The sequence below is a fragment of the Populus alba genome, chromosome 9 (genome assembly GCF_005239225.2).
Source record: "Populus alba chromosome 9, ASM523922v2, whole genome shotgun sequence".
In the NCBI taxonomy this organism is placed as follows: Eukaryota; Viridiplantae; Streptophyta; class Magnoliopsida; order Malpighiales; family Salicaceae; genus Populus; species Populus alba.
Window position 1 is genome coordinate 7,435,260 of NC_133292.1, and position 276,984 is coordinate 7,712,243.

At 35.5% G+C, this 276,984-nt stretch overlaps 34 protein-coding genes, 3 long non-coding RNA genes, 2 other non-coding genes and 1 pseudogene across 64 annotated transcripts; 23 read left to right on the forward strand and 17 right to left on the reverse strand.

Annotated features, from left to right (window-relative positions):
• Nucleotides 1-19,801: 19,801 nt before the first annotated feature.
• Nucleotides 19,802-25,406, reverse strand: LOC118048598 (methylmalonate-semialdehyde dehydrogenase [acylating], mitochondrial). The gene is made up of 19 exons (XM_035058356.2): nucleotides 25,246-25,406; nucleotides 25,034-25,137; nucleotides 24,788-24,859; nucleotides 24,539-24,700; nucleotides 24,352-24,430; nucleotides 24,096-24,250; nucleotides 23,766-23,829; nucleotides 23,080-23,159; nucleotides 22,709-22,774; nucleotides 22,404-22,454; nucleotides 22,150-22,301; nucleotides 21,613-21,703; nucleotides 21,452-21,532; nucleotides 20,954-21,031; nucleotides 20,784-20,819; nucleotides 20,649-20,692; nucleotides 20,475-20,553; nucleotides 20,145-20,235; nucleotides 19,802-19,992 (listed from the first exon to the last, which is right to left on the reverse strand). Exons 1-19 carry the CDS (start codon nucleotides 25,274-25,276, stop codon nucleotides 19,880-19,882), a joined length of 1,629 nt encoding a protein of 542 aa, XP_034914247.1. The 5' UTR covers nucleotides 25,277-25,406; the 3' UTR covers nucleotides 19,802-19,879.
• A 2,039-nt stretch (nucleotides 25,407-27,445) lies between these two features.
• LOC118048599 (methylmalonate-semialdehyde dehydrogenase [acylating], mitochondrial) lies at nucleotides 27,446-35,408 on the reverse strand. 3 transcript variants are annotated; one of them, XM_035058357.2, is made up of 20 exons: nucleotides 35,134-35,405; nucleotides 34,151-34,732; nucleotides 33,340-33,434; nucleotides 33,119-33,190; nucleotides 32,851-33,012; nucleotides 32,700-32,778; nucleotides 32,465-32,619; nucleotides 32,102-32,165; nucleotides 31,479-31,558; nucleotides 31,027-31,092; nucleotides 30,471-30,521; nucleotides 30,211-30,362; nucleotides 29,539-29,629; nucleotides 29,232-29,312; nucleotides 28,836-28,913; nucleotides 28,708-28,743; nucleotides 28,580-28,623; nucleotides 28,409-28,487; nucleotides 28,046-28,136; nucleotides 27,446-27,928 (listed from the first exon to the last, which is right to left on the reverse strand). In XM_035058357.2, exons 2-20 carry the CDS (start codon nucleotides 34,710-34,712, stop codon nucleotides 27,825-27,827), a joined length of 2,142 nt encoding a protein of 713 aa, XP_034914248.1. In that variant the 5' UTR covers nucleotides 34,713-34,732; nucleotides 35,134-35,405; the 3' UTR covers nucleotides 27,446-27,824. The 3 variants fall into 3 exon arrangements, 2 of the variants coding, with proteins under 2 accessions (XP_034914248.1, XP_073267526.1); XM_073411425.1 differs by having other exon boundaries at nucleotides 33,340-33,430; nucleotides 34,147-34,732; XR_012170759.1 differs by lacking the exon at nucleotides 27,446-27,928 and having other exon boundaries at nucleotides 28,076-28,136; nucleotides 28,836-28,906; nucleotides 33,340-33,430; nucleotides 34,147-34,732; nucleotides 35,134-35,408.
• Nucleotides 35,409-37,832: 2,424 nt separating this feature from the next.
• Nucleotides 37,833-39,398, reverse strand: LOC118048627 (protein FLOURY 1-like). Its single transcript, XM_035058399.2, has one exon. The coding sequence runs from the start codon at nucleotides 38,971-38,973 to the stop codon at nucleotides 38,137-38,139; it is 837 nt and encodes a 278-aa protein (XP_034914290.1). The 5' UTR covers nucleotides 38,974-39,398; the 3' UTR covers nucleotides 37,833-38,136.
• An 895-nt stretch (nucleotides 39,399-40,293) lies between these two features.
• Nucleotides 40,294-41,397, forward strand: LOC118048626 (putative F-box protein At3g25750). Its single transcript, XM_035058398.2, has one exon. The coding sequence runs from the start codon at nucleotides 40,294-40,296 to the stop codon at nucleotides 41,395-41,397; it is 1,104 nt and encodes a 367-aa protein (XP_034914289.1).
• Nucleotides 41,398-47,898: 6,501 nt separating this feature from the next.
• LOC118048592 (MADS-box transcription factor 23) lies at nucleotides 47,899-59,752 on the forward strand. 2 transcript variants are annotated; one of them, XM_035058349.2, is made up of 9 exons: nucleotides 47,899-48,057; nucleotides 48,497-48,733; nucleotides 55,659-55,737; nucleotides 56,661-56,722; nucleotides 57,024-57,123; nucleotides 57,211-57,252; nucleotides 57,340-57,420; nucleotides 57,706-57,860; nucleotides 57,961-59,752. In XM_035058349.2, the coding sequence occupies exons 2-9, from the start codon at nucleotides 48,552-48,554 to the stop codon at nucleotides 57,974-57,976; spliced, it is 717 nt and encodes a 238-aa protein (XP_034914240.1). In that variant the 5' UTR covers nucleotides 47,899-48,057; nucleotides 48,497-48,551; the 3' UTR covers nucleotides 57,977-59,752. The 2 variants fall into 2 exon arrangements, with proteins under 2 accessions (XP_034914240.1, XP_034914241.1); XM_035058350.2 differs by having other exon boundaries at nucleotides 47,928-48,057; nucleotides 48,485-48,733.
• On the reverse strand, nucleotides 55,089-64,986 carry LOC118048593 (uncharacterized). 6 transcript variants are annotated; one of them, XR_012170773.1, is made up of 7 exons: nucleotides 60,170-63,077; nucleotides 59,743-59,820; nucleotides 59,106-59,141; nucleotides 58,902-58,995; nucleotides 57,466-57,560; nucleotides 57,241-57,369; nucleotides 55,089-56,316 (listed from the first exon to the last, which is right to left on the reverse strand). XR_012170773.1 is itself a non-coding variant. In XM_073411492.1 (7 exons), the coding sequence occupies exons 3-7, from the start codon at nucleotides 60,184-60,186 to the stop codon at nucleotides 56,269-56,271; spliced, it is 273 nt and encodes a 90-aa protein (XP_073267593.1). In that variant the 5' UTR covers nucleotides 60,187-64,383; nucleotides 64,612-64,693; nucleotides 64,784-64,986; the 3' UTR covers nucleotides 55,089-56,268. The 6 variants fall into 6 exon arrangements, 2 of the variants coding, with proteins under 2 accessions (XP_073267593.1, XP_073267592.1); XM_073411492.1 differs by lacking the exons at nucleotides 57,241-57,369; nucleotides 57,466-57,560 and adding exons at nucleotides 64,612-64,693; nucleotides 64,784-64,986 and having other exon boundaries at nucleotides 60,170-64,383; XR_012170772.1 differs by lacking the exon at nucleotides 55,089-56,316 and adding an exon at nucleotides 56,706-57,075 and having other exon boundaries at nucleotides 60,170-63,076.
• A 9,480-nt stretch (nucleotides 64,987-74,466) lies between these two features.
• LOC118048596 (oligopeptide transporter 4) lies at nucleotides 74,467-80,293 on the reverse strand. The gene is made up of 6 exons (XM_035058353.2): nucleotides 79,625-80,293; nucleotides 79,126-79,223; nucleotides 76,289-76,855; nucleotides 75,921-76,173; nucleotides 75,549-75,731; nucleotides 74,467-75,293 (listed from the first exon to the last, which is right to left on the reverse strand). Exons 1-6 carry the CDS (start codon nucleotides 80,156-80,158, stop codon nucleotides 74,679-74,681), a joined length of 2,250 nt encoding a protein of 749 aa, XP_034914244.1. The 5' UTR covers nucleotides 80,159-80,293; the 3' UTR covers nucleotides 74,467-74,678.
• Nucleotides 80,294-87,149: 6,856 nt separating this feature from the next.
• On the forward strand, nucleotides 87,150-91,743 carry LOC118048600 (uncharacterized). Of its 4 annotated transcripts, none has more exons than XM_035058363.2 (5): nucleotides 87,153-87,665; nucleotides 88,147-88,905; nucleotides 90,139-90,218; nucleotides 90,642-90,906; nucleotides 91,013-91,743. In XM_035058363.2, exons 2-5 carry the CDS (start codon nucleotides 88,185-88,187, stop codon nucleotides 91,270-91,272), a joined length of 1,326 nt encoding a protein of 441 aa, XP_034914254.1. In that variant the 5' UTR covers nucleotides 87,153-87,665; nucleotides 88,147-88,184; the 3' UTR covers nucleotides 91,273-91,743. The 4 variants fall into 4 exon arrangements, with proteins under 4 accessions (XP_034914253.1, XP_034914254.1, XP_034914252.1 ...); XM_035058361.2 differs by having other exon boundaries at nucleotides 88,151-88,905; XM_035058360.2 differs by having other exon boundaries at nucleotides 87,154-87,665; nucleotides 87,772-88,905.
• Nucleotides 91,744-93,525: 1,782 nt separating this feature from the next.
• LOC118048595 (heat shock 70 kDa protein, mitochondrial) lies at nucleotides 93,526-96,833 on the forward strand. Its single transcript, XM_035058352.2, has 6 exons — nucleotides 93,526-93,745; nucleotides 94,252-94,328; nucleotides 94,424-94,502; nucleotides 94,598-95,164; nucleotides 95,249-95,869; nucleotides 96,043-96,833. The coding sequence occupies exons 1-6, from the start codon at nucleotides 93,671-93,673 to the stop codon at nucleotides 96,670-96,672; spliced, it is 2,049 nt and encodes a 682-aa protein (XP_034914243.1). The 5' UTR covers nucleotides 93,526-93,670; the 3' UTR covers nucleotides 96,673-96,833.
• Nucleotides 96,834-99,527: 2,694 nt separating this feature from the next.
• LOC118048602 (uncharacterized) lies at nucleotides 99,528-100,139 on the forward strand. Its single transcript, XM_035058364.2, has one exon. It carries the CDS (start codon nucleotides 99,645-99,647, stop codon nucleotides 99,918-99,920), a length of 276 nt encoding a protein of 91 aa, XP_034914255.1. The 5' UTR covers nucleotides 99,528-99,644; the 3' UTR covers nucleotides 99,921-100,139.
• A 1,892-nt stretch (nucleotides 100,140-102,031) lies between these two features.
• On the forward strand, nucleotides 102,032-109,181 carry LOC118048603 (uncharacterized). Its single transcript, XM_035058365.2, has 9 exons — nucleotides 102,032-102,192; nucleotides 102,475-103,126; nucleotides 103,861-103,986; nucleotides 104,069-104,266; nucleotides 104,471-104,698; nucleotides 104,796-105,920; nucleotides 106,350-106,634; nucleotides 107,087-107,543; nucleotides 107,936-109,181. The coding sequence occupies exons 2-9, from the start codon at nucleotides 102,503-102,505 to the stop codon at nucleotides 108,793-108,795; spliced, it is 3,903 nt and encodes a 1,300-aa protein (XP_034914256.1). The 5' UTR covers nucleotides 102,032-102,192; nucleotides 102,475-102,502; the 3' UTR covers nucleotides 108,796-109,181.
• Nucleotides 109,182-112,074: 2,893 nt separating this feature from the next.
• Nucleotides 112,075-114,531, reverse strand: LOC118048604 (transcription factor GTE7). Its single transcript, XM_073411368.1, has 4 exons — nucleotides 112,962-114,531; nucleotides 112,652-112,856; nucleotides 112,426-112,568; nucleotides 112,075-112,319 (listed from the first exon to the last, which is right to left on the reverse strand). Exons 1-3 carry the CDS (start codon nucleotides 114,342-114,344, stop codon nucleotides 112,516-112,518), a joined length of 1,641 nt encoding a protein of 546 aa, XP_073267469.1. The 5' UTR covers nucleotides 114,345-114,531; the 3' UTR covers nucleotides 112,075-112,319; nucleotides 112,426-112,515.
• A 4,616-nt stretch (nucleotides 114,532-119,147) lies between these two features.
• Nucleotides 119,148-120,081, reverse strand: LOC118048606 (uncharacterized). The gene is made up of 3 exons (XR_004687502.2): nucleotides 119,896-120,081; nucleotides 119,460-119,553; nucleotides 119,148-119,347 (listed from the first exon to the last, which is right to left on the reverse strand). It is a non-coding gene; the product is annotated as an uncharacterized lncRNA (long non-coding RNA).
• Nucleotides 120,082-125,347: 5,266 nt separating this feature from the next.
• On the reverse strand, nucleotides 125,348-127,189 carry LOC118048605 (uncharacterized). The gene has a single exon (XM_035058369.2). It carries the CDS (start codon nucleotides 126,959-126,961, stop codon nucleotides 125,513-125,515), a length of 1,449 nt encoding a protein of 482 aa, XP_034914260.1. The 5' UTR covers nucleotides 126,962-127,189; the 3' UTR covers nucleotides 125,348-125,512.
• A 639-nt stretch (nucleotides 127,190-127,828) lies between these two features.
• On the forward strand, nucleotides 127,829-128,965 carry LOC140955918 (uncharacterized). The gene is made up of 2 exons (XR_012170678.1): nucleotides 127,829-128,681; nucleotides 128,789-128,965. It is a non-coding gene; the product is annotated as an uncharacterized lncRNA (long non-coding RNA).
• Nucleotides 128,966-131,967: 3,002 nt separating this feature from the next.
• Nucleotides 131,968-136,036, reverse strand: LOC118048609 (phosphoglycerate mutase-like protein 1). Of its 9 annotated transcripts, none has more exons than XM_035058375.2 (10): nucleotides 135,913-136,036; nucleotides 135,073-135,147; nucleotides 134,800-134,907; nucleotides 134,592-134,671; nucleotides 134,115-134,277; nucleotides 133,750-133,824; nucleotides 133,507-133,595; nucleotides 132,975-133,094; nucleotides 132,332-132,376; nucleotides 131,968-132,251 (listed from the first exon to the last, which is right to left on the reverse strand). In XM_035058375.2, the coding sequence occupies exons 2-10, from the start codon at nucleotides 135,130-135,132 to the stop codon at nucleotides 132,146-132,148; spliced, it is 846 nt and encodes a 281-aa protein (XP_034914266.1). In that variant the 5' UTR covers nucleotides 135,133-135,147; nucleotides 135,913-136,036; the 3' UTR covers nucleotides 131,968-132,145. The 9 variants fall into 9 exon arrangements, with proteins under 9 accessions (XP_034914266.1, XP_073267643.1, XP_073267639.1 ...); XM_073411542.1 differs by having other exon boundaries at nucleotides 135,073-135,135; nucleotides 135,913-136,000; XM_073411538.1 differs by lacking the exon at nucleotides 135,913-136,036 and adding an exon at nucleotides 135,748-135,906 and having other exon boundaries at nucleotides 134,800-134,984; nucleotides 135,073-135,135.
• Nucleotides 136,037-137,304: 1,268 nt separating this feature from the next.
• On the forward strand, nucleotides 137,305-138,614 carry LOC118048610 (uncharacterized). Its single transcript, XM_035058377.2, has one exon. The coding sequence runs from the start codon at nucleotides 138,048-138,050 to the stop codon at nucleotides 138,528-138,530; it is 483 nt and encodes a 160-aa protein (XP_034914268.1). The 5' UTR covers nucleotides 137,305-138,047; the 3' UTR covers nucleotides 138,531-138,614.
• A 714-nt stretch (nucleotides 138,615-139,328) lies between these two features.
• LOC118048608 (protein RMD5 homolog) lies at nucleotides 139,329-142,258 on the reverse strand. Of its 2 annotated transcripts, XM_035058372.2 has the most exons (3): nucleotides 142,112-142,190; nucleotides 140,785-140,843; nucleotides 139,329-140,706 (listed from the first exon to the last, which is right to left on the reverse strand). In XM_035058372.2, exon 3 carries the CDS (start codon nucleotides 140,702-140,704, stop codon nucleotides 139,550-139,552), a length of 1,155 nt encoding a protein of 384 aa, XP_034914263.1. In that variant the 5' UTR covers nucleotides 140,705-140,706; nucleotides 140,785-140,843; nucleotides 142,112-142,190; the 3' UTR covers nucleotides 139,329-139,549. The 2 variants fall into 2 exon arrangements, with proteins under 2 accessions (XP_034914263.1, XP_034914262.1); XM_035058371.2 differs by lacking the exon at nucleotides 140,785-140,843 and having other exon boundaries at nucleotides 142,112-142,258.
• Nucleotides 142,259-142,500: 242 nt separating this feature from the next.
• LOC118048607 (glutamyl-tRNA reductase 2) lies at nucleotides 142,501-146,109 on the reverse strand. Its single transcript, XM_035058370.2, has 3 exons — nucleotides 145,455-146,109; nucleotides 144,400-144,641; nucleotides 142,501-143,957 (listed from the first exon to the last, which is right to left on the reverse strand). The coding sequence occupies exons 1-3, from the start codon at nucleotides 145,711-145,713 to the stop codon at nucleotides 142,839-142,841; spliced, it is 1,620 nt and encodes a 539-aa protein (XP_034914261.1). The 5' UTR covers nucleotides 145,714-146,109; the 3' UTR covers nucleotides 142,501-142,838.
• A 4,160-nt stretch (nucleotides 146,110-150,269) lies between these two features.
• LOC118048612 (peptide methionine sulfoxide reductase B5) lies at nucleotides 150,270-152,713 on the forward strand. Its single transcript, XM_035058379.2, has 3 exons — nucleotides 150,270-150,690; nucleotides 152,130-152,286; nucleotides 152,383-152,713. The coding sequence occupies exons 1-3, from the start codon at nucleotides 150,353-150,355 to the stop codon at nucleotides 152,539-152,541; spliced, it is 654 nt and encodes a 217-aa protein (XP_034914270.1). The 5' UTR covers nucleotides 150,270-150,352; the 3' UTR covers nucleotides 152,542-152,713.
• Nucleotides 152,714-153,713: 1,000 nt separating this feature from the next.
• Nucleotides 153,714-163,473, forward strand: LOC118048611 (K(+) efflux antiporter 3, chloroplastic). 2 transcript variants are annotated; one of them, XM_035058378.2, is made up of 19 exons: nucleotides 153,714-154,031; nucleotides 154,524-154,913; nucleotides 155,186-155,287; nucleotides 155,801-155,881; nucleotides 156,843-156,944; nucleotides 157,164-157,241; nucleotides 158,214-158,282; nucleotides 158,454-158,504; nucleotides 159,015-159,128; nucleotides 159,218-159,319; nucleotides 159,409-159,543; nucleotides 159,744-159,925; nucleotides 160,014-160,149; nucleotides 160,416-160,484; nucleotides 160,600-160,701; nucleotides 161,224-161,385; nucleotides 162,094-162,183; nucleotides 162,283-162,444; nucleotides 162,894-163,473. In XM_035058378.2, the coding sequence occupies exons 1-19, from the start codon at nucleotides 153,996-153,998 to the stop codon at nucleotides 163,188-163,190; spliced, it is 2,460 nt and encodes an 819-aa protein (XP_034914269.1). In that variant the 5' UTR covers nucleotides 153,714-153,995; the 3' UTR covers nucleotides 163,191-163,473. The 2 variants fall into 2 exon arrangements, with proteins under 2 accessions (XP_034914269.1, XP_073267440.1); XM_073411339.1 differs by lacking the exon at nucleotides 156,843-156,944.
• An 86-nt stretch (nucleotides 163,474-163,559) lies between these two features.
• LOC118048629 (putative disease resistance protein RGA3) lies at nucleotides 163,560-165,817 on the forward strand. The gene is made up of 4 exons (XM_035058401.1): nucleotides 163,560-163,634; nucleotides 163,762-163,831; nucleotides 164,321-164,535; nucleotides 164,648-165,817. Exons 1-4 carry the CDS (start codon nucleotides 163,560-163,562, stop codon nucleotides 165,815-165,817), a joined length of 1,530 nt encoding a protein of 509 aa, XP_034914292.1.
• Nucleotides 165,818-172,780: 6,963 nt separating this feature from the next.
• Nucleotides 172,781-172,853, forward strand: TRNAE-CUC (transfer RNA glutamic acid (anticodon CUC)). The gene has a single exon. It is a non-coding gene; the product is annotated as a tRNA-Glu (tRNA).
• Nucleotides 172,854-174,694: 1,841 nt separating this feature from the next.
• Nucleotides 174,695-186,098, forward strand: LOC118048613 (probable sphingolipid transporter spinster homolog 2). Its single transcript, XM_035058380.2, is given in 17 exon segments — nucleotides 174,695-175,362; nucleotides 176,008-176,139; nucleotides 176,752-176,853; nucleotides 177,781-177,885; nucleotides 178,039-178,114; nucleotides 180,064-180,138; nucleotides 180,333-180,435; nucleotides 180,509-180,574; nucleotides 181,139-181,181; nucleotides 181,352-181,449; nucleotides 181,739-181,815; nucleotides 182,012-182,125; nucleotides 184,740-184,820; nucleotides 184,822-184,860; nucleotides 184,955-185,083; nucleotides 185,634-185,712; nucleotides 185,783-186,098. Coding segments are annotated over 17 exon segments (1,593 nt in total). The 5' UTR covers nucleotides 174,695-175,225; the 3' UTR covers nucleotides 185,920-186,098.
• A 2,219-nt stretch (nucleotides 186,099-188,317) lies between these two features.
• LOC118048614 (soluble inorganic pyrophosphatase 6, chloroplastic) lies at nucleotides 188,318-191,663 on the reverse strand. The gene is made up of 6 exons (XM_035058381.2): nucleotides 191,223-191,663; nucleotides 190,515-190,675; nucleotides 190,224-190,324; nucleotides 189,928-190,109; nucleotides 189,183-189,281; nucleotides 188,318-188,620 (listed from the first exon to the last, which is right to left on the reverse strand). The coding sequence occupies exons 1-6, from the start codon at nucleotides 191,478-191,480 to the stop codon at nucleotides 188,528-188,530; spliced, it is 894 nt and encodes a 297-aa protein (XP_034914272.1). The 5' UTR covers nucleotides 191,481-191,663; the 3' UTR covers nucleotides 188,318-188,527.
• Nucleotides 191,664-193,533: 1,870 nt separating this feature from the next.
• On the reverse strand, nucleotides 193,534-196,463 carry LOC118048615 (L-galactose dehydrogenase). The gene is made up of 5 exons (XM_035058383.2): nucleotides 196,072-196,463; nucleotides 195,728-195,956; nucleotides 195,267-195,566; nucleotides 194,423-194,551; nucleotides 193,534-194,009 (listed from the first exon to the last, which is right to left on the reverse strand). Exons 1-5 carry the CDS (start codon nucleotides 196,251-196,253, stop codon nucleotides 193,878-193,880), a joined length of 972 nt encoding a protein of 323 aa, XP_034914274.1. The 5' UTR covers nucleotides 196,254-196,463; the 3' UTR covers nucleotides 193,534-193,877.
• Nucleotides 196,464-203,231: 6,768 nt separating this feature from the next.
• On the forward strand, nucleotides 203,232-205,287 carry LOC118048616 (transcription factor bHLH18). Of its 2 annotated transcripts, none has more exons than XM_035058385.2 (4): nucleotides 203,232-203,364; nucleotides 203,577-204,089; nucleotides 204,200-204,574; nucleotides 204,689-205,287. In XM_035058385.2, exons 2-4 carry the CDS (start codon nucleotides 203,580-203,582, stop codon nucleotides 204,761-204,763), a joined length of 960 nt encoding a protein of 319 aa, XP_034914276.1. In that variant the 5' UTR covers nucleotides 203,232-203,364; nucleotides 203,577-203,579; the 3' UTR covers nucleotides 204,764-205,287. The 2 variants fall into 2 exon arrangements, with proteins under 2 accessions (XP_034914276.1, XP_034914275.1); XM_035058384.2 differs by having other exon boundaries at nucleotides 203,282-203,459.
• Nucleotides 205,288-213,720: 8,433 nt separating this feature from the next.
• Nucleotides 213,721-215,660, forward strand: LOC118048617 (protein TUNICAMYCIN INDUCED 1). Of its 2 annotated transcripts, XM_073411231.1 has the most exons (4): nucleotides 213,721-213,951; nucleotides 214,045-214,392; nucleotides 214,642-214,718; nucleotides 214,800-215,660. In XM_073411231.1, the coding sequence occupies exons 1-4, from the start codon at nucleotides 213,826-213,828 to the stop codon at nucleotides 215,461-215,463; spliced, it is 1,215 nt and encodes a 404-aa protein (XP_073267332.1). In that variant the 5' UTR covers nucleotides 213,721-213,825; the 3' UTR covers nucleotides 215,464-215,660. The 2 variants fall into 2 exon arrangements, with proteins under 2 accessions (XP_073267332.1, XP_034914277.1); XM_035058386.2 differs by having other exon boundaries at nucleotides 214,642-215,660.
• A 472-nt stretch (nucleotides 215,661-216,132) lies between these two features.
• Nucleotides 216,133-219,408, reverse strand: LOC118048618 (malate dehydrogenase, glyoxysomal). The gene is made up of 9 exons (XM_035058388.2): nucleotides 219,063-219,408; nucleotides 218,724-218,939; nucleotides 218,112-218,426; nucleotides 217,830-217,919; nucleotides 217,638-217,721; nucleotides 216,878-216,913; nucleotides 216,666-216,755; nucleotides 216,485-216,579; nucleotides 216,133-216,392 (listed from the first exon to the last, which is right to left on the reverse strand). Exons 1-9 carry the CDS (start codon nucleotides 219,126-219,128, stop codon nucleotides 216,320-216,322), a joined length of 1,065 nt encoding a protein of 354 aa, XP_034914279.1. The 5' UTR covers nucleotides 219,129-219,408; the 3' UTR covers nucleotides 216,133-216,319.
• Nucleotides 219,409-223,441: 4,033 nt separating this feature from the next.
• Nucleotides 223,442-227,175, forward strand: LOC118048619 (receptor-like protein kinase 7). The gene is made up of 2 exons (XM_035058389.2): nucleotides 223,442-226,503; nucleotides 226,603-227,175. The coding sequence occupies exons 1-2, from the start codon at nucleotides 223,941-223,943 to the stop codon at nucleotides 227,007-227,009; spliced, it is 2,970 nt and encodes a 989-aa protein (XP_034914280.1). The 5' UTR covers nucleotides 223,442-223,940; the 3' UTR covers nucleotides 227,010-227,175.
• Nucleotides 227,176-230,363: 3,188 nt separating this feature from the next.
• Nucleotides 230,364-231,004, forward strand: LOC140955930 (uncharacterized). Its single transcript, XR_012170693.1, has 3 exons — nucleotides 230,364-230,568; nucleotides 230,664-230,728; nucleotides 230,870-231,004. It is a non-coding gene; the product is annotated as an uncharacterized lncRNA (long non-coding RNA).
• Nucleotides 231,005-236,362: 5,358 nt separating this feature from the next.
• Nucleotides 236,363-240,977, forward strand: LOC118048631 (uncharacterized). The gene is made up of 10 exons (XR_012170764.1): nucleotides 236,363-236,674; nucleotides 238,133-238,197; nucleotides 238,276-238,337; nucleotides 238,439-238,914; nucleotides 239,081-239,374; nucleotides 239,477-239,605; nucleotides 239,694-239,816; nucleotides 239,896-240,018; nucleotides 240,120-240,132; nucleotides 240,620-240,977. It is a non-coding gene; the product is annotated as an uncharacterized protein (transcript).
• A 1,817-nt stretch (nucleotides 240,978-242,794) lies between these two features.
• Nucleotides 242,795-246,458, forward strand: LOC118048620 (uncharacterized). Of its 2 annotated transcripts, none has more exons than XM_035058391.2 (2): nucleotides 242,795-242,928; nucleotides 244,347-246,458. In XM_035058391.2, the coding sequence occupies exon 2, from the start codon at nucleotides 244,513-244,515 to the stop codon at nucleotides 245,401-245,403; it is 891 nt and encodes a 296-aa protein (XP_034914282.1). In that variant the 5' UTR covers nucleotides 242,795-242,928; nucleotides 244,347-244,512; the 3' UTR covers nucleotides 245,404-246,458. The 2 variants fall into 2 exon arrangements, with proteins under 2 accessions (XP_034914282.1, XP_034914281.1); XM_035058390.2 differs by having other exon boundaries at nucleotides 242,823-242,977.
• Nucleotides 245,497-246,171, forward strand: LOC140955962 (uncharacterized). The gene is made up of 2 exons (XM_073411450.1): nucleotides 245,497-245,667; nucleotides 245,764-246,171. Exons 1-2 carry the CDS (start codon nucleotides 245,497-245,499, stop codon nucleotides 246,169-246,171), a joined length of 579 nt encoding a protein of 192 aa, XP_073267551.1.
• Nucleotides 246,459-247,350: 892 nt separating the features above from the next.
• On the reverse strand, nucleotides 247,351-251,625 carry LOC118048621 (LL-diaminopimelate aminotransferase, chloroplastic-like). Its single transcript, XM_035058392.2, is given in 11 exon segments — nucleotides 247,351-247,851; nucleotides 247,854-248,000; nucleotides 248,119-248,325; nucleotides 248,900-249,220; nucleotides 249,795-249,845; nucleotides 250,011-250,115; nucleotides 250,511-250,573; nucleotides 250,861-250,977; nucleotides 251,126-251,193; nucleotides 251,283-251,359; nucleotides 251,451-251,625. Coding segments are annotated over 11 exon segments (1,386 nt in total). The 5' UTR covers nucleotides 251,534-251,625; the 3' UTR covers nucleotides 247,351-247,704.
• A 3,094-nt stretch (nucleotides 251,626-254,719) lies between these two features.
• LOC118048624 (uncharacterized) lies at nucleotides 254,720-257,428 on the forward strand. The gene is made up of 4 exons (XM_035058394.2): nucleotides 254,720-254,908; nucleotides 255,689-255,863; nucleotides 256,564-256,837; nucleotides 256,982-257,428. Exons 2-4 carry the CDS (start codon nucleotides 255,695-255,697, stop codon nucleotides 257,298-257,300), a joined length of 762 nt encoding a protein of 253 aa, XP_034914285.1. The 5' UTR covers nucleotides 254,720-254,908; nucleotides 255,689-255,694; the 3' UTR covers nucleotides 257,301-257,428.
• A 709-nt stretch (nucleotides 257,429-258,137) lies between these two features.
• Nucleotides 258,138-262,803, reverse strand: LOC118048622 (DUF21 domain-containing protein At2g14520). 2 transcript variants are annotated; one of them, XM_035058393.2, is made up of 11 exons: nucleotides 262,153-262,796; nucleotides 261,625-261,701; nucleotides 261,461-261,544; nucleotides 260,965-261,078; nucleotides 260,792-260,878; nucleotides 260,356-260,495; nucleotides 260,179-260,266; nucleotides 259,112-259,185; nucleotides 258,869-258,993; nucleotides 258,462-258,727; nucleotides 258,138-258,371 (listed from the first exon to the last, which is right to left on the reverse strand). In XM_035058393.2, the coding sequence occupies exons 1-11, from the start codon at nucleotides 262,328-262,330 to the stop codon at nucleotides 258,333-258,335; spliced, it is 1,272 nt and encodes a 423-aa protein (XP_034914284.1). In that variant the 5' UTR covers nucleotides 262,331-262,796; the 3' UTR covers nucleotides 258,138-258,332. The 2 variants fall into 2 exon arrangements, with proteins under 2 accessions (XP_034914284.1, XP_073267450.1); XM_073411349.1 differs by lacking the exon at nucleotides 258,138-258,371 and having other exon boundaries at nucleotides 258,568-258,727; nucleotides 258,853-258,993; nucleotides 262,153-262,803.
• Nucleotides 262,804-265,616: 2,813 nt separating this feature from the next.
• Nucleotides 265,617-268,783, forward strand: LOC118048625 (probable pectin methylesterase CGR2). Its single transcript, XM_035058395.2, has 7 exons — nucleotides 265,617-265,777; nucleotides 265,894-266,052; nucleotides 266,171-266,210; nucleotides 266,539-266,580; nucleotides 267,147-267,521; nucleotides 268,015-268,070; nucleotides 268,429-268,783. Exons 2-7 carry the CDS (start codon nucleotides 265,930-265,932, stop codon nucleotides 268,579-268,581), a joined length of 789 nt encoding a protein of 262 aa, XP_034914286.1. The 5' UTR covers nucleotides 265,617-265,777; nucleotides 265,894-265,929; the 3' UTR covers nucleotides 268,582-268,783.
• Nucleotides 268,784-270,791: 2,008 nt separating this feature from the next.
• On the forward strand, nucleotides 270,792-273,384 carry LOC118048632 (protein trichome birefringence-like 13; annotated as a pseudogene).
• A 142-nt stretch (nucleotides 273,385-273,526) lies between these two features.
• LOC118048628 (branched-chain-amino-acid aminotransferase 6) lies at nucleotides 273,527-275,869 on the reverse strand. The gene is made up of 9 exons (XM_073411312.1): nucleotides 275,823-275,869; nucleotides 275,484-275,670; nucleotides 275,152-275,328; nucleotides 274,902-275,033; nucleotides 274,696-274,785; nucleotides 274,492-274,608; nucleotides 274,241-274,337; nucleotides 273,904-274,015; nucleotides 273,527-273,790 (listed from the first exon to the last, which is right to left on the reverse strand). The coding sequence occupies exons 1-9, from the start codon at nucleotides 275,855-275,857 to the stop codon at nucleotides 273,676-273,678; spliced, it is 1,062 nt and encodes a 353-aa protein (XP_073267413.1). The 5' UTR covers nucleotides 275,858-275,869; the 3' UTR covers nucleotides 273,527-273,675.
• Between the last annotated feature and the right edge of the window lie 1,115 nt (nucleotides 275,870-276,984).

Below are 276,984 nucleotides of genomic sequence, written 5' to 3' on the forward strand. Positions count from 1 at the left end.
GCGGCATTCCGACTTCGATGCCCGGTTGCCGAAATTCAGTTGCCTTTGAATTTCGGTGATCCCTCTTGAGCATGTATGCTTCCACTACTTGTTCTACATCAGACTTCCCCGCAAACGGCGAAACGCTTTGACTCGGTGAGTTCGCGCATTCCGACTTCGATGCCCCGGTTGCCGAAATTCAGTTGCTTTGAATTTCGGGTGATCCCTCTTGAGCATGTATGCTTCCGCTAGCTTGTTCTACATCATACTTCCCAAACGGCGAAACGCTTTGACTCGGTGAGTTTCGCGGCATTCCGCTTCGATGCCCCGTTGCCGAAATTCAGTTGCCTTTGAATTGTGATCCCTCTTGAGCATGTATGCTTCCGCTACTTGTTTCTACATCATACAACTTCCGCAAACGGAGAAACGCTTTGACTCGGTGAGTTTCGCGGCATTCCGACTTCGATGCCCCGGTTGCCGAAATTCAGTTGCCTTTGAATTTCGGGTGATCCCTCTTGAGCATGTATGCTTCAGCTACTTGTTCTACATCAGACATTCTCGCAAACGGCGAAACGCTTTGACTCGCTGAGTTTCGCCATTCCGACTTCGATGCCCCGGTTGCCGAAATTCAGTTGCCTTTGAATTTTGGGTGATCCCTCTTGAGCATGTATGCTTCCGCTACTTGTTCTACATCAGACAACTTCCGCAAACAGCGAAACGCTTTGACTCGGTGAGTTTCGCGGCATTCCGACTTCGATGCCCCGGTTGCCGAAATTCAGTTGCCTTTGAATTTCGGGTGATCCCTCTTGAGCATGTATGCTTCCGCTACTTGTTCTACATCAGACTTCTTCCGCAAACGGCGAAACGCTTTGACTCGTGAGTTTCGCGGCATTCCGACTTCGATGCCCCGGTTGCCGAAATTCAGTTGCCTTTGAATTTCGGGTGATCCCTCTTGAGCATGTATGCTTCCGCTACTTGTTCTACATCAGACTTCTTCCGCAAACGGCGAAACGCTTTGACTCGGTGAGTTCGCGGCATTCCGACTTCGATGCCCCGGTTGCCGAAATTCAAATTGCCTTTGAATTTGGGTGATCCCTCTTGAGCATGTATGCTTCCGCTACTTGTTCTAATCAGACAACTTCGCAAACGGCGAAACGCTTTGACTCGGTGAGTTTCGCGGCATTCCGACTTCGATGCCCCGGTTGCCGAAATTCAGTTGCCTTTGAATTTCGGGTGATCCCTCTTGAGCATGTATGCTTCCGCTACTTGTTCTACATCAGACTTCTTCCGCAAACGGCGAAACGCTTTGACTCGGTGAGTTTCGCGGCATTCCGACTTCGATGCCCCGGTTGCCGAAATTCAGTTGCCTTTGAATTTGGGTGATCCCTCTTGAGCATGTATGCTTCCGCTACTTGTTCTACATCAGACAACTTCCGCAAACGGCGAAACGCTTTGACTCGGTGAGTTTCGCGGCATTCCGACTTCGATGCCCCGGTTGCCGAAATTCAGTTGCCTTTGAATTTCGGGTTGATCCCTCTTGAGCATGTATGCTTCAGCTACTTGTTCTACATCAGACAACTTCCGCAAACGGCGAAACGCTTTGACTCGTGAGTTTCGCGGCATTCCGACTTCGATGCCCCGGTTGCCGAAATTCAGTTGCCTTTGAATTTCGGGTGATCCCTCTTGAGCATGTATGCTTCCGCTACTTGTTCTACATCAGACTTCTTCCGCAAACGGCGAAACGCTTTGACTCGGTGAGTTTCGCGGCATTCCGACTTCGATGCCCCGGTTGCCGAAATTCAGTTGCCTTTGAATTTCGGGTGATCCCTCTTGAGCATGTATGCTTTCCGCTACTTGTTCTACATCAGACAACTTCCCGCAAACGGCGAAACGCTTTGACTCGGTGAGTTTCGCGGCATTCCGACTTCGATGCCCCGGTTGCCGAAATTCAGTTGCCTTTGAATTTCGGGTGATCCCTCTTGAGCATGTATGCTTCCGCTACTTGTTCTACATCAGACAACTTTCTTCGCAAAACGGCGAAACGCTTTGACTCGGTGAGTTTTCGCGGCATTCCGACTTCGATGCCCCGGTTGCCGAAATTCAGTTGCCTTTTGAATTTCGGGTGATCCCTCTTGAGCATGTATGCTTCCGCTACTTGTTCTACATCAGACTTCTTCCGCAAACGGCGAAACGCTTTGACTCGGTGAGTTTCGCGGCATTCCGACTTCGATGCCCCGGTTGCCGAAATTCAGTTGCCTTTGAATTTCGGGTGATCCCTCTTGAGCATGTATGCTTCGCTACTTGTTCTACATCAGACTTCGCAAACGGCGAAACGCTTTGACTCGTGAGTTTCGCGGCATTCCGACTTCGATGCCCCGGTTGCCGAAATTCAGTTGCCTTTGAATTTCGGGTGATCCCTCTTGAGCATGTATGCTTCCGCTACTTGTTCTACATCAGACTTCCGCAAACGGCGAAACGCTTTGACTCGGTGAGTTTCGCGGCATTCCGACTTCGATGCCCCGGTTGCTGAAATTCAAATTGCCTTTGAATTTCGGGTGATCCCTCTTGAGCATGTATGCTTCGCTACTTGTTCTACATCAGACAACTTCCGCAAACGGCGAAACGCTTTGACTCGGTGAGTTTCGCGGCATTCCGACTTCGATGCCCCGGTTGCCGAAATTCAGTTGCCTTTGAATTTCGGGTGATCCCTCTTGAGCATGTATGCTTCCGCTACTTGTTCTACATCAGACAACTTCCGCAAACGGCGAAACGCTTTGACTCGGTGAGTTTCGCGGCATTCCGACTTCGATGCCCCGGTTGCCGAAATTCAGTTGCCTTTGAATTTCGGGTGATCCCTCTTGAGCATGTATGCTTCCGCTACTTGTTCTACATCAGACAACTTCCGCAAACGGCGAAACGCTTTGACTCGGTGAGTTTCGCGGCATTCCGACTTCGATGCCCCGCTTGCCGAAATTCAGTTGCCTTTGAATTTCGGTTGATCCCTCTTGAGCATGTATGCTTCCGCTACTTGTTCTACATCAGACAACTTCCGCAAACGGCGAAACGCTTTGACTCGGTGAGTTTTCGCGGCATTCCGACTTCGATGCCCCGGTTGCCGAAATTCAGTTGCCTTTGAATTTCGGGTGATCCCTCTTGAGCATGTATTGCTTCCGCTACTTGTTCTACATCAGACTTCTTCCGCAAACGGCGAAACGCTTTGACTCGGTGAGTTTCGCGGCATTCCGACTTCGATGCCCCGGTTGCCGAAATTCAGTTGCCTTTGAATTTCGGGTGATCCCTCTTGAGCATGTATGCTTCCGCTACTTGTTCTACATCAGACAACTTCCGCAAACGGCGAAACGCTTTGACTCGGTGAGTTTCGCGGCATTCCGACTTCGATGCCCCGGTTGCCGAAATTCAGTTGCCTTTTGAATTTCGGGTGATCCCTCTTGAGCATGTATGCTTCCGCTACTTGTTCTACATCAGACTTCTTCCGCAAACGGCGAAACGCTTTGACTCGGTGAGTTTCGCGGCATTCCGACTTCGATGCCCCGGTTGCCGAAATTCAGTTGCCTTTGAATTTTGGGTGATCCCTCTTGAGCATGTATGCTTCCGCTACTTGTTCTACATCAGACAACTTCCGCAAACGGCGAAACGCTTTGACTCGGTGAGTTTCGCGGCATTCCGACTTCGATGCCCCGGTTGCCGAAATTCAGTTGCCTTTGAATTTCGGGTGATCCCTCTTGAGCATGTATGCTTCCGCTACTTGTTCTACATCAGACAACTTCCGCAAACGGCGAAACGCTTTGACTCGGTGAGTTTCGCGGCATTCCGACTTCGATGCCCCGGTTGCCGAAATTCAGTTGCCTTTGAATTTCGGGTGATCCCTCTTGAGCATGTATGCTTCCGCTACTTGTTCTACATCAGACAACTTCCGCAAACGGCGAAACGCTTTGACTCGGTGAGTTTCGCGGCATTCCGACTTCGATGCCCCGGTTGCCGAAATTCAGTTGCCTTTGAATTTCGGGTGATCCCTCTTGAGCATGTATGCTTCCGCTACTTGTTCTACATCAGACAACTTCTTCGCAAACGGCGAAACGCTTTGACTCGGTGAGTTTCGCGGCATTCCGACTTCGATGCCCCGGTTGCCGAAATTCAGTTGCCTTTGAATTTCGGGTGATCCCTCTTGAGCATGTATGCTTCCGCTACTTGTTCTACATCAGACAACTTCCGCAAACGGCGAAACGCTTTGACTCGGTGAGTTTCGCGGCATTCCGACTTCGATGCCCCGGTTGCCGAAATTCAGTTGCCTTTTAATTTCGGGTGATCCCTCTTGAGCATGTATGCTTCCGCTACTTGTTCTACATCAGACAACTTCTTCGCAAACGGCGAAACGCTTTGACTCGGTGAGTTTCGCGGCATTCCGACTTCGATGCCCCGGTTGCCGAAATTCAGTTGCCTTTGAATTTCGGGTGATCCCTCTTGAGCATGTATGCTTTCCGCTACTTGTTCTACATCAGACAACTTCCGCAAACGGCGAAACGCTTTGACTCGGTGAGTTTCGCGGCATTCCGACTTCGATGCCCCGGTTGCCGAAATTCAGTTGCCTTTGAATTTCGGGTGATCCCTCTTGAGCATGTATGCTTCCGCTACTTGTTCTACATCAGACAACTTCCGCAAACGGCGAAACGCTTTGACTCGGTGAGTTTCGCGGCATTCCGACTTCGATGCCCCGGTTGCCGAAATTCAGTTGCCTTTTGAATTTCGGGTGATCCCTCTTGAGCATGTATGCTTCCGCTACTTGTTCTACATCAGACTTCCGCAAACGGCGAAACGCTTTGACTCGGTGAGTTTCGCGGCATTCCGACTTCGATGCCCCGGTTGCCGAAATTCAGTTGCCTTTGAATTTCGGGTGATCCCTCTTGAGCATGTATGCTTCCGCTACTTGTTCTACATCAGACTTCTTCCGCAAACGGCGAAACGCTTTGACTCGGTGAGTTTCGCGGCATTCCGACTTCGATGCCCCGGTTGCCGAAATTCAGTTGCCTTTTGAATTTCGGGTGATCCCTCTTCGAGCATGTATGCTTCAGCTACTTGTTCTACATCAGACAACTTCCGCAAACGGCGAAACGCTTTGACTCGGTGAGTTTCGCGGCATTCCGACTTCGATGCCCCGGTTGCCGAAATTCAGTTGCCTTTGAATTTCGGGTGATCCCTCTTGAGCATGTATGCTTTAGCTACTTGTTCTACATCAGACAACTTCCGCAAACGGCGAAACGCTTTGACTCGGTGAGTTTCGCGGCATTCCGACTTCGATGCCCCGGTTGCCGAAATTCAGTTGCCTTTGAATTTCGGGTGATCCCTCTTGAGCATGTATGCTTCCGCTACTTGTTCTACATCAGACAAACGCTTTGACTCGGTGAGTTTCGCGGCATTCCGACTTCGATGCCCCGGTTGCCGAAATTCAGTTGCCTTTGAATTTTGGGTGATCCCTCTTGAGCATGTATGCTTCCGCTACTTGTTCTACATCAGACAACTTCCGCAAACGGCGAAACGCTTTGACTCGGTGAGTTTCGCGGCATTCCGACTTCGATGCCCCGGTTGCCGAAATTCAGTTGCCTTTGAATTTCGGGTGATCCCTCTTGAGCATGTATGCTTCCGCTACTTGTTCTACATCAGACTTCTTCCGCAAACGGCGAAACGCTTTGACTCGGTGAGTTTCGCGGCATTCCGACTTCGATGCCCCGGTTTGCCGAAATTCAGTTGCCTTTGAATTTCGGGTGATCCCTCTTGAGCATGTATGCTTCGCTACTTGTTCTACATCAGACAACTTCCGCAAACGGCGAAAACGCTTTGACTCGGTGAGTTTCGCGGCATTCCGACTTCGATGCCCCGGTTGCCGAAATTCAGTTGCCTTTGAATTTCGGGTGATCCCTCTTGAGCATGTATGCTTCCGCTACTTGTTCTACATCAGACTTCTTCCGCAAACGGCGAAACGCTTTGACTCGGTGAGTTTCGCGGCATTCCGACTTCGATGCCCCGGTTGCCGAAATTCAGTTGCCTTTGAATTTCGGGTGATCCCTCTTGAGCATGTATGCTTCAGCTACTTGTTCTACATCAGACAACTTCCGGAAACGCTTTGACTCGGTGAGCATTTCGCGGCATTCCGACTTCGATGCCCCGGTTGCCGAAATTCAGTTGCCTTTGAATTTCGGGTGATCCCTCTTGAGCATGTATGCTTCAGCTACTTGTTCTACATCAGACAACTTCCGCAAACGGCGAAACGCTTTGACTCGGTGAGTTTCGCGGCATTCCGACTTCGATGCCCCGGTTGCCGAAAATTCAGTTGCCTTTGAATTTCGGGTGATCCCTCTTGAGCATGTATGCTTCCGCTACTTGTTCTACATCAGACTTCTTCCGCAAACGGCGAAACGCTTTGACTCGGTGAGTTTTCGCGGCATTCCGACTTCGATGCCCCGGTTGCCGAAATTCAGTTGCCTTTGAATTTCGGGTGATCCCTCTTGAGCATGTATGCTTCCGCTACTTGTTCTACATCAGACAACTTCCGCAAACGGCGAAACGCTTTGACTCGGTGAGTTTCGCGGCATTCCGACTTCGATGCCCCGGTTGCCGAAATTCAGTTGCCTTTGAATTTCGGGTGATCCCTCTTGAGCATGTATGCTTCCGCTACTTGTTCTACATCAGACTTCTTCCGCAAACGGCGAAACGCTTTGACTCGGTGAGTTTCGCGGCATTCCGACTTCGATGCCCCGGTTGCCGAAATTCAGTTGCCTTTGAATTTCGGGTGATCCCTCTTGAGCATGTATGCTTCCGCTACTTGTTCTACATCAGACAACTTCCGCAAACGGCGAAACGCTTTGACTCGGTGAGTTTCGCGGCATTCCGACTTCGATGCCCCGGTTGCCGAAATTCAGTTGCCTTTTGAATTTCGGGTGATCCCTCTTGAGCATGTATGCTTCCGCTACTTGTTCTACATCAGACAACTTCCGCAAACGGCGAAAACGCTTTGACTCGGTGAGTTTCGCGGCATTCCGACTTCGATGCCCCGGTTGCCGAAATTCAGTTGCCTTTGAATTTCGGGTGATCCCTCTTGAGCATGTATGCTTCGCTACTTGTTCTACATCAGACAACTTCCGCAAACGGCGAAACGCTTTGACTCGGTGAGTTTCGCGGCATTCCGACTTCGATGCCCCGGTTGCCGAAATTCAGTTGCCTTTGAATTTCGGGTGATCCCTCTTGAGCATGTATGCTTCAGCTACTTGTTCTACATCAGACTTCTTCCGCAAACGGCGAAACGCTTTGACTCGGTGAGTTTCGCGGCATTCCGACTTCGATGCCCCGGTTGCCGAAATTCAGTTTGCCTTTTAATTTCGGGTGATCCCTCTTGAGCATGTATGCTTCAGCTACTTTGTTCTTACATCAGACAACTTCCGCAAACGGCGAAACGCTTTGACTCGGTGAGTTTTGCGGCATTCCGACTTCGATGCCCCGGTTGATGAAATTCAAATGCCTTTAAATTTCGGGTGATCCCTCTTGAGCATGTATGCTTTAGCTACTTGTTCTACATCAGACAACTTCCGCAAACAGCGAAACGCTTTGACTCGGTGAGTTTCGCGGCATGCCGACTTCGATGCGCCAGTTGCCGAAATTCAGTTGCCTTTGAATTTCGGGTGATCCCTCTTGAGCATGTATGCTTGAGCTACGTGTTCTACATCAGACAACTTCCGCAAACGGCGAAACGCTTTGACTCGGTGAGTTTCGCGGCATTCCGACATCGATGCCCCGGTTGCCGAAATTCAGTTGCCTTTGAATTTCGGGTGATCCCTCTCGAGCATGTATGCTTGAGCTACTTGTTCTACATCAGACAACTTCCGCAAACGGCGAAACGCTTTGACACGATGAGTTTCGCGGCATTCCGACTTCGATGCCCCGGTTGCCGAAATTCAGTTGCCACTGAATTTCGGGTGATCCCTCTTGAGCATGTATGCTTCCGCTACTTGTTCTACATCAGACTTCTTCCGCAAACGGCGAAACGCTTTCACTCGGTGAGTTTCGCGGCATTCCGACTTTGCTGCCGCGGTTGCCGAAATTCTGTTGCCTTTTAAATTCGGGTGATCCCTCTTGAGCAAGTATGCTTCCGCTACTTGTTCTACATCAGACTTCTTCCGCAAACGGCGAAACGCTTTGACTCGGTGAGTTTCGCGGCATTCCGACTTTGATGCCCCGGTTGCCGAAATTAAGTTGCCTTTTAATTTCGGGTGATCCCTCTTGAGCATGTACACTTCAGCTACTTGTTCTACATCAGAAAACTTCCGCAAACGGCGAAACACTTTGACTCGGCGAGTTTCGCGGCATGCCGACTTCGATGCCCCGGTTGCCGAAATTCAGTTGACGTTTAATTTTGGGTGATCCCTCTTGAGCATGTATGCTTTAGCTACTTGTTCTACATCAGACAACTTCCGAAACGGCGAAACGCATTGACTCGGTGAGTTTCGCGGCATGCCGACTTCGATGCCCCGGTTGCCGAAATTCATTAGCCGTTTAATTTCGGGTAATCCCTCTTGACCAAGTATGCTACCACTACTTGTTCTACATCAGACTTCTTCCGCAAACGGCGAAACGCTTTGACTCGGTGAGTTTCGCGGCATTCCGACTTCGATGCCCCGGTTGCTGAAATTCAAATGCCTTTGAATTTTGGGTGATCCCTCATGAGCATGTTTGCTTTAGCTACTTGTTCTGCATCAGACAACTTCCGCAAACGGCGAAACGCTTTGACACGGTGAGTTTCGCGGCATTCCGACTTCGATGCCCCGGTTGCTGAAATTCAAATGCCTTTGAATTTTGGGTGATCCCTCATGAGCATGTTTGCTTTAGCTACTTGTTCTGCATCAGACAACTTCCGCAAACGGCGAAACGCTTTGACACGGTGAGTTTCGCGGCATTCCGACTTCGATGCCCCGGTTGCCGAAATTCAGTTGCCATTGAATTTCGGGTGATCCCTCTTGAGCATGTATGCTTCCGCTACTTGTTCTACATCAGACTTCTTCCGCAAACGGCGAAACGCTTTGACTCGGTGAGTTTCGCGGCATTCCGACTTGGATGCCCCGGTTTCCGAAATTCAGTTGCCTTTTAATTTCGGGTGATCCCTCTTGAGAATGTATGCTTCAGCTACTTCTTCTACATCAGAAAACTTCCGCAAAAGGAGAAACGCTTTGACACGGTGAGTTTCGCGGCATTCCGACTTCGATGCCCCGGTTGCCGAAATTCACTTGCCATTGAATTTCGGGTGATCCCTCTTGAGCAAGTATGCTTCCCCTACTTGTTCTACATCAGACTTCTTCCGCAAACGGCGAAACGCTTTGACTCGGTGAGTTTCGCGGCATCCCGACTTCGATGCCCCGGTTGCCGAAATTCAGTTGCCTTTTAATTTCGGGTAATCCCTCTTGAGCATGTATGCTTCAGCTACTTGTTCTACATCAGACAACTTCCGCAAACGGTGAAACGCTTTGACTCTGTGAGTTTCGCGGCATTCCGACTTCGATGCCCCGGTTGCCAAAATTCAATTGCCTTTGAATTTCGGGTGATCCCTCTTGAGCATGTATGCTTCTGCTACTTGTTCTACATCAGACAACTTCCTCAAACAGCGAAACGCTTTGACTCGGTGAGTTTCGCGGCATTCCGACTTCGATGCCCCGGTTGCCCAAATTCAGTTGCCTTTTAATTTCGGGTGATCCCTCTTGAGCATGTATGCTTCAGCTACTTGTTCTACATCAGACAACTTCCGCAAAAGGCAAAACGCTCTGACTCGGTGAGTTTCGCGGCATTCCGACTTCGATGCCCCCGTTGCCCAAATTCAGTTGCCTTTGAATTTCGGGTGATCCCTCTTGAGCATGTATGCTTCCGCTACTTGCTCTACATCAGACTTCTTCCGCAAACGGCGAAACGCTTTGACTCTGCGAGTTTCGCGGCATTCACCCTTCGATGCCCCGATTGCCGAAATTCAGTTGCAGTTTAATTTCGGGTGATCCCTCTTGACCAAGTATGCTTCCGCTACTTGTTCTACATCAGACTTCTTCCGCAAACGGCGAAACGCTTTGACTCGATGAGTTTCGCGGCATTCCGACTTCGATGCCCCGGTTGCCGAAATTCAGTTGCCATTGAATTTCGGGTGATCCCTCTTGAGCATGTATGCTTCCGCTACTTGTTCTACATCAGACTTCTTCCGCAGACGGCGAAACGCTTTGACTCAGTGAGTTTCGCGGCATTCCGACTTTGATGCGCCGGTTGCCGAAATTCAGCTGCCTTTTAATTTCGGGTGATCCCTCTTGAGCATGTATGCTTCAGCTACTTGTTCTACATTAGACAACTTCCGCAAACGGCGAAATGCTTTGACTCGGTGAGTTTCGCGGCATGCCGACTTCGATGCCCCGGTTGCCGAAATTCAGTTGCTGTTTAATTTTGGGTGATCCCTCTTGAGCATGTATGCTTTAGCTACTTGTTCTACATCAGACAACTTCAGCAAACGGCGAAACGCTTTGACATGGTGATTTTCGCGGCATTCCGACTTCGATGCCCCGGTTGCCGAAATTCAGTTGCCATTGAATTTCGGGTGATCCCTGTTGAGCATGTATGCTTCCGCTACTTGTTCTACATCAGACTTCTTCCGCAAACGGCGAAACGCTTTGACTCGATGAGTTTCGCGGCATTCCAACTTCGATGCCCCGGTTGCCGAAATTCAGTTGCCTTTTAATTTCGGGTGATCCCTCTTGAGCATGTATGCTTGAGCTACTTGTTCTACATCAGACAACTTCCGCAAACGGCAAAACGCTTTGACTCGGTGAGTTTCGCGGCATCCTGACTTCGAAGCCCCAGTTGCCAAAATCCAGTTGCCTTTGAATTTCGAGTGATCCCTCTTGAGCATGTTTGCTTCCGCTACTTGGTCTACATCAGACAACTTGCCCAAACGGCGAATCGCTTTAACTAGTTGAGTTTCGCGTCATTCCGCCTTCGATGCCCCGTTTGCCGAAATTCAGTTGCCTTTTAATTTCGGGCGATCCCTCTTGAGCATGTATTCTTCCGCTACTTGTTCTACATCACACTTCTTCCGCAAACGGCGAAACGCTTTGACTCGATGAGTTTCGCGGCATTCCGATTTCGATGCCCCGGTTGCCGAAATTCCAATGCCTTTGAATTTTGGGTGATCCTTCTTGAGCATGTATGCTTCAGCTACTTGTTCTACATCAGACAACCTCTGCAAACGGCGAAACGCTTTGACTCGGTGAGTTTCGCGGCATTCCGACTTCGATGCCCCGGTTGCCGAAATTCAAATGCCTTTGAATTTTGGGTGATCCTTCTTGAGAATGTATGCTTCAGCTACTTGTTCTACATCAGACAACTTCCGCAAACGGCGAAACGCTTTGACTCGGTGAGTTTCGCGGCATGCCGACTTCGATGCCCCGGTTGCCGAAATCCAGTTGCCTTTGAATTTCGGGTGATCGCTCTTGAGCATGTATTCTTCTGCTACTTGTTCGACATCGGACTTCTTTCTCAAACGGCGAAACGCTTTGACTCGGTGAGTTTCGCGGCTTTCCGACTTCGATGTCCCGGTTGCCGAAATTCTATTGCCTTTGAATTTCGGGTGATCCCTCTTGAGCATGTATGCTTCAGCTACTTGGTCTACATCAGACAACTTCCACAAACGGCGAAACGCTTTGACTCGTTGAGTTTCGCGGCATGCCGTCTTCGATGCCCCGGTTGCCGAAATTCAGTTGCCTTTGAATTTCGGGTGATCCCTCTTGAGCATATATTCTTCCGCTACTTGTTCTACATCAGACTTCTTCCGCAAACGGCGAAACGCTTTGACTCGGTGAGTTTCGCGGCATTCCAACTTCGATGCCCCGGTTACCGAAATTCAGTTGCCTTTGAATTTCGGGTGATCCGTCTTGTGCTTCCGCTACTTGGTCTACATCAGACAACATCCCCAAACGGCGAAACGCTTTAACTAGGTGAGTTTCGCGTCATTCCGCCTTCGATGCCCCGATTGCCGAAATTCAGTTGCCTTTTAATTTCGGGGGATCCCTTTTGAGCATGTATGCTTCCGCTACTTGTTCTACATCAGACTTCTTCCGCAAACGGCGAAACGCTTTGACTCGGTGAGTTTCGCGGCATTCCGACTTCGATGCCCCGGTTGCCTTTGAATTTTGGGTGATCCGTCTTGAGCATGTATGCTTCTGCTACTTGTTCCATTTCAGACTTCTTCCGCAAACGGCGAAACGCTTTGACTCGGTGTGTTTTGGGGCATTTCGACTTCGATGCCCCGGTTGCCTTTGAATTTCGGGTGATCCGTCTTGAGCATGTATGCTTCTGCTACTTGTTCCACATCAGACTTCTTCCGCAAACGGCGAAATGCTTTGACTCGGTGAGTTTCGCGGCATTCCGACTTCGATGCCCCGGTTGCCGAAATCCAGTTGCCTTTGAATTTTGGGTGATCCCTCTTGAGCATGTATGCTTCTGCTACTTGTTCTACATCAGACTTCTTTCGCAAACGGCGAAACACTTTGACTCGGTAAGTTTCGCGTAATTCCGAGTTCGATGCCCCGGTCGCTGAAATCCAGTTGCCTTTGAAATCAACAAAGTACTCAAGGTCAATGGGCATCGTTTGAAGCCTTTCTATGAAGGTTGGACGGCAGAACTCACCGCTTCTGTAGAGTTAGCTGAACCAATCTATGAAGAATGAGCATGCCACATGTCAAGCCAATGACATAAAACAAAAGCGCTTGCTGGGAGGCAACCCAGCATAAAAAGAAAAAAAAATCAGATTTGCTTTCTTTTTCCTTATCTTTTATTTTTTTTGCATTTTAATTTATTTATTTTTCATTCTCTTATGTTCCTTTTCTTTTATTTCAACATTGAGGACAATGTTTTGTTTTAAGTGTGGGGGTATTGAGAGAATTTTGGTTTTCTTATTTTAGTTTTCTTTGTTGTTCTTAAATAAAAAAAATTATGTTTGATCTTTTTAACTCCCATTGGTTTTTGAGAATATGAGTATTATTTATGAGAATTAATTGAGATAGACGAAGATATAAATCAAATGAAGGAGTATGCTTGCAAATTTTAAGGTTTAATTGGTTTAGGGATTGACTTTGAGAATATGCCATGTTGACTTTATAGTGTTATACCAATGTAAGCTTTTGAGCCTTCAACATTATATTCTTTGATTGTGCATTCTTTCAATGATATGCATCTCTAGAACTTGCTTCATATCTTGTTGAGATTACATTCGCATTACACATATACATGGAGATGATAAAGGCAATAGGAATTTTAACCACTTGAGCCAAAAAGCCAACCTAAAGCATAGTATCCTTAGTAAGCCCCTTTTGAGCTTGTTTATCTTTTCTTTGCTTTATCCATGTATAAGCCTTAACTTTATATATGTTTTCCTTTCCCCTGGCCAAGGATTAGTAGAGCATATACTTGTGATATCTTATGGAATTATGGTTGGAAATTATGTGAAAAGAAAGAAGAAGTGATGCTTGATGAAAATATGGGCAAGTTGCCAAAGGTGAAAAACAAAAAAATATATATACAAAAAAGAAAGAAAGAAATAAGTGTTCCTTTATGTTCTTAAGATTTTATGTTGAAAGAGCTTGAAATCAAAAAAAAAAAGTTAAAGCATTGATGATTAAAAGATGGAAAATTTATGTGCTTTGATGGAATATCTTGTTTGAAATATCATTTTTTAGAATGCTCTACTTTCTTTGGTTTGAACCTTCTCTTTTACTCTCTTTTACCTCACCTAACCTTAGCCCCATTACAACCGGAAATAAGACCTTTTGATTCATGCATTGCTTGTAATATGTTAGTAATGGAGATGAGATTGAAGACCAAGCTTATGGTAGAACATATTCATTGATTGAATTTGAGAGATTTAAACACATAAGCCCTAAACACGTGAGTGTTGGAGTGTATATCAATGAGAGGACCTATCACTTTGGCATGGCATAGATTTCATTTAAATCCCGACAATTAATTGAGTTTTGAAGTTTGCATGTAAATAAATTCATGAAAATTTATACTATTTATCCTTCTTGATTTTATTCTTGTTTATAATGCATATATTCTTGGATATTGATAGGATATTAGGAGATTGGTCATAATGATTTAATTTAATTTAACTTTGATTTGATTTTACCTATCCTTTCTCGAGGACGAGCAAGAGCTAAGTGTGGGGGTATTTGATGCAACCATATTATTCGATAGTTTCACCCACATTTAACTAGTGTGTTGCCTATGTTTTATATATAAAATGCCTTGATATTCTTTGTTTTATGTTTTGAAGGCACTTTTGGATGAAAGATGCAAAAAGGAGTAAATTGAAGGTAATTGGCAGATTTGACGTTCAATCGATGTTTTGTACATAATTCCTTGCAAAAGTAGGTTCCCGTGTATCGGGTTTCCTAGACATCTCGTCGGTGTGACGTCCCTGCAGCAGTACAAAACATTTAAGAGAATGCAAATACTTAATAATAATAATAATGGTAACTAATGGTCTTGCAATTAAATAAAGCATTAACATTTATAATTTGATGTAACAGCTAGTAGTACATATAGATACACAAGTTTTCGGATGCCATTCGCTGAAACTAGTCATTCATTTGTCCCGGCCATCCATCTGGATTCCATAGCGAAAGTTGCGTCGCTGCAGATCCAAAATCGGCAGCAGAAACTACATTGTTGCCGATCAAGGAATGGGCAGCGAAAATTGTGTCGCTGCCGATTTCTGTATCGGCAGAGAAACTGGGTCGCTGCCGATCCAGAATCAGCAGCGGAAACTGCGTCGCTGTCGATTTCTATATCAGCAGCGAAGACTGGGTCGCTGCCGATTTCTATATCGGCAGCGCATACTGTGTCACTGCCGATCCAGCATCGGCAATAGAACTGCGTCGCTGCCGATTTCTGCATCGGCAGCGAAATCATTCCTTTATCCCGGCCATCCATTCGGACGCCATTAGCCAAAGCTAATCATTCTTTGTCTCGACCATCAGTTTGGATGCCATTAGCCGAAGCAAATCAGTCCTTCATCCCGGCCATCCATTCGGACGCCATTAGCTAAATCTAATCATTCTTTGTCCCGGCCATCCGTTCGGATGCTATTAGCCAAAGCTAATCACTCTTTGTCCCAGCCATCCGTTTGGATGCCATTAGCCGAAGTTAATCACTCATTTGTCCCGGCCATCCGTTCGGATGCCATTAGCCGAAGCTAATCACTCATTTGTCCCGCCCATCCATTTGGATGCAATTAGCCGAAGCTAATCAACCTTTAATCAACATTTAAGCGTTCGTCAATTTAATATCGGTTCTAACAATATGGTAGTACTCAAGTTAAAATATTTCAAGATTCAACTTATGAAAAAGAAAGGTGCAAGTCACCTACCTGCTCCACCTGTGGGTTGTTCCTGTCTTGATGATGGTCCAATCCCGACCGCACCACCTAAGACATCAATGGTCACAAATCATCACAGTTGTATTTATTTTATTTTTGAATCATATTCATCATCACACTTTTTTCAAGAGTTCATATGTTCACATTCAAGTGTTCCATATTTTACACCATCATATCATGAAATTGTTACTAGCATTTAAGTCATTCCTGCCTAGGAGGCTTATTGTAGAAATCGGCAGCGAGAACTGGTTCGTTGCGGGCTGCCCAACTCGGCACTGAGAACTGGTTCGCTGCAGGCTGCTAGTTCGGCAGCGACAACTGTTTCGCTGCAGGCAGCCAGTTCGGCATTGACAACTGCATCGCTATTGGTGCCACAGTTTCGCTGCACAACGCACAACTCAGCAGCGAATATCAATTCGCTGCAGGAAATTCAGTTTCGGCAGCGAAACAGAATTTTGCTGCACAACACACAACTCGGCAGCGAATATCAATTTGCTGCAGGAGGTTCAGTTGCGGCAGTGAGACAGAATTTTGCTACACAATACACAAATCGGCAGCGAATTTCGATTCACTGCAAGACGTTCGGTTTCGACAGCGAAACAGAATTTCGCTACGCAACACACAAATCGGCAGCGAATATCAATTCGCTGCAGGAGGTTCAGTTGCGGAAGCGAAACAGAATTTCGCTGCACAAGACACGAATCGGCAGCGAATATCGATTCGCTGCAGGAGGTTTGCTTTCGGCAGCGAAACAGAATTTCGCTGCGCAACACACAAATCAGCAGAAAATATCAATTCGCTGCAGGAGGTTCGGTTTTGGCAGCGAAACAGAATTTCGCTGCAGGAGGTTCAGTTGCGGCAGCGAAACAGAATTTCGCTGCACAACACACAAATCGGCAGCAAATATCAATTCGTTGCAGGAGGTTCGGTTTCGGCAGCGAAACAGAATTTCACTGCAGGAGGTTCAGTTGCGGCAGCGAAACAGAATTCCACTGCACAACACACAAATCGGCAGCGAATATTAATTCGATGTAGGAGGTTCGGTTTCAGCAGCGAAACAGAATTTCGCTGCCCAACACACAAATCAGAACCATCAATTTCAGCACATAGTTCTTCAACAAAATTCTAGCAGAATACACATATGGAAAACCATCAATTACAGCATATAATCTTTCAACAAATTCCAGCAGAACACATTAATTTCAGCACAACAACATCACAGCAGAACACATTAATTTCAGCACATTAATTTCAGCAACAACATACAGTAGAACACATTAATTTTAGCAACAACATCACAACAGAACACATTAATTACCCCAGCAGAACACACACACACATGCATGCTGGCCTACCCCATAGTTAAAGCCAGCCCTCTACCATGATTTGTTAGATGTTCTGAAATTGACTTTATTTCACTTCTGTTTGCTAGTTCTCTTAGTTAATTTCAGTTTCCTTCATAGCTGGCTTAGGTCTTAGATCAATTTTTCTTAGGGTTTTTCTTCTTCATTTTCGTTTATGATCTTAAGGGGAAGAGGAAGGGAGTTTCATGACCCATACCTTCTGAATTTAACTAAGTTTGAGGAATGTTTGACACTATTCTTTTCTCTTCAACTGCTGGTTCTCCTCCTTCTTCTTCCTCTCACGTTTTTCCAGCTCTCTTTTTCCTCTCCTCTATGCAGCTGCCCACTCCTCTCTCAAGGTCTCATCTCTCCCTCACAAGTTCACAAGGCAATCTCTACTGGTTTGATTCACGTTTCTGTTGTGAAAGGGGAAGGGAAGAACGGCATGCAGCTGCTGGTTTGGGAAGAAGATGGATCATTCTCTCACCCCTCTTTGTATTTATACTACCCATCAAATGAAATGGGTTGTTTGGGAGTTGGTTTAGGTGTGTTCTTATCCTTGTTTGGTTTATCTAAAACCAGTTTTACCCCTCCCTCACAGCTCTGCGTCACTGTTCCCTCTCCCAAGTTTCCTCTTCTACTTGAGCATTTCGCCATAAGATTCTGACGATGGGGATCTTTTTGCTCCGTAACTCCTTCACTTCTTGATCTAGTATCCTTATGGGCCTCAATTCTAGTGTTAAGTCTTCCTTGACTTCTACTGGGACCTAGGGTAGAACTCGGGCGGGGTCTACGTCAGCCTTCCTTAGCAAGGAGACATGGAACACATCATGGACCCTGGCTAACATTGACATAAATACTTTCTTGACATAAATGACACTTCTCTAGTTTCCCATATAATTTAGTATCTATCTTATGAGAGATATTTTCCTGATGTAGCATTCTTTAACTTCAATACCAAAAGCATTGATATGTTGCGATTAAGGAAGGGTTTACTCCATGCATGATTCCCTATCTTATTAGGAAAATACTAAGCTTATCTTATCTTAATAAGCTTAAATTGTGCTTTTGAATTTTATTTTTATTTTCATGTATTTCTTTTTGTTTAATATGCTAATATTAAAAATTTTAAAAATATCATTTTATACTATTTTTAAATAAAAAATATTTTACAAAATAACTACCACTGAAAATATAAAACTTTTTTTTGTAGGGGGGCATGGGGCCTACGGGCTTGCTGCGCGGTATAAATGTGATTTAGATTTTAGACCCTGTGTGGTTAGACTTTAGTCCCTGTGCTTTCAAAATCTACTCTTTAACCCCGATGTATTGTACACGTAGCCATCTTTCAATCAAACAAGAACCTCATTTTCATGGTTATTCCAAGTCACTGTATAGTGCTTTCATGTTGGAAACTTTTAAATATTTTTATTAATTATGTCTTAGTAATTTATCTTACTACTCAATAAATTAATTAATTATTATGTAATATACTAATTATTAATATTATTATACACATTGTCTTAACCTACCTGGTCTGCGGCCCGTGACTTAGGCTAGGTTGAGCTTCAACAAAAATAAAGAGAGGATTGACACAATATGATCCAGTCAAAAACTCGAGTTGATCCATCAACTGATCAGGCCAGGTAAAAACTAATAAAAAATCATTAATTTGTTTTTTTCTTTAATATTTTTTCAAAATAATGTTATTTTTTATATTTTATAAAATAAATAAAAAATAAATTGGCCTGAATTGACTAGAGTTAACTCACCTAACTCAATGCTTATCTCGAATTGAGTTTAAAAACTTTGATTATACAATTACAACAAAATATATATTATAATTTTAAAAATAAATATTATTCACTTCAAAATAAATAATAAGTTAATATAAACCATAAAGAACCATCTGATCTTTTTTATAATTTAGCTAATTGTTTCCATAATTATGATAGTTTTAAACAGTTAATTATTATTTCAACGGAAAAGATTTTTTGTTATCTCGGAGAAGAATAAATATTATTTAAATTATTTTTAATTGACTATGAATTAATAAATATTTAATCTTATTGCATTGTAAATGTTATTTTATTATTCATAAACTTAAAAACACAATAGTTATAACGCCATAAGGTGTAGTAACAAGAGCCCTTTAGAAGTGGTGAAAGTTGTTTTTAAAGTATTTTTTTGTATAAAAATATATAATAATAATATTTTTTATTTTTTAAAAAATATAGAAGGTGTGTTTCAGAAGTTCGGGAACGAGGGTGGCTTTCACATCGCCCACCCCTTTTTTACTTTACAGGATTTTGTCTCACAAATTGAAGTCAAAGTCACTGGTAATGTAGTTACAGGATATTGGAATTCAGCGCGGGTTTTTTTGGGGGAATTCAGTAAAAATAAATTATCAAAACACACTAGATTTAAGAAAATAATACTTTTAGAATTTCTCACAGGACCAGTTTTTTATTTCATTAGGAGTGTTTGGTATTAAAATGCATGATATTTTCTAAAATAATATTTTGCTTATAAAAGTAAACAAATAAGTATTTTCATATATTTTTTATCAATATATTAAAATTATAAAAAAATATATAAAAATATTAAATATTAAATATTAAAAAAAAACATCTAAAAATAAAAGCTGAAGCAAACACGTAATAAAACCTCGACTTTAAATAATTTACTCCATAGAAAGACCATACTGGCCTTTCCTTTTTCACCTTCCTTTCGTGTTGGTGTCTATATATCTTGCTTCCGTACCAACAAGAATCTTGCTTCGCGTGAGTAGCTTTTAGACATTTAACTAAAAAACCGTCAACAACAATAGCGAGTATGCATTCCCCTTCCCGTCTCTAGAACGGAAAGGTGGGAAGGCTAGAAGCGAGTGAAAGGTTCCTCGCTTTTCTGTCACCTAATATTTGTGCCCATAATTTGTTACGGACACGATGAGGATTTTGGTTACCCGCCAGAGAAGAGAGGGATACATGTGCTTAAAAACGACAAGGAAGGGGGAGCAGAAGACCTCGAATTACTTTATTTATGGTTTAAAAATGCATTACAGATGATAATTGGTAGAGACATGGCATCGTTATAGTTTCTGTGAAGTCGGCATTGCTAGAGAAACTCCACCACCACCTGGTAGATCCTTCCATTGCTGAGTTATTGTTTTGATCTGGGTGTAGAAATTAACCCCAGCCTTGCCTGCAATTATTTATAAAAAGAAACAAAAATTAACCATCTCAAGGATGTTTACATGGCCGCCAGCTTTATACAACCAGTATGTTGGTGAAGAAAATAAGAATGGTAACAGTTTCCAAACCAAAGAGCAAGGCTTTAGAGGACGTATGCATTACCATAGAAATTGAGATCACCGGCAAAAGATGCCTTGGATCCAGTAAATGAGAAAAATGGCAAGGGAACTGGTATAGGAACATTGATGCCAACCTGGATAATAGCGAATTATGTTAAGCCAAGGTGCCTATTTCAACAAAATATGAAAGTTAAATTATCCTGCAAGTAATTTTCAAAGTTCCTCTTATGTGATTTGAGCTATCAAATCTTGCCATAAAAAGAGTGATTAGTAAAGTGGGGAGCTAAAATTGTTGCCCTTAACAGATAAATTATGCAGTTGTATCCCCTTAAATATTCTTTGATGATTGTGCAGTGTTTCTTCGTTTCTTTACCTGCCCAGCCTCTATCTCAGTTTGGAATTTCCTTGCAGCAGCACTAGATGTAGTGAATATGGCAGCTCCATTGCCATATCTGTGACAAAAATATTACAAGCATGTAAACCAGATAGATTCATGGAAGGAAAAACGATTACATAAGCAAATGAGAAGTCATAACAAAAAAAATACTTATTTCTGTTCACGAAGTGGATGGCTTCTTCAAAGCTGTCAGCCTAAAGTTAAGAGAAAGAAGTCAATTCATTGCCATGCTAATCGATCAGAGGCCTAATTATCACAGAAACACAAAAGGAGTATTTAACCCACCTCCATGCAAAGAAGAACTGGGCCAAAAATTTCCTCCTGCAAAGGAAATGTATGGAGAGTAGATCAGTCAATTTTTCACCAAAATTTGAAGTCTACATCTTCATACATTCAGGAATTTGATAAATTATAGATTTCTTGGAGTATGATCTACAAAATCACTTTAAAAAAACCTTGTAGCAATCCATATCAGCTGTGACACCGGATAAGATGGTGGGACCAATAAAATTGCCATCCTCATATCCTGGAACCTGTTTATCACCAGAAACAAATTGGTAAGCAGAACAGTCTCTTTTCGGTTAAAACTTTATTGAGAATAAAGGATATAAAAGGAGCAAAAGCACCCTTGCAAGAAAGAGGAATAAAAAAAGCACAAAGCTAATTTAAAACTGATGAATGTTTGAGATTAACAAATGCTGGCCTCAAACTCAGTACCTTATCCATCTTGCTTTCCAAGAGAGCCAATGCTACAAGACTACTGGTCCTAATGTATATCCAGTTCCTTACTACGAAGAGAAATGTTATTTGCTCTTCCAGCAATTACTAAATTAATCCATCATTTCCACTATTCCATGCTTCTGGTCTGACATGCATATTTAGGTGGCTTTACTCAACATTATATAAAAAAGAAGTATTGGGTCCCGTCAACAAAACAAAGATGCAATAAATACCACTATATTTCTTCCATCAAGCAGAAGTCTGGCACCACTTTTGACACCACTTTCAATTAATTTGCATACTCGTTCCTTGGCCTGCAAAAACAGAGAAAATTTCCAAGTAAAAGTTTGATCATGGTGGTGCAGAACAGGTTAAGAATAATTCTTAAAGATACCTGTTTGCTGATCACTGGACCAAGGTCTGCATCAGGTTCTGTTCCTGCATTTACTTTTAGAGACTTTGCACATTCCACCAGTTTATTCTCCCTAGAAAAGTTTGAAAAGGTTCTATGTTATACAATTACGTCTCGGCCAATCACCAAGTTACTCTTATTTTCTAATTTTATAAAACAACATAGTAAAAGTTTGCAAGGGGATGTGATCTATGTACATTTGTAAGGGGATGTGATCTATGTACAACTGTGCAAACAGTGATAAAGGCTAAATCTTGTGTGCGGCCTCAGAACCCACCTACACAGACAAATGCCTCCTCCCTAAGTAACATGATGACATGCATGTGCCAACTCTCAACAAAGGAGCTGTGTCCTATTCTGGCTACTAAAACCGATCCAGATTCCTTGACATGGCTCAAAAATCATTCTCTCAACAGCATTTTCCTTTGCAGCTAGCTAACTGACAGCAGATTATTTGAAAAATCCAGCTAGAAGATATTAAGTCAATGAGTTGTGGATTTTAATTGGAAACAAACTTACCATGACTGTGAGTCTCCAACAAAAACTACGGTGCTCAGTGCCATACATCTCTGTCCCGCTGCGCCAAAACCAGCAGCTACCAAGGCATTCAAAGTGGCATCAGTGTTGGCATCAGGTAAGACGATTGCATGGTTTTTAGCTCCCATGTTGGACTGCACAAAAGAATACAGATAGCCAGTTAATTCCAACCTGAAGAAATCATATTAATCCCAAGAGACTGAATAGTTATTACTAAAGAAATGATGTGAACCCACTTGTACACGTTTTCCTTTAGCTGATGCCCTTGAATATATGTGCATTCCAGCCTGTGAATATGATAACAAAACATCAAGTACTAATGTGACTATCAGGTAGATAATAACAAATCAATTTTGCAGAAAAATGCAATTATCTCCAGAATGGTGCCCACCCAAAAATAGCAAGAGAATAATTTAAAGATTATCCACCTAAAAACTGATCTTGTTCAGGATCTTCATTTTTCTCAGAATGCTTGAGGAGTGAAATGTAAGACCATCAAACATTAATTGGGAAAACCTGGATATCGTGCCGAGTAACTTACAGTATTAGAACCCACAAATGATATAGCTCTAATGTCTTCGTCATCACAGATAGCGTTAACAATATCCTGCCACAAATAGAAACACATTATAAAAACAATGATGTAAAAGACACATCAATAAACAAAAACCACAAGTCCGTATCATAGGTATAAATAACTACAGCAAATATAATTGTTTTTCCACTATGTCAAAGCCCTTTAATTATGTAGATTTACTAAAAACTCTGCAAATGAAACTCCAAATCTTAATAATTTAGAATCAATTAAACAAAATCCTATTTGTCTAGATTATTTTCTTAGGAAGCTATAGCTAATAAATCACAATAGAGATTAATTAGCTAAAAAGAGCTTATTGTTGAGCAAAATCATACATTGGTGCCATGAACAATATTTAAGACACCATTAGGTAAACCAGCCTCCATGGCCAATTCCGCAAGTATTGTAGAAGCACCTGTTTCACCACCGAAGAACAAAGTTACTGCTATGGATAAAAGTACAATGATTGATTCTTCTGTGCAGATATGCCTGGATTTGGAACTATGATTAGTGAACATCTAGGCAGAGACTGCCTTTGTCCCAGACCAATGCTGTTTGCCCGAATTTTCCAGGACTTTCAAAACTACATTTCTTCACATTACTAAAAAATGCAAGAGAAAGCATCCTATGGATATGCCAGGTGCAATTTTCAAATCTTTGAACAATTTCCATTAACTATTCAAAGTGGAAAGCTATTTTTAATAAGAGGAAAATGAAAGACAAACACCATTTATGACAGGAGCAGAAAATCTGACACAAGATTCAAGCTTCCAAACACTTTCCTTATTGGATAAAAGAGGTCACCCGATGGTAAGTCCCACAATTCTTGGCCAAAGGTGCTTCCAATACCCATAGGAAGCTATTACATTATCAGTGTAACCAACTTCTAAAAGCTTTTATACCACATATACATGACCAGAGAAGATAGGAAGCATCTCTCTTGCCTGAATACAACACAACTTGGTACCATGAAGAGGTGCTCCAAACCTTTTACACAAAGCATGGACAAGTAAATTCTCACCAGGATCTTTCTCCGATGGCTTCAAGACAAAGGTATTGCCACATGTAACTGCAACAGGGAACATCTGCAGCAAAAAAGGTGGCATACACGTTTTTAAATTACTTTTTTTCTTTGAGAACTCAAGATTTGTTCACAACAAGAGAATCCTTTAAATGTTTGTACAGTTGTGAAACATGATCAACTTCAAGATGAAGCTAGAAGTTGGCCTGGTTAACTGCATGTTTTCATCTTAACAGCAAAATTTAAGTTCCACCTCTGTGATAATGAAATATGCAGGCATCGTAAATTCATGGAAAAAACAAATTGTGAAGAAGAATACTGAAGGCTTACCCATAAAGGAATCATTGCCGGAAAGTTGAATGGGCAAATCCCAGCACATACACCAAGTGGCTCTCTGATGCTAAAGGTATCAATTCCATTTGCCACATTTGGGACATACTCTCCCATCTGCAAAGTTGCCATTCCACAAGCATGTTCCACCACCTCTGTATGAGAAAACAATCAAAATTGAGAAACAATAGAAGCAATCAACTGCAATCTTTTCACCGAAAGAGATTTTAGGAAAGAGAATAAAAGATAGACTAACCTAGCCCACGGAAAACATCTCCATGAGCATCCTTCAAGGTCTTCCCCTGTTCAGTAGTAATATTCATCGCAAGCTTATCCTACGACAAGATCAAAGTGATTCTAATCATCAAACAAAAGCCAATAAAAAAATAATACGAATAAAACGCAACAACAACATACGACAAAACAAAATCTAGTATGCTTACAATGTCTCTACGAATAAGCTCTTGAAGCTTGAGCATGACACGCTGACGGGTAGTAATTGGCGTGTTACGCCACGCCGGAAAAGCATGCTTTGCCGCAGAGACTGCAGCTTTGAACTCTTCATTCGTCGTCAAAGGAATTTGTGATACAACTTCTTGTGTTGCCTATCCCCAAATGTCAATCCATTAAACCCAAAACCACAACAACTTCCAATAAACGAGAGAAAGAACATTATAAGTTCATATACTCACGGGATTTATCACATCAATGGTTGAAGATGATTGCGAATCAACGAACTTTCCTCCAATAAGATTCGGGACTCTCTGATACAACAAAAAAAATCAGAAAAATGAGATGAAGAAAGCAATAATAATCTTGTATAAATTAGATAAGTGAAGTAGAGTTTCTCAAGCTTTTGAAGAACTTTCTAAGAGACCAAACAGACCATAAAGCATCGTATATACACAGTATGTATGTATGTATACAGAGTGTATTACCGGAGGGCTACGGAGGCTTGAAGAAGGCTCAACAACACCAGTGGAAAAATAATAAGAGCTTCTTAAAGCAAAGATCGAAGGCTTCAAGGCCTTTAGATTTCTCGCTGAAAAAAAAAACCAAAAGGATCAAAATAAATCAAGATTACCTTGTAACACGGCTTAAATAACTGATTGATGATTAGTTATGAAATCATCTTGCGCAAGTTTCTTACCTCGTTGAATCGAGATTTTAAGAGGCAACATAGTTTTTTTTTTTTTTTTGGGGGTTGTCTACTTTGATTCAACGATTTTGATGTTTTTAGGATAAATGTTTTTTTTAAAAAAAGATATATCAGTTTTTTGCTTGGTAGTAAAGAGTGATTAGTGTTGTGACCAGCAGACGAGTTGAGATTTAAAGACATTGATTTGTTGGGATGTGAGCCGATGGATTGGAATTACGTGCTATCTGACGGTGGAGATTCAAAAGTTATTTTATAACGTGTCATATTAGATAAAGTTTTCCTAATTTGCCTTGTTTTTTTTTAAAAGGAAAATGTTAACATACAATTAAATTTGAGCAAAGATTCTAAGAATGAAAATCTGATTTTATCAAATGCAGAATTGTAAATATAGGAAGAAAAAGGTCTTATTTAATTGCTATTCTTTAACACCTTGGATATATCCATTACTTATAACCATCTAGGTGGTGGCCCAGTGATAAAAGCTTGGGACCAAAAGATTTGCTTTCTCTGTAGTCTCAAGTTTCAAGTCTTGGATTGCTCATATGATGGTCACTGTAGGCTTACATGGTCATTAACTTCAGGGCCCGTGGGATTAGTCGAGGTGCGCGCAAACTGGCCCGGACACCCACGTTAAACTAAAAAAAAAAAATAAATTAGTTATGAGTGTAGTTTAATTAATTAAATTTTAAATTTATTATTTAAAAATCATTAATTTGAGTTTTATAAACTTTTTAATTACTAGAAACTTATATAAGAAGATAAGAAAATAAAAGAGATTTTTTTATAAATGATATATATATATATATAGTGATTAATAATGTCTTCTAATTATTTTTTTAAGTATTTTTTGTTCGAAAATGTATTTAAATAATATATTTTTTTATTTTTTAAAAATTATTTTTAATATTAAAAATAAATTTTTTAAAAAATACTTTTACAACATAAAAGTAAACCGACCAAACGGATATACATTGTCCTATTCCGCAGGGAAAGTTAGCAACTAGCAGGAAGAGAAGAGAAAGAAAAGAACAAACTGTACTCCCTACAATCAACGATGTTGGCCCCGCTTTCTATTTTTATTTGTCTCATTAGGAACTTCAACTATGGCCGTTCAAAAAGTATGTTTAGAAAAACTATATAAATGAGAGTTTTTATTATAATTTATAAAATCTATAATATATATATATAATTAATCAAAAAAAATTTAAATCATAGTTAAGGCAGATTGTAATTTCAAACACACCACTTCCAAATAAACATTTAAATAATATATTTTACTACATTATTTTTAATTAAATTCATTTATAAATAACAGGTAATTAAAAATTATTCTTAAAAAAATAATAATATTGATTATTAAATAATAACATTATTAAATATGTGTTAAAATAAATTAAAAAAATTACTGTGTTTTTGAGATAGAGGATGGAGTGAATCTTGTTTTTGTTTTTTGTTTGGTAAAAAAAACAATAGAATATCGTTTCATTAAGAAGTTGATTTGACAGCAAAAGTCTCCTCGCACCAATGATCTGGCGCTTTATTAAATGCTTGGCAGAGAATGTTTGAAAATATAATTATATCCGTATTTTTTTAAAATTAATTTTTTTTTTATTTTTTTTATATTTTAAATTATTTTAATATACTGATATCAAAAATATTTTTAAAAAAATAAAAAAATTATTATTTTAATATATTTTAACATAAAAAATAATTACAACCACACTTCCAAACATATATTTATAATTATAAAAATAATCATAAATTTTAATTTTTGTTTGAGTATTTTTATATCACTGAAAATTTTAATTTTAGAATTCATAAAATTAGGATGAACAACGTTAATCTAAATGGCTATATTAATAAACAAAACAAACTGCTGCGTAAACTGCTGGCTAATTTATCCATATTGAAGAGCTGGTAGGGAGAATTAGTGCCCCTTGTGGTAAAATTCCGTTCAAAATTATATTTTTTTTTTTTAAGAAAAAAGGAGGAGAGCTGACCTACTTAAAATCTGAGGAAAGGTGATCCTACTCTAACCATAGAACCCCAAGAAAGAAAAGCTTCATCTCCCCTTATGGCATCCAACAATGGAGTATGCTAGTGACAGAAACCGTACTCATGCCCATTGGCCGTCCCCACCAGACTCCGTAAAAAACTAGATACATGATACTCGAAGGGGAAGACACAGATCGAAGGAAGGAAGCATTAATTGCTTTTAAAAACGTCACCGTTCTAAAAGGCCACACAAACGAATCACTGCAGAAGAGAGAGAACCATGGCCATCACTTTATAGCATTTGATTGAAAATAACCTCATCACCACCTGTAGCTCCACACTGGGTCGTCATTATCCAGGAACCATAGCATTTTTGCTGTCGCTTGGAAGAAACAACCAGGCAAACAAAGAGAATGAAACCACTCTGTGCCAGGACACAAGGACGAGATTGATTATAAACAGAAGGTACAATCTCGCCCTAGTCCAGGAGGGTAAATAATAATAATAATAATAATTTAGCAATTTCTGTCTCTTCTCCCTGCTATTTCTGGAGCAGTCTCTATGTAGGATGGTATCTAGGAGCTTGGCAACAGGTGAGATGACGAATCGTCACTCACTAAATCTCTCCATTGTTGAGTCACTGTTTTAACTTGGGTGTAAAACTGAATTCCAGCTTTTCCTGCGGCAGTTTATGAAACTCTACTTTAAAACTTCAGAAACTAAGATCCCCTAAACGTGAAAGCTTTTCAAATAGGAGGCAATTCACATAGAAATCATCCAAACCACACATATTTACCGTCAAAGTTGACATCTCCAGCAAAAGATGGTTTTGCGCTAATAAACGAGGAGAATGGCAGCGGAACCGAGATAGGAACATTTATCCCAACCTACAAAAATTCCAGTTCATGTCAAACATAAAAAATTTAATGAATAAAGGGAATTGTTACAAACTAATGTTTCACATGGGCAACAATACTTCAGACACTAAAGCTTTGCAGATTGGAGTAATCTTGAAATTTCAAAAAAAAAATAAAAAAAGGACAGCAACATGCGAGGCCTCTGATAGTGAAACACAAGTCATTCAGATGAAGGTTTCACTGTCTCTTCATCTTTTACCATTAAAAGCAGACTCATGACAGGCTGCACAGGACTATCTTACCTGCCCAACCTCAACCTCAGTCTGAAATTTCCTTGCGGCTACGCCTGATGTTGTAAATATAGAAGCTCCATTGCTATATCTAAAAGAAAGAATCAGGCATAGACCATGAGACAAGTATTCAAAACATTCCAATTCTATGCATGTCTGGGAGAAAGTAATAGTTGAGATTACTTATTTCCATTAACAATGTTTATGGCTTCTTCGATGCTATCAGCCTGAGAGACAAGAAAAACACGTGTTAGTGTCCTGGACTAAATAGCTGGTAAGACAAATAGGAGGATGGATGGGTAGCAGCAAACCTGCATACAAAGAAGAACTGGGCCAAAAATGTCCTCCTGCACAAGCAACAAGCCTCATTTAGTTTATGATGCAGTCAAGCTTGCTGGAAACCATCCAAGGTCACTTCTGTAAATATCACATAAATTACCTTGTAACATTCCATGTTGACTGTGACATCCGATAAGATGGTAGGACCAATGAAGTTCCCATTTTCATATCCTGCAACCTAGCATTAATAAATGAACTGAATTATAAAAAAATGATCGGCTTGATCATTTAAAAACTCCAGAGCAGAAACACAACTATTGGCAAGCTTCTCAGTATTGCTTAAAGCACATCACAGCTTTCATTTAGAATTCAAAACATTTATGCAGGATCCATTATAAATAATTTAACTATTTAAACTGTGAAAATCATGTGCAGATGTAAATTAAACAAAATTATCTTATCTTATTGTTGATAAAAAGAACACATACTATAAATTTGAGCAAAAGCTTATCAAGAAAACTGTTGAGATCATAGAAGACAACATAAAACTAGATACCACAATATTTCTTCCATCAAGAACTAGCTTTGCACCACTTTCAACACCTGTTTGAATCAATGTGATTATCCGTTCCTTTTCCTGTTGAGTAAAAAACAACATTGATGAATTACAAAAGTCACTAGTTGGGAATATACATGAAGAAAGTGAATTTCTCATATACACAGCAGAAGCTGCAAACTCTCTCAAATGTCGCATAGATGATGGGGCATTTCTCATTATCAAAATTATTATATATCAATAACTTAAAATTACTCTCTCTACAATGGAAAACTTGATAGGTCAGGAATCTGACTCTACTATGCACCTGCTTACTAATAACTGGACCAAGCTCTGCATCCGGTTCTGTTCCAGAGGTTACTTTAAGTGCCCTGGCATGCTCTACTAACTTCTCTTCCCTGGCAAAAAGGTCTAGCAAACTCAGTGAAGGAAATGCCAGTATTCCCTACTGAATCATAATTGGGAAAAAATAAAGGAATAAATTTACAAAAGAACGTAACATTGTAACATATATCTGTTATCTATGGTTTCATTCACTGCCTTCGTTTGAGATAATTCACCCCATACCTTTCAAACATTTTGCTTTGGCAAAAGTTCTTTTTTAAGAAATTTAACCTCAAAATTCAAACAAGGTTTTTTAAACTTAAAGGATATTGCTATTGTTTTCACGATAGGGGTGCACCTGGACCAGCACTTAAGCAGCCAATAAATCACTTCCTAGACATTCCATTGAAGGAAGGGGGTAAACAAAGACGTGATCGACTACCAACCACTAAGGGGGTGTCTAGGACCACTGACTTCCATAAAGAATCGCTGCTACAAATTATATAAGTTGGTAGGTCTAAACAAAAAATTCTCCACAAATGCTTACAACTTTTACCTCCAACAACTTTGATTCAGTTTTACCAGATTAAAATCCAAGGTGTTTTTTTTAGATAAAAAAATCCAAAGAAATTAAAACAAGTACAACAAAAAATACCATGGGCCTAGGCCTCCAACAAAGACAGCCATGTTCAGGGCCATGCACTTTTGTCCTGCACCACCAAAGCCAGCAGCAACTAGAGCATTTATGGTAGCACCCACACTTGCATCGGGCATGACAACTGCATGATTTTTGGTTCCAATATTGGACTGAAGTAAAAAGGTCAGCCAGGAGTAAATGTCCAATAACAATTCATGCCATCCATATAGCCTCATAAAATGAACTGCACACTTACTAAAAGCATTATTTGGAATTACCTGTGTACGTTTTCCTTTAGCTGATGCTCTTGCATATACATAAGCACCAACCTATGAGAACATAATGACAAGATTAAAATACTCTTCAACAATACATTCAAACAAGGCAAATAATCTAGCTCCCACCCAAGGAGCAAACTGTCAAATAATAAATCCACAACCTTGAACTTGACTTAATAATACTAAAGGTTACGCTGAATCCAACTACACACAAACACACGTATTCCTTTCTTTCTGTTTTCTCATCCCTAATGTTTTTATCTCTTTCCACTAAAAACTTATCCTTCCATCTAATAGCAAAACCAAATATCCTTGTAACTTTCACACGGTTGCGGCATTACAGTTACTCCTATAGCAATTCGACTGCACTATTTTAGCTCAGAACCAAAATTAGCTTAAGCGGTAAGTCATTAATTTTTACCAAAGTAAACCAACAAAAATCAGTGAATCCATCCACACAACTTGAGGGAAAATAGCAAATTCTGTGATAATATACACCTAAAAGATGCAGATTCAGCAACTTACTGCAAAAACTTGACAGGTTGAAATTACTTACCACATTTGGACCGACAAATGAAATAGCTTTAATATCATCGTCATCGCAAATACCATTAATAATTTCCTGTCCATATCAAATTTAGAAAATGAGAATTAAAAAAATAAGAAAAGTCACTGCAAGCAAAATAACAGCACATAAGGCAGTGACGCAAACACATAGCAAGCTCAGTTCAGTTAAAAGTTCATATGAAACCAAGGACGCATTGCAAACAAGTCATGTGTGGTGGACATAAAAGAAAAGGTCTTGTTTGTCACGCCTTCAATTGAAAAAGACTGAGTTGTTAAAAGCAAATGTCTTGTATTTGTTTCAGCATATGTAATTCGATCCTCTTATGCTATTCATATGGTCCACAAAGGCATGTGATGATGCAAGCAATAACCTGCATGCAATTCTTAAACTGGAAGTAAAAGTGCAAAACCAAAATTGTAATATTTAAAGCAAAACCTTACATTAGTGCCATGGACAATATTTAAGACACCATTAGGCAAACCAGCCTCCATAGCTAACTCTGCAAGCATCACAGAAGCCCCTGAAATAACACCAACCAACATATTTCTTGTAACCTGCAAATGTCTAGTAAAAAATCTTTCAAGTCGTATTAAAAGCAGATACAGAAACTCTAATTGACCTACAATCTTGGGAGCTGCAAATAGCATAACACTTTGGAAGGCAGAACTATCTTATATCTTGGGGGTGTCATGGGCTCATGGTGCCCCAAAACTTTAAAAAAAAATTTATGCAGGTCCTAAAGTTATTTACACTTTTCAAATTTACCATTATTTCATAGGAAATAAACATTTTGCACTGCCAGATATTACTACCATTCTATAAACATCATTAGTTTATTTTATTTATTAAACGTACCCCTATACCATGACATTTAGGCACCCTCGTTTTTTAAATCCTGGCAGATTTGCAATCCAACAGTTTACATCTGTAATGTGCTTCATGCACCAATAATGATAGTGAAAAAGCTTTACATGAAATTAAAATGCGTGTTTCAGCTACCATGATCTAATACACCATATCAGGAAAATGGAGACATAACCACCAGGAATCATTTGGCAATCACCTGGGTCCTTCTCCGATGGCTTTAGAATAAAGGTATTACCACATGTGACAGCAATTGGAAAAATCTGCAAACAAAAAATTTAAAAACAAAGAGCAAAACCATCAGTGGTCATATCTAAACCATGTAATTTCCCTAGTCAATGTTTCTGGAGAGCTTTGAAGCAGGAATGGTTTCTTTTAAATAAGCAGATAATAATAAAATGTGAAAAAATAAGTTTATTTTCATAACCATGATCTCATTTTTTATTTCTCAAGCACATAAGTTGCAGATACAATGGTGATCTGACATATCAGATACTTGAAATGAACCTAAAGTCCATATCAGAAGGGCAGGTAATAACAAATGATAGTTCAACTAGCTTACCCATAGTGGGATCATAGCTGGAAACTCGAAAGGGCATATCCCAGCACAGACACCAAGTGGTTCTCTAATGCTATAGGTATCAATTCCACTCGATATGTTGGAAACAAACTCCCCAATCTGCAGAGATGCCAATCCACAAGCATGTTCCACCACCTCTACGAGGGAACATCCAAGACTTTGTAGAGCAAAGTGTCAACAAATGAGATTTCTCACAGATAACAGATAAGACACTAACCTAATCCTCGTAATACATCACCATGTGCATCCTTCAAAGTCTTTCCATGTTCAGTAGTAATGCTCATGGCTAGTTTGTCCTGCAAAAAAGTAGTAATTCACATCAATTGGACAGATATGCAGGCTAGAAGTTTATAAATCCAAAAATTTACAATATCTCTCCGAATAAGCTCTTGGAACTTGAACATGATGCGTTGACGGGTGGTAATAGGTGTGTCTCTCCACTGTGGAAAAGCTCGCTTTGCTGCAAAAACTGCAGCTCTGAACTCCTCATTTGTAGTTAGAGGAACTTGAGAAACAACTTGCTGTGTTGCCTGTCATGTTTGGATAACATAATCATAACAAATGACTTGATAATTATTGACTAAATAACTTCAGATACATAAATCCAAAATGATCTTTTAATGGAAATAAACTCACAGGATTTATGACATCGATGGATGCAAATGACTGTGAATTAACAAGTCTACCGCCAATAAAATTAGGAACCCTCTGGCACACATTACTTGGTAGGTTAAAATCCAGCATGAATATAGTGAAAAGTCCCACCAAATAGGGGAAGAACAAAAAAGAATAACTCAAAAGGTAGAAATTTCTTTTTGCCTCTCATCTAAGTTACTTCCACTTATGTCTGGGCTTACCATGGGGTAGCGCTGCCTCCAAGAAGGCTCAGCAATTGAGAGATGTTTGTCCCTTCCAGCAGATTTATCAGGTCTCAATGACTTGAAATTTCTCACTGCACCAAAAAAAAATTCAATCACCCACTGTAAGGAAATGGGCGCTTAAATAAAGGCCAGCTGCCAGTAGATAACTGTATACAATGTTCTTCAACAAGATCAAAAGATGCTGTGATGTTGTATAGATTAAGGTGTGAGATATACATCATGAAAATGTGCTCCCAGGTACCACCAAAGAAGGGGGCTCTGAGCAAAGAACTAATGCACAGATTGGGTTCATCCCTGTAGTAATAGGATTAATTAAGTTTAAGACATGAAAGCGTAAGAACTCAGCAGCTCCCCCCACTTTCAGGTCTCAATTTAAGAGTTTTCATGGTGTGGGAACCATAATTAATCATTAATAGTTACTTAATTCATTGTGGCAGCAGCCTTGGTACAAGTCAATGGTGGAGCAAATAGAGTCTGACAAGGTTCAAAAAAAAATTATCAAACCTAAAACAGCCGAGTGACGACAATATGTTCAAGCAGCCAAAGTCACAGTGCATGAAGTTCATAAAGGTCAAACTTAATCATCTGAACATTGACATTCTTCATCAAATACCTGGAAAATGTAGAGAGCCCAACTTCATTGGATCATGAAATGAAGGTTTCACAATGACAGATTGCACACATTTAATATGTTCAAAGCAGAATGAAAGGGGTTATAGTAAGGGAAAAAGGAAAGGGAAAAAAGAAAAAGAGTGCTTGATAATAAAATATTTGCAAAGTAACCTGCCTGTCATATTTCCTTGTCGAAGTTTGGCTTTAACATTGTAAACATGCTTTGGAGTGGACAAAAGCTCTGGATTGCTTTGTCTCAGTCGCTTCAGAATCTGGCGAGGTTTTAATCCAGCTTCTGTCATCTCCTTAATCAACACAATCTCACTCTCAGAAAAGCGACGAGCAGAAGGATGTTCTGTAATGTCCTTCAGTGGCTCATGGTTGTGTGTTCCGTTTTTAATAGTAAGCACCCACAACCCATCATCCTTCTTACCCACAGCTTCAAAGGGACAGTTAGTAAGTCGTGAACCAGATCTTTTTCTGCGCTTCCGTTCAGCCGAGGTCTCTTCATCAGCTTTCTTCCTGTTACGGTAAACACCTCCCCTGTCACAGCCAAGTACCACTACTCTATCTCTCTTGGACTGCTTGATGGTTACAACATATCCTTGAGATACAGCGAAGTCCCCAACATGTTGAATAAGTTCTTCACGATCTACAAAAGTTCCAGGAGGAGGTGGTTGCATCTGCATTTGAGCTTCATCCAATCCACTTCCACTACTGCTCTGAATATCCGTCATTAATATACAAACGAAACGACCTGCAACGAAGCATAATATTTATCGCATAAACATATCTTCAAATTTGGATGAATTGTCTTCCACAATTGCCAAGATAATTCTCTGCCTTCTCGTACAACAAAACTAGAAAATAAAATGACGACTTGAATTCACTTTCTTTTTATACAAAGGGATCCATTGCATGATCTCTAGAATCACAATTTTAGTTAGTTCCAGTTCCTGTATTTTCACAGTAACCAAACAGGTAGCAAGTAGGGAAAAAAGTTATGTACAAATAGTGCCAAGTAAAACAATCACAAATTTGAAAACTTAATTAGCATTTCAAGAATCAATTGTTTATCAAAGTGTCAGCACAACTCAACATATATTCTCCTTTAATTTTTTTCTTGTTTTCTCGGTAGTAAAAGTGACGGAAACTTACAGGAGAAATTGATCGAACGGTAATCGAAGGAGAAGGACGTCCGGCGAATCTAGGGAATTTGAATTTTTTATAGTGCATAGATCAGTGTCGCAGAAGAATTACGAACCGTTTGTAGAGGAAACGAGTTAGGAACTGTAATTAGCTAGTTTTGGGCAAAACCAAAGTCTAGTGTTTGGCTTGATAAAATTGAGGTGGGGTACTTGAGGAGCGTGCAGCGGATTTATCGGGCATTCTTTTTGTTTCAAACAAACAGCACTTTGGAAGGAATATTGGATGAGGCGATTTGTAAAATTACTTGTAGTGCATTTTGGTGTGTATTTGCCTTGTAAGATTGTTTTTTTTTTTTTTTTTTGAAAATTTCTAAATATATATTTTTTATGATTTTAATATTAAAAATTTTAAAATAAATTATTTTAATATATTTTTTTATTAATAAGTTGTTTAGATGTTTGGTAATTGTTGTTTTTTAAAATATTTTAAAAAAATATATTAAAATAATTTTGAAATTTTTTAAAATTTATTTTTAATATTAATATATGAAAATAATTTAAAAATAAAAAAATAAATTGAAAATAAAAAAATAAATTTTAATAAAAAACATGTTGAAACTGAATGTATAAACATCGCTAATACATCGCATTTCAAATCACAGTTTTGGTTTACTTGTTGCTGATAATAACATCAACCACAAAAAATCTTGAAATTTAAGGGTTTGTCATTATAATTGATCTAGTACCTAAAAATACCCTGTAAGAAAGAAAGAATACCCTTATAAGAAAGAAAAAGAGGGAAAAAAACAGAAGAAGGAAAAGACACTATAGAAAAATCAGCAACGCCAACAATGTTAACCTCGCCGCCACCGCCAGAATCACCTCCCTCTCTCAAACCATAAGCCCCCTTACTCCCTCACCCACCAAAAAAATCTTCATTTGTCCTCTCTCACCCACTAAAGCAACCTTCCCTCTCCTATAAGCACAACCACCTCTCTAGTCACAACAACTATTGTTCTTCCACGACTACACATCAACCCCCTTCACCACCATCGCCATCGATCAACATTACCCAGCCTCGCCAGCATCATCGTCCCACACACATTTTAACTGAAGACAGTCGCCAGCCAACCCATCTCCTCACATCATCACCAGCGCCAATTATTCATTTTCTTGTTGCGTTAGTGATGACCCATGAATGATAGAGTGCGGTTGTGAATCAAAAGGAAGAAGAGAGGTGTTTTCCATCTTGTAATAAGTTATTGCAATTAATTACGAATGGTTACTTACTTAGTTACACTTTCTTGCTACACTGAAATTTTGTCCAATCATGTTGTATTTTTACTAATTACCATAAAATATTTATAGTTACAAATGATGAACTTAAATTTTTTTTACTTTATAAAAGGAAAACACTGTTACTTTCTAAAAGAGGTTATTGTGAGCGATTATAAACTAAGTTTTTTTGACTAACTTATACATTAACTTGCACTAAATTCTAAGGATAAGATGAATAAAATTAGTGTTTAATCATCACAATAGTCGGCTTTCAGTTGTATGAACAGTTAAAATGCATGGATTGTGTGAATCTTGTAATGTGCATGATACAAATACTGTACCATCACAATTTACCAGCAACCATTCTTCCACAAAAAAATGATTTTTTTTTATATAATTTTAATTTGTTAATATTAAAAATAAATTAAAAAATAAAAAAATATTATTTTAATATATTTTTATAGAAAAAACACTTTAAAAACAATGCCACCATAATTACAGACACAAAGGTAGTTCAAAAATTCAAAGATGTACATCATCGTTCTGCATTAGAAGAACGTTGGCCCCTACAGTTTGTTTCTTCCCTTAGTTGCTGTCACTGTGTCACATATAGTGGAAAGAAAATGAAATATCACAAGCACTGGGAACCGAAAGAGAGCTAATTTTGTCAGGAATCACAGGCATCGTATCACTGTAAACGATGCAAAGCTTCAGTATCTGCAAAACCAGGATACATGCTAAGATGCAAATGAAAAATCTTGCAGTAATGGAGTTTAGCTGTCCAGCTTCTTAAAGACGAAAGAAAATCAAGAACCAAAAAAAACGGTTTTCACTTCCCTGCCCCAGGTGCCATTGGCGTGGCAATTTTTTACCTCTCTTGCACATCATTCTAGTCGTATCCACATTCCACACACATTCTGCAAAGCAGCCATTGCTTCACAGGTGAGATTATTATGCGTAATTGAGTTTTCCGAGCATTATAAGTTAAACATATACGAGTACTTGTCAGGAATTGTGGTCTAGGGTCAATGCCGGTGGGCAAAGACAGTAGATTATTAAGGAAGAATCAGAGTTGGAGCTATAACTGGGGATGCAACATTAACTTTCATGGCCATTCAAAAAGCTAGCAGCCCGAGATTGATTGCAGTACCAATGATATCAAAAAACGAGCAGCCTAAGATTTATTGTGGTTCCAATGATACACAAGTTACGAAAAAGGATCTCTTATACGTAGGACGAAAGCACGAAGCACATGATCCATGAACAGGGCATGTTATTCTACTACAGAAGATTTCTGGACACTTTTAGTACTGTGGTTTAATAGTATGTTGAAAAAAATTGAAATCATTTTTTCACATTTTTAAATTATTTTAATTTATTAATATCAAAAATACAATTTAAAAATATATATTATTTTAATACATCAACATGTACCAAGAAATAAATCGTTGCAGATTAAATTAGAATTAGGAAACAACAGTAGCTGAAAAGACAGTGAAATGCATTTACCCCAGGTTGTCTAACACTATCAAGTGCTTCCATGAAATGCATTTACAGAATTACACGAATACATTGAATCCAAAGACATTAAGAAAATACAGATTTAACAGAAGTGTATTGTAAATGCTTTCCAGTACATGTATCATTTCTACAAAGGGCTTGTTTCACCCTGATCAACTCGATACAAGTCAGTGAAAACCTGCACTAACCAATTATTCAAGGTGCCATCAAGAACTCAGAGAACTGAAGAGTCCATGTTGTCGAGAGATAGATTCGGTACATCTTCAATACCATCTTCCATGGCGGAACGAAGGTAGCTCATCCTTGCACCAGACGCTTCAAATTGATCCACTTCATCACTCTTCACATACTGCCTCAGCTTTTCTCTGTACAGTCTCAAATTCTCCTCCATTTCACTCCTTTCATGCTCGAGATTGATCATGTCCCATTGCAATGATTCAATCACTTCTTGAAGAAATTCTTGTTTCTGTTCTGCCAATTGGCGATACTGTTTGGCTTCGATCTCCGTTGAACTCTTTTCATTCTGAAGCCTAAAAATCATTGCCATAGCCTCATCAGCCGCTGATGCAGAAGCCATTCTCTCCTTTTCAAGTTCTGCATGAGCCATATCTGCTCTCAGCCTCTCAATCTTGACCAATCTCCTCAGTGCCGTCACATCATATTCCTCATCTTCAACACTATATTCTCTTTCACAATCATCATCGTCAAGAACACCATCGTTCACAACTTCTTTTCTCGTCATTGAACTGTCCTCATTTTTTGCTTTTGAATTCTCCAAGCAAGACGGAATCTTTGTATCACACAGTTTATCAAAATCCAATTTTGAACAAAACCCATTTTTAGGATCACTCGATTCCCCCCTAAAACCACATAGAAACTGAACCAGAGACTTACCATGCCAGGTAAATTGCAAAAACCTCAACCCTAGACAAAACATAAAAAACAGCCACAAAAAATTGAAAACCGTCGAGAAATACCTAAACACAAAAAACCCACCTTTGAATCCACCGTTTTGAGTCAGAACCTTCAAGTATGATACGCAATCCATCATAAACAGCCCCAAAAAAGCCAGCAAGATTCCCTTGTACAATTCAAGAACAGAGCAAGTGACAATCAACTAACAAACACAGCCCAGAATCCGCATGTGGGTCCAATACTAGTAAAATCCTCTCGTTCTATATCCTTCAATTAAATGTCGAAACCTCTCAAAACTTATGACCATGACCATTTAACCAACGAATGCCCATCAAATATGGAAATCCTTTTTGTATGATAAACAAGAAAGAGAGGAAGGATAAGCCAAATTGTAATTAAGGCGTTAATGTTTTGAGGAGTAAAATTTCTAGGCAAGTAGAAGTTTTGTTGTTAGTGACCTTCATCAATATTAGAGAGAGCCTTGATACAGAGACAGCTAAGAGAGAGATTGGTGTGCTGGGGTAAGTGAGGGAGTGTCCGTGTGTGTGACTACGAGCGAAAGGAGGGGTATATATAAGGAACCGAACTATAAGCGAGAAAATCGAGGCATTTCCTTTTTTGAAGAAAACAATTATTGAAGTTATTAAAATTTCCACATGCTTGATTTTTTTTTCTTTGTTTTGCTTCGAGAAAAAAATTACCATTTCTAACATATCCAATAATCTAATAATAGAAACTTATTAGATCATTCTACTCATCCTGGATTGAATGAATATTTATATCCAAGTTTTATTAATATGTTTGTAATAAAAAAATTATATTATATTAAAATTAATTTAATATAACATGATTGATTTAACAGATCAAAAAATAATTTAAATAATTAATAAAAATATAGTTTAATTGATAAAATTAATAGCTGGTATTTCCATTCAATTTTTAATAGCTGGTATTTCATTTCCATTAAATAATCAGACCAGAATGCTATGTAGATTCTTTACTAAATTTATAACTCGTTACTCTACTATTCACGAGTTCACCTGAAATGTCCTAACAAGTAATTAATCACAGTGCTGTACAAACTTGAAATCATGTTAGATATTGGCTGTATTGAAATGCATTCTGTTGGAATTGATGTTAATGGCCTCAATTTCTACTGTCCTGTTTTTGTTTCGAATCATTGCATACTCTCATTGAAGTAGAGGCTCTTCTTCAGGACACCCTTATTGCTCAGGAATTTGGAGTTTTTGTTTGTAGTGTCTTCTTTTCTTTTTTATGGCCTTTTGTTTTTTTATTAGAGATTGGGGGGGAAGGGTTTTGGGTGGGTAAACTTGTTGACCAAGAGTCATATAGAGCTTGGAGGCCACGTAAAATACATGTTTATCAAGACTTTTTTCAGAGCATGAATCTCAAATCATTCTCTTTCTCCCTCTGTCAAACACATTTGTCCGCAGCAATGGGACTCAAGGAAAACAAGGAGAGCAAGATCAAACAAGTTCCATTGTCCAACAAAGAAGCCAATAGCCAGAATTTATGGCCAGATCTTCCACAGCAACTTCTCCACTTAATAGCACGTGAGTCGACTTCATTCCGCAACATTTGTTACAAGGGCGTGACGAAGTCATGGAGAGCAGAATCTTACAGGTGCAGTTCACGAAATCCTACTCCACCATGGCTTCAGGTTTTTTTTCATGACAACAAAGGTGCTGATAAGCAACCTCACATCTTCAACATTGCATTTAAGCAGTTGGGATTTTGGTACTGGAAAAGGTGCTGGGATTTTGATCGATATCCTAAGTTACATTTTCTGGGATCTTCCCATGGTATATTAGTGGCTAAAGGTCATGATGTGTGGGATCCAGTTGGCGGTTCACGGTGGCGTCTCCCACCATGGGATTCCAGGGATCCATTTATATGTGCGTTTTTGTCTGCATCACCATGGCAATATACTCTGAAGATGGAATGTTTTGTTCTAGTTTTGACAGGAATCAGCCATCCAGCTTTTGTTTTCTACCAAATCTGTGGGGGCTGGAAAAAGCATGCATGGATAAAAGCAGACTGCACTATTGTAGATCCCAATTGTTCGAACCCGTCCGAACGACGTCATTTTATGCGATTTACGAATGCCATTGGGTTCAAGGGAAAGTTCTACGCTTTGAGTTTACAAGGAACTCTTGCAGTTATAGAAAATATTGATTCTCATTTGAGGATTACAGCTTTGGGTAAGAAAAGAGCCATCCCTTCTGACTCATCATTGCATTTTCGAGAATTAATGGTCGAATCCGGTGAAGAAGTCCTGCTAGTTTTTCTCATCTCTAAAGCATCTTCCACCATTGTGGATTCGGTAGAAGTTTACCAGCTTGATGTTGACGACCTCACGTGGATTAAAATGGAGAGCCTCGGAGATCGAACATTGTTTTTGGGCTCCAACTGCTGTATGTCTGTGTCCGCAAGCAAAGTCGGATGCAAGAGAGATTGTGTCTATTATACTCATCGCTCTGGTGATTATGGTTGGTGGGTTTATGACTTGGACAAGGCGACCATCTCTCCGGCCAGTTAGGATGATTCCAGTTGTACCCAAAAATTAATCTCCTGTTCGTGTTCAGCCATTATAGCACCAAAAGAACGAATTTTTATTTCGCAAATGCTAAAACTGATGTAATGCAGTTGACTTCAGGTGCATTTTACTTTTCAAAGCTGCTATTTGGATGAATGCAATAGAAGGAACTGTGGGCCCTAGGCTGCCATGACTTGGAAGAATCCATGTGATGGTTTTTTCCTTTTCGCTGCTTTGACAACCCTTTGAAATAGCATGCGTTTTAAGGTTATGTAATAAATAAAACTTTTACATGTTATTCGGAAGTAATTTTTTATTGTAATTGAATTCAATAATAATATTTAATTTTAATTTAATTAATAAATACGTTGATTTTTTTTTATATTATCCTTATCACTTTTATCTTATTTCTTCAAAAATCTCTCAAAAGAAGATATATATAAATAGATATTTTTCAAAAGCTAATGTTAACATTAATTTTTTTTTAATTGTAAATCAAAGAGGTTAACCTCTAATTTTTTTTTTTTTGGAATTAAATTTTATCATAACATTTAAAATAATTATAAACATAATATTTTTATTAAAATTTATAAATTGAATTAAATTTAAAGGATTGCAAGTATCTTGTTAGAGACTTCTCAAAAGGACTCTTGGGAGTTTTAAGAGTTATCTTAGCACCTTCTCCAGCTGGAAACAAAGGAATAAATTGAGCCGGAGGCCCAACAATGATTATTTGAGCAAAGATATGTGATTGCAGACTGTTATGGGCTTAAGTCCCTATAAATGGACAAAAATGTTAACGAGGAAGCCCAACTAGTTATCCTTGTTTTGCAAGACGGCTGTTGCGCAAAGTCATTTAAGTCGGTAATTTTTTAAAATATTTTTTTTATTTAAAAATATATTTTATTTTTATTTTTTAAAATTTATCATTGACATCAACATATTAAAATAAAAAAAAATATTAAAAAAAAATGAACTTTCAGCTTGTTTGCGGGTAAGATACAAGAGAAAATTAGAGTATTGAAGGAAAGAAGAATTTGGTCTTGTAATTTTTTCAGGGTTACTCGTTTTACCTGGTTCGAATCCTGGTCTTCCTAACCACCATTCTTATTCTAAAGTCTCCATCTTCAGCCTGTTTTCCACCAAGCAAAGAAGATCGGTCTGCGTGTAAAAATAAATAATGAAATTTATTATAAATCAAATATTTAATTTTTATTCATGAAAATCTTCTCGTCTAAATGTTGCCACAATCATTTAAATAAAAAAAACTATAATCTAAATAGAAAAATAAAATAAAATCCAAAATTAAGTATCCTAATAAATCTATTCTCCGCTTGAGTATTAAAACTAACGAATCCTAACAAATTTAACAAATAAATAAATTTGTATCTCATGTCAGAAAAAGGATCTCACTTCCATTATTGAACAAGGCCAGAAATCGGTTCTGAGATTGGACAAAGACCTTTGTTAGAAGCTAACAATTAGCAAATTAGTGCCACTTCCTGGAGGGGAAACCTTAATTGTGACAAGCTATAATTATTTATTAATTCAAGCTCAAATGCGGTAGTATTAAATCCTTCTATATTTAAAATTGTTCAAATAATGTGAGTGCTTGTTATTTTAGTGGTCAGGGAAATGTGAACGCCTTCTATTTTAATGACCTTGCAAGAATACGATCCCCACCTCAGCACGTCTCAGAAGTGTGTGTGTGTGTGTGTGTGTGTGTGTGTATAAATCCATGATTAATCAAAACATAAAAAATAAAAAAGCCTGTCCAACCATTGAAGTAGAAATTGGCTTTTTCGCCTTCATTTCCCTCTAAATAAACAAAGATCCAGTAGTGTGTGAGTCTTTAATTATATTTAGTTTTGGACGTCAGGAATCAAACTAAATAAAATAATAGTAATAATAATAACTTCTACCCCACACTCTCTTGAATTAGACATAGTGTCGCGCTTTTTGCAGCATTTGATTTATTTATTTTTATATATTTTAAATTGTTTTGATGTACTAATATTAAATATAAATTATAAAAATATATTATTTAAATATATTTTTAAGTAAAAAATACGTAAAAAAATAATTATTATCATAATATCAATCACCATCTTTAATTTTCAGTGGTATGACTTTCTAATGTATGTTAAGCTAGCATCAATAATATCATATTATGTACTAATAAGTAATAAGTGAAGTGTTCTTGGTTTAAGAGCTCTTCAATGATTCTATTTTGTGTATCCCTTAATATTTTAAATTCGTATTTATCATAGTTTTAATAGCAAACTGGTTCATCAATAATTTTAAATTCATGTTCTTGGTTTAAGAGCTCTTCGATGATTCTATTTTGTACATCCCTTAATATTTTAAATTCGTATTTATCATAGCTTTGATAGCAAACTAGTTCCATCAATAATTTAAAATTTGTGTTCTTGGTTTAAGAGCTCTTCAATGATTCTATTTTGTGCGTCCCTAGATATTTTAAATTTATTTTTATCATAGTTTTAATAGCAAACTAGTTCATCAATAATAATTTGATTATTATAAAAAAAAATTAAAAAGGCTAGTATTAGTAATAATTAAGAGGTATTTGAGAGACTAATAATAGTTATTTTTAAAAGTATTTTTTGCTCGAAAATATTTTTTTTTATTTTTAAAAATTATTATTATACAATTAAAAAATATATATAGATAAATTAATTTCAAATAAAAAATCAAAATTAAAACAAACATGTTTTTCTCAACAATAATACTGTTAATACTAATTTTGTCATGAACTCAGCGCCTATCGAGCAAGAAACTCTGATCAGCTTACAGATTTACATATGTGGTAATTAAGAGAAACGTTATTCGTTCTACCTCGATGAACAATTTGAGAAATCAGCCAAATGCAAATCAACCTCAAGTTGGCAAGAACTCAAGTTTTTTTTGGGTTCTCCAAGGTGAAGAGGCTTTCTAGTTCAAGTTTCTGGTTTGGGGACTTTGCAAAGAAGGATGTTGTGGCTCGCACGCGCGCTTGTAGCTGGTCAATGCACTGATCAATGATTGTGTTGATGATGGACACTTGGCTAATCTCTTTCCTGCAAGGCATGGAGCTTTGTTGGCTACTTTAATTAAGTACTATTAATTCAATGACCTAATTGGCGATTAAGGAAACATCGTATCTCTATTGGACAGCGGAATCTCCATCACGTGGTCTCATCCAATCAAAGGTTGAGCTCTCAAAACTTGCCCCAAGTCGCGTATTTAATAATCTTTTGGTGTACTAGCTGGTGCGGTCATTACAGTTGGTACCGAGGGATAATTTTCTTTTAAGATTCGAGATTTGAATTGGTTTAGGAGTCTAATTAAGCTTATCTCCCCTTTTTCTGTTTCTTCTTCTTCTTCTTCTTCTTCTTCTTCTTCTTCTTATATTAAGTGCGTTCATTCATGTTTGCGCACAAACAAACACACCTTGTCCCAGGATAAATCATCGCTACAAGTTACAAAACCAGTTTTAATTCAGTCCAATCTTAAAATTAGCTAGAAAAATAATAATTTAATCTATAATTTTAATGTAAATATGCAATAGGGTAGCCAGATAACAATATTATAACAAGAGAGAGAGATCTTGTATATTAAGATACACGCAACTAATGTTCTTTTGACATGACAATATCATATATTAACGAGCTGGGTTATGTCAAATATTGTTAAAAAATCACTTTAATTTAATAGTTTAAACTGTTAAGTAAGGTCTTAAGATATGATTTATAGTATTCTCTAACATCCTTTTTCAAGTGAAAAATCTTTGGGCTTAAACTTGTATAGGTCCACATTACTTTATATTTAATTTTTATCAAATAAATAAGGATAATAAGATTCAAACTTGTGACTGTTTGGTCAATAAAGCTATGATACTATGTTAAAGAACTAACTTGATTGAATAGCTTAAATTGTTATACAAAGTTTTAAAATATAATTTATATTATTTTCTCTCAAATATTAACACATATGTAGAACAAGTCATGAAACCTGGGAAAAAGAGGAATACATTGTTTATAACAAGATAGGCACACCTAACCTCCCCATCCACATAAAGTCCAGAGGGCCTTCTTTTAAAAAATGGATGAAAAATGATGTCAATATTCCGATCTACAAGCCGATAGAGTGGGAGAGAAGCGTGACTCATGCAAGCAATTTATGGTATTCAATGATATATAAAACATTATAAAATACCTGGACAAAGTCACACAGATAAATATATACCATAAAGAATTGAGCCTAACTAATGAGATTCAAAATGTTTTCGAAGAAAAATCGTATGTAATTAGCTATTCAAAATAATCTGATTAGTTATAATATATTTAGTTACTCTTTCCTCCAAATTAAGCACTGGGAAAATTGTATAACTTAATCTTAAGAACAGCAGAATTTCTCAAATTCTATCGGCCTCGTTTCCCAAAAGCCGCTAACAACTTTATGTTTGGCGTGTGTCTCCTTGAAAGCACAAAGTTCATTGATGACAAATAATATTGTCCACGTCAATTAATTCGTTCAAATCTTAGAATAAATTAAGCATGATGGAAATCTTTATATGTATGTCATGTTTCTAATTTATCTTTTTATCAAGATTCTTAAACCACTGAGATTTGCTATATATGTGATCTGCACACAAAACACCTTCATTTGTCTAGGAAATCCTGAGGGATGTCAATGGTTGAATTAAAGATGTAATAACAAGTTGAGATATTAACCTATTCATCATGTAAGAACATAATGATCTCGAGCATAAATAGAATTAATTAATCAGAAGATATGTGTGGAGAACATATTCTTCTGCGTTAGTCCTCTTCTGATCACCAGAAAGCAATTCTTTTCCCTTTTTGATGAAAAAGAAAACTAGTGGGTATCTTTTTTAAGTACTTAATGCAGTGACCAAAAGAGCAGAACTATTAGCTACACTATCTCTGTCTGTGTGTTTTCTTGCTGTTCCTTTTGGCTTCGGAGTTGTACCAGCGGTTGCTTGTTCATGACAGGTGCAACTGCCATCCAACAGCCTGGAAACAAAAAGGAGCAGAGATTACTTTTCTGCTTCCGAATTTCTGCATCCTTGTTATCTTTTTGCCTGTTTTGGTAACCATACCAAAGCTAATTCTTTGTCATCTCACAACTTGGCGTTTTTAACTCGCTTTTTGATAATGACGTCAATACATTCTTTTCCCATCGAAGCATGCATACTATAGCTAGCCTCTTTACATTACTTTTCCTGTATAGCCACTGCTACAGCAAATGTGATGGAGCATTGGTCGCCAAACATGCCGTAAATCATTCTCCACAAGCTTCTTCGATCCCTGGTCCTAATTGGTGTCTTTCGGTTCCGATCTATATGTGATAACTTTTTCTTTTTTTTTTTCTGTCTTGAAAGGTCACCACCCGCACGTCGCTTCCAATTAATTGGAAGCCAGAAATGCTCAAGCAACATATATTTGTCAAATATTTCTAAATGGGTGGTGGACTATTAGTAGATAGACTTCAAATGAGAGAGAGGGCGGGGGGAGATTAAGCATATCGCGTTGTGCAATATTCTAATGGATACTCGAAAGAAAGAAAAACACTTCAGTACTGTAGCCGTTGTGTTTGTAGGGACTGAAAGAATGAGACCCTGTGAGAAAATCCAGTCAATTTAACCCTATATTTGTCAATTTCAGGCCATTCCACCCATTTGGTAACAGAGCGAGGACGTCTATTGAGACTTTGTAGTGACGGAATGTAATTTTCAATGCTCAGGCGGTAAGAGAATCATGATGGCCGCCTCCCAGATATTTAAGAAACTAAATTAACTTCCATCCTCGTATTTATGATTTCTCAGGTAAAGACCTTCTAAAATGTTTACTTGTTACACCTGCAGCCTTATCTCTTACTTTATATTTATTTTCATATTTGCCGTTGCATGTTTCTCATGCTGGCCCCCTTCAAGCGCGGAAATCTGAACATGAAAATAAAAGGAGCTTGAAGTATATAATATAAACTAAATGATTATTTTTTGTAGGTTTGATAAAGATAGGGGAAATGGCTGAAAGCAAGAGCGATTATAGATTGTTTTACTAATTTGTTTGAATAAGAAGATCGAGTCAAATTACCAAGATTATTTTCCTCAAGGGCTACTTTAGTGATTGGGGACAAATACAGGGTCTAAAACGAGGAAGAATACTTGAGCAGCTGCTTTCCTAAAATAAGAAAAAAAATATATACAAAAATAAGGAAACAAGTGCAAAAAAAGGCAAGGCCCGGTTTTGGTAACAGCACGTGTCGATAATCTATTAGATAGACAGCTAAGCAGGAGTCGGGGACCCAGGTACGAGGAAATCATATTCTCCACTTGATGGAGTAGCGCTATCAATCATACTCGCTCTCAACTGCCGACATTTGTCCTTAGCAATCTCGTGTCTGCTTCTTAACCCCTTATTTGATTCTCTTGACCCTGAAGAATGGTCAATTAAGACACCTTGGTTGGATTAACCACTTAATTAAAAGAAAGAATTTGTTTTAATCTCTCATCAAAGGCCAAAACACCCACTTTCAACTTTCCACATAAAGCAAAAGATTGGCGTCCTCAACATTTCTCCAAAAGAGGAGCAGCAGCTACTCTTCCTCCATCCATTCTCCATCACACCTCCAGCACAAGTAAGCTCCTTTTCTCCTTTCTCCTTTCTCCTTTATTTATTTTTTCTTGCTTTTTTCCCCCTGATAAATAGTAAACTCCCTATTTATAGACTTTTCTTTAATTATCTATCTACATGAAATTACTTTCCGTTTATTCTCGCTTAATAATAGACCAATTACTCTCCTATATCTAGACTAATTAATACCACGTCTTCATTTTTCTATTTTTGAAAAAAAAAAAAAACTTACTGTTTCATTCCCTATAGTTTGTGACCCCTTCACTTTAGTTGTGTATTTTTTTTTTTTTTGTGGAGTATTTTTTGGAAGGATCCCAACTTTTTATTGCAATATACCATCAATTTGATTTTTTGGAGATTCTTTATCAGCACTAATCAATATATTAATTCAAGAAGGATTTTTCCTGTAATGTTTTTGACAATTGACTTAGTTGTGAATTCAGATCTTGGATCTACCTAGCAATAAAAGAAGAGTGAGAAAACCCCAAGATCAGCAAGATGGGGAGAGGAAAGATTGTGATACGCAGGATCGACAATTCGACGAGTAGGCAAGTAACTTTCTCCAAAAGAAGAAATGGGTTGCTTAAGAAGGCTAAGGAGCTATCAATCCTTTGTGATGCAGAAATTGGAGTTATCATCTTCTCCAGCACAGGCAAACTCTATGACTATGCAAACACTAGGTCAGACCTCTCTCTCGATCTCTCCTCTTCTATTTCTATATATTTTGGTTTATACAGTATGAGTTAATTAACAGTAATTAGTTCACTTGTATTGATTTGCTTGCTCTTAATTTATCCTCCATCTTTATCTTCCTTTTCTCCTCCTCTTTCACAAAATAAGCAGTTCCCATGCTCAGGTAATTAGAATTTAATTTTTACATAAAATACAGCTTCTAAAATATGGTTCATAGAGATAATTAAGGTTATTGCATAAAATAAAGTTACAGCTTTGTTTCGCGAGAGCTTTCCAACCCGAAGACCACCTTTTTCATACGCATGCATGTTATTGCCGGCCGACACCTTTCTCATCAGGGATTCAAGGTGATCAGCCTGGTTATTGTTGATTCACATTCATTTTGTTTAGGCACATAGGCAGCTTATTGCAGATGGTAATGGCTGTAGTTTAGGTCTGAAACGTAAGGAGCTGCAGCATATAAACACTGTTTCGGAGTGTCGGTAGAAGTTGTTTTTTAAAATATTTTTTATTTAAAAATAAATTAAAATAATATTTTATTTTAAAAAATCTACTATTAATATCAACACATTAAAATATCTAAAAAACATATAGAAAATTAATTTAAAATTTTAAAAAATTCAAAATATATCTAAAGTTTAATTAGGTTGCAATTCAACATGCAACCAGGAAGGGGAAACATATATTTACTAGGTCTTAATGTTATTCACCAACTACTGGCTAGATAGTACTGTATAGTAGGGGTGAATAAAAAAACTGAATAACTAATTAAACCGAGAAACCCAAAAAAAAAAAAAAAAAAAACTGAATTAACCAATTAGAAAATCACAAAAAAATTCCCGTTCATTTTGGTTTTAGTTTCTAAAGTCTGAAATCGATTAAATTAAATCAAATCGAACCGGTTCAATCAAGCCAGCACTTAAAAAAAAAATATATATAAATACTTTCTAACCCTAAACCTAAATGCATTCTCAACCCATCAGCTAGCAGGGTGGGTATCTGAAGGGGCTTATTCATCTGTTTATGGAGGTTGGGTGGGTGACTTGGGGATGGGTTGTAGTTTGGGAGTGGGAGGAGGTTGTGTGGCTAACCTTGAGGTAGGGAAACGACTAGTGGTGGCCATGGATGGTCAGAAGGAGAAGCTGATAGAAAAAACAGGGGTGAGAGCAGAACAAAACTAGAAAGATATTCTGGGGACATGACTTAGATCAATGAGAGCTTTCAAATAGTGATATGTTTGAAAGATCTCAGCGATTAGTTTGTGGTGGGGGTTAAGACACACAATATATCTAAAATTAAAGATGATCCAATGATGGACAGAGAAGATGTTCCTCTGGCAATACAACCTCTATCTAGTCGTAAATTCTAGAGCTTCTAAATACATTTCTGTTTGAACCGTTTTGGAAGGGAAAAAACCGAACTGAACCGAAATTAATCGGTTTGAACTAGTTTTTGGTTCGGTTTGGTTCAGTTTAAAAACTAAAAAAAAATCAATTTATTTGTTTATTTTGATCTAAAACTGAATTGAACTGAAAATGCTCAGCCCTATTATATAGCCATAGTACAGATAAATAGTGTTTTAACCGTTACTTTTTTAGATATATATTATGTGTATATATTGGCTTCAATACTGACACGAACATCTGTTTTGTTAAGATAAATCAACAATTAAGATAAAAATCTCCTCGATCCCTTATACACAAAAACAAATTCCATGGGAATCATTATACATTCTTCACTTTTCATCTAAGATTTTAGACATTAGTTCTTTCACATAGTATAAGAAACTCTTCGACTCCAAGCTTCGGGTTTTTGGATCTGCCCATATTCTTTCTTCAAATTAATTAAATTAATATTTCAATATCGATCAGGCATGTTGGACCATGCATGTCTCAAGCCTCGGTGGATTTCACTTTCACTCGAGGAGGAGATACAAGTGAATATATATGATGTAAAAACATTAATATTAGAGTCGATTTTCGCTCTCCAACTAATTACATTTCAATCAATAATTAATAATTTCTCTTTAAATGACTTTAAGAGTATTGCACTTCTTATATCGACTCAATGTACTAAAAAAATAAATTATCTAAATATTACTGAGGAAGGAATGCGCACATTTTTAACCATCGAATCAACCTATTAAGATATTAAACTCCTGATTGAAAGATCTTTTCATATTCTAACTCTAATGATTCTTTTTAGCTTCTAGAAATTAAAATTTTCCCTTCTTATCTTGTAAAGCATTCAATGCATTCTCAATTAATCATATAGTATAATTTTACAAGACCATACAGAAATACCTAGCATAAACAGTAGCTCTGTTGTGGGGAAATATTTAAATTGATATTTAGATGTGACTCCTTAGAGCCCCTCCCTCTTTTTAAAAACATTCATAATAACTTAAATAAATCTTAATTGTTCAAATTTACCCTTGTCCTATCTAAACATTTACCCTCTTATTTTTTGAAAGTTTGTTCATCGGTTCATGTAGTATAGACTACTCTAGTATATTTGCCGTGCTACACTTATGGGATGGATTAAAAAAATGAATATAAGAAAAAGTGTTTAGGTACTAGGAAGTTAATGGATATTCTTATTAAACTTTGCCTATCAAGCAACTTTAAACACTCATCTATTTATTTAAATTTAAATCGTATATGTGAATTAATTAACTTGACAAGTCTAAAAATAACCCAAATAATTAATAAAAAGTGTGGTTTAACTTAAAAAAATTGTGGTGACAATTTTTTTTAATATTGAGATAATAATATATTGAATTGACTGGATTTTGCAGTTTAACCCGCGACCTAGATTATGGATTTAATAACTTACTGTAACTATTTTTTTAAATTATTATAAATTATTTTTTGCTTAATTATATGATAATAAAAATGAATGCTTGCAAAATCGAGCATAGACTAAACATAAGGATATTTGTTTAAAACTGTGATAATCTCATCAAAATAAGTTGAAATAAATTATAAAAACCAATACAAAGTTAACTAAATATTGAAGAACAAAACAAAAAAAATCTAAATTTAATGTTGAAGAATAAAATTAAAAATTAAAAAAAAAAAATCTTCTCCACTGTTTATATGAATAGTGAAGGGTGGTTCATGCCTAGTTTTTTAAGTATGTAGTGGCACTCTTGCAAAAGAAAGTGGGATATGTAGTTGTTTCAATTCAATTATAGTGTTCTACATCTTTGCCTTCAAGGCTTATAAATCCTAATCCATCTCTTGTTAATCCCACTTTCATTTGCATTGCTTGGATATCAAGACCTAGGCAATGCTCTTTTCCTGCGAGGATAGCAACGGTATGCAACACAAAAGACCAACGTACACAGTACATGTGTGTGTGTGTGTGTGTGTGTAATCTAATAGTGAGAAAGCTTTTACGGACGACGTGGGCTTAATTAACATGCGTAGCATTAGGTTTTTGTTTTTCCAGAACTGCTAAATGAAAACTTGCATCACGGTAAAGAACCTTGATGATGGTGAGGATTCCGGGCCTTTTTGCCTAACCAATATTATCGAGATATAAAGTAAATATTTTTTTAACTGAGAGGTATAAAGTAAATTGTCCGGGCCGCAAATACATATAGAATGAAGTTTTTACTCGGGTCTATAGGGTGCATGGTTCAAGAGAAAAACTGTTGATACACCTGTGCTGGGACTTGGGAACCAATGATATTCATGCACCTTCAATATATACACATTAACCGAATCAAACCCTTAAACAAGTTTACCAATTGCATAGGATTAATTAAAATAAATATAGAGAATTTTATGTAATAAAATTATCATCTTTGAATGTTAATCAAACGTACATTTGTTTTATTAACACCTTTTAAATTTTCAATTATGCTTTGTCGGCTTCATATATAGTTTACTCTTTATTGTTCATGATGCCTACGCTTCTTTATCATTTTCATTATGTTTATATTTCCTCTTTAGTTTCCTTTGCGAGCTAGGTTCAGTATAGAAATTGTTCATGAACTTGAATTATGAAATTTAAAGGATCCGCAACGATCAATCAGTCAAATTCAAAAGAGATGGTCATATTTGTCAAGTAATGCTAGAAATGAAATTTGAATAGCAACAGGTCTAAGAAAAACGTAACGTTAAGAAATTAGAAGGCATGATAAATAAACCTGTAGAACACAAAATTAAAGCATAATTGAAATTTGTTTCATCAATATTCTGTGCGGATGATGAAAATCTCCATATTTATATATTAAAAAAAGAGCTTAGGGACTAAAAGTAATTTAAATAATTAGAATTTAGAGCCCAATAATTTTTTCCTAAATAACAATCATATAATTAATGATAATGAATGAGCAAACATCTCATAGAACACAAGCATCCATGAGGTTGAGCATTCGAGAATCCGTTTGGTATTGTTGGAATTATGTTTTATCCCAACCGCAATTTATAACCATTTAGTTAAAAATTTAAACTTTAATTTAGAGATAGTTTCACTAAAAATTGAGGTCATATTACTGGTTTTGTTAAAGCAAAAAATTATTGTTTTTCATTTCCTGCGTTCCACACTGCTTGCACACTGCTTGCTCTCCATTGTCATATATGCATATGTGCAGAGTGAATTAATTCACTTTTCATTATTCATTAATTCAATCTTACCTATTCACTTTACAAAAGTGAATAATACAAAGTGAATTTAATTCACTTTACACAATTTAGCTAAATTTACTGTTCATGGCTAGATCGAGTCTAGCCTGAACTTAAATATATTGGACCGAGTCCAACCTAGTAAAAAAACTATATTTTTTTAAATTTTTAGTTGTGTTTTATTAAAAAAAAAATTAGTGTTTAACATTATTCAATGACACTACATAAATTAGAAGGAAATCGCATGATGACGTAGGATTTACAGAATTTGATCGTAATCACAATTTTGTTCCTGATGATATTTTGCCTAATTTTGTTGCACGCTCTAAAAACCATGAAAACTGTAGTCCTTGTTGGATGAATTTATATAAAGTATTATTTATTTTATGATGTAATAGCAGTAGTCACAGTTCGGTTGAATCCACTGTTCATGGCCAACCGGGTCTGGCCCGAACCTAAATATATTGGACCTGGTCCGACCCAGTAAAAAAAACTAATTTTTTTAATTTTTAATTGTATTTTATTCAAAAAACTAGTGTTTAACGTTATTCAATAACACTACATAAATTAGAAGGAGATCGCATGATGGTGTAACATTTACAGAATTTGATTGTGATCCCAATTTTGTTCATGATGATATTTTACCTGATATTGTTGCACGCTCTAAAAACATGAAAACTGTAATTCTTATCGGATGAATTTATATAAAGTATTATTTATTTCATGATATAATAGCAGTAATTAAATTTACAATATTTAAATTAAAAATCATAAATATTAATATATATATATATTTTTAATTATTTTATAACATTTATTTTCAACAACAATTTTAATTAAATATATATAAATATCAAACTAATTTCAACCAAAAATTCTTTTTTTTTTCCTACTCCTTTAGTATGTTGACTTCCCCCTCCTCTTCTTTTCTTGTCTTATCAAAAGCCGCCACTTGTGTTAGCATGATGGTTTTAATTTTTAGTTTTTGATTTCCAGGAGTGATGGTAATTACTAGTTGTTATTGTTAGTTCATAGCGGTGCATACTGGCCAAAGGTGGTGGTGACTATTGGAGTTGCTGGCGGTGGACGGGTGCTAATATGGTGGTGATGGTAACAAGGGGCGGAGCTGAAATTATATAATAGAAAATGCCAAAACTCAAAATATAATTTATTATTAAAAAACTTATTTATTAAAATAAAAATATATTATATTATCCTATATTTAAAACTAAAAATTTAAAAATTTAAAATATTTTGCAAGGGCCGGCCCTGCCCCGCCTCCCCCGGTTCCGCCCCAAATGGTAACAACTAGTAAGATAATTGTTGGTGGCACCGGTAGTTGGGCCATATGCCCCTTGAATATATGTAGTAGTGACAATAAACGAGCCTACGATATAATTGCAGTGGTCACCAAGTGATGGTGGTGATGGCAGCGCCCACTGACCTTGTGGCTGTGGTAGCAACCAGCCAAACACTTCACCAATGCACCTAACCTTGGATTACTAACGTCAATGTTGGCGGTGGTTAACCATGGTGACCGGTGAAAATTATAACATATAGGAAGATCGCAGTTTAGCTTGTTGCAACCAGCCAATCATGGCGATGGCTAGGTGGCCCATAGTCAATGATGATAGTAATGGGCCCAGATGACATGATAAGTCTGTATTCAGCGATGAAAAATTGAATAACGTTGATAAAATCAGGAATCGCTAGTAAAATCACTCTTTTATTTTAAAAAATTAAGCCAATCAGTTGCCAAATTTAGTTTCTTGAAACAAAAAAACGAAAACATTGGCAACTGTTCATTTTTGGGCTCGTTGAAAACAAAATCAAAGTATTTGAGTACCTTCTCTGCCTGTGACTGAGACCAAGGTCCTAGGGCCCTGGCCAGTAAAGGGCAACTAAAGGATCAAGGATTCTACACCATACTTCCGTTACAGCCTTGAGAAGTGACAGGTAAAGGCAGGGTGCGCCAGCACCTCTCATTTGCTAACTTAGATGTAAACTGTAAATTATTCGAACAGTGACCAGAAAATATGGAGACAGCATCCCATTTTAACATGCAGATTTGAAATGACATTGATGGGGGCATCAGTTAGTTACATAACATCAGATGCGCTGTAATTTTCTTTCAATTTGAGCATTCGTCCCGCTTCTAGCTTGTGGATTACACCTTACTGGTATCATTAGTTCATGAAATTCCTGGATGCCAAATTCGAAGAATTATCACCACAAAGAAGAAACCATGACTTTTTTTTAACTTCCTGCTCTCATTCAGTGTGAAGTCCATCATCGACCGCTACAACAAACAGAAGGAGGAGCAACAGCAGCTGGTAAATCCTGCTTCGGAAGTCAAGGTATGTACTCCACCAAACACCCCTTTCACCTGGCAGCTTTTACAGCATGCATAGTGGCATTTGCATTTGAGTAGTTGAATTACTTCACAAGGACTGCTGTCAATGGCTCTAAAGGTCAACCCATACAGGAACAAAATTTATAACTAGTTACACGGTTTTTCACCGTTCCATAGGGGAACTTTACTGGGATTTAAATCTGCCCCTGATTTTTTTTCTTAAGAAAAAAAAGAACGCCCAAAGTTGGCATCAACAAGCCACAGAGCAGTTGGTTCCACAAATAGAGCACTGTCAGCCAGATATTAGGGATTTGGATCCAAGGCACCCGTCATTCACAAACACTGGGTAGATTATAATAACTGTATGTCGAGGAGATGGCTCCAAGGCTAAACATCGGATGGCATCATTATGGTTCCAAGTCATATACAATAGAGAAGCATAGAAGATCATCAACTCTGAGCTATCATTATCATACCATGCATGAGGGTCATTATATATGATGAGATTTTGTAACGGGCCAAGCAACGTCCACTTTTAACTTTCTGCAACCAAATATGGCAGTAAATCACCATACAGGAACACCTGCAAATTTAAAGCATCTCATTACCTTGTGTGCAAAACTCTGTACACACAACCATGCCATTCAAAATGTTTTTTGATTTATAAATATATTATGATATATTTATTAATTTTTTAAAATTTATTTTTGACATGCACAAAATAAAAATTAAGTTTAAGCAAAATAAAAATAAAATAAAATATTCTTGAAATGGAGGTTTGGCAGCAAAATGACAAACACACCCAAGTGTTCCGTGTAGATTGTTGCGTGACATTCTAATTTCTAAGGCAGTCACTTCTTAATGCAGCTCTCATCAATTCTATTCTACATGAATTATTGTTTGTCAAATGTTGTGTGCTTCATTTAGTTTTGGCAAAGGGAGGCAGCAAGCTTGAGGAAGGAACTGCAATACTTGCAAGAATGCCATCGGTAAAGTTATTAATCACCCAATATTCTCAATAGATGATCTCAACAACACATCACCACTGGAATTGAAATGATGATGTGTAGGTTTTTCTGATCAAAACATTTACAGCCGTGTAACCTTACTGGCAAAAATATCTCTAAATGTTTCATATCATTGATCACAGTTGCCGCCACATCCGCCAGAAAAGAAAAGCTACCAGACTTTTTGAGTATTTATGAACAGGGTTTTTTTTCAAGCACCATATTCATGGACAAGTATAAGACTCTGGCACCACACCTAATACTTGCCTCTGTGACATTGCAGGCAATTGATGGGAGAAGAACTGTCTGGTTTGAGCGCCAAGGATCTACAGAATCTAGAAAACCAGCTGGAGATGAGTTTGAAAGGAGTTCGAATGAAAAAGGCAAAGCCTCCCTGATCTCCAGATCACTTTTTATATGCACATGCAGCATGCACATAATGCTGACGCAGCCTTTTTCTTTTTACACAGGAACAAATTTTAACTGATGAAATTAAGGACCTGAACAGAAAGGTTTTCCAAGACTATTGACTTCAATAATTCCCGAATTGATTGTAAGGGCATTCTCATGTTCACTGGCTTTCGTCGGCTTCATTGCAGGGTAATCTAATTTATCATGAAAACCTAGAGCTGCACAAGAAGGTTAAACTCGTCAGTCAAGAAAATTCAGAACTGCGTGAGGTACAAGTCTTGTCAGCACATGAATCACTAAGAAATATTTCTCACCTCCCCTTCAGCTCCAAACTTAATCTTTTACCACCAAATAAGGAACGTTGACAGAATATATACACCCGGTCCGTTCGTAGAATGCACTCCCAATCCTACACAACCACTAACTTCAACATCGAATAGAATTTAATGTCTTGTGCATAGGAACCATATCAAGAGCAGTAAGCCATAAGTAAAGTGAAACCTAAACTTCAGGATTTTAGAAACTGAACACTCATAACCGCACTCTTATCCCAGGTTTATGGAAAACAGAATGTGGATGGAGCAAACAGAGCTTCCCAGGCGCCTTGCACAGTAGGAAATGGATATGACTCCCATGCCCCAATCCACCTCCAATTGAGCCAGCCATATCCTCATAACATCGAGGCACCGGGAAAATCAATGAAACTGGGGTAAGTTCTTTTCACGAGATTTGGGAAACAGAACAACTAATAGTTATGAGAAATTGGCTTAACCATAATCCAATGACATTCTTTTCAAAATTTGCAACAGGCTGCAACTTCAATAGTGAAAGCAGTTTATATCTGAAGATGGTTATCAATCATCATCCATTAAATTGATCCTAAGTTGAAGTGTGCACGCTTTCTAGCGATGAGATCTCAAGCCTCAGCTAAGAAAAATATGTTCAGCAGCACGACCATCCTATTTGGTATGATATATTTTATACAATGTTTAGAGAATAATGTAAATGATTGCTGGACAAGCTATCTGTATCAAATATGCAAGAATGGAAAGCTCAATATGAGTTGGGTACTCTAGATGTCTAAAACATTTAAATGTGATCAACAAAATTGAACTACTAGAAGAAATGTGCTATGTATATATGCTTTGCTTAGCGAAGATTCACAAGACTACGAGGGAGACTTGTGCAACTGATGATAGTTATTTTATTGGATGATATAATCCATATATGCTTTCCTGTAAAAGCATACATTCTTCGATTCTTTAGCTATAAGTTCATGAAAGAACATGTAGGAAGTCAATAAAACAATAATATGCTGCTTGATCTTACAGCATACCAACTTCAAATGAGAGATAGTATAGTTACCAAAACAGAATGCTTGATTTATAATGACAAAAACATGATCCTGTAGTTAAACACAATAAAACCTAGTACATTTGTCATATAGATGCAACAAAATCTATTCATTGGGGGGAAAATCATAACTAGAACAGAATTTTTCATACTGTAAATGAAGAAAAGCTGCATTTTAGTATCATTAAATGATTAAAGAATAAAAATGCTGTCACAAACTTATGTTCTCTATCAGAAATTTCATCAACTATAAACCTTGAATAAAGACTAAATTAAACATCACAGCATAGATGATGCAGTAATATTGCAAATAAAAAAATACACGCAATATCTCGAGAATACAAGTTCATAAATCTAAAATCGTCAGAAGAATGATTTACAGAATAGATAACCGTACCTCATTTCCCTTTGCCAGGTCTAGCATAGAACTCGGCTGACGAGCTCTAAGCAGACAGGACTCCTCGGTAAATGCAGTGGCTAATATCCAATACCTGAAGTTCAAGACCAATCAGGATTCTTTAAAGTACAAGACAGAGCATATAAAAGAATTGTGCTTGTGTGTGTGTAAAGGAATTCAGTAAATATGGGGCAGAGCATCTACCTTTGGCATTGTTCAAAGATTTTCCAGCGCCATTGTTGTGCTGTTACCCAAAGCAACATTAGTTTTAACTGTTTTTTTTTTTCATATAAGATTTTAGTTTTTTCTAAAATAACAAATGGATAACTTTCATGTACAGCAGCTTCTGAGCAGTGTAACTTGCCATTTCCAAGTCTCAGGTAATTCTTAACACAGACTAAAACTTGCCTCTCAGAAATGGCTCATCAATATATAATGGGGAAGCCAACAATAAATTCTCCATTTCAAAAGTGAAATTCCAAATGTTGAAGTATACCATCAAACTTCACAATATGAGAAAACAAACAATTGGGAATTGATAGTGACAGAAGCAAGTGATTAAAACCAGAGCAACACAACTGTGAAGGACATTTAGATGTTCATTAGTGGAAAAATCAGAAGACTAGCAAGTACAACCACTGTCAGCAAGCGTGCATGCTGATGCATCTTCCAATATTCATGCTTTACCAAGCCTATGTTTTACTCACATGTGTCTACACTACATTAAACAAAGGAGATGGGAATGGATAGCGAGACAATTTTCATGGAACTTGTATTGTTTTGATTTCGATTTTCAGATTAAAACTAGACATTAATAAAAAAAAAAAAAAACTTCCACTTATCTGTGTTTCCAGCATCCACCGAGTTGCCTTTGCAGTAATCAATATATTTGTACCTCCACTCATAATAAAAAGATGTGCTGTAAAGATTAAAAAGATAATTTTTTTAAGATTCATGTGTGCGTGTGTGACCAAAATTTCTCAACTTGGTCTTACTTCGCAGACATAATAACACAACCATGAAAAATAAAAATGGAATTACTTCTACAGAATTTTAATACCTGCAACTTAGAGATCCCTCATGCGAGGCACTTGGCAACACATGATGAAGACAGATTTCTTTTACTTTGTTAACTAGGGTCTAAGTGATTTTGGGCCTCAATTAACTTCAATTTAGGCATTCATTCATAAGTTTGAGTGTGTCAACAAGCAGCAACAAAATCTAACCTTTTATGGGCTAAGTTAGTTTTAATCTGGAGGTAACATTACCCATTCACATTTTCCATAAAGTTACTTTGTACAAAATTCAAAACAGCATCTCCGCAACCCAAGCCAATAACTTTACCGTTGCATAAGCAATGGCCCTTGAGTAAGATGGCTCTCTGAAATCAGGACCACGAGACCAATGTGAGCAAATCTCAACAGTTAATGCGCCCCCTACCAGAACTAATACCATAATTTAGAGACTGACTGATTAGGAAGTAACGTGTCATAATCCCAATGGCAAAAAGGTTCTTAATTCCATCAGTTAAACTACATAATGGATTGAGTGAGTCATCAAACCATGTGTTCTCAAATTAATTTATAAAGAATTACTTTGTTTTAGACACATATGAGCGAGATTTATTACATTTAATTTACTTGCTATACTTTTCAGAGAACTGTGTAGTGTTACTGCCAGAAAGTAGTTATAAGTACCAAAATCAATCCATGTCTCCTAAATAAAAGCATATCTTGTTATTTCAAAACCAATAATGGGAAGCTAGTAGCAAGACCGGAACAAGTTTCATGCAATGTAAATGAACATGATCCACAGTGGTTCTGTACTACCAGTTAATAGAACCATATAAATTTTATCTTACAAAACACAAGCCCATTTATTTGAATTTCAAGATTTGATGATGATTATTTTCTTTCAATTTAAGAACATAACATGCAGGCATGATGACATAAAACATGACCTGCATGATTGTAACCTGCTTTCCAAGTTACAACCTACCTTGAAAACAAATTTCTTGAATTCTATCATATACAGCACGTAATCCTCAGACAATCATTGTTACACTATAACCTATCTGTTTAAGCAAAAATAGTTTTAAACAACATGATCTGAGTACACAATGGTCCCATTCAGCAAAAACAAAATGTACACTAAATTCAATCGAAAAGCCACTTAAGTTTCCTGATTAAAAAAAAAAAAAACATTAGGACGTAGCACATGCCATGATAGTGCTGGTTTGGGGAACTCTCTCCTCGAGAATGGGTCCTTTGCTCCAAGGTTGCCACTTGATGACTTTAAAAGCCTTAATAACCCTCAAAACAAAGAGAACATAGTGAAAGACTTGTCCTGAATAAAGCATTGACTAATAGCCTTGTTGGTGATGGAACAGGCTAAACCCACCTGGAGCATGGGGTCCAACCAATAGACATACCTATTAGGGTTAGGTGTTTTGGCGATGCATGTGAGATGCAAAGTCTTGAGTGGAATGCATACAGGGTTGGACCTAAACTCCTGGCTTTTAGGATCTACTTTTGGGATTCAAGTGGCTTTTCATGCCCAGTACAAGAGGGAGCGGACTACACTAGAGTTCTAAGAGAAGAAGAGAAGGAGAATAGGGAAGGTGCTCCGTATTGCAATTGTTCAAGTTAGGTAAAGGACTCAGCCACCCTACTGGTATTAAAATACCCGGTTTTCGTTGAAACATTGAAAAACTAGGCCGGACCCGGTCCAACCATTTTAGACTGAGCTGGCGCTACCCGGCCCAGTAAACAGTAGAGGATCTCTCCACTGTTTACACTACTCATAGTAGTATTGAAGCTCGTAACTCCTCTATAGGCACCATAATGCTCGACGGACACCATAGACTACGACCAATGCACCAGGCAAACAAGGAAACTAGGCAGAAGGGGTATAATGTATTCATCCTAGGTCATGGAAGAAGGGAGGCACCTCATCCAAAATATAAGACACTAGGGACTTTTATTTTAAGGGGCTTGGTAGCCATGATAGGGATCAGGGCAATAGCTTTAGGGCTAGGGAACTGCTAGGATTGTGTTTGTTTTTTAGACAAGTTTTGTGGTTGTGGTTTGAAAAAAGCAAATTTATAAAAAGTATTTTTAGTTGTAGTTAGTTGGATTTCGATACATGTTTGGTAAAAACTATGGTTAAAGTTTGTGTAGCAAAAAACATGCATAAAATATTTAGATAAAATATTTTGGCTTTTTTACAAACAGTAAAAAAGAGATCAGTAAAGAATATTTACGAAACTCAGTTAAAAAACATGTAAAAACTGCTACACAAAACTTGCGTTTTCTACTCAGTTTTTTAGTGGGTCCCGCAGCATAAAACTCAGTTCTCTTTAATATCAAACATGTTGCATTTAATTCACTACTAACATGAAAGCTAGCAGAAAACAAACACGGTTTTAATTAGCTTGCTTCCTTTGTGGGTTATGCTAAATATATTTGGCCTTAGGTCACCAATCCACTCCACTTCCTTCTCTCCTTTCCCTGTAGTCTATATTAGCTAGAGGACCTCCACGCATCAAGCCTTGCTACTTATCATAATGCACCCATGTTCCTCGAATGGATCTCTTAATTGTTGAGAGGGTTGCCCAAAAGCAATATATAAGGCATACCCAGTAAAACTTACAAGTAAACCAGATATAGAGATGGCGACTAGGGTTGCTATTTCCATTATTATATAATGAGAAAAAAATAAGAATTTTCATACTACAATGGATCTTTGATAAGATCACTTATTTACAACAGAATGGTATACAAAGTCAACATATCTTAGTTAATACAAAAAAGGCTACACAAAGCATCGAGGGGAATTCAAGATCTGATCCAAGACGAACTATTGTAAGGGATTTATTGAAACCATTGAATTCGAGATATGGTAAAGCGGCTCCAAGGTGGGAAACTACTCCTTTGATGGGTGTCACAAGGGCTCTATTTGCAGTATTCCTTTCTATTATTTATTTTTTTATAATGATGGAATTTCAATGAATAAGATTTACAAGAATCACTAAATTCTAGCTTTTCAATACAAAGTGAAGAAGCCAGCAAAAATAGAAAGTATAAAATAGAGTTACCAACTTCTAACTTTCAAGTGATATTGACTACCCATAAGGTTTAAAACCTGGGGGTTTTGATAAACATAAAAAAAAAAAAAAAAAAAAAAAAAGGCTTGTCCTTAAGCATTGAAAGAATAGCAATCATTAGATTGGTAAAGAAAAGAAAGAAAACTCTACCTTTACTACAAGAAGCAGGAGAAAAAAGACACAGTGTGCCTACGGCAACTCATATCTTAGAGATAAAATCAGGAGACCAAGAAATCATAGTCCATTCTGATGAGATGGAGTAATTGGTGATACAAATGAATAGTCCCAATAAAATTTTCTCTATTGATTGAGAAGTCACCCATTAAAATGAACCCTGAAATTTCCCTTTTGTACTTTATGGATGTTAAAGCATCCATTAAAAGGAGGGAGAAAGAAACGTTGAACTTGGACATGGCAGCACCCAGAACCATCTATACCTACAACTTTAAACACCATTTACATTCATTTACCAGCTAAACATTACCAAATCAGCAGACAATCATGACTCCATCCAATATGGGAACATAGCAACGCTGATGTATAACTCAATAAATCAGCTTTCCTAGTAAAATTCAGAAGGGTACCACTATTTACCATCTATTGACAGAAGTACCCATTAGCACAGGCTTTATTCTCCTCCACTCCTCTAGGTATACCAGACAACAAAACTCTTTTCTCCCTCCACTAGGATTGCATGGCAACACAAGCATAATCAAATAACCTTGAACAAAGTGTCAGCATCTTTTATGGATTTAAAGATCCAATATGTTTCATTTATGAACCTTCTATGCTTAGAAACCTTATCGAGTGATCATATCCTTTAATCATCAAATATAAAGCACAAATCAAAGTAAGAAGTGAAAGGGTCAAATCCCCTCATCTTCTACTTGTTTTCTGCCATCTTAATTTTCTTCAATTAAATTTCTCAACCATGTATTGAATCTCAAACTAAATCAAGCAAGCACTAGTTTCGATTGCAAACGGGTTGTTTCCACTACCACTTGTTAAGGTAATCAGTATTGCACAAAACAAGTTACTGAGCAAACCGAATTAATAGAAAAATGAAGAAAATGAAGACAACAATATGAGTGCGGGCACAAGATTTAATTGGTTTGGTAAAATCCTGCCAGCCCGTACATAGAGAAAAAATTTCTTCACTGTTAGGGATAAACACAACACAACAGTCATTGAGTAATTTTCGAGCTCAGTACAAAAACTCAATTACACCCACTCACATAACCTGAGAAAACCCCTCTCTCATCACTGTGTCCTAAGCCAACACCACAAATTAGGTCACGCCGCTAAACTCTTACATGTATAGAGCTCCCGGAACCACTATGTTGTAACAATTCTTTTGTACAAAGGAAAAAATAAACCCTAGACCATGTCAAGCAAAGAAAAAACAGTAATTAAAAAAAAAAAACTAGAAAACCTCAAACCATGTAGAATTGCGAGATATGCTAGGAAATCAATGCAAGAACCTCAATACACAGATCAATATAAAGTCAGGTGACAATAATCCATCACACAACAAAAAAAAACAAGAAGTTATAAAACCAAAAATAATTACTGAAACATGTGTGTGCATAAGGAATGCTTGTTTACCGATAGAAATCAAAGCCACTCCATGACCTTGAAACTAACTACTACACTCGGAAGTTTAAGCCCGTCGAGGTAAGAAAGCAACCTGCAAATAGAAAACAAACCGATCACAACCAAAAAACTGAAGAAAAACATGAAAATGCAGTTAATTCAAAGGTCATGGAAGTTCACGCACTTAATCAAGAAGATGAGAGAACATGAAGTTGGAGAATAACAGAGCGGGAGAGGGAGAGGGAGAGAGGGATCTAATTATTCTTAGGAGGAAGTATACAAAACGATCGCGTCTGTTTATGTTTATGTATGTAAAAGGCTGCATTTTGTGTACGTGGATGGAGAGAGAAGAAAATATCTCAACTAACTTCATCTCCCAAGATGCTGAAATAAGGAAGGGCTGTGATTTAGTACATTTAAACTCTATTTTCAATATAAAAAAAAAAAATCATTAATTATAGGTGTTATTCACGTGATCTTACTAACAGGTGAAGTTAGAAGGAAGTTTTCTTTTTTAATACAATATGAACAATAATTAGGACTATTTTTTGAAAATATTATGATATTATGTGAAGCATGTGGCAGGTCTCGTTAAAGAATTGAAAGAAAATCTTCCTCCCATTTCCTCGTTTAGCATGGATTATGGGAGGAACACGTAGATATTTGACAATTTTATTAATTGTATTTAACAAAATGATCGAATTAAAAAATAAAACTTCTTTATCAATATAATAAACATGAAAAGTATTCTGAACATATAGAAAGCATCCAATTTATTGACGCCACTTGTGAAAGGGTATTTCAGTCACAGTTTGTTTAGTTAGCTATTTCTGTTATTAGTAATTGGTTTTTCAATTTGTTTTCTGTTATTTTCCATTCCAGCTCACATGCGTATAGCATGTCAAGCTTTTTCCCTTGTTTTCTTTGCTCGGTACTTCTATATAAACCAGAGCAAGAGCCTAATGAAGATTGAACGATTCATTGTGAATTTCTTGCGTCTTAAACATCCAGCTTTCATCTATTGTGTGATTTTCTGTCTGTGCATTCAACAAATTGGTATCAGAGCCTTCATAAACACCATAAAACCCAAAACACCGAGTGAGGAGAGATGGCAATAGATTCAAACAATTACGCACAAGCTTGTATCCCAAAGTTTGATGGAGATTACGAGCATTGGTGCATGCTCATGGAAAATCTGCTACGATCAAAGGAATATTGGAGCGTCATTGAGACAGGATGGGTGGAAACAACACCGATAGAAGCTTTGACGGCAGTACAGAAGAAAGCCTTGGAGGAGATGAAATTGAAGGATTTGAAGACCAAGAATTACTTGTTCCAGTCAATTGACAAGTCAATCTTGAAAACAATTGCCCAGAAGGATACTGCGAAGCAAATTTGGGAGTCTATGAAAATCAAGTATCAAGGGAATGCTAGGGTTCAGCGTGCACAACTCCAAATCCTTAGAAGAAATTTCGAAGTATTAGAGATGAAGCCTGGGGAAGCAGTGACTGATTACTTCTCGAGAGTACTGTTGGTGGCGAATGATATGAGGAATCTTGGAGAAGACATGACAAATGGGAAGATTGTTGAAAAGATACTGCGTACTCTAACTGAAAACTTCAATTACATCGTCTACTCAATTGAAGAGTCAAACGACATCAACAAGCTTTCAGTAGATGAGCTGCAAAGCTCATTGCTCGTGCACGAACAGAAATTTAGAAGGCACAGAAGTGGTGATGATCAGGCATTAAGAATTTATGATGATAGATTTGGGAGTAGAAACCGAGGGAGGAGTAGTTTCAGGGGAAGAGGCCGTGGGAGAGGACCTCAAGTTTACAATAAAGCAACAGTGGAATGCTTCAAATGCCACAAACTTGGACACTTCCAATATGAATGTCCAAGTTTGAACAGAGAAGCCAATTATGCAGAATTGAATCAACTGGATGAGATGTTGTTGATGGCACATGCTGATTTGGGGAACAAAGACCCATGTTATACAGAATCGAACCAAGAACATGCCAATTTGCAGAGAAGAATTGATGAGGAGAACAAAGGTTCAAGGTACACAGAATTGAATCCAGAAGAGGAAAGGCTGTTAATGGTACATGCTGGGTTGCAGAAGAGAAACCGAAATGATGTTTGGTTTCTAGACTCAGGCTGCTCAAACCATATGTGTGGGGAACAAGGTATGTTTACCAACTTAGACACTAGTTTTCTGCATTCTGTCAAGTTGGGAAATAACAACCGAATGAAAGTAATTGGAAAAGCAAATGTGATATTGGTTATAAATGGAGTGAATCATGTTTTGAATGAAGTATATCATGTTCCTGAACTCTCTAATAATCTGTTGAGCATTGGGCAACTTCAAGAGAATGGTTTAGCGATTTTGTTTAAGGGTGGATTTTGCAGAATTTATCACCCTGAAAGGGGACTTATAATTGAGACCATGATGAGTGCCAACAAAATGTTTATTCTGTTGGCTGAGACGCAGAGAGCTTTAAATGTTCCTAGGTGTTTGCAAGTAGATTCCATGGACTTACCTCGTCTGTGGCACAAGAGATTTGGCCATCTAAGTGCCAAGGGATTGCAGCTGTTGCAACAAAAGGGAATGGTCCGTTGATTTCCCCATTTTAAAGTTGCAAGTATGACATGCACAGAATGTTTTGTAGGCAAACAACGTAGGAATATAATCCCTAAGAAAAGCATATGGAGAGCATCACAGCCACTAGAGTTAATTCATGCAGATATTTGTGGTCCTATCTCACCAAGGTCTAATGGGGGGAAGAGATATATGCTATGTTTTATTGATGATTATAGCAGAAAGTCATGGGTATATTTGTTAGTAGAGAAGAGTGAAGCATTTCAGAAATTCAAAGCTTTTCATAAGCTAGTTGAAAAGGAGAAAGAACTACCTTTGAAGTGTTTAAGAACAGACAATGGGGGAGAGTTTAATTCAAAGAAGTTCATTGATTTCTGTAAGCAAAATGGAATCAAAAGGCAGTTAACTGCTGCATACACGCCACAACAAAATGGCGTGGCTGAAAGGAAGAACCAAACCATGATGAACATGGTCCGTTGCTTGTTGGCAGACAAGAAGATGCCTAAGAGTTTTTGGCCTGAAGCTGTAATGTGGAGCTGTTATGTGTTGAACCGATGTCCATCTGCAGCAGTGAAAGAGGTGACACCTCAGGAGGCATGGACTGGGTTGAAACCTACTGTGGAACATTTTCGTGTGTTTGGATGTGTTGCACATGTCCACATTCCACACGAAAAGAGGGGCAAACTGGACAACCGTAGCTTCATTTGTATTATGCTTGGATACAGTGAAGAGACCAAGGGCTATAGGTTGTATGATCCTATAGAAAAGAGGGTGGTAGTGAGCAGGGATGTATCTTTTGAAGAAGAGAAGGAGTGGGATTGGGGTGAAAAATTCCAGGAACAGATTCTGTTGGACCTAGAATGGGGTGAGCATCAAGAAGGAGAAAATGAAGGGGTTGTTGAAACTGACAGTGGGGAAGAAAATGAAGAAGTCAGCAGCAGTGAAGGCCAACAAAGTGTGAGGGAAAATGAAGTTACAGCTGAAGTTGCAGCTGAAGTTGAGGTAGAAGGAAATGAAGATGTTACTGCTGTGATAGAAAGGGGTAATGATGAGACTGAAGGGAGAACATGTCATGCCCCAGCATGGATGACAGATTATGTGGATGGAGAAGGTTTGAGTGAAGATGAGGTGCATGTCATGCAGATGGCAGCAGAGGATCCAGTTTACTATGAAGAAGCTATGAAAGAAGAGAAGTGGGTACGGGCAATGGACAATGAGATTCAGTCCATTGAGAAAAATAACACTTGGTCACTAGTAGACTTACCAGCTGATGTCAAAAAGATTGGGGTAAAATGGGTTTATAAAACCAAGTACAATGAAGATGGGGAAATTGCAAAACACAAGGCGCGCTTGGTGGCAAAAGGGTACTCGCAAAAGGCTGGTATAGACTATACTGAAGTATTCGCACCAGTAGCTAGAATGGATACAGTGAGGATGATTATATCCATGGCTGCGCAGAAGGGATGGAAAATAGGCCAATTTGATGTGAAGTCTACTTTTCTTCATGGGGAGTTATGCAAAAATGTTTACGTTGAACAACCAAAGGGATACATAAAGAGAGGAAAGGAGCAGATGGTCTACAAGTTGCACAAAGCCTTGTATGGGTTAAAACAGGCTCCGCGAGCTTGGTTTCACCGGATTGAAGCATACTTTCTTAAGGAAGGATTCCAGAAATGCGAAAGTGAGCAAACATTGTTCACAAAACAAGGTAAAGGGGGTAAGATTGTGATTGTTAGTGTTTATGTTGATGATCTAATTTTCACTGGTGATGACTATGACATGTTGGCTGAATTCAAAAGTTCAATGTTGAAAGAATTTGACATGTCTGACTTGGGAAATATGCATTTCTTTCTTGGAATTGAGGTGGTGCAAAGGGAAGATGGTATTTTCATTTGTCAACGAAAATACGCATTGGAGATTCTAACAAAATTTGGGATGTTGGAAAGTAACGAAGTGAGCAGTCCAATTATTCCGGTAGTTAAAATCAGCAAAGATAAGGATGGAACTCCAGTAGATGAGACATATTTCAAACAGTTAGTGGGGAGTTTGATGTACCTCATAGCCACACGACCAGACATGATGTTTGTCACATGTTTGGTAAGCAGGTATATGGCAAAACCCACTAACTTACATCTTCAGACTATAAAGAGAGCACTTCGGTATTTGAAGGGGACAGTGAGCTATGGTATCTACTATAGAAAGGATGGGAATGGTGAATTACGGGTCTATACAGACAGCGATTATGCTGGAGATGTGGAGGATAGGAAGAGTACAAGTGGTTATGTCTTCCTGTTGAATTTTGGTGCAGTATCATGGTGTTCAAAGAAACAACCAATTGTCACTTTATCCACAACTGAAGCTGAATTTGTGGCCGCGGCAATGTGTACGTGTCAAGCCATATGGATAAAGAGGATATTAAAGGAGCTGAGGTATAATGATGAATATTGCACTCGCATATGGTGTGACAATAGTTCCACAATTAAGCTTTCAAAAAATCTCGTGATGCATGGACGTAGTAAACACATAGATGTGAGATATCACTTCTTGAGAAATCTCACTAAAGAAGGGCTGATCGACTTGGTGCATTGTGGAAGTAGGGATCAATTGGCTGATATAATGACTAAGCCCTTAAAGGCTGAAGATTTTCAGAGGCTTCGAAATTCACTTGGGGTTTGTGATCTTGCAGACTTAAGCTAATTGTTGCTGCAGCAATTAGGCTTAAGGGAGGGTTTGAAAGGGTATTTCAGTCACAGTTTGTTTAGTTAGCTATTTTTGTTATTAGTAATTGGTTTTTCAATTTGTTTTCTGTTATTTCCATTCCAGCTCACATGCGTTATAGCATGTCAAGCTTTTCCCCCTTGTTTTCTCTGCTCGGTACTTCTATATAAACCAGAGCAAGAGCCTAATGAAGATTGAACGATTCATTGTTAATTTCTTGCGTCTTAAACATCCAGCTTTCATCTATTGTGTGATTTTCTGTCTGTGCATTCAACAACTTGTTGGCAATTCCAATAACCGCGTGATCGAACGGTAAGCGGCAAAGCCAAGGTGCTGTGACACTTGTAACACTCAACATCTCTTCTTTTTCTAGGCATGTTGTCTAGTCCACCTGTCCAGGTGACCTCTGCGTGGCCAAAGGGAAACAGTATAAAAACAGGTTTTATACTGTCTCTGTGTTGCCGTATTTTGGACCAAATCAAGCGTTGCAGCAGGAGCAGACCAAGATTTTTGGATGGGAAGCAAGGAAAGATGCTGCATAAAATTTCTAATGTTAGGTTTAATTACGTGATTAATTTGATTAATTTATCATCAATACAATTCTGTAATGCGTTTGGGTTTCTTCTAAAAGATGAAATTTCCTTTCATTTTATTCGTTTTGAAGAAAAAAAATGCATTAAACACGTTCTCTCGACTCCTTATAGAGAAACTTGTTCAAAATTTAAAAAAAAAAAATTGTAAAACTAGTTCTTGTTCTTAAGAAGTAATTGCAACGAATTTTGAAACTGTTGGACTTTCCGGGTTTATATTTGGACGTTCATGGTTAGGCGTGTGAAAAGTTAAATTGTCAGGTAATTTTACATGTTAAAAAATATATTTTATTTTATTAAAGAAATAAAATCTCTTAATTATTATTATTTAATTCTCCAAGTAATGATATTTAAAGATTGAAAAAATTTTATTTTTTTTTAATAGTATGGTTTTCAAATTCAACAATGAGCCACGAAATTCTAAGTGGATCGGTCTAAGCCAGAGCCAAAGGATGCCATCACACCATCAATTTTTGACAATATTTTTTCACTTAGCACTAAGAGTTTTGACAAAATAAACATGCCCTTTGATTATAGGCCAGATTCATTAAAAAAAAAATTATTCTACAATAATTATTTGTTCATTTAATTTTTAAATTAATCCTAAATAATTTACACTGGCACTTCCCATTTTAAAAAATCCAGTTTCATCCTTGCCCCTGGACCCAGTAAACTAAAATAAATAAAAATAAATTTCATACAAGCAAGTTATTAATTTCCTTTCAAATCTGATATAAGCCATGCATCCCCCTCACGTGCATTATGCAGTGTAAATAAAATACTCCATGAGTCTTCATCCACGCTTGGTGCATAAAAAGAAAAGTTTCTTGATTAAACTGCATAAAAGACAGGTGAGTATGGTGAAAGTGAGAATTATATTTATTAGATGCATGAACAAATACACACGCACGAGACACCATTCCAACGGTATCCAATAGTTTTCATCGTGCACCCCCCTCATGTTTCATTATTTACAGACAAAATTTTCTTTCCAGATTCCTTTTTTTTTGTCATTATTTTTTTTAATTTTATTATTCCAAGTTATATCTACATTATTTTATGTTCTGGGATTTATTTTGATTCATGTACTTTAACATATTTGACGTGTCCCAGAATATTCTTCAAATTTTTAGGTTATAGTAAAAACAATTGAAGCTACAATGACTAGATTTATGTATATATAAACCATCGTTTTCATTTTTATTGTTAAAAGAGTGTGAAATTCTTTGGTTTGCTTCTAATGTTTTGTTTTTGTATTTATTGAGTCCCTGTTGTTTTAGGTTTTTATATTTTGATTCTTAACTTTATTTTTATTATTTTTTAGTTTTGTTTTTGAATGTACAAAAATGAGAGAGAGAGACTCATCAAAACATATGAAAGAAAGCGTATGGTGAACTAGATTTTAAATGCAAAAAAAACTAATTTTGATGTTAATAGATTTATCTTATAAAGAAAAGTTTAGTTAATGTGGTTTTTTGGTTTTTTGAATAATTTTTTCATGCGTTCAAGGCTGTAAATGAATTCATTGAGGTTCTCGATAAATTTTTAAAAATATTTTTTAAATAAAAGTAATTTAAAAATTGAGTTTTTTAGGCCTGGACAATGCGTTATTAATTTACTATATTAAAAAAAAATCAATAGATGATGTATCTCTCACTAAGTTTTAATTAAAAAAAAAAAAAAAAAAAAAAACAGGCTAGCTAGAATGGGCTTCCAAAACTAGATGTTGCCGTACTTTTTCATTTTATAGGCCAACCAAGCGAGTTTTTCTTTCCGACCCCAGCAACACTGACCTTATTTATTTATTTTTCAATTAGATTTTTCATTATTATCCTATCTCTCATATTTTTAATTGCTTGGTTTAAAAAATAATGTTTTGTATTTTTACGATCTCATAGTATCTTAAAGAAATTATTATAATTTTAAATTTTTTCATCTCAAGTCATTCAACTTTAAAATAAATAAACAACAACTGTGGTCATGAGAGAAATTTTCTTTTTTTTTTTTATTGAGAAGAGATAAAAATTAGTTTATTGACTGATGCAGTTTTTTTAATTCAACAAACAAAATATCATCGAACCAACTTAGTAATTCAATGAGACTAAAGTGTCTATTGGGTATTATTGTGCTTTTAAAGCATAATTGTTTTTCTTTTCTTTTGCTGTAAAACAGAGGTTTGATTAACATCTACTTTGCTTTAAAACCATAGTACGTAGGTGTCCCTTCAAGAGAAAATTGCTTTGCTTTCGGCCTTTTGTTACTGTGTTTCAAATGGAGGAGGGTAAATTTTAATTTTTTTTACTGAAAATAATTTTTTTTATTTTTTATATGTCAATATAAAAAATAATTTTAAAAAATAAAAAATATATATATTTTAATATATTTTTAAATAAAAATATATTTTAAAAACCAACCACTACCCTAATTCTCCAACAAAATCTTCAAAACAAAACAGCACACCAATGCCAACGAAAGGATCTATTTTATTTTTATTTAAAATGACAACCTTTTCCGTTATGTTTTTTATACTACTGTTTTACATAATTCTATTTAAAAAACTTTTATATACAATTGATTTTTGAGATGACGTGTCTATTTATACTACCAGTCTATTCATTTTTTTTAACTAAAGAATTACTTTCATAAAAATCTTAAACTATTCAATATAAAAAATATATTTATTTAAATATCTTTGTACATTCTTTGTTGATTCTTTATATATAAAAAGCACGGTAGTATAATCCAACCAACTACAACTTGGTTAGTTTAAATCTATAAGCATGATCCAGTAACTAATTACTAAAAGTAAAACGGTGCGTATTGCACAACGTTACTTAGCCTAACGGTCTGATTTTTTAATCAACCTTGAGATACTGCAGCTTCTTCTCTTCTTCAGGTTGCAGGATTGTTGAATCTGGAAGATAACGATCGTGTTGAAATGGATCTTTTAGGTACGTTGAAGATAGGAACTTCGACGGTGTAGTTTACCTGATATTAGAGCTTTTAATGTTGGAATTATATGCTTGAACAGGTTTGAGGTTTGATGATATATTATAATTAGCTATAAGGTCAGGTTTGAGGTTTGAGCTTTTGTGTGTTTCGCTCATGACATTTAAGTGAAATACACAAAATCCATATGTTGGCCGAGTTACCATGGGAAAAGATTTTTCCACTCGTTCACGTATTTTCCTGACCTTAATTATAGCTAATTATAATATTACTGTGCATCATCCTATGCTCTGCAATGATGGTCTCAGGCCCATAGGAGCTGCTGTGTACATGCAATGAAATGATCTTAAGATGTGCTTAAGGAGCACTGAGAGTGCTCCTGGTACCTCTGAATTAAGTTGCCAAGGTTGTGCATTTTGACTAGTGAATAATATCTTCTAGTTCCTGAATTGACTGTTTTGGGAGACCATTTCTGAACATTTATAATAAGGATGGATGAGTGTAGTCAGTGGCTTTCAGTTCATGCATCGTTTCTGAACATTTATGATTTATCATTAGTTCTTTCTGATCATTATCTCAATCGACCTTTGCTCAAGAACAAACAATATCGTGCCCACAACATGTGTAAGTATTTTTTCGCTTTCTTTTTGTCTGTCCTATTTCTTTCTCGATATAACACATACATGTTATTTCAACAACGATATACCATATGCATTTTGTGTGGCTGTAGATTTAGTCAAATCAAGCTAAATAGCTCTTGATTATAGGGTACGTAGCACAATGTCGATAAAATATGAAGTGCCAAATCATCATACCAGGTTCGAGGGAATGAGTATACTATGATAGCAAAATGTTTGCCAGTTATGATGCATCACCCATTAACAATTATTTTGTTGCCACTGCTGCCACAACTGCAGTGTGATGCTCCACAAATGCATCCTGGACAAAATCCGAATGGCTCCTCAATGTGAAATGAGATGGTTTTGTCCGAAGGTATTCAGACACAAGTCGTTTTCCTTGGAATAGGATTTTATTTAAATATTTATAGACATGCATTAAAATATTTCTAGTTCAAAACAATGTACACATGAAGCTGGCTTTATAGCTGAACTAACATATGAAACCTTGAGTTGCCACTATGGCTTGATGCATGTTGTTCAATACCTGCTAATTCTATCCTGTGTGACCTCTTAAATAGAAACTTGTATCAGAAGGCAACAAAGTTAGTTAACTGGACAGCCATCAACCATTATGCCCTTGGCTGTTGGACAAGTTGCCAATTCACAGTGTTCACCATTTGTACCCCACCAATTCAAATTCCTATCTTCTATTCCAACTGAGAAGTACAAAAGCACTGCCATGAAAGCCACCCCGGCATCCAATGCAGCTGAAAGAACATAATTGTACCTCTGCCACCACGTCTTTTTGTAACGGAAGATGAAGAAATTGAAAATTGTTCCAACTATGATCCAGGCGTTGTAGTTTACTGGTGTAGCTGGAGGCATATATGCGGTTGCTCCTAGAAGGACCGGAAGATTAATTAGGGGAATCCAAGATTGCTTGGGGAATGATTTGTGTAGCAGCCAAACTATAACCGGTCCTAGTGCACCTCCAAGGAAAAACCAGTTCATGGCCTGATAGTTTCCAAGTGTTCCAAAGATCCGCTTTGGTCCCACCAAACCCCATATGACAGAAGCATCAAAGAAGACTCGGTCACTTGGGCATGTCCAAGGACTGTTAGCGGGTAGCAGATCATCCTGGCATATGTTTGCAATGGAGTTCAGCAGCCACCAGGCTACTGCAAGGTTGATGGTTCCGGCAAGAACTGTTCCTATGAACTAGACATACCCAGATGGAAATGCAACAAGCGAATAAATATATCAGTAGCTCTAAATGGAAACAATAAATAACGTGTAAGACTAACAACAAATTGTTCATTATAATTGACTTTGTCAGTTTAAGGTCACGGTCTTGAGGAAATTCATGGATGGTGGATTCTTTTGCATACATCACATGAACAATCATAACAATTAAACAGGATATCTGGATTTGATTCATTTATTATCTAGACAGTAGTTCTGAGAAAATTTTACCTGAACCAAGAACATCGATCTTGGAGGGATCTTCATGTAATGTCCTAGCTTGAAATCATTGAGGAAAGAAACAGCCTGAGCCATGCTCATATATCCATAGGTTTTGAAGCATACATTGGCTATTGGTCTCCCCGGTAATATGACACCCATGACATACTCTGTTATTATGTTCAGCCCTGGTGTCTGTATATGAAGTGGTAGAGCATTAATAAAGAACAGATTTAGCTGAGATGATGAAGTGAAAGGGAATGACCATCAAAGCCCAGGTGGATAGAGCGGGAGGTTTCGAATTTTTATTTTTCCGGTTGATGCTGAATTTCACTACATATTCATCTCTTGCTCGGAATAAGATTTAAAAGAGAGCCAAGTTACCTGGTTTGTTGTGGCAGTTATGATGCTGATGGGAAGGGTGAAGACAAAGGCCATGGCACTCGCGAAGATGAGTCCCCACCATGGCATCTGAACTTGATCATTCAAGAAGATGCACAGTGCAAGAGCAACAATTAATGTCACACCAAGCAACAAGTAAAACCACCAGGAAGGTATGTCCTTGTATCTTTTCATCAATTTTGTATGGATATCCTCCTTGCCCTTGTAAGAAGCCCGATATTTCTGGAGAATCTCCCTGTAGATCATGTTTCATATGTCAGAACATGCGTCTGTTAAAAATCTGATTGCAGCAACATGGATGGGAAATTAAGGCGATTCTGATTCTCAATTCTGTTTGTTGAAAGATTTACCTTCCATAGAAGAAAGCCACGTGAGTAAGGGTGGCGGCAATGGTTGCAAAACCGAAGCCATAAGTGAGAGCAAAAAACATGCTTAAATGAATTCGTCCTTGCTGTTCATAGTTTGGTATATCCAGCTGAAACTTGTTATTAACAATAGCTGTTATATTGTACTTGTGACCCTCTGCTGTAAACAGGTGTGAGGAGAAAATGGGAAATTTACTTGCACCGTACAAGTCGAGGCCCCAGAAAGCTAAGGGCATTGCAACGTAAATTATGAATACATATCCCACAAGGACATTGGCAATGGCAAAGAATGGACTAATGAGGGGGCTGAACAAGAAGGAAGCCACGACAGACCAGTCAAGTGTAATGGCTCCAAGTCCAAGTCCCCTCATGCCCGAACCAAGTTGCTGTGCGGTTACTGACTTCGGAAATACCCAGCAGACCCATGAAATGCTCGAGAGTGTTGTAAATAGGTATCCTGGGAATAGATACCAGACAAAACTGCCAGCCAGTGCAATAACGAAGAACTTTGCCCGTGTCATGCGGTGACCATCATCTTTCTCATGCAAAGCCCTGCAAGATTTTTCCCAGGTAGTTTATATGTGCATTTAGTCACGTGTGTTATCTGAAGATATTAAATGTTTATAATTATGGGTGCATGCCAGATCAGGTGCTTGAGAATTTAGCTGCGATGACTGACCAGATTAAACACCTCTATAATTAAGGCATGTCCACAAAGTTGAAGAGCAAACCCATTTATGTAATGCTTTAACAGTTTTTTCTCAAAGTAGCACAATGAAATATTTGCGAATTTTTAATTTATGTTAATTTTTAAAATAATTATTAACTGCATTTTTTTCTTTTAAAGAAAATCTACTGTTCTTTTAAAAAAAAGAGAAAACTCATAGGTTGCGCAACAAGAAGACAAGCGGTTTAGCCCTGTATTCCAGACCAACCTTTTAGCATGCACTTAGGTTATGGTTGTTTTTTTCGGTTGGATATTTTTGAAAAATTCTACTGTGCTTGAAGGGGAAAAAAAACCAGGAGGTCGCGTGACAACAAGACAAACGGTTTAACCTTTTAGGTATGGTAGGTATCACAGTGGCGGTGGGAAAAAAAAGAAAGAAAAAGAACAGTAAGTCAAGGACTCGTCACATTCAAATCAATCTTGTGGTTGTTTTTTTTTGCAATCCAAGTATATTAAAAAAAAAAAAATTGTTTTTGTTTTAAATTATAGTTTTTTAATATTTTTAAATATGTTATATTAAAAATAATTTTTAATATATATATATATATTATTTCAATATGTTTAGATAATCACCACACCAGCTCTCACTTCAATTCATGGATGTGTGATGACGATGACAATATAGGTTGGATCGATGATGCCATTTCCAAAACAGACAAATAAATGATCATTATCGTTATCATTATACTGACTCCCTATCTTGAAACCTTTCCAAGTTCCAACCACCCTTTGTGCGTTTCCTGTTCATGATTTATTAATTGAGGAATTCCACTCTCATCCATTGCCACTGTACACCATTCCCCAACCACTAATAAGTGCTCCGCAACCTCCTCATTTAAACATCTTTCGTAGCGTAATAATAATTATTTTTTAAATAATTTTTTATATTATATTAAATTTTTTTATTTTTAAAAAATTATTTTTAATACCAGCATATCAAAACAATCCAAAAAATATAAATTAAATTAAATTTTAGCAAAAAAAACAAATTTAATTTAGTAGAAACGCGGTTTATACCGCATTCTCAAATGATTCCTATATCCTTAACGTACAATGTTCTTTTACCTTTTGATTTGGTGTTTTTCAGTGTAATAATAATTGTTTTTTACAGTGTTGTTTTTAATTATTTTTAATATTATAATATTAAAACAATTCAAAAATATAAAAATAATAATTTTTAAAAGAATTCAAATCTTAGCTGACCCTGATATGTTACCTTTATTAATTTATAAAACTTTTACGAATACTGAAAAAGACACCTGAACCTTTTGTGTTATCACGTCCTTATTCGCCAGTTAAAGTGTGAGAATTAATTGTGCCTTCGTGTATTTTTTGTTTATGAGCTGTCAGTAGCCAAAACTTAAGAACTTCCATCCATTTCTTCACGTGATGTTAGCTTGATTCCGTGGAAAGTCAACAGTTCTTTTTTCCTAATTATTAAGTTAAAAGCACGCTCACCATTTAATTAAGATAGTGCTTGATGCTATAATTGGAGTTAGTTTTTAAGCATTATCTTTTTGAAATATTTTTTTATTTTTTAATATCAACACATTAAAGTCATTTAAAATATATATATATATATTATAATTTTAAAAAAAAAATACAAATTTAAAAAAAAAAAAAAAAAAAAAAAACAGCGTACAGCAGCGTTGTTAGACAGATTCTAAGCCTGGACAAATTAGTAATTAATCACACAGAATCAGCCAAGCCAACTTAAAGATTCTAGTGGACTTGATGGAAGAAAAGGGGGGGAAGAGCACAATAATAAAAACAATCGAATCCCGGGAAAAGGGACATGTCACATGTTATACAGTGTAAACCAAAGAGCAGCCATTCAATAAAAAATTATTTATATTTACTTTAGGTATCAACAAAGTAATTAGTTATTGCAACTATTATGATAAATAAAAAAAACTTTTTTTGCTCGATGTGTGGACGGAAAAGTGGTGATGTGGAAGAAGAAATTGTTTAGTATTTTTCTTTTTAGCTTTGTTACATGTCAGGGCGGGGACTCTGCATCAAATTGTTCAGTAACTTTTCCTACTGCGAAAGAAAAAAAAGCAAGGGGTCTGTAAGGTGAGGGAGTGAGAGATACCTGAAAAGAGAGACCTGAACGAGAGTGCCAGGCCACCACATATGGGCTGGCTCCACCACATACTTCCTCAGTAGCCCTGCCCAGCCATATCCTAACACCTACCATTGCCAATCATGCACCCAGATCACTCAAATTATCACCACAGCAATGCTTAATTAGCAGAATTTTCACATCCAAATCGTGACACAGTTTTTTTTCTTGAAAATAAATGCAAGATTTTCCTAGAAGTTTTATGAAAATATAGTCATCGGAAAAAAAACAGCTAGATATACGGTATCTACAAACTCCAATAACCAAGCCAGAAGGGCCAAAATGCTAAGGGAAAAAAATATATAAAAAAAAGAACAAAAAAAGAGAGACAAGGATCCACCCAATATTGACAAAAGAACTTCATTGCTTACCCAGCTTGAAACCAAAACTAAGACCAAATTTTGCTTTAAAAAATATTACAAAAAGAATACCTTTTTTTTTTCTGGGATAAAAGAACACCAAGATTTACCTGAGTAGTGGTAATGAGAAGCCAGCCAGCCAAGAAAGAAATACTCCTTCCGTAAAATGCTTTGATGATAGTGACAATACCAACAGCATAAGCAGATCCACTACCAAATGCACTTCCGGCGTTAGCAAATATAGAAATGAGTACGTGTTCTTTGATGTTAAACGGGCCTGGGTTGAGAGAGAAAGTTCTGGACCCAAAACCAGGAATCTTGAACTTGGTTTTTGGTAGCACAGCAGCCATGGAGCGGCCTATAGGGAGTGAAGCTATTTGGACGGTTATCTGGCTTATAATAAGCGGCTCGGTTCTGTAAGAAAAGAATTGGTTGAGGAAAGCTAGAAGGCTGCATGAAATCAGGCCTAAGAACCACATCCGGAAGGTCCATACAGGTAGGGTTGGGTCGTCCGTGTTGGCCACGGTCAGTCGGACCTCCTCGATAGGGGATACGTCGTCGTCTTCGACAGCATCGGTGGTGGGTTTTTCAAGGTCAGTGAGTCTAGAGGAGGTATACGGTGTTTGGATCTCTAGGCTGCCCATGGCGAGTGGGGTGGTGGAAGGGAAAGGGTGGTAGGTTTTTAGTAGGAGGGACTAGGGAGGGGCTTGGCCCTTTTAATACATGGTATGTGCTTTGTAGGAGTGGGCGGTTTAATATTATGGCGTGGGACCCGAGCAAGTGTGAATGGAAGGAGTCTAGTGGATGAAAGAGGAGATTTTTCCTTGTTTACAAATTCCTAGTATGGATGGGTTATCTTGTCTGTTTAAAAACAAAAAAGGCTGCTCGTATTCGTGGACCATGTGGCTGGATATGGGTATGGAAACGTTTGCAAATTGTCAATGAACTGGAGTTGGGTCACAAACTGCGCCTGCGTACCACTGACCAGTGAGTGAATGTTGAAGATATGCGCTTAATATGGGGGCTGAGGGCTTGCAACTTGTGCTACTTGGGAAGAAAACGCGTTGCCTTATTGGAGTTTACTGGCGTAAACTTTGGTTTATCTCTGCCATAATCCTTATTTTGTTAGTTAACTAAGAAAGGTATGGAGGTTTTTAGTCTGATTTAGGAATGTAGTTGTGATTATTTTTTATTTGAAAATATATTAAAATAATTTTTTTATTTTTAAAAAAATTAATTTTGACATCAATGCATCAAAATAATTTAAAAATACTAAAAAAATATTAATTTAAAGTAAAAAAAATAAAAATTTTAATTTTTTAAAAACGTTTTTAAAATATAAATGTTCTTACTATAAACAAATTAATCATCCATCCTCCAAGAAAAGGTACCTAAAGATCAGCGAGTGAAAGATTGAGAATATCTCCCTCCGAATAATATAAAATTAATTGTGAATCTTGCTCCTTAAAATACAAGGTCTCCTTTGTGTTATACTATTCAATTAATATTGTAACTGTGACTCGTAAACACAGAGCTAAAAGAGTGGGAACTAATTAGGGACACCAACGCTCTCGCTCTCTCTCTCTCTCTCTCTCTCTCTTTTCAATAATACAATAGTGGCATCATTATTTATTTTATAGTTCTTTAATTGATTAAAGTGTGCGGCTAAAATAATTTTCGTTTAAAATTTAATTTTTTTGTTTAAAAATAATTTTTTTAATGTTTTTTTATTATTTTGATATATTGATATAAAAATAAATTTTAAAAAAATAAAAAAAATATTTATAAATAAAAATATTTTAACACGCTGGAATCATTGAATGGAATAATCCACTAAGGTAATGCAAGGGACAAGTGGACAAAATATACGTGGACCGGACAGATTATCAGCCATAGGACCAATAACCTCTTCGTTGACTGGAGTGCGAAGTCAGTATAAAACCGAATGAACATCAACTACAATAAAGTCTCAAACACATCTTAATTAGAATTTATCTTTGGCGGTTGATTTAATTAGTAAAGATAAGGTTATTATTGACAAAAATTATAATCTAATTAGGCAGACGAGAGATGTATTAATAAAAAATTTGGATATTCAGGTAATCTATATCTATGTAAAAGGAAATTCAGTGAAAAATTGCTAGCTAGTTATAGTTTAACTAGAAGTTATTTTGATAGATTTTTTTATTTCCCTTAATAACTGTGTGAATCTTTACTGTAATTTATATTATAATTTGATTGGATTAACTTTGTCGCATTTAATTTAATTAGATGTTTAACCCTGATTTCAACCAAAAAAAAAAAAAAAAAAACTTGATTTGTAAAGTTATATAGAATAATTCGAATTTTAATAATAATAAAAAAAATCAAGTGTCCTTGGTCTTTATTTGTTTGTTTATTTAAAAATGTTTTAAAATGAGTGCTCGCCTTTTTATTTGATCAGCCACTAACAAAAAAAAAATCTAATAAAATCAACCACCAGCAAAATAATAATAATCACCATCATCATTTCTCTATTGATTCTCTAATACAGCCAGCCACCGATGGTTGGAGCCAATGGCCAGCTCCCCTCCCTGTTGTGAAGAGGAATCCATCATGAATCCAGTCTTCAGAGCGAGTTCCTTCTGTGCGAGGGGTTTAGGATTCTTTGAAAGGGGACCGGAAGGAGATAATACATGAAGATGTCATTATTATCCTGTGAGAGCATCTCCAATAGGATAGTCAAATGAAAAGTTAAATTTAAAAATATGTATTTTTATTTTTTATTTTTTTATTTTACAACTTCAATACAAAGATAAAAAAAAAAAAGTCAAAATAACTATTCAATATGTGATAAGCTATTTTTACAGAAACCTGTAGAAATAGCTAAAATAAAGTTATCGTTGCCAACGGCTATAAATCAATAGTTTTTTTTTAAAAAAAAAATCTTGTATTGTGACCCACTTTTCTTTCAAATTTAGAAAAATAAGAATCAATTATTCTCTGGTTAATTAATAACATCTGTTGTGTTAATTAGTTGAAATTAAAAGGTATGTTTGTTTAAAATTATTTTTTCTCTTTAATATCTCTTGATTTTGTATTTATAATTTTTTTAATATAAATTTTGACTATCTTGGAGGCAGAATTGAGTTCTTCTTGCTTCATGGAACTAGTAGCCTCATGTCTTAACTTTCTAACGAGATCAATCTCACTTAAAATGGAGTTTTAGAACTTTAGATGTAGTTAAAAACCTTATGAGTGTTCAAACAGTAACATTTAGAAATTAAACAGTAACAGTTCAAAGTCATACAATAACAGTTGAAAATTGGACAGCAACCTTTTAAAATTAAACAGTAACGGTTCAAAATCAGACAATAACAGTTGGAAATTGAACAGTAACGGTTCAAAGTTAGACGGTAACAGTTCAAAGTTAGACAATAACAATTGAAAATTGAACAATAACAATTCAAAATTAGACAGTAATAGTTGGAAAATTAGACAGTAACAATTCATATAAATAAATTTTAAGTTTAATTTTAAATTATATCTTTAAACTTTAATATCATTTCATTAATTTTATATAAATTATTTTATAAATTTGGAAATTTTAGTTTTTTGCATTGGAGATGCTACTAGGTAGAACATATTTAGAAATCCTGGAACCTTTTAAACAATGTATTTGCAGTTTTGCACTCGACCATGACAAAATTTGCATGTGAACCCTTGAGAAGCCAGTTCATGTCTACATGTAACGGTAACAATGACATTGCGTGAAGGTAAGGGCAAAGTTGGCAATGCCAAATATTGTAGTTTTAGACTCGGCGTGGATTGTGATGGAAAAATTATGTTTTTGTTCCTTGCGACAAAAAAACATGCGGCTTGGCTTCCGAGGGTGATAGGGTTTTTTGTTTTTAACAGCAAATATATAAAATTACCCTTGCCAACCGGGATGTTTTTGCTATTTTCATTTTGAATGCACATTAAATTTACTGGATTGCCCCTTGAAGTGGAAAATAAACTTTCAACTCTGGTAGGCTTTTTTTTTTGTCACTTTACCTTATTTTTTATTATAGTTTAGTGGGGCAAGGGGTAGATTGGTCATTTACTTGGTAATAAATATTATAAAAAAATAATTGACGTGTTTGTTGCGTATACGGTTTGTTGTTGCGCTATTCTGATAGCCTGCGGCGTCGCTTAGTGACAAAACTGCAACTTCTAAGATTGCATTGGAATCGTCCTAGCAGCCCCTTCATCGTTGGTTAACACATGTTTTAAAAGTATCGACAATTTAGCACTAGTATTAGTTTTTTTTTACTCTCATCCTTGGTTTCCGTACCTAGCACTCTAAATTTTCAAAAGTTGTCCCTCGATTTGTTTTTTCTTCATATATGGTCTTTATTCTTTTGATTTCTATTTTTTTATCTTTAGCTCTTTTGTAAAAAATTGATTTTTATTCAATTTCATCAATCAATCTCAAATTTTCATGTGCTATATTTTCTTTTTCATTTTGGTCCTTGTTCCTTTTTTTTTTCTCAATCCAAGCATAAAAAAAATATAGGTGCTCTTTGATTGTTTTTCAATTTTAATCCTTATTCTTTTATTTTTTTTTCCCTTTCGATCATTTTATATAATTATTTTTTTTAAAAAAAATCCATCATTCTATATTTAATTGATTAAGAACTGAGCTCTGTAGCTTTTTCATACGAGGTGCTTTCGGTCTAATAAACTTAAGTCATGAGTTTCAGAAGCTAGCACTAGTAGACATTTTTTTTATTTTTTTTATTTTTAATTTTATTATTCTACATTGTTTTTTTTTAAATGCTTGATGTCCCATGACCCAGGCTATAAGTTTGGCGAGTTAATTTAAATTGCTTAACCTTTATTACTTGAAGCAGGTTTTTATTTTTTACCTTATTTTATTGTTTCATATTTAATTGTTAAGAGTCGAGTTGCACTAATTTTTTCCTTTTGAAAAAGGTTTTTTTTCCTAGATTATTATAATTAATTTTTTAATTGATCTATTTGTTCTCATTGCCTCTTCTTTACTTACAATCTAATTAAAATAAAAATAACTTATTTAATTCATTCAAACACATATCTTAATTGTTTTCTTTTTATAAAAAAAGACATGCATTAAAATACCAAAACATATTAAAAAAAATGACACCACAAGCTGAATAGCGGTCTCACTTGCGTGTTTATATATCTAAGTCAAAAGGATGTACATGAATCAGTTGATAATTGAAGATGCGAATCTTAGAAACAGAATCCATATCATCACCATCATCATCATCCAGCTGTTATTCGAAGCGACCCTCAATTTTCAGTCAGAATCAACTCGTCTGCAGCGGTCTATGCTTTCACATGGTGATTTCATTGATCGCGATCTAGAAGGCCACGTGGCACTACGTGCATGCTGAGATTTTCAAAGGTGTCGTGTGATGTTTCTGTACATTAAACTTTTTTACTTCTAATACTGGAAAATGCTAGGAAGTCTTTGAGTATGAGAACAAGCATCCAATGCTCGTGAGATGCTCAATTGTCTAAAATAAATTAATTATTTATCTCATCATAATATTAAAATAGTTATTTTTTAAAATGTATTTTTACTTGAAAAATATTTTTTATTTTAAAAAATTTAATATCAAAATGATTTAAAATATATATAAAAAATTAATTTAAAGAAAAAACTCTAAAAATATTTTTAACTACAAAAACAAACATGCTCGTACAATGAATTGATCGAACCAAATGCATGGCTGTTAAAATGTTGCAGTAATCCACCCGTGATAGGCGCCAAAGGGCTGAATTAACAATTCAGAACTCGTGGTTGATTGACTGCTCATGAGTTAGTTTTTTTGTTTATTATTAATAATTTCACCACTTAATTACAAGTCTTTATATTCCCATGCAACTGAAAATTTGGTGCAGGTTCATTAATTCGATGCCATTAATTCCGGCCACATTTTTCCAACTCGGCAACCCCTAGTTAACTCCACAGTCACCGGTGCTGAAACCGGTTCACACGACAAATGCTCGTGGAAATTAAGGAATAAGGACGCATATTGATGGAGGCATTTACTGGGATGGCAGAACAAACAATTTAATCTATCCAAATCATCTGTTTCTATTTTGGAAAAATTCAGAAAAAAATAAAATACATTGTCATGGTCGTCCTTACTGTTCTTGTCAACATCATTTTACTGACGAGAGAAGAGGTGATATACCAATACTTGTAGTTGTAAGGTTACAGATATATATGACGTTACCCCCCGACCCTATCAACCCACTGCTTCAAATCACCGCGATACAGAGTCAAGCTCTTTGTCCCCGCATGGAGAAAAGTCAACAGCCCTTATCGTTCAAATTAAGTGATGCCATTCTCACACGAGAGAAGTCAGAAATTCGTTCTGCATCTCGAAGAAAAAAAAGCTATTTAGAATAATTAAATTAGTAATTCAGCTTTTTTAATAGTTTAAATATGTTATTTTTTACATGTGCATTCCAATAGAAAACAATCATTTAGAAAAACTAATTATATTTTAATATACTTGATATTGACAAATTAAACCATTCATTAATTGTAATTAACTAATAAATTTATGGTCAAAACTCCTTTTCCGCATAAGAATATATTAAATAAATCTTTAGCACCTTTGACAAATATATAAAAATGATTCTCAGGTATAACAATTCCATTTATTTTAGCTCAACAACATAGCTTTTTCCCTTGAAGTTCTAAAAATGTCACATGTATATATTAATTAGTTTATACATCTCCCTTTCACTTCCACTAACTAATCGCGTAGGATATGGATAAGTGATTTGTATCTTTTTCACACCGATTGATTGCTTGTATGATCTTCAAAAAAGCCATATTCACAATAAGTTTTTTTTTTTTTTTTTTATGATAAGTGCAATGTGTATTCATTCATCTTTTTCCCTGCAAAAGGATAATTTGTGGCACCATTCATATGATTTTTAAATGAATAATTTGTTTCGGAGCCGATTTCGTGTAGCCTGGGGGATGCTAATCGTGGTATGCATGCATCAAGATTACGAGTCAGGGAGAGTGGTGATTGATCAAAAGGCATCCCTTTTACGTACAAAGTAAAGGCATGGAAATTTTATAAAACACTGGGCCCACTAAGCTTCGCGAGTAAGAATCCAAGCCCAATCAGACTCCATGACGAAGCTAACACTGTAATGGCACCCAACTCTGATGAAAGGCAGAAGAAAAAAAACCAACTTCAGCCCCATTCAACGACTCAGGTATATTTGCCAGGGCCTAAATAAAAGGCCCAACTCAACCCAGGAAGAAAGGAGGAGAGGAGAGAGAGGAGGGAGCCCAAAGAGAGAGGAAGAGGAGAGAAGAGGGAGGGAGGGCCCAAATAAGCCCAAAGAAGAGAAAGAGGAGGATTGAGTGAGCTTATCTTGAAAACGTTGGTTTGTTTTTGTTTTTACAATTAAAAGTATATTTGGCAGGGTATTATCGTTTTTTAAAAAGTTTTTTTATTTAAATATACATGAAAATAATATTCTTTTTATTTTTCAAAAATTATTTTAATGTCAATATTTAAAAATATATAAAAATTAATTTAAAATAGAAAATTCAAATTTTGTTTAATTCAAAACTACTTTCCAACCAGGAAAACAAAGTAGCCCATGAGATGAATTTGTAAACTGCAAAACCTCAACCTTGCCTTTTTTATAGGTCATCCACATACTCCGATTTACTGCTTCTACTCTTTCACCTCACACATTATCCTCTTCATTTATTGTACGAAAAACGAACCAGCCAATTCTGGTCACTATTGCCCATTTTAGTGAGCGGTCAATGTTAACAGCAAATTCCTACAATTTATTCAAAGATAAAAAACCTAGAAAGTGGATAAAACTGATTTGTTTTCCCCATCAACGTGAGAATATTTTATGTCGTTGTATTTTTAGGCTGTAACATAAATTGTTACTCAAAATGAAATTTTTTATATTCTTTGAACAATTCAATACCACCTGCCTGGTCGTTTATTGCTGAACCATAAACCAAAAGAGGATTACTGGGTTTTCATTTTCATCATCTTCTCTCTTTTTGCTGATCTTTGGTGGTTTTTAAGGATTCTTGATCTGGGTTTTTCTTATTGAGGCCTGCAAAGTTTCTTTATTATCAATGAGGTAAAGGATTCTTTTTCTGTTTTATTGAGGGTTATATACTGTAATTTTGATATTTTGGGATTGAGTATAAGCTGAAAGATGGGAAATTTCTATTTGTCATTTCAAGGATTGATGAGCGAACAATCTGCGAAGTTGGACACTTGTAGATGTGAATTATTGGGTTTGTTGCATAATCTGTGAAGATTTCTGTTAGGTTCTTTTCTTGCATGTCTAGTGCTGGTTTTGGTTTGTATTGAGGCAGTTTTAAGAGATTTTGGTTTGATTCAGTATCACCTTCTTCAGCTCTGATATTGGAGCAAATGAGGAGTTTTTATGTCTACTCTTGTGATTTGACCATTAAAGAAGGATTTTGTTGTTGACCTCAAATTGATTTGCTAGCGAGGTTGACTTAGCAAGTTTTTGGATTAGATTGACTTGATTCATATGCTTACTACATTTTGGATCTGATATTCATAGATATCTGAAAACATTATGCACATAGACAGGGAAGAGCCTGTCGCCAACGTGGAGGCAGAGGAGATGGACGGAGACCTCAAGGAGGATACTCCTCTCGGGGACATCCCTCTCTACCGCCACCATTTTTTGGGTATGGTGAGACAGAAAGCCTATATATTTGACGGTGATGGAAATTATTACAATAAAGATTGGGATTTTGCTGAACCTAAAGAAAACGAGTTTTGTTGGTACAATGTAGAACTTCCAAAAATTAACCAGAAGCTTCCGCTCTTCGCACAAAGCCTCATTGACATTCTTTGCCCTCCTTTGAAACTCCAAGATATTCTGTCACTGGTAAGCAATGGGCCCTTTTGTAGTTATGTTAACGGAGCACTCGTGTTCAGAGTTAATTCTCCTGGTCCTCCGACAAGCAATTATACATTTAGATTAGCTGCTAGAATTACTGAGAATTCGGTGATTACCGTGTCACTAGGACGGGTTCCAAGATTGGGTTTCTCTCCAACGAGTAAATCCCTTCTCTCTGAGATTCCTAGTGTGGAGACTAGTGGTGGGCCGCCCTCACATAATGGAGGGGATCAAAAGGAAGGAAGTGAGTTTGTGATTAGAGAGCATGTTCTTGAGTTCTTATTAACAATGAACCACTCAGAGGAGGCTGATAATCCCGTGCCGGAATCTGTCTCAAATCTTGTTGTTCACATCATTGACACGCATGTTGATCACCTTCAAGATGTTACCACCAAACTCGAGATAGAGCTTGACTCCGTGGAGCTTGAATTAGACAAAGGTAAAATTTCTATGTAATGACAACTTATGGTCCCTGTTACAAAATCAAGGCTGCCTTAAATGTTCGCATTGTTGTACGCTTACTGTTTAGATTTCTTTTGGGTGAAACACTGTTAGTTTTGTTGCCTTTTTTCTGGTCATGGCGATAATTACAAGTGTTGAGCTTATTCTTCTTTGATGCTAATATATTTGCTGCACGTTTCTAGCAACCCCGCAATGGTAACTTTTTTAATTGATCTGGAAGGATTATTGGTATATGCACTCTCCGCCACATGTTTATTTAGTAATTTCTCATCCTATTTTGGGCATATTAGTTCTGTTATAGTTTTGGAAAATTGCAACCTCTTATACTTGGTCCTCGTCGTTTGTCAACAAGCAGCAAAACAAATGACAATCGGAGATGTCAAAACTTTTGGAAAACCAAATGTTGAAATGAAATTTGATAGGATTAATCTTGTATTTGCAACCTTGATGGCTTTTCACTCTCAGTATTGAAATTAAACTTGGAATGCATGTTGTGATGTTTTTCCAGTGTCATGCGGAACTGATATTTTATATGATTGGCTAATAAGAACATTTTTGGGAAGAGTTAAGAGGTCATCAAAGCATTGCCAAAGTTCACTTGTGAATGGGGCAGGGAAGCTTGTTGCTAAATGTGCTAAATATTGTGTCAAAATAAGAAACGGTTTGCAGTTTGAAGAAAAAATATTGATTGTTTTCCACATTGATGGGTCTGAATAAGAAGCAAACTCCAATAAAGTTGGTTATCATGTCCTAAATGATCGTTCCAGGACAGTTATCCTTCTTCATGTGGCATGTTTGTGCCATTGCACATGCCTGATATTTTATGTACCATGAAGTCCTTGCAATTACATGATGGAATCTCATTGTTACCTTAAAATCTATTTTCACTCGCAATGGATTTAATTTTCAGAATTTCTGCTTGATACCTCAGATGTTATTCTTGTTAAACTAAACCCTATTTTCTGGGTAAGAAAATAGGTCTACACAAAAGTCTGGATTGCGTGAAAATTATGATAAATCAGCATATCCATGGACCATCAAGGTACCAGAAAACATGGTCAGCAACAGTTACAAGCTTATATCTTTATCAAAGAAAGTATTCCTTTTTCTGTTTGTCCTGAAACTCAAATTTGAGGTGCTTTCTGTTTGGTACATGATTTCTTTCAACTTCTGAGTGGAAACTGAGTGTTGTTTTTATGGTAAACCGCAGGAGGTTTTGCATTAAAGAAACAGATGCTTGATGATAGAAGATTTCCTAATATGCATCTTAATCTTCAACGTATATTGCAGGTAGTTTGTTCACCCTGTTTGATTTCTTGTAAACATGAGAACAATTTTAAGTTGATTGGTACAGAGCCACATAAGTAGGTATTTGAGTAACGCCCTTACAAAATCAGTCTGGATAAGGTGTAAAGACCACTCTACTAGAACAGCAGAAGGTGTGAAGATTGAAGTCCTTGATTGCTATGGTTGAATACTTTCAGGGTTTCATATTATGGAGTTTAAAGCACTTTATTTTGGACATTGACCATAAAGTTTTTCAAGTGCTTTAATTTTTCACCAATAACATCATCTCTGCATTTATTTTGTACAGCAATGCATCCTGGACATTGATATTTTTAGGAAGATTGCAGCTTGTTAAATGTGTGTTTTTCTCTAACAAATATAAAATTGAAACGCATGTATTAAACCTTGTATTTTAACTGAACTCAGGTGATTGCACATGGGGAGCAAGTATTTCCGCGAGTAAAAGAAAAATGTTCTTCAAAAAAATGGTTTTGCAGTGAAGACATTAACTCCCTAGAAGAGTTAATTGGAAGGCTAAGGAGGCTAAAAGAGAGTGTGGGGTTTATAGCCAATCGTGTCACGGCAATTCAGGCAGGTTTGGATAGCTGGCAGGCTGAGCAAATAAACAAGAAACTGTACTATCTCTCGTTCCTTTCAATTATATTCCTCCCATTGTCAATCATCACTGGAGGTAAATGTTTCTCTCAATTTTCTTTTTCAATCATAGTTAAAACTTCTTGGATAACTGTTGAGAATCAAAATTTAATAATGCTGATATTTTTGGAAGCTCGTAACAGTCTTTGGCATGAATGTGGGAGGAGTTCCATGGACAGAGCAAAAGAACCCAGAGGAGAAAGATGGTTTCCGCAATGTGATGTTTCTCTGCGTGGGAATGCTAGTTCTCCTTCTTCTATGCTTCCTTTTCCCAGCTCTTTACACCCATATAGCTGCCTGGCTACGAAGGATGGCTTTGAAAAGAAGCTGGTCTCTCAACAGGAAATCTTTTCTCAAGAGAACTGTTCCGGTTAAAGAAACAGGTGGTTATATTCGCCTTTGAGAGTGTAAGCCTGAGGAAGAGAGTGATGCTGCAATTGTGGTACATGCGCTTTTCCGTCTCGATTTGATTCCAGTTGCGGAATTTGTCTTCGCTCCTGAAGATACATGTCCTAGAGGAGACTTCTCTCAACAAGCCTTGATTCTGTTTCTTTTTCTTGATTCTTGAACGACATGCACTCTGCAGATAAACAATTGTCAATGTTATCACAGATCCTGTCTCAGAAATGGGAATTCTGGTAGAAAATACCTTCTTCCTTTTCAATCTAGATAAGAGGTAAGAGTTTTTTCAAAGGGCTGATTCTGTTTTTTTTTTTGCAATAACGTTGTTAATGACTGCATTCTTTTGCAATCTTTGTAACAAACTGTACAGATTATAACATTCATCGCACTGAATATGCATATAAATATTCAGAGCTTGTATCATTATGATTCCACTCAAATAATAATTGTGAATGCTGCTTGACATCTTTCATTCTCTCGCCATTTTTTTTTATCAGTGGCTATCCTTTCTCTTTTCTGCACTGCCTTTCAGATTGTAGAATTTACAGTGAGTAATATATTTGATTCAATCCCTGTTGATATATCCGGGAATCAAATTCAAATTTGAGATATTGTTAAGAGATTGAAATTTATGTGGTTAAATAAATGAATGATGCATCAATCTTATTTTAATATAATTTCCAGAAAAAAACAAAGAATCAATCTTCAGTAATTCCATGAATAGCCACTTCGTTGTAGGGATCATGTGATAATTGACATCACTCTGTCTACTTGTTTTTTTTTTTTCCTTTTTTCAGCTCTATATTTTTATAACTATTATTTTTTTTTCCATGAAACGATTCCTTTTATTTATTTTATTTTTATAGTTGAAAACAGTTAATGTCGTGGGAGAAAGGAGAGTCAAAAGAAAGCACCCATTCAAATTTCAAACATGGTATGGCCACACAAATGCTTGGTACAGGAAATGCCAACTTTGCACTGCTATGAGCCGCTCAAAAAATGGAAAAACTCCTAAATTATGCAGTAGCCATGGTTAAAGATGGATTCTTTATTCTAAATTAAAAAAGGATTGTACTGAAATTTGCCACGTATGTTTTCAATGTTCTACATTATGCCCCCTGTCTTTTAATTTTGTTTTTATAATACAATTTAAAACCATATCTCATGAAATTAGGCAAAAAAAATATGGAAATGAAAAAAAAAAAAAAGAGGAGTTGCGTTTTGCCGATTCTTCCTGTATCTGAAAGACCGAGTCGTAGACTATACGGGATGAACAATAGAAGAACTGACGGTGGGTTAGGGAGAGAAGAGCAAACGACACAGTTAAAGAAGAGGATTCAAATGCAGTATTAAAAACAGAGGGATGAAATTGAAAGGGGGAGCTGCTTAATTGTTCGTAAAAAAAGGATCAATTAAAAAAAGTCTAAGAACATAATGCAAAAAATAAAAAAAATTAAAGTGACAAAAAAATAAAAATAATTGACGAAATTGATGTTATGAACATAAATTAATCTAATAATTCGATGACTCGTATCCTTTAGCTCGAATCAGGAACTGGATACACACGTTCAGTAACCTTTTCTTTTCTTCCAAGAAAAGAACAAAAAAAAAAAAAAAAAAGCCAGCTAGGCAACTACCCCTCTAGAAGTGTGGACACCCCTCTTTCCCGCACGTGACAACGCGGCCCTAAGCTTCAATTGCCCCAAACGGCAACACCCCAAATCCCAAAATGACTTCCATCTCAAAAGTTATGACTCGACATGTCGTTCAGGGTAGGCTTATTCATCAAGAAACCGCTTAACGGTGTTATTTGGTCCCCTACTCTCATCTCTATTACATTACCATCCTTAAAGTATCTTTTTATAATTTGCTCCTCTTTCCTCGTTCTGTAACTATTTGATCCTTCATTCAATTTTTATAAATAGATATATTTTAATTATAAAAATAATTTTTCGAATGAGAAAAGGAAAGACACTAATGATTATTGAACTACAATTCACTAATATCATGAAAAAATAATATTTGACAATAAAAATATAGGAAAAATACTGAGATCATTTCATTCTGTAACCAAAGATTGTACAGTATAATACGATAACTAGAAAATATAAAAGAAGAGGATGATGCTGAGATATAAAAATCAAATAACAAGAGAGCCAAAGTAAAACGCTTAAGAGAGTAAAGGGACCAGACTCGGCTTACAGTGCATTTTGTGTATTTTGCATTTTGTATATCTAGAACCTTCTACGCTTGCCAGAAAAATCGTTTGCGAGTTGCGCCTCATTAAAAAGCCTTTGCTCCACAAAACCCTAAACCCTTCTTTATAAACCTCCAAAACATCGTACCCGGTTCCTTCTTCTCCGCTTCCAATCCAAATTAACCGTTAGATCTCTTCACTTATGGCCACAGCTGCTCTCCTCCGCTCTCTACGACGCCGTGACGTCGCATCCGCTCCTCTCGCGGCCTACAGATCCGTGCGTCTCTCATCATTTCTACTCCTTCAGTTTTACTAATTTGGTTGTTTGTTCATGGAGCTCAAACCGAGACTTGAACTTGATTGAGAGATGAATAAAAGATTTAGACTTTTTTGTGATTGAGTTTTTGATATGGTAGTTTAGAAACTCGGGCCCTTTAAGGGTTCATTTGTTATGTGTTTTTTCATTTGGTATATTACATAATCATGCATAGCTGTTTTTCTCCGGATATTAAATACTTTGTTTTTTTTATTTGTTTTGTTGTTTAATTCTGAATGATCAGCTGAGAGTTTTGATAAATGTAAATTTTAAGTGCTTAGGCTTTTAGGCAATGATTGAATCGTTTTTACTTAATTCTTGTGAGGATAAAAAAGTTGTAGATGACGATTGAAAAGTGTTGGTTTTTGTTTTACTCTAGTTGGGGGTGGTCTGACTATTAAAAGTTGTTTGCAAATTGAGGTTGAGATTGTGAAATGGCTGAGTTTTGGTGCTTATCTGTTGTGCAGTTGAGTAATAATGTGAAGCCATCGTGGGCTCCTTCTAATTTCAGCCAAAATTTGGCTGGTTTGTCCAGAGCTTTCAGGTAGCTTGTTAAGTTTTTGGTGGTTTTGATTTGTATTTCTGTCATTTGCTGTTCCTTTTGGTATGTTGAAGGTGAGCGTTTCCTCTTCTATGCAGTGCAAAACCTGCAGGCAGTGATGTTATAGGTATTGATTTGGGTACCACAAATTCATGTGTTGCGGTCATGGAAGGGAAGGTAAGCATGAATGGTGTTTGTTCAGATTGTTTATTCATTTGGTTATTAGGCTTCCTTTTCCTTTTGATTCTAATTGATTCCATGATTATATACAGAATCCCAAAGTTATTGAGAATGCTGAAGGATCTAGGACAACCCCTTCAGTTGTTGGCTTCACCCCAAAGGGAGAGTTACTCATGGGCACGCCAGCAAAACGCCAGGCTGTGACAAATCCGAGCAATACAGTGTTTGGAACTAAGCGTTTGATTGGTAGGAAGTTTGATGATCCTCAAACACAAAAGGAGATGAAAATGGTTCCGTATAAGATTGTCAGGGCCCCAAATGGAGATGCATGGGTTGAAGCCAATGGACAGCAATATTCCCCGAGTCAAATTGGGGCCTTTATTCTGACCAAGATGAAAGAAACTGCTGAAGCATATCTCGGAAAAACAATTTCAAAAGCTGTGATCACTGTGCCAGCTTATTTCAATGATGCTCAAAGACAAGCTACAAAGGATGCTGGAAGAATTGCTGGCCTTGATGTGCAGAGAATCATCAATGAACCTACTGCTGCAGCACTTTCCTATGGTATGAACAACAAGGAGGGTCTCATTGCAGTGTTTGACCTTGGAGGTGGGACATTTGATGTTTCTATCTTGGAGATCTCTAATGGTGTTTTTGAGGTATGTGACATGTTTTGCTATTTAGGCTAACTCTGATTTTCATTTAGTTTGGTAAATTGAACCAAGTGAACGGTCCTTGTTTAGGTCAAAGCTACAAATGGTGACACATTTTTGGGAGGAGAGGACTTTGACAACACCCTTTTAGAGTACTTAGTCAATGAGTTTAAGAGAACTGAGGGAATTGATCTTTCAAAAGATAGGCTAGCTCTGCAGAGGCTCCGTGAAGCAGCAGAAAAGGCCAAGATAGAACTCTCCTCGACCACTCAGACTGATATCAACTTACCATTTATCACAGCTGATTCATCGGGTGCTAAACATTTGAATATAACACTGACCAGATCCAAATTTGAAAGCTTGGTAAATCACTTGATTGAGAGGACAAGGATCCCATGCAAGAACTGTTTGAAGGATGCTGGCGTTTCTACCAAGGAAGTTGATGAGGTTCTTCTTGTTGGAGGAATGACTCGTGTTCCCAGGGTTCAAGAGATAGTATCAGAGATCTTTGGAAAGAGCCCCAGCAAGGGAGTAAACCCTGATGAGGCAGTGGCAATGGGAGCTGCAATTCAGGGTGGAATTTTACGGGGAGATGTCAAAGAATTGCTTCTTCTTGATGTCACTCCCTTATCACTTGGTATAGAGACACTTGGCGGTATCTTCACCAGGTTGATCAGCAGGAACACAACAATTCCTACAAAGAAGAGTCAGGTGAGTCTATAGTGCCAAATCTGTTTTCAATTTATCTCCAAAAATTTTAAGTGCGGGCAATAAGTTGCCATGCCTGTGCTAGTGCCCAGGCAGCCCTCTGATATCTATCTGCTGTTCTTTGTGTTTCTGGGCCCAGTTATATATTTCTCTGATCTTTCTTTATGTAATCCCAGGTCTTCTCTACAGCAGCTGACAACCAGACGCAGGTTGGTATCAAGGTGCTGCAAGGTGAGCGTGAAATGGCATCTGACAACAAGATGCTGGGAGAATTTGAACTTATGGGTATTCCACCAGCTCCCAGGGGCATGCCTCAAATTGAGGTGACCTTTGACATTGATGCTAATGGTATTGTCACTGTCTCTGCCAAGGACAAATCCACTGGTAAAGAACAGCAGATCACCATCCGTTCATCTGGAGGTCTTTCAGAAGATGAGATTGAGAAGATGGTCAAGGAGGCCGAACTGTTTGCGCAGAAGGATCAAGATAGAAAGGCCTTGATTGATATTAAAAATAGTGCTGACACCACTATCTACAGCATTGAAAAGAGCCTTGATGAGTACAGGGAAAAGATCCCTTCTGAAGTTGCAAAGGAGATTGAGGATGCTGTTGCAGATTTGAGGAAGGCAATGGGTGGAGACAATGTTGATGATGTCAAATCCAAACTAGACGCCGCAAACAAAGCAGTTTCAAAGATTGGAGAACACTTGAATAAGGGCAGCAGTGGTGGAGGTGATAGTGCTTCTGGAGGTTCACAGGGTGGCGACCAGGCTCCTGAAGCTGAATACGAGGAGGTGAAGAAGTGAGGGGTTAATTTTGGTAGCTGTCTTTTTCTTTTTGATGGTTTTGAACCATATTCGAAGAAAGATCCTTTTTAATTTTATTTGCACTTGGGATTTGTACGTTTCTTAGGGGTTTTGTATCTAAATGGCGGAGGTTAAATTGAACGTATTAGTCTTTTTGTTCATTTGAAAACTGCCAACGGGATGCCGAGGCTGAGACCCTTTTTATTATATTAATAACCAAATTTTTTTCTCAAGGAAATTGTCGGTTAATTTGAAAACTTCACTCTAGATGTCGTTGCTAATTAATCCGCTCGCTGTCGTTGTTTTCTAGCCCTGCAGACAAGTCACGGCAGGCTGTCGCTGTCGTTGTTTGCATAAGAAAAAAAATCATTGTAACCAGTTTTTAAATTATTTTGATGCAACATTATCAAAGATTAATTTTAATAAAAATATTATTTTAATATATTTTTAAATAAAAAACACATTTAAAAAATAATCAAAATCACATTCTCAAATATCATTTTCTCAAACACCCCATATCATTCAACCACTAGCATCCCCCGCAGCCACCAACTTGTTAAAAACAATTTCACAACCACTGTTGCAACACCATTGTACTTCCCTCGCTGGCATTGTTACCTTGGTATCAATGTTACCACCACCACCACCTCTCACCAACCTCCATTACTGTGTCCTCAACATAATTTGTTTCCTTGTCGTGCTATCACTATTTTACAATCAATAGTTTTTAATATTATTTTTGAAGTATCTAAATAATGAAAAATAACTAATTTTATGACAATATTTATCTTCAAAGCAAGTATTTATCACAAAATAAAAGCACCCTTAATTTATATTTGTACTCGCAAGTTTAAGATGCATCTTCGTATTCTTGCTTGCTATGTTATAGTGTTTGCCAGAAAACTTTTAAAGAAAGTGATGGTGTATAAATAAATAAATGGCAACACACTTGTTGCCTTTGTTGTTGTCTGGGCCATATACCCAAACCGCAACACACTCAGCACCCGAAACCTAGATAAATAAATAGCAATAAATAAATAGCGCCTTTACATATTTTTTTTTCTTTTTTTTTCAACATATTTACCAATACATGCATACCTAGATATTTTTCGAGTCACGAGAAGTAAGCAACCTACGTCACACACCGCTCACGCATGAATTTTTTATACTTTCACTCATAAATTCTTTGCAATACAAGCTTTTATACAGGATTGTAATCGCATTTTGTAGTCAATATTCAACAATGCAAACTCTCCTATTTTATGCAATTAGACATCTCATTTATATACCAATTAGTTATTTATAATCAATATATCATTAACAATTACAAAATTCTCTATAGATAAAAAGCTAGACATTACAACCAATAATGAGTATCGATATTTTTATTAATTATCATGCAAATCTATAAATACTTAGATCAATAGGTAAAAAATATAAATAAATTTTATAAGACTCAATGTTTCACTCTTCAACATTTCATGCTTGTATTTTTTTTTTCTCCTCATTTATTTACTAATATAAAAATCAAAGAGTACCTCATTTCACAATAAACCTGTTTTTCTATGAATAATCAAGCAGGCATGAAGCACATCTCAAACTCACATGTACTAGTCCAGAATTATAATCCATGAAAAATTACATGTGAAGTTTTTTCATCAGCTCATTAGAAATAATGTCTACATAGTCAAAAAGGTCGAAGTAGATAGTGTTCGTAAAATTAAAACCTGGTGAGCATGGTTATATTCCATACTCAACATAACAAAAATCTGTCTACATTCAAGGACTACATTTCCATTTTGTAGACACTTTGACTCGCGTTACAGAAACTGTGCAAGTGCACTTATATTTTTGTAACAATAAATTTTCCTCGAGGAATTTGGATTATTCTTTTCTTTTCTTTGTTTTTTTTTTGCGCCCTACTAGTTTTTAGTTTTTATATTTGGAAAAGGTAACAATTGGTTATGTTCGATAGGTTTTTTTTTAAAAAAAAATAAAGAAAACATATTTATTTATATTTTAACCAAACATATCATGATTATAGACATGAGTGGGTAAAATAGTTGAGTTAGCATTAAAAAAAACCCATAAAATTAAAAAAAATCTTTACGATATTAAATTTAATAACCCAGTTATAACATTTTTTTAAATATCCAATTCAATTCTGTTTTGTTTTTAAATATGAAAAAACAAACAAAAAAAAAAAACATAAACCATCAAAACCAATTTGTTTTTAAAATACAGATAATAAAAAAGGCCTAGATTCACCACTTAAAAAAAAAAAAAAGCCCAACTAAAAGACCCATTGACTAATTTGGTTTTTCTATTAAAAAAAACTGAATCCAAATCATTCATTTTAACCGGTTGTTCGGTTTGGTTTTAATAATTCTTCAAAAATATTTTATCCAAACCAAAGCAAACTTGCCCCATAATCCTTCAACTTTCCTCTAATTTTACAGTGCAAACTGATGAATTTCTACTAGTTATTTTCTACAACTTTAAAAAAATTGATATAAGAAGAAAGAAATCCTAGATGAAGAACATAATTATTATTTTTAATGAGATATGAATTTTATTTTTTTAATATTTATCTCCTTTAAAATAATCCCATAGATAAGAGTTGTAGTCTTGCCAACTCGAAGCGATTCAAACTCAGCATAAACCTTAACCCGACCCGAGTTTCTAAAGGGGTCAAAATCAAATAACCTAAAGAATATGGATAAAAAAAAAAAACGAAGAGGAGAATGGGCCCAGTAAACACTTCTATCCTATATTTCAGACAGGCTACTGGACTAGGTTTTCACTAGGCTAATATGGGCCCAAATGTTTAACGCCCTGGAACAAACCGTGGTCTCCTTTCTTCCTCTCTTTTGAGCACCACAAATAGAGTTCGCCGCGCAGAAAGGGAAAAAGAAAAGGAAAACCTAATCGTCTCTGTACCCTAGCAAATCCTTAGATTGACTAGATTTGATATGGCATCAGCTGCCATCTCAAGAGGCGAAATCCTCTATCTGTATCGTTCTCTTCTACGCACAGCCCGTCAGTTCTGCGATTACAACATCAGAGAGTACACTAAACGACGCACTATCGACGCCTTCCGTCAAAACCAAAACCTAACCGACTCGTTGGCCATCTCCGCTGCCTATTCCGACGGTAAGACCCAGCTTGATGTCGCCAAACGACAGGCCGTTGTTTACTCTCTCTACGCTCCCACAATCAAGAGCGTCATGGAGGCCAAATCAATTTGACCTTGCCAACGAATTCTGAGCAACCAATTTGATTTTTCTCTTTCTTTTTTATTTTAATTGAAATAATTATGCTGTTATAAAACTTGTGAATTTGAGTATTTTACTGTCGGTCATGGTTGTAGTGATACTAAAGGCTTATTTTGTTAACTGTGGTTATTAACTGAGTGATGTTTGTTTCGTTAATTAGAGATGTGCTAATGCTATGTGATGAGTTTTCTACTGGGTGTGCCATGAAAACACTAAAAGCCATTTCAATCAAAGTTAATTTTTTAGGTGATGGACTGGTTTTTCGTCATAAAAACAAGCTGCCAAACGGATATGAAACTGTGGTTGGTGTCTGGTGAATTATGGATATGTGCTCTAGAACTTTAAGCTTAAATGTATGAATGTTTAGCTTGCGTTTGTAACTTCAGCAGAGCACTAGTTTGAGACATGTTTTCATGCACAGCAGCTGTATCTTTGGTTCATAGAGAAAAAAAATGAGGGAACAAGGGGCTGTGCTATAGTCTTCCTCGAGATTTTTTTTCAATGTATGCCATGGGCCTGGAACTGCAAAATCTGAGGTGCCGTGGGGTGATGGCTCTTTTCCAATCTACATTCATGGGATTTAGTTGCATTCCGATCCCGAGTGCGATTTTATGCTGTAAATCAATGGGTAATAGCCTGTCGGATATTTTTATATTTATATTTTATTTATTGTTTATGAAGTAAAAAATTTAGATGTTCATCCGTCTCGGTATTTGTTGAATATAATTATTAATTAATAACAAATAAAATAGTTAATAAATATTTGAATATTATATGTATATTAAATGATATATTATTTATAGATCTGTGTTTTATGTATATATTATATTATATTAAAAAATATCTAAATATTCTATAAATATATATTCTATAAATTTATATTTTGAATTAGATTTTAGATCAGATTTATACGTTAATCATTATTCATCCATTCAAAAAATACGCAGCTATTCCGGTATGTAAAGCCACTGGAAGTCTTAAGTGGTTGGGCATAAAACTTGCTATCAAGTTGAGGGATAACAGAACGTGTGAGGGTGTTTGGGAGTGTAGTAGCGTTGCTTTTTAAATAGTTTTTCGTGCTGAAAAGCATGCTAATAATATTTTTTTATTTTTTTAAAATTATTTTTGATATCAACACATCAAAACGATCTAAAAAGTACAAACCGCACTCAATTTTAACAAAAAAAAAAAGGTTTGAAAATTTTTTAAAAAGCAGGTTGAACCTTAATGCCAAACAGCCTTTTCTGCTTTTCTTTCCTTTTTTTTTTTTTTTAATGAATAACCAAAAAAAATTATTAAAACGAACAAAAAAATAAAGATAATCAGATGTTAAAGCATTGCAGAGAAAAGGAGTGCCTTCAGTCTACGTTCTAAGTTCCAAGTATTAAGATTGTTTCTGCCGAAGCATTGCGGAATTGAAATGGAGTTATCCGAGGTTAGGTTTAGATAAAAGATCAGAGACATTTATACAATCTGAGGACTGTTGTGTGGCCATCATCAAGAATTCAAAACTTGCGTAGCTGACTGCCCATCTGGGGATAATTTATTTCTTTAAACTATGTATATAACCCAGTCAATTTTTCGCTCTGATAATCAAAAATATTTTTAAAACTAAATTCATTCCCATCTCTGATATGATACATCTAATAATAAGAGAAATCCATTCTATTAGCCATACTTTTTATTAAAGCCATATTGTTTTGAATTTTTTTTAAAAAAAATTTGATTTAAATAACTTGATAATTTGATCAAAATCCAATCAATCCAGTTAAAACTTAGAATCCTGATACAAGGCTATAAAAACTATCCTTTTTATGTACGAATTTCAATCAAAATTAAAAAATTCACAAAATGGAATAAAAATTTTTATCCACAAAAGATCTCCTTAGGCTTCCAAAATAATCCTACTAGTTAATCGAAGTTGCCTACGTGTTAGCAGACCAGTGGTGTTAGGAAAAGAAGAGGAAGAAAATGACACGGACCTAGAAAACTTGCCTAAAAAACCATTCCCATGTATTAGACGGGCCGCTAGCTCAGCCTTTATAAGTTCTCTAATCGGGCTATTCACTACTGTTCGAAAAGGAGCCCATTAAATAACGGTTTAGAAAAATAAACGGCGAGTCGGTGACCTCCTCCTCCTCTTTTAAACAATAAAGACAGTGTGGTTAATCAGCTAGGGTTTTTGATTTCCGCCTATACCCTACCCCACGTAGAAGAAGAGGAGGAGACTCTCCATATCCTATAGGTAACACTTGCATAACCTCTCTTGATGTACCTTGATTAGGGTTTCTTTCTATTCATTCCTTTTACCTCTCCAACTGAAGCTCACTTAACCTCAAAACTCTTCCCCCTCCCAGAAAGTGTGTCCGTTTGGTTACTTTTTTTTTTTTTTTTATATATAGTTTTGAATACAATTCAGTGGTTTTTACTGGTGCTTGAGCCTCAGTCTCACCACTTTTTCTTAATTTTTAAGTCGATTTTTTTCCCTGGATTTTACTTATTTTTTCTTTGGTGTATACAATTTTAGCAAAGACATCTGAGTTTTTTTGGCTTAAATGGGAAGCAAGAAAAGAAGCCCCAATTCAGTAGCGGAAGTTGAGGATTTAGATAATACAGACACAAATATCGAGAATGCAAGCTTAGAGGATACTAATAATGAGAATGCAAGTTCAAATTCAAGTAGAAAGAAAATGAAGAAAGATAAGAATAAAGAGACCAAAGCCCCGGATGGGGATGCTTCCAAAGCAGGCCTTTCTAACATTCCTAGCTCAATGAAACCCATGGAAAGACGGAAGAAAAGGAAAGCATTGGATAAAGAGCGGCTACATGCTGCTTCAGAGAGTAAGGAAGTGAAGACTAAAAAAATGGATGTTGATTCAAAGGTTACCGAAAGTAAAGAGCACATGGGAGCTTCCTCGACTGGGACGTTGCCGAAGTTTCATATTGGTGTCTTTAAGGACCTGGCATCGGTGGATGTATCTGTGAGAGAAGGTGCAGTGGAGAGATTGGTCACGGAGTTGCAAGAGGTTCAGAAGGCATATGAAGTTACGGAGAATAAGGAGGTGGTTGAAGGTGGATTGAAACTGGAAGCGGAGAAGGATGATGGGTTGAATGATTGTGCACCTTCCGTGAGATACGCTGTGCGTAGGCTTGTTCGTGGTGCTTCTTCATCAAGAGAGGTATGATTGGTTAAATTGCGCACCGAGCTCTTGTTCCTTCTTTGTGAAAGCGATGTTTCATGCACACACTCACACCTTTTGAACCAATTTTATGGTTCTCTGTATACGCTGTTAGGGGATGGAAACTTGATTTATGATATCCAACAATAAATTTTACACGATGTTTTTGAAGTTCAATTTCATCAAGGATAAATATTTCCTGGAGCTGAATCAACTTTTAGAATTGTCTTTTTGATGAAAATGGTACATTAGTTTAGTTTGAATATCACCTTCATGCTGTGATTAATTGCACAGTCATGTCTGAGGCCTGTTGGGTTTTGATTCTCATGAATGATTCCATAAAACATGCATTCTGGTGTATCTGTTGCATTGGCTTATTTTTCAATACCTGCTCATCTCCATGTTAATAGTTGCTTTATACTTTTGATCCTGCATTTCATGCAACCGCACCCATTATCTGATTCTTGTTTCTCAGGGCATTATATCTTGCTGGACATTATGTGAAAACTCTTTGTTTGGGCATTTAGATCTCACGTGAGCTGGATAAGACAGACTGTTAACCTTTAAAACATTACTGTAAACTGAACATGGTCAAATGGTCACCTTTTCAAGCATTGGATAATTTCTTCTGTAGATTGTAGTATCTATTGTGTGGCTATAAACTTGGGCTATCTATAATGTGAGGTTGTTGGCTAACTTGTGTGTATCACATAATCTGGTTTTGCTTTTTGGAGTGTGCAAGGCAAGGATTTGCACTGGGCTTGACGGTGTTAGTTGATACAATTCCTAGTGTCAAAGTGGATTCAGTGCTGAAACTAATAGTTGATTTGTTAGAAGTTTCTTCATCAATGAAGGGTCAGGTGGGTGAGGATTGGCCCTTTGTATTCTGTTGCTATCTTCTCTGCATACTATTCCTAAAGTTGCTTCTTTGTGGCACTGCAGGATATAAGAGATTGCCTTTTAGGTCGGTTATTTGCTTATGGTGCTCTTGCCCTATCAAGAAGACTGACTGAAGAGTGGATTTCTGATCATAACACCCTCATCATTAAAGAATTCACCGATGTGCTTATCTCCCTTGCAGCAAAAAAACGATATCTGCAAGAGCCTGCTGTTGCAATTATATTACAATTGGTTGAAAAGGTGCCTTATTCTGACAAATGAAGAAAATTGTTTTTCTTGGACAGCTGCATCCTTTTTATTTCCTTGGGGCTTTTCAGTTTTATTTTGTTTGGGGGGTGGGGTGTTCTTATCTGTTGCCCACTTGGGATGCGTGTCTTGCAATTCCCTCAGTGTCTCGTGATCTTTGATCCTTGATCCCTCCACTGCCTTGTCTTGTGATTGCAGTTGCCAACTGAGGCCGTGACGAATCACATTCTTGAAGCTCCAAGACTGCGCGAGTGGTTTGAAGGTGGTATTGACGCTGGAAATCCTGATGCATTGCTTTTAGCTTTGAGAATTCGGGAGAAAATTTCCATTGATAGTGAAATGTTTGGAAAATTTTTGCCACGTCCGTTCAGTCCTAGTGGACTTTTTGTGCCTGGTCATTTGTCCTATATTATTAACTGCTTGAAGGTGATTCTTTAATTATTTGTGCAGGAGAGTAATATTTCATGGTCGTAAAAGGTTTTATTATTTACTCATGATGTTATTGTTTGTAAAAAAATGGCAGGAATCAACTTTCTGTCAGCCTAGAGTTCATGGTGTATGGCCTGTTCTGGTAAATATTCTCTTACCTGATATTGTTATGCAAGCTGAAGATGTGGTGTCAGCTTCTAATTCTCTAAAAAAGCACAAAAAAAGTCGCAAGTCTAGCTCATCTGAAGAAGAAATTGCCAGGAGTGTTCGGTGTTTCTGTGAAGTTATTATCGAAGGCTCCCTTCTTCTTTCTTCGCATGATCGCAAGCACTTGGCATTTGATATTCTGCTTCTCCTTCTCCCAAGGCTCCCTGCATCTTTCATTCCATATGTTCTCTCTCACAAAATTGTGCAATGCATGGTGGATGTACTTTCGACAAAGGACTCTTGGCTGTACAAAGTTGTTCAGCATTTTCTCAAGGAGCTATCAGATTGGGTTGGAAATGATGATGTCAGAAGAGTTGCTGTTATAGTGGCTTTACAGAGACACAGCAATGCAAGATTTGATGGCATCACAAAAACAAAAACAGTTAAAGCTTTGGTGACAGAGTTTAAAACTGAATCTGGTTGCATGTTGTTTATTCAGAATTTAATGAACATGTTTGTGGATGAAGGAAATGCTTCAGAAGAACCGTCAGACCAGAGTCAGACTACTGATGACAATTCAGAGATGGGTTCAGTCGAGGATAAGGATTCAAATGGTGCAATGGAAAATTCTGATTTCTTGAAGACTTGGGTGGTGGAATCCCTCCCAATTATTTTGAAACATTTGAAGCTGGAGCCAGAAGCAAAGTTTCGGGTGCAGAAGGAAATTTTGAAGTTTCTAGCTGTTCAAGGTCTGTTCTCTGCATCTCTTGGCTCTGAAGTGACATCTTTTGAATTACAGGAGAAATTTAAGTGGCCAAAGGCGCCTACCTCGAGTGCTATTTGCAGAATGTGCATTGAGCAGATCCAATCACTGCTTGCAAATGCTCAAAAGATAGAGGGGTTGCGTTCTTTGTCTAGTGGCCTGGACCACAGTGATCTTGGGTCTTACTTCATGCGTTTTCTCAGTACACTACGAAACATTCCTTCGGTTTCTCTTTTTCGATCTTTGAGTGATGACGATGAAAAGGCTTTTGAAAAATTGCAAGAAATGGAATCTAGGCTTTCCAGGGAGGTAAGCTTTGTGTTCTTGCTTTCAGCAACTCTAATTATTCTTACATTTGAATATGGACATCAAATTGGTTCTGATTATAGAGTTGGGATGCATGCTGAATCCTCAAATAACAGATATGATGCATGTCGTGATTACACTTTAAAATTGAATGACTGGTGGGAACCTTTGGATATGAATCAGATCAGATTGTTTTTACCTGTAGTTTTTTCAGCACGGGCTTTGCCTTACGTGGGACTGTTCTTTATTGAGTTTGCCAATAACTGCTTTCCCTTGCATTATTACGAGTTCTTTGAGAACTAGTATTTTTGCCCGAGTTTCAAATGCTAGCAAATCATATTTATTTACTTGTGTTCTCAAACATCCCAGCTGTCACTTTATCAGCTTTTTAATCTTGTGCAATCCAACTTTTAAAATGTTTTAATTATGCAGGAAAAAAATTGTGTGATTGGTGCTGAAGCAAATAAATTGCATGCAATGAGGTTCTTGCTGATCCAGTTGCTGCTTCAAGCACTCCTTCGACCTGGAGAATTCTCAGAAGCTGCATCTGAACTTGTTATATGTTGTAAGAAAGCTTTTGCAGCTTCTGATCTTCTTGACTCAGGAGAAGAGGAGTTGGATAATGATGCAGATCCTAAGTTAATGGATGTCCTTGTGGATACATTCCTTTCATTGTTACCTCAGTCATCAGCTCCCTTGCGCTCTGCTATTGAGCAGGTGTGTGCAGTAATGGAAGGTTAATTTGCATTTGTATTTGCACATGTATGTTGCATATCTATATGCCCCCAACATTAATTTGGCTTTACAGTGCACATTCTATAATAAAGTTTTATATTACTTTCATGACAGGGTAAGCTCTTGAGTAATCATGTGTGGTTTCTTCATGTTAATACATTATTTCTTTGTGATTGTTTTTGAGAATTTCGGAAATTCAACTTGCTACTGGAATGATGCAGCTGGCTGAGTCCAGATTGAATAGCTGAACTGTTAGTCAAGTATGAGTTGCTTTCAACAATCATTGTTCATGGCATGCATAATCTTTGTTTCAAAACTTATGTAGGGAAGAAGTCAATTTGGCTAGAGTGAAGGGTTGCTAACAATGTCTCTTCTTGTACATGGATTCCCATCAACAACATGATTTTAACTCTGGTAATAATTTATGTTTTTAGGTTTTTAAGTACTTCTGTAATGATGTGACCAACGATGGACTTCTTCGGATGTTGCGTGTCATTAAGAAAGATTTGAAGCCACCTAGACATCGGGAAGAAGGTAAAGATGATGGAGATGATGATGATGAAGATTTTATTGGTATTGAAGAAGTAGAAGAAGGGGAAGGAGAAGGAGAAGAAGAAATGGATGAAGCTGAGACAGGGGAAACAGGCGAGGATGAAGAACTGACTGATGACTCTGAGGCAGTGGCTGAGGTTGAAGAAGCTGGCAAAGAGCTGTCTGATGATTCTGATGGAGGAATGGATGATGATGCAATGTTCCGGATGGATGCTTATCTTGCCCAGATTTTTAAAGATAGAAAGAATCAGGCTGGAGGTGAAACCACCCAATCCCAGCTTGTTCTGTTCAAACTTCGTGTCCTTTCATTGCTGGAGGTTTACCTACATGAAAATCCAGGTAAGCATTTGTTTCTTGTGTTAAATTATCTGGGATATGCGAGTTAGCCTTTTGTTTGTTCTAGCATAATTCATAAATTCCTAATAATTCTCTCATGGCTGGATTTAGCGGTGGCTTTGGATCAATGAGAAAGGAATCATTCATTTATATATGACATTGGTTGTGTTAATGACTTGTCAGAAATGCTAAATGGTATTTCATGCCCGGGGCTGGGGTTTGGCAAGCTTTGTTTTTGGCTGTGTCAGCAGAATCTCCAGTCTCAGTGCAAGAATTATTTATTTCTACATTATGTTGCAATTTTAGAAAGTCTGTTTTGCCTTACTTTCTCTGGATGACGTTTTATTAAAAACCTGCATCCTCATTTGTGCTTTCTCGTTGTCTTCATTCTACAGCTGAGCCTGAGGTTCTGATGGTGTACTTGAACTTGGCTCGGGCATTCGTTAACCCTCAGACTGCAGAAATCAGCGAGCAGCTTGGACAGCGAATATGGGGAATTTTGCAGAAGAAGATATTAAAAGCGAAGGACTTCCCAAGGGGTGATGCTGTGCAACTACCTACTCTCAAATCTTTGTTGGAAAAGAACTTAAAGTTGGCATCAAAGCCATTAAAGAAAAAGAAATCTGCTGGTAATTTATCCAAGAAAAAACAGTTGGCCATGTCGAAGCGACACAAAATGATTGTTTCCCTTGCTCAGGATTCAACCTTTTGGATTCTGAAAATTATTGGTGCCAGAAATTTTCCAGAGTGTGAACTACAGGGGGTTATTGATATTTTCAAGGGTGAACTGGCGCGATATTTTGAGAGTAAGACATCTCAAATAAAATCTGATTTTTTGACAGAAATATTTCGAAGAAGGCCATGGATCGGGCACCATCTCTTTGGTTTCCTTTTGGAGAAATGTAGCAGGGCAAAATTGGAGTTTCGTCGAGTTGAAGCACTTGATCTAGTAATAGAAATATTGAAGTCAATGGTTTCTTCTGGTAATGATGAAAGTAATCGCAATGCATCAAAGAAAGTCTTGAAAAATCATCTGCAAAAACTCAGTCATCTGATAAAGGAATTGGCAACAAATATGCCAGAAAAGCCATCAAGGCGGGCTGAAGCACGCAAGTTTTGTGGTAAGGTCTTCCGGTATGTGTCAACATATGACCTGACCAAATCATTTCTTAAATATCTAGCCCCAGAAGCTGAAGCTGCTTGTGAATCTCAACTTGGAGAGCTGTATCTCAATTTCAAGAAGATCGAGAGATAACTACAATAATTGATAGGGCTTCATAGTGCCGAAGCCCTCGATGCTTCTTCCAGCTCTTGTTCTATTCGAACATGCCCAAAGTATTTATTCAGGATTGTTTGCTTGAAATAGTTTGGAGAAGGAACTTCTCTTGCAGAATTTTCTTTGTGATGGTTGCTTGTTGTCCAGCATCATCAAGTTATCTATTGGTATGACTATTTAAAGCTTTCGTTAGCTGTTTTTTCTAGAGGTTCTTTTTAAATGAAGATGGAGTATTAATTTGTTTTCTTATAGGAAAAGGTTCAATCAATGAAAACTTGAGAGGGTGAAAATCCTTTGCCATTTTGGTCGAACACAAACGTGCTATCTAATCGTTATTTAAGTTTATCTACTTTCTGCGTCTGCTATGGAATCTTACTAAAATTTTTGTTGTGTGATGTCGACGTTTCAATCTTGTTGATGGGTTTGGATATTTTAAAAAAATGCTTGACATGTTTGTAAAGTTGTCGAATAACAAGTTGCTAGAATATGGCAAGCACAGGGAGACAAAAAGGTTACGAGGATCCTCTCTGTTAGTACATGAATTGACTTCTACCCGGGTTATCTCCGGCTCACTGCCAACTCTTTGCCGGCGTAGTGGTTGAATCAGCAGGCAGCCCTCGAATTTACAGAGAGTGGTTTGGAGAAGAGTAATGCCACTGCTTTATTTATGCAGTTGTGCTCGCCACAACATTAGCATGTTGGCTTCAACTTCAATTTTGGGAGAGGGAGTAATCAATCATTTGCTCTCACTTGTCAAGGTCCCACGTAAAATAAATCCTTTCAACTGCGTTAGATGCATTTAATTTACCAAGCTGGAGATGGTTAAAGCGCTTTCCTGAATTCGTTGTTGGGGGACGCTGCTTCCTTGGTCCGGCTGGCATGTCTTGACAAGAATCACCATCCATGGTTTTATTGAAGGGTGTGTCCCTTCTCTAAACAAAAAATAAAAAAATAAAAAAATAAAAAAAGAAGAAAAAGATAGCAGCATGACATCAATTGAAAACAGCGTTTTTGAGAATGTCATTTGTGTTGGTGAGGTCATTTTCAGACAAGGTTTTACTAAGAAATATCTCGATGGTGGCTTACGTGATCTTGAAAGCAACGCGCTAGAGTTCATAGAAACTTCCTCGTGAAAAGTTTACTGGCGAGTGATTAGAGGGAGGAAACTTAATTTGTTAAAATAATTGCGATTTGCTAATCAAGTGAATAAACTCAACGTAACCACACTGAACCACTGCTTCCTTAAATCGATGGTTTAACTAACCCTTCTTTTCTATCAGTAAAATTGCTACCTTCAATTTGAAACGCCAAATTATTCCGTTCCTTCTCTCTCTCTCACTGATCTATCCTTGTTTGACAGTTTTAATAATTATTTTTTTAAAATATTTTTTTTATTGATCAATGTATTGAAATAATTTTTTTTTAAAAATTAATATTAATTTCTTTAAAATAATCTAAAAATAGTAATTTCAAGTAAAACAAATAATAAAATTTTCATTTTTTAAAAAATATTTTTAAAATATAAAAACAAATACGCTATTAACGCTTGATAATTTTAGAGAGAATAGTGGGTGATGGTGGGGTGTCTTCCAAGTTACTGGAGAAACACGAAATTTCAACTTTTGCTTGGGAAAATTGATCTTTCGAGTCTTTAGCCAAAACAAAAGATGATGATTGAAATGGACAATTAATGGTAAGGAGGGGGTCTTATATCAGTGGCGTTTCTTTCATGGATTTTCAATTTGATGAATTCAAATCTATCTTCTGCTGGTCAGGTCTCTTTATTTTATTCTATTAAGTTTTTACTGGTTGTTGTTTAGAATCAATTTTTATCTGAATTTAATTATAAATTTTTAGTTTGAATTGAGTTGATAAATAAATTAAATTTATATTTTTAAAAAACATAAAATTTAATTAATTTTGTTTTTTTATATTATCCTTGTTCCCTTCAAAATTCTCTATTGTTTTTTTTGATAAATAAGCATTTTAGAAAAGTTAGTCTTAACTTTTTTTTTTAAGTAAATTAAGGCTGACCTTTAATTTACTTTTATATTATTTTTAGAGATTAAATTCTATAACTTTTTAACACTGAAAATAATTTTAAATTTCTTTAAAACTTTTCAATTCAATTCAATTTAATTTAAAGAGTTCAAAAGTTCGAAACATGCCGTTCAAGAGACAGTTTCTTCTTAACATTTACGGAGTTTATCTCGAGGTAGAGACTTTTAATGTTTGAATAAAGGGTGATTATTATTGAGTTTCAACTAAATTTTTTTTTTTAATAAAATTTGAATTTTTTTATTTTGCTTCTAATTAATGTTTTAAATTTTTTTATATAATAATATAAAAAATAAAATTTTAAAAATAAAAATGTATTATTTTAATATATTTATAAATAAAAAAATATTTTAAAATACAATAAGTGATTTATTAAAATATATACTGACCATCTATAGAAGAATCTCCACGTTACTCAGTTTACAACGAATTCTATACTTTGCTAAAATATGACTGGGTCCCTCATATTAGCCAATAGAAAGAGCAGAACATTAATAACGAGAGGAGAGAATCCTATCTCTTTCTGACAAAGGCTTGAAAGGCCAGCAACTCCTCTCAATTATCTTAATACAGGACATGGGGGGCTTTGAATATGGTCTGTCTGCTCAGTAAATTAAGAAACGCACTTTCTCGCGTTCAACCGGCTTGCATTGGCCAGATGAAAAACACGGCCGGATCAAACCTTTTCCATTAGGCGGCGTGATTATTAATTAATTAAAGCCACCCCCGCTTGGCTGGCCCCTTTCCCCCCATCCAACCCTCCATATTCATATCTGGCGCACCTCAATTTCACATGCTTGCTTGCTTTCATCTGTTCGTCTCCCTCGAAGTATATTTGCATGGCAGATGCTCCCAAATGTTCCGTTTAACAAAATATCTATATATAGAGATTGGATATTTGCTTTGCTTCCAATCTTTCCTGTCAAGGAAATAAAGAAAGTAGTCGCTACTCACTTTCCGAGATCCCTAGTGTGCAACTCTTTTTTTTCTTTTCTTTTCTTTCCTGTCAATCTTTCCCTAGTGTGCAACACTTAATATAGGAGGAGCTGGGGAGGTAACTTTTTTGCCTCCGCTGGAGATCCCTCTTGCTTGCTTGTACAAATGCTTAATATCTTGGGAAAGGAGGCTGCTTGCTTATCCATGGTTCATCAGTTGTTCAATGGTTAAAACCAAGAGGAAGAAGAAGAGGGCATTTACAGATGATAATAAAAATCCATGTATTAGGTGTTGTAATGTGTACAAAAGTGATTCAACCACCTCTCTAACCATCTACTCTACTTTTTCACTGCTTTTCCTACCATCCTAACCTACAACCTTGATTTCTACTATTTCCTTCACATCTTTTTACACAAATTGCAAACGCTTTCAGTCCCCAGCCAATGCAAAGCCACTCCCTACTCCATCAAATTTACCTCTCCTAAGACGCAACCCAACACAGTTGTTCCCTGTACAAAAAGAAAAAGGAGTCCATAGAACTCCATCAGTCTACTACTGAGATGAAAAATTGGGTTTTCAACAGCAACTACAGGCATCAAGTGAATCGCCACATACCTCATCCACAACCCATTTCAGGGTACTTCAAAGACACACCTGGAAAGCTTTAAAGCAATCCAGAATTCATTCAACTCCAATAAGATATCATCATGAATGTGCATCCTCTGAATCACTCCCTGAAGAACTCCCTGAATCAGAATCTGCAGTTTAATTCAAGATTAGCACTTCTGCAACAAAACAAACTCTCTTAAATTAGACTCCAAACATCAGTATTGAGTTGTACCACTTGAAGATGAAGAATCATCACTCGAACTACTGGAGCTGCTGGAGCTGCTACTTGCATGTCCATTATCTTTCTCAATCTCCACTGGTGGAAAACTACTCATTGGCATCTCATCGCCAATGTCAACATCTTCATCCCCAGCATCCCCTTTCTTCGGCTTCTTTGCCTCATTTACCACCTCCATTCTATCATTTCCAGGTACATCCTACTCAATTGAACACCCAATAATAAGTCATTCAAGCACTACAAACACAAAACAGAAATGAAATGAAAACAATGCCATAATAGAAAACTAAGACAAATCATATACCTTATTATTGCCTTCACTGATAGCAGTAGCACCCGCATTTCTGTTAATACCCATCAAAGCTTGCCGCTTAATCTTGCTAACCATCTTCTTGTAATTAGTCACAAACCGATCCAGCTCCCATAATGTCTCTGTATCAACAGCCTCAATATCAAGCTCGATCTCATCACCCTCTTGCCTCAGATGCCCATTCCTCTTCCTAATAATCTGCACAACTTGCTCCATTTTCTCTTGTGGCAGACTCTGCAAACCAACCCCTAGCTTGTGCTTCTCTTCAAGATTCATCTCTCGCTTATTTGGATCCTTTGCTTTCGGCTTTGGTTGCTTCAATGGCTTCACTTGCGGCACCCTCATTGGTGAAGGCGTCCTCACGGAATTAGGGTTTTGATTCATCCCGGTTGGCTGCTGCTGCCCAATTGGATCAGATTTCGCTGTAACTGGCATAAAATCACCATCAATTTTACTAACCCTCTCTGGCTCTCTTCTAATGTGATCCCAAGAACTCGCTTGCACTTCTTGAACTAGATCATTCTCCTCCTCTTCAACATCCTCGCCCACCTTCTCCTTAATCGGCCTATACAAATCCTGAAATCTTGTAAGAAACTGCTCGGCAAGAATATAAACTTCATGACCCTTAGGGTTATACTTCATGGCATTATTAAATGTCAATCTAACATCAGCAGCGAAATCCCTTGGCGATTCATACAAATTCTTGCTCAAATTTGACTTCACCGTTCCCAAATCCATCGGATTCTTGATTATATCATGGTAATCATGCAATTGCAAACCCACAACATCAACTGGAGTATTAAAAATATACCCTAATTTTTGCTTCATCAATTTCGACAGAATTTGACTGCAATTCTTCATCAATTGCGCATTATCTGGACTTGATCGCTTAAAATTGTTAAAATTTGAAGGGGCCGGAAACGGCCGCTTGTTGCCGGATACTTTCTTGTTTGAAGAGGTTTGCTTTTTGCTACTGAAGTTGGAGCTGGGTTGTCCGATGTGGAAATCAGAGGATTCCATTCTGTTTTTCAACTCTCGGATCTTTTCAAGCTCGTAAACTAATCGACTTTTTAGCTCGATTAGTTCTTTCTTAGAATACGAGCTAACATTGAACGACACGTATCCTCCGGTGTTGAAATCGTGATGGTTGTTCTGTGGACGGCGGTTGATAGACGACGCGTCATCTGAAGCGGCTGAAGGAGATTCATCAACGTCGGGGATTTGTGGTGGTTGAGGTGGCTGAAATTGGCGTTTTTTGGAGAACTTAGGGTTAGGGTTGGAGAAAGGGATTTTGCCCATGAATTTAGCTCCACCACCACGTGGCTGTGGCTGCGTCCAATTCGGTTCGTTCCGGTTCGCTAACACAGCTGACGCCATGAATCCGGTTCGATTCCGGTAGATCTCCGGTGAGAAATTAACATGAATCAAGTGGGCGTGAGTTACACGCGTTGCCGGGATTTTAACCTCCACGCGCTATAAAAATATAATTGGAAGCAAAAAAATTTCTGATAAGCGTGAAGAGTTAGGGTTTGTGAAGGATTGATTTAGAGCGAGGAAGATAGGAAGCGAGGGTTGGTTCTTAAAGGCGATGAGATCTGCCCGAAGATGTTACGGGCAAGATCTGGGCCATTGACTTTAGTTTTGTCTCTTGATTTTCTGCCCAAAAAACCGACCGACTGACCTGGCATTGATGGCCAGGATTTGATATCAAGGACACGTGGTGGTGTTTAGATGCGTCCGATTGTGATTGTGATTTGGGGTGAATTTGGATTGAATTTGTCGTGAATTTAGGGTTTTTCTAGGTGGGGGCCAGGCGGGTGATGACGTGGGGAAAGCCAGCTGGGTGGTCCGGCGTAAGTGAGAAGCTGACGCGAATGTGATAACTGATAATACCGTATGCCTACGAGGTTAATTGAGTAAATTTAGGTTTGCGGAGGAGGGGAGAATGATTGGAGTTGCTGAGGTGAGGTTTTTATTTTAGTGTTTGTCTGGGAATGAAGTGTAGGGAGGAGAGTTTGAATTTTTTTTATGTATAATTTTTTTTTGAAGTGTAAAATATATTTTATTAAAATTTAAAAATATGTGTTTTTTTTAGTCCTATCAAAAAGTTTAACGGCGCCTCAATTATTTCAAAGCAGGGTAATAATATTTATTTTTAAAAATTAATTTTTAACATAAATATATTCAAAAATAAAAAAAATCAATAATATTTTTTAACTAAAAAACAAACATGTGTTGAATTAAAGAATCACCCTTGCTCATGCAGATATCAAAAGTTGGATTTTATTTCCGTAAGTGGTAATCATTAAGTGAGTTGTTAGCACAAGAAATAAGAATTGATGTATGGATTCAGGCAATTCGGTACAGCATTTCTTTAAAGCGGATAATAACAATAAAAAAAGAGTAACGAGAATCTCATAAGATCCAGGATGGTCCAGTTGTGTTTTGGAGGGAGAGTGAAAATTTAGAAATGCCTCCTCTTTGTCATTTCATTTGTTTTGGAGGGAACTTGGAATTTCATATGTATTACTTTGGAATCCATCACGTTTCACGTTGGTCTTTGTAAAACCTGATGTCTACATAATGTTATGAATACATGTCGGTGGGGTTTGCTTTTACTTAGTTTTATTTTTTAAATTTTAAAGTTATTTTATCAAATATATATTTATATTGAGTTTTTATATGTTTGATTCTGATATTATTCATTTTGAACTTGAATTTAAAATCATTATATATATTTATTAATGTGAATATCTGAACCAGTTTACTTACATCTTAATTAATTTCATTGATCGTAAAGTTAACAATCATATAAGTATTTAATAGTTCAAAGATTTGTGAAATTCAAACTAATAATCTTTAAAAATTAAACTTAAAGCTTAACTAATTAAGCTATAACCCGCTAGATTTTACTATAAATATTCAAATCTATTACTTGATAGTATAGTTTTTTTGTTTTTGTTTTTTACACTAAAATCCGAGATCAGGTGTTAAATATCCATTGGACTACCCCATACCCGAACCACCACAAGCAGCAACAGCAACACCATTTAGATATTAGAGTCATTCGAAGACAAAATGGAGAGTCTCCGAGAGAGAACAAAAAACAATGATTGTAGTCTAAGAAGCAGCCACAGCAAAAATATAGCAATAACAAGTTCAATGGTGAATAAGGAGCAACAAAACAACATCATCGTACGAAGAAGACATGGAGTCTAGATTGGAGATGGGAACTCCAGCTAGTTCGTGTTTAGTATTATGATATTGGATATTTTTTAAAAGTATTTTTTTATTTTATAATGATTAATAAAACTTATTTTTTTTAATATTAACATATAAAAATCATTAAAAAAAATTCAATTTAATATTTTTTTTCATATCAAAAACACACTTTGCGGAAAAAAATAGAATGCCAATCAGCTATCTGATTTCAAATCCAAAAACATCATGGATAATAAAAGGTTATTTGACGCTGCGGTCCAACATGTTTTTTGTAAAATTTTAATTTTTTTTTTTTTGCTAAAATTAGTGTGGTTTGTATTTTCTAGATCGTTTTGATGTGCTGAATATCAAAAATAATTTTTTAAAAAATAAAAAAAATATTATTAGCATGCTTTTTAGCACGAAAAATTATTTAAAAAACAGCCGCTATCATACTCTCAAACATCCTTTCAGTACGAGAGGAGATCGTCGATGACTTTATAGGACCAGAAAAAATTCTAATATAAAAATGGCTGTGAGACACAAGGATTTGAGAATTTTGATTGGGCGGCCCAGGTTGGAGACCAGGCTTCGGAGATTCTTGGGTTTAGCATCGCTTAGCTTGGTAGAAGTTTCAGGTAATTGAAGAGTAAAAGCCCATTTCTCTTCGAGGCCTCTTTTATTTATTTCTCTCCTGGAACCCTAAACTCTTATATATAGCTAATGATAGAGTTGTAATTTTAATTAACTTTATAGATATAAATAAATTTCAGGCGGTTATTGTTTGACAGAGCAGCATCCATAACACGTTTCAAAATCCAATTTTGTCATTATTATCAATATTAACCGTCTATAAAATATCCATCAAATTCAAATGAAATTATCATTTCTAATATTGTGCAGGGAAAAAAACGGTAGAAGCAGCTATGGCGATATTATTTTCTTCCATTTTTAAACTCTCTTGATGAACTCAATACAGCCACTAGAGAATGCTTCACAAATCTTTTTCAGCCCAAATTTGGTGAATTTGTCTAAGCTGGAGAAAAAGGGTCCTTTCTTCTGCTGGCTTTCTTTTTCTGTTTCTTCAATGAGAGGAGCCGTATGTACAATGGCAATGGTGATAGAACAATAAATTGGTCCCGTGACATTTGGTTCCCTTTCCAGGGCCCTAATGATTAGATGTTATACATGGGTCTGAGGCATAGACGAAATTGTCACAGGTTTGCTGCTCCAAATTTCATGTTGGTTGAGTTGTCTATACGAAGAAGATAACCCCACTTCCTCTAACAATTCTCTTTCTTTTCCTCTCTCTCAGGTAAGGAGGTTTTTGAATCACAACCACATATGTAGTGCCGTGTTTGTGCTGTTTTAGTTTCACACCAACGAAGTGCTATGCACAATTCATTTGGTTCAACAAAATTCTTGTGCAGCCACAAGCATTAAATGCATCTCTTTATTGTCTGGAAACAATGATGTGAACTGCTTGATTTAGGTGTTTGATTTGAAGAAATGGCCAAGAAAGCCATGTTTCTATTCTGGGGGACAAGTGGTTAGGGTCAATACCACATTCTTGTTAATGAACTCGACAGAAAGATCTTAAGTTTCCAGTATGCTCATTGACAGGCAATAGATTTGTAAGGAATCTGACAATTTTCAAACTCAGATGCCTCAAAAAAATTTAAAGATATTTTGAGAGCACTGATTCCATGAAACATCAATTGTTGCAGGGCAAACTGATTTGAAAGGGCACAACTTATGGAAACTTCACCGCCAAATCTGCTTAATTACACCATTGCTGCAGAATCAAGACATTTGCTGATTAATTATTTATGATGTTAAGCATGGAGAAAAAAGATTGAGACCCTATCTAAGGATCGAAAGCAAGGAAAGCGTAAATTTTTTTGAGAAACCAGAGTCCTCCTAAAAGCATTTCGAGATTTTAAATATTTAGACACCCAGAAATTCTGCTGTCATTTGCAGGAATCCGCAGGAAGTTGCTAGGGGTGAATTGAATAGTGCTATGGCACCCTACCCTGATGGATGCAGAGATAGCAATCCAGGCAGTATTAAACACATACATTTGTTAGCAGGGACTTATCGCCTTCCTGCTGGCCTCAGTTTTAAGGTTGGATATGATGGCCGAAGTTCAGAATTATAGATAAGGTGCTAATAATACAGGATAAACGTAAAATATATTACAGCAGCGTTAGTCTAGTCTAATTAAAGATGAGAAACTTTGTATGGCAACAAATCCTTGAAAGCTATTGAGGTCACAGGTGGTGGAAGTTACTTTATTACATTAGAGCGGAAACACATTGCAGAGTACTCCCCGAGCTCAATCACATGGTAACATTATTTGGAATGAAAATCTGGAAGTGTTCGTATGTTGTAACTTGTCAAAACAGAAGTATAATTCTAAATGTGGAAATGCTACTGATATATCCTACATTCAAATTAAGGTGCTTGTTGCCGATGTTAAGGCTCAAGGCTATTGCTTTCCATGTTGGATTTGACCGGCCAGTTGGTTCATCTTGGCCCTTCAGATTCTTATTGAAGTAAATCTACGGCAACATGCTTTGCCAAGTTTTTATTTTGCTGGGGGGAGCGGGCTTGGCCTCGCGAATTAACCATAAACTGCTACACGATAGGTTATTTGATTCTGCGATGTTCATAAAGTTCATGGTTGATTCCTAGCAAACTACAGAACAAAGTTCTGAGCTATTCATGCAGATAATGAGTGTTGGTTTTCTTCGCACTTCAGATCTTCTTTACGTCAGTTACATCTCATTTCTACCACTCCTGCTGTTAATCCATGTGCAAAAGAGTGTGCCATCTGGTATTAATTGTAATGATATAAGAAGTGGATGGAAAAACTACATCTTGGATGTGCCAGAGCCCTAAATCCTTAGCACAAACATGTACTAGAAGGATCCACCATGATCAATGGAAGATAAATTTCATCCAAAAAGATAAAACGGGTTGATAAAAGATGGCGAAAGATATCGCATACTCATCAATCAATAGTTTTATATAATCAACAAAGACCCTTACACGTGTCCTAATATAAAACATCCAAACTCTTTGTGCCGTATAATCACAGGCGTCCTTAGGTGACAAGTACAACTGAAGGGTCACAGCAACAATCATCCAAGAGACAGCAGCAACATAAAGCTGCAAGACTGCAACACATACACCATAAAAAGGACAATCTTTAGAGCATCAACATGACAAGCTACAGAGTCTATGTGTATGTAGCAATATTCAGAGTGAAAATAAATGAAGAAAGCATACCATCCCTCTAGAAAGCCTACTTGCCGTTGCGGTGGTGGTGGTGGTGCATAATATTGAGGAGGCGCCATCACGGGAGGCGGTCCTTGATAAACCCCTGCATCATTACTATTCTGGTCAAGAAAAAACTAAATTTTCAAAAAGAAATGGTGGGCATAACTTCAATAGGACCCATTTGATTCTGTAGCTTTATTTTGCTCATCTGTAAAATTAATTTGCTAGCAAGGAAGCCATCATCTAACCGTCGAGACTAAGATTAGATGATCTTTTCTAGCCTGATGACAGAGAAAAAAGTTTTCAATCCATGACTTAGGATTAAATGGTGACAGTGATGTACCTGTATGTGATGCAACATGCAAGTACCATAAATATTACTACTTGTACACGACGACAAAGAACTCTCTTTCATAGAGGAATAGAAAAGAAAAACAAGCAATACCTTGAGGGGGGTAAGGATAACCATACTTGGGGTCATTCATAATGCCAAGACAAAACCCAGAACACAACACCAGAAAGAGTTGATGGAAGATTGGACTTGTGGGCAGACGTGTGGCGTCTTAATATATGCAAAAAAGTTGAAAGGAATATATAGTGTGGAACAGAACTGAAAGCTCCAGAGACGCATGTCTCAAGTCTAGCACTACTAGAGTATAAACTATGCGTTCAGATGAACTGGAATATGTTCCTTTTCAAACTGTTATTTTCTCCTTTTGTGATGATTAAAAATGTTAATGAACTATGTGAACGTATTTTTTAAAAAGATAACTAGCTAGTTCAACTGTGTTAACCGGTGGATTCTGGGGTAGGATAGATATGCAGTGCAACGGGGCCTGTAAAACTGGAAGGCAGTAGTTTACTTTACAGGTTTCCTTAAATAGACAGAAATTCCTATTAAGATTCTGTTTGGTAATTTTCAAAGTGTTTTTCTTTTTTAATATATTAAAATAATTTTTAAAATTTATTTTTAAAATGAACATATCAAACTAATACAAAAACACAGAAAATAATTTGAAGTAAAACAATTTTTGTAAAAAAAAGTGTAAATTCAACCGTGGAAACAACCAGGTATAAATAATAATGATCGCTAAGTGTTCCTTACATAAATGAAAAGCTTTCACATTAGCTTTCGGCTTGTAAGATCTTATCAATGAGCTTCATCAAGAATATCGGGTCCCTAAAGCAATTGTTCCTTGCACACAGCAAGACTTGTCTACATTTTAACAAAATGACAAGGTATACCAAAATAACCAGAAGGAATTCCCTTTTTTCCCCTTCTCTCAGCACAAGCAACTGAACTCAATCCATTCCCAGATTATTACAGCACTTGGTGGAACATGGGATGATCAAGAAAAGATACCTCTGTTTATGTTTCTGGTAATTATTGCTGGCTGGAGTGCTATTAATTTACCATGCACAGAGCTTTGAGTATCTGTAAAATTTCTTTCTCTAGGGTGACTGGTATCTATAAAGAGATGATTCTCTTAGTTATGTTCTCACCACTTTACAAGCTATTCCATTTCACTTTATTCCTTTTCCTCCTGTAAAACAACCTGTATCTTTTATTTCGCAGGCTCTGCCGCCCATATAGCTCAAAGTTTGGACACATCCATCTGTATGCATGTACATACCTTTTTTATTATTATTATTAATGTGATTTATTTTTATTAATATGAGTGTTCATGATAAGTTTATACGCATCTCCAATAATCTCATGGGTTCTAAAGTTAACAATTATGTAAGTTTTTAGTGGCTCTAAGATTTATAAAATTCAAACTAGTGATTTTTAAGAAGCAAACCTAGAACTTAATCAATTAAACTATACCCTTAAAGATATGAATGTTCATACCTTATCTAGTAGCGTCATCTTCTACTTCGTTTTTCAGATATGATAAAATTGATGTGTGAAATGAATATATCTACTGGAAGCCCATAGCATGCCTTTCAGCTCTGTTTATTATACTTGTGAAGGGTCTTGAGCAGCTTCCTCTACAAACAGAAAGACTTTAGAATATAGGGTGGGTCTAAATCCAACATCTCAAATTCTAAATCCACGCGACACCAATTTTAAGTAGCAGAGGATCAAAGTACATAAAGCAACGCCTGAAGGTTGTGTTTGAATTTTTTTCTTTGTAACTTTTTTAAAATATTTGATTTTTATTTAGATATGTATTAAAATAATATTTTTTTTTTTTTTAATTTTATTTTTGATATTATCATATAAAAAACAATCTAAAAATATAAAAAAATTAATTTAAAATAAAAAAACTAAAAATTTTTTTAAAATACAATTAGAGCATGTAAACAAAACATCATTTTATGTAGATTAAGCAAGTACGGTGCAAAACCCCGCCCATGTACATGTTAGATTGTGCAAATAATTGGAAGTACATTATCGTGGTTTGCAATTATTGCAGTATTATTGTTAATGAATGTTCAGAGTACGGGTGACTTCATTTTTATTTATTTTTACATAAAAGTTAATAAAACATTTTTTTATATATAATTTAATCAAGGTATTATATATATATTATTTAAATTTATATTTAAAAGAATTCAACATAATAATAAGCAAATATTCTTAAACTCACCTACATTATAAGTTCAAGTATATGTAAGTCTGATGAGTTTCCAGACTTAACACTTAAATATATAGAAAAATTAAAATCCAAAATATATCTAAGCTTATAGGAGCTAGACTTTTCCTCTAGGTTGAGTCCATGACATTTGACTCTTCTTCAATGTTGATCCTATGAGAGCTAGGCTCTTTTCTAGGTTGAGTTCATAAGAGTTGGGTCCAAGCACATTACTTTAAAACATGGGTTTTTAGGCTTTTAAGGGAGTTTTTTAGACATGTTAAATTCAGGTTTATCATCCCCTATTGATGTTATTAAAAGGAAATTATATTTCAGCTCATCCTCTTCATAAAAAGGCAAGACTTATGAGTTATATATACCCTGCAAATCCTTCAAACTTTAGGTTTATGATCTTCATTCTCTATTACATATATATTTTTAGAGCATTTCTCTTTAAAATATCATTGCACTTTCTCTTTTAAAAAAATAATTACTTAAGGATTGAAGAATCCTTAAATCTATCAAAAATGAACATATTACAAGTACAAGTCATCAGTCACCTTGACTTATCAAATACTAAGAATTAATCATCTTGGTTAAGAAAAATAAATCAAATTGCTAAAACCAAAAAATTAACTTATTATCCAACACATAAATCTTGTTTTTATGCCACTTGGATATTGAAATACATGATCAACTTCGATGCCTACAAGTGCTTTCACCATGCTTTAATTATATTTAGAGTCTATAATACTAGCATTACTTGCGTTGAACCATGTAAATAGTTTTATTTTTTTTAATAAAATAAATATTAAGATCCCGGACATCTAGTATGTTTGTTTTTGCCTTTACTTTTGCATTTATTGTGAGATACAACCCTCCATATAAAAATTAAAAGAGTAAAAGCAAGAAATTCATGCTTTTACTGCTGTATTTTTTGTTTTCAATGGTAGGCGTCACACTAAAAGTAAAAAGCAGCAACAACAAAAACAAACATACACATCCTTAATTACAAATATTTTTTTTTGTAACATCCCTAAGGTATGGCACAAATATTCTCATACTAGTTTGCTTAATGATTAACAAATGATTCTAATAATCTAAATAACATCTTTAATCATTTCTGTTAGAGAAGTAGCCTTACTCAAACCATGTTTGCCAAATGTATTTACATGGATTTTGTAATTGAATTACAAAAAACTATTTAGAGTTCTTGTAGGCCTTCAAATAACCTTGTTATACATATACACACACTAAAAAAAAGTTTTAAACTTTGAAATTTTCTGAAAAAGAGATATAAAGATGTGAGTTATAGTTTATTAATCTTGGAGAATTATTTAAACTGGACTTATCTATAAATATTTTGTATCTCACCTTGTATTTTCGAGTCTTGATGGTTAAGAAAAGAGGTGTGTCCTTGAACACTTGTTAAACCGAAGAAGCTTTCAAGTTTAATTGAAATTGGTGTATCTCATGATAAAACTTGTATGATTCTGCTAAATACGAGCCAGAAAGCAGAGGCATAAAAAACCCCACGCAGATGACTTGTGCATATGGGCCGGGAAGACCCAATAGTTTTTCCTCGCCCAGGCTGGCTTTTCGTTTTAACTTTGCAGTCAACGTCGAACAAGAGCAATCCCCACGTAAACTGGCGCCACGCCATCTCAAGAAAAGGTCACCAGATAGCGACCAGGGACCACCATTAGAGTGGGAAGCTGGAGATGGAGTTTCTAGGGAAATATATAAGATAAAATATTAGTGTTGGATAAAGACTCTGCCTTCTCTTACACTTCAATTCAAAGAAACAACGAGGGTGGGGTGGTGCTGGGGGGTCATCATTCTGATCATCACTCGGAAAAAACTGCACCCTTGTCTGTGGAATTTCTATTATTATTTTTGTATTTTAAATCTGAATCTCTTTGGATGAGAACAAAAACATCTGGCTACCCCTCCGCGTCTGTCAACCAACATACAGTGCCCATGGCACTCGAGGAAAATGACATGTCATGTCAGGACCAGATAATTTATCAAACCTATGATTTTTTTGGAGGGGGACAAAACCTGAAGGTTAAGATTAGAAGCCTTGTGAGATGATATCTTGCAGACAGCTGAGGATCTTTTGAGTTCGGGCAGAAATTGGATCCATGCGAATTTTGTATCGTCTGTTGATAATGAAAGATCCTCCGATCTCATATTCTATATTAATCTGCAATAATGAAGACACACTTGGAATTCAATATCCACACGCATTATCATCCATGTGAATGAGGTAGTTATCATAATCAAAGGAAATTTTAATTAATAATGTCAAGATCAATCCAGAGTAAAGCTCTTTGCAAATGGACCACAGTATAATTATACTAGGCTGGTAGCTAATCGACCAAAGATACATTTTCCTTTCCATTCTTGCAGTGAAGTGTAAGAAATTCATTTGTTTCGAAAATCCAATAATAATAGTGACAGCATTGACAAAAGACGACTAGGTGTCAATTTCCTATAGAGTGCAGGTTTTGAAACTTGTTCAATTTCCTATAAATCTCCATGCATTATTGAAGCCGCTCAATAAAGACTTTTTTTTTTTTTTTTTAACTCTTGACATTACTGGCCTGTCAATAATGCCTACAACTGCTCTCTCCCGCAAGGTAAATGTCAAGATTATGATATCATCCACCACCCGTTTCAGGCCAAATTCAAAGATCGATCATAAAACTAAGACGAAAGGATCGGATTGCTTTTAGAGAAAAGGGGTAATGACTTTCTACAGGCGAAAGAATTCCAGAAGGATAACAAGAAAGAGAGGGGAATCTCTAGGAAAAGGAGGTAAATAGCAGATTAAGTAAAAGGAATAATAATCCGGGGCCGGTAACAAAATGATATTAGAGGGATCAAGAAAGCTATTGAAACCCACTGTCACTGCCCTTCTTGTCAACACATAAATCAGAACCACGAAAAATTATAAATTATAAAATATATAGCTTTTATGGCCAAGTTGAGATTGGAGAAGCACAGGAGGAAGGAAAGTCCGCAAGGACCACTGGCATCTCGTTGAAAAAGCTGGCAGAGCTTCTAACAAATGAGAGTGACACCAAACTTGCTATAACCTGAACTAGACTTGCACAGAGAAAACTAGATTTGTAAGATATTAAGGGATGTGTTCGGATAACGTTGCTGGATCAAAATCGAACTGGTAGATCCATACTGACTGGTCTACACCAGATAACTAAACAAATCTAACCAATCACAAGATAATAGCATTAAGGGCGACCAATCAGGGGAAAAAACCACAATTAACAAGGGTCAAACAAACTACTAGTGATATAACGATAATAAACTCATTTCATTTCCACCACCAGTGTACAAAACCCCAACATTTATCTTGACATAAAAAACAACATTTACTGTAATCGGAAGGACATATCTATAATATCTTATAATATAAATATTATATGTAATCATGATTTAACATCTTTAATTTACCCATAATCACACAGAAGCCTGTGGAACCTTTGCTGTAACAACCTTGGCTTCTGGACCCAATGGCCCGCCACCACCACCATGTCTCATCTCACCACCTACTGCTACACCACCACCACCAACCCCTTGATACTGTAGTGGTGGTTGCATTTGTTGCTGTTGTTGCTGGTGAACTGCACCACCCGCCGCAGCATAGTAAACCTGCCTACCAACCGTACTATCATAAGCCATCTGCGCGTATCCGGAATCCGGCATGGCTACCCCCGGCCCACTAGGCCTCACAACTCCCATTGGACCCATTGGTGGTGGGGGCTGTTGATGTTGTGGGACCATATTATATACCGGCTGCTCTCGGTAAACATCGGGTCCGTGACCTGGACCGCCCATTCTTTGCATGTAATAACCCTGACTGGTTTGTCCGGTAACCTGTCGCATTACGGGAGGTGCATGATAAACAGTCCCTGGACTTGGACCCTGTATCACATAAACGGGTTGCTCCATTTGACCCGGTGAGGTGGTCACGGTCATCGCTGCCGGGAACCCGCCTCCGGCAGCCTGTTTCTCGGACCAATAACCTGGTGAAGCGGTCACCTGTTGTGGCATAGTCACAGGCAAATTCGCAGGAGGTGCTCTTTCAGGCAATTTTTGCATGTAATAATCACTGCCAGCAGCAGCATAACCACCAACCAGATTTTCATCGCTGTTTTTTCTATTATACCCAACTTGCTGCTCAGGTTCTCTAATTTGCATTCTCTGCAACTGGGCCTGCAAATTCAAAGGATCCGACCCAATAACCCGATCATCACGACCCGGCCCAGCGTGGATTTCAGGCAAATCCGGCACTTTCACAGGCAGCGGCGGCGGCGGGGCTCCTTTATCTAGCCCGAATAAGAAATCAACGTTATTCGCCGCCGTTTTGGTTGCTTCAACAACCTGACTCGGAACCGAATTCAAAGCCTCAACAAAGCGCTCCCGATCCGATCTGCCACCATCGGAGCCAAAACTTGCAGGTGACGGGTTAACCGGGAAAAGAAACAGCCTCATGCGGGCAGGCTTAGCAGAGGCACGATAGAGACGATCATACTCGTGCATCATGTGTTCAAGATCATCATCATTAGTAACAGATATTAAAGCGTCAAGATCTTCACCTGGGAGCTGGTACTTGAAGGCCACGTCGGTGTCACCACAAAGCGCAGAGAGTTTGCTTATCATGACAGAGAACTTGATGTTTCGATCAGCAGCGAGGATTTTGGTCTCTCCACCCATGTAAACAAGCTGGTTGTCGTGCGGACGTGGGTGGATCTTGCCTCCATAACTACACATGAACTTTGCTTTGTAGCTTTGAGGCTGTTGTGATTGGTCTTCCCATGGTGTTGGGTTGTCAAAATCGATTTCACGAGATCTAGGGGACGAGTCGCCTGAATCTGGGTATGAATTAAAAGAATAGGTGTTATCCATGACGACGACCTGGTAAGAGAAGAGGGTTTGGGTGGAAACTAGAGAGTTGCGGTATTTTGTACTTATGGAATTATTAGCAAGCCATGAGACTAGAGGAAGAGAGGAGGGGAGAGAATCAGAGGTGCAGACTGAACAAATCTTTTATAGAGAAATAATGATAGAGTTGATTGTGGTTTGATGGATTTCTCGTGCTATGTGGTGTTTTTATGGTTTGTTTGCGACAGGTGGTGGTGTAGGAATTGGGGAGGGAGGGAATTTAGGTGATATGAAAAAGTCCTGGAGGGAGTTTTGAGTAGAAGGGCTAGATGGACTTTTCAGGGTTAGAGTGGTGGGTCCCTTTGAGCATTGATTGAGAACGTGAAGGAGGAGGAGATAAGAGAGTGATGTGTTGACTGGGGGGGTCTGGCGCCGTAGTCTTTGTTTGGGTGTTTAAATTTATTTTTTAAAGTTTTTTTTTTTTTATGAAAATATTAAATTGGTTTTTTAAATGTTTTATATCAAATATATATATATATAATAAATTTTTAATTAAAAATTATTTTAAAAACATATAATGTATTATATTACTAAACATACATTTAAATAATATAGGTTTTTAACAAGGAACCGCTAATTAAAAATAAAATGTGTGAAAAAAACATTATAAACTTTTAAGAATTTACTTGTATTTTGGTGATTATTTTTTAAAATATTTTTTTATTTAAAAATATAATTAAATAATATTTTTTATTTTTTTAATTTTATTTTTAACATCGTGATATTAAAATGATATAAAAACATAAAAAAAATTAATTTAAAATAAAATAAAAAATAAAACTTAATTTAATTAAAAAAAACACTTCTGAAATAAAAAAATATATTCTGAAACGGTTAATTGGACAAGTGGAGAAAAATTGAGACGCCGTAAATGTTTGACTCATAATATTAGTCTATTAGATAATAGAAGGAAGGAATTGTTTTTATAGCATAAGATAATCTAAAAATGCCCTGCGCCTATTTATAAAAGGACGAATTAGTCCTTTTGATGTTAAGTCGCAGTAATGGGCAATGATGGGATAACGGGGAGTAGAAGCAAAAAGCTCCTGTTTTCGAGCTTGTTTGTGGTAAAGAAAGGGCAAATGTAAAAGCAGCGTGATTTTCGCGTTCCTAGTGGCCCCGCGTCCAAAGCAAAAGGAGTAACAGAATTATTTTTTTATTATTTTTTGTTGATGACTCTTTTTAAGTGCATCTTTTCTAGTATTCTTGAAACAATTGAGATTTTTGTCAAGGAATAACCTTTCCAGCCAACGTGAACAAATTAGCAGCGATTGTATTCTTAGGACAAATTAAGTGGTTCTTACAGGACACCCTTTTTAATTTTAAAATAAATTTTATTGGGCATATTTCAATTCACAACTGATGGGATACCCCTTTGGTTATTCATCGTTGTTCTAAGAGAATAGAGGAAAAAATATATGTTTTTTTAATTCCATATTTTTTTCATTCAACCGAGCATAAATTTCCGGGTTTGAGATTCTTCGCGGGTTTGTGCTCGTGATTTAGAAAGAAAATTAAACTATCATGTTATTCGCTCAATTCAGAGAAATCTTAGTCATATTTCATGGTGGGAGTGCAATTAAACTATCATGTTATTTGCATCCTCACGCCAGCAAAGTGGTTAAAGTGAGATTCCTCTTGACAGCTTAAGCCATCACACGACGATCCTATTTAAAAAATGAAGGTAAGAAGTAGATTTTTCTGCTATGATTCTAGTTATAAATTAAGTTTCCGTTCTTAGAGGTTCTATAAAGCTGACAGAGCATATAATATATTATATATTGACCGTAGAGAGAAGTCAAGAATAAGGAAGAACAGCCGGAAAACTTGTGTTATTAACTGGAACTAGCAGTGAGACAACGAGATCCACTCCTCGGAGAACGTGGCATGTACAGATTAAGATCATCACTTGAAGATTAAAAGCAATATTTGACTGTGATTCTCCTTCCAGTAATGAAGGGTTAGGAATCGTTTGACCTGCTTCGATCCCTGTGAGCCGCGTTAGCTGCCAGTGGCTAGCTTGGCCAGCCCTATTTCTTTCAATTAATAGTCGATTAGTCGTTTCTTATTTTAAATTGTACAGAGACCTCCCGACGTCGTCCTCGCCCTCGCCTCGCCGGCCGGTAGCCACCCACCCCTCTGTCTCCAAGGAAAAAACCAATGTGCCATGTTTCAGAAGGAAAGCTGTGTGCCATGCCGGGTGGGGCAGTTTCTGATGTGCTTACTTTAAAGCGACTAATATATCCATAAATCTAAATTTATTTGAATTGAGACCTCAAGAAAGAGAAAAATGGAGATCGTGTTGACTCGCTGGTGTTGGACATGCTCGAATAAATCCATGTAAAGACCCTTTTATTTTATTTTTGTTGATCAAATGTAGGGCCAATATACGGTCTGTTAGTTCCCTTTTCTTAAATGGCATTTACTGGGCTCACGTGTTTTTTGGCACATCGACTGTTGTATGTGATAATTTTATAAGGTTATGTTTGTTATTATGATGAGGATTTTTAAAAAAAATATTTTAAAAAATATTAAAATCATTTTTTAAATATAAATACTCCAAGATTATAAAAAAAATACTAAAAATATTGATTTTATATTCTTTTAAATAATACATATTTTCAAAACACATCCAAAAATAAAAATTACAACACTCTCAAATACTCACTGAAATAAAGCTTTGAATATATTAAAAATCAGATGAGACAGATTATAATTTTTTAAAAATATATTAAAATATTTTTTTATTTTTTAATATTAAAACATTAAAAATATAAAAAAATACAAAAAAAAAATAAAATACAATTTCAACGGCAACGTTTGTCGAATAGTGTTTAATTTATTTTCCTACATTCAATTTACTCTATTTAAATCCCCAATTAATTAAAAAGAAAAGAAACGAAGAGGCTTATCTAAATCGATGTAATTTTGAAGCAATGTCATGAGACAATCAGGAAGCAGACAGGCTCGCCGAGAATCGGCAATAGGGCAAGAATTATAAGGGAAAGAAAAGGTGAACATGATCCATCAGCAAGCCAATAAATATCGAATAATTAAAGAGATGGTTCCTTTGGAAATTCTTTGTTTCTTGGAGGAATAACTGCCAACTTGATCGTAGTTAAGTAGGCTGTCTAAAATACAGTATTCTCGGCGATAATATCTCAAGGAAAACATGACCAGCCAAAGTTGTGTCCATGCATGTTCTCCATTGATTCATTTACTCCTTACTCCAGTCTTGCCTGGGAATATTCTAATAATTCTCATCCTTTTTAGACAGCAGAAGCAGGACCATGGGATGCAAGATGTCATCTGTTACATAGAAATTCAAAGATCTAACGAGGTTGAATTCTAAGATTTCAAGGATTTTTGTGCTTGGCTTGCAAGAGATTTCAGACTCTTTTAAGAACTTCACATTTTCAAGCGCCACTAAAATGAGAGATCAGCATTTCCGTGCATCTCATCTTCTTCGGTCTTGAATTTTCGGAATCTTAAAAAAAAAAAAAAAAGGTTAAATTCTGCATTCCAATCGGCTTCCGACCAGCAGCGGTGCCGTGTAATGTGATGCGATCCGGACACGTGAAACACAAGCACACGCTGATGCATTTACCATGTTGTTCCTGTCATAAAAAAGCTATTTTCAGACTGCAAAATTGCGATTTTGCGATGGCAACGGCTGGTTCGCCCATTTGCCACCCAAGATGTTTTTCTTGGTAAAGACAAGGAAAGGGTCTTTTTCTTGATCTCCCCACGTTTTTATTGTTGATCCATTATTCTTCAGACATTGAATGGTTAAGGTTCTTCTCTAAGCATTGACCGAATTTGGATCGTGGGCAATCGTACGTGGGTTGATGTGTGCAAGAAGAGAGGAAATGCTCTTTTATCTATGCGGTGAAACAAGATTTTATAAATTTGAGCTGTACCTGATACTTGCACTCATCCTTTCTTTACTTTACTGCAGTTGAATTTTAATTTTAATATTTAATTGATAAATAAAGTGAATTTATATGTTTGGATGAAATAAAACTCAATCTATTTTGTTTATTATATTATTTTCATTGACTCCATCTTATTTCTTCAAAGATTTATAGAAAAACGGGTAGATAAATATTTTAGAAAAGTTAGTCTTAACATCAAATAATTTCTCTTTGAAATTGTAAATTAAAGGGGTTGACATTTGATTTATTTTCATAATATGCTTAGATATTAAATTTTGTTTCAAATTCAATTCTTAATATTCAAAATGACTTTAAATATGAGATCTCCAAATTAAATTTAATTCAGAGACTTCCAATCACCGTAAATAGAACTTGAGTAGTTTAAAATATAAAGAATGGAGGCAATAAAGTAATTATCATTAAGCATGCACTTGAATGATTAACAAAATACACAGACAAGATGGATTAAAGTAATTTTTCTTTTGAAAGAGATATGAGAATAGACTAGTGGTTCAAATTCAAATCATTGTAAATTTTATGTCGATTCGAGGCCAATAAGTCCTGGTTTAAAACGATAAAGCGAGCATAACTCAATTTCAATGAAATTGTATTCACAGTACCATGGGTGTTCTTGGAGTACAAAAACTTTACACGGCTGGCATGTCGCGCGTGTGGTTAGGTATTTGTTAGGAGATGATTTAGTCCTTCCGATATAACAACTCGAAATTTGGTTGGGGAACTTGTCAATTCATTGTTCTATGAAGAGTATCATACCCGAATAATGGCCTGTTTTTCTTCAGTAGCTCCCTTTGATTTGAATGACTGTTGTTGATGATGATGTTGAAGTGAAAGGGGGTGGAATTTAGTTTTTTTAAAAACCTTTTGTTTAAAGAGAGGGATTAGAAAGATTTTTAAAAGCTTTTTTCATAAATTTCTCAATGAAACCCTAAATTCATAGGTAAGTTCAAAAAAAAAAAAAATTGTTTAGGGTGAAAAATCAAGGGTTTTTTTTTTTTTTTCCATAGTAGTACTTAATTTTTCGCCCAAGTTCGGAAGGTATTTTATAATTTAGCCTTTCAAATAACATGACTCTGGCTGCGAATGCATCTCAGTTACCAGTATGAGTGAACATTGGAGTAAAGAGGCCACAGTTCTCCAAGAACGCCAAACATTTCATTTTCAATGCACAAATCAAAGTCAACCTGTTCATCCCCTAAATTGAATTGGGTGCTTCTTCCTCGGCATCATCACTAGGGAGATCCGACCCAGGAGGAACCTTTCCAGGATAGTTAGTTGTTGAAACATCCGATCCAATCATACTGGAGAAAGAATACAAACTCATGTAAGAAGCTGTCTAGATAACTCCATCATTATACTTTATTATAGATTACCAGCTCACCTTCTGTCAACAATGACCATAGATCGAAGCTCACAGTTAGCAAAGCTGCAAGAAAAGGAAGTAATTTCTTATTTTCGGAAGGTATTGTGCAATAAAAGAGAATTAATTTGACACAATGTGCAATCCAATTAGATACTGCAAGAAAGTGCCCTGCCCTGAAATGCAGTGCATGTCAAATTAGTACAATAGATTGCAAGACAAGAAAGAACATAAGATGCCTTGGGAAAGCACGAGAATAATGCAGTAAGGCAACAATAGGGCAGGTAAAGGCTTAAGTCAAATTTCGTTGGCCAAAAAATACATGATTCCTTTCGGTTCAAATTCAAGCAGAAAGGAAAGGTAACCCGTAGCTTCTACTGAGAGGACTGCCGGGAAAAAAATGGAAAAATAAATTGTTGTGATAATGCAAGAAAAATAGCAGAACGCTCCAGAAGTTTAGGAAAGCAGCCATTGCTTGGTGCTATGGTAGAAGCCTCGGCTTGCAACCACGTGGTTGCAGCTTCAAATTTTGGGCAGCCATGTCATTGGAAAATGCTAAAAGGTGACTGCAACTTCTCCAATGGCATGTGCACATAGCGAGCTAAGAATTTTGCAATTAAAGAATGCCATCTGTATGCAAAACCTAAAATAGCAGGCAGCTTACCGTGTGCACATTTCTTTCTTCACTGATGGAACGCAGTCATTTCCAAATGCACGTAATGTATGAACCAAAAACCCGCTGTGGGTAACAATTGCTATCTCCTTCTCTTTCCTAGTCCACAACCTGCCAAGTGAATGGGTGAGGCCTAAGGTGCACCATGTAAGAAAACTTTACAACAAATTCAAGACATAGCAACACATGAGTTTCTTAATTCAATATTTTTGTAGAGGCTATACTGCAAGACCAAAGCTTTGATATCTAAATTTAGGAGCTCAAAATCGCACATGACAGCAAATTGAACAGATGGTGATAACAGATACTATCAAGCAAAATGAGGAATGTCTGATGAAAAGCAACCCCGGATTCCAGTCACTTAGATGGTGAAGCACAGGTAAAACACAAGGAGCCTATGAGGTTTGAGCTGATACAAAAGGTTTATACATAATTTCCAGATGGGGTCTTGAATAGATAAATTTACGCGATTCTAACAGAATATACAGAAAAACTGCCCTATCAATGGAGAGATAGTATTCACCAGTTAAGAAACTTCAGTCCCCTTGCAGCAAGTTCTTCAGTTGACTCTCTCACATCAGCCTTCCACAGTACATCCTCATCTGTTTCTATCTGAAAAGAACATCAAATGGTTATTTAATTTAACATTCAAGGAAATAACAAGAATTTAGCCTTAACAAGTATAACCACCAATGATAACAGGGACAGCAAATGAATTTCTAACTTTTACTAGTATCACTTTTATCTTAGATATCCAAGTACTTGCCAGTGAAAAGTCAACTGCAGGAAAGAGAAATTGATAGTCACTGACATCGTGTCTCTTGTCACAAGGATGTACACCCTGCAACCAAAACGACACATAAGAGAACCGTGTAAGACTGTTATGCTTTAGTTTCCCTCTGCATGAGAAATACAAAATCATTAAGAAGTAGAACTAAGTTTAAAGGGGCTCAAAGAGTTCTTGTCATACAAAAAAGTGAAAGAAGTTAAGAATCAAGGTCAATGTCCAATTTTTCTCAAAGAAAGCAGTAATTATTCTATTCAGATTCCCTGCAGAACTTAGAAATGTGGAATTTGTCCAATTAGAAGCACATGTTATTGCAAGAAAAGCAAATATTATGCTAGACGTACAAAATGTTCTCGACAATCTTCTACTGCAATGAATGGTGGAGAATTGTGGCTTGAAATTGCTGCTCGACCACTGCTTCCAACATTTGCCACCATTAGTGGCAGTGGATTCGTCCTATCTGTGTACCCCTCCCCTCCAAAAACTCCGACAGCTGTTTGCAATGTCCTACAAGTCACAGTGATCAAAACTTACTAATGGAATGTTTCAGAAAGAAGAATAGGGGAATGAGAAAGCATCCAAAGATCTAAAGCAAAACATAGAAAAACACAGGCAGTGAATTGAGAACATATTCTCTCTTCAGAAGACTTAGTTGGATGCTTAAATGAAAATTTTATGTCTCTCGCTACTAGTTAGAAGCTTAATGAATCTAGAACTTGATATAAGATCAATTTTAACAAGGAAAGAATTAAATTTATCAATTTTAACAATGCTATCTATCTGTACTATAACAGCTAAATATATATCCATAAAATTGGTACCTGAGCAATGGGGATGTAACAACTAATTCAACCCTCTTGGAGAGCCCAGATGCATGGACATGCTTGCGCAAATTATCAACCTATAACAAAAGCAGTAACTTCTTTTATGAGATATCTTAATAGTGCAAAATTCTGTTCAGCGCTAGCTTAAGAGCCTGAATTGAATGAGTTTCCTCTCATATTGAAATGTGATTGTTTGGTTTGTTACCTGTTGCCAGCCTAGTTGAGTGAGGGGGGCGTCCAAATATTCAGGATTCAAGTATGCTTTGTAGTTCTTTTCTCCCTCAACATTATGCAATCCTTGAGCATGTCTCACCTGGATGCATGGTTTTGTAAGACCACAATGCCTTGAGTTCAGAGCAAAAGCCAAGAAAGAAGGCAATCTTGGACATCCTTCATTCATTCAGACATATATGTAGCAGATTCATATCCATAATTGACACAGTAACATCATTTATGAAACAAAAAATTCAATACCAACCAGATGAATAGTTTTGCAGCGGTGCAATGGATACAAACTCGGACCTGGACCACAATCCATAATCTGCAACCGAGCCTAGTATAAACATTCATTAGCTTTTAAAAACAAGAGAAAATAATACCATTAATGAAGAAAAAAAAGATTCGGTCAAAGATACATTTTTATAAAGAATGGGTTTCAGTTTCGGGGGGAGAATAATACAGGCTAGTTTACCGAGCACAATCAACTAAATCAGTAATCATTTCATAAATGAACTACAATAGGGATTAGGGACAACTGACAAAATGAAGAGATACAATCATAAAAATAACTTAGAAAGCAGTATTAAGATAACAAAATTCGCTCACCCCACTTTACCATTACAGTTCATTATTAAGATGAAGCAGATGAAATCACCAGGCAAATTGGAATTTATCAACATCCATCATACTAAGAAGCAGGTATGCATTGAAAACATAAGATCAAGTAAGGTTGAAGTTCCTCTAAGCAGATTAAAAATTCAAACACAAATTAAATCTAAATTCATCAACGTTACCTCATAAAGAGCAAAAAAAAAATTAAGTAATCGCACTGAGTAAAGGTATACAGAATTTATCTAAGAACCTAACAAAAAGAACGCCTGCATTTCTACATAAAAACAAACGAACAACGAAAGAAAACACCACACGCGATTACCAAATCGACAAGTAAAAAGCTGAAGTCGATAAGATGAGATTCTAATGGCTGAAAAAAGAGAGGAAAGGAACATAGACAGAGACAGGCAGCCAAGTGATAGATGTTCACTGAATTATTAAGTTTGTAATAATGTTTTAGGTATGGTATTGTGTTCTTCGTTCTTACCTGAGAGAGGTGGAGGAGAGGTGGAGGAGGAGGCTTCTTTCTTCGTTGTTGTTATTATTATTATTATTATTATTATTAAATTTATAATTGCACGACTGGCTGTACTTAATGTGAAAATATCTCTCGTCTCATCTCTCTCTCTCTAGGGACAGAGAGTCCATTATTAATTTTTGCGTCTTTTGATTCGCTGTTAGTATTTTATTTAATTCACAATACCAGCAGTAGGCTAGTATTGTCTGTGTACATGGAATCGGAGTGGTGTCTTTTTCATTGCCTGTTTACGCAAATAAAAACTGTATAAATCATTTTATTATTATTATTACAGTTCTTATATAAATTCAAAAAACTTAACCTAAGCAAAGTATAAAACTAAGAATCTTAAAGAAAAACCAAATAAAATGCTAAAGAAATTGAAAATAAAGAGAAAAGATAATAAATTATTTTGAGTGGGAACGAGATGCCCCTTCCTGACCTTTCATGTCTGGATGGGGATGGGTGCCTGGTTAGCGGCAATTGAATGGCGTGGCAAGGAACTGTGAGAGGGATTTTCTTTTTTCTTTTTTTTTTCCTTTTTTCATCTCATATATTCGATTGGATGTTAAGTGGGTTCGATTCCAATATTGTCATTGAAGACTTGATTTTTAAGGGAAAAGAAGCGAAGCTGTGAGAAAGAAAACTACTGTTATGCAATGCATCTCCGGCCAGCAGAATAAGACCTCTATTTGACTGAAAAATCAATAGAATATGAGGTAAAAACAAATTTGTTCGTTTTTTTTCTAGGTTTTAAGAATTTTTGTGGGATGATTTTATGAAGTTGAGGAGTGGTGGTGGACTTGGTCTTGGAGGAAGCGAATATATATATATAGCCCAAATTGTAGAAGAAGAAAAAGTTGAAAAGGTCTCAATTTCAGTACTTTTTTGTAATTTATCTTAAAGGGTAAATTCATTGCATGGTCTTTCAAATTAGAAAAAACTCCATTGGGGATTCATTTTTCTCCCACTTGAGTAGTCTTGCTGTTTTTCGTAATCCCTCCTTTGCAAGTTTATTATAATTTTTGTTTTCCTTTAAGATGATGAATCTCTAGTTTTGCTTCTAATTCTATGCAGCTTGCTTACAGTATTATTGTGTTTTTTGAAGACAATTCAAAAGAGAAGGGCCTTCCTCGGAGCAGCAGCTTGCACCGAATGCACTTGATTAGATAAGCTTTTAACCTGCAGGTTACATATGATTGTCTTCGATGGTTTTTTGGCTATTGGTAGTCAGTGGATGGATTCTGTTGTTCTTCTATGAACACATTTTTCTGCAAATTATTCAAAGGAGACAGAAGAAGCAATGGAAATTATTTGGACATTCATGGATGCTGACTCTGATGATAGCGTTGACTTGCGTATCTTCAACTTTAGGAAAAAAAAAAAGGCTCTCGCTTGCTACTTGATTTAATCTCAGGAAGCTGCAAGCAAGCATTCAGCGACTGTTCTAGCTGCAGCAAGTTCTGCCTGGTCGTTTCTGCTCACGGCCATGGAGGGATGGAGACTCAGCGAAGAACATTGGCAAGGGCATGTAAAGTTCCTATATTTTGCAGATATCCCCATAAATGGCTTTCAACATGAAGGTGCAAGGTCTGTTAAGACAGCCGTGAATATGAGATGGGCAACACATCTTTCATTGCTGCATGATGGTTTGCCAAGCACAGCCATGAATTTAACTCTTTCCAGGATTCGAACACAAAACCTTCACGACCAAATTTAACCAGTGGGGTAATGTTGGTCAAAACTAATTTGAATGGCATTCCATTTCTTGGCCTTGCTGAGTCGATTTGAAATTGGTTTTGTTTGACCCGGTCATCTTGGAGGCCCAACCGATTAACCTAGTCAAAACTTCATAAAACCCTGACCTGTGATTGGACCTTGTGCTGGGTCAACCCCGGGTCGGTTTAATAACTAAGTCGTGTTGCATCTATAAACTAAACGATGTCGTATAATGTTGCCGTTAAAAGTTTAATAATACCTTTCGAAATTCCAAACACAGCGCAGCATCACCCAGGGAGTCCTCTGTTCCTCACAAAATCGTCCTTAACCACCAAACCCTAAAACCTCAATCTCTCCAAAATCCCAGCCAAACTGTTACTTCAAAAATGGCACTCAGAACGCATCTGTTTTTTCCAAACACCCTTATACGACCTCCGAAATTCCATTCTTGTCCCTTCCCGACTACAACCCATTTCAGAACCCGAATCCCATGCACCAACAAAAACAGCTTAACTGATGCGGATCTTGCATCAGGTTTGGCCACAGAAGTTGCAAAAATAAATACCCATTTGGTGCAAAGAGAAGAGGCCATGAAGAAAAGCAGAGAATTACTCTTCAATGAGCTTTGCAACTATTTGGCATTGGATAAAGAGGAAGTGAAGAAGAAATGGAGCAAAATGGATCAAGAGGAGAGAAGGGTTTTGGTTAAAGGCTTTGTTAATGAATGGAGTGCCAATTTTCACCCTTTATCTGCTAGGTCTGTCAAAGAAATGATTGAAGAGTATTTACATGAAGAGAAGACATCTTCAAACTCTTCTCGTTCAATGCTGTTTCCTGGTTTGAAGAGGATAATGGGGTTTTCTGAATAAGTCCAAATGTTTAAGATAGCATGGTGGCATATCTTGTAGTAATAGAAATTGTGTTTGAATGGATGGTTCGTTGTTTTCTGTTAACTGCTGGATGTTGTTAGTAATCATATCTGGCTTCCTTTTGGCTAGTAAGTTTGATAAATTCACAGAAATAGAAGATTGATAGGTGAATACTTGTTGTGTGTGATGCTTTTTCCCCCCTGAAAGCAGCCCCCGTATTCTTTTTCCCGTCACTTGTGGAAAAGCAAATTGGAACAACCATAAAAGACATCAAATGGCAGGACATTAGAATTGAATGAGGTCATCGGTTACGCAATTTCACCGGAATTCCACTCTGACCAGATAGCTAGCCCCTCCGCATCTTGTTAAGCCGCCGCCCTTTATCCATGTGACGCGCAATAATACATGTATATAAAACTACATGCACTAACTCAGGATTTCGGTGCCCTCGTTCTGCTGTCATGAATTCAACCTTCCGATCTATTTTCGGCCGCTCTGATCAGTCGGTCTTTCCCATCTCTATAATAGCTCATGATTATGAAATAACTAATAAGATCCCGCAGTAGGCATACATACAATTCTCGATGACCATAAAGGGCAAGTTGGTTTTTCGGGTGGCCATGAAGGGCAACATCTTTCTGATTTGTGGCCGGATAGTCCAATTGAACAAAGTCAAATTTGGATGGCAGCAAGCGTCACTTTCCAAGGTCATTTCTGTAGTACCATCCTCAATTCACAGTATATGGACATTGGTTGCAAACACAAATTTCAACTGAAAGCCGACGCCCTAGTCCAGTATCACGGTAAAAGTGTAAAACATCGAGGTAACATGTCCATGATGTTCTTTTTTTATGTATTTACATCCATATAATTGGGATTTCAGCAACTGAAAGATCCGAAAATCAAAACATAAATCTGAAAAGAATGTTTATATACAGCAACCCTCAAGCAAAAACATGTTCTCATCACCGACCCCCACAAAATCTCCAGACTTTTCCTACACAGGAGTGCAAATTTTGTCAGAAATATAGCTGCCTGCACTGCGCAGCTGAAGCCTCAGCTGGACAGTAAGGACACTTGAATGCCCTGGAGCTGCCTTTTGATAGCTTCACGATAGACTGCTTGCAGAGAACATGGAGGCATGGCAGCAGCATCGGTGGATTTTCGTCACTGCCTTGATCCCTACTTACAGGACAGACAAAAATAGAATGGAATTGAAATTCCTTTCCCAGCTCTACTGGCACCGGCAACTGTTTCAAAGCCTGCCACTCTTGCTTCTTTGCAGCCATTACATTTGCCAGCTTCAAGAGAGTCGGCAAACCTTCAATCCCAGCTACTATTGCCACACTTAACGGGCTCTGAAGGGACTGACCGACAAAGTTGCAGAAATCCCGAGCCAGCTCCTCGGTCAACTTCTCCCAATGGATTGGAGTAAACAGTTCAGAGTGAGGACAATTTTCAAGTCTGCCTATCCACATTATGCAAACTATTAGCTTTTGAAACTCTTTCAAGTGACTAGAAGAAAAAGAAGCTAGGTGAGTTTTGGCATAGTTGAGGGCATCAGCACGATTTCCTCTCTTTAGAATCTCTACAAACTGCAGCTGGCGAAGTTTCAGCTCAATATTTGAACCATTCTGCACTAGCTTTTCACGGTTGGTAGAGGCCCACTTCAAAGCTGGCTCAATATTTTTAATCCTCATCGCCTCAAGTATTTGATGCAGTTCCAGGAAATGAGATCTTAGAGCAGCTGCTTCTGGTTCTCCAGCTTCATTTATGAGACAATCTCCAAGATCAAACAATCCCTGATGGTAAAAATGACTTGCTATTATGTGATTCACTATATGAAAGTCAAAGTCAACATCCCTGTATGCCTTGGATATGTCAGGAAATGATTTTTCTAGGACCTTAGGGAACTTGCTAAGGTTGAAATTCAATTCCTTCTGTGACCCTTCTAATAGCTTGAGAGGACTAATTGCAATAAGCTTGTGCTTCAGTTCCGTGAGGATGGATTTCTGATCAACGGGAGACATAGGATCTTCCACTGACTGTATTTTTACCAATGCCTGCTCAATTTCCTGGCTCACTTGATCGATTACTTCTTGGCATTTAGAAAACGATAATTTTTGCTTCTCAGCAACGCGATCAAATGCATCTTTGGCGGTAGTTAGTTCCATTCCTGTAGAAAAAGAAAAGTCAATAACCTCACTACTGATTTCTCTCAAAATAGTCGAATAGCATGAAAATTCTAAACCACCTGCTAGTCAATAACAGATAACCCATCAAAGCTATCACCAATAAATTGTTGAGCACCACCTAGATATGAACAACACACTTAAACTGCAGTATTCAATATCTATGAGAACAAAAATTTAATAACGAAGGAAAAGAAACTGCCATTCATCTTCTCTGTCAATCAGTGAAGACAGTGATAATGCTAGTCATTCCATCTTTCTAGGTTAATTCAGGACACATATCCTCCTCAAAAAAAAGAGCGAGAGAGGATAACGAAGGAGAAGAGAAGGGATACAAATAATAGACAACAATTAGGAGATTAACCTAACTAATACCTACATAACAATCCTTTAAATGTTGTTAGGGAACAAATCATAGATGGCAATTACAAGATCACCCAAGTAGCCAAAACTTGCATAATGACAATAAATACAGAACAGGAGATACACTGACGAGTAATAAAATTTGACAATTCTGGGTGGAGGCATTATTTGGGAAACATGGCTGGAATAACACTGTAAAAAAACTTTTTTTCCCGTTTCTTTTCATTTTTTTTCCTCTTACTATTTGTAAAGGTCAAGCGTACATTAATCAAAATGCCTGGTGTAAGAAGCACACCGGAGTAGGAAGAGGAAGGGGAATTGTTTGGCGCGGGGCCGGGAAAAGGAGTCTTATAGTCAGTTCCGAGATGGATAACAGTACAGTTTGCATGAACTTGCTAAATAAACGAAGATACAGTAAGCAACTTCAATTTTATCAACTACAATGATTTAAGCGTAACGAAAGATAGGAATAGGAATCATCCACCCTCATAAACCAAAAACCAATAAAACAAACCATGAGAGAGAGATATACCTTCCTTAATCCTCCTCGAAAAACCCAAAATAAACCGTAAACAATAATAATCACAATCACAGCAAAAACAAAACACACAGATTAACACAATAAAGCCAATCATTCATGTGAATAACACCATAACATAACCTGAGTTACATACTCATTAATAGAGTCTCTCTCCCCCTCCTGAAGATTTCCTTTTCTTTTTTGTGTTGTGACATAATTTTAACAAATTTAAAAGTATAAAAGATCAAGAAAAGGGAAACTAACTACCTATTGAAATAAGAGAGAAAAGGAAGCCAAGATTCAAGCAAGAAAAGAAGCAAAAAAGAAAAAACAAATTGTAACTGCTACGATAGATACAAGTGATAACAGATCACAGTTAGTTTGTTAGGGTGGGGATCTTTGCAAATCAAATGATTAAATTTTGTAACTTCTCAGTATCAAGATCATAATCACAATCATATTTGAATTTCAATAAAAAATCCAAAAGGAAAATCAAATGGCGTTACCTGAACAAACTTTTTAGAGAAAGAAGACTGCGAGCGCGACTCTAAAGAAAAGAGAGAAATGGTGAGCGTGGGAATCGAGAAAGAAATCTGGCAGTAAAAACTCGTTGGGGAAACAAGTGTCAGTTTAGATTTCTTTTGGACGATATTGCCCTTATTTAATTTCTTATTTACCATTTATACATTCTCCTGGTTTTTAATTTTGATTGATTTTGCTATTAGACATTATTGCGTAAACTAAATACTAATTACCAAAGAAAAAAGAGGAGCATAATAACGCATAAACACAGTTATTAATAAATGGAAAATGATATTCCCATAAACATAAAGACCTGTAAAACATTTGTGCAATTTGTTATCAGTTTCAAGAATTATCAACTAGCTAGGAAATGTTTCATCAGAACGGAATCACAATAAGAGCTTGGAAGACGACTCCAAGGATGAATGACATGTCGAGTGTAGCAATAAAATCTGTGAAATAATTACAAAATTAAAGAATCACGCTCCTCGTTCCTCGACAATTAGGACGATCTGTGGCTACATCATCTGAATCCCTACTATCCTGACTCTATCTTACTATTGAGCGCACAAAAAAATATGACAAGCCACCATTGAGGATAGCAGCCATTATTTCTCTCTCTAAAAAATGGGTCTCCAAAGAATCGATTATTCTGTTTCGGTGTATAATATCACAACAAGAACACCCAGGGAACATCCCTTTATGAAGAGCTCACTTCTTGATTCTTTCCATTTTCGTTCGAACTGTGTCCAAAATTATCTCCGTCTCAAGGTCAAACATTCTATTCACAGCATGCATAATCTCAAGCATCTCCTCTGGTCTTTGGCAGTCACTCCTCCCATCGCATCTTAGGTGCTGCATTGGACCATGAAGAAACTTCTTCATCATGCCCATGCTAAGATCATAAATAGCTTTCTTCTGTTTGTCTGTAATATCACCCATCTTCGAGAGACACTTGTCCAGTTCAGAAGCCCTAATCCTTTCCAGATAAGCCCGTAGCTTTTTAATGGTGGGGACGGCTTCAAGGGAATCCTTCCAAGCTTCAAAGTGCTGCAATTCCTCGGAAATAATTATTTGTGCTTCCATAGCCTTCCGGAGCCGATCCTCCTTATTAGCTGCCACAATATCCTTGAGATCGTCGACATTGTAAACTTCTGCTGTCTCAAGATCCGAGACACATGGTCCTACATTCCTGGGAACTGAAATATCAATGAAAAGCCGCCTTCCCATTTCTGTGTCCACAGGGAGTGTCTGTGCATGCTCTTTCAAGAACAGTGGAGTGTCTGATGCAGTGCTTGTGAAAATTACATCTGCTTCAGCAGCACATGCCATCATTTCTGAAAGGGGCTTATAGATGATTTGAATATCCTTAAGCTCTTCACGGATTACAGCAACTTTCTCCTCGGTTCTGTTCACAACCACCATTTCTTTGCACCCTTTAGCAGCCAAGTGTTTGATCACAAGCTTCCCCATTTTGCCAGCTCCAATTACTAATACCCTAGTAGTAGCATATGAGGACTCTGGAAGCTTCATTAATGCAAGCTCTACAGCAGCTGAGCTAACAGAAACTGACCCAGAGGAAATGTTTGTTTCAGTTCTAACCCGTTTCCCAGTAATGATTGCATGCTCAAACAACCCACCAATTTTCTTATTGAAGCCATCAACTCCTTGTCCAAGTTTTTTAACTTGCTTCACCTGAGCAAGGATTTGACCTTCTCCTAGAACAATTGAGTTGAGTCCAGAAGCTACCTCAAATAGGTGTTTTGTGGCATCTTTATTATACAACATAAATCGGTGTTGGCAAAGCTCTGAAACAGAAACCCCGCTAATCTGTCAAAAGAGAAATTGTTAATTATGGACCATGGTCGATATCGATTTTACCACTATGTCTGAATATGAACAATTTAATTTGAAATATCTGTAGAGCAAAATGCGTGTAAGAGCGACAACATATGTGTAAGAGCGACAACAGATGTATCCTTATTCAATAGATGTATTGACCAAATATGTGTAGAGCAACATTCCCGGTTGATGCATGTAGAAATATATCAAATATATTTTCAATGAATTTTGAAAAGTCTATATACAGTAAGAAATGGTAGGAATAGTCTACTATTAGAAGGACAGGTGGATTTGAGCAGGGTGAGCCGGGTCAATTCAAAAGCACACTCCAAACAGACGCCACACCAACATGCAATTTAAAGGTATTTCATCTCTCTTTCATGCTCTATTTGAGAATTCTTAAGAAACACAAAAAAAGGCAAACAAGTACCTTAGACATCCATTCAGTAACTTCTTTGACTCCACGATGTTGAGAAAGAGCCACAACATATACTTCCATTCTGTTACAAGTACTGAGAACAGCAGCTTCTTCTATATGATTTAAAGCACAGAGCTCCCTAATGGCTTGAGGCCACTGGGCTTCTTGGATGGCCAGCTTCTCACGTACATCAACTGGTGCTGTGTGCACATTGAGTCCAATGACAATGAGGCTGCTCTTTTCCTTTGTATACCCTGATAAAAAAAAGTAGCATTTCAGCAATTAGCATTGATGAACAATTCCAGGAAGGTTTGGCAAGTTGTCGTATAAGAACAATAAGAAAAACAAAATTGATACAAAACTGGTCGATTTCAAAGTGACAAACATGATATAATAAATTCACACCCCTACGTGAAATTCTCGTAAATGAAAATACATGCAGGAAAAACCTGAAACTAAGGCTACAGATAAAGGAGATTTGAGATTTAGTTAAGACCATTAATGCAGAACAGTAAATAGGTGTCAGTACAACCAGGAAGGTTGGTATCAACAAATTCAGCGATTGGGTGTCACAGGCCTCTGCTTCTTCAATTTTATTTTTTTTCTTGCTAGTTAATGGCATCACGGACATTTAAAACCCACACAAGCAAATTATGATTGATCTAGATGCTCACAGAATTAACTAATCCTTTTAAGTAAAATAAATTCTTGAACCCAGCCATAAATATGGCTCCAAAACATCTTCCATGCTAATTATATATATATGATCACTAAAACACTCTCGTGTCATCAAAATCAGTTTAAAAATCCTTCCACTTAATAATTATTACCACACAATACTCACATCACCACCAGCATCACTGTCTCTTTCTTATCTAGTAAAGCTAAATTCCACTTCCTTTACAAGGTTTTCAATCCCATGCTTCTAAATAGAATATATATTTTTTTATCGTAAATATAAAATAATTTGAGCAAGCTAAAAAAACAGCCTCTTTGCACCACATGATAAAACGAAGCACACACATTATCCAATTTCAAATAATCGAAATAAAAAGGAGCAAACTCACTGTCGATTGCAGAAGCCTTGAGTTGCGCAAGCGCCATAGCGCTCGATCTCTTCAATTCTTCCTTGTCGATTGTATTCAAATTCTGACTCACACTTTCACATCTAACACGAAGGCTTTGATTAAAAGCCGATGCCCTTCCATTGTTCAAGGGTTTGTAGACGGTTTGCAATTGCGGACAAGACACGACCAATGGACGGAGGTTAGGATTTGATGGTGTAGAAGGAGCTATAGAGGTGGCGAAGCCGAATGCCACCGCCATCGGCGAAGAAAAGATGGAGGCGACGACAAGAGAGTTAGTGAAACTTGATCCCCGAGTAATGAGAGGATAATTTGGAGGTGGATCAGAAAGGTGAAGAAGAAAGGGATATAATTTTGAAGATGTGCTGTTGGGTTAGAGAGGGGAGGTTTGGTGAAGAGAAAAAAAAACAAATAATAATTTGACAAGGGAATTGCGTTGCGGTGGTCTTCGTTTGGGTTGTATATATTTATATTGACCTGTAACAACTACTCCCATGAGTTTATGACCTTTTCCAGCAAAGAAAAGGACGAAGGGAAAAGGTCGGTTTTAGGCAGGAGGAAAACGGGATTGGAATCGGAAAAGGGATATTTACGCGTTTTGTCCACACGCCCGCCATGGACTGCGCTAGGAGTTAGGAAAGGTCAGATGTTTGATTTTTTTTATAACTAACCATGGTTTTGTTCTAATCTGTCACCCTCCATTACTCGTCAACTATAGTGGCCAGGAAGAGCCAGCAGCTGATTGGTCTAGAGGTGAGCTAACTTTTTATTTTGCGGTCATTTATAACGTTGAGAATTTGAATTTTCCCCAAAACCATATTTGTTATATAATATAGGCCTCGTTTACTGAGTTGACTTGGAATCCATTTAACCCGTTTCCTCACTCAGTTTGAGCGTAAGAAAATTAACCCAGAGTTATTTTTATATGATTTGATAAACTTGAAAGATTAATTTATGATATAATTAAAATTCAACATAATTTCTTTTAAAAATACTTGTTATTGATTTAAACCAACCGGCAATTCCTTTTATTTGAACTGAGTTGTTTGAAATTCGAATGTTGAGGAATCCAGACTGGGAAAAATGTAAATCGAGTTTAGATTACGTTTTAATTTAATTTATCTCTTTGGTTCTCCCACCACCCATAGACCGATTTCAGGTATAGATTGATTGTTACCTAACTTAATTTTGGATGCGTCCTGGCCTGATTTGAGACAGGCGAAGTTTTTTTTTTTTTAAAAAAATGTACAGTATTTTAATTTGATCATAATAATAGAAATTATTTCCTGTGATGGAATGTTATTTTTTCAATAGATTAAAAAAAAAAAAAAAACACGTACCATTTAACTACTGGATCGGAGGTGAGGAAGCTAGCTGCGAATAGAGATGGAAATAGATACCATGTCAGATTTTTTAATACTCAAAAACTATTTATTGAGTTTTGAGTATATAATATGTTTCTATTATCTACTATCTATTAATAACATAATATATATATATATATATATAGATTTATATATAAGAGAGAGAGAGAGAATATATATATATATATATATATTATTGTATTAAAAAAATTTAAATATTCTATAATATATTAATACAATGTAAATATATATTTTGAATTAGGTTTATGAGGATTTCGGGTGAGGCTTGATAATATCTTTATTGATTATTTATTGGATTTAGAAAATATACACTAGTTCTATTTGATACACATCAAGTTTGTAAATTGTCATTTCTAACTATGAATTCATTCCCACCCCGTCCTTTGTGGTAGAATTTTTTCATGTAAATATTAGTTTTAAGAGGATGTTTGTTTTTGTGTTTATAAAATATTTTTAAAGATTTTTTATTTTTTTTTGTTAAGTTAGTTATTCTTTATGATTTTAAATTATTTTGATATATTAATATTAATAATAATTTTTTAAAAAACATAATATATCTCTAAATAAATTTTTTTAAAAACTAGTTATTATCAAAATCTCAAACACATGCCTAAATCTTTCTCTCTCGTAACTAAACCTTGTATAAATCCCTAGTTACAAGGCATGATGCAGCTAGGAAGTTTCTTGGTGACATGTCAGCTGAAAATTGGCTCGATCGGTGAAAGAATTCCTTTTTTATATTAAAATGAAATTATTTTAATTATTTATTTATTTAAAAATAATATCATTTAAAATAAATTAAAATTTTACAAGCAAGCCCAGACCTTCAGCTATGTTAATTTCCGGGTCAAATCCTACAACTACGAGTAAAACTAAATCCTTCTACGCACACGATGTCACTGTAAAAACTTATTTTTATTTAATTTTGTGGTTAGTATAATAAATATTCAAAATAATTTCAATGATTTAAACTCTAGAATGAAAAATGTATTTTTCCTTTTATTTATGCATTTGTTTTATTTTTACCTGGCAAAGACGTGACTTTTCCACGAATAACATGTATTTTTTAAAGAAAGAAAAACTTCATGCATTGAAATGATAATTTGTAAGAACCTAAATGATCTAGATGTAGGAGAAGAAATATATTCCCTTAGCCAACAATCTATTTTCGTTAATCATTTATTTTTATTTTTACCATACACATGATTTTTTATGTAAAAACTTACTATCATGATTTGTAAAGTAATTTTAAACTAGGGAACAAAATCAATATCTATATATTTTTTATGCAACTGTGAAGGAAAATAAAAGAATAACTAATTGGAGAAGATAATATAAGATATTTTTAATAAAAAATATATTTTATAATCTCATTAAATATTCATCCATATTTGTTTTTGAAAAACTATGCATATGAACTTCATACATAACCATTAAAAAAATAAAATTATATCCATGAAAAGATTAATCTTATTTTAAAAATATAGAATGATTGAATGATTCTTGAAATATCATCATTATTTTTTATTTTAAAATATTCAATTTAAAATATAATTTTGTTTTTTTTTTTAAAAAGAAGGGCATAGACCTAAACTGCAAGGTTCACACACCTTGTCTATGAAAAAACATAGGTGCAACCGGCATTTCATTTTAAATCATGTTTGAAAGTATAGTTATGGTTAATTTTTATTTAAAAATATATTAAAGTAATATTTTTTTAAAAAATAAGTTTTGATATCAGCACATTAAAATAATCTAAAAATATGTAAAAAAATTATTAATTTAAAATAAAAAAAATTAATTTTTTTCAAAATACTTTAAAAACATAAAAATAAACAAAACCTTAAAATTCAAGTGAACAATACATTATCTGTTTGTTTTTTTTAAATAAACGGACAACACATCAATCATTGTAGCAAGTAATGTGTAATCTGCTACAGCTAATTTTGGGTGTCTCCATGATTGGAAAAAAAGAAAAAAAGGATTTTGTGGTTTTGGACCTATTTTTTTTTTTAATTTATTTATTTTCATTTTAAAAACCCTGTAAACTTCTATAATTCTATTTATAATCCAAAACATTCTTTATTAATTTAAAATTTTAAAATTAAATTAAATACTGAAAAATCTCAAGCCTTGATCTAATTTTCCTGACAAGATTAAATTTTTTAACCACGTTCATAAAACTTTTTTTTTTCAAGATGAAATAATTGTCACAATGATTGATCTTTTGTAGGACTGAAATATGGTTGACTTAAACCTACCTCCCTCTATCTGTCTCTTGATTTTATTTCTTTTTTATGGACATTCAAATTTTGAAATATAAAAATTAACACTACAAGGACTGAATAAATAAATAAAACAAATAAACTTCAAGGACCTAAACATAGTTTTCCACACCTAATATTTGCATCCTGGACTGAACAGTACAATTCACATTGTAACTAAATTGTTTTTTTTTTAAATATATTAAAATAATTATTTTTTAAAAAAAATATTTTTAATATTCAAATAACAAAAAATTAAACGAAAAACACATATACTAATGTTAAAAACTATTTTTAACATTAGTATATATTAAATAATAAAAAATATTTTAATATATTTTTTAATAAAACACACTTTAAAAAACAACATTTATCATATTCCTAAACACTTCATTAACCACGTTCAGATTGGAGATGAGATGATTATAGGTATATATTGTAATTTTTAATTTTTATAATTTATTAGGTAATAAATTTAAAAAATAAAAAATTACACGTTGAATTACATATATCTATATAAATATTTATTATTTGATTATTATTTAATAAAAAATAAAATAATTAATATATATTTATATATATACACATACACGTACATATATACATATACCACACACATACATAGAAAGTGCGTGTGTGTGTGTATATTATACTGCATTAAAAAATTTAAATATTCTACAAAAGTGTTTATATATATATATATTGAATTAGATTGGTAAGTTTCAGATAGGATTAATATTCATTAAATTTAAATTAAATTATCATCGCTAGCCCTGTATCCACAAAGAAAAAGGAAAAGATCCTCTGTTTAGGATGATGATATTAATCCGGACGATGGCAAAATGCCATATCAATCTAGATACGGGGAAAGGGGTATCCGAAGGAACTATGAGCCCATTGACCCTAACAGGAAGTTACTGATAATCCAAAGGAAAGGCCGATAACCGTTTCTGGGCCGACGGCCCAGTAACCAACACCTTCACTCTTTCCCCCTTTCTGTGGGAAAGATTACCGAACACTGGAACTGGTCAACGCTAAACAAAATGTTCTGTAACGTGGTTGATTTTATATCTTTTAAAAATTTAATTTAATTTTATATTATTTTAATATATTTTTAATTAAAAAACACTTTAAGCGCTCATCAACACACCCTCGAATTCTGAACGAAGAAAAGCATTAATAAAACCAATATCCAAAGAAAGCCTCGTCACTCTGTGACCGAGTCTCTCAAATGGGCTTTAACATCCTGAAACCTCCCCCATTCTCCTCCACCAAAACGATCCTCTCCTCCACACCCACCATACGCGCTTTCTCCAAACTTCTCTCTCCACTTCCCTCCATATCCACCTCCTTCAGCAAAACCCATCTCAAATTTTTATCTCCAAAACCAACTGCCCACTCCATTTCAGCTATTGCTTCTATTGGGTCCATCTATCAAACCAAGCGTCAGTTTCGTGGTGGTGGGGTCATAGCCATGGCTGCTCCTGGGTCCGTCCAGAAGTCCGAGGAGGAATGGCGTGTTGTTTTGTCCCCAGAGCAGTTTCGTATTTTGAGACAAAAAGGCACAGAGTAAGATTCTTATATGAGATTAAATTTTGATTTTTTTTTTTCGTTTTCATGTTGTTTTGTGGCTTGATGCTCTGGTTGACTCTTTGAGGAATTCTTGGTTTGTTTTATTCTGCGTCTGGTTTTTACAATTTTTTTGGTAGCTTAACCTTAACATCAAGATTCTTTTATGTAACAAAATTTTGATTCATTTTCTATGATGTTTTGTGGCTTGATATTCCGGCGATGAATTCTTGGTTTTTTTTTTCATTTTGTTGTTTTATCCTGCTTCTGGGCTTGGTTAACTTCTTAACAATCAAAGTTCAAGTAGTTCTTCTGAATTCTGTTCTTTGCTCAAGCGATTCAATTGAACTCTGTTGGATGGGACATGCTCGAAATAATCTCTTTTAGTGTCCCTTTGAATGTTATCCCTATTGAAATGCATGTAAAATCCAGCGTGCATGAAAAACTTCTAAGAATATGATTGCAAGAGGAGCATTTGGTTTTTACATTATTTTGTGGCTTAATGGTTCATTGAACGTATTCGAGTTTTGCTTTGCTGATTCCTGGCCCATGCTTTTCAGTTTTAAGAAGTTAAAATGATGTTTTCTACTTCCGGGGCTGATTGGCATTATTGTAACACGGGATTCAGGAGTTTGCAGGGAAAATAATTGTAATAAAAATAGGAAAAGCGGACATGCGTGTTTGTTTAGCAGGTAAGAGATCGAGAACGTGCTGGATCTTAAGAAGTTCACAAAAAAAGTTTCATCTCAAATGCTAAGCTGGTTTAGATTTCCTTTACAAGTTCACAGCAACAGAATCCAGGAGGACGTGTGGCTTGGCAAATAGTATGTAGCTTTTATGGTTGTCTATCAGCTGGACGTGTGGCTTTTTAGCATGTTCATGTCAGGATGATCATAGATTCGGTGAAGTAGCAATACTTAAAATTTTACACTCTGGTGTTACTAACTTGGCTGAATGTCATGCTGATTGCCTCGACTGCCAGAGGCAAGAGGGAAGGTAGTGAGATAGCAACATGAAAGGGATGAGAAGCAGAAGATGGGTGGTAGTCAGGATAATATTAGAAGTCTAGAACTTGGAATTTTATTGCTGGATGGCATTGAATTGGCTGTTAGGAAGATCTCAGATTTTCCTTTCTTCTGCCTTGGTTCTTCAAAAATTAAATAAAGGACTAGAGATATGCATTAGAACCTCTGCCTAAGTGCCTATTCTACAACAACAACAACCAAGCCTTAATTCCAAAATAGTTGGGTTCTGCTATACGAATCCTTTTGTGCCATCTCCCTCAATCACATACAATCAGCCTGGTCTATCTGTTTGAAATTTCTATTACTAGATGAATTGCATAATGGTCAAGTGCTCTTGAATGAATCCTGCGGATAGAAAGCAAGGTTTTATGCTTTATTCATTGTGATTTTTCACATTGTTTGGGTGTTGTGCAGGTATCCTGGCACGGGGGAATATGACAAATTTTTTGAAGAGGGTATCTACAGTTGTACAGGATGTGGAACACCCCTGTACAGGTCGACAACCAAATTTAATTCCGGTTGCGGTTGGCCAGCTTTCTACGAGGGTCTTCCTGGAGCCATTAATCGCAATGTGAGCTCTTTTGCTCTGCTAGTTTCCCCTTCTTCGCTTACCATTTTATAGCAATTTAGGTCATGAAATATTAACAAGGTTGGCAATTGTTATCAGCCGGATCCAGATGGTATGAGGATTGAAATTACATGTGCGGCTTGTGGTGGACATCTGGGACATGTGTTTAAAGGCGAAGGGTTTCGAACTCCCACCGACGAACGCCATTGTGTCAACAGTATATCGCTTAAGTTTGAACCTGCAAATTCTTCCCAGTGAAAACTAATGGTGTGGTTATTTCATGGTTCAGTACCATTGGTTCTGTATAAAGCATTGCAATAATGTCGTGTTTAGCCAAATAAAAAACGACTCTATTACTGTTGGTTATAATTACCCCTGTTACGTGCTTGTGAACTTTTTGGAGTAAAAAGAGAATGCTGTCATTTTGCCATTGTGCTGCTTCTGTTATGGAGATGAGAGAGACATCGCAGCCAGATGTATGATCTCATCTTCTTCCTGCGTGGAAGATGAATAGCGGCTGGGAAGATAAACTATAAATTAACGGTAAAAGTTGTATATTTTGCAGTTAAAAAATTCTCACACTTCTAACTGTTTGGTGTTTGGAAGTGGTTGGATATTTTTTAAATTGTTTTTTTAAGTATTTTTTATTAAATATATTAAAATAATATTTTTTTATTTTTTAAAAATTATTTTTGAAATTAACATTGATTAAAAATACATAAAAAAATAAAAAAATTAAATTTTTAAAAATATTTTTAAAATATATGAACAAACATTGAAATTATACCGCTGTCTCCGCACTAGAAAAAAAAAATAAAGGTTATCAATTATGTAATTTTTTATTTAAATAAAGGTGTAATTTGAGTAAACATTTTTTGTTTTTGAGCTTGTTTGGTAGTGTGGTTGTGGTTGTTTTTTAAATAATTTTTCGTGCTAAAATGTATGTCAATGATATTTTTTTATTTTTTAAAAATTATTTTTGATATCAACACATCAAAATAATTTGAAAATATTAAAAATATATTAATTTAAAATTAATAAAAAAATAAAAAAAATTTAAATTTTTTTTAAAAATATTATTAAAACACAAAAACAAACAACTTTATTTTTTATAAGCATTCTGGGGCGTGTTCTGTGAATTTGTATGACAAAAAAATTGCCGTTGAATGACCGCAGGGATGGTAATTTTGTCTCCTCTTTAATAATTTAAAGGAAAAAACAGAAGCAAACACCGTATAATCCCCGTCGCAATAATTTTTTTTTAAGAAAATCGGAAATTTCTTGTAATTTAAATAAATAAAATAAAAATAAGTTTCCGGCGCAGATAATCACAGTCAGCATTAGCAATCTGTCAATCCGCCACATGGACAAAAAATTTAATTTTCAGTTTAAAAAAATCCACTTGACAAGATGACAAACCAGAAGTTCTTCTTGGCCACTCGACTTTACGTTCCATTTCCTCTTACCACAAACAAATTTCACTCTCCAAATTCTCTCCTTTTCATTTCTCCAAGTTCCAAAATCAGTGGGATTTGATTAATAAACGTGTGGCTACTTATGGCCTCTCCTTTTAGCCCCTGCCTGTAATTATAAACACAAACACAAGATTACTAGATAACTGGAACTAACAAACAAATGCATTTCAGTTCTTTAGCTAGCTGCTCTTCTCCAGCGCTTGTGTTCTTAATTAAACCGTGATTCTTTTTACTAATATGCTGGAGTCAATCACTTGTTGTCACGGTCCCAAGGTAACAATCTTTTCAATCCTCCCTCCCCCTCCTTTTTTAGCAGTTTCCCATCTTTCTGATTCCTGTTCTTTATTAAGGTTGTTACGTTTAGTAATTGTTATGCTTGAGAACTTTGCTACTTCATTTTCTACACTAGGACTCCATCAGCTTGTTCATTTCGATATTTTTATCCATGTTTTGCATAATCGGGTTAGTGCCTATTCGTTTCAAGTTTATTGTTATTAATTTGGTTTTACCCTCTTAATAATTTCTGATTTTAGCCCACATTTTGGAGTTACATTCTTGTTTCTATCGATTTCTCTATACCACTAAGTTGTGAGAGCCACTTTTTGGTTGCGGTGGGAACTCCACATTCTAACTTGGTTCTATGTTGAAAGTTTTTAAACTGGTTACAATATAGTATATATTGTGCATTTATTCAATATTTTGCAGTATTTGAAGTAAGATAGTTCTTCTGATTGTAATCCATTTCATTTGTTTGCTGATTTGCAGGGGCACAATATTAGAAACAAATCAAGCCCAATCAGGGCATGCTCTCGTCATATATCACATTTTCATGTACATTCTTTTAATGCTAGATTTTTCACAAAGAAGCCAACGCGCATGCCATCATGTGGCTTGAATTACTGGACTAGTCATTTCTCCTTTGTTTCGGGAAATATATTTGAAGGCAAATCTTTGTTAACTTCCAGATTGTGTGGTTCAAGAGGAATGTACATGTCCAGACATAGATTGGGCCGTTGGGAAAGATCTCGACTATGTGCAGCTGTTGATGTTGGTAGTGCCATAGACGTTATCAATGATTTAGGATTGGATACTTTGACATTCTTAGGCGTGACTGTCGTGGTTGTTCCTGTGTTCAAGACAATTAGAGCTAGTCCTGTAAGATTTAATATTAGCTACAGTTCTTATTACTTTCTTTTCCATTTGATGTACCATTCAACTATTATTGCATCTAAATGCTTTGGATGTATATAGAAAGGGCGACGGAACCTGTATTGTCCATAAGATTAATGCTTGTGTTACTTGGAAGTGTTGATGGTTGCCTAACGCGTAGAAGCATGCATATAGATAATAATGAAGCATGCTTGAAGGTATTTTTTTTTTCTTCTGCTTAAATCCTGCATGATAATGGGGGTTGCTGGCTCTTTCAGATACTTGGTTTCTTCTTTGCTGGGATTGTACTCAATCAGTTTGGATTGATTCGAAATCTTACAGATGTTAAAGTACTGTCTGAATGGGGGATACTTTTCTTGGTAAGATCCGTCATTTAGTTAGTAGCTCAATGTACTATGTTGCTGCTATTTTTTTCCTTCATATGCACTGCTATTTCTGCTGCTGTTATTCTATTTGGAGCTTTTAATCATGGTGCTCTATTATCTGTAACATTGTTGTCGTTATTTGCTCTACTATACATGTGGATAGTAATGGGGGCTGGGGGGATTAACAATAAAGTTGAGCACAGTTACTATCAATCACCGAAACTGGCAATGTGTATTTGCCAAAACCTCATATACTCTATGGTCTTTCTGGTCTTTTTAGGGGATTTTAGATAACTTCAATGATTAAAAATAGCTTAATCCTTTTTAGCTTTTTGAAGGAAGAAACAAATGCATACATATAATATTGTTTAGTTCTCATTGTAAATGCTTATCATAGTTGTTCGGACAAGAACTCATTATTAAGCATCTTCTATGTTAATTTTATGCATTATTATCTACTGTATAGATGATATTTGTTCCATTTGGAATACATGTTCCTTTTTTCAGCTGTTTGAGATGGGTTTAGAGCTTTCACTTGCACGTCTAAAGGCACTTGCAAAATATGCCTTTGGCATGGGATTGACTCAGGTATAACATTCAAATCTGTAAGCCAAATTGTCATTGTTCCTTGCACAATTATGGAAAGTAAATTTGATAGCTAGGTTAACTTATGTATTAAGTAGATATACATGATTTTAAATTGTTGGAAAATTGCATTTGACAAGATTTCTAAGAACTTTTCAATATGCAATGCTTTATGTTTTTTTTCCCATATTGGTATGTGTTTCTTTATTCAATCATCTGAAGTTTATGTTTTCAATGTTCCGGAGGCAAATACACATGTAAAGGTTTCAGTTAGAACCGGGATAATTGTGGAAAAATGGGGTGGTATATTTACATGATGGTCAGACTATGTGTGAAAATGGAACTAAGTCCTTTTCACTTCTGGCAAAAATGCATTGCAAGGCTCAGGGCTTCTGGGTGGGTCAAAAGACATTGGGTTTCTAAGTTGGGGTTCTGGAGTCTTATTTAGCCAGGATAGAACTTGAACTGTCCTGAATTTGAAAATAGATCAGGCTCAAACCACTTTCTGAATATGTTTTTGTATGCTTTAACATTACAATTATAAATTTCCCTTTAGAATACTGTATCATTCATTTTAATGTATGATGTTGTATGCTCATTTTAAAATAGCTGGTTCTTTTTGGCTGGTTGCTCTTTCTTTGAAGATTAAGTTTATAAATTTCATGAAAAATGAATTGGTGTGTCCACATAAAAATCTGAAGAAACCATAGGAATGCTTTATTGTGCCAGACAGTTGTCTCCTGAATTTCTTGTCTAGGTGTCAAATAACCCTTGACTTAGCTCCTCTAGAATTAATCTCAGCAATATTTTCTTTATGGCATTTTACAAGTTTAGTTTAATTGCTTTTTTTCCAACTATTGTTTAGTTTGCATTGCGCTCTATAACTATATACACTTTTGAGGAATGAGAATGTGACAATTACATTATAACTGCTGGGTGAACCTTTGAATTAATTGCCTTGAAGGTTGTGTTATCAACTCTTGCTTTCACAGCATTTGAACTCCCACCAAATGGTGCTATTGGAACGAAAATTTTGGAGTTCCTTTTTCATTCCAGACCTGATTTGGTGAGTGCTCTTATCTACATATTCGCAATCCACGTTGCATATGATCACCAAGCAATTCTTTAAGCAAGCCCAAAGCTAAAATCTAGCAGTTCTTTGGTTTGGTGTGTTTCCTCTGTTGTTGTTTATTGAAAGCCTTGTGACTGAAGTTATCTTGCATGTGTTCTCTAAGAAAAAAAGGATAATTTTTGTTTTTTTGGTATTGGTTTGGATGAATTCCAGGTGAACATCAGAAGCATTGATGAGGCTGTTGTTATTGGTGCTGCTCTCTCTCTCTCTTCTTCAGCTTTTGTTCTGCAGGTACTCAAGTTGTAAAATCTAACAATGAGTTGCAGATCATCTGTATAGTCATTTCTATTTCTAATAGTGGAATTTAGGATAACTTTAAATCCTGAAATTATTCATATCCAACCCAAATGATGGTCTACTTATGTTCTATATTTCGGGCTGTTATAGGGTTTCCAGCATTAAGGCTTTTCATTGAAAGAGAATTAGAGTTATGTGATGCAGGGTTCTGGTTTTGAAAAATTATTAACAGCATGGATTAACGAATTTTGGAATGATCACACTACAGAACAAGTGATAACAAATTGACGAAGAAAAAGAAGACAAGGAAATGGGAATGTTTGCAAGTCTTTGCAGGACATTATAGATGATTCAAAGATTGCAAGCAAGAGCTATAGGATGGCTCTTGATAGGTTCAAAAAGTGATTAGAGTATGAGAATAGAAAGTATGAAAGGAGTTGATTTGATTATTTGATTGTCATGGTTTTCCTAAACACGCAAATCAGATTGGAAAAGTGAATAAAATTTAAGAAGCTTAGAAGAAGAATAAGAGAAGAATGCTCAAGAAAAAAAGAGTGAAGAGAGACAGAGGAGAAGGGAATTCCTCATCTTGCAAAGCTTTCAAAAGAGGAGTTTGTTACTTGGTCACCTGGGCTCCTATAGAACCTATAACTGGATATATGGATGGAGATAGGAGTGTTTAAGTCTGATGATGAAGAAGATTAGCAGGACCATTCAGTAATAAGTATATTGGTTCTATGGATTCCACATCTCCCTGATATGTTCTTTGAAGTAAAGTATCCCATGGTTTCTTTGAATTATGTCTAGGTCCTCAAAAGTCCTTTTCTAAGAACAGTTCTGAAGAAAAATCAAAATAGAAGATTTCCACTTGATTTGGTTGTTTTTCAATCATATCAACATACATAATATTTATATTAAATAAGATATATTGGATCTCATCCTTGAGCTTATCAGATGTATAAATAGCTTCTTGCAGAAAAGGGTGAGCTTCCTACAAGATTTGGCTCTGCAACTTTGGGAATACTTCTTTTACAGGTACTTTAATTACTCACACCTGGTCTTGTCTACATGTATACTTAAAATTTCTGTTATGTTTTGAATTGATTATGCACATGTGTCTTGCCAATATCTTCATGCAAGCAGAGACTAAAATTTTGATATTAAAATGATGTTGGAAGTTGAAACCTCATTACTCTCTATTTACAGGACATAGCAGTTGTTCCTCTCTTGGTCATACTTCCTGTGCTAGAGAGCCAGGTATGTCTAATCTTGCTTTTTTTCTGTCCTGAAGAACTCTAAATAAATTTCATTTTTTGTTACCAGTAATAATAATTTAGGCTGCGTAAATTAATTTAATGGTATGCTTGTAATCCCACTTTGAAGATACCTGCTCCAAACTCAAAAGGTTTCTGTTCCGCTAGCTTTATTTGTTTGGACAAGATAACGCAGAGCAGATTAGCCAAAGACTCAGGCTGTCTAGAACAAAGAGTTCAGTGAAAATAATGCTTTTTAACTTCTGGTGATCTGGTTGAGATCAACTAATAATTAATTTAACTTTTCATTGTGGGGACAATTGCTCAGAATTTTTATGTTTCTAGAAAAACATCTTGATTTCAATTTTCCTTTCCTTTTTATGTTTAATCAGTGATAATTCCTGAGATATATTCCAGATGCTTCAAGTTATTCATTGACCTTGTGTTCCTTCATCTGTGATATGATATGATATATATATATATATATATATATATATATATATATATTTTGCAGAATCTGGTGGAGGAAAGTATTTGGCCATTGCTTGCCCAAGAAAGTTTAAAGGCTTTAGGTGGTCTTGGGTTGCTTTCTCTTGGGGGGAAATACCTTCTAAGAGGAGTGTTTGAGGTATGTACCATACTTATTTTATACATTAGATCCAGACATACATATGGATACATAAAATGTTGTTGCCGAAACTAAACTAAGTTATTCAGGTTGTTGCAGAAGCAAGAAGTTCAGAAGCATTTGTTGCTCTCTGCCTGCTAACAGTTGCTGGGACTTCTCTTCTAACTCAGAAGTTGGGCTTCAGTGACACGGTTTAAACCTTTCTTATTGGTGATAGAAAATGGTTGATATTGAGTTTTTGAGTCCATGCAGTTTGATTGAATTTGATTTGATCATGCAGCTGGGAGCATTTTTAGCGGGGGCATTGCTGGCAGAAACAAATTTCCGAACACAGATTGAAGCTGACATAAGGCCATTTAGAGGCTTACTTCTTGGGTTATTTTTTGTGACTACAGGGACTTCAATTGACACGCAGGTTCAATTTTTTCTCATCTATTAATTTCATAAGCAGGTCTGTTAAGCAGGATGTTTGAAGCATTGAATACAGACAACTGTATGACATGCTTTTCTTCTTATGGGCATGATATCTTAATTCATCGTTAGTGCCAGAACATTCTGTTCACTGATTGTTTCTTTCATTTCCTCTCTGAAAAGTCGATTTATCTTCTTGTGCAGCTCCTTTTTCGAGAATGGCCAAATATACTCTCTCTCTTGGCAGGTTTAATCGCCATCAAGACAATGATTATAACAGCAATAGGTCCTCGTGTTGGACTCACCTTGCAAGAAAGTGTAAGGATTGGATTGCTTCTATCTCAAGGAGGTGAATTTGCATTTGTTGTATTCTCTCTAGCTAACAGGTCAGTCAATATTTTATTATGTGCTACCATGCTATGACAGCATTCTGGATTACTTTCTTCTCTAAAATTTGTATCTTCTTGTAAGCAGTCTGGGAGTGCTACCACTTGAACTTAACAAGCTGCTCATAATTGTCGTTGTGTTGTCAATGGCATTAACCCCATTGCTTAATGAAGTTGGAAGAAGAGCTGCTGAGTTCATTGAAGACAAGTTTGACACAGAAGATGTAAGTTCAGTGTATTATGAGTATGGTTGTGCTAAGTTCTCATGTTTTGAATATTTGCTAGTACACATCAGATGTGAATTTACCAACTATATGCTTAGATGCTCCAGAATTTTTAAAATCACCTGAACTATTTTCTTCATTTTTTACCCTCACTCTATGTAATGTTTTCAGGTTCTTCAATGCATATTGTTACATTCTATTGATTAATTTATTGATTTTTTATTACTTCTGCTAATGTGCCTAAAGTTAAATCTGAAATATGCCAGAAAGCTGCTGAGGTGAACTTCAATGTTAGGGAACCTATTGTGATTGTTGGATTCGGACAAATGGGTCAGGTACTTTAGTTATTTAGAAGAAAAACAGCTGTTTTTTTTTTTGTTTGGTTTCAAAGAGACGTATCATTATGACTGTGCTGAAACTGCCCTAATGTTGCCATTTTTGTACATGCAGGTATTGGCCAATTTCTTGTCCGCCCCTTTGGCTTCTGGGATAGATGGCGGCTTTGTAGGGTGGCCTTATGTAGCTTTTGATTTGAATGTTTCCGTTGTCAAGGTCAGGAATTTTTGAGTTTGATTCAAATAATTTGCTTCTACAATCCAAAGTTAATTCTCCAAAAATTTCCATAAACTGTTCAGCGTAACTTTGTTTCCACATATGTGGTTATGAATTAAGTTCAAAATCAATTTGAGCTTTCAAGAATTATGTTAACTTACACATCAAGTAAATTGCTGTTGCTTACATATACCATGACCCTTACAGATTTCCAGGTACACAATTGTTGAGAACTAAAACATGAGTCTGATTACAATTAGATCTGTCTTTAAAAAGGTACACTGCGTGGAAACTGTTTGGTAGTATTGTTGAGGTTTCCCATTTCTAATAGTGAGAAAATGAAAGCATCTCTTAAACTGTGCTTGTAGAGAGGATAGAAACTTTTTATCTGCTAATGCCTGATCATCTGCAGATTTTTTTGGCATTAAACCTTTGCAACTTCTCAAGCCATTCTTCTCTTGCTAATAGTTTGTGCTAGGTTATAATGTTCGGTCTTTTAATTTTTCACCATCATATTCACAGGCATCCAGGAAACTTGGTTTTCCAATCCTTTATGGGGATGGTTCACTTCCAGCGGTATTGCAATCTGCTAGTATCTCTTCCCCGAAGGCTTTCATGATCATGTTTACAGGGAGGAGGAGGACAACTGAGGCTGTTCAAAGGCTTCGGCTTGCATTCCCTGGGGTAGTGCTCCCACTCTGAGCATGTGCATCAATTGCAATTTATAAAAATGAATGGAGAAGAAAACAAAGGGAAAATGAATACAGTCTAATATGAGTTATCATAATCCTTCCCTCTTTACTGCCATCACAGGCTGCTAATTCTGTAAGAAGCGGATGAAGCTTTAATATTTTTTTTTGGGTCCTTTTTCCCTTGTTTAGAAATATGTGACGTCTTAATTTTGTTATTTGCATAAGATTTCTCCGTGCCAAAAATATTTTCAACCACATTGCCCAATTTATCCTCAATGGAGCTAGGAGGCACTAAGGTTCGTTTGGCATGACTTTGTAGAAAATGACTTTTGATTTTGAGTCGTAATTCAACTATGAGTTAAGTTAGAAGTATGCTTGACAAAAATTGACTCGAAGCAATTTTTTTAATGAAAGGAGGTGGTATAAGCAAAATAAAATTTTGACTCAATTTTGTAACAACTTATTTGATTGAAGTCAAAAGTTATTTCTTATCAAACATCTTTGACTTTTCTTCGAATCAAAAGTAGAAAAACATCTTAGATCAATTTGCAAAAGTCATATCAAAGGGAACCTCAATTTATTTCTTGATTCCACTCTATTGCTTCTGTTTCATCCATATTTTCTTTTCATTTTTACCCACTTTTCTAATGATATGTTTTTTTTCTTGGTTGAATTGCTATTTTTGGTGCATACTTGGCAGATACCAATTTATGCCAGAGCTCAAGATCTCACCCATCTTTTAGAGCTAAAGAAAGCAGGCACAACAGATGCTATATTGGAAAATGCGGAGGTAAGAATAAATCAGTTCCCTTTTGTTGGCTTTCACTTCTGAAGGGGTTTCAATAACTTTCACCAATCACCCTAACTATATATGTCATATATTGATCAGATGAGCTTACAACTTGGCTCTAAGCTTTTGAAAGACTTTGGCGTCATGTCTGATGATGTGAACTTCTTGAGCCAACTTTTTCGAGACTCCATGGAGTTACAAGCTCAAGAAGCACTCAGCAAAAATGATGCTCGAGAATTTGATATTACGAAACCATTGCAGGTAAATACATACAGTCTAGGAAACCTTACAATTTGACTTGCTGGTCACTAGAATGGCAGGGTATGAGATTTTCTGTACTATACAGTTACAGATTTTTATTAAAACTGCATTGCAATCTGTTTATTTCCAACTAGTGGCCTTTAATCTAACCAAAACATTGTGACAGCTCACTCTTTGTTTCGGTCCACATACTTTGTCTCTCTTTCCCTGACTTCCTGTGCACCTGATCTTTCTATTCCACTGGAGATCTTTCTATTTTCTGAATATTCAAAGTTTGTGCCATATTTTATGTATAAATCCCATGCTTGAATATTTCTTAGAAGTTATTCTTTAGTTATTGAGTTGCATTTCATCTTACATGCATTACTGTCGTTGGAATTGCTTTTGAGTACCATTTCCTTGATGCACTTCATGGAACCAACACCGAACTAACTCTTGATTCTCTAAAGGTAAGAGTTGGTGACTCAATCGGTGCCCAAGCACCTATTCCATCAACCTCATCTGGAGCCAAATCGTTAAGTATAAATCAGACAGATGATAGTCATGTCTTGAGGTTTCAAGGGGAAGCAGATCAAGCAGCACATGACAGTGAGCTCCAAGAACCAGAGGATGTGCAGGGAAAGGGTGTTTTATACTGTGAGCTAGATGGAGAAAATGGCTTTCCAGTTGGAACTGACGATGCTATGGTGGAGAAAAACATGTTAGATCCATCAGCACCTTGCATGGCAACTACTGAGGATCCTTAAAACTGTCGGAGATTTTTCACTCCTAAAGAGTATTTTATTTGTTCTTGTGAGCCTCATTATAGCTCTTCTCAATTGTTTTTGTTGCTGAGACTAACGTTACAGACAGAACAATCTAAACTTAGTCAAAAGGGTAGCTGGATTGGCTGTTTTAATATAATTCTCAGACTCCATCACAAGGTTTCAATTCCTGTAAACCACATCATGTATATTGTTGACATTGATAAACTGATTACCGATGAAAAATGTACTTTGTTTAGATATATGAACATATTGATTTCTTGTATTTCTACCTCTGAAGTTTTTTCGTTAATTTGGGGCCTCAATGAAACAGATTGTAATGCTCTGGGATTTTGATCAGATCTAGGATATATGGCCTCAGTACTTGAGCTATTACCATTTAGCGAAAACAATCACCAAAGAGTTCTGGATACTGTGGAACATTTTGTAAACTAGATACCCATTTCTCAAGATAATTCCCTATTATATCCAAATCAAACTGAAACAATATTTTTCTACAGTCAAGTTAGTCCTCATACGGTGGTGGCTACTGATGCAGATCTATTCATAATAGATTAGGGCTGTTGGTGGTGCTCTTGGCTGCGTGGAGGTTGTGGTTGGTGGTGAAGATGTGGGTGGCTGGGGTAAGTTGCCCAAGTTGGATTGGGTATATGGTGGAGAAAGAGTTCAATGCAGTGCCTAGTTTAGGAAATTGCTCGTATGCCTTACATTTGCATTGTTTAATAAAATGCTAAAAAGAGGAGTTGTTGAAGGACGGAAGGGCGAGAAATGTGCAATTATAAGGGAACAGTGGTGGTGGTTATTGATATCCAAATATATTTTTGTTTTTTCATTTTTTTTAATAAGATTGAACTTGTAGAAGGGTTCATCAATTGATCAAAGACGCAAAGAGTTGACTTTCTTTTCCATGCAATTTTCATCGTAACAACACTTTTGTGATCCCTCAGCAAGAAATGGCTGGCCAAGTTTTGTCCCCGGCCCTGCAAGTGATCTTTGACAGAATAGCTTCTCCTTTCATAGAAGTGCTTGGTGGTATTTGGGGATTCGAGGACAACCTTAAAAAAGGATGAAGCAATCCTTGTTAATGATTTAAGCGATTCTTGAAGATGCAGAAGAGCAACAAGTGACCCCAAAAGCTGTGAAGATTTGGTTGCCAAACCTCAGGGATGCAGCTTATGTAACTGAGGACCTACTAGAGCATCTTACTGTGGAAGGCAAGCAGTATCCTGTTCCAATTTCAATCAATGCTTGGAAGGTTAGGAAGACACTTGAAGCTTTGGAAACGACTGCATATGAGGGACTTGGCTTGAATTTGAGAGAGGATATTGTTATTAATAGCAAATATAATACAAGAGAAACTAACTCTTTCACCGTTGGAATGGAAGTTTATGGAAGAGCGGAAGATAGTACAACAGTTATGATCTTGTGAAGCTACCCAGGAAGGATATCCAACAGTTATTCCAAAAACCGGTATTGGGGGCATTGGCAAGACAAATCTTGCTCAATTGGCATATAATGATGGGAGGGTAACACAGAACTTCGATGTTAAAATCTGGGTGTTTGTGTCTGAATTTTTTTATGCAAAGATGATCATGAAGACAGTTACAGAGTCTGCTACAAAGAAAATATGCAAAAAAGAGATGGATGCGCATAGAAAGAGATACCTCATTGTGCTAGATGATGCTTGGAGTGAGGATCACATTGAGTGGGGCAAGCTAAGGCCTTTGTTGAGAGGGGGTCTTGCTGGAAGTAAAATCATCATCGCCTCTCGTAGTAAAAAAGTTGCTATGATGATGGACTCCCCAACCTTCCCTTACCATTTGAAGGGTTTGGATGAAGATGATTGCTGGGCTTTGTTCAGGCAACGGGCTTTTCGGAGACGAGAAGAAGAGCAGTATCCAAATCTTTCGCCAATAGGAAAGCAGATTGCCAGAAAATTTGGAGGGTTGCCGCTTGCTGCAAAAACTTTGGGAAGCTTGACGCGCTTCAAAAGAGAGGATAGAGAGTGGTTATTAGTGGAAAATAGTGAACCTTGGAGTTTAAATGTAAACCATGGTGGAATTTTACCTTCCCTGATGCTAAGTTATTATCATCCAACAATACAACTCAAACATTGCTTTGCTTTCTGCTCAATATTTCCAAAAGCTTACGAAATCAAGGAGAAGATAATTCTCCTATGGATGGCAGAGGGATTTCTACTAGGGGTCAAACCACCAGAAGATATTGGCAATGAGTACTTCAAGGATTTGTTGTGGATGGGTTTCTTTCAAGATGCAGAAAAATCTGATGATGGCAACATGAATTGCTACAAAATGCATGATATCATTCATGATCTTGCACAATATGTTTCAGGGAAAGAATTTGCGATAGTGGAGCATGATCTTCTACCACTTAGCCTGGTCCAAGCTTGCCACTCATGTGTCGAAGGTAAAGTTGGATCATTTACAGTTCCAGAAGCATTGTATGAGGCAGAACAACAGCGGACACTCTTATTGGTAGGGGTGGAGGGCTTGAAAGACATTCCCTGCAAACTGTTTTCTAGTTTCAAATACTGGCGCGTGGTAGATCTGAACAGTTGTGGCTTAGCAAGTCTGGATAAATCTCTATAGGTAGCTTGCTGTGTTTGACCTGTCTTAATACACTAATCGGAGTTTTCCCACCAAGCGTAGAGGGGCTTCGTCATTTGCAAACTTTGTTCCTGTATGGCTGCACTGGTCTTGCACAATTGCCTGACTTGACAACAATGGCTGATCTGCGCCATCTTATTTTAACTGGACGTGACTGTTTACCCTTGATTCCTTTCAGTATCAGAAAGTTGCATCTACTTCAGACATTGCCAAAATATATTGTACATAGGGATTGCAACTGCACTTGAAGATTTAGATCTCTGCATGAAGAAAAAACTTGAGACACTGGAACCACACTGAGGACACACTAGTGCTCGAGGAAGGAGTGGTGTCACAAGCCCTGCACAACAGTGTGAACAAGATGCTTATGTGGCAACAGGAATTCTCAAAGCCTTGCAACCTCGTCAAAATCTAAAAAAGCTACTTATAAAAGGTTATCCTGGAACCAAATTTCCACGTAGCCTGCATTCTTTGCAAACTCTAAATATGCGTGGTTGCTGTAATCTTGAGCGGTTGCCAAATTTGTCGCGAATGGCTCGTCTTAGACATTGTCGTTGTTGCAGTGATTCTGAACAACAAAAATAACAAAGGATAATGCTTGTTTTTAAGAAGAGATTGATGAATGAAAAGCTTGAATACTTTATTAATAACTGCAGCTCAATTTATAGAGCTGATACATAACAAACTCCTATGATCATGGTCCTACATTCAAGCCATGATCAATTGATAATGGAAATAACAGAGCTGCGAAATAACAGCAAGAACAAGAGAATAGGAACAGAATTGACTAAATCAAAAATTAAAAAAAGAATAAAATTCCAACTCAGCAGTCCTGAATATTATTTCTAACACTCCTCCTTGTTTAGGAGCTGCAAACTCCCAACTTTGTTCTCAGAAATTCGAATTTGTTGACTGGCAGTGGTTTGGTGAAAATATCAGCTGCTTGTTCTTCAGTTTTGCAGTAAATAAGAATGATACTCCCATCTTTCTGCACCTCTCTCAAAAAGAATAATTTGATGTTGAAGTGCTTGGTTTTCCCGTGAAACACAGGATTATTAGAGATGTAAATGGCAGCTTGATTGTCAACTAGAATTTCTGTGCTTTCCTTTTGCTCCAGGTTAAGATCAGATAAAATTTTCCTCAGCCACAAAGCTTGATTGACAGCAGCTGTTGCAGCCACAAACTCAGCTTCAGCAGTGGATTGGGCTACGGTTTCTTGCTTTTTGAATTCCATGAAAACACACCAGAACCTAAAGAGAAACAGTAGCCTGATGTGCTCTTCAAGTCATCAATTGAGTCACCCCAATCACTGTCAGAGTACCCGACCAGTTTGAACTCTCTACTTCTTGTGTATCTTATGCCAAAATTGCAGGTTCCTTTGACATATCTTATCACTCTTTTAGCAACCTTGAAATGCAATTCACTAGCACAATGCATGAATCTAGACAAGATACTCACAACATTCAAAATATCAGGCCTAGTTGCAGTGAGATACATTAAGCATCCAATAATTTTTCTGAATTGTGCTTGATCAACCTTCTCGGCTCCATCTTCTTTACATAGCTTCTCCTTTTGATTCATATGAGTGCTCACTGCTTTGCAATCTTCAAGTTTGAACTTTTTGAGGATTTCTTTGGCATACTTCTTCTGACATATGAACACTTCATGTTCAGCTTGCTTAGTGGATTGGGCTACGGTTTCTTGCTTTTTGAATTCCATGAAAACACACCAGAACCTAAAGAGAAACAGTAGCCTGATGTGCTCTTCAAGTCATCAATTGAGCCACCCCAATTACTGTCAGAGTACCCGACCAGTTTGAACTCTCTACTTCTTGTATATCTTATGCCAAAATTGCAGGTTCCTTTGACATATCTTATCACTCTTTTAGCAGCCTTGAAATGCAATTCACTAGCACAGTGCATGAATCTAGACAAGATACTCACAGCATTCAAAATATCAGGCCTAGTTGCAGTGAGATACATTAAGCATCCAACAATTTTTCTGAATTGTGCTTGATCAACCTTCTCGGCTTCATCTTCTTTACATAGCTTCTCCTTTTGATTCATAGGAGTGCTCACTGCTTTGCAATCTTCAAGTTTGAACTTTTTGAGGATTTCTTTGGCATACTTCTTCTGACATATGAACACTTCATGTTCAGCTTGCTTAACTTTCATTCCAAGAAAAAAGGACATCAAACCCAAATCTATCATCTCAAATACACTCATCATCTCTTGCTTGAACGTCTTCACATTATTGTTGTTATTTCCTGTTACAAGCAAATCATCAACGTAAAGTGAGATGATAAGAATGTTATCACCATTTTGCTTGATTTAAAGAGTCGATTCAGAGAGGCTTTTAGTGAATCCCAAGTGCTGCAAATGTTCATCGATTCGGCTGTACCAAGCTCTTGGAGCTTGCTTCAATCCATATAGTGCCTTCTTAAGAAGACAAACTTTGTCCTCCTCTCCTTCATTTGCAAACATCATTTAAAAACGCTGACTTGACGTCCATTTGATACACCTTCCGATTCAGTTGTGCTGCAATGGCAAGTAGCAGCCTGATAGTGTCAAGTCTTGCTACTGGTGCAAACGTGTCTGAGTAGTCCACGCCAAAGATTTGTGTATAACCCTTCACCACTAGCCTGGCTTTGAGCTTATTGATTGAGTCATCAGCGTTGAGTTTTGTTCGATACACGCATTTTACACCGATTACATTTTTGTTTTGAGGTCTGTCAACCAACTCCCACGTGTTGTTTCTCGTGATCATGAGAAGCTCCTCCTTCATCGCAGCAAGCCAATTTTGATCTAGCTTGGCTTCTTCAAAGTCTGCTGGTTCACACACAATAATGTTGCACCTTTGATACATATCAAGGAGTGACCGTGTGCCTCTAACATGAGTGTCATCTGTCATGTTGATGTCCCAATCTTCCATCATCTGTGTCTGAAACAAGATAATTGCCTTTTGGAGAGGCTGAATCTTTTTTGATTGCATCGTTCCAGTCCCATTCTTCATCTTCCAGGAATTGGACATCTCTGCTTATAACGATTTTTCCAGTTTGTGGCTGAAAAATCTTATAAGCCTTTGAAACTAAGCTGTAGCCAATAAAAATGCCTGGAAGTGCTTTCTTGTCAAGTTTATCCCTCTTGACCTGTGGAACAAGGGTAAAGCACAAACATCCAAATACCTTAAGAAAATTCAGAGATGGTTTGTAACCATACCATGCCTCAAAGGGTGTTTGATCCTTCAAGGCTCTTGTAGGCAGTCGGTTTTGCAAGAACACAGCAGTGTTTGCAGCCTCTGCCCAGAATTTCTTTGGTAAATTCTTCTCATGTAGGAAGCATCTTGTCATTTCCAATATGAACTTGTTTCGCCTCTCACTAACTCCGTTTTGCTGAGGAGTATACGGAGTTGTTAGCTGATGATGAATGTCTGCCTCCTCACAAAAAACGTTGAAGGCATTGGAAGTGTATTCCTTGCCATTGTCTGATCTGAGGGCTTGAATTTTGCAGCCACTTTCATTTTCAACTCTGACCTTGAAATTCCAGAACACCTGTGCTACCTCTGACTTGTGCTTCAAGAAGAAAATCCAGCACATTCTGCTGTAATCATCAATGAAGACAGCATAATACAGACTCCCATTTAGAGAGAGTGTCCTTTGTGGTCCTGCAATGTCAGTATGAATCAATTGCAGCTTCCTTGTTGCTCTCCATGTGGCTTCTGGAAAGGGCTTCCTGTTTAGCTTGCCAGTGTGACAAATTCTGCAGCTGGATATGTGATCATCAAGTGCTGGGAAATCCTTAGCCATCATCTTAGATTTCATAAGCATCAGCCCTCTATGATGATAGTGCCCGAGCCTCTTGTGCCAAATATCTGTGATATTTTCTTTAATTGGGAAAGCAGTATGCTCGTCCTCCAATGGATTTAGAGCAAAACTCTTCCCTTTCATGATTATTTTGAAAATATCATGACCATTCACATCTTTGATCAAGCAGCAATTGTTTTCAAACACTACTTTATAACCCTTCTCAATAAGCTGACCAACACTGAATAAATTTTGATTTATACCAGGGACATACAATACATCAGAGATGAACTTAGTACTTGAGCAAGTCAAGATTGCCACGGTTCCCTTTCCTTCAACAGCAAGGTATTCTCCATTTCCAATTCGAACCTTTGAAGTTGTTTGTTTCAGCTCCTTGAATATGTTTCTGTCATGTGTCATGTGTCATGTGGTTGGTGCAACCACTATCAATGAGCCAGCTTTCACTTGAGTCATTTCTGGAAATGCAAGTGGCCACAAACAATTGATCTTCTTCTTCTTGATCAGCAATTTGAGCTTCTTCACCATGCTGTTGAATTTTGTTTTTGCAGATGACAGCCTCGTGCCCCATTTGATTGCATTTGTTGCACTTAGCTTCTAGTCTTCTCCAACACTTAAAATGTGGATGTGATCTCCTTTTACAATGCTGGCATAGAGGAAAAGGTCCTTTTTTGTTTCCAGTGTTGCTCCTGTTGAAATTCCTGGAATCACCTGATGATGCTTGACTACTTCCATTCTTCTTGTAATTCTTTCCTTTTTCTCTATGCTTGACGAATAGAGCTCCTTCAATCTCATCTTCCTGTCTCATGATCCTCCTTTGCTCCTGAGCTTGTAATGCATTTAGCATTTCTATCAAAGTAATTTTTGACATATCCTTGGTATTTTCCAAGGATGTAATTGTAGCCTCAAAGATTTCAGGAATTGTTACAAGAATTTTTTGAACAATTCTTAACTCAGGCAGGGACGAGCCAAGTAAACTGATTCGGCTTGCAATATTAAGCAGCCTGTCAGAGTACTCTTTGATGGATTCAGTCTTCTTCATCTTCTGCAACTCGAAATCACGCATCAAGTTTAACACTTGCATACCTTGAATTCTTTCATCCCCTTCATACTCAATTTTGAGAAACTCCCATATCTCTTTTGTTGTTTTCAGAGACATGATTCGAGTGAAAATGGTGGATGCTACTACAACAAACAAACACGCCTTTGCCTTTGATTTTTTTGTCTTCTTCTCCTTCTGTGATTTGATCTGCGCCATGGTGGGATTGTTTGGAAGTGCAGGGATTTCATAATCTTCTTCCACTGCCTCCCACAAATCCAAAGCCTCTAAGTATGTCTCCATCCGTACTGCCCAAAACTGGTAATTGTCACCATTGAACACTGGTGGAGCAATTGATGAGAAGCTTACTTCTGTCTCCATGGGTTACAACACAGATCCCTTTAAATCAACTTGCTCTGATACCAATTGTCGTTGTTGCAGTGATTCTGAACAACAAAAATAACAAAGGATAATGCTTGTGTTTAAGAAGAGATTGATGAATGAAAAACTTGAATACTTTATTCATAACTGCAACTCAATTTATAGAGCTGATACATAACAAACTCCTACGATCATGGTCCTACATTCAAGCCATGATCAATTGATAATTGAAATAACAGAGCTGCGAAATAGCAGCAAGAACAAGAGAATAGGAACAGAATTGACTAAATCAAAAATTAAAGAAAGAATAAAATTCCAGCTCAGCAATCCTGAACATTATTTCTAACAGACATCTTATTCTAACTGGGTGTGAAGCATTAACATCAATTCCATTTAATATTGAAGAGTTGCCTCAGCTTCAAACATTGACCATGTTTATTGTAGACGGCTACTATAACGGAATCCAGCATTTGGAACATGTAAATCTTCATGGTGAGTTGAAAATTAAACACTTGCAGAATGTTTGGAATGCACATGTAGCGTCATCAGCTAATTTGAGGAAGAAGGAAAACCTTGAGTTGTTGGGACAACCTGATGTCCATTCTTGAAGCCCTGCAACCTCATCAAAATGTTAAACAACTAGTTATAGAAGGTTATCCTGGAACCAGACTTCCAAATTGGATGCTTCCAAATTTGACGGTGGTTAGTTTGACTAACTGTAGAAAATGTGAACGTCTTCCCGCCCTTGGGAATCTTAAGTTACTTAAGACACTCTCTCTTTGTGGAATGGATGGCTTGAAGTGATTTGGTCCGGAGTTCTATGGCGAGGAAATTCTCAGACCATTTCCATCAATTGAGGAACTAAGCTTGAGAGGCTTTCCAAACCTGGAAGAATGGTCACCTGCAAATGATGGAGATGCATTCTCTAAATTGAGGAAACTGATTGTTGACAACCGTCCCATATTAATTAATATGGCACGGTTTCCGTCTCTTCAACATTTAGAGCTACGGAATTGCGACCAAGCAATGTTGTCACTTGCAAATTTCACTTCCTTATTGACCCTTGCTATAGATAGAATCCCAGAAATTCACTCTATCTCAGGAAGTTTTCTTGCTGGAAACACGTTTCTGACATCTCTGGAGATCAGCCCTTGCCCCAAACTCATTTTGATTCCATCAGAGCTGGGGAGCTTCACAGCTTTAAAATCCTTGACAATTCGATGGTGTGAAGAGCTTATGTCTCTGCCGCAAAGTTTGCAGAACCCCAATGCTTTAGAGTCATTGGAGATTAGTGAATGCTATAGCATGACCTCTTTACCAGACAACGGGCTTCAAGGTTTAAGTTCGCTGCGGCCTTTATCCATCGAAAACTGCAATAGTTTGACTTCTGTATCTTCAAGTTTGGAGCACCTCACTTCCCTTGAGCATTTAACTATTATGTGTTGCCCGAGTCTTGGTTCTCTGTCACACACTGTATTTGTACCATAGAAGCTCAAACGATGTTTTCAATTATCCATGCTGGATACAAGCTCAAAACCTTTATATTCCATCGAAGATGTTTCTTTCCATACTGTATTCATCCATTTTCATACTTGAACAAACACCACCACGTTATGGTATTAGTTACAGAAATGAAATCCTGACTGCTTGATATAGAACAGTTGAAATTCTATCAATTTAAACCAGAGCATAACGTCGCCACTAATCCGTTGTAGTCTAGTTGGTTAGGATACTCGGCTCTCACCCGAGAGACCCGGGTTCAAGTCCCGGCAACGGAAACTTTTTCCTTTTTACCCCCAATTAGATCCAGAGAAACAATTTTCAATTGGATCCTCGTTCTATCAAGATTCCTCAATTGAGTCCTTTCATCCTGTTATGGTATGTTTGATGGAAGCTCTTGACAACTTTAATGGGTTTGGATTAGAGGGTCTGATTGAGAATCTAATTAAGAAAACAAATTCTTTGAGAACCTAAGTGAGAATTGGTGTATAACTTTAGAAGGAAGAGAAGTCTTGAGTTGGAATTTCATCTGTTAATTCATTATGTATATGAATTTAATAGCATAAGTTCTTAGAGACCGGTTTCTATTCCTTGTATGCGAGATTAGTTCATCGATGTAAGTTTAATTTTAATTAAGTAAAATAAATCGAGACTGATTATGATAAAACAATAATTACATATCATTGTTTTGTAAATTCCACGTGTAAAAAAATATACATGCAATAGTTCTCTGTCTATATAATAGAGTGTGTTTTTGTTTTATTTTTTTCACAGCATTAAAGTATATTCGGGTTATTTTTTTTATTAAATTCACGTTTGATCCGATCCATTTTTAAAAAGGTTTTGTTTTTCCTATTACTCCCGCCCGTGAGCAGTGCTAGCGTGTAGAGTAATTAATTTTTTAGGTTTTGTTTTAAATATCAAATTAATATATTTAAGTATTTCTAATATGTTAAAAACTATATATATAAAATTAAAAATAATTTTAAAAAACATGGTGTACTATGATAACAAACACACTAAAACCTAAAACCTATTTGGAATTGTATTGCAGTTATTTTTTAAAATATTTTTCATGTTGAAATACATTAAAATGATATTTTTTTTTATTTTTTTTAAAAAGTATTTTTTAAATCAGTGCATCAAATCAATTTAAGATATAAAAAAAAATTTAAAAAATTAAATTTTTTATGAAACGTGATTTGAACTTTGTTTTCAAATATGTTTAACTCATATAATAGAATAATATTTATTTATTTATTTATTTTGAGTTTAATTAAGATCGTGATTCAAATAACTTGCTATAACTCTAGTATATTTTATCAACAACCAGCAGCACTTGGCAGATCGAATAAAAGAGGTCTTGTATTCAATTTCTGTACGAGTATGCAATAAATTAGTTCCAGAAGAATCAATTAATCTCTCATGTTTCAAAATCTAATTATTTAGGTCTTTGATAGCATCCAATGACTACGCTGACTTTTAATATTATTTATTTCTTTTAAAAGAAAAGTATTTTTTCCTTGCATATCTTTCTATGGCATCCATTTTTTTCTAATTTTTTTAAAACATAAAACAAAATAAAACTGGAAAAAGAGAGAGCATAGAATGAATGAAAATGACTAAATAATTAGTTTTTTTTAAATACAAAATTAATTAGTTTATTTCTAAAAATTAAAAGATTAATTTATAATTAACTCATATATTTTATTTTCCAGTTGACATATTCTAAATTAAACATATGAAGATGGGCTTAAAGAGAGAGAAATAAAAAAAACTGTTAACGGTATAAATAAAGTCCCATAAGCCAGCCAAACTATCAAAAACCTCACGTTTTAAATAATTAAAATCATTTTTGATAATATAGTTAAAAATTGTATTAATGTAATGATTTTTAAAAATAATTTTTAAATAAAAAATATTTTAAAATACAATCATTATACAGTTAATACAGCCAGATTTCCTTCCTTTGTTATCGGGATTGCGTAAATATCGTCCACAAGATCTTAACTTCCATACCAAACAAACATTATATTCTTTGAGTCGCTATTTAATTCCCATCGTCTAAATGAAGCCACACCATAACTTCCATTAAAAAACAACGAAATCATCCTCATTCTCCCCTATTTATTACTTGTCAACATCTCTCGCAACGAAAAAACCATGGTACAGGAAAACGCAGTCACAGATGATCCCAACCCAAGCTCCGAAAAAGCGAGAAATAAACAGATTCCGGATTCGTTTTCGATTTAACGGGAAAAAAAATCTTCGTATTTTCTCATCGTTCGAAGCCGAAGCCTTATCTATTACGTAGAGAGCAAAGGCAGCTTCATTTACCAAAAGCCCAATAGAAGAAAGAAAACACAGCCTGTATCGAGCTTTGACAGAAAGAATTTTAGAGTGAGAGGGACACGGGGATTAAGTAAACTCTCCCTCTTCTTACTTTTTTTTTTTTCATAGGTTTTCTCAACACGAAAAGAGATTTCGTGTTAAGGAACAAAAACGTTGGCAGCCTGGCAGGGGAGGTAATTTCATTGAACTTTTAGGTCAACTATCAACTGAGTGCGTTCGTGTTCTAGTCATTGTCAGGAAAAACAAAACTTGCGTTGCGTGTCATTCAGCTTCACCTTATTATATTAGTATTAGTTTTATGGCACAAGAAGATGAAGTCAAAGGAGCAAAAGTGTCATCCGAGGAAAACCCAAACCCATCAACAGTGGTCATAGAGATGGCAAGAAGTTCTGCTGCATCATCACCTCCTGCCCCTTCATGGTTCACTCCAAAAAGGTATTTTTTTATGGGTTTTGAACGTTGAGGCCTGAACAGGCATTTTTAGTTTCGGTTTTTGGTTCTGGGTTTTCTTGGCTATTTAGAATAAGATTAAAAAAACCTCTTCTTTTTAGGTACAAATATATACATGCATATTTTGGATGCATGAATGATTGATGGAATATTTTGGGCTTTAAAGACTGATTTTGAGGTTTTTGTGATAGTATTGCTTTTTTGGATATTCAATTGAATTAGGGTTTTCTGGTTGTTAAGTTGATGTCTATTTAGGTTTTTCATACATCACGAGGAAAATATTGGCAAATCATGCAATTTAATACCATCATTTCTTTCTTCTTCTTCTTTTTTCCGGGAAAGTCTTGCTAAAAATCCGAGGCAGCTATTGATTCCCCCCTTTGTCTTAGCTATTGATATGTTAATGTCCCATGGCTATTTCTTTTCTGTCCCGTCCTCCCCCCCGACAGGTTACTGGTTTGAGGGCATTGCTATTTGATTGTGTTTTTTAACCTAATTCTGTGTGATCGTCCCAAGATTGGGGGAAACTTAATCCAGGATATATTGCAAATTTTGTTAACCATATCTGAAGTTTTGTGCTTTCTAGTTACTACAATAGACCTAGTAAACTCTGCAACCTTGTGCTTGCAGGCTGCTAGTTATCTTTTGTGTGATCAACTTGATCAATTATGTGGATAGAGGAGCCATTGCAAGCAATGGTGTCAATGGGAGTCGTAGAACCTGCTCAAAAAGTGGTACATGCACATTCGGCAGTGGAATACAGTAAGATTTACTGGGACACTTTCATTCGAGCCCGATATAAGATTTGTTTTTGGAGGAATATGGTAATGGGCTAGTGGCCGCTATTTCCTTAGTTGCCCTTAGGGGAAGAAATGCTAATTTTACATATCTGCTAATTTTCAATTTTGAATTTGCTCTCTAATAGAAACAGGTTGGACATTGTAGGTTTTCTTAAAATGTTAGCATTCCATTATTTTTTGCTTCAATAAAGAAAGTGGTTGTCCTTCCCCCCAAAGTAAAGATCCTTTAAGGTAACCCATGTGTAAGCATCTTATAACTATATTTGCATTTTGTATAGAACCATTAAGGTAAAAGTATTAGTAGCAGGACAAGTACGGCTAAATTTGTTCCTTGTTAACCTGCAAGATGAAAATTTTAGAGACTGAGAAACTAGATTCTAAATCGTGTTCTTTCACTTCTGCTGTCAAGTGGCTGAGGTGTCAAACTGCAATACATTCTGCTTTATTGCTTAAATACAACGTATTTGTTTTTACCTAACCTGGAGCTTGCAGTTGATGAGATATAGCCAGCGTAGCTACTATTTTGCAGGAAAAAAATACATTCTGAATAATTCTGGTTCCTTTGTTTTCACAGGGGGGATTTTAACCTGAGCAATTTCGAAGATGGAGTTTTGTCCTCAGCTTTCATGGTTGGACTTCTCGTGGCTTGCCCAATATTTGCATCATTAGCAAAGAGGTAATGATGTTCCAGTTCTTTCATCTTAACTTTTGATGAATTGCTATGGTTGCAGGTGAATTTTTATAGACATAATGCTAGGGAGATGGATGGGGCAGAAAAGAAATAGCCATTAAAGGTTGCTAAATTTTAAACAAAAACGTGATCAGTTATTGTAGAGAGTAACATTTAATTGAAATGATAACCATAAAAATCATGCCCGTGAGTAAAATGCACGTAAGGATACACCTTTGGTTCCAAAATGCTGATGATAGGTTCTGAATGGCAGTTAGGAAAAGCAATCATCATACCATGGGACGTACAAGTTAGGAATAGTATCCCTATTGTTCAATGTTCATAAGCAACAATGCCTATGAGGCAACAATTATGCAATGCTTAAACTTTCTCATTTAATGAAGGTGTCTTCCCTGGTAGTTTTGTGTACAAGTCCAGAATGTTATATGTAGATTTCGTGAAAGAGTTGTATCAAGAAATATTGCAACAAAAGTTGTTTGTCAGGTTGTAAGTGCATGATTCATTTAAGTTGGTAAATTTTGTTTTGCCAAAAATATATTTTTCGTCAATTGAAGGATCTCCCTACAGTCATCTCCTTAGAACTAGATATGCATAAAACACACAAAATAAGTTCCTCTAGGGCTTCAATGGGTTTGGAACTATCATTTGTGGCGCCAAAGTACCAGTTTAGCTTTTTGCTGTCAAGTAGGTAGTGTGTGTAGTTCAGTTGTCTTGTTTCTTGATAAGATGTAATGGAGAAATTTCCTTGAATTTATGCAGCGTTGTTTTAATTGGCAATCACACAGAACTAAAGTAAAGAATATTTGACTTCTTTTTCTCTCGAATAATTTCTGGCACAGAAGTTAGATTATGATTTAATTCTCATGGATTTACTTTTTGATTGAGCCCTTATGCATGTATGAAAAATTGCAGCGTCAACCCATTTAGGCTCATTGGAGTTGGATTATCAGTATGGACAATTGCAGTAGTTGGGTGTGGTTTTTCATTTAATTTCTGGACCATTACAGTTTGCCGCATGTAAGTATTATCTATCTTGTGCTCTTCTTTGTATTGCTTCACTAAACAATTAAGCAATTTTTTTTTCTGTCCTTTGGTAAGGAAATAAAGGTTTTTGCATATGTCAGTAATAAGCTGTTATATGATGCACACTAGTTCTGATTGTTTTTCTAGGCTAGTCGGTGTCGGAGAGGCTTCATTTATAAGTCTGGCAGCCCCATTTATCGATGATAATGCCCCTGTTGCTAAGGTTTTGTTTCCTTTCATTTGATCATGCCAAATTTGTTTGATTGGTGTTTATTTTTATTTGTATTAATTTCTTCTGCAGAATTGTTATCTAAAATGTCTGAGCTTGATCTGTTATACATATATGCTGGAAAACTGTGACTTTGCTAGTGTTGACATGTCTTCTAATTTGGTTAGACGCTAGCAAGAAGTTGATACATTGTCTTGAGTCCACTTATAAAATATGTTTTAATTTTTTTTTTGCCAACTCTCATTATAATTGAAATTAACTAAAATTAAGTTCAACAAGAAGTAAATAAAATACCTTAATTTTATTATACATGACGCCGTGAAGTCAGGTCACTTTTGGCAAAGGACATGTCAAAAGCAATGCTTCGAGTTTTTCTTTATTTGTTTTTGCATGGGCACAAAATTATTTGTTAAATTATGAATTCTATGTTGATAGATTACTGGTTATTCAAACTTAAAAAAATTATTGATGTGTGTTTTGTGGACATTAAATAATTTTTAAATTATATACGTTAAGTTTATTAGGTTAGGCCCTTTAACATTTTGCGGAGGTTGTTGAGTAAGAAAAATTTTACAGTGCTCAGGAAGTAACTAGTGACATCTTATTAATTAATTCCTAAGCTCATCTTGAAGAAAGAGACAAACACAAAGAGGAAAGAGAAAATGAAACTCATGACCCATCAAAAGGGATTAGAATATCCCTACCTAAGATATCTCTCTCCTACTTGTATCTATTTTTTTTAAAAGTGGATCAAAGGACTAGCTAATAAGATGTCACTAGTTACTTCTTCAACACCATAAAATTTCTCGTTGAGTGGTGAATTGTGATAAAAAGTTTTTAGTGTTAGCTTGTTTTTCAATATTTAACAAGTACAAAATTAAAAGGAATTGAAATTAAGTTTGACAATTTGTGATTTTGTACAAAAGGATTGAATGAATAGCACATTAGATCGATAAATCATAAATTACAAAATTGATGGCAGTAAAAGGTTTTTTTATTCTTTGGTTACTTGTATTTTAGGAGAACTATCTTTAAAAAAAATTACTGCCTTGATATCTTATCCAAATTTTTGTACTCGTATTTTTTCACTAAAAATATATTTTATTGAATATTTATTATTATTAATAGGTTTCATTTTACTTGTAATTGTGACATATTTATATATTTCTTTCAATATTTTATTGTATCAAATTTAAACCCAAACTCAAAATAAGTAGTTCAATATATTAGGATTGTAAAATAGAATTTCAATATAATTACTTGTAAGTGAAAAGGGGGAAAAATCGAAATAAATATTTTTTTTATAAGCTTTTATTCAGAAATTATGAATAAAAATATTTTTGGAAAATTAGAAAAAAAATGAACAAAACAAAAAAAGGGTTGGCCGAGGAACCAAATCCTTGCACTTAGGCCTGGTTCCTCAGCCCCAGTTTTCTCGATGTTTGTTCCGTCTAAACACCTCAAAAACATTCTAGCAACCTCTAGAATTCATTTTCACCCTAAACAGTTCACAGAAAACCCATAACAAAACCATATCAAATTAAAAACATAATTATTTATCCAGCTTCCAATCTTTTCTTTCTGGACTTAATATCACCTTCAACAAATACCCTCATCAAACTGAATACATTTGACACCAAGATTATCAGATCCCATGTCCAAAATTGTTTCTCCCATCTATCTCCTCTCTCTCTCTCTCTCAACCAATGGAGCCAGGGAGCAAAATGTGTGATGCAAATAAAATATAGGGATTGGAACATAAAAGACTTAAAAAATATTGGGACTGGAATGAAAATAACACTTACAACTAATGTTTAAATATCCTCTCGCAACAGTGGAAGTGGGTTTTGTTTTATTGTTATGTATAATGTATAATATATTTCTTTTTTGTGCTCTTATATTTCATAAACTTTCATCTGCTCTAACCCTGTTGTTTGTGTCAGAAAACCTTATGGCTTGGAATATTTTACATGTGTATACCAACTGGATATGCTCTTGGCTATGTATATGGTGGATTGGTAAGCTTATTATACGATTGTCAAGGTCCTTTTTGTCAAAGAAAATCTTGCTTACATATGTAGAATAATATTATAATTACTGTCTAAGGACCAGCTCTTAGTATGTTTTAAAAATTTACAGCATATGTCATCTCCTTTAGAACTGTCAACACTTGCGGTTACTAAATAACATTTGTCTTTTTATTCTTAAATAGATTGGTGGTCATTTCAATTGGCGATTTGCTTTCTATGGAGAGGCAATTTTGATGCTTCCATTTGCTGTTTTAGGTTTTGTTATGAAACCTTTGCAGTTGAAAGGTGAAAGCTTGTTACATCTTGGTTTTTTGAGTTGAAGACAATTCCAGCTGTTCCTAAACAATTACTGATACAGGTTTTGCTCCTGCTGAATCTAAAAAAGCTCTGACATCCATAGAGACTGCTGCCTTGGAAGTTCAAGGTGCTCTGTGTAATGATAATATGGAATCTCATTATTTTGTAAAATCTATATGTTCTCTAATTATGAATAGATGAATAAATAAGTCAAAATTTGAAAAGAAGCCATCTCATCTGCTCATTTCCACTTGATTCCTTGAACTCTCAATTGAAAATAGTGAACTCTAATGAAATGCAATTGAATGAGGTTTCTGAATACTTGCTCGAGATCGACAACCATGGATTCAGAAAGGAAGAACAGAATAGATATGAAAATCTGTCCAGTGATGTTCAAAAAGGAATAATAGGATGTATGGAAATTTCTAAGTTTTGTATCCCCTTGGGCATCCAAGTACAGCCATATACTTGACTATCTAAAGTTGCATGGCAGAAGTTCGAGAGGACTGATATATCATTATTTCTTTTTTGAAGGCCTTTTCTTTTGGAATTTTTTTACTGCAGTCAACTTACTGTTATATGAAGCTGGCTACATCAGCAAAATGTGCCTCTGTATTCTGTTATTTAGTTTCATATAAATAAAAGATTTTTTTCTCATTTTCCATTGACTGGGTTTACATGCTGAACACAGATGCGGGCGTTTCTGTTGTCAAAGGCTCAATGAAATCTTCCAAGTGAGCTTAATTGTCCTTAGCTTATGACATGTGTTGTATAGATAGCATACTGTAATAGATATATTGCTTATGTTTTCGATTTAAATTTGGTTATGCACCATTATGCATGTGCATGCACACACTCAGAGTTGGGATATATTGGTGATTTATTGGATTTAAATTTGTTGCAGGTCAAGTTGTGCATTCATTGATTTGAAGCAATTCTCTAGATTTATGATAGACATGCAAGTGCTTTTGCTTGAGAAGGTTTATGTAGTGAATGTTTTAGGTACTCTTTCTCACACTACTTTATGTTAACCACCAACATTTCAGCTTATCTTTTCTTTACGCAGACCACAATATCAAGTTTAAAACTAATTTCATGTGCTCTTAGCTGTCTTTTCTAGTCTTATTTAGTTCAATGATTGCCTTGATAATCCAACTGTCACCTAGTTTCTGGAATTTGCTCTTTATGAGTTTTTTCCTGAACATCTGCAATTTTACCATCTCTGAAATCATGATGCTTTGCTACATCTCTGCAAACTGATTTCCTGAACTGTACCTGACTTTTTTGTTAGGTTACATAGCATACAATTTCGTCATTGGTGCATATTCATATTGGGGGCCTAAAGCGGGTTATAACATTTATAATATGGTAAGCTCCAGATTTGATGTGGCTATGACACCAAGCATAAAAGCAATGATAGCACTTACCAATGCCTTCAATTCTTTTTTTCCTTAATTTTGTATTACCTTCATAGTAAAGGCTTTTGAAACTAAACTATCAGAAAAAGTTGAGAGTGAGAGTTTGTGGTGTATCTATTCTATTTGAAATCATGGTCTTTTTGCAGAGCAATGCAGATATGGTATTTGGAGGGGTTACCATAGTCTGTGGTATAGTTGGCACAATAGCAGGGGGTTATGTTCTGGATTACATCAATTCCACAATTTCCAATGCTTTTAAGGTATGTATTATTGCGTATAAAAGGAATTTTCTGAGATTAGAGCCTTGGGCAATTTTCTTACAACTTGAGCTGCTATGCTGAAAATTATGGAATATTCACTGTTTTATCTTATTATAAAGAAGCTTAAACTAAATATGGTGTCACTGTATCTAAGCCCCTACAACAACTTTGTTTTAGGCTTTTTTTGCTTTGAAACGAAGATGTTTTGCCAAAAATTATAAGTGATTTTTTGGAAATCATCTACTTTTTATTTTAACTCCAATCATAAGTTAAAAGATTGTATGAAATGGTCCCTGGACTTAATTTGTATTACAATAAGGTTCCTGAATATTGAGAGAGGAGAGAGAAGGCAAGAGAGAGTAAGATTTGTATTAGAATGTGTTTTAAGATTCAAAATAGTTTCTTACATGTATTTAGGATGATTCTAAAGTGTTTTAGTGGTAGCTGGTGGTGGCTGGCACATGACGCATCACCTGCAAACAAATTATTGTCTGGTTTGTTTTTTTGAAATTTTTTTAAAGATACCAAGCCTAGGGCGTCCAGTTCAAAAGCTTGGGCCTGCTATGCACTTGACCCAACTTTGTTCTTTTTTTTCTTTCATTTCCTTTTATTTTCTTCAATACTTATTTCTCTATTTATTTGCTTGATATCAATTCTCACTAAATAATGTGTTTTTTTTTTTCATACAACCTCATGAAAAAATAATGATTATTTTCCATGAATTTGATGTTTTTATTATTATTTATTCAAAATTAGTATAACAAATAATCATTGTTGTAAAAAATAATTATTCTTCATGCAACTTTATAAAATAGTAATGATTAATTGTTAAATTTAAGATCATATAACAAATGTTTTATTCTTTGAAAAAAAAATTAGCACTGACCATAGATTAACATTTAGAAAAAGAAATAAATAATAAGGATTTGTTTTTACTTTTCTTTTTTTATTTATTTATTATTTTCTCAAAATGTTCCACAAATAGTTAATGATTATTTTTGTATTTTTCATACAACCTCACAAAAAAATATTATTATTTCAAAATTAGTATAAAAATATTCGTTATTATAAAAAAACAAATAATGATTCTTCATGAAACCTCATAAAAAAATGATTAAATACCAATTTTTTTACAATACTTATTATTGTTGTAATTGATAATTGATTAATCTAAGATGCATATTTTAAAAAAATCAATGATAATTAACACTAAATATAACATCAATCTTGTAAAAAAAAAAAAAATCAGCATTAATTGTAGATAACACATAGAGGAAGAACAAGTCTAAGTAACTAAGTAATAAAGATTTGATAATTTATAATTTATCATCTTTTAGTTTATATTATTTTTGGCTAATTATGCATCACTTCAAAATTGATAATGATTCTTTGATATATGTTAAAAAAAATTGATATTCTGAATTTTGTTGATGCAGAATTATAAAAAAAAAAAAAAAAAAAAAGTTACTATCAAGGAGAGAATAATGAGATTTTCTTAATCAATAGTTATGGACTTAATGATTAAGATTAACCACCCTTTCAACATAGATTGTTCAAGCAACATTTCTTGTCAATTCTTGTCTTTTTCCGATTATTGATTCATTTAATTAGGTTTTATCAGGTGATATAGATAATTGATTGCATGTTTGTTTTTTTTTTTTTTTTTTTTCATTTATTAAAATAAAATATTCGTAATTTATATTTAAACTCAAAAAATAAAAACATGTGATATTAAATATTACAAAATACATATTCAATTAAAAAAATTCCACAATTAATGTTAATTTATTTTAATTTCATTAACTTAAAATTTTTAATTAATTAAAATATTAAATAGATTTTATAAACTTGCCCACGGCAGCACATGGGTACTAAGCTAGTTTAATTGCTAAATGGTGTTCTACATCTCCAGTTTTTCTTTATATCTTTTCTAGCAAACACCTTTTCTCACCTAATCCCTCTTGTTTATCTAGTGTTTTCAATATCCATAATTTTAATTGGATGGTCATAAATGATATTCAGGAGAACAAATATGTCAGTATTTTACAGCTGATTGAAGCGGTAGCATAAGCTTGCTTCTCAATCTCAAATTTAAATTCTTCTCGTGGGTCCACTGAACAGCTTGCTTTACATGTGAGGCTGTCTCTGACCTTTAGGAGATGGTTGAGATTGGATTGTAGTCCTTAGAGTTAACTTATGAATTTGCTACACTGGTCAGCTGAGCTGTCATCTGGCTTATTGTATGGCTTGAACAGTTCTAACTAGTAAGCCAAGATTTTTGGTTTCAGAAACATGCTCTTTTACAGGAACTTGTTTAGCTTTAATTTGACTTTACCATGATAATTTCTGCTATTTCAAATACCTCACAAGAAGGGTGACTGTATCGAAAGGTTAGGTTCAATGGCTTTTTGCATAAAATGATACAGCGTTTGTAATTTGGTATAATGAGTTGCAGAATTTTCTAAATGGCTTTGGGCTATTTGAATATTCCTTTGAATTAGCTTTTGTATCTAAAATTGGTATAATGAGTTGCAGAATTTTCTAAATGGCTTTGGGCTATTTGAATATTCCTTTGAATTAGCTTTTGTATCTAAAATTGTTGAACTCGTTGCAGCTTCTTTCAGCAGTTACATTTGTTGGGGCAATATTTTGCTTCAGTGCCTTCGGTTTTAAGAACATGTATGCCTTCCTTGCTTTTTTTCGCAATTGGTGAACTACTTGTCTTTGCAACTCAGGTATTAAAATTTGCGATTAGCATCTGTTACACTTTTAGCATTTATAGAGCACGTTTTTTTTTTCTCTCTACGAAATATTTATGTTTTTTTTCAGGCTCCTGTAAATTATGTATGTCTTCATTGTGTTAAACCAAGTTTGAGACCAATATCTATGGCTATGTCCACCGTTGCAATTCACATCTTTGGAGATGTGCCTTCCTCGCCACTTGTTGGTGTTCTCCAGGTTTGCCTTCATAGCTTTCATAGCATGCCTTTGCTGAACTGTTGTTTTTTGTTCAGAAAAAAAATAAAACACCTGTTTTTTCTTCAAAAATGAGGCATGAATCTTAAAGAAAAAAGGAGGCATAATCTTATTTTATTCCTGTGCTTATTTTCAAAGTACAGAATAATTCAATAACAGAAGAATGGCAATGAAGATAACATAAGTGAATAGAATTATGTATCATCTGCAGCATTCTGAATATGTTTGGCAGAATGCCATGCAGACCTAAAAAGGTCACAGATGGATTTTGTGTGGAGTGGGTCTTCCTTCATAACTTGGATCTATGAGGCTGTTTTATTTTGGAACTAAACAGAGAGAGAGAGAGAGATAGTTCTTTTGAACTTTTAGGTTATCCAACTATCATGGTATCACCTGATGATCACAGTATATGTCTTCCCCACTTCAACTGATAAAGTTTACACATCCACATTTTTAAGATTAGATTGATATTTTTCTCTTATGCGTGCATAGGCAATCATTCAAGTTCCTCTACTGTGGATATATGTTTCAGGATCATATTGACAACTGGAGGAAGACTGCTCTTATTCTGACGTCCATTTTGTTTCCAGCAGCTGTGATATGGTTTATAGGTAATTTTCGGTAGTTATTCCTCAGTTGTATAGCATAATTATATTTGATTCATCATTTGCTCTACGGCAGGTATATTCCTACACGGTGTGGATAGATTTGATGAGGAAAGTGAGCATCCTCAATTGGCTACAGCTGACAGGTCTAACACAACGCCTTTGCTTGATGGGAAGGTAGCAGGAGCAGCAGAAACTCTGGCAGAGGCATAAAGTGTTCACCGGAATTGTATATAGCATTCGTTTGTTTTCTGTACAATTTTAGGGCATGTCCACTCGCCAGACCAAGTTTTTCTGGTGTATAAAATCTTCCTACAGCGGATTGGAATTCATTATCAGCTACATTTTGTCATGTGTTTTTCCTTAATAAATTTATCCGAGTTATTCCGTAATTTCCCCCCAAGATAATCCCGTTGACATTAATACAAGGAATAAGATCATTATGTACACGCCAAAATTCTTACAAATTGAAGTTTAATGTCGGAAATGTCATTCAAAATAAGCAAGAACGTCATGTCCAGGTGATGTACATATCCCAATGGATAATCTCCACGACTGAACGATGCCAGAATTATTTTTTATATATATAATGTATTTAACTACTACTGATATGTTAATCTATGATACATATTATATAATCCAGTAATGGTAAGTCTTACCTTGATTAGTAATAAGATCAATATTTCCATCATTTGAAAAAAATCGAAATGATTACAAAATGTAGTACTCCTGGCGTTACTCGCTACTCTCCAAGAAGACGTGCCTTCGCCATGGGAAAATCCTCGTCCATCGTCACCTTCCACGTGCTTTTTCATGCTCAACCACTTTCTCGATCAGCGAAACCTTTGGATAAGCCCAGCTGATCTCACCCTCGTTTTTGCGGTTGTTAATTTGAAAAAAAAAAACATATTTAAGTTTTTTTTATAAATTATAGTTTTTTCTTAATAAATATTAAATAGATAAGTTTTAATTGAATTCATGTGAATCATAATAGATAATATTTAATCAAATAAGAATTAGATGTATTTGAAATAGTAGTGTCAAGTATATTTTAAAATAGTTTATTGTTTAAAAATATATTAAAAAAATTTCAGATTTTTTATTTATTTTTAATATCAGCATATTAAAATTATTGAAAAAACTAAAAAATATATTAATTTAATATTTTTTAAGTTAAAAATACTTTTAAAAAACCATTTAGTTGTCTTAAATACTACGATATCAACTGAGTCTAATTGTGTGTTTGAATATTATTGAATAAAGTATTAAAAAAAAAATGTATTAAAAAGTAAATAAAAACATTTTTAAATTTTTATTTTATTTTTTATATCAGTATTAAAATCATAAAAAAATATTAAAAAAACATTAATTTAATTGAAAACACAGTAGCTACTAAAAAAGGGGATAACCACAACAAGATTTTTATTACCAAAAGAAAATCTCAGCAACTTCGGTCGTGTGGAAAGTAAAGTAGTCGTTTTTTGTATGTATACATAATTTTGGTTCATCGTTTTCATTTAAGGCCCACAGTTTTTCTTTGCCTGTTTTAGGTAAACCAACCTCATGCTATTCTCCATATAAGTCTTTCAATATCCTATTTTATCTGCATTTTCTTTTCATCATGGCTCCTACAGCTTCGATGCTCCTACTTCCCTACCATAACAAATCAACGTCTCCGTCATCTCTTCCTACTTCAACACCCTCGGCTACTTCTTTTTATGTGGCCAAGTTCTCTGCAATGAAATGGGTTCAACAAGACAGTCCAATCTTCAAAGGGAGATCTCTGGGCAAAGTGTCATTAATGGCTGGTCCTTCTTCACCTGCTAATGATTCTGACAAGGAAAAGAGGTTTGAAGAAGCACTTGAACGCAGCTGCTGGTGCTAGGATGGCTGCGTGGTTTGCAGTTCTTTCCTTTCAAGTTTCCTTCGTCGTTTTCAACAATAGTAATATGTGACCGAAGGTGTACAATATGTGCATATGTCGTGCTAGGGATCATGTAATGACAACTACTTGTATACGTTAGGTTTTGAATGGATTCTACTTTGATCAAATGGGAGAATCAAAAAGAACTTGTTGCTTTGGTTATATAGTTATTTCAATCGATTCTGGATAAATTACATTAAAACTTGACAACAAGCACATCCACTAAGGATACCATCACTGAGCAATCAATTGCCAGTGTACCAACATTATTTATGATAGATGGAGGCTTAATGAAACTCCAATCCCCTAGACTCCTTTTGCATTGAAAATTTTCATCCACCCCATCTGTCGCATATTCCAACCCTGCTGACAGTGGATGGACGCATATGAGGGCTGGTACAGTTCAATGGGCAATCCTAAACTTGGCGCATCCTAAACAATGTTGGAGGTAGTGGGATTGCCTGAGAGGGTTACCATTCAATCACCAACATAAAAATGAAAGGAAATCTCTAATTATATGGTGCAGGAAAGGTTATGTTTAGCGTTTGCTATTTCGAAATTGAAGGGTGATACCATGAGGACTGTATTCCAAGTTTCCAACCACCATCTTGGATAAAGCATGACCATAGTAACAGGAATGCAAGCAGTTTTTGCTTGTGTACCAGAAATGTAATCTCAGTCTCACGATGAAAACACAAACAAGTTGCATAGGAACAATGGATTATTCAAACTCGAGAACGAGGAAAAAAAGTTTTGAAATCATCAATGTATTGGGACAACACGGGGCTTGCTTGCCAGAAGGTAAAATTTCTGGCAAGTAAAGCCAAAAACAATACTACTTCCAGCTCCATCTCAATAATAATACTTTCAGCTCCGACTCTAGTCTACCAGTGGCTTTTATACAAGAGAAAGCTCTCCGGCTGGAATCGATCTCTTGACGAGTTTAGCCCAAGATTCATTGGTCTCGGTGATGACCTTGAGAGCATAGTCCTATCCATCGCACGGAAACCATTATTCAGAGTAGATACGGAAGATTACAGAATGGAACAGGTAGCACTAAACATAAAAAGAAAAAAAGAAAAATCTAAGGCATCTTGTACTATATTATTATACCAAGTTTCAATTGGCTATCAAAGGATCAGAACAGAACAAGGATATTTATCAATTTATTCAATCATCAATCAATGACAAAGCTGTACATGGTGTTCTGCCCCATGACATGAAGGCCATGACTAAGGTAATTGCAATTGAGGGTAAAATCGATATCCGTATATTGTTAAAGAGTTATGGTATTCAATTCATTTATCAGCTTGTGTAGGTCAAAGTGCTCAAAATCAAATGTCTTTGATAATTGCATATCTAGATAATGCAATCCTTTTCTGCATAAAATAGCTTTTAACAGCACGGTTAGCTACACCCACAGCACATGATGGCAAAAAAAAAAAACACAATATTAATAAGGAAAAAGCGAGGAAAATGAGGCAAAATTATAGCTCCACGAAGCTGTAACATACAGGCAAGGTTCTATTTGAAAAATAAATAAATAAATTACCTTGCTTGCTGCCTTGTTGCCAAGACCAAACCTGTTGGCAGGTTTCCCATCAGGGATCTTATAGTCTCTGAACCAGTCCCTGATTGCAGTGAGAGTGCCCTGAAGATAACCACCAGATACTTAGTACTTCTATTTCTATTTATAACACATTCTCTCATTTCCAGATTCAATCAAAGTCCTTGCTTGTTCTAGGACAATGATTTTCCGGTTAATTCAAAGTCCAGGCAGAAGTTCTATCAAAAAAGTACCTTCATCACAATCTTAACTTTTCCAAAACCATACCACTAATCGTCTAATGCTATGTCAGCAAAATGGGATGGTGATACATAACCCACGCCTTCAATGAATTCCACACCCCCAACTTAGCATTCCAGATATTTTCACTCATTTGTCCCACTTATTACAATAGATTAGTATATCAATGCTTACAACTCTTTAATCATTTACTTTCATTAAGCTGATAAATAAAAGGCATAAAATATACCCTTTTCCTTTTTGAATACAATCTAACCATTTAAGTAGAAAATATTTTGAAATTATGAACTCTTAAAAAAAATACCATCTTAAATCCAACATGTATGCATTTGGAGAAATTATGAAACATTTTATTAACTAATCAGAGATATTTCTAGTAGCTGGTAAAAGAACAAAGAACAATTACTTTTCATTGTAACTGATTTTACAAAATTGACAAGTGGCTGTGGTGAGGTATTGCAAGGCTGCTTGGTAATAGAAGAGGACTTACGGGGAAATGTTTCTCTACATCATCAACATCATTTACGAGAGATGCTCGTGGATCATCCAAAGAGATAGCAACAATTTTCCAGTCAAGTTCCCCTTCATCAATCATGGCCAGAGCAGCCAAGGGCTTGACCTTGAGAATTTCACCAATCTTTCCCCGTCTTTCACCAATCTCAACAACATCAACTATAATGGGGAGACATCAATTTTACAAAATTGAAGTGCTACTTAATTGGAACAAGCAAATGCTAGAATCTGCAAGAAAGGGAAAATATCAAAATAGAACATATGTTGATATACCAGGGTCATTATCTCCAAATGCTCCTTCAACTTCGGCATTTGCAAAAGATGGGTCTTCCCATGTTTGTGGAAGCAATCCATAGTTCCAGTTTATGTTGTAGCTGAAAATAAGGCAGAAAAAAGAATTCAAAACCAATAAAATATGTTCAGGCAATGAAGTAAGAAGAGGAGATGCAACCGAATGTTGAGCTACAATGGGCTAACACTAAAAGCGCAAGTGCTGAGAACAAATTGAAATATCTGTACGAAACCAGTGAATGATTTATAAAGGAAGCAACAAGAAAATCTTACGGATAGTATCTTAGTTTCCCCTTTTTGGTATCTTGCTTAATAGGAGTGAATTGCTCATCAGTAGCAAGCTCCATCTTTGCGCTTGATTCTTTTGGTATTTCAACAACAAAGTTGAAAGCCCCATCTCCCAAGTGCAACGGTATGTCATGCCAGGGCGAAACCTGTAATACCAAACAACACTTGCATTACCCATGAGCAAACACAAAAAAACCTAAAGAAAACTGTTTTAAATTGTTGAAAAAAGTCACAAATCATAGGTGCTCTCTACTGGAGTGGCATGCCCGTTTTCTTAATGGACTAACAGGTGACCCAGTCTCCGGGATTTGGACAAGTCGTCTTCAATGCAAAATGGCATATACAGAATCTCATCTCCACTATAACAACCTTTCGTTTCAATTTTCAAATTCAGATTGCCATGGCTAAAATCAAAAATCAAGAACTCAAACTGAAACATAAAAGCACCAAAATCTCGCATTGATTAACACGAGCAAAACTCAACTATCAAAAGAACAATGCATTGTTATTTTCGTAGATAAATATAATTTTAAGCACAAATATACACTGAAATCATTACCATTGGAGACAGGAATTGGTTTTCTAAAGATTTTTCTTCTGGGTTTGGCAAATTACATTCATTCCTCGCGTATTATCACTAACCAATACAGATATAATAAAAAAGAGAAACTTCAGAGAAGTGAAAGATATAACCTTTTTGCCAGAATTGTCAAGAAAGTAGACACGGTAATCAAGGGTCTCAGGCTGACCTTCTTCCTTGATTTGAACATCAGGATTGTAAATAGACTTGCAAGAAAACAACCTCTTTGAAACCCTTTTGGTGGTGGTGTTGAAGCGAAGGTTGTTGTTGAAGCTGGGAGCTTTTTGATTTAAACTGAAGAATGGTCTTTTAAGGAGCAAGCAGGATGCTGTTGTGTTGGTTGCAGCTGACATCACTCTCGCAGTCGCCATTTTTGCTGCTAGATTCACTGATAGTACCCTTTTCTTGGTTAGATTCACTGATAGAGCACTTCTTGTGAGCCAAGGCTCAGTTTAAAAGGGGGGATTTTTTAAGTTTTTGAGCCACAGAGAAGAGAACGAGTTGTTTGGACGGTCTTGATAGGCTACCTGCGTCCCACATTCTGATGTCTTTTTTTTAACCCTTTTTTATTGTTGGGTATAAGATTTTAAAATTGGACAACCTTGGAGGTGGACGGGTTACTATAAGGGCAGACATGGGTCTCCAGCGTCCAGCCTTGAGTATTGCCAGAATCTCAGCTACAGGAATATGTTACCATTCATTCATTTACCTGGTGGGACTAATTCGTATAATTAAAAACCACGAATTCTAAGTTTTTTTTTTTTAAAGAAAAATAGTATAGTGGCGAAGTTTTATTTTTTCTTGCAAGATAACATGAATTAAAATTTATTATGAAAATAGCACAATTTATTGAAATACGTGAGTTTCAAATGCAAAACTTAAAGCTTATATATGCAATTATGGCATGTTTATTTTTTTTTATTTTTGATTAAATTAAAAAATCAACCAAACTGATTTAAATTAAAAAAAATTGAAACTAGCCAAAGATTTAGTTTTTTTTAAAAAAAATAATTTAATTATTTTTTTTTAAAAAAATCAAAACAAATAAAAAATATTAACTAGAGACAAGTGAACATGTGTCACTTTTAGAGAGTTGAAGTGACTCAGCAATGGCTTCAAATGTGATTTTTTTATTGATAATGATTTGTTTTTGTTGTGTCTTGAAATATCACTATTCTTTTTTTCCTTTCCTTTATCTCTTTTACTCTGGTTAGTGTGAGAGCCCATTTCTTTTCATTACTGATTACCGAATTATATATCATTTTGAATTTTGATTGATACCTTCTCTATCATCATTGTTATTTCTCATTTGGATTTTGTTTCGATGGACACTTCCCTTTCCCTTTATATGGTTTGTCTTTGACAAATTTTATATTCTAATTCTAAAAGTTTTAATTTTTTTAATTATAACCTTAAAGTTAAGATTTTTTTTAATTTAACAGTTTTTTAATCAATTTAAAAATATATAATTTGTGTTTTTATTTATTATTTTATTTAAAGTTTAACCCCGGATTTTTGACAATTTTATGATTTTCTTATATTAAAAAAAAAAAAACAATGATTTGTATATAGTATTTAGTGGCTAAATTTAGTAGAAAAAACTCCAGAAACCTATCCAAGGAAAGTTCCAACAATCAAATTTAGCAATGGACTCCTAAAGACAGAAGCTTTTGTGCGCTTGTCCAAATCATAAATATTTAGTTTTGCTCACCGGCAATTGAACCATGCCCCTCTCCTCGACGTTTCCAATAACGAGAAAAGTTGGTTCTTTCTTTCTGGTTACAAATAGTAACATGGTTTACATTTGAAAGAACCGTGATGCAACACAGTACCATAATGTGTCCAAATACAAGTACATTATTAGAGCAGAAGGTTATGAATGCCTTCGATTAAAGTAACAATTTCTGGTTCTGCATATCATTTTCCATAAAAAGCAAAGTTCACGTGTTGCTGGCCTTTGCAAGCCAGGCCAGCATATCTGGTCTCTTTTATTAATGGCCCGTGTACTTAGGCTCTTGATTTTTTTTTATTTGCATTTGGAACATACTCGACTGCCCCATATTTTTAAAAATAAAAATTTAGATAACTTGTAGCCTGATTTTATAAAAAAATTAAGACTTATGTTTTCTTGTTTTTATTTTGATTCAAAACACCTATAAAACAACACCGTAAAAACTGTAATAAACCTAATAATAATCTAAAAAAAAAAAACATCTCAAAAACTAAAATCAACTTAAAAATATATAAATTTTTGCATAATTCATTCACCCTGAACTGAAAAAACTCAAGCCTTATAGAGAAATGATTTAATGCAGATTTATTTATTTATTTATTTCAAATAATCAAGTATCCACAGCTAAGCGGATTCATGGAGTTTGGCACTGCATCAAATCGTATACGCGCCAAAGAGTACTCAGGAATGCAAAAGCCGAAAGCATCGACTTGCAGAGTTTTATACAACTTCGAAAATCAGCAGCAACAAAAAAAGCTCAGTTTTAATGTCAATAATTTGATTACACTTTTAAGGTAAACCACCTCTTAAATATCCCATAAGAATCAAAGACATCTTACACGTTATTGAGTTTCGGATCCATCAGTATAATGACAAACCCTCTTATTTTCACTTGGAAGTATTATTTTCCTTACCTGGCAGGGGGGATTATAATAGAATGGGCCCTCCGTTGGAACTATTATGGATTGGAGAGCCACTAACAGCAATGCAAATTGTAGAAAGCACAAAGGGAAAGCAGTCATAAGGCAGCAAAACATCAGCTCTGTTGGATTCCACTAGGCCAAGTTTGATTCTTCACAGGGATCAGAATTGCTTCAACTTCTGATAAAGTTTCCTGATCCTTGCCAAACGTAGCAAGTTCCGTAGCAGCAGAAACATTCTCCTCAACCTGATCATCAAAAGAGGTGTATATGATTTGTTAATGGTGTAGACAGAGATTTTGTCATCATTAGCATGGTAAACATGACATATCAGATAAAGTGGGATGTTAAAACTAACTAGTTCAACCAGGTATCTGCTGTCCACCTCTTAATTACTTGTTTAGCTTTTGAATTGGATGCTTTAAGCCTTTAAGAAAAAATTGTGAGTTTGTAAATGGACAAACAGATGATGTTACAAACAATAGAGCATGTTATCGCACAAACATGGACCCAGATTTACATGTCTATGCTAGTAAAACTATGCGGGAGGGAAGGATTGAACAACATACAATGGTAAAGCTCAAAAAGTGCGCCACTTGAAATTGAAGTTTAATACTTGTATATCAAACAAAATGTGGAAATCAAGGAAATGTAGGAGTACCTGTCTAACAGAGTTCATGCCCACCAGCACGGATGAAATATCCTTATTCGACAAACTGTATTGCATTGCTATCTTTGAAATATTCTTCCCCTTCTCTTTACAGAAGGCAGCAGCAGCTTCACATGCAGACTGTGGTTGGGGGGTGGAGATCAATTAACTTTGCAAAAATGTAATCCATCTTCAAGTGAGCAAGTATTGCTAGCATATCCAAGATATCTAAGATGAGATGCATGGTACAGCAACCTCTAGAGACAGCCCATAAATATCTTAATCATATTATCTGATCAGGATCTGTTATAGGTGGAATCGCAAATTTGCCTGAACCATTGTGCCCTATTAGATCCATATCGAACAGCATAATCTCAGATCTTGCCACTTCAGAAGGCATTCTTGATCCCATCACATGACATGAGTGCTAGTTGTGATCCTCAATAATCCATTTAATACATTCATATGTTATGTTACAATTGGTTCTTCGTCACATGACTTGCGACTCTGTTATCCTAACAAGAATTCAAGTATGATCATAGCTCCTATAGATAAATCCAGCTTTTTGACACGTAACTGATGAAACTATCCTTCTCTCTATTTTAGGTCAACATAAAATTGGTGTACTTAAAAAGCACAGTATTAATGAGGAGGTGTCGATGGTGGTGTGCCATATGTGTGCGTGCACAGATATGTGTTTACAACACTCACTAAACTTCAACTCTTGTTGAAATATTACCAGACAAATTAGCTGGCAACATTTGCTTTGACTGTTTCAGCTAAGCAGTAATGTGATGAAAAGCCAAATGATATGGACAGAAAAGTTAACAGATTATTTAAGGAGATGAGGGCAGACCTTCAGTTCAGGAGAAGCTGGATGCCACTCCGGAGGGCCATTCTCTGTTAGTAACCCCATTGCTAGTGGAGACGCACTAATTACACCTACACCTTTGCTCTTCAAGTAAGGCAATAAATCCGCCAACGTAGAATCATTAATACTATAGCGACAATAAGACAAGATAACGTCAACTGCGCCAGGCGGCACTCGATCAAGAACATACGTAAATACTCCCAACGGCAGCCCAGTTATCCCAATAAAACGAATCTTCCCTGCTTCCTTTAGTTTCCGTAGCGCGGGAATTGTTTCATTCACTATCTGTCAATAAAACCAAACCAGCCCAACTCATTCTTTTCCATCACATCCTCGCATTTTTCTAACAAAATCTGAACTTTAGAATCTTGAAAAAAAAAAAAAAACTAAGAAGAAAAAAGCAGATATAGCAAACCCAGGTAGGAAAGTAAAATAAAATTAAGAACCTGATCAAGAGACCCAAATTCAATATCATGGCATTGGAGTATATCAACATAATCCAACTGCAATCTTGCCAAGCTTTCGTCAATACTCTTAGTCACTCTCTCAGCACTAAAATCGAAGCCCTCCACGTATCTTCCACACTTTGTGGACACGATATATTCATTTCTAGGAACTCCTAGAGCTTTAAGTCCCTGACCAAGCATCTTCTCTGACAATGTCCCTCCATAATACCTTTCAAATAGCAGCATCAAACATTGTCGTGAACAAGAACACAATAAATAGGTGGTAAATAAATAGTAATATTGGCAAATTAAAAGAACAGTTCATTGAGAACGAGGAGACATACGGAGAGGTGTCGAAGAAATTAATGCCAAGGCGGAAGGCTTCGCGGACGGAGGAGATGGCGTCGTGTTCAGAGACAGGGCCGAAGACACTGCCAAGTGGGGAAGCTCCAAAGCCGACGCAACTAAGTTTCAGACCCGTGTTTCCAAGGGGTCGAAGCTCCAGGTTTGGGTGCGGATATGCCATCTGATTGATTTGGAAAAAGTTTTGGAGATTCGTTTTTGAAATGGGGAAATGTAGTAGTGAGGATTCGGAAATGGGTGAGAAAGAAGGGGGAAGCGTGGAAGGCGGGGTGGATGGTACAGATTCGCTCAAGGAGTTGAGTAGGCGAGGCTCTAGAGGACTGATGAAGTAGGTCCCCTCTCCTTCACACAGCTATTGGATTCTCTATGAAGGAAAATATAAATATACATTAAGAATATATAATTTTTTTAATTTACTTTGATGAAGGAAAAAACTAAAGTTTGAAGAACTAAAAAGATTTTCTATATCTAAGCTATTAAAGTTTACACACACTGATATATATATATATATATATATATAATTATAATTTTTTTAAATTTCAATTTGGTTTTGATCTTTTTGATATATATTTTTCCGTGGTTGGCATAATATTTCATTAGCACGCCAGTTTTAAATATTATCTTGAGTGCTAATATTTATGTCATCATTTAAGGAACATACTTCCATTTAGACATTTTATTGTACAAAATTAAAAAATCTTCTACTTATTTGAATAGAATTAAAAATCAGAAACTTAATTGAGAAAATCATATAAGTTCGTACATGCAATTAAAATCACTTTATCCCTTGCTAGAAAAACTTAAATTCAATGCATATAGCTGTTTGTTAATGCTGTATTTATGTTCAATTTCATCCCTTATATTACAAGTTTCCCCGTTCTCAAACTTAAATTTCATGCTTTACCCTTTGTTTGGACGGATGATATTTGCTAAAGTTTATTATCGTTTTCTTTGTTTGCAGCAAATAATGAGGTCAATAATTCAATTCAAAATTATATCGAATATCTAATTTTTATAAAATTTTAGCTGGTATGATTAATCCCACCTATCCTGTATTTCATGAGCAATTATTAAGCTAGTTTGTTGTCGGTATTTATACACGGATACGCAAACGTATGTGCTCGCATTTATCGTCACGTGTTATGGGACAATGTTTTTGTCAGGGCAAGGGAAATATTCCTCCCTGGTTGTTAACCAATTCTCGATCGAGTCTACAAACAGGAAAAACAAATCAATTGAGTCCCTGATACGATGGACAGAATCACACGACGTCACGAGCCAATTAATCCAGATCTTAAAAATTCTGCCTTTCAAATCATAAAGAACGAAGACTTGTTTGTCTTAAACTTAAATCATCTTTTTTTCAAGAAAAAATCACAATTGAAAGTGTTAATTGGACAATGTTTGATAGATGAGAGATAGATTTTATTTTGTTTGAGAGTAGTGTCTGGTTTTTGTCTTAAGTATGTGTTGATATTGTGATAATTTTTATTTTTTTATTTAATTTCAAATAAAAAATTATTTTGTTATCAAGTAATTTTTAAATTCCACGTGTAATTGTGTTTTAAATATTTATTTTATAAAACTTAAAATAACATGCTTTTCATTTATAAATACTTGTTTTTTATTTATTTTGCATGTAAAAATTTATTTCACTGTAGTTTTAATCAAATTTATATTTATTTAAATTAATTTTTTTAAAATTATAATTAAAAGGTTTTTTTAACCTTTTTAAAAAAATATTACAAAAGCTATTATAACACCATACACCCATTTAATATATAAAAAAGTAATTATAAAAGAGACAGCTGGTTAAATAAACAAGATTTTATCTCTAGCATTTTAAAATGTCTTTATCTTTTTATTATTAGTAAAACGCTATATTGTTGGATTCATATGCCTTTTCCTTGTATAACCAATTCAACCCTGGTACATTGGTAAATTGATGGATGTTAACTTATATATATATATATATCGTGCAAGGAAAATGATAAAACAAGGCTACGAGCGGAGAAAAGCAGCTCCAGCCATTAACACCGTGAATTAAAAGAAAACGGTCTCTTATTGTAGCTTTATTGTGTATTCTTTTATGCTCAATTGTTTATAGCGAAAGTTTTCTTTCCTGGGCTATGAAATTTTTAGTTTCTTGTTAATTAATCATTGAATTTAATTTCTTTTTAATTTTATAATGTAAAAAATTATGATTTTAAATATTTATTTTATTTTTATTTACATTCCCTCACGTATCCAATTATTTTAATGTTAAATTAAAGATTTATTTCATAAAATAAATTTTAAATTTGTTATTTAAAAAAATATAAAAATAAAGATCAAAACCAAAGCTAGTAAAAAACAAAGATGTTCTTACAACGAAAAAACTGGAAAAAAAAAAAATCAATTACATCGCTAAGATTTTGAATTATACATATATGGTTCTTGTTTTTCAAATTTTTAAGTCAAATATTTTATTTTTATCATGTTTTAATTTATGAATATTAAAAAATGAGAAAGAAAGGTGTGGAAAAATAATAATGAAGAGAGAAATAGTTACTCAACCATGTTATAGTAACCTTATAAATAAACTCGGTATCAATTGTTTGACTTTGAAAATAAAATTTAATGGAGATAGTTTATTTTTTTAAAAAAAAATATGCCAAAAATATAGATTGAGATTCATTAAATTATTTTATATTCGAATTTATTTTAGATTTTAAAATCAATTGTAGAGTTTTCAGGCTTCAAAATATATTTATTAAAATTTATAGGATGTTTTAAATGTATTTTTAGACAATAACAAATTGAAAAACTAAATTTTAAATTTTTACAGGTCTAAATATTTATCACTGAGGTCCAAACAGAAAAAACAAAAAAAAATGATATTAAAAGCGTTGAGTTCGGTAGTGGTTGTTTTTCAAATAGTCGTTTTGATGCCGAAATACATGCAAATGATGTTTTTTATTTTTAAAAATTATTTTTGACATCAGCACATGAAAAACGATTTAAAAAGTACAACCGTCACACTCAATTTTAATAAAAAAAAATTTAAAATTTATCAAAACGCAGTTACAAACACAGAAACAAACGCTATCTAAAGCTTGTGTCAGACATCATGTCATCCTTTAGAGCAAGCAATGATCCGCATGCAATTTTTTTTAAAAAACAAATAGTTAGGTGTAACAGTCTGACCTTTTAAGCCCATTCACATCTGGATTTTTCCTTTTAGGTCAAACATGCATGTTTGACAACATGTCTAGTCTCTTTTTGTTTATTTTAATTATCATTTTTTTCTAATTTTATTTTAATCATTACCTCTTTTATTTTAAAATTGTTTAGTTTAAATTTTTTTTAAAATATTAATTAATATTTTTTATTATTTATATAATTTCATGATACTTTAAAGAAATTACTTAATTTTTTTTTCATCTTAGATTTTAAATAGTCAGTTATATTTGCATGATTTATTTATAAAAATAAAAATCACATGTGCTTAATGGGTATAATAAATCTTGAAATTAAATAAAAAAAATGTATAAAATAAAAAAATCAAGATAAAATATTTGTAAGGAAAATCAACTTTCCATTCAAGCTTTTAATAAAATAAATGAATCTTATTCAATTTATATTTTTTTATATATTTTTCAATCTATTTTATTAAACATGGAGATTATCTTTTCATTTACTAATTAAAAGAATTATAATACTAAAAAATGTACTGACAATGCCACCAGCCAGCATAATTATAATAAGTGGAGTCACCTGAAAGAAGCTCAGGCAGGCAACAGGAGGAGCGTTCCCAGTAATGGAATCACCAATACCAGGAGCAACCATGTTAGCCATAAAATCCACGCAAGAGTTTTTTTAACGAAAGACATGGGGCGATGAGCAACTCCAATCCCTTCGAAGGAGATCATTAATCTCAGCGTGCCGGACAAAAGAAGCAGCAATTAATAAAAAAAGACAAATTTAAACATAATATTATAAAATAATATAAATTATATTAGAATTTTTTCTAATCAAATAATTACAGGTTCAATTCTTATCAAATTAATTAATTAATAATATAAGATGATAGAAGTTTATGTAAATTTAAATTCAAATAACTTTCACCATATGATATATATTAAACCATTTAAATTTATATATTGAAAATACTCAGTAAAACGCTCCCCGGTCAATCATACTTATTGCGACGAAATGAATATTATATTCAAATTTCAAAACTGGTAAGTAAGATCAGTTGCCGACAGGGTCACAAGATATTGGGATGAAACTACGAGGAAACTTCCCAAGTCCTATCCCGACAAGACAATAGGCTGCTTCACTCTGAGCTCTCTCATGGCCCATTTTATCTGCATTTTCTCTCCAATTGGATAGAATGTAATGCAAATTGTACTTCACTCTCTGAAACGCAACTCTGAATTTGCACTTGAATATATATACTGTTTAATTTTGTGTTTTAAATTTTTTAAATTTTTTTTATTTTAAAATAATATTTTTACATTATTTTAATATACTAATATTAAAAATATTTTTTAAAAAATATTTTTTTAATATATTTTAAAAAAAAAAACTATACTTCTAAATATACTCATATTCCTTTCACCAAAACTGTGTTAATCGAGGAGCGGTAAGGTATGGACAAAACAGAGTTCATGCACTGCAACTTTTTTTCAATTTGTTCGGTAGTGTATCATGATATAATTATAGTTGTTTTTAAATTATTATTTTTAAAAATATATAAAAATAATATATTTTAAAATTTATTTTTAATATTAATATATTAAAAAGATTTAAAAAGATCAAAAATTAATTAATTTTAAACTAAAATTTTATAAAACACGGTTTCTACTGCAAAAATAATCAGAGCCTGAATACCATGTACATGATTTTTAAAAATCTATAAGTTATAACTTTTAAAATAATATATATAAAAAAATTTAATGATATTATTTTTTAAAAAAAACATTATTAAACATTAAAAAATCATAACCCCGGTTAAAAATTATAATTTTTAAATGGGCACGAAGAAGGCATACTTTGTTGAAACTAGAAAACTTTGTTTGCATTTTCTCATACTTGCCAATTTCATTAGTTTGAACCCGACAAAAGATTTTTCAAAAATAAAACTCATCAAGCTTTAACTTGCCCTATGACCTTGGTTCTTTTTTTCTCGTAATGAATTTGTGCGCGCTAACCGTTTTCATTAATTAATGAGAAAACCTTTAATATAATCCAGAACTAATCTCGAACGATTGACCTAGTAGTTAAAAGAGATACGCTCATTTTTTTTTTTTTTTTTTATTCAAATTTTGAGGATAATAAAATTTATTTAAATTTTTTGAACAAGCCTAAACTCAATCTAAATAGTATCCTTCACTTAAAAAAAAAAAACAATACTAATTTTCAATGAACATTATTCGAAAATATCCCTATTATCTAATAAAAAATCGGAGTGTTAAAAGACATTTTTTTCAAAACAATCAAGCACCGACTACTTCTTTGTTGTATTTCTGCCCAAGAATACCAACAACGTGCTTTTTTTTCAAAAGGATTTTTTTAATGTTTACATTAAGGATAAAGAAGATGCTTGTCAAAGCATGAGATAATATTTAAGAATGTGATAATAATTGTTTTTTAAAATATTTTTTATTTAAAAATATATTAAAATAATATATATATTAATTTTTTAAAATTTATTTTTGATATCAATATAAAAAAAATCTAAATTTATAAAAAAATAATTTAAAACAAAAAAAATATCAAATTTTTTTATTTTTTTTAAATACAAAAACAAATCCCCTTAAAAAAAAACCTAAGAACGTTCTCAATTATTTTCACAGGCTGTCAATTATAGCAAGCTGAAAAATAAAATCAAAGCCCTTTACACTCCATAGCCAATATTTGTTACCAGCATTTTAAGGCCTGGAATATTCAACCATTGATCCAATGGGAATAAGAAAAAAACATTTATGCAGATACATTTCAAGATCATCAGCTTTTAAGTATTCATTTATAGCTTTTTTTGTTATATGATAATGATTATTTTTTTAAAATGTATTTTAATTATAAATATATTAAAAATATATATTTTTAAAAAATTCATTTTTAATATTAATATATCAAAAAAATCTAAAAAAATAAAAAATATAATATAAAATAAAAAATATTTTTTAAAAAAAAAAATTTTAAAACACAAAACAAACCATCTTTTATCATACGATAGTGCACCTAGTCAATGCAAGTTTTTATTTTAATAATGAAATCAACCAGTCAAAAATCTCCATTACTTGCTGGCACATCGTTACGGGTCCTCGATTTGTAATCATGAGCCAACCTCTTTATGGGTCGGTTTTTGACGGGCCGTACCCACCCACCAACAAAAAGGATGTGAAAAGTAAAAGGGTGTCGTTACCTTATTGGCTTACGAATTCAAGAAAAGTCACTGGAAGGTTCAAGATTGAACAAACCATCCGTACCATTCAATGACGCGTTTCATTTATAAGTTCCTTGGCTACGATAATAGGGTTTTTATTAAAGTGTGTTTTATTTTAAAATATATAGAAATAATTTTTTGATTTTTTTAATATTAACAATATAAATTAAAACAAAAAAGATTCAAATTTTTTAAAAAACTGCAGTGCTAAACACCCCTAAAATTGTTTGCTTTATTACTTAATAGAACTATATTAACTTTTTATTTATTTATGGATTTAATGTTAAACATGTTTAAGCATTTATTTATTTTTAACAACTATAAGCATGCTTTTAAGGACCAGACAATAGCTATACAAAAGTCAGTTTTAGCAGTCCACGTACAATCACTAAGGTTTAATTGCATTAAAATAAATTGGCTGTATGAAATGCAACAAAATTAACGTGGCTTTATAAGAAATAAATAAAAAAAATCAATTTGGACCTTGCTAATTTGATAGACACAGTGTGGGGCCACATCCTTTAAGATCAACGGTTTCTTATCAGCAACCCTTGAATGTAAATTTTCAACGGCTAGCTGGTAATCTATCCCGTAAAGTCTGCAAAACAACAAAAAATGATTTGTTAATTGTTACAAGTTAATTGGCCTGCCAGCAAAAACGGCCCACTAAGTTAAAATATTCCAATTTGCCATCGGAATATTAAATTAATACAGCCTATAGTCATTCAAATTACATAGTCTTATTCACATCTGTTATTACAAGAGGTGGAGAAGCTATAAAGTTGAATTATGAGGGCAGGGAACTCTCCTGCTTTAGTGGAGGTTTGACATAGAAAGCTAGGTAAGCTCTTATCAATTCTCTTCCATTCTTTTACTCGTCTTCAGAAAGGAGCTTCTGCCATGGAGACTTCATCAATTACAGCTTTATATGAACTAGTAAGAGCACTTGTGATAATTATTGCACTTTAATTATCAGATATAGGAATTTGGAAGCTTTTTGTTAGTAATTCAGGATTTGTCGGAAACTGAAATGTAAATATTACTGATGCACAGGGAATGGAGGATCCAGGCTTCACCAACCAGTGGTACATGAACTCCCTTGATGATATCAGCTTACTGCCATTAGCTGCTGCTGCATTTGGAGAGAACGTACACCATCCTTTCTCTCACCAAAATTTCAACCTCAAAACCTCCATGGATAGTACTCCCAGTAGCATTAATGTCAGACCAACAAAACAAATGAAAACTTTTCATTTGTCAGACCCACAAGCTGCCTTTTCTCCTAACTTTCTTTCATTTGTCAATCCCAACCACGCAAATCAAACGGGATTGGTGAAGCCTAAAGAGGAAAGCATCAATAACTTCCCTTCTGACATGGTAGTTTCCCAAGATATCTTCGGGAGCCAAAACTATGTATTCAAGGGTTGCCAAGGACCTGAGAGGATTAGCACAAACACTACTAGACTTTCTCAAAGTCAAGATCACATTATTGCAGAAAGGAAGCGGCGAGAGAAGCTTAGTCAACGATTCATAGCTTTGTCTGCTGTAGTTCCTGGCCTGAAGAAGGTATCAAGCTTAATCCAGATTATTCTTTATTATCATTCCTGATAGCTTTTCATTTCCAATTAATCATGGCATCTGGGATGTCTTATATATGTGAGCATGTCGTGTTTTAGATGGACAAAGCTTCTGTTTTAGGAGATGCGATCAAGTACTTGAAACAACTGCAGGAGAAGGTTAAGACACTTGAGGAACAAACAAAAAGGAAAACCATGGAATCAGTGGTCATTGTGAAGAAATCTCATATCTATGTCGATGACGGTGATGTCAACTCTTCCTCAGACGAGTCCAAAGGCCCTATTCATGAAACTTTGCCAGAAATTGAAGCAAGATTCTGTGACAAACATGTCCTCATAAGAATCCATTGCGAGAAAAGGAAAGGAGTTTTGGAGAAAACAGTGGCTGAAATTGAGAAACTCCACCTATCAGTAATCAATAGCAGTGTTCTCGCATTTGGGACATCTGCTCTTCATGTTACTTTTATTGCTCAGGTAAGTTCTGTCCTCAACCAGTTCTTTCAAACATCTAGTTAAACATGTGCATGTATGTGTCTTCTCCCTTTTCTAATACTAATAAAGGAGTACTTGTATATCCACTTCTTGCAGATGGATATCGACTTCAACATGTCATTGAAGGATCTAGTGAAGACTTTACGTTCAGCTTTCGAGTTCTTCATGTGAAAAAGAAGCTGCTCCAAGCTCAGTTAGTATGATGGTCTAATCAGTTTCTCGGATGCTGATGGAAACTTAGAAGACACCATAAATAATCAGCATATAATCTATACATATTATACAGCTCAAAGCTATCCTTCTAAAAGAAGACAAGGCCTGTAATGCTCCACCACTTTTGATCCTTACCTATAAGCTTGTTTGCTGTGAGCTTCATTTTGCAGGAGGGTTTTTTTTCACCAATCGGTTTTTGCATGGTCAAATTCTTAGCCATGTCCAGGACCCATCTGTTTCAAAAGAGTGATCTCACAGCTTGTTTAGGCTTTTTTAGTGGGAGGTTGATTATTCAACTGAACATGTTAAGTCCCTTTCTTACCTAAGATGGTTTTTTAGGTGCAGACAAAAGGCCTTGTACTGTTGTAATTTTGTTTGATCAGTGTTTGAAGAGGCCGTCTGTGGCCTTCTTTTCTTCTTCCCTGTAATGCTCTAATAATGATTTGTAACAGTTTGGTTCAGACCAATGGGATAATTTACTATAGTAACTTCCATCCGCCATGAACATGATTATCACACACACACACACTGGGAATCTTGTCACTAGATTTACTTGAATGCTGGGAATGGCTCACGGAGACGAAAATGTTGACCACCACCATGCTGCTGGATTAGTGAGTTGGGAATTCAGTGCTGGTTGGTGTATATAGTGTTTTTTATTTAAATATATATTAAAATAATTTTTATTTATTTTTAACATTGAAAAATCAATAACATAAAAATAAAACACTAAAATAAAGCTACCACACTCACTTTCAAATGAATCCTTCGCGGGACAAGACGGCACCGCACACAAACACAGTATACTTGAGATTTTACAAGATTATGTTAAAAAGCTCAAGAAACTATGTATAGAAAAGATTGTCCAATATTTAACTTATTTTTAGGCTCAATTGACGCTCCAAAAAATTGCATCAATCATGAATCCATGATTATAGAATGCCCCACCTAGGACATTAATATATATATATATATATATATATATATATAAGTTTTTAAAAAAGTCAGAATCATAAGAAAAAATTGAAATAGTATTCTAATATCACGGGATTAAATACTAGCCGTTTTTGTGTAGTTGCTGCCTAGCCTAGTGGATAGGTTAGGGATGAGTTGGAATTGAGATATGGCTCCCAGACTCTGTTAAGTTTAACTTACTATTATTACCAACATAAACTAATTCGTGAGGGGACATTGTAGCTGCCAACACCGTTCATTCTCTTGTAAATTACTGTAAATTATAATATTAAAATTTGATTCTTGAATGGTCTTTTTGCACAATTTGGTTTTTTAAAAAAACCTAAATTAGCAACTAATTATATATATTTTTTATAAAAAAAATTGAATTGAAAGTCAGTCCTTTTTTACTCAAAAAAAAAAAAAAGTTAAAATAGATGGTCTCTAATTTCACACAAAAAAATATTTTCATCCCTCATCTTTTTAGGGTTATAGGTGATCGGTCTCTTTAATTATTTAAAATTTAATTTTCATATATAAAAATTAATTTCTCATATTTTTTCAATTCTTTTTTGTTAAAGGATAAAGAGCGGATGTCAAATTCCGATTTAGATAGAAAAAATTATCATTGACGACGATTATGGTCATCAAAAAGATTGAAATTAATGTCAATGAGTTCCATTTATTAGAAAAGTTTTACTTATGTGTTTTTTTTCCTTCTTCTTACCCAAGAAGGCATATCTAACAGCTAGAAAGTTTTTGGGTTCGCGTTGATTTTGGTTTTTTTAATTGTTTTCAGTCTATTAATAGGTTTATCAAGGTATTTTACGTCAAAGTGAGTTTTTAAGTTCAAAAAACAAAGCCGTGTTTTTCCAACTACCTCTAGTTATTGAATTCTATAAAGGCAAATGATGTATTATTTGCTTCTTCTTCTTCTTGTTTTTTATTTTTTTTTTTTTTTAGAAAAAATGGAGTGTAAGAATGTCCATCCCTTAAAATAAAAAAAAAAAAAGATAGGCTCATATATCTAGGTTGTTTTTTTAAAATGCCTAGTCCCACGCACCTGGACTTCTCTTGGTTTAATTCGCAGCATCTAGATTATTATTTGTTTTTTTTTTAATTTTAATGCTTTTACTATCTTTTTTTTTATTTTTTTTTAAATACAATTTCATCATTTGTTTTCAATAATGTACTTTTACAATCTCGGCACCACATTCCTATCATTTTTGTTTTACAAAATAATATTTGATATAGAAGATGCAATTTATTATCATATAATTAAATAAAAAATAATCTTTAAGATAAAAAAATTATTGAATATGATGAGATGTATAGCTTGTTTTGTGAGTTTACTTTGTTGATTTGAGTTTATTTTTTTTTTTTAGAAAGTAAATGCTATTTTTTTAATCCTTCTTGTCTTTTAATATTGAGTTAATCCATGATTGAGTTTTTTAATTTGTTTTATTTCAAGATTATTCTTGTCAATTTTACAAGTCAACCTATATTAACTTAAATAGATCAAATGTTTTTCCATCTTAATATTAAATAAAAAAATTATTTAATTTATGATTAGAATTTATTTTTTTAGAAGACATATCACTAATATTGAATTTTTTCCATGCTTTAAAAACTTTTTGATTAGCATTACATGATTGATAGAGAGCTTGAAAAAATTATTTTGGCTTTAATGATCACTTTGAGCTCGTTTATTTTTTTGTAATATTAAAAGCATAAAAAAAATTTAAAAATATTTTTAATAAAAAATAATTTAAAATAAAAAAAAATTAAATTTTTTCAAAAATATTTTTTCACAAGCGTTCCTTCTAGAATTGACAGCCCGCAAAAGTTTTTGTATCATAGTCACAGACAGTAATAAAATTGATATGGTTGTCGTCCAAGACTTCTTTCCGACTAATTTAATATTACTTGAATTATTGAAAGGAACCATTGTAGCCTCAGTCCCCACAAAAGATCGTGATCTTGCTATGACATTCATCTCTCTCTCTCTCTCTCTCTCTCTCTCTCTCTCTCTCATCGAAGATAACCAGAAAACTAATTGTTAATTCCCAAGAAAAAAATCAAAAGCGAAGAAAATGAAAATTCAAGCTGTACAGGTAGATATCAAAACGCAGAAAATAGCTTGGAAAATTATATATTCCAGAAATGACACCTATACAATAAATATCATGGCCTTACCGTCACCTGCAATGGATTATCCTTTGATATTTGATGCTGTACATGGCGTTCATTCGATAACCAAGAATACAGATGAAGAAAAGACAAAGAGTGCTTTCTTATCACTAGCCACTGGTATCAAACCCGAGTCTAGGGCAATTCACTAAACCAATGGGACTTTTGCATCACTTCAACTTTTCTTCATGATTTGTCAAGGAAGCAAGGCTATACTACAAGCTAGGCTTTGACAAATTTACTCGAGGAGAGTTTCCTCTGAGAAAAGCGTTCGATCTTTAACTGAAAGCTATGTTGTCTACTTATTTCAAATTATTAATGCCCATTTTCTCCCACATATTTATCTGCTATTTTAAACTATGACGTCTTGCTGATTGCTTCAGCCCTGTGTGGAGTGCAGTTTAAACTGAGACTATATATTTTTTTAATATTTTCAAATCATTCTGATATTGATTGAGGTAATATAACTTAAGGGTCGAAAACTCAGTATGAGATCTCTCGGAGAATTAATGGATACACGAGTGGTTTATTAGCTGCAAGTTGCTCGATGTTCAAGTCATTCTGTTCTCGGGATCGTCCTGAGGAAATACGAGTTCTAAAAATGATTAAAGAAAAGCTAACGTAATGGTCGTAAGGATGTGATTGATTGGTTGAAATTTGTGATTCAATTATTATAATCAGTAAGAACCCACCATCTTTCTTAATCAACAAGTTTAATTAAATAAAAGATGTTACTTCCCCCGAGGGAAAGTCTATCATTCTATAAAAACGATATATAATGAATAAAAAACATACGAAGCACAAGTGGGTGGGTGTACCAAATAAAAAAATCAACCCATTTCCTGGAATCTTGGGATCATTAATCTGTTTCATATTTCAGCATTTTGGAGCCGATTTCGCTAATGTGGGTTGGATAAATTTTATATTTTATATTTTAAATTAATCTTTTATATATATATTTTTAGATATTTTAATTTACTTATATCAAAAATAATTTTTAAAAATTAAAAAATATATTATTTTAATATATTTCTAAAAAAAAATTGAATACTTCATGCTTTGAGTACAGACAAACTGGACCAACTAATAATGTAACTAGATTGACTTACCGAACCCAACCCAGCAGCCAGCAGATTTTCACTTAGATATTCAATTTTTTTTATAGCAAATTTTCACTTGGATATTCAATTTTGGCGCCTACTATTTTTCATCGTTAGCATATATTCTCGTGAACAGTCATTGGTAGTTCCAAAAAAAAAAAAAAGAACAACTTGTTTTCTTACCTAACCATCTTTCTGATCAGGTTGATCTCTTGGAACAATGATACATGGAAGAGGTTTTTGTTTTTTGTTTTTTGAGAAAGTTGTAAGAGCCCAGTAGACTTTGAGATAGATATATATATATACAGAGTGACAAATATCCCTCTGGAATTCCTTGTTCCTTCCCGTCCATTACCGCCATGATTAATTAGTTGTATTCTACGTGCCATAGTTGCTGGAAGTGAGGATGCATGTGATCCTCCACCTGTCACGCGCTGGAAAATTGGGTACCAAGAGATTGAATGCAGCCATGCTAAGTCGGTAGCAAATATTGGCACCGACTATTAGGAGGCCTTCTAGAATGTTTGACCGAACGTATCTACGCGGTACGATACTCCTTTGATTGTGGGCTCGGTGGTGTACGCGTGTTTATATACTGGTTACGTGTTCCATTGATTTTGTTTATTTATATATATTTAATTTATTTAATTAATGAGTAAATACTTGTATTAATGCCCTGTTAAGATCAAATATTAATTAAAATTTATTGAGATTGTTATACTTGATTCCTCTTTAATTATATCTTTTACAATTGAATTATCATCTTTTTACGAGCTTGAATATCTTTTTTTTTCCTTTTCACTTCATTGATATGTATTTAAATGTTTGGTTATTGAATTGACAACTAATTTTATAAAATATAATTTTATCTTCTTTTAAAAAATCAAATTGACCAATTATAGATCAAAATTGACATAAAATAAGAAATAATGTCCTATTCAATAATTCACACGGTAAAGTTCCATTCAATCCCTATAATTTTATAATTTTTTTTTCAGTTCATATTCTTTTATGTTATTACATTCTATTCTTAAACTTTGTTTTAGTTACATTTTAGTCATTGAAAGTTTAGAGAGGAAACAGAAAGTTGTAAAAAAAAAAATAAATTAAGGAAAGAGAGAGTTCTTGATCAATAACTTTAATTTTAATGTTTATATACCTAGTTTTAAGAGAATAACTTAATAGATGTGGTTTCTACTTTTAATATTGTTCGGGCATAAAAAAAAATTAATCTTGAGTTTTTTTTTCAATTAATTTTTTTTATTGTTATAAATGAAGTTTTAAAGGTCTATATCATGTATTTTTGTTTCATGTTTTTGGATGAAAAAAAGGTTAAAATTCAAGTTTTTTTTTTTCCCAACATGTTGGATCTTGATTTTTCAGTCATCAAGAGACTAGTTTGATGGCTGAAAAATTGAACCCGACAATGACAAGTTTTCTAGACAAGAAGACAACATATTTTTTTTTCTTCAAAAAAGATAGACAAAGTGTGGCTAACTTGGTTCATAAATTTTTTTTTGGTGTATGAGCTTGTTTTGTTAGGGACAAACACATGGATTTCTCTTTGTGAGGATAGGGTGTACAAGCCTAGCCTTCGAAGGCCCAATGCCTAGCCTATCACTTATTTATTTTATTTTTATTTATTCATTTTATTGCATAATAAAATATTTTTAATTAGAATTGTTACAATAAAATTTATAAATTGACCAATTATGCCTTGCTTTTCAAATAAAAAATGGTATTCTTTGGATAATAGTGTCAATTAATTTATAAATTTCTTATATGAATATAAAATGTGCATGTATTTTTTTAATATATTTTTTAAATTAATCATTTTTGTTGTTTTTATATTGTTGAGTCAGAATTATCATGTCATAATTTTTTGGTTTCTTGTTTTTCAATTGATATTTACTTTTCATAAATTTTTTATTTAAAAAAATTATTATAGTGAAAAAAATGTTTTCAATAGGAAAAAAACTTGATTAACGAACGGGGGTTTTCACCAAAGAAAATTATTATTTTCATTGATTTAAATCATTTGAATTCTTGCAAATATAGTTTTTCTATAAATTAAGTCATTTTAATTATAAAAAGTATTTATTATTGTATAATTAAATAAAAATAGGTTTCAAAATCATCATCCCAATAGAGAGCACCCATACAAACCTAGTTAATTAAGCTTTCTTTTACTTTTTTGAAAAAATAATATTCTACGCACCGAGATATGAACAGCATTCATTGATATGAGAAAAACGCAAGGGAAGAGAAAGGAGGCGTGGTTTTTTACTTTTGGTTTCGCCTTCTTCTCTCTCTATCTTCTACGCACTGCGACCGATCCCATAGATAAACAACAGCAAGCAAAACAAAGCAAAAGCATTTATTTATGCATGGTTACAGGGCGGATGCCACAGCAGCTAAAATGCAGATTATTGTTTTTTTCTTTCTGTTTTGGCATATTTTATGAAGCAGATTACTACTAGTGGATATATAAATCGAAAAGAAGGGAGCTAAATCCATTGGCTCAGCTCTTTCCCTACCAACAATCCCTTCCTTTCATTGCAGTATCATTTTTTTTCTTACAGTCAATAGTTTCTTCCAAGAAAAGGCACTAGAAATGGGTGGTCCTCGACTTTCTCAGAATGCATGTTCCATGGGAGAATTCCTAAATCAGCGTCTTGCTAAATCAATTTACAACCAAAGCTGCTGCCGGTTTTTTTTTTTTTCTCTTCTTTCCTGTTGGGCTTTCACTGTGGTTCCTGTTATCTACCTATGAATCTGTAACAGAGAAGCTATAGTTTGTGTTCGCTAATGGAAAGCTAGCCAATAAAATGTGTCCACTGAATTGTCGTGGTGGAAGATATGAAAATGTCCTACGGTAACTTGGCTCGGCTGTCAGACATCATCTACACTTAAAATGACAGCAGCAAAACCTTGATGTTTCTGGTTCAAGCATGCATCAAGTATCAGCTTTCACTTCTGATATTCTATCTTTTGATTGTATTCGTACGTTCTCAATACAATAAGAGCATCTCCAAGGAAAGAAGCTATTTTCACACACAGAAAAACCATTTGTATTTTAATATATTTGATGTTCAAATAATGTCATCATTTCTTAGCATTGACTGAACTACTCATACGTAATTAATGGCAGAGCAGTATTGTACATCTGGTGCCTGTATTTTTTCCACATAAATTTGACTAATTGTCTTTGGTTCTCTAGATATGACATACGGTGGATGCAGTCGAGTAGAAGGACAGAAATACAGGTTTTATCGATAGAGCTACTTAATTGTTATGGTATTATGCTTTCATTATCTTCTCGAACCAGACACTATGGCCATGTGAACAGCACTGTTATGGCCATAGTTTCAGAGGCACGGTGTATTGTTAAGCTTGGCAGCAGGGTACGCATAGTGAAGATAGCGATCTAGGCTGGGAAGTCAGCTGAAGTTGCATGGGACATTGGAGCTTTGCTCAAGCTGCCTGGCGTAGCTATTAGTTTTGTCGGGAGGGAAGCTAATGATTGTTGTGAATCTTATGGTTTCAAAATCATATGGATTCGTATGGATTGCAAATGGATCAGAGTAATCCGTTACCTTTTCTTTCCTCTGTTTCATCCTCTTATTTCCATTAAAACGCGACTCTGTTAGCAAAAACAATCACAAAAAATATGAAACAAAATCAATCAAAGAAATAAGACTGAGATTCGAGCCCAAATCAAATTGATGCAACAGAGGAAAGAAAAGGTAACGGATTACTCTGATCCATTTGCAATTCATACAAATCCATAAAATCTTGAAGCCATAAGATTCAAGCCCAAATCAAATAAATTGATGCGAACCCAAAGAATCCAATCAATTAAATTAACGCCTAGGATAAGAGCTGACTGGTTGTTGATTGCTGACTTTAACCCCGGGCATATGGTGATGTCGCTGTGAGGGTGCTCAATTTTTTTTTTATATTAATGTCAATGTTTGGACTAGTTTAAGTATATTTTAATTAATTTTATAAAATATAAAATTAATAACTTTTATAATTTTTTAATGACTCTAAAATTTGTAAAGCTCAAATAATAATCTATAGAAAACAAATTTAAAAACTTGATTATTTGGACTATCACTTGATGTTTTGATCAGTATTTTCTTGCAAGTGAATAAGATGGGTGTTTGAATCCTAATGTTGGGAAAATGATGAGTGTAATATTTAATATAAAAGTATTTTGTTATTAAATGAAATATATAAATAATCTTGTAAATAATTATATATTAAGATATCATGTGTTAACACGTTAATTTTTCAAAATTCAATAGAATAAAATATAAATGCCGGGTAATTTTTCTATTTTAAAAACAGGGTTGATGGTTATGACGTCAGTCTAACACATTGAAGGTTCAAACGACAAGTCAATTCTACAATTTCAACCGACCCATCATTCAGCGTTGAATCAGCCAGAAATATCTCCTGACCCCACGCCACCCCACCCTTACGAGTTTACGCCAATACCCAAACTCTCTCTCTCTCTCTCTCTCTGAACACCATCAAATCACAACCAATCATCTTTCATCTCCACATCATTTCCTCTCTTCGCATTGGTCCATTCCTTCCACGTCACCATTCCATAAATCTTCGGAAACTAATCTAGAACCTTCACCCTTTATAAGCCCCGCAATAATAATAACGAAATTCACAACTAAATCAATTTCCGCTCCAGAAGCATCAACTTACCAATTCTATCGATCTCCCCTATACTTTTGACTCCCTCGGGTTCCGATATCAATGGCAATCAAATCATCATGCCGCTACCTCACCCTACTTTCCCTCATATTCACAACTCTGTCCTTTGCCGCAGCTCTGTTCTCCGCACCGGACATCAATTCCCCTCCCCATCCAAAAGCAATCTCCGTAAGTAGTTAACTTCACAAACTGCAAAATTCTTTAACTGCACCTTCCCATATCTTTATTCTAATGACAATTTTTTATTTTTGCTGCCTGTAGGATTTGAAGGAAGCGATTGTGAAGGGCTTAGGGTTTCAAGCGGATGATTTCAAGATATCTGGTTTTGACTTGAGAGACGCACTCGTGGGCCATTCGGTGGCTTATGAATTTGATGTGGAAGTTGATAATAAGGTGTTTCCGTTCAAGTTATTGGAGGATGTGAACCGGTGGGAGTTTGTTGATTTACCTATTTTTAGAGTTGAAGACCCGATTAGACCCGGTGATGAAAACGGGTTGGTGGAGCAGAAAAAGGATGGCAATGTATCACCTGTTTTAGCTCCGTTTCAGCTTGCTGGACCCATGGAGATATGGATTCAGGATGCCAAAGATATGCGCATTTCATTGCCGGTATGTGATTGATTTCGATTTTACTCTAGTTCATTTGGGCTATTTTCGACAGCTAGAATTTGTTAGTTTTTATTTATTTATTTATTTTTAAAGTAGTTTACGAAGGGCCTGTTTTAGGTTAGCCATGTTTTTTGTTACAATGATTTTGGGTCATTTTATTTGCCTGATATTTTCACCCCGAGTTTTCCATAAGAAATTGTTTTGAATTTCAGTTCAGAAGCTGAAAAAATTAATTTCCTTTATCTGCAGCACGATGTTGATGCTGGTGTTTTGAAAAAAGTAATTTTAGCTGATGGCGCTGTGGTTACGGTGAAGGGTGCGAGATCAGTTAGTCTGCGTCACCCTGTTGATCTTCCATTGCCTCTAAATCGAACTCAATCTGGTTTTGCTTCTGGTCTTCTTGCCTTAGCTGAACAGCTACGTCGTGCTACTCGCTCTGAAGAAGCTCCCCCCCTCTCCCTGCGCATTGTTGGGCCCACGTCACTCACGTCTCCTTCCTCATCATCACAATCTTCCAATAACAGGCTCAAGCTGAAGCGCCTTGCTCCTGGACTTGTGGAACTATCCTCGCCTGCAAAATCCCAACCTGTTGATTCCCTCCCCGCTGTTGATTCAGAACGTGCCACAACTGTCCTTACTCCTAAACATTTCACTACAATGTGGCCATTTGTTTCTGTGAATGGCTCGAACTCAAATTTGGTTGGTTTCGAGAAATTGCTTGCCTCAGTTTTGGGGTCCAAGGCTAATAAGAAAGGTTCCTTCAAGTTGTTGAAGGCAGATGTGTCAGCTCAGACATTTGTTAAGATAGGTTTTGGTGTTGAGAAGTTGTTGAAAGAAGGAGATGGACTTGATTTGGAGGCTGTTCCTTGGTGGAGGACGAAGCCTGAGAGTGTGAGGATGCATTTTGAGGTATTGGCTAAGGTTGATGGCCAAAAGGTTGTACCAGAGAGAGTGGTGCAGGTTAATCCTGTGATTCTAGAGGATACTGTGGCTCCTCATCTGCTTACAGGAAATGTGAGCATGTCCAGAACTCCTGTTGTTCACCCTCCTTCCAATCCTTTCACCACTTAAAACCATTGGCCGGGGACTAAATTTTGGCAAATTTGCTGGAGAAACTGTAAATTTCCCCCCCCCCTTTCCAGTTATACACAATGAGATAGTAGGGATGCACATTGTAAAAAGATGTAAACGAAGATCTGAAGAGGTCCTTATTGTTTGTAGTACGAGTGATAATATGAGAGTCTTCATCTTGTGGTGTTGCTTGTTAATCATGTGTTGTTATCAACCTAGTACAAGCCACGCCCCTGGAACTCTATTCAGGAGCTATGATCTTGCACGTTACACATAATTTTTATTCATATGGTTATTTCCAAATTCCAATAGCTCCCTGGAAATATTGGTTGTAAAATCAATTGAAGGTGCTGGTGATATATATCAGCTCAACAGAGAACAGGCTGATCAAGCTTTTGCCTCCAAAATTCAAATTTTTTTTTTTTCATTACACTTTTTAGATCGTTTTGGTGCTGATTATCAAGATGGCGTCCACTAGAGGAGCCAATATTCCACATCTATGGAATGGTGATGAAGGTTCCATATGGGGAAACAAGGCTACTTGTTGTTAACTCGTAAGCCAATGAGAGAAGGTTATGCTACTCTGGACATTTCATTGATCAATTGACTCGTCCTTGCGTGGGGAGAATTGGCGTGTTTTTACAGTAAAAGATCGATTTTAGGACTTTCAAAATACTGAAAATTATACTTGATACTCCGGTGATATTACATAAGTTCAAGCCATAAAAGATGATCGAGAATGGCAATCTCTTAGTGAGTTTCAAGTTGGCTAATATCATAAGACATGATTTCAAACTGGTCCGGATACAAGGAACTACTCGTTAACTTCATATAATTTGCTTCAATTGGATTGAAACTATTTCCTGATGAAGGAAATCCCCTTCTGAATGCTTTCCGCCAGCTCCTTTTTCGCCTTTTGCAATCCCACCCTGTTAAATATAATTACAAGATCAATTTTTTTTGTTTATTTCTTTCTACCAACAAAGGAAAGCCAGTTGAGTAATTAAATGTTTCTTCATACCTCTCATATTCGTTTAGGGGACCAAGTTGATAGACTTCCTCAGCTCCTCTACGGCCAAGCCGTACCTTGGTCGCAAAGAATGGAAGTTCCGTCACCTATTATAATCAATGTGCTTGATTATTAAAAGGTTAAAATAGAAAGTTTAAAGGCTCTGACAAAAGGAAGGATTTCAAAAGAATACCTCAGAAGCTACAAATGCACATTCGACAACACCAGCATCTCCCCTCAAGCCACGGAGGCAGGCATCTGCAAATTTAACAGCTGCATATGCCTGCACAATTATGTAACCTTGTCTTCATTTTGGTCCAGCAGGTCCATTAGGTTTGGAGTTTTATCATTCATTTTTGCAATCAAAGTTGGAGAATGAACAAAAGAAGGAATAGATTGGCTAACCATTGATAATGTTGCAGAGCCAGCCCCAGCTTTTGCCTGCCAATCACAAAAAAAACATTGTTTAATGCAGTTTAACCGATCTACTAAATCCAAATGGAAAGGAAGCGGCAACTAGTAGAAGCAGTTTGAGGAGCTCATATGCTGGGAACCATCAACTTAAGAACAATTGCATTAAGAATTCATGTAGTAGCAGCGTGGCACTTTCCATCGAAGCTCGCAATCAGGATTTAGCGTACATCATAACAAAAACATGCGGTGCTATACAAGCAATCAAAATTCTACAATAACAGGTGAAAATGATTTTCTGAACTAAGATTAGAGCAAAAACAATTCAAATAGTGTGGAACTGTGAGATTGAGCTCCATCTAGGAATGTACTGTAAAATGTTTAAGGGTTAACAGAAGAACTAAATGGAAAAGTTTGGAAGCTTCGGACTTTATGATCAATAGAGATGCAGTAGATGAAACTCGCAAAACTTTTCTTCAATAAAAATATCAATTTTTGCCAGTCCAATCAAAGATACCACCATCGCTGTCCATGTCCACTTGGAATTTTATGTTCGATTTACAATAACAAGCTGTTATATCAGACCACTGAAAAATTACCAGAGAGGTGGTAACATATTGTATGCTAAACACTGGCTGGTTCTCGACCTCTGTTCCACCAAGCAGATGACACTCAACAGAACACTTGGAAGGATCTAATTACATCCAGTGTTGAAACCCAACGTTCTCCAAAAAAATAAAAATAAAAATATTACCTGAACAACCTCTGTTCCACCATCTTGAATTCGTTTTGTCAGGTATTCAGTTTCTTCAGGGGTGAAGGAAGAAGGGGGCTTAGCCTGCAAATAGTGCATCAAGTCATTGCATTAAAAGCATTCACTTCATAATGTGCCAGATTTTTAACTTCTAAATTGGTGTTGACATTTTCTCGAAACAATCTACAGTACCTGCGACAGAAGGGGCAAAATTGTAACTCCAGCATGGCCTCCAACGACTGGAACATCAACTTCCCTAGGATCAAGTCCCAGAACTTCTGCCTGCAAAGAAATCAGGGAGCAGAATGTAGAAAGCTCATAAAAGTCAAAAAAAAAAAACATAAAAGGTCCATTTGGTGTTCCGTAAGAAATATTCTACTTGGTCGGGCAGATTTTAGCTACATTAAATGTCAGAGCGTAAGCAATTTACAAGGGCAGAAAATTATTAGCTAGTCCAACTCGCTGATTACATACCACGAAAGTGTTTGCTCTCACAACATCAAGCATTGTAACTCCTAGAAGTCGCTTTGGATCATAAGTTCCAGCTTTCTTGAAAACCTCTGCTGCAATTGGAACTGTAGAATTAACTGGATTGCTGATCAAGTTGACAATCGCATTGGGGCAGCACTTTGCTACTCCCTCGCAGAGAGTTCTGACGATCCCAGCATTGATGTTGAAAAGATCATCTCTAGTCATTCCAGGCTTCCTTGGCACACCAGCAGGTATGATCACAAGGTCCATCCCTATAAGAGCACTCTCAAGCTGTGGCTGCCCTAGGAAACCCCGAACCTAGAAAACCAGATAGTATAACATAGCTATCAAATGCTTTCAAGACTATATGATAAAGTTTGAAATCATGAATAAGACTTCTGTTACTTGGATGAATGATTCTTACCCCTTGGGTTACATTAGAAACAGTTAAAAAAATGTCAGTTATAAAAACATAAAACAAGTCATAATTTGCTCCAAACCAAGAACATTACAATTCCAAGATAAAAGGATTACATTCCATTACAGTCGGACATGACCACATATATTTAAGATATTAAAAAGAAAAACATAGCTAATGATGGACTAATAAATTACCACAGCACCAGTGTCCATGTGACTAATATCAGCAGTGACCCCGGGAGCATTGACAACATCATAGAGGTGAAGAACTGAGACCAAAGGATTCATCTTCATTAGCATTGCAAGAGGTTGCCCAATCCCTCCAGCAGCACCCAAGATAGCCACTTTGAACCCAGGTGCTCCTCCTTTTGCTCTGCAATCCGTTCTCTTCAAAACACAGCTTTCCTCCATCTATTGAAACATTACCCACAGATCTTTTTCAAGAAAAAGTTCCAACTTTCTTGAAAATCACATAGAAGGGTATACACATATATTAACCGCAAAACAAGTCAAAAGATTAAGCAAAACAAAGACCTGGGAATTTGGAGGTTGGAGATGAGCTGATACCCTTGCAATCCTTTGGTTAGCCACCGACTCCATAGCAAGGTGTTTTGCAAAACTGGCAGGTGAGAAAATTGTTTTGGTGTCGCTGTACTTGCACAACTACATGAAGCAAAGAAGGGGTGGAGTAGATTTATTACTCAAGAAAATATTTTTGGAGATAAATGGCAATATAATTTTTGTGGAAACAAGTTTTTGAGCCCTTATCTCATCTGAATCTCTCAAAATGTACGTGGCTATAATTTTCTTCGCAAATTATGTTCTTTTTCCCCCCTCAAAACATTTGTTTGGTTTCTCCTGAATTTTGATAGAGCAATAATGATCTCATGGCATTCCAAGAGCTCGCATTTAGTTAATGTTATATATTAAAAAAATTAAAGAAAATTTAATATAAACAATCAATAATATAATATTTTTAAAATTTTTATAATTTCTAGAAAGTTTTATTTGTCTATAGATATATAACTATAAAATATTTTTTATTGATCAAATTTTTTAATAATAAATAAACACAAAAAAATAAAAAAATTATTTTATAAAACAAATGGATAATATATCCTAACACCACTCTCAAGTCTCAACAGCCACAAAACTATAGAATATGTCGGGAATCTAAGATAATAAATACACTAACTATATCCTACCCTTTTAGAATCCACACCAGACAAGAAAAATCAAGATATAATTCAATTTTCTGAATAAATTTTAAGTGATTTTATCACCATAAAGTATTTCTTTCCCTCAATTTTTATAATTAATAATTGGATTATAAAATCACAATAATAATCATAGTCCGATAATTAATTCATATTAAAAACCAAGTTAACTCTCTTTTTTATATATAAAAAAATAATATTATTTTTATTAAAGAAAAAAATCAACAAGTTATATCTAAGTTTTTTTATCAATTCAACCGACTTCAGTTCCTTCAGGTTTTCACCTTGTTATATATATTTTTTAAAATATGTGCGGTTCCCAACCTAAATTTACCTATTAGGTTGGGCCGAGTTTAGAAAACTAATGATTCCATTAATTTGTTTTTCCTCGCCAAGGAGAATTAAAATCATCGTTTTCAAACTGCCTGGGTTAAACGCCCAATTATGAACCCTCCAACCCAAGACCTATCTCACTCTACTCACTTAATTGGGCTATTCTAGCCCAAAAAGTCAAGGCAAGGAGCCTGACAGACCAGGCCCGACACTTCGGTGGTACTGTGCTTACATTTCGAGGTCGGTCCCACTACCCCAGCAAGGTTGGCGGGCCCAGGCCCAGAAGATAGGGTTCGGTCTGACAGTTTGACTATGGGCACATTGCTTTTCTCAAGTTCATTGAATCATCTGCATGGTCGAGAGTGAATCCAAAGTTAGGCTTCAGTCTTTGACCTCAAGGCACTCCCTCGCATTGATTTCTCGTGGTGAACATGCAACTTGTTAGTAGTTTATTAGACAGCAGGCAGCCCTTTCTCCAGAATTTCTCTATCAGATAGACTTCAAATTTCCTGTCACGGAAAGACAGAGCTGAAGGAAATCGCCCCTCCATGATCTGTAATGCTGTTGAGGAACAAAGACACCCTATACATTAACTTTATTTATTAAATATCCTTCACTGATCAGGCAATTATTTGTCAATCAGTGCTTTACTTTCCATGTATCATCATGCTCTGCTTTGAAGTTTGAACTTTGCCAAAGACAATATGGTTTGGTTTCTTAATATGAATGATTGCATCCAAGGTCGCATCCTCGATTCGGCAGGTGGTGCATGGATATCGAAGTAATTTTCATGTTTTTATAAAAAATAAATTACTGAAAAGAATATATATATATATATATATTTGATAAGGCTACGAGAATAAATTCAAAAGGTGTTTTTAAGAGAAAATTAAAGATTAAAATATATTTCATAAGATATTATATATTTGGTTAGGAAAGGAAATGATAGATATGCTTAAAATATACGTATGGCCTTTCTCGAATCTAAATTCATGGATTCATAGGATAGAAAAATGGATTCATGCTAATAAAATATTTGCAACGAGGAGGGGCTAAGATCCGTCTACCTACTACAAATGATCTTGTTCGTTGCTGTATCTGCTGGATGCTCTACGATCTTTTAGATTTATTAGCCACCCTTGGACTTTATTGTCTTTAAAATTCCAGATCATAACTTGTCCTTTGCATCTTTTCTCTCTCTATATATATCATTATAGTTATATTATTTATATAGATATTCTTTTTCCTTAGAATTATGGGAAAGAAATGCAATAATTTATATATATATATATATATATAAATTTTTGATTTTTTTGAATTTTTAATTATTTTTTAATATTTTTTATTGTTGTGAAAGAATTATATTAAAAATAAAAATTTTAAAATAAAGAAATAAACAGCTGGATGTCGTTTCATCTTCTTGTCGTCTAGGGTGGCACGCGAGGACTTTAAGTGCTTGAAAGAGAGAGAACAAAAGAGGTTAATTACTAATTAAATATCACTACAAGGGAATAATATACATGATATGCCAGAGTTAGTATTCTTTGAACACAAAAACAACAACGACAAAAAAAAAAAAAAAAAAAAGGAAAAGAAAGGTTACAATAATTAATCAAGGTGCTTCTAACAACTACACGTGATCTTACTTAAGAAGACACGAGGAAGGAGAAGTGAAAGAAAAAGGGAGGAAAAGGCTTTGGCTTGAAAGAAACAGCAACTTTACAGGTCAAAATGCACCGCTTTCCTGTAGACGCCATGACGAATATATATACATCTTTTTCCTTCACTGCTTTTGTTTATTTTTGTATTTTTAAAATATTTTTAAAGAAATTTAATTTAATTTTTATTTTTATTTTTTTACTCCATATTATTATATTTTTTGATTATTTTGATGCGCTGATATTAAAATTATTTTTTAAAAATAAAAAATATTATTTTAATATATTTTTTAAATAAAAAAATATTTCAAAATACAAATATAACCACACTCCCAACCATCCTCTAAGTTTATATTCATGACCTGAGCTAAGTCTATGTTCATGGACCCATAGCCTAGTTGGGTGATTGATGATGAAGAGCGTGTTTAGCAGTGTGGTAGCGGTTACTTTTTTAAATAGCTTTTCGTGTCAAAATACATGCTAATGATGTTTTTTTATTTTTTAAAAATTATTTTTGACATCAGCACATCAAAACGATCCAAAAAGTACAAACCGCACTCAATTTTAACAAAAAAAAAATCATTTTTAGTTGCTTTTGCTAGTGAGGTTTTTCTTTTCTAGGGTGAGTTCAAATGAAAATAAAGTATTTAATTCGTAATAAAATAATAATAATAAAAAAAAAACAGAGATTGAAGCTTTTGGTTTGTGAAATGCTCTTTTGTGTTCGTGTTGGTTGGACGAAAAGCGTGGGAAATTGGAAGAGATTTGAGAGAAGAAAAAAAATGGAAGAGATTCGAGAGAGAAAATGGTGGATTGGGATCTTGAAAAAGTTAGAGAGAAGGGATCCATTAAGATTTTCTTTCTCTTTCAATCATTTTCATTTTATTTGTTTTTAGTCATTTTTCAAAAATTTAATTTAATTTTTTTGTGATGCATGCATCAATTTGATATCTGTTGTCAATTTATTTATAAAATTACTAAAATATTAAAAAAAATGATGAAAATACAAGACAGATTAAAACTTTAAAGTAAAAAGATTTCATTGAAAATGTTGTTAATCCTCCTCTAGATGAGAGACAAGCTAGCCATATAAGAATAGAGATCCATAGTTTTTGCCCTGGGGTGTTTTTATTAAAAGAGTATTTGAGAGTATTTTTTAAAAGTGTTTTTAAAAAAAATTGAAAATTTTTTATTTTTATTTTTTTGCTTTGAATTAATATGTTTTTGATATTTTCAAATTATTTTAATGTGCTAATCTCAAAAATAATTTTTAAAAAATAAAAAAATATTATTGACTATGTTTTTCTAAGTGAAAAATATTTTAAAAAACAACAAAAACTACTCTTTTTTTTTTATTCGAGCACCCAAAGTTTTCAGAAAAAACACCTGGATGGAGTCTGCCCTCTGAAAACAGCGTGGTTCTTTACACATAAACATAAAACTTGGACGGAATTTACCTCTCTTTAAGAAAACTTGGACGGAATTTATCCAATCAAGACCCCCAAGAAAAAAAAAAAAAAAAAACCTTGAAAACTCAATAAGATCCCGGTTATATTTGGATGGGCTTGTGTGACTGGCCATTTCGATCTTCCAATCGTTTCTTCTTTCTGACAAGTCCAAGTCAGTGTTAATGAAGTGATGTTACATCAAAACAAGGCAGACAAAAGAAACAAACACGAGGATCATCCACCCTACAAGGCCACAACAACCAAAACGTGGACAAATACAAAAAAACTTGTACCAGTCAACAGTCATTAATACCAAATTTTTCCCCGGCGGCAGCTACAAAGTCCTCCTCCATGCATAAGTCAACCTCGGCGGCCATAAGGTGCCATCTCTTGCCCCCCATCCTGTTCCTTGCCCCCAGCTAAAAAGTAAGAAGAGTTGCCCATCTTGGAGTTACAACCACAGAGATCCCAAAAATGAGTTATTATTGCTTTATCCTTAACAGCTGAATAATAATTCCATGGTAAACTCTTCACGGTTGGACTTGCTACGTGGAACATCGTCATCTCTTCAACTGAATTTTGTTCTGTCTCTCATGTGAACCGGCCTCAAAATTCAAGCCCGCCTCGTGCTGAACTATGCGATAGTTCAGTTTACTCTGCATTACATTTCCACGCTTCTCTTCCTCCATAGACTAACCAGAAGAGCACACCACTCCCTCCTGAACCCCCCACCATTTCTAGACCTCATCGGCCGAAATGTCGGTCCAATATTTCCGGCAATGGTTTACTTTGCTATTTTTCTATCTAACATTGATCATGCTCATTTCTCCGACAAAATCAGATGATCAGTTTCAAATACTTTTGAAGTTCAAGTCTGCAGTTCAACATTCAAAAACAAACGTGTTCACCACATGGACACAGGAAAATTCAGTGTGCAACTTCACTGGAATTGTTTGTAACAAGAAAGGATTTGTCACCGAAATCAATCTTCCTCAACAACAACTAGAGGGTGTTCTTCCATTTGATGCAATTTGTGGACTACGATCGCTTGAGAAAATCTCGATGGGGTCAAATTTTTTGCATGGTGGCATCACTGAGGACCTGAAACGTTGTACAAGCTTGCAGGTTTTGGATTTGGGTAACAATTCGTTTGCTGGGAAGGTGCCTGACTTGTTTACTTTACAACAGCTGAAGATCTTGAGTTTAAACACCAGTGGATTTTCGGGGCCTTTTCCGTGGCATTCATTGGAAAATCTTACCAATCTTGCTTTTTTAAGCCTTGGTGACAATCTATTTGATGTAACAAGCTCATTTCCTGTTGAGCTTTTAAAGCTTGACAAGTTGTATTGGCTTTATCTGTCAAACTGCAGCATTAAAGGGCAGATACCAGAGGGCATTTCAAATCTTACCCTGCTTGAAAATCTTGAACTCTCAGATAATCAGTTGTTCGGAGAGATCCCAGCTGGGATTGGGAAACTCAGCAAGCTTTGGCAACTTGAGCTTTACAATAATTCCTTGACAGGAAAACTTCCTATGGGATTTGGAAATCTTACAAGTCTAGTGAATTTTGATGTTTCACATAATAGGCTTGAAGGTGAGCTCGTGGAGTTGAGACCCTTGAAACTCCTTGCTTCCTTGCAACTCTTTGAAAACCAATTCACTGGTGAGATTCCTGAGGAGTTTGGTGAACTCAAGTACCTTGAAGAGTTCTCTCTTTATACGAACAATCTCACCGGTCCACTTCCTCAAAAAATAGGCTCGTGGGCAGATTTCGTTTACATTGATGTTTCAGAGAATTTCTTGACAGGTCCTATTCCTCCAGACATGTGCAAGAACGGCAAAATGACTGATCTTCTGATTCTGCAAAACAATTTCACAGGCCAAGTCCCAGAAAGCTATGCGAATTGTAAGTCTCTTGAACGCTTTCGTGTAAGCAAGAATTCTCTTTCAGGTTCTATTCCTGCCGGAATATGGGGTATGCCAAACCTTTTCATTGTTGATTTTAGTATGAACCAATTTGAAGGTCCTGTGACACCTGATATTGGCAATGCAAAGTCTCTTGCTCTAGTAAATTTAGCTAACAATCGATTTTCTGGTACATTGCCTTCTACCATTTCTCAGACTTCTTCATTAGTGTCAGTCCAGTTGAGTTCAAACAGATTTTCTGGTGAAATACCTTCAACAATTGGTGAATTGAAGAAACTGAACAATCTTTATTTGACTGGAAACATGTTCTCTGGTGCCATACCAGACTCATTAGGTTCATGTGTCTCTCTCACTGATATAAACCTCTCTGGCAATTCGTTTTCTGGGAATATCCCAGAGAGTCTTGGATCTTTGCCAACGTTAAACTCCTTGAATTTGTCCAACAACAAACTTTCTGGTGAAATTCCAGTTTCTTTGTCACATCTAAAACTAAGCAATCTTGACCTATCAAATAACCAGTTGACTGGTCCCGTACCCGACTCTTTCTCTCTCGAGGCTTTCCGTGAAGGTTTTGATGGAAATCCAGGTTTGTGTAGCCAAAATCTGAAGAATCTTCAACCATGTTCACGCAATGCTAGGACATCTAATCAGCTTCGAGTATTTGTATCTTGTTTTGTTGCTGGGTTGCTAGTTTTGGTCATCTTTTCTTGTTGTTTCTTGTTCTTGAAATTGAGGCAAAACAATCTTGCTCATCCATTGAAGCAGAGTTCTTGGAATATGAAATCTTTTAGGATACTAAGTTTCAGTGAAAGTGACGTTATCGATGCCATCAAATCAGAGAATTTGATTGGCAAAGGTGGATCAGGAAACGTGTACAAAGTTGTGCTTGATAATGGCAATGAACTGGCTGTAAAACATATCTGGACAGCAAATTCCATCGACCGGACAGGTTTCAGGAGCAGCTCAGCCATGCTGACAAAAAGGAATTCGCGGTCGCCAGAGTATGATGCTGAGGTTGCCACATTGAGTAATGTGAGGCATGTGAATGTGGTGAAGCTATACTGTAGCATCACAAGTGATGATTGCAACCTGTTGGTCTATGAATATCTACCCAATGGAAGCTTGTGGGATCGGCTACACTCTTGTCACAAGATCAAGATGGGGTGGGAGTTGAGGTATTTAATTGCTGCTGGGGCTGCAAGGGGATTGGAGTACTTGCATCACGGGTTTGACAGACCAGTGATTCACAGGGATGTGAAGTCGAGTAATATTCTCTTGGACGAAGAGTGGAAGCCTAGGATTGCTGATTTTGGACTAGCAAAGATTGTGCAGGCTGGTGGTCAAGGGGATTGGACTCATGTCATTGCTGGAACTCACGGATACATAGCTCCTGGTAAATTTCTCTCATGTTTTGCCTTTCCTTGTTTGTTTTACTCTGTTTTGTTTATAGATGATTTTGCTAATTTGGTTGTTTCTGCACTGTGATGCACAGAGTACGCATACACATGCAAGGTAAATGAGAAGAGTGATGTGTACAGCTTTGGTGTAGTCCTGATGGAACTGGTGACAGGAAGAAGGCCTATAGAACCGGAATTTGGAGAAAACAAGGACATAGTGTACTGGGTTTGCAGCAAACTGGAGAGCAAAGAGAGTGCGCTTGAAGTGGTGGACTCAAACATCTCAGAGGTATTCAAGGATGATGCTATCAAAATGTTGAGAATTGCTGTTCACTGCACATCAAAAATCCCAGCACTTAGACCCTCAATGAGAATGGTAGTTCATATGCTGGAAGAGGTTGAGCCTCTTCAACTCACAGACGTTGTTGTTGTCGATAAAGTAAGTGGAAGTTGCTCAAAGGAGAAAGTGAACACTTGTAGCATATCTGATCCAAGCAGTTAAGAGTAGGAGGTTAGGTTTTTTTATGGGAGCTTGGCCTTGTAGGTTTTTTTTATGCAATAAACCTGTAACTTTGAGCTTGTGAAAGTGCAATAGGATTAAATATCTTTGCTTGTAAGAGTTATATAGTAACTTTTATATCAAGAATGTGATATATTTTCTCTGCAAAGCAGTAAATGCTAAATAGTTGGGTGCAAAGGAAGGCAGGCGCATCACATGTTTGCTTCTACACAACTACTTCACATTTGGGAATTACACTGAGAAGACTAATTTTTTACCGAAGATTGTAGAAAATTGAGAAGAACAATCGTCCCTTTAATTTGATTAGATCTTTTGGGGAGAGGGATGAAGTCGAAACTAGGTTCTTGGTGGACAAATCATTTTTCTGGCCATTAAACCACAAACTGGTTTTTAGTGGTTGCTTTTTTGCAGTTCTAGTTACCACCAGCACCTTAGTAATCAATAGCCATTACTATGGAAGATCAAAATTAAGAACAAGAATAAAAGAACAGACAGAGAGTGTTAAAAGACCAGAATGCAATTGCCAATTGGGCTCAGAATAAAACAAAACTGAAAGGGTTAAAATTAAGAATAATATACAAAGCTATAGAAATAAAAATGGGCATATTTCATTTTAAATTCGGGCTTGGAATCAGAACATAAATCCTTGAAAGCTATCCAAAACATTACCCGCATCAATTATGCCCACCAAATCATGAGTTTAGTAGGTTTCACCGATTCACTTCTCACTTTCACACCCCCTTCCCTTCCCTCACTTTCCATCTCCTTTCACTCTCTTGTTTTTCCATCAGTGAGTACCATCTCTATCTGTTTTGGGTTTTAAATTTTATATACAGAAAACACTTGTACTTCATTAATGTTTTTGTAACTTCGCTGGAAAACAGAACCCTTTAATGTTAATGTGAGAAATCTTGATTGCAAGCATGGATCCCAGGCAATTGAGGCTATACATGGAACCAGCCAAGGAGTCAGTGGTCTTAAATGGGAATCTTTATGGAAATATAGAGCCTTATGCGACTGGTTTTTTGAAGTTTCTGATCTTCGCACAGTTTACTATGAACAATCAGGAAATCCGATTGGGCATGTAAATAGCCACGGTCCATAAAGTTTGCCTTTCTATTCATAAATCTCTATGTTCATGTGTTTTTTCCTTCCGGGTTATCTTTGTTTATTGTGTTTTTGATAATTGGAATTGTGTAATTGATCGTGCATGTTGAAAGTAGCAGTCTTTTACTTGCCTTAGTTTTTGTAATATGACTTAGTCTTTTATGAAGTGTTGTTTGGAAGTGGGTTGAAGGAGTCTCTATATCTCTCTTTTGGAACTGTTTACGTTTTCGTAATATGTTGTATTTACAAGTTTGAAGTTTCAACTGTGGCATGCTTGTTGAGATTTTTATTGTGTATCTGCTTGCTACAGGCGTTTGCAAGGATAGAAAATCATTACTTTGTGAACAGGGGGTCTTTTCCTTCAGATTCTTTCCTATTAGAAAATGTTGATAAAATATGTTTTTGAAAGTTTGAAGTTTACAAGTTTGAACAGCCCTGTATTTACAAGTTTGAAGTTTCGTTTTTGAAACCATCCTTGATTTTCTCTCTGATCTGATTCTTTTAACACCCTATGTTTTAGCCAATTCCTGCAATTTGAACTCTTTGTTAAATTTCGATTGTTTCTGTGGTGGTTCCATCTTCGAAGGTGTGAAACAGTAATCGATTTAACACAGTCAAATTATGTTGCTGGGGAGACATGATGTTTGCAGTCCTATGATGTCTGCTTGGGATCTTCATAGGGCATGGCCAGAGGCAGGTCTGAAGGTAAGTGAACTTCTCTAAGCTGTAGGCTCGGTCACAAAAAGAGAGGGGGTTGGCTTAAGTGAACTTCTTTAACTGGTATTTGCTGAATAAATTTTAGATTCAAGAAAAAATTATATTTTTATTTTCTTTCATCTTCAGGTTGCATTAGGCATCTTCCTCCCTATAATCAAAGCAGAAGGAATTAGAGCAACATTATTCCCAATAACCATGCAAACTTACTACAGAACTCCTACTGTCCGTTGATTATATGGAAAATAAGAAATTTGTGAATAACAAAGAACGTACAGTTTTACTGCTTTATTTAATTTTACTGTCAGAGAACTTGATTCTTCTCGGTTGGGTATTTCTAATCTAAACTTAGCTGGAACAGGGAAACATTGCAATAATTCTTCTTGTTGTAGCATTAATGCTCTTCAACCTACTTATTATTTATTTTTATTTTTTTTAAAAGGGGGATTAGCTAAATTTTTTGGTGAATTAATAATATTATTGGGATATATTATATATATAAAAATAATATATTGGTATCTTATTGTTTTGGAGGTGGGAAGAGATTGTATATGGAATAAATTATAATGTTAATATTATAATTCATTACTTCACCTTCTTGTTATTAATTTGAAAATTAAGTAAAATGTTTTTATTCATGTAATTCAATTATAAAAATGTAAAATAAAATAAATTGAAGTAGCCATTAATTCAAGTCATGAAAGCAAAATAAAAATAGAGGAAAATCTTAAAAAATACCATTCAATTATATACGTAATCGTAAGTTACCATCAGACAATTTTTATATAAAATTTCATTTTAAACTCTTAAAGAAAATTAATCAAGAATTTTCATCTATTTTTTTAAAAAAAATATCTATATTTTCATTCCTATAGCATTATTTTTCTTTTTGTAAGAAATAACGTCATTTTATAGAAATCTTAACTTTTTTTGTTAAATATTCTAACAAAAATTAATTCTTAATTGAAAAATTAAAATAATTTGATGATAAAATTGATATAAAAAATATTTTGGGTATAGAATTGATAATATTTCAATAATTTCACGGCATATGGAATGCAATAAATTAATATGTGTTGCTAAAAAATAAATAAATAAATAATGTTAGTTGTAAAGCAATTTAACACCGATTTAATCTCTTAAAATATTAATTTTTGATTGACTAAAACACCCTTAGTTTTCAATTAAATATCATACCTTAGCAAAAAACAAACTCTACAGTACGAGTCTGCCCATTTCATCCGCTAAGATGCCCACCATAATCTTTCTTTTTTTGTTCTCTTTATACAGCTAATTTCAATATTTTTTAAAATTTTATATTTTTGAATAACACCAAATTTGAATGTATATATATAAATTGTGTTATTTATCTATTTATTTAAAAATTAGGTTATTTTTCTAATATTTTCAAAAAACAATGTTAATAAGCGAAAATAGCTCATATATAAAATGGAGGACAAAATGTTGGTGCTGTCCGAACAGATGGATTCCTACTGCCTGAGACGTATCACGCTCTCTTGATGACACGTTTCAGTTAACATTTATTAGACAATAGTTTTCCTCTGTTATCTGATTTCAAATCCTGTTTCTTTCTGGTGCATGGCTTTTCGTACCTTAAAAAGCTCCGAAATTGGAGATCAGAAATTGCCGGAAGTACTGATGTGATCATCGGGTGCTGGTGTTCCAGCTTCGGCCATCTCTTGCTTACACTCTTGGCAAGGTATTGATTACTCATTAACACAGACGTTAACGCAAAGGTATACACGAACAATGGTAATGATCCTTAACAGCCTTGTTTTCTTCTGCTATATACAGGGCCGATGGCGCAATATTCTTGTAATTGAAAGAAACTTGACTGAGCTTAACAGAATTGTTTAATGGTGAGCTCCTACAACCTGGGAGCTACAAGAAATTAAATAGATATTGGCAGTAGCAGAGATTTGCTTTAACTGACCTTATTCTTTGAAATTCTCCTCGTCTATTCTCGTATATATTTATCTTCAACTTTTGCACGGCTGCAGATTGTGCAGATGAGATTGATGCTTAGTGAGTCTTCGGTTGTGTGCTCTATGGAAACAGGTGAAGAGAGAAGAACGAATGGTTGTTTATTTTATGGGTAAAGGAACCAATAATTCCTCCCATGAATCCCCCCCTTGTTGAGTATTAATGAGAGCTCAAAGAAATGTTGATGAATTGAATGAGAAGAGAGCACCTTTATTTGACGAGGACTTGGCTTTATATAGCCTGTTACATTGTAACTAAAATAACAAGAAAGTAACTGAAAAATAACAGCAAGCTAACAGTATCAGTCAAGCTAACAATAACAGTCAGTTATTCTAACTGTTTCTTAACCGACTTTCTTAACCAACAGTTAGTTATTCTAACTGTTTCATAACCGAGAAGATCCCTTCATTCCCTCCCTTAAACTAAATGCTATATAACGCAATTAGTTTACTTCTATATTCTCTATTTCACAGACTCCCATCAATCTACGAAGTTTGAGAAATTCTTCAAGCTTTAGTGGCTTAGTCATTATATCTGCGATCTGATCTTTACTCCCACAGTGTAATAATGCAATCATCCCTTCTTTGGTAAGATTTCTCAAGAAATGAAACCTTACATCAATATGTTTACTGCGACCATGCATCACTGGATTTTTGGACAGTTTGATAGTAGAACTGTTGTCACACATTATAGTCATACAACCTGTATCTGCGTGACCCAATTCCTTCAAGATTCTCTTTATCCAGATTCCTTGGCAAACACATACTGCCGCTGCTACGAATTCAGCTTCTGTGGTTGACAATGTCACAATGGGTTGTTTTTTCGAAACACCATGAAACTGCACTTGAGCCCATAAGAAATACATATCCAGATGTACTTTTCCTGTCGTCCATGTCGCCAGCATAATCGCTATCTGTGAATGCTAACACTTCTCCATCTTCTCCCCTTTTGTAATGAATTCCATAGTTCACGGTTCCTTTTAAGTATCGTAGTGCTCTTTTAGCCGCCTGTAAATGAATTTCCATAGGTTTTGCCATGTATCTGCTTATGAGACAAATAATAAACATCATATCGGGCCTAGTGGCAGTCAGGTACATCAAGCTGCCCACCAATTGTTTGTAATACGTCTCATCAACGGGATTTCCATTTCCTTCTTTGCTCATCTTAGAACCCGGGACTATTGGATTCCCCACCGAATTACTCTCCATCATGCCGAACCTTTTCAAGACTTCCAACGCATATCTTCTTTGACATATATAAATGCCATCAGACTTTTGTAAAACCTCAATTCCAAGAAAGAATCTCATCTTTCCCAAATCGGACATGTCAAATTCTCTCAACATGGAATCCTTAAACTCGGACAGCATTACTTCATCATTACCAGTAAATATTAAGTCATCGACGTAAATACTTACAATGATGATTCTCCCTTCTTGATTCCTTCTTGTGAATAATGTCTGCTCACTTTCGCACCTTTGAAATCCTTCACCGATGAAATGTGCTTCAATTCGGCTAAACCATGCCCGTGGAGCCTGTTTCAATCCATACAGTGCTTTGTGTAATTTGTAAACCAGATGCTCACTACCTTTCTTTTCATATCCTCTTGGTTGCTCCACATACACATCTTCGCTTAGCTTTCCATGAAGAAAAGCTGATTTGACATCTAGTTGAGAAATTACCCAATTTTTGTGCGCCGCCAAGGCAATAATCATCCGCACCGTGTCCATCCTTGCTACTGGTGCGAAAACTTCTGTATAGTCTACTCCATATTTTTGGGAGTATCCCTTCGCCACCAAACGAGCCTTGTATTTATCAATTTTTCCATCCTCATTGTATTTCGTTTTATAGACCCATTTTACCCCAATTTTTTTTGCTCCCGTAGGTAAGTCAGTGAGCGTCCACGTGTTATTTTTTTCAATGGACTCAATCTCACTGTTCATGGCCATTCTCCAATTGCAATTCTTTATGGCTTCTTCATAAAACCAGGGGTCTGTTGATACTGCAAATGCCATCTCCGTTTCATCTTCTTGCAAATCCTCACCACTGAAATAATCACCCAACCATGCTGGAGGTTGTCTTTCCCGTGCTTTGTCTTGCAATTCTCTCTTCACGGCCTGTTTCAGCTTCAGCACTGTTCCTTACTGTCTCATCCTCAACAGTAATTCCTTCTCGTCTCCCTTCATTATCAATGGGATTTAAATCTTCATCTACATCATGCTGACTGATTTCTCTCGCATCGCATGGTTCCCCATCAATTCCTTCTCTGTTTCTGTCATTTTCTTCTTCTTCCCCATTTTTGATCGCCCCATTCCAATTCAGCCACTGGACCTTGTACAGTGTCCTCGTCCCACTTCCATTTCTCCTCTTCTTCGAAAATCACATCTTTGCTCACAATGATTTTCTTAGCTACAGGGTCAAAGAGTCTGTAGCCCTTTGATTCATCACTGACTCCCAATAGAACGCACATAATGCTTCTATTATCAAGCTTGGTTCTCCTTTGTTCTGGAACATGAACATGTGCCCTGCAACCAAAAACCCTAAAGTGACTTACTGAAGGTTTTTGTTCAGTCCAGGCCTCCTCTGGTGTGACCTCCTTTACAAGCCAAAGTGGGACACCCGATTGAGAACATAAACAGCCCAATTTACTGCCTCTGCCCAGAAAATTTTCGGCATGTTTTTGTCAGCTAACATGGATCGCACCATGTTCATCACCGTTCTGTTTTTTCCTCTCTGCGACACCGTTTTGTTGTGGTGTATATGCAGTTGTCATTTGTCTCTTGATCCCATTGTTTTGGCAGAAATCGTTGAATTCATTTGACACAAATTCTCCCCCTCTGTCAGTTCGAAGGCATTTGACAGATAACCCTGTCTGTTTTTCTACCATTGATTTAAAACTTTTAAACCAATAAAAAGCCTCTGATTTCTCTGCCAAGAAGTTTACCCAAGCTTTCCTGCTGTAATCATCTATAAACAACAAAAGGTACCTTTTATTGCTGTTTGATGTGGGAGTAATCGGTCCACAGATATCGGCGTGAATGAGTTCTAATTTTTTGTGTTGCTCTCCAGGTACTCTTTCTTGGAATTGGATCACGATTTTGCTTCCCCTTGATGCACTCAATGCATGCTGAGTCTGAGGCTGAAATATGAGGGAGACCGTGTACCATATTTCTGTACAACAAGGTCTTTAGACCTTTGTAGCTTAGGTGCCCATAACGTCGATGCCAGAGGGAACCCAGGTTCTGTGTTCCTGTATGAAGGCACTGTCCAACTTGTTCTTGAGAGGAGGATTCATTGTCTGGGAACAGGATGAACATTCGATTGATACTCATTGTGGTTTGAATTATCAAACCTTTTTCGGATGAAATATCTTGCATTTTCCATCCTTGAACAAAATGTCCAACCCCCTTTCCTGTAGCTGACCTATACTCAGCAAGTTATTCTGTAAATCTGGGACATAAAACACCTCTGCAATGGTGTGATTTATTCCATTCAGTAGAAGCTTCACACTCCCTTTGCCCATCACGTTTATCCTTGTGTTGTTTTCCCAATTTCACAAACTGGCGAAACTTTTCATCAAAAGTCACAGAACATTTCCTGATAACCACACATGTGATTCGAGCATCCCGAATCAAGGAACCATACGTCTTCTCTTCTGGCTTTATGTTTCTCCACATAAGTCATCAAGAGCATCTCCTCCTCATTGTCAAGCTCTGTATATAGTGATTCTTTGTTTCCAGAAGAACATTCCCATTGAAAATGTCCAAGCTGTTGGCAACGATAGCACTGCACTGTTGCCTTATTAAAATCTGTTCGTCCCCTTCCTCTTCCTCTTCCTCTGTAAAAGTTTCGACCACGGCTTCTACCTCCTTCATATGCACCTCTGCCCCCTCCTTCATATGCTACTTTCAATGCTTGTTCCTCACCCTTTCTCCTTTGAAACTTTTGTTCATGAACAACCAATGAACTCTGCAGTTCATCAATGCTAAGAGCATCAATATCCTTTGATTCTTCAATGGAACATACAACATAGTTGTATTTCTCAGTTAAAGAACGTAAGATCTTCTCTACCACTTTCACATCCTGCATATCTTCTCCATACGTTCTCATTTTATTTGCCACTGTCATGACCCTAGAGAAGTATTCTGTAACTCCTTCACCAATTCTCATTTCCAGTGTTTCAAACTCTCTGCGGAGAGTCTGCAGGTAAGATCTTTTAACTCTTGCATTCCCTTCGAACTTCTTCTTCATTGCGTCCCATATGTTCTTGGCAGTATCCTTTCTAAGAATAGTGTCAAGAACGGTTCGGTCGATTGCTTGAAATAGGTAATTCTTTACCTTCAAATCCTTTAGTTTCATCTCATCATTCTTCTTCTGTTGTGCATCAGTTTGCACTGATCCCTTTGCCGGCTCAATGTATCCAATCTCCACCAGTTCCCACATTTCTTTGGATCGGAGAAAATTCTCCATTAACATACCCCAGTGATCGTAATGGCCATTGAATCTTGGAATGGCTGGCTGAACAAAGCTGCTTCCTTCTGTCGTCATGCTGCTGCAAGAGTTTCAGATGATAAAGGCTCTGATACCAATTTGTTGAGTATTAATGAGAGCTCAAAGAAATGTTGATGAATTGAATGAGAAGAGAGCACCTTTATTTGACGAGGACTTGGCTTTATATAGCCTGTTACATTGTAACTAAAATAACAAGAAAGTAACTGAAAAATAACAGCAAGCTAACAGTATCAGTCAAGCTAACAATAACAGTCAGTTATTCTAACTGTTTCTTAACCGACTTTCTTAACCAACAGTTAGTTATTCTAACTGTTTCATAACCGAGAAGATCCCTTCACCCCTGGCTATTCTTTAATCATACAACGAGCAAACATTGTAATATAAACTGTTGTGTTAGTAATAAAAACATTTGCTCAACGTCCATTTATGGATTGCAAAGCATAATTTTAAACCTAGACTATTTTCAACTTTAATCCACCTAATCTTTACCGCTCTACTTACTTGTATATAAATATATAATAAATATATAATCTTATGAAACCTATTTAATAGAAAATTTGAAAAGTCAAACGAAACGGTCAAATTAAATTGAATCTCATTTTAGCACCATCTTGAAAACCAATTGTAAAACCTGCAGTATTTTTAAATTCTCCAAAATATGGGAAAAAGTTGAAAAATCATCTAAAATTTAGAGAGATCATAGATAGCGTCATATATATATTTATATTATATATATTAAAAAAAGAAGGATGGAAGAGATACTACTTGACGATGGTCGAAAAAACAAAAGAAAAAAGGTGTTGGGCCTGGGCTGGAAGTAAAATAGATGCAATTTGAGAGGCCTAGAGAGTGTGTTTATGGTCTTGTCTGGGCCGGGGTTTCTGTCTTGTCTTCTGACATTATTTAATTGGACGAAAACAGACATGAGAATGGGTTGTTATTACAATCGTGTCTGTCAGAATTTGTTTGTACCTTTCCCAACGGCTACTTGGAGTGAGGAGGGGATAGCAAGCAAGCATGTTTTTTTTAAACGTCGTCCCGATCCTCTCTCTCACCATTTATCAAACCCAATAACCAGCGAAGAAGGATTCTTCTACGCACAGTTCTACCCTCTCTCTCTCTCTCTCTCCCCCCCCCCTGCTTTCTCTCTCTGGAAAAAATAAAAATGGAAATGGAAGAAGAATCTCAGTGTTTGAAAATCAACGGCGAAGAAGACTTCTACGAGAAGATCGAGGCTCCGAAGTTCGTGGACCTTAACGCTCCTGATCAGTACCATCCTGGAGATGACCGATACTGGTTCTGCTTGCGTGTTGGTAATTTTGTAAATTACTGTTACATGCTTGTCTCTGTTTTCCAATACTACTTGAAATCTGAATCTCTATCGATGCCGTGTTTTTTAAAATCTGATGGGTGAGGCCTAGAATATAAGACTTTCAAAGATGGAGGAGGTTACAGTCCCCTTACTTCATAGTTTTTATTAAGAATTAGTTGACAGTAATTATTTTAAATGCTGTCTGTTAAAAGACGATTATGGGCTGCATTTATTTCTTAAGCTTACTTAATGTGTGTTAATTACCAAATTTGCTAAGAATTTTGTAAAATTATCAATGCAGCACCCTTTTTTCGGCTTGGTGGATCTTATCTTTTTGTGGGGATTGAATTTTTGAAAAAGTTTAATGTTAGAAAAGAAAGAGTTTCTCTTCCGGTGGAAATCTGTCCTCCTTGCAGATTATTTATACAGTGGAGTTGGAGTTGAATTATATATAATAATATTACTTGAATTAAGTATGCAACGAGATGTTTGGTGGGATAGAATTGGATTGTGTGCGCTGTTCATTTTTAGTATCTCGTGATTGAATTTGTATTTGACGGGATTTTTATTTAATACTTCCAAGTGAAACTGCGATCAAATCTAATTTTTGCAATAAGAAGATTTCTACCTTTTAGCTAAACCTAGTTGAATTGTTAATGAGAGAAATGCTACCATCACTTGCAATGGGCTTTCAATGGATGCGTGCAACGCACACCTTTGAATTGAATGGTGCAAGGGTCTGTCACTTGCGAGTGAGGGTCGCATTTCCCTCGCTGTCAGTTCAAAGTCTCCGGGTAGGCATGAATGTTAGAATTTTATCTGGTATAAATATTTCCAACATGGCAATTTTTATTATTGAAACTCATGGATAATATAGTCCGTTAGCACTATTTAAGTTTTCAAGTTGAGGATGAGAACGTTGCATGGTGAGGTCCACCATGCAATAAATAAATCAACATAAATCTGATCCATACGAAAATTTATTTTGAAAAGCCTTTTGAAATCAATTTAAAAGGTACTGGCAAAAAAGGAAATGCAAAAGGTGATAGAATTGGAGTAAATTCTACATGGATTTGCGCTAGATTTGTGTTGATTGGTCTACTACATGGTAGGACTTTCCAAGCAATGGCTACATTCTCAATTTTGAGGATTTAACTAGCGTGGATGGGGGTTCGTGTGTGTTTATCAATAAAAGGAAAGAAAAGAAACGTACATTGGAAATATAGTAAAATCATACTAGTTCATTTCTAACTCTTGCATACTAGTGAATTCAACGTAAATTTAATTCAACTTCACTGCAATTCTACTCCAGAATCATTCTAAATGAGCCTTCTACATTTTCAATAGAGTATTTGATTATTTTAAGTTTTTTTTTTTTTTTCAATTTTCTCTCTGTTGAGTGACTTTAAATGCTAAAATTTGAATTTCTCTATCTGCATCCACTGTGCCTTTGCCTCAGGATGTGATCAAAAGCATGAAGAAGAAATGGATTCTGAAGCAATCTACAAAAATTTTGTTCTTCGGGTTAGTTACCAGTTTCATTTCTGCAGTAAGTTGGTTTCTACATTTAGATTTAGGCTTGTAAGTTCTTGAGTCCTGCAGGTTATGGCTGCAAGGAGTCCCAACATACGGCTTCGGAAAGCATTGTACAGAAAGGATTCAGGGTATATGCATTAAGCTTCTTGTAACTCAGATTTAACATACGTCTTCTCTTATTGATCTAACTAGATCTATACTAATAAGATTTACTAATTGTATGTGATAGTGCCAATATTAAATGTCCCCAGACAGCTCCAGCAAAATCTTCGAAACCTCGAGTATCAAGATTGGCCCTGATTTCCTCAATATCTAAAAAAATGGTCGATCAAAAAGTGAAAGTAAAACCTCTTGCTAAGCGAAATGCAACTCCAAATGTGAGGGAAAAGCAGTCTTCTGTTGCATCCAAGGCTCTGACTACTCCAAGGAACAAAAAGCGACTGTCAAATCCTGATGCATTTCGGAGTGTTAGGAACCCAAAGGCAATGGACATTGCAAATAGTAGAGTGGTAGCAAAGGCGTTATTTCGTTCACCTAATAAGTCAGTGAGCACAAAAACTTTAACAGAATTGGATACAACTGTCAAGAAAAATATGTGCAGGTGTGAAGAAGTTTGAGGTCACTGATGGAAAGAAGCATGCTAATACACCATCGCCTTCAAATGCTCTAAGAAAACAACCGCGAGGACGAGAGGTTAAAAGCAGAGTTTGATGGGCCGCTTTCCCGAAATTGTAAGGGAAAAAAATTTTAAGCAGTATCATGGTCCTATGCCTCAAAAGGGGGGTGGAAATAATTTTCAGTGACATGGAGATTCAGGAGAAATCAAGAAATGGTTCTCGGGGAGTCTGCTCTACTGCTAAATGTGATGAAGGAAATAATCCACATGAAGGGCTTTTTAACAACTGTAAAAATAGAACCATCACTGGTTGAGAATAAAGCTGAAGCTTTGTCAGATGCCAACGAAAATACCCAGTCAAATTATGAAGAGAGGGGGTCGGGAGAAAATGACGTTCCCAAACTTCTTGCGTCAAGTGAAGAGGGCACTGAGACCAGTGAAAGACATGGTGAAGAAGATGAAATGAACTCGAGTTTGGATAAGGGCACTGATGGAATCATGGAAAGTAATGATAGAAAACATATTTTGATATCAGATGACAAGGAAAATGTCAGTGAAACCATGGGAGAGCGACAATAAGGAAAATGCTTCAGCCTCTGACGATAAACAGGTGAGTAAACTCATATTCAATAATTCTATTAGTCCTTCTAGGATGTTGTTAGATATTTTTGGTCATCAGTTATCCATGAATTTTGGAGTTGCAGAGACATGGATCTTAATACCGGCCACTTGAAAAGACAAACCCTTGGCAAGCATGAGAGTGTGAAGAGCACACAAATGGTAATTTTTTATTAGGAATTTGAACTTCTCTCTCTTCTTTTTTTTTGTTTCTGTTTTTTATATCTTTGTGAATATGGAAATGATTCAGATAGCCAAAGCAATGAGGAAGCCATCTAAAAAGAACTTCGTTACTGACGCTACTGGTGTTCAAGGACTGAAACATGGAAAGCCTAAGCCTACAAATCCCAAGCCTTTTCGGCTAAGAACTGATGTATGTAATTTATTACCTATCTAAGTCCTATAAATAGTAATCTTTTAATTGAATCTGAGAATATTTAATTTATATATAGGAAAGAGGGATTCTTAAGGAAGCAACCTTGGAGAAGAAGATTCACGCTTCTCCTCTGAAAGAAATCATGTCAGTTACGAGGTTCCCAGGAGGAAGTTTGCAGAAAAAACAGAGGGCATTGCTAGTGAGTTTTCATTTAATTTACAGAAAACAACAGGGTGCATTGGCTCGTTTAGCTGTCCGCACTGGTTCAAGTAGACTGAGAATAATGATTCTGATTGCAAGAGAAATGACAAGAGCCTTGAACAAAACTGAAATTAGCTAATGATGCTCAGAAAGCAAGTGAAAAGGAAAGAAACACAACACAGAAGGAACAACATGTAAGGCTATCTATTTTTGAAGCGTAAAAAAAAAAAAAGATTTAGGCTTGGTTTTCCATGGTTGTTTCCATTGGCTCAAGCCTCCTATTATGACACCTTTTTGTAGCAAAATCAGGCTTCCATCTTGAAGAACTCCAAAGAAAGAGTGAGACGAAAATTTATCTTCAGCTCCACAGAGACATACAGTTTCGTGCCCAACAGAAGCTTGTGTCTCCACTGAAGAAATATAGTCATTGTAAGACAACAGCTCAAGATTTGGGGAATACCTTGAAAAGGGCCAAATCACCATTTGTGAGAAATGTCGTGAGACCACAAGAGTGAGTTTCTGCTATTTTAACAAGTTATTTTAATACAGGAAGCGTTTTTTCATTAACTAAAATAAGCTACTCTGCTCTTGCCTTGCAGGACCCTCATCGACTACAAACGAAACACTCCCTATTACGTTACCTGGTCAACTCGGTGTGATAAAGGAAGAATCACCAGAAATCTTGTTGAGACCCAAAGAAGTTGCAAAGCCTAGCAAAAGCAGTGCTTACCCAGAAACCAAAGCTTCTGCTGTCCCCAGGCAATCACTACAGGGGAGGAGGAGGTCCACAACTATTCCAAAGGAACCGAATTTCCATACCATCCACACGCCAAAGAGCTGCACACGAAGAGTGGCTTAAGTTATTTTCTAGGAAAACACTCCAGTTTGTGCACTATCTTGTTGCTGTTCAATTCATCCATTGAAGTATTTCGCTTAAACTGTTCGCAATTCTTTGTTGTTGTTTGTTGTTGTTGTCTACATATTGTGTTCTTACAGCCAATGAGAGATCTCGTTCCTGTTCCATTCAATCAAAGCAATGCGAGCGTGTTCCTTCTAAAGGTCCTATCTTCTCAGTTTTTATTTAAACATATTGAGTGTTCTAGCTGAGTTGCTGTATTGTCTAATTAACCATCAGAGTACAATTTTTGCCAACGTTTTGTTTTGTCCTGCTCTCTCTCTCACTATTTTCTCATATAGTAAGCAAGCCTCTGCCCTATTTCGATTATTGGTTGTGTTGTCATGATAGGACGAAAATTTGTGTATAATTTCATGCTTTTAGATTTCTTGGGAGGAAGCAACACTGCATCTTAACAGTAGAAAAGATGCACTGTTCATTCTCATTGCATCCCATTTGAGGGTTAGGGGTAGTGCTGGTATATGATTTGTTTAATGTGACAATTTTGGAAAAGAAATAATTCACAATAAAAAAAAATAAAAATGCTTTCTTTTTTGAGAGCCAGAATTTATCTAGAAGTAGTTTAGAGGAAAGAAAAAAAAAAAATTTTCTCTAGCTTTTTTCTCTAGAAAAAAATTTTAGAGGGATCAATCAATACTTATTTATAAATCTTTTTATAAAAAAAATAAAATAATAAAAAAATCATATTTAAATTCATAAAAAATATATATAAAAATTATAATTATTCCTCAAGCACGCTAATTTTTTTTTTATGTCCCTTGCCCTAACACAATTCAAAGTTTAAACACTACCTAACGACTAAGGGTGCAAGCGAACAATAGTTGTGTACTCGTGATATGATGTGGAGTCGGATTAAAAAACAAATTATGTTCAAATGTGTCATACACGATTTAAAGCATGAAGAATAATATGTGATTTAAGTTATAGACTGGATTAAATAGATTAATTTTATTTTAATTAGATTATATAAAAAAATAGATAATAATAGTAGATGAATCAAATTAAAAAAAATCACAATATCTTCAAAAAAAAATTAAAATTTTAAAAGAAATGGTGTAACTTAATTCATGAGTCATTAAATATAAAACGAAATTGAAAATACGTTGAGATTTAACAACAAAATTAAAAATAAAATAAAAAAATTTAATTTAATATTTCAATAAATTAAAGAAAAACTTTGAAATTTTACATGGAAACATGATTTTCAAGAGTGAGAAAAAAAAAAAAAAGAGTTCACCGACATTACATCATCACATCAACACTGCCACACACACACCTTCCCTGAAAACGAAGGAACATAACACTACAAGAGTTGGTGTTTGGTTGATGAAGACTTTATATTTGCCGTTCAAATGGCAATGAGCGTTAATTATTTTATATTTTTTAATAATACTTTAGATTTATTGAAATACTAAATCTAACCAAATAATACTAAAAAGCTCTTTGAAATCAATTTACAAAAAAAAAAAATTCAAAGTATTTTGACGGTTCAGTTATGCTTTTAAAAAAAAAAAAAATAAAAACTTATTTATAGTTGATTAATTTTAGTAATAACTATTACATAAGAAAACTACATTTACCTCCGGTAACCAGTTTAAACAATTGTTTTACACGATATATAAAAAATCATCGTTCTACTAATTCCTGTAAACAGCGCCTATAAGTTTGCATGAACATTGTTTTTCGAAGCAGTATGAGTTTCGGTTAATTTGGCTAATGTAACGAGGACACTATAGACGACAGTGCTTTAACCTTGGACTACATGTCCTCTGTTCAGCGTATCATTTTATTATTAAGTATGCTGGAACATCATATGACGAAAAGTACCCTGATTGTAGATTCCAAGTGACAGCAGTACCCTCAAATGTGACATATTGAACCCTAACCTTTTGTCAGAATTCCCAAATTAATTTTCCACTTATCCTCTTGTCTCTGAACTCTTATCTTGTCCGTAGAAAAATCTGATTATGGGACTGTGTTTCTAAATCCAAGGTAAAGACATGCCCGCTCGTAACACTTCTATGATTCCATCCATCTTAAGGTTTATCTTTTCTCTTCCTGCTCTCCTTGAGCTCTTATTAAACCTTTGTTCTTGTGGATCTAAAATGAATTCCTTACATGAAGTTTATGTGTTTATACTTATGTAACTTTTAATCATCTTGTTTATGTACCTTATGCTTCTGGTTTTGTCTTGTAATTGTGCTTTAGATAGATTTTTGTTTGTTTGGTGAATATAGAGAAGTAGCTCTAGTCTAGTCAAAAATGGTGCCTTGGTGGCAAAATAGGAGTGCCCATTTGGGTTTTTCTTGTTTTTCTTTTCGTCTTGCTTCACTAGCTTGAAATGAATTTACAAGTAAAGTTAGGTGTTATCGTATATCAGTGGTAATGATTTTCTCTCTTTTTTTTTCCTCTCTTTTTGGAAAGGGTTGAAAGTTGGATTATGATATTCAAGCCAAAAATTTATAGTTCCATGGTTAAGACACCTTTTTTTAAAAAAAAATTATTTTCCTTCGAATTAATATTTTTTTAAGTGTTTTTAAATATTCTAATATCAAAAATAAATTTTAAAAAAATAAAAAAACACTATAGCGAAAAGATTTTTAAGAAAAAACCGTTACTTACAATGTGACAGATGAGCTCTTAGTATCATATTGCATAAGTGTTTTATCAGAAAAGTAGTATATTTTCCCCGGAGATATTCTTGCTAAATTAAAACTGTGAACTTTTAGGTCTTAGCATATAAAAGAAGATGCTTGGGAGGATTTATTCTTTCCAAAAGAAACTAAGTGAATGAAACACTTTTAATAACAGATGCAGCGAGATCTTCTAAGAACAAAATGTGACAGCGGTAGGGATTTCGGTTTATGCAGAGAGGCGGCAGTGCCATTTTGTTTTTAAACATAATATAAATAGCATTAAGGTCACAGTAAATTGCTCTTTGTTAGGAGGATGAATGTAATATTTGGCTGTATTTGATCTGTTATTGGTCCTGAGTTTTCCTATGAATATAATCCGTATACATTTACAAGTTATGGTTTTTATTTCCCTTTGGGATATTCCATGTTGTTTAAAGATCACTTTTTTGACATTTGTCTGATAGAAGCATTTAAAGATTGGCTTATGTTCCAAATAAATTGGATAGCTAAACATTAGCATAAAAGATGGTAACATTTAGCTATTGAAACTTGAAGGTTCCTTTCGACTTTACGTCGGACAATGTCAGTTTTTGTGTATCACAGTGAATGATTTTCTTCTTTAAAACCTTCAAATCTGTATATGTATTAGTATTAACTTTTGCACCAATACTTTGTGTTACAATTCATTTGCCTTGTGCTCTTGTATGTTTTTCCTTGATTTAAAGTAATGGTTTATGTGATAGCATTTTAAATATGATTTTTTGCCTCTTGCAGGCTTTTTCTGGAATGGTCAATTCTTAATCGAGCTCAATTTGGATGCGAATAGTCGAACTCCCATCCACTGATAATGGTGGTGTTCACAATCACATGTCCAGTGAAGGTTAAAATAATCGATCCTCTTGTTGAAAGGGCAGGGTTCTGAATCTGTCTTGGTTTTCACATGGAGAACCACACTTTTGTTGTTGGTCAAGAGTTTCCTGATGTCAAAGCTTTTCGGAATGCTATTAAAGAAGCAGCAATTGCACAACACTTTGAACTTCGTATCATCAAAAGTGACCTGATTCGATACTTTGCAAAGTGTGCTTCAGAAGGTTGTCCATGGCGTATTCGTGCAGTTAAGCTCCCTAATGTCCCAACCTTCACAGTAAGAAGCCTTGAAGGTACACATACTTGTGGTAGAAATGCACAAAATGGCCATCATCAGGCGTCTGTAGATTGGATTGTGAGCTTTATAGAGGAACGACTGCGGAATAATACCAATTACAAACCAAAGGATATATTACATGACATCCACCAGCAGTATGGGATAACTATTCCATATAAGCAAGCCTGGCGTGCCAAAGAACGGGGTCTTGCAGCAATTTATGGCTCTTCTGAGGAAGGATACTGCCTGCTTCCTTCATACTGTGAGCAAATAAAGAGAACTAACCCTGGAAGTGTTGCAGAAGTGTTCACCACTGGTGCAGATAATCGGTTTCACAGGCTCTTCATTTCTTTTTTTGGATCCATAAATGGGTTCTTAAATGGGTGCCTGCCTATTGTTGGGCTTGGTGGAATCCAACTCAAGAGCAAATACCTTGGTACCTTACTTTCAGCGACATCTTTTGATGCTGATGGCGGGCTATTTCCACTTGCATTTGGAGTTGTTGATGTGGAAAATGATGAGAGCTGGATGTGGTTCTTGTCAGAATTGCAGAAGGCATTGGAGATGAACACTGAAAATATGCCACGGCTCACGTTTTTGTGTGATGGACAAAAAGGCATTGTAGATGCAGTAAGAAGAAAAATTCCCAAGTTCTTCTCATGCATTTTGCTTGCGCCACTTGAGTGAAAGCATTGTAAAGAAATTCAAGAACTCAAGGCTTGTCCATCTTTTGTGGAAAGCTGCATACGCTGCCACTACCATTCATTTTAAAAGAAAAAAATGCTTGAAATTTCAGAGGTTTCTTCTGCAGCTGCCAAGTGGTTGCAACAGTTTCCTCCCTCTCGCTGGGCTTTGGTTTATTTTGAAGGAACACGGTATGGCCATCTCTCTTCAAATATTGATGAATTTAATAGATGGATTCTGGAAGCTCGGGAGCTGCCTATTATCCAGGTGATTGAGAGAAATCCACAGTAAACTCATGGCTGAGTTTCAGGATCGGCAGATGAAGAGTAATTCATGTTTTCTGTTCTTGCTCCCTCCACCGAGAAACGTATGATTGAGGCCATTAATCATGCGTCAGCATACCAAGTCCTTCGATCTGATGAAGTGGAATTTGAGGTTCTGTCAGCAGAGCGCTCAGACATTGTGAATATTGGGACGCATAGTTGTTCCTGCCGTGGTTGGCAGCTTTATGGAATACCATGTTCACATGCTGTCGCAGCCCTTGTTTCATGTCGGAAAGATGTATATACCTTTACAGAGAAGTGTTTTACCGTTGCTGGTTATCGCGAAGCATATGCAGAAACTATACATCCCATCCCTGAAAGAATTGAGTGGAGAAAGATGAGTGAGGCTCCTATGGATGATGATGATGATGATGAATGCTCAAAGTTGTCAGGCCACCCAAGTTTCGTCGGCCACCAGGACGCCCGGAAAAGAAACGAATATGCGTAGAGGACGACCTTAATCGTGAAAAACATACTGTGCATTGTAGTAGGTGTAACCAAACTGGCCATTATAAAACAACATGCAAGGCAGAGACTATGAACAGTATTGAACAGTTTTAGGTAAACTAACTTTGTACCTTACAGCTCCCCTGAGCTAGTTATGTTGAGTAGAGTAGCGTTGCTCTGCTCAAGTCCCAACTGTCATTTAGTATCTGTAAAATAGGAAACCTGTCATGTAACTAGAAATGTACACGTGTCATCCAAATCATGTAATTTAGCCTTTTTAGGTAATGACTAGTCACCTCGCCCCTTCTCCGCTTCGCTTCTAGTTAGATTAAACTGTTAATTTGTAATGCACAGAACAATATGCAAGCGTTATCAATTTATTTTATCATCAAAAAATATGTGAAATGTAAACCGAAAATTCAATGTGTTTAATATAATAAAATAAATTGGTAATTATATACATCTTTTAACATCACAAATATTAATAACAAAATAATAATCTATCATGTACTGAAACAAAATTTGTATCTCTCTAATTCAAACTTTATTTTTTATTAATATATTTTTCTCGATTATTTTATTAAGAACATGTTTTTTAATTACTGATACTATTTTTGAAATAAATATCTCATGATCAAAATAAAAACTTCTACCATAGCACTACCCATGTATTTTCTGTGGTTTTACCAACTTGATGTGTATAGATTTGCATTGCTAACATCGCTGGAAGGCTGTCTTGGTTGCTTCCCCTGCTTTATGGAGATCTTCTCCTTTCGAGAGTCCGAGCTTGTTGTGAGCGGGCTTGCTGTTTTTTTCAGAAAAAATATTCTGCCTTGGTGGTCTAACCAAGCTTGCAGGATCTCGTCAATGCCAAGATTGGAAAAAGAAATCAACCATTCTGTATTTCCCTCTACTATTCTATTTTAGTCAACTTGAGAAACACACTACGAGCTTTGAATAGCTAGCTACAGGCATAATTTTTTGGTTGACGAAAATATCTAATTTTGGCGAGGACTTGTGACATTTATTTTTCGTTTTCCAATTCCAGTAAAAAAGAACTTATCTGCAAGGGGGGGCGTCACGTACTGTGTTTGTCTGCTAGCTGTCCAGTACATGCATGCCCTGTTTATGGACAATACATCCGCGTCCATCAACCGATCTTCGTCAGTTGAACAGCCAATAGACAACGAGATATTGATCATAAAAGTGCACCAGCCTTGGCAGCCCATGGTGCTAGAAACAGATAATGGTTATTTTCACTCCCTTCCCGCATCAATTCGAGCTCTAGTTTCATCCTACTGATACAACTCAATATTTTGGCGCCCAAAAATAAGCTTAACAATTTGTTACAATTTCAAGATGAGGGTCAGCCATGAAAGACAGAATCTAGACCTCCCTAGAAAGTAAAACTGCTACATGGTTTGCATAGAATTCAACCATAAATGACTAATATCACCAGATAAATAAACCACCAATGGAGGCAGCTGCATGTATCCTTGTCAAAAGGGGGGCAAGGGACACAATACATGTTGCTTCAATTGTAAAGCTGCTTGAATCTTCTGCAGGCTTCTAAAACATTTTCCCTGTGGCCAAAAGCACTGACTCTGACAAAACCTTCACCACCAGGTCCAAAACCACTCCCAGGTGTGGTAACTACATGAGTTTTTCTCAAGAATTTCACTGAAAAACATCCCACGAGCTTTGGCCAGGGAAGTGAACCCACACATAGGGAGCATTCTTTCCTCCATATACATTAAAACCGAGCGAATTAAATGTATCCATTATAATGTTGGTGTTTTCTTTATAGAATCCAATCACCTCACTCATTGCCTGCAAGGAAATCAAACGGTTAAGAGTTTATTCTTGGTTTCATGCAGCATTCGCAAAATACAATTCCCGAGTTAGGAAACAGTGGGCTATACTACCCCAAAAAGAAAAATGCACTGACCTTAAGGCCTTCAGGTGAAAGGCAAGCCCGACCACCAGCTTGGCAAATGTTGGATGCCCCATTAAAGCTCGTGCAAACAACACGGTTGAAATCCTTTACAACTGGGAACCCATCAGAATATAGAAGCTGTTTTGGAACAACAGTCCACCCCAGACGAACTCCAGTAAACCCAGCATACTTACTAAAAGATGATGTCTCCAAAGCAACCTGCAATTAGTATGGGAACTACCACATCACAAACATGCATCACTAAAGAGGGTCCAAGGACTCCTCCAGCTCAGAGAAAAATGATTGACAGCCAACATCACAATGTAAGAAGCAATACTCTAATGCCAATCAAAAGAATGATATTGCATGATCAGATTATCGTAGTTTTGAACAGTCCACAATTTATATCCATGTTATGTAACAGATACAGTGTCCACAGGAATTGATGTGGAAAAAAAATCATGCAGGTTTAGACATGTCAGTTCTAACTTTTATGAAATCTTTAAAATAATATTGTCATTTGAAATACAGTTTCTACAGAGGCATTTTAAACTAAGAATGGTTCGTGAATGCCTCCTTGGTCCAAAAACATTTGAAAGAAACAGGGAATTTCAGGTAATAGAATACTTCACATCCAATGGATTAATGCCATTTTTACAGTCGATTGAACATTTATAATTCATGAATAGAAGGAAAATAACAAATTTTACCATAAATGAGTTTTGCTGAGAAAAGGCAGGAACTTTTACCAAGAGAACAATAAGCAAAGCAAGATTGATATATTGTGGGCTACCTCTTTGGCTCCTGGAATTTCAAATATGGATCGTGGGTTATCATCAGACATATACATGGCATATGCTGAATCATAGACGATGATTGATCCATTGTCCTTTGCAAATTGTACTAGTCGGGTCAGTTGCTCCCTTGTTGCAGCAGAACCAGTAGGATTGTTCGGTGAACAGAAAAATATGATATCCGTTCGAGAAACTTTGGATAAATCAGGGAAAAAACCATTCTCTGGAGTGCACCTCATGTATTCAATCTTACCATACTTCTCAACGTCTTTCTGAAACTGTCCAGTCTGGCCCATGATGACACTAGAATCGACATAAGCCTGCACATAATTAGATGGTAATCAACAGAAAGTTATCCAGGAATGCCCCGTATCTTCTTCTTCCTTTTCTTTGAATGTGTGGATGTTAAACATGATTGAATCATCGAGAAGCCTATCACAATGGAAACATTACTTTCTCTAAGGTTCTGGTAAGTATAAAGTAATGCTCTTTTCTCTTTTTCACTATCAAACTTTTCCACTAAACACCAAGCACCACCAAATATGCAACATAAGGAATCAATAAAGTCTTTAGCAGAGCATCAATACAATAGGATTCCCCAAACCAAACTAAGGAGTTTTTAATTTAACCATCTAAAGTTGAACTAAGAAAAACCCCACAATAACGTTCCCTCCATGATAGCCAGGAAAAGAAAAGTTGGAAGGAAGTGCTGCAGTGGCATACTCAAAGGTCTGACTATAATTATCACAATAAGGATCCACCAAGCATCACAAATAAATACTGCATAATTTAGGAACATGTGCAAGGAGAAGGTGTTGAAAATGGGGGAGAGGGGTGTGAAGGATGTGCTACAAATTTCAAATTTCACTACCAGTTTATAGAAACATAAATTACCGGGTATGATGGATCTTGCACTGCCATGGTTACATTTGCCCCAAATACCATCTGAAAGAATATTCAGTCAGGCGAAAGCAAGTCAGTTATTATGAAGTTTGCATATAACTAAAGCCAAGAAAATGCATACACTGGCATATCAAGAAGAAAGACAAAGAAGCAGGACATAAAATAAAGAAGAAGAAAAAAACATAACAATGAAAGATAAAATCAAACCTGGAGGCGAGATATGTCACATTTGGCACCATCAGAGACAAATATATCATCCTCCTCGATCCCAAGACCTGCATAAAATGTTGAAGCAATTGCAGTTCTCAAAGGCTGCACGGATTAACAATTTGTGTTACTCTTAACTGTCACAAGGCTTGATATCAGAGAACAGAGACCACATAATAGACCTCATAAAAACTAGAACAGTTGAATAGTTTATCTTTTCTTGTTCAAGACCATGCCAGAAGCAATGCATTCAGAGCAAAACACATGGCACCTAAAAATTACCATACAAGTGGGAATGATTATTTTTATAAGAAATCTTATTGTCATTTAAAAACGATTTCTAACATTTCATCTACAAAAAAAATTAATAAGTTGGTGATTATAGTTAAAAAAAAAATGCAAAACATCTCACCAAAATTCATCCAAAATGCTCAAAACTATCAAACACCTGAAATTTCAGCAAAATGAAAATAGTGTGTTTGATTATAATGCTCACATACTTTTTCACCTTGTTCAGGTCCATAACCACTGTAACCCTCCAAAGTAGACAGTGCTTCTGCTCTCTGCCAACAATTAGAAAAGAAAAGAAAATTCAGATACATGGACAGACAGCAAATGCTTAAAAGAAAAACATTAGCAATACTGTTTTCATATTAAGTAACAGAAACAGTTGAATTAAAAGCTAGACAAACATACACATCTATTAGCTCAAGATGGTTCTTTTAGTAGATGGTTAATGCAAAAAAAATAAAAGTAAGCAGACTAGGTTTTCGATACAGACCTCAATCGTAAACCATAAAACAATCATTAATAATAAAAGCTATTTACGTTAAAGAAAAATGAGCCTTACCTTTGCTATTGCAGAAGTTATAACTTCTGGGATAGGTTCGGTAGTGTCACCAATTCCAAGGCTTATCACTTTTGCATCAGGGTATTTCAGCATGTGCGCATTCCTCCTTCGAGCAACCTATTATTATTTTCACAGCACAGAAATAGAAAACACAAAGAAAGATAACATCATTTTGAATTTTTTTCCGATTCCATACCAAAAATAAAACGCCTCTATTTTCTCTGCTCGAAATTTATCAGTATTTTGAGGAGAATTAATCACAAACCTCTGGAAATAAGTAACCAGCTTGAAGCTTTGCAATATTTGCATTGCGGGAGACTTGTGTTTTGTAAACTTCACAAAAAGAATGAAATAAAAACATAAAAATAAAATAAAATCCAGCACGGAAAGAAAGAAAGAAAGTTTAGAAAACAAAAACGCACCGGTTTTCTGTTCTTGAGGAGCAGCAGCACACGTGCAAATAGAAGGCGTTTTCGACGCGAACGAAACATTCTGGTTTCTGCACAGAGAGAGAGTTCGAGGTGAAAAGGGATTAAGAAACCGAAACACAAACACAAATGCCGAATCAAGATGGTAAGACCAGTCGAGACCTAGCTTTGAAGGCAAAAGGTGCGGCTAAAAAGGCAGAGGAAGAAGAAGAAATCGAAGTCGATAAAAGTTGAGTCGGCGACATTTTTCGCTTTTTCACCGCAGCTCACGGGTTTTGAGAGCAGAGCACGGAAGTGACGGTGCTTGTATTTTGAAAGAAGCTGCCCTAAAGGTTTTCTTCCTTTCATTTATTCGTTTTTCTATTCCTTTATTAAATTAAATAAATTAAAATCAAAATCAAATTAAATAAAAGAAGATAAAAGAAAACTAAAATATCTATTATATCGAACATGATCACGATGACTGCTGACTGTTTAGATTTTATTTATTTATTTATTATTTAATTTTTTTAATATTTTTTATATTAAATTGATTTAGAATTAATTTTGATGGTTTATTTAGGCTGGTTTAATAATTTGTCATGGTGAACTTGATATTCAATATTGAGTATTTTTATTATTAAAAAATAAATTTAATATAAATTAATGATAAAATTAAAATTTATTTTATTATTATAAAATTATCTAAACTATAAATATAAATAAATTTAGAATTTATTTGGTAGTGACTATGGTTTAAAATATTTTTTATTTATAAATATATTAAAATAAAAAAAATTATTTTTAATAATAGAATATTAAAAAGAATTAAAAACATTTAAAAATTTATTAAATATATATATATATCCTTGGAGCCTTTTTTTTTTTTTTTTAGCCGGCTCATGAACTGGACAGGAGAAATGGTTGTCAACAAATTTAGCCTGTTATTTAGCCAACCTAGGTATCAAAAAGAAGAGATTACTAGAGCGTGTAATTCACGCGCTAACGGCGGGGGAGGCCGCTATAATTGTGGTGGCGCATGTGTCTTTCTCCAAGCTCCTGAGATGGTCTTCACTGATGTTGCTAGGGCTTAGGATTGTATCGACAGTGGCATTCTTGTGAGGTAGCGTGTGTTGGTGCGCCAGGATCTCGTGTGACTTTGACTACTAATTCTTCCTTTTCTTTCCTTTCCCTTTTTTTACTCTTCGAAAAGGAAAAAACAGATGTTAATTTTTATTTATTTTTTGATTGTTGAATTTGTTCTACATTTTATTGTTATTTTTAGCAACGCCATTTAATATTAATTGATTGAAAATTATATTTTTTTACTATTAATAAGTCTTTTAAATCTCATAACTTAAATTTGATATTTGATAAGTTCACCCAAGTTATTTAATTTTTTTTTATTTTCTTTTATTAACTGATTTTTTTTCATTATTTTACACTAAATATATTGGAAAATAAACCTTGTATTTGTTTTTATTTGCTTTGTATGATGATATTTTGTTCTCGTAAACTGAATTATATATTTGGAATATTAATTCTTATTAACTCGTGTTTTTTTTATATTAAATATTTTTTTATTTTTCAGTATTTTAGTGATTGGTATGTGTTTATATATTTTTTTTTCTTACGTTAATTGAAAACATATCCATTTAATTTCAACCTTGATATCATATAAAACTAGAAATATCTTCACAACATTACATGTTTTTTTTTATCAAGCCATCATGGTTGTTTTTTATTTATTTCAATTCATGCTACCATGATTTATGTTTTTATTATTGTATAGTTGAATAGAGCAAACTTATTGAACATGATAAAGTCTACGACCAAGTCGTGGATTTTTATTTTTTCTGAAAAAAACATGTTAGAAATGCTTTATCATTTTATTCCTTTTTTTTTTTTTTTTTGCTATAAATTTATTGTTATGATCTAGCTCGCAGGGTAGCAGAAGCTACCAATCTATTACAATAGGAATTGCACAAGTGACATGAGGAGCTATCATGAATAGTATAGAAACAAGTGGCAGGCCCGCATGTTGGCTGTTCATGATACGAGGCATGTTTTTCATTCGTGCATCTCTTTTAGTTTTTAGAATATTAACCACATGCTCTAAAACAACCCAAGGTTAATACTTTATTTGGAGTGTAGTTATAGTTCTTTAAAAAAATTATGTTAAAATATATTAAAATAATTTTTTATTTTAAAAAATTTATTTTTAAGATTAGCATATCAAAACTATCTAAAACATACAAAAAATTTTAATTCTTAACAAAATAAAATATTTTTTTTTAATGTAATTTATACCGCATTCCCATACAATATAATTAATAGATTTTTATTGTTTATATAAATATCATACAATGTTAATATATTATTTCAATCATCGTATACCAATTGTCTGTTGTGCATGAAGTGGCTAGCACAAGATCAAGGTTAAATCAAATTAAAGGTTATCATACTTATTAAATCATAATAAATAACATATCATCTATTTTTTTTCATTTTCAATAACACAAGGAGGAAGCAATAGGCCTAGCCCCTTGCTTTTTTTTCTTTTTTTTTTTTATCAAGCTAAAAAAATCACGAGATTTACTAACTCTTCAATTGATACTTGCACAAGGAGGAAGCAATAGGGCTAGCCCCTTGCTTTTTTTTTTTTTTTTTTTCTTTTTATTAAGCTAAAAAAATCCCGATATTTACTAACTCTTCAATTGAGACATGGTTATTAAATACTATCATATATTTTTATTTAATAATTAATATATTTTTTTAAATAACAACACCAATAATAAATTGTTCATGAAAATTCAATTGAATTTTTTTTATTATATATATATATATTGAACATAATATTACCATATTTATTTTTATTTTTAGCTTTTAATCACATAAAACATGTATATACTATTTTAAGATTCTCTGGTAACTTACTTTAAAAATCATAAAATATATAGAAACAATGATTTTGGCTAGAAATATTATATTGGTTAAGATAAACAATAAATATGTTAACATGAAAGTTTATCTTTAAAAAAATTTAAAACTATTGCATTTCTAGGTTTAATACTAACATCATTTTTTTTTTTCAAGACCAATATATTTTTATATTTTATAAAAAAAAATTAGATCCTCACAATAGATTTACAATCAAGGCATTGCAATTATACTTTTTAAAAATTATGATTTTTTTATTAAAAATTTTAAAATTAATATTTTTATTATTATTTTGACGTGCTAATATTAAAATTTAAAATTTTTATTTTAATATATTTTAAAGTAAAAAATATTTTTAAAAAATTAATTAAAAAAGCCAGCTGTTCTGGGACGCTTGAAAGTCAACGGCGAGATACTAAATATCGGCGTTACAAGGCCCAATGGTGTACGGGCCTTACTTCAAACCGGCCCCTACTCTATCCGCGAGAAAATTCCAGCAGTAGGCGACGCGTTTATTTCTAATCTAACGGAAATATATGAAACAGGGAAATAATAAAATAAAACCTAGGGTTACGGGTTTTCCTTGGAAATCCGAAGGCGTGAAAGGAGGGAGACTGGGAGAGCAAAGGCGACATTCTTTTTGCTCGACTGAGTTCGGATCTCTATTTTTCTCACAATTGCCTTTTCTTTAAACCAATTCGGTAAGTTGTTGTCTTTTTAATGGCTTCAAGATTTGATTTTTCAGCTTTTGTTGCTTGATTGCTGAGAATATCGAGGAATACAAAAGGAACTTTAATTTTGCTGATTTTTTCCGTGTTAGACAATAACTTGTACTTTAATGAAAATCTGATCAATTGGGTTAGTTTTCATTCCAATTTGTTTATTTCCTGTTACTAACGATTGTTTTGGACATAACAAAAAACTGAAATTTCCTGGTTGAGTTGGTAGAAACTAACTGAAATTAATGGTATTTAAAATTTTAAATTGTTTTCAAAGCAAAGGAAATACTGCAGTGTCTTTATAGCTCTTGTGGTGCAAAATCGGTTTAATTAACTAGCTTTAATTTAAGATTCGGTTTATATTTTCAATATGTGACAAGAAGCATAATAAATCCACCCAGTTTTTCATGGAACTGCATCTGCCTTTCAAGAGTTCACTAACCAGCTTGTTAGCTGATAGCTCAAGTAGAAAAACACGCAACTACTCATAGCTGATTTGGCATTTGTGTGATCCATAATTTTCCAATGAGGAATCACACTAACTTTTCGTGTCATGTGCGTGAGTTAGGGCTTGCCCACTGTACCAATCCAACCATAGCTATGAACCCAACACTTTGTTTGCATACATGCTTAGTCAGTGATCAATCTTTACTTTTCAAGCAATCAAAACAGGTATACGTGGATGCCAAAGATGCAACATAATACTAACATGTACTATCTCAAACTTGTTACTGAACTGGTGCTCTGGAGCATGTTTTGCAGGTTTTAATGGATCTAGAGACTGAGAACAGAATAGCTGCAATTCTTATGAAAGAAGCAGCGGAATTGCGGCGGCGAGCTGAGAGGGAAGGCGTTCATGTTTACCTTGAACAGCCTAAAGTAAGAGCACGACCAAATTCTCGCTTCCTCACTGCAACTGTCCTTGGAGTGCAGCAAAGTCAGTGTTTAATTGCTTTTAGTTTTCAGCTTGTCATCCTTTGTGTTGATGCTTTAGTGCTATCAGATAAAAATGCGTGACTGTACACCGTCTATTAGTAATAGTAATAGCATACCCTGCCGAAAGTCGTCATCTGGGTTCTATGAAAAGATATTTTTGTGAGATGGCTGACATTTTCTAATTGAAGTCTAGACATGGAGATTAAAAAATGGATATAAAAAAAGCATAAAGTTTACCCAGTTGTCTAAAGAATAAAGTTGTGCTTAATCATCTAACAGATTTTCTTCAGATAATCTCAAAACAAACCTTCTCTGGGATTCTTAGGTGGAACCCCATAGGATCATGGGATTAAAGGATAGTGATTGGTTGGGTATTTGCGTACATATTCAACAATCTTTGTCTACCGTATTTCAACATGTGAAAATCGACTTGCATGGTTAAAGATCCATGCGCACCCATTAAGGGATCCTTGCAAATTGTGTGCAATGTAATGATGTCCCCATCTTTTACAGGGACTTGAAACGAGACCAATTATCTTTCTTTTCTTTTCTTTTTTCTATATAAAATGTCATCCATGTATGTATTTCTCTTCTCTTGATTTCATCACCGTTTTTTTAACAGACTTAGTATTGGCTTGATATTATGCCACTGATTTTTGTTTTCTTTCACTATTGATTTTTAATTGATCTGCTCTTTTCAGCAAATCGAGCTGTTGAACTGAATGAGATGTGGCGGGTCCGGGAAAAGGAGCTTGAGCTGGATGATAGGCTGAGAGGAAGATCAAGGTATGATGGTAACAGCAGCAAGAACCGTAGGGATGTTGGTAATGTCTTTAGAAGTACAAGCCAAAGGCATTCTATAAATGAGAACGATACCAATATGCCATCCTCGTCAAGCAAAATAGTAGGGAGCTCTTGTTCGAGGGAAGATGGAGGTTTAAGGGATGAAGAAGTAGAGGAATTTTTGCACTCGAGGTCATTGGAGAACTTCTACCCACTTTCTCAAACTCATTTTATTCCTCAAATATCATTTGTAACTTTGTTCAAAATTTCTCAGGAAAAAAAGAAAAGAAAAGCAAAACCTCATTGGTTTGACATGTATATTTTTGTTTATCACAGGGTTAAGCGAGGTCGAGGTGCTGTAGGTTCAAGGATGGATGATACAGGGCCTTACCTTGCTCCTTGCCCAGAGCCTGATGAAAAGCTGTCCAGAAACTTGGATGCGAAGCTGCAGCGTGTTGTTTTTGGACCAGAGAAGCCTTCTTCGCTGAAATCTTATGAATCATCTGAAGAAGAGCTTGACAAAGATAGGCTTAAAAAGGAAAAGAAGGTTTGTTCAAAGAGCCGGGATAAGAAGCATTCTAGGAAGCACAGATCTAAAGAAAGGTCCAGAGATAAGAAAAGGAAGAGAAAGGATGAGAAAAGAAGTAAACACTAGTAAAGGCCCTGTTTGTACATCATTGTTCCTGTTAAAGATTAACAACTTTATTGTGTCGAATATGTATGATAATTCTTGTTCGCGCACAGTATTTGGTAATTATATCATAGATTGTTTTTTGTTGGAAATATATTAATTTTTTTTAATTAATTTAAAGCTAAAAAAATAATTCAAAATACAGTTGCATCACAGCTAAACGGGGTCTATTCTCTAAGCAGAGCGGCTCCTCCTGTTCAGGTGTTCTCATCATCCAGATTTTTAATGTCTACCCGGCGCACGTTTAGCAAAACACCGAATAAAATTAATTAGCCCTCTCCTAGACTCCTAGTATTATTAATAATAACTATTATTATTGGCTACAACAAGGCCATTAATATTGTTGGGGTTGTCAATGCATATTCCGGACAGTTTTTTCTGCATCCTTTTAACAGTAGAAAATCAAGATCGACACAGGTCTTTAATGGAGAGGAATGGAAATACGGCATCAACCATGTGATCGGAAAACTGCTGAATATTTTTTCAATAATCGGAGGAGAGGACTTGTGTTTTTTGAATCTCGGGTAAAGCTGTCGCCAGCTAGGGGTTCCAATTGTCATCGTCAGATCACTTCAGGATCGCAGGCGCAGGTGCTTCCTAGGGGCATGGACATGCGGTTTTATCGATACATTTTTAATTTTTTGATGTCATAATGAAATTTAAATGCATATGGAAAAGATAATGTTTGTTTTCTATAAAACTTTTAAAAAATATATTAACTAATAAATTGTAAAAGAACTTTAATATTTATTAAAGATTGAATTATTCTTCATTAGATCAAAAAGTAAGCAAACATTAATATTTGATTCAATGACACAAATGATTTTTTAATTTTTATTATAAATATACGAAAATAAAAATTATCTCGAGCTCAAATGTCTCTTATATATATATAGATGCAAACAAGAGATTTTGATCATTGTACCATCTTTCATCTGGAAAACCTTTTCGTCATTGTCTATCCAGCAGTATATACTACAGCTCACCTAGGAAGTGTCATTCAAAATGATGATCTGTCTCATCAAAGATCTCCTCCTACATAGTTCATTGTGCAAATCAGATCACAGTATGAGGTCGTCTCTAGAAATTGTTGGAGGGAGATATATGTAATATGAATAGCTTTACCTGTAAAAGCTCTTCAATGACATCTTCCATTGTTATTATGCCAACTGCTTCTTCTTCCTCAGGAAGCCTTGGGAGTGGATTGCCATTTATGTGCAAGATGTTTGAGTTCATGTCCTCTGTCCACTTCTTGCTCCTTGAGCCTCTAAATGAATTGTTGCCCCTGTTGGGAAAGCTTTTCCACTTTTGAAGTGGTCTCTTGCTCTTCAAAGTCTTGTCCTTGGGAGGCTTTTCACCATCAATATTAACTTTAACTTCTTTCACCGGATCTGTTGCATACAAGAGACAGGAGAGTAATAATTATCAAATGATTTACATATCATAAAGACAGATGCTCTCCAAATTAGGTAGATTCTAGAGTAGCTTGGGACTACAAACAGAAGTGGATACCCACATGAATTGACACTTACTGTCACCAGCATTGCTTACAGGCTGCTCCTCCGGCTTTTTACACTGCCTTATAACAACTGCCATGTGGCTATGACCTTTCTGAAACTCATTCAATATATCATATAAAGGCAAAGTTTCTGGAACCCTACAACACAAACAGATAGAACCATCAGCCTGTAGGTTACAATGAACAGCATTTTGTTCTCCAGGAACAACTAAAAATATATCATGTACATAAATACAATCCTTGACCAAAAGGATACCTGGGAATCCTGCGTATAGTGACATTCTTTACAGGTACTTTATCTTCTGGGTGAATTGTCAACAAATTATTGGCCTAAAAGATCAGAATACACATACATGTTCAAGAAAAAGTAATCAGAAGTTTCAGCCAATTAATTTAGCGAATGAACTCAGATCAGAAGATACGAAAGTAAAGGCAAGATATCATGGACAAATCAAGTGCCAAACAAAATCAATTAGCACAAGAGGTAGTCTTAATTGGTCACCCTTTATTGCAAAAACTATGCCTCATTTCCCCTAGCCAAGCCTGTTTGCAGTTTGCCATGCTTGAATTCTCAAAGCACTTGGCCCCCTTGTGGTTCATCTTATCTCTTTCTAGTGTCCATGTCAGGGGAATATGTTTCCACATAAATTGAAACATTATTTTTGGTGATTGCATAAAGAAAAAAAATGCAAATCACGGTTAAAACTTAAAAATGAACCTGTTAAGAGCTAAAGCTTGATTCCAAAATATTTACTAGAAAGTGAAGTTAGTCTTGGGAAAATACATTAGCTTTAAACAGAAAAGATAATAGAACAAGCCTCAAGGAACACCTAAAGATAGCATAAACAAAAGCAAACCATACAAGGGAAATGCCCATCAAAAAATAAGTTCATGCAGATTGAAAGCCTATCATAGAGGCCACGGTCCACGGGTCCTCAAAAGGAGAATTTGAAGGAAGGCACACTCTTCTTAGAGACAATCTGAAAGCTATGTTATAATGAAACAATTTTTTTATCTGAAACTGCAGAAAATCTCATAGCTAAAAGGCCATTGACACGGTTCTCTGTCATATTTGATTTTTAATTTTTTTTGCACATCATATAAATTACAAACCAATTAAGGATACACGAATCACTTGAGTGAGAGCACAAAGAGTTGGCACAAAAGATAACCAATAAAAGCTAAACGTTGGCAAACAAAAGAAGATTATTAGTATACAACATTATTCAACCAATGCTAGTTCGTAAAGACAACAATCTAAGTATATGAAGAAAAGAAAGATCTCTTTCATTGTTGCTGAGTATGTTAATATCATCAATTTACCAGAATTAGTCCAATTATGTTTGTAGGCTGCTCATAATAAACTGGCACTCTGCTATGCCCTTTCTCCAATATCAAACTCATCAACTCCCTGTACATGAAAAATATACAACGCAGCAAATCACAATGAAGGTCATGCAACAACAGTGACTTTTCAGTTTACCCTTTTGAGCACCACACCTGTCAAGTTTGTCATTAATGCCAATAGCAAAAGTTTCAGATATAGGGGTCATGGCATCAATAGCTGTTTTCTCAGTGAGCTCAAGTGCTCCAGCAATAATTGTTGTCTCATCATGAGTTAGTTCTCCACCTTTTCCAGCCTAATAAACATCACTGACAGTGTTACAAAGCTAATGGAAGATATGAGAGAAAAAAGGGGTAGCAGACAACAGAATCTGTGCATGGGTTATAAGCAATAGAAAATTTTTAATACAGGTAGACAATTGCACATATTGATGGCTTGATAGGCAGATTTAATGACTACAAACAAGAACCATGAAAAGAAGCATGCAGATAAGCTGCATGGCGATAAATACAAGGACATACACAGACAAGTAGACGATAAAGCATAACATTCTGCTCTACGATGTGTAATTCTGAAAGGTACTAAACACACCTCGTTACCATGCAAATTTACAAGTGTTTTCAACTCAGCTCTGCGAAAAAGAGCAACATGACCATGTCCCAGCAGATAGTCCAGGAGCTGAAAATATCACATAAACATGAATAGTCACTCTAGTGTTTAGGAGGGTTCAACCACACGCAAGCTTTAACCAACATACGTGTCACCTTGCTTATCGGATAGGCAACAGGAAAACAGATCCAAACAAGAAGACGGACAAACGGGGCCACTGTTGCACCAATTGCCAAACCATATCGGGAACAAACAGATTGTGGTAAAATCTGCATATCCAAATAAAAGAACAATCAGAAGGCCCGTAAACCATACTGCCATTCATACCATCTTAAAAATGTAATTATAGATGAAACTCTAGAAGAATCAGGCTTGTGTAAGTCCATCATTCCCAAGAAGCATCTCTTGTCAGAAAAACTGGCAACGGCAGAATGCCTGTATATTTAGCAACAGAGAAAGAACTAGGTCCCAAAACAGAGAGGATCGTCACAAAACCCGTAGTCAAAAAGCATTAATTTTCAAGTAGCATATCGAAAGCAAGTCAAACTAGTAAACCTCTGCTTCCACGGTTCTACTGTACATCTACCCACAATTCCCGAGTGCTTTAAAAAAAAACTAATAAAAATGCACAAATCAATATGGATGCCTCACCTCGCCAAATAGAAGAATCAGAGTTACTGAAATTACAATAGCAACCCCAGCTGTAACCAGACTATCAAGAAAAATTGGAAGTGCCTGACAAAGTAAAACAAAAAAGACATTCGATTTGAAAAATAATAACCAATGCTTATTAATTACATCTCTACAGAACATACCTCCATAGCAGTAGCGTTGCATATAAGGAGCGTGCAAAGCAACAAATGCTGGTTTTTAACCACTGGCAATATTTTCGCTGTTTATGACAAGCAACAGGCAATAATAAAACCCAGTCATGAAATCTCTTATAAGCTATGATTTCAATTACTCGTTCCGCAACTACCAAAGGCCTACAACTACAAATGAAATATTTTCATTCAATAAAACAATTTAATTGTTTTTTTTAAATAAATAAAATAAATAAATTGTTTGTTTATATTCAGCGGTATAAGGTTACTATCACCCAGCTGGAGTTTATTATTCATGAACCCTCTTAAAAAGTTATCGAGGCATAAAAGCCAAATCTACAAGGCAGGCTAGCTAATAACCATTATTAAACACTTAATAAGTCTTGAAACTAATTATCACTTCCCTAAGTCCCGCACGACAAAACTCCGATTTTCTCACTATCCAAACAGAACTTAAACGGTCTAAATAAGGCTTTTTTAAAAAAAAAAAAAAAAAAAAAAAGTAGCATAAACGCTTACCTGCGTATTTTCGATTTTTTGGAGTACCGGATTTAGCAAGAACTTCAAGATCGACTATACTCATAGACATGAGGCCCAGAGTAAGGCCAGACATCAGTCCAGCGAACAACACGAGCAAAACTATTATCACAATGTTTACGAAGAAATCCGTTTCGCAGCACTTATACTCCACCGCCATTCCGAACTTCTCTCTTCTAAATTCTCAAAAATCACGAACTTCAGTAGTTATTAATCGTTAGAGAAACACCAACCAGTGCAAAATTTCCTCCATATTTTTTTATATGAACTTTCTCGAATCAGTTCGCTCAGAGCTCGTAAGCAAAGTCCTTTCCAAAAAAAAAAAAAAAGAGTGAAAGAAACGTGGTTTTTCGAAAAGGTTATGAAGAGATGAAAAGGCGGATCTTTCTTGACTTCTTTTAGGAAATGAGAAGAATCGTGAAAGCACTGAATTAAACGGCTAAAGAGTGACTATGACCATGTAAGGATTGTGTGTTATGCTGGGAGGGAGGAGGAGGAGGTTGTGCACGGAGACTTGGTTGGGGGAGGATTTGCTTTTGAAAGTGATGTGGATAATGGAAGGAGTGTTTTTGGCGCTGTATGAGGATGACGTGTGTGCCGGCGGTGTGGTCTGTTTTCCCTTGGGGGCTGTCGTGGAAAGTGGTGAGCAGTGCTTTTTTATGCGGTAATCTATTAAGATAATATTTTACTATTTTTAAAATTTTATTTTTAATATTAATATATTAAAACAATTAAAAAATACATAAAAAAAATATTTCAAAGAAAAATAATTTAAATTTTTTGAAAATTCAGATTGAAACACGGGTGAAAAACCACTACAAAATATGTGAAAATAATGTTTTTAAATAAAAAATTAAAAAAACAGTTTAATATTTTTTAGAAATCTAATCCGCTTTTAAAGTGCATCCTATTTTAAAAACAAACAGCATTGTTGTCTTGGCTCGCGGTCTGCGAATATGCGGTTATACATATCCTCTTTCACAGGCTGCGAAATTTAAACACAGCACTGATACCTTCAAATCCGTGCTGTTGCTTTCGTTCCAGTCCTTCAAAACGGAAAGCATGAAATTGCAAGCTCTCTATACATACTTTTGGTGTTTAGGTGAAATTCCATTAGTATGTGAGAAATATTTTAATCTTTGTTGGATAAAATTTCCAGATAAAATTTATATATTATTATTTAACATATAATTTTAATTAAAAATCATTTGAACTTGAAATTTATACAAGTTTATACTATTTTATATTTAATTTTTATTAAATAAACAGGAACAGTAAAATTCCAACTCATTACCACTTCGTCATCAGAGCTCTAATAACATATTAAGTTACTAATTTGACCAAAAAACTCAAGGTGTTTAATCATTAATGAGATTTTAATATATGATTTATATTTTTTTTAATAAGTATTGTGTTAAGATTAGTTTTAAAAAATATGTTTTGTTTGAAAATATATATATTAAAATAATATTTTTATTTTTTTAATATTAGTATATCAAAATAATATAAAAAATTAAAAAAATAATTCAAAGTAAAAATATTAAAAAATATATTAAAAAATAAAAAAACCAAACATCATCTGAAACGAATAAAAGTGACGAAAGGAACCTTGACTGGCTTACAGTTACAAATTTGTTGTTTTGTGATTTATGATCCCTCAATAATTTGATCTGCCGTCGCGAACTTGACAGAGAATCAGACAAGGCAGATTTCGAGAGCCCATGCATATCAAGTGGCAAAGACTCTTTTGGACTCAACGAAAGGGAAATGACGGAGAGATTCGATAGTACACGAGACTCTAAGTTGTTTGGTACAGTAATACAAAAATAAATTTGTTTGATATATTAAAATAATATATTTTAAATTTTTTATTTATAATAACATGTTAAAAAATAAATATAATAATAAAATGACAGTTAAACGGCTGCGCTAAACTATCTCTAGTTAAGTTATTATATGGTATTGCATTTTAAATTGGGTCGAGTAAAATTTAAATTTTTTAAAAAATTAATACTGTTTTATCATTTAAATATATTAATATTATAAATAATTTTTTAAAAATTAAAAAATATTATTTAATATATTTTTACATAAAAAAATATTTTAAAAAACAACACACAAAATTCCAGGAGTTGCGTTCCATATTTGCCACCAACTCTTCAGTGACAAAATACTTTTAATTTTCATGTGCAGTGTTAGGGTATGACATGATCTTTCGACATTCCGTGGTCGGTGTTTGCTCTGTGTTTATATTTGCATTAAACATGCCTTCTGATTAATTTCCTGGGAAAACAGGATTTAATCTTCAATAATTAAAATGGACATCAAGTGGTTTTGTCAATTATTTAGCAATAATTAATACCATTAAAAATGATGATTTAATTTAAACTCAATATATATTAATCAAACCCACTTTAAATAAATAAATATTTTTTAAATAATTATTTTATCCGATAAGTAATTATAAACATTGCTAAATTCAACCTGATTCAAGTTATGTATTTATATTATATAAATATGTTTGCATAGCATACTGATTGTTTTTAATATAGTGTGTCATAAAACACACATATAAAATTTATAATTTTTTAATTATATCATTCAATACATATTACTTACATACTTCATACTTGTATACATATAAATATATATTAATTTATTTTATTTTTATTGAATAATAAATAATAGTTGGACAATGAATACCAGAAATCTAATAAATAATTTATCAATATCTAAATTTTTTACTTGATAAATAATAAATATGATACAAATATTAAGAAATTCAACCCATATCTTTATAATCCCTAAATACAACAACATTGATTTTTACATACTAAATCCTAATCTGCATACACAGTCTCAACATTCTGGAACATTTTTTCTCTCCTATCCGAACCCGATCACGTGCAAACATTGTCTGAAACTAGATTAGAGTATTTTGAGTTTGCTTGGGGCTCCATTTATGGGTATCCTAATAAAAACAGTAGCCATGCAGATTTTGTTTACCGTTTCGATTATCGCTAAAAAAAATTATAAATTTTGATGGACATAGATGATAGCATAGGATTCTCATCACCTTTTTAAATTATTAAAATCTATGTTTTTTTATTTTAATATTGAAAAAAAAACCCGAACCAAAACGTGTTTCTCACGCGTCGATGATGTTCCATTTTCTAATGATAAATGCCTTGAAATTTCTATCGCATGAGGTGATCATTTCTGGTCAAGTCCGAGCCAAGCACAAACAAAGCTGTGAGCGTGGGCCATTACTGGACTAAAGGATACGTGGGCCCTTTTGTATTCAGAACCGAATTGGGCCTCGTGCCCAGTATCAAATCCTAGTAAGGCTGCACAGAATGGATCCCCGCTCTGGCCAGAATGGATCCCCTGCTCTGGCGCTGGCTGGATTTCACTCGCAAAGTATAGGCAGATAAATTTAAATGAAATAATGAATAAATAAATAAATAAATGCAAGGTGGATTTGGATCAAGCAATCAATCTCTGGGTCTCTCGCTCGCTCTCCCAACTAGCTTACCCTCAGAACAGATAGATCCAGATCGCGCTTTAAAAGATCTCCACCCCTAACCTTTTCAATTCGATCTCTCAGGTAATTCTCTCTACAGCAATAAAAAAATGGTTGATTTGTAAATTGATGTGATATATGTGTTGTGTTAATTGAAAGAAAATGCCATTATAATTGGCGCGTTTCTGGTTTGATTGCAGGCAGGCCGCTTTTGTTTTAGGTTACATAACAAAAAAATGTCGAGGAGGCCAGGTAATCCTGCCAGACGTTTGGCTGATGGAGGAAGTCTTCCTTTTGCTGGGTCGATGCATTCTAAATCGCGTTCGTCGCCGTTACTATCCATTGGCCTTGTTGTCGTGGTAATTTTTATTGCTCTTTGTAATTTTCATTTTCTTTGGGATGACAAGTTAGTAAGTAAAGTGGTTTGGGGTTTAGTGTGAAATCTGCTGCTTGAATTTGTTCTTTTGTTGATTTCAGGGCGCGATTCTTCTTATTGGATACTGTTACAGTGGCTCAGGTTTTTGGTTTCTCTACCGACTTTGATCTGTTACATCTGATACTGATTTACTGCTGGATCTGATCTGGTTTAAGTAAACAAGAAGCATTAACTTTGTTTTCCCTGCTAACATGAATAGCATAGCATATTTTCTTACACTTAAAGAAGGGAAAACAGCTAATATCGAAACAAAAGTAAAGGAAATAAAACATGCTTGTAACGAATTTCGTGTTTCAGTTTGGTTTCCTTTTTGTAGACTTTGAATTCAATTATTATAGGCAGACGGGTTTGAACATGAAAGTTTTATATGCTACAAGTCATGTGAATTTATGATCTTTTTGTGTGACAGGTGGGCATATCTCCAATAGAGAAGCTTTAAGTAAGACAGAAGGTAAATTTAAATGATATCTTTATATTTTTCCTTCTTAGTTTGTACTTGTTTGGGTCTGTTACGTTAACTGGCATATTGAAAGATGCAACTCTGTTGAATTAGTTGGTATCAGGATTTTTCTTGAGTGTTCCATTTATTTTTCCTGAGTTTATGTATGGTATCTATCATATTCAGAGAACTCTTAGAGAAGCTTTTTCATGCTACTTTAATATGGACTCTTTTTCGGTGTGATTCTTAAGTAAACATTGGCTAAAATCTTCATTTCCTTGACTGCAATATAATGTTATTAGCTGTTGTTGTTATGGACAACTTGTATTTCCTCATTGCCTTTCTTATTGTGATTGAGAGTTATCTGGAGTTTTGAGCTTTTGATTAATCCTTAGTCAAGTGCAGTCCCCAGCTTTTGCCTTTGATCTAGACTTTGCATGTATCTCTTTGCTCTTAATGGTTTGTATAAGGGACAATGAAGATTACTAAGAACATTTTGAGCATTTGTTCTCTCTTGTCTAGGAATGTTGCCAGCGTAAAAATTCCAGCAATCTGAGATTTGGGGTATTCATATGCAGGTGGTGTTTCTTGCACACTAGAAGTCCAAAGAGCGATACCTATTCTGAAGAAGGCTTATGGTGACAGCATGCGTAAAGTACTGCATGTAGGCCCGGACACTTGTTCTGCAGTATCAAGCTTATTAAAAGAAGAGGATACCGAGGCCTGGGGTGTGGAGCCATATGACTTAGATGATGTGAGTGCCAACTGCAAGAGCCTTGTGCGCAAAGGCCTTGTGCGTGTAGCTGATATCAAATTTCCTCTGCCCTACCGGCCAAAATCATTCTCTCTTGTTATAGTGTCAGATGCATTGGATTACTTGTCTCCAAAATATCTCAACAAAACACTTCCAGAATTGGCAAGGGTGGCTGCTGATGGCCTAGTTGTATTTTCTGGTAATTGGTCATGTGCTTACTCTCTTTTAGGCTGTTAGTATTTCCGCAAGCATTCATGTAAATCAGAAGCCAAGCTGAAAATTACTCTTTTTCGTCAACAGTGTTTTGAACAGTAGAAGGCTCTTCTAGGGACTGCATTCACCTTAAAATATTATATCCTAAACTTGCCATGACCTGGTTACTTGTAAGGATCAAACACCATGAAGAGAGATAGAGTGCACCTTTAGTCATGTTCCTTTTTATCACCCAAGGCTCTTCCCTTGTCAAAGAAAGATGCTGAGGGTAAAGAGTCCAAACTGTGCTCTCATTTATTTCATAATCATTGATTAGGAAAATGATATTCTTGTAAAACATAATTATTTGTACTGCCATGCTATAAACAGACATCTAAATAGTCTGTTTATATTGCTAATGCATTTTTTTTCATCTGATAATTTATGTCATTCAAATAGCTCTTCTGATCTGATTGTTGATCTCTTTTTTCCTTCTGTAGGCGCCCCAGGTCAGCAAAGAGTTAAAGTTACAGAGTTGTCTAAGTTTGGTCGTCCGGTAAGTGGCCAATGTTATTCACTTTTTGGATTTTCTAGACATTAAGATCTCACTGTTTTTGCCAATACTATTCTTTGCTTGAATGTTAGTCTGCTGGGTGTGCTTTCTATGCCTTTAGGTGTTAAGTCAGTTGTTGAAAGGGTTTGCTTTCTCTCATTGAAGGGGAAAGGTACAAGGAATATGGAAATTCTGATCATTTCTAAGATAGAATCTATACATCCATTTGAATTTTTATACAGCGCATAGCTCTCAGTCGCATTAATCTTTGTTGTATCATGCTGTGAATTTGTATCTTTATGATTAGAGAAACTAAAGATTCTATTCTAGAAGAGATACCTAAATTGTTATTCTTGTGAAGGCCAAATTCCGGACCTCAACATGGTGGATAAGGTACTTTGTTCAGACTGGTTTACAAGAGAATGAATCTGCCTTAAAGAAGTTTGAGCAGGCGGCATTGAAGAAGTCATATAAGCCAGCCTGCCAAGTTTTCCACCTCCAGTCATATGATTGAAAGTTTTGGTGTCATAACATTTTCCATTGCTGTGTCTGCAAACTGGCAACAAACCATGCCAATGATAAGCTATTTTGTGGAATTACGTTCATGTTGGTTCTTATCTTGATACAGTAAATCTCTTGATCATTATTTATTGAGGAAAGTAAGCATGTATGAATTCACTTCCACTATTCTTTATAAGATAAGTTTTTGCACTCTATCTGCTGCTATTGCTTGTATTTATGTTCTGTTGGTATATCCGGACCTGTTCTTTACTCTGACCGCAGAACATGTCTCAAGTTTCATTTTGGTATGATAAAATCAGCATGGACAATCTTTACTTTTTATCTTCATTTTATTTGTCTTGTATTCTGTCATTTGTTTCTACCATCTAAAATGTGTTGAAGGCAAGAACTTTGATGGTGTTAGGAGAAGATACTATAATGTACTCGGGTTTAACTAAGAGTTCTATTACCTTGTTGTTTAAACGGGTTCTAGTTTCCTGAAGCTCTTCCCTTTAAAGCTGAAGAATTGCATGTTGCTAGCCGTCACGAATTTTGATGGTTTTTGTTTCTATTACATCGCTTTTTTCAAGTTCCCTGCTGGATGTTAGATGTATGTTCAGTTACATCTATTACATCGCTTGTTTCTATTACAAAAAAAACTTTCCAAATTCATACACACATGAAGAATTGCCGTTGTCATCATTGGCAGAGCCCCGTGCAATCAGCTTCATGCTTTCCAGTTACTTTGTTCTCCATTTATAATAGATTTCATCTGACTGAATCTTCCAGTTCCACTCGTATATTTATGGAACATTCCAGTTTTTTAAAAAACATTTGAATCTGAATTTAAATGGCTGCAGACTATTTTAAAGGTGAAAATGATATAATCTTTTTTAGTCTTGCTTTCCCACCAACATTTCAAATTGTCAAAATTATATTTGTTGACATGACATGACAAAGGAAGCTTATTAGGATTTTTTCGGATGAGAATATATTGAAAAGTGGATTTTTAATAATAAAAAAAACCCCCAGTTTGATCAACCATCATTTTAGTGGTTGAAAACTAAGCAAGTAAATGACAATGACGTATCCTCTACTTTTATTGTTTTTTAAAAAGACAAATGATATGTCGGCCTCTCGTGTCAAATAAAAAAAAACCACATGCACGGGCTTGGATTGTTTTTTAATTGGACAAGTGTGATGGGCCACCTAGGCCCAAATTCATATATTAGGCCCATTACCCTTTTAAATCTCATGAAAATAAATAGCTTTAAAATATATTAAAAATATCAATTTTAAGAACAATTTTTTTTTTATAAAACTATCGAGCATTGTTTTACTGTCCTTTGTGATTTTTATTTATTTTTAATTTTTGTTCTTGCACAACTTTTTTATTTATTATTATCATCATGTGATTACAAGAAAAATGGACAAAAAAAATTCCTAGGTAATATTCTTATATATATATATATATATATATTAATTTACATATACTTAAATAAAAAAAATTCAGTAGCTTCTTGAGATAAGAAATCAAATATTTTGATATGCACTTATCGTTTATTTTTTTAAAATAGCCTTTTATTTATATCACAAATCTCTTTCTAGTATATAATGATTGATTTGATTAAACATACATGCCAACTTTTCAATTCATCATAATTTATTTTATAAACTAAAATTTATTCTAACAATACCTATACTTTCTTTATATTAAAAAAATAATTTTTCATCCAACTCATGGCATAATAAAATTACAATAAATTTATTAGTCTTAAAATCTGCATTACAGCATGATGAGGTATGGTCAAAATTATATTTTATCCTAACTACAATTTCAAAAGTGTTAGGTTAATTAAACACATCATAATTTTACATGTTTCTTGTTAATTTTTTAAAACATTGGTTATGAAAAACTTTTATTTTTTTAACTTTTTACAAACACATATTTCAAACTATAACTGCTAGTTCTCATATAATCATATAATTAGAACTTATTTGGCAATGCTGCCTATGTTTTTTTTTTTTAATATTTTTTATATTTTAACTTTAACTTTTATATTTTTGAATTATTTTGATAATAATATTAAAAATAATATTTTTTAAAATAAAAAATAATATTTTAAATAAAATAAAAAAAATACAATTTAAAAAACAAATACTACCTGTACTAATAGACTGGCTGATGGAAAGAAACAATAATAAACCAGCTCCACTATAAAACTAAAAACTAGAAGTGGATGCTAACGTGCGCCAATTTCCACTTCCAGCATCCCTCCCCGTCACCCCATGGCCACAAAAGACCAGCAGCCCAAAAAACTCCCACTCTTTCCCTTGCTCTCCCTCCTCTGCTTCGCCTCCATCTTCCTCGCTCTCTCCCTTTCCCTCTCCAAAAGAGCCTCAATCTCTAACGAAACCATCCATTTCAGATCCACACCATCACTAACCTCCACTCCCTGCAATTACTCTCATGGTTCCTGGATCTACGACCCAAATTGGATACCCAACAAATATGACAGTACATGTAAAGAAATATTCAAAGGTTGGAATTGCATTGCTGGCAATAAATCAAATGCTAAAGACATCATTAAGTGGCGATGGCAGCCTAACGGGTGTGATCTCCCTCCTTCGACCCGGTCCGGTTCTTGCAGACCTTTAGAGACACCAGCATCGGTACTCTCTCTCTAAATTAATCATTATGTATGTATTTCTTGTGCTTTCTTTGGAGCTAATGAATGGTGTAACAGTGCAGGATTTGTTGGGGACTCGTTGAATAGGAATATGTTTGTTTTCTCTTTTTGCTCTCTAAAAAGGGTGTCAAGTGATGTGAAAAAGTGGAGACCAGCTGGGGGCTGATCGTGGCTTTACTTTTCTTCTCTATAATCTTACTATTGCGTATCATCGAACTAATCTTTTTTGGCGCGATATGGTAGGTAAGCTCTGCTTGCTATGCCAATCTTATCTTCTTGCATGTTAGCATTTTGGTAAAAAATGGAGTTCTTGGTTATGGTACTTCAAGATTTGAAAACTACTTAGGCATGTTCTGCTTTTGTTTGTTTAGGTGGTCAGCTAATGCTAATGGGGGTGAGTTGGAATCTCTTGGATATAAAGAGGGTTATAGAGTTGATGTTGATATTCCAGAAGGCACATGGGCGGATGCTCCGAGCTTCCATGATGTTCTAATCTTCAACACAGGACACTGGTAATTTAAGTTACTGTAATTTTTCTGAACAATGTAGGATGTGAAATCTGGTCTATATTCGTTTTATATATAATTGGTAGTAGCTACTAGAGTTTCTTTTCTGTGCTAATCCTGCATCTTTTTTGGTTGTTTTTATTATTTGAAAGATTTTTCATTGACTGTTTAATATGGCTCTTTGCTTCTTGTGAATAGGTGGTGGGCTCCCTCAAAGTTTGATCCTGTGAAATCTCCCATGCTTTTTTTTTGAAAAGAACCAGCCTCTGATCCCTCCAGTGCTTCCTGCTGTTGGCCTGGACAAGGTTTTGAAACACATGGTACAGAGTCAATCTGCTTTTAGTTTTCATCTCATTTTTTAAATTGCCGTGAAAAATCCATGAATGTGCCATATGATATGGTTGTGTACCTCTCACTGCTATTTCAGTGAGTGTGTCCTTAGAAATCTGATAGATAAAAGAATCCCAATCTCCAGAATGTGCATTAGCCATCCTTTCTTATTTATCTGAACTTTAGTTATTTTAGTACTCTTTAACATAATGTCACATATAATTCCAAAATTACGCTCCGCTTCCAGAGTTCTGTTAGCATAGCACTTTGTAAACTACTGACTTATGGATATGCAACACAGCTATAAATAAAAAATAGACTGATGACAATTGATTCTGACAGGAAAATGATTAAACTATTTATCTGCTAGACTCTGCTATTTGTATGCTTGACGCATGCTTCCACACTTAATGTTCTGCAGATATTAGTGATATTGTTTTCAGTGCTTAGGTACATAATTGTTGTGGTTGTTTCCCTTTCTTGCGCCCCTGCATCTGTAGTGCATGCAGGATTCATTCTGTTTCTTTGGTGCTGTGCCAAGAGACCCCTGTCACATGCTACTGTTTATTTAATTAAAAATGGGCATTTTTAATTTCTCATGTCCTATGTTTTCACTGTAGATTCTCTTTGTTGAGAGAAGAATGCGTCCGGTGGGATCAAGCTCTTTCGTACACAATCACCTAGACATTTTGAAGGAGGTGATTGGGATCAAGGTGGTTCTTGCCCACGACTACAGCCTTTGTCAACTGAAAAAGTGAGTCACATCCGAACTATGAGTTTGGACTTAATAGTTTGTTGACTTGATGGCAATTTGATATTACTATGTTGTGAAGCATAATCAGTGCCAAACCTTGCATTTGCTTTTCAATTGCTGCACTTTTGTTCTACAACAGTATACAAAGGTAAAAGCTTCTTCCTTTCTCTTTCAGGTTGAAGAACTCTTCTCTCTAAAGAATAATGGGACAAATGTTGAATCCCGTCTGGTTAATCAGCACCTGTTCAAGGCTCTCAAGGGGTCTTCATTCCATGTTTTGGACATAACTCACCTGAGTGAGTTCAGAGCAGATGCTCATCCGGCAACAGCAGGTGGAAAGAAACACGATGACTGCATGCACTGGTGCTTGCCAGGAATTACGGATATTTGGAATGACTTATTCATAATGCATCTAAACAGTATTAAGGCTAGAAACTGATGTATCCACTAGTAGATATCCTCTATAAATTGAGTTCTCTTTTGGTTTCCTGGAATCTGCTAGGTTTGATTTGCTTGGTCTGATGCTTATTCATTTACATGATATTGATACCATGATCTAGGGTTTTCTAATACAGAATTTTAGAAGTTAAAAGCAAAACACACACACACACGAGAATGTGCTTCCAGCCATGTTTTGGAAACCTATGATTTTCATTATAGAACTGGAAATTCAAGAGCTTCTAGAAATATTATTTCAGTCTTTATTTTGGTTGCCATTTCTTTGGTAAAGATTTTGGAGATAGTTAAAAGAGATGAAATATGGTCGCGCTTAAGTCGCTTGTTCCAGCACATGCAATTGCTACACACGAAACAGAAAAAGAAAAAGCTTATTCAATCTCCACGACCCATCCCATAGTGTCCTCAATGCGACCAGTTTGAATTCCTGTCAATGTTCTACGTAGTTTCTCAGATACAGTACCCTCGCCTGTTTTATATTCAACCCTGCATTGGCGTAAGCAATTATCGCATTGTTAAAGCTGCAAGACTAGAGAGGAGAAAGAGCAAGAAACATTTTTTCACTTTTCATATCATATAGTATGCGTTGCAACCTATACCTTTGTCCCTGATAGGTTACACTGCCAACAGTCTTAATTGCTATCGCAGTTCCTGTGCAGAAAGCTTCGTCAGCATTTATCAACTCCTCCAGTGGGATAGCACGTTCCTCAATCTGATCAAAGGTCGGTAGAGCATGCTCAGTTTAGAGGGAAAAACCAAATTAAACTTTAGGAATGCTTTAACTCCTTTTGTGCGTAATTCAGTTCTCAGCTCTTGCCACCAAACACTTGTGCATATCCAGAAAAGGATTAAAAATGATAGGAAAGAAGGTAGATTATGAACTCTCAGTTTACAAAACGAGATCCGACTGGTTTTTCTTACATCAGAATTACTTACTTTGATATCCGAACCAGGAAGCAACTTCAATGATGCTTTTTCTTGTGATTCCAGGCAGAATAGTTCCGGCTATTGGAGGAGTTGAGATGACATTTCCCTGCAAAAGAAAATACAATGCTGCATTAATATACGATGTTACCCACCGAATTAAACATAAACTAACTGCACTCAGAAATAAGCTATGAATCTGAAGCTGGAACACGAAAAAAGTGATCTCGCCTTCATCGAAGACTGATTCTCATTAGTCTTACCTTCATAACAAAGATATTACATGCAGTAGCCTCCTCTATATTTTTGCCAGTTGCTGAATCAAGGAATATAGCATCGGTGAAGCCTTTGGCCTTTGCTTGAGTGATTGCCTTGTAAATCTATAGTAGAAGTGAAAAGGTAAGCAAGATTTTACCCATTATTTGTTAAGACGGTAAGCATATGTAGATAGACAGAGTAGTGCTTACAGGCGAATAGTTAGTGATAGATTTAATGCCACCAGTTCCTCCAGGAATTGCTCGATAGACCTTATCTTCAACAGAGAAGTGCATGGGACCCTGCATTTATGCAAAATTAACACTTCATCACAACCCCACTTTGCATCACTAAATGAAATGCATTTCTTTCCTTCCCTAGTACTTGACAAAGTTCTGCAACTGCCTACTAAACTCACATTGAAATAGTTGCCAACTGGAGAAGCATATGCTAGGAAGGTGTATTCTGGAGATGGCGCCACACCTAGAATTGACCCTGTTCCCAGGAGCAAGGGCCTAATATAGAGCGATCCTTTTCCTGGAGGAGGTACCTATACCCAATTCAAAACACATTTTTAAATGATAATTACAAGATAACTAGTAAGATATTCATAAATGTGAACGAAACTTAAGGCTAACGGGATAAGTCAGGGCTGTGAATTTGAATACCCATCTTTTATTGGCCAAAGCAGTTTGCTTTATTGAACTAACAAATTGCTCAGCAGTTGGTGATGGCATGCACATTCTTTCCGCCCCCATTTGCATGCGTAGAGCATTTTGTTCTGGCCGGAAGAGTCGAATACGGTTATCATCACCTCTATATGCCTTTAAGCCTTCAAGTAAACCCTAGTTATAACAAAAACATTCATGTAATTGTCACTCAAATGGTCGTGAGAAAAAGAATCTGTTAATTAATCACATATTTCTGCTATTAATTTAGCAGTGCCAATGCTCATTCGTATGAGTTCTTTACATTAGTGCAGTTTCATATTGCCACTTACTTGTCCATAATTTAGAACTCCAGAGGAAGGGCTCAGCTCCACGTTTCCATAGCGAGTTAGATGGCCTTGTGAAAATGCACTCTCCCCACTAGAGCATTTCATCACGTACATGTAATCAGTTGGAATGAAACTAAATTTAAGCTCATCCCAGTTGCAAAGGTCATGCTCTTCTTGATCACCATTTATACTGTTATCAAAATGAAAAAAATAAATAAAAGATTAAAAATCCCATACAAGTTGCACCTGCATTAAAGGCTTCTAGAAAGAGAACATTTTCAACTCTTGGGATGGAAGTGACCCTTCAAGATGGTGCCCGTTTAGCTAAATAACGTCATTTACCTGGCATCACTAGCTGTTTGCACACCTCTTTGCATTCCTCGAGCAATGTCGTAAGCTGTTGACAAAAATAAAAGGTAAAACCCAGTTATGTTTACGTTAATACCATGTTCACCAAAATATCTCACTGGGTAACCTGTTTGGTTTTAAATCAGTTGTTATTCCTCCTCTCAATAAGAAGAGATCTCAAATTTAAAACCCTAGGATCAAGGAATTTAAGATACGGAACAAAGATTAACGATACCCAATTAATTAGTTCATTTCTTATCTAAAATGAATCTATTTTTCAGTTATTTGGAGAACTAATCTAATGATAAGATCAACAGTAATTTATCCATGAAAATTTTAGAGCGAAGAAAATAAACTTCATTTGACGTTTGAAACAGATCAACGACTTTTGTTAGAGGGTGACTGGGAAATGTCTTCACACGCAATTGTAGAATGATTCGACTACAAATCAAATCGAAAGAAGCGGAACACAAGGCGGATTCTCTCTCTCCTCTCACTGGCTTGGTTTTCCCTCCGTTCAGGGCAAAAAAAAAAGCAAAACACGCTAATTGACACCTTCTCAATATCCAGCTGCTGCCACTTCTTGAATGCATGCAGGTATGATGTATAGCCACTCCATTACCAGTTCTCAGCTCCACCTCCACTGTCTCGCCAGCATCTTATTTCTTAACTTGTTCTATACCCACTTTTACTCACGACAATCCAAATGCTTATGGGGTACAAATGAATAACTTGCTATTCATGAAAAAAAATAAAATAAAATGGAGAGAAAAAAAGCTCGAAGCACTTGGCCTCTTTCGAATGGAAGTCTCTTGCTCATTTTCACCCACGCTCGTTGTAATTCCTCTCGGTTTGTTCATCTTCTGAATGAATTTGGGAAATAAAGATGTTAGAGGATTATTATTATTATTATTATTAAATCAACATTTGATATTTTTTCCAATCATATTTGCGAGACGAAAATTCTTTTATGGGAGAACTGAGAAAAACCGTTTGAAATTGGAGCCTGAGTGCGGCTGGAGAGACGAGTACCCGGCGGTGATGAACTGATAATGTGTGAGCGTTGCAGATTTTTTGTGGCGACGGACAAAGAGTACATTATAAAATAGTCCTCCTAGTTTTGAGAAACAAATTAATTTGTTCCATTTGTCTTAAG

Coding starts and splice junctions, on each gene's coding strand:
- LOC118048614 (XM_035058381.2), bottom strand. CDS start 191,480: ATGGCGACTGCGAGAGTGATGTCAGCTGCAACCAACACAACAGCATCC. Junction 190,325..190,514: donor GGGAAACTAAGATACTATCC/GTAAGATTTTCT, acceptor CCTTATTTTCAG/CTACAACATAAACTGGAACT. Junction 188,621..189,182: donor GCAACAAGGCAGCAAGCAAG/GTAATTTATTTA, acceptor TGCGATGGATAG/GACTATGCTCTCAAGGTCAT.
- LOC118048625 (XM_035058395.2), top strand. CDS start 265,930: ATGTCGAGGAGGCCAGGTAATCCTGCCAGACGTTTGGCTGATGGAGGA. Junction 266,211..266,538: donor ATACTGTTACAGTGGCTCAG/GTTTTTGGTTTC, acceptor TTTGTGTGACAG/GTGGGCATATCTCCAATAGA. Junction 268,071..268,428: donor TGTCTAAGTTTGGTCGTCCG/GTAAGTGGCCAA, acceptor ATTCTTGTGAAG/GCCAAATTCCGGACCTCAAC.
- LOC118048629 (XM_035058401.1), top strand. CDS start 163,560: ATGGCCTCAGTACTTGAGCTATTACCATTTAGCGAAAACAATCACCAA. Junction 163,635..163,761: donor TGGATACTGTGGAACATTTT/GTAAACTAGATA, acceptor TATTCATAATAG/ATTAGGGCTGTTGGTGGTGC. Junction 163,832..164,320: donor TGAAGATGTGGGTGGCTGGG/GTAAGTTGCCCA, acceptor TTGAAGATGCAG/AAGAGCAACAAGTGACCCCA.
- LOC118048599 (XM_035058357.2), bottom strand. CDS start 34,712: ATGACGGATATTCAGAGCAGTAGTGGAAGTGGATTGGATGAAGCTCAA. Junction 33,013..33,118: donor CCATCGATGTCATAAATCCT/GTGAGTTTATTT, acceptor CAAACATGACAG/GCAACACAGCAAGTTGTTTC. Junction 30,363..30,470: donor CTAAAGGAAAACGTACACAG/GTAATTCCAAAT, acceptor TTTTTACTTCAG/TCCAATATTGGAACCAAAAA.
- LOC118048608 (XM_035058371.2), bottom strand. CDS start 140,704: ATGGAACTAACTACCGCCAAAGATGCATTTGATCGCGTTGCTGAGAAG.
- LOC118048620 (XM_035058391.2), top strand. CDS start 244,513: ATGGAGAACCACACTTTTGTTGTTGGTCAAGAGTTTCCTGATGTCAAA.
- LOC118048615 (XM_035058383.2), bottom strand. CDS start 196,253: ATGGCATATCCGCACCCAAACCTGGAGCTTCGACCCCTTGGAAACACG. Junction 195,567..195,727: donor AATTTGGGTCTCTTGATCAG/GTTCTTAATTTT, acceptor TTTTATTGACAG/ATAGTGAATGAAACAATTCC. Junction 194,010..194,422: donor GCATGAACTCTGTTAGACAG/GTACTCCTACAT, acceptor TTTGATGATCAG/GTTGAGGAGAATGTTTCTGC.
- LOC118048610 (XM_035058377.2), top strand. CDS start 138,048: ATGGCACTCAGAACGCATCTGTTTTTTCCAAACACCCTTATACGACCT.
- LOC118048617 (XM_035058386.2), top strand. CDS start 213,826: ATGGCAATCAAATCATCATGCCGCTACCTCACCCTACTTTCCCTCATA. Junction 213,952..214,044: donor CCCATCCAAAAGCAATCTCC/GTAAGTAGTTAA, acceptor TGCTGCCTGTAG/GATTTGAAGGAAGCGATTGT. Junction 214,393..214,641: donor ATATGCGCATTTCATTGCCG/GTATGTGATTGA, acceptor CTTTATCTGCAG/CACGATGTTGATGCTGGTGT.
- LOC118048593 (XM_073411491.1), bottom strand. Junction 59,142..59,742: donor GTGGATGCTGGAAACACAGA/TAAGTGGAAGTT, acceptor GGTAACAGCACA/ACAATGGCGCTGGAAAATCT. Junction 57,561..58,901: donor ACCTGGCAAAGGGAAATGAG/GTACGGTTATCT, acceptor GTGGTTGTGTAG/GATTGGGAGTGCATTCTACG.
- LOC118048598 (XM_035058356.2), bottom strand. CDS start 25,276: ATGTTGCCTCTTAAAATCTCGATTCAACGAG. Junction 25,138..25,245: donor TAAAATCTCGATTCAACGAG/GTAAGAAACTTG, acceptor TTTTTTTTTCAG/CGAGAAATCTAAAGGCCTTG. Junction 22,302..22,403: donor CTAAAGGAAAACGTGTACAA/GTGGGTTCACAT, acceptor TCTTTTGTGCAG/TCCAACATGGGAGCTAAAAA.
- LOC118048626 (XM_035058398.2), top strand. CDS start 40,294: ATGGGACTCAAGGAAAACAAGGAGAGCAAGATCAAACAAGTTCCATTG.
- LOC118048612 (XM_035058379.2), top strand. CDS start 150,353: ATGGGCTTTAACATCCTGAAACCTCCCCCATTCTCCTCCACCAAAACG. Junction 150,691..152,129: donor TTGAGACAAAAAGGCACAGA/GTAAGATTCTTA, acceptor GGTGTTGTGCAG/GTATCCTGGCACGGGGGAAT. Junction 152,287..152,382: donor CTGGAGCCATTAATCGCAAT/GTGAGCTCTTTT, acceptor AATTGTTATCAG/CCGGATCCAGATGGTATGAG.
- LOC118048604 (XM_073411368.1), bottom strand. CDS start 114,344: ATGGCGTCAGCTGTGTTAGCGAACCGGAACGAACCGAATTGGACGCAG. Junction 112,857..112,961: donor TCAGTGAAGGCAATAATAAG/GTATATGATTTG, acceptor TCAATTGAGTAG/GATGTACCTGGAAATGATAG. Junction 112,569..112,651: donor TGATTCTTCATCTTCAAGTG/GTACAACTCAAT, acceptor ATTAAACTGCAG/ATTCTGATTCAGGGAGTTCT.
- LOC118048628 (XM_073411312.1), bottom strand. CDS start 275,857: ATGCAAAGAGGTGTGCAAACAGCTAGTGATGCCAG. Junction 274,786..274,901: donor CAGTTGGCAACTATTTCAAT/GTGAGTTTAGTA, acceptor GCATAAATGCAG/GGTCCCATGCACTTCTCTGT. Junction 273,791..273,903: donor GTAACCTATCAGGGACAAAG/GTATAGGTTGCA, acceptor ACGCCAATGCAG/GGTTGAATATAAAACAGGCG.
- LOC118048618 (XM_035058388.2), bottom strand. CDS start 219,128: ATGGAGTCGGTGGCTAACCAAAGGATTGCAAGGGTATCAGCTCATCTC. Junction 218,427..218,723: donor ACATGGACACTGGTGCTGTG/GTAATTTATTAG, acceptor CTGGTTTTCTAG/GTTCGGGGTTTCCTAGGGCA. Junction 217,920..218,111: donor TGAGAGCAAACACTTTCGTG/GTATGTAATCAG, acceptor ATTTCTTTGCAG/GCAGAAGTTCTGGGACTTGA.
- LOC118048600 (XM_035058360.2), top strand. CDS start 88,137: ATGCACATAGACAGGGAAGAGCCTGTCGCCAACGTGGAGGCAGAGGAG. Junction 88,906..90,138: donor GGAGCTTGAATTAGACAAAG/GTAAAATTTCTA, acceptor GGTAAACCGCAG/GAGGTTTTGCATTAAAGAAA. Junction 90,907..91,012: donor ATTGTCAATCATCACTGGAG/GTAAATGTTTCT, acceptor AGCTCGTAACAG/TCTTTGGCATGAATGTGGGA.
- LOC118048592 (XM_035058349.2), top strand. CDS start 48,552: ATGGGGAGAGGAAAGATTGTGATACGCAGGATCGACAATTCGACGAGT. Junction 56,723..57,023: donor TACTTGCAAGAATGCCATCG/GTAAAGTTATTA, acceptor GTGACATTGCAG/GCAATTGATGGGAGAAGAAC. Junction 57,253..57,339: donor TTAAGGACCTGAACAGAAAG/GTTTTCCAAGAC, acceptor GCTTCATTGCAG/GGTAATCTAATTTATCATGA.
- LOC118048603 (XM_035058365.2), top strand. CDS start 102,503: ATGGGAAGCAAGAAAAGAAGCCCCAATTCAGTAGCGGAAGTTGAGGAT. Junction 105,921..106,349: donor AATCTAGGCTTTCCAGGGAG/GTAAGCTTTGTG, acceptor TTAATTATGCAG/GAAAAAAATTGTGTGATTGG. Junction 107,544..107,935: donor TTACCTACATGAAAATCCAG/GTAAGCATTTGT, acceptor TTCATTCTACAG/CTGAGCCTGAGGTTCTGATG.
- LOC118048619 (XM_035058389.2), top strand. CDS start 223,941: ATGTCGGTCCAATATTTCCGGCAATGGTTTACTTTGCTATTTTTCTAT. Junction 226,504..226,602: donor TCACGGATACATAGCTCCTG/GTAAATTTCTCT, acceptor TGTGATGCACAG/AGTACGCATACACATGCAAG.
- LOC118048624 (XM_035058394.2), top strand. CDS start 255,695: ATGGATCTAGAGACTGAGAACAGAATAGCTGCAATTCTTATGAAAGAA. Junction 255,864..256,563: donor TGTCCTTGGAGTGCAGCAAA/GTCAGTGTTTAA, acceptor TGCTCTTTTCAG/CAAATCGAGCTGTTGAACTG. Junction 256,838..256,981: donor GAGGAATTTTTGCACTCGAG/GTCATTGGAGAA, acceptor TGTTTATCACAG/GGTTAAGCGAGGTCGAGGTG.
- LOC118048627 (XM_035058399.2), bottom strand. CDS start 38,973: ATGATGGATTGCGTATCATACTTGAAGGTTCTGACTCAAAACGGTGGA.
- LOC118048607 (XM_035058370.2), bottom strand. CDS start 145,713: ATGGCGGTGGCATTCGGCTTCGCCACCTCTATAGCTCCTTCTACACCA. Junction 144,642..145,454: donor CAAGGCTTCTGCAATCGACA/GTGAGTTTGCTC, acceptor TTTTTTTATCAG/GGTATACAAAGGAAAAGAGC. Junction 143,958..144,399: donor TTACTGAATGGATGTCTAAG/GTACTTGTTTGC, acceptor CTCTTTTGACAG/ATTAGCGGGGTTTCTGTTTC.
- LOC118048605 (XM_035058369.2), bottom strand. CDS start 126,961: ATGGATAACACCTATTCTTTTAATTCATACCCAGATTCAGGCGACTCG.
- LOC118048622 (XM_035058393.2), bottom strand. CDS start 262,330: ATGGCGGTGGAGTATAAGTGCTGCGAAACGGATTTCTTCGTAAACATT. Junction 258,728..258,868: donor TGTAAGCAATGCTGGTGACA/GTAAGTGTCAAT, acceptor TGTATGCAACAG/ATCCGGTGAAAGAAGTTAAA. Junction 258,372..258,461: donor TCATTGAAGAGCTTTTACAG/GTAAAGCTATTC, acceptor TGAACTATGTAG/GAGGAGATCTTTGATGAGAC.
- LOC118048609 (XM_035058373.2), bottom strand. CDS start 135,820: ATGTTCCTTTCCTCTCTTTTTTCAGCCATTAGAATCTCATCTTATCGA. Junction 134,278..134,591: donor GTTACATCCCCATTGCTCAG/GTACCAATTTTA, acceptor TGTGACTTGTAG/GACATTGCAAACAGCTGTCG. Junction 132,377..132,974: donor AAGAAAGAAATGTGCACACG/GTAAGCTGCCTG, acceptor CTTTTCTTGCAG/CTTTGCTAACTGTGAGCTTC.
- LOC118048595 (XM_035058352.2), top strand. CDS start 93,671: ATGGCCACAGCTGCTCTCCTCCGCTCTCTACGACGCCGTGACGTCGCA. Junction 95,165..95,248: donor TCTCTAATGGTGTTTTTGAG/GTATGTGACATG, acceptor GTCCTTGTTTAG/GTCAAAGCTACAAATGGTGA. Junction 95,870..96,042: donor TTCCTACAAAGAAGAGTCAG/GTGAGTCTATAG, acceptor ATGTAATCCCAG/GTCTTCTCTACAGCAGCTGA.
- LOC140955962 (XM_073411450.1), top strand. CDS start 245,497: ATGCTTGAAATTTCAGAGGTTTCTTCTGCAGCTGCCAAGTGGTTGCAA. Junction 245,668..245,763: donor GGGAGCTGCCTATTATCCAG/GTGATTGAGAGA, acceptor CCCTCCACCGAG/AAACGTATGATTGAGGCCAT.
- LOC118048602 (XM_035058364.2), top strand. CDS start 99,645: ATGGCATCAGCTGCCATCTCAAGAGGCGAAATCCTCTATCTGTATCGT.
- LOC118048611 (XM_035058378.2), top strand. CDS start 153,996: ATGCTGGAGTCAATCACTTGTTGTCACGGTCCCAAG. Junction 155,882..156,842: donor TTGGCATGGGATTGACTCAG/GTATAACATTCA, acceptor ATTGCCTTGAAG/GTTGTGTTATCAACTCTTGC. Junction 158,283..158,453: donor TGGGAATACTTCTTTTACAG/GTACTTTAATTA, acceptor CTCTATTTACAG/GACATAGCAGTTGTTCCTCT.
- LOC118048616 (XM_035058384.2), top strand. CDS start 203,424: ATGGAGACTTCATCAATTACAGCTTTATATGAACTA. Junction 203,460..203,576: donor TTACAGCTTTATATGAACTA/GTAAGAGCACTT, acceptor ACTGATGCACAG/GGAATGGAGGATCCAGGCTT. Junction 204,575..204,688: donor ATGTTACTTTTATTGCTCAG/GTAAGTTCTGTC, acceptor CACTTCTTGCAG/ATGGATATCGACTTCAACAT.
- LOC118048596 (XM_035058353.2), bottom strand. CDS start 80,158: ATGGGCAGCCTAGAGATCCAAACACCGTATACCTCCTCTAGACTCACT. Junction 76,174..76,288: donor GTGGCTTTCTTCTATGGAAG/GTAAATCTTTCA, acceptor CATGATCTACAG/GGAGATTCTCCAGAAATATC. Junction 75,294..75,548: donor GATCGATGTTCTTGGTTCAG/GTAAAATTTTCT, acceptor GGGTATGTCTAG/TTCATAGGAACAGTTCTTGC.